The 243,760-nt window shown below is 40.6% G+C and overlaps 7 protein-coding genes across 13 annotated transcripts; 4 read left to right on the plus strand and 3 right to left on the minus strand.

Annotated features, from left to right (window-relative positions):
- Positions 1 to 63,112: 63,112 nt before the first annotated feature.
- On the minus strand, positions 63,113 to 64,843 carry LOC146383441 (general transcription factor II-I repeat domain-containing protein 2-like). The gene has a single exon (XM_084932451.1). The coding sequence runs from the start codon at positions 64,841 to 64,843 to the stop codon at positions 63,113 to 63,115; it is 1,731 nt and encodes a 576-aa protein (XP_084788577.1).
- Positions 64,844 to 68,235: 3,392 nt separating this feature from the next.
- LOC146383442 (uncharacterized) lies at positions 68,236 to 78,835 on the minus strand. Its single transcript, XM_084934686.1, has 5 exons — positions 78,179 to 78,835; positions 77,112 to 77,259; positions 76,934 to 77,014; positions 76,790 to 76,849; positions 68,236 to 75,888 (listed from the first exon to the last, which is right to left on the minus strand). Exons 1-5 carry the CDS (start codon positions 78,395 to 78,397, stop codon positions 74,612 to 74,614), a joined length of 1,785 nt encoding a protein of 594 aa, XP_084790812.1. The 5' UTR covers positions 78,398 to 78,835; the 3' UTR covers positions 68,236 to 74,611.
- Positions 78,836 to 95,257: 16,422 nt separating this feature from the next.
- LOC146383443 (uncharacterized) lies at positions 95,258 to 98,157 on the plus strand. Its single transcript, XM_084934687.1, has 4 exons — positions 95,258 to 95,732; positions 96,253 to 96,453; positions 96,932 to 97,052; positions 97,677 to 98,157. Exons 1-4 carry the CDS (start codon positions 95,454 to 95,456, stop codon positions 97,682 to 97,684), a joined length of 609 nt encoding a protein of 202 aa, XP_084790813.1. The 5' UTR covers positions 95,258 to 95,453; the 3' UTR covers positions 97,685 to 98,157.
- Positions 98,158 to 106,457: 8,300 nt separating this feature from the next.
- On the plus strand, positions 106,458 to 129,970 carry LOC146383444 (phosphatidylinositol 4-phosphate 5-kinase type-1 beta-like). 2 transcript variants are annotated; one of them, XM_084934688.1, is made up of 14 exons: positions 106,458 to 106,688; positions 110,263 to 110,479; positions 112,734 to 112,864; positions 113,596 to 113,713; positions 113,829 to 113,981; positions 116,585 to 116,881; positions 120,593 to 120,777; positions 121,097 to 121,177; positions 122,381 to 122,429; positions 122,521 to 122,605; positions 122,687 to 122,821; positions 122,904 to 122,994; positions 123,582 to 123,678; positions 127,482 to 129,970. In XM_084934688.1, exons 2-14 carry the CDS (start codon positions 110,408 to 110,410, stop codon positions 127,482 to 127,484), a joined length of 1,497 nt encoding a protein of 498 aa, XP_084790814.1. In that variant the 5' UTR covers positions 106,458 to 106,688; positions 110,263 to 110,407; the 3' UTR covers positions 127,485 to 129,970. The 2 variants fall into 2 exon arrangements, with proteins under 2 accessions (XP_084790814.1, XP_084790816.1); XM_084934690.1 differs by lacking the exon at positions 106,458 to 106,688 and adding an exon at positions 106,710 to 110,135.
- Positions 129,971 to 140,199: 10,229 nt separating this feature from the next.
- Positions 140,200 to 176,758, plus strand: tjp2a (tight junction protein 2a (zona occludens 2)). Of its 6 annotated transcripts, XM_084934691.1 has the most exons (26): positions 140,200 to 140,778; positions 144,366 to 144,495; positions 153,592 to 153,645; positions 158,133 to 158,257; positions 158,407 to 158,509; positions 158,615 to 159,377; positions 160,726 to 160,829; positions 162,914 to 163,067; positions 164,349 to 164,460; positions 166,119 to 166,249; positions 166,357 to 166,441; positions 166,596 to 166,746; positions 166,889 to 166,997; positions 167,277 to 167,496; positions 167,752 to 167,936; positions 168,038 to 168,133; positions 168,244 to 168,323; positions 169,146 to 169,356; positions 169,875 to 169,975; positions 170,070 to 170,291; positions 170,413 to 170,502; positions 171,146 to 171,367; positions 171,583 to 171,597; positions 171,853 to 171,930; positions 173,086 to 173,171; positions 173,268 to 176,758. In XM_084934691.1, the coding sequence occupies exons 1-26, from the start codon at positions 140,672 to 140,674 to the stop codon at positions 173,422 to 173,424; spliced, it is 3,891 nt and encodes a 1,296-aa protein (XP_084790817.1). In that variant the 5' UTR covers positions 140,200 to 140,671; the 3' UTR covers positions 173,425 to 176,758. The 6 variants fall into 6 exon arrangements, with proteins under 6 accessions (XP_084790817.1, XP_084790818.1, XP_084790821.1 ...); XM_084934692.1 differs by lacking the exon at positions 171,583 to 171,597 and having other exon boundaries at positions 140,201 to 140,778; XM_084934695.1 differs by lacking the exons at positions 140,200 to 140,778; positions 144,366 to 144,495 and adding an exon at positions 146,168 to 147,549.
- On the minus strand, positions 176,756 to 203,185 carry LOC146383446 (uncharacterized). Its single transcript, XM_084934697.1, has 13 exons — positions 202,903 to 203,185; positions 195,234 to 197,157; positions 192,761 to 193,126; positions 191,792 to 191,831; positions 191,504 to 191,649; positions 183,401 to 183,433; positions 183,030 to 183,116; positions 182,546 to 182,746; positions 181,195 to 181,374; positions 179,320 to 179,532; positions 179,084 to 179,203; positions 178,803 to 178,943; positions 176,756 to 177,240 (listed from the first exon to the last, which is right to left on the minus strand). Exons 2-13 carry the CDS (start codon positions 197,079 to 197,081, stop codon positions 177,169 to 177,171), a joined length of 3,447 nt encoding a protein of 1,148 aa, XP_084790823.1. The 5' UTR covers positions 197,082 to 197,157; positions 202,903 to 203,185; the 3' UTR covers positions 176,756 to 177,168.
- Positions 203,186 to 203,227: 42 nt separating this feature from the next.
- Positions 203,228 to 241,412, plus strand: LOC146383447 (MAM domain-containing protein 2-like). Its single transcript, XM_084934698.1, has 18 exons — positions 203,228 to 203,318; positions 209,095 to 209,292; positions 209,519 to 209,710; positions 218,903 to 219,115; positions 219,247 to 219,357; positions 226,012 to 226,301; positions 229,151 to 229,235; positions 229,429 to 229,566; positions 231,558 to 231,832; positions 233,452 to 233,545; positions 233,880 to 234,026; positions 235,980 to 236,099; positions 236,232 to 236,374; positions 237,197 to 237,293; positions 237,440 to 237,598; positions 237,676 to 237,929; positions 240,892 to 240,976; positions 241,073 to 241,412. Exons 4-18 carry the CDS (start codon positions 219,082 to 219,084, stop codon positions 241,117 to 241,119), a joined length of 2,079 nt encoding a protein of 692 aa, XP_084790824.1. The 5' UTR covers positions 203,228 to 203,318; positions 209,095 to 209,292; positions 209,519 to 209,710; positions 218,903 to 219,081; the 3' UTR covers positions 241,120 to 241,412.
- The last annotated feature ends 2,348 nt before the right edge of the window (positions 241,413 to 243,760 follow it).

Consider the following 243,760-nt stretch of genomic DNA (forward strand, 5'->3'; position numbering starts at 1 on the left):
GAGTGTTCCTCGCTAACACCAGCAGGGAGGCTAACAACAGTAGCTTTGCTTATCACTCCCAAACAGGTCCGCGGGTGGAGAACAGCTTCAGCTGTCCCCACATTGGTGACTGGGATGTAGGCAACGCCCTTATCCACCTGGACCAAACATGGAGAGGCCAGCAACCCAACTGGCAACCCGGACTCAGAAGGCTCAAAAAGCACAGCCTGACCTGACAACTGCTGAAAACAGGTGGTAGCCACCAGCTGCATGACGCCACCAGGTATCCGCACAGCCCGCGGGCCCTGTACCTTAACGGTACCGACCGGGTCCTCTGGGGCTTGGGCTGCAGACTGGTGACACTGATGTAAGGCCTCCAAAACTGGTCTCGGTGCCTGTGACACAGAAGGAGAATTAAACAAGGAGCCACCGAAAGCCCCAAACAATTCTTGATAACAGCGGCGGATTACATTCATTCCTAAGATGCCAGGGACAGAGGGCGTAGCCCCAGGAGGGTCCTTCACTATAAGGATCCCACAAGAGGGCATTTCCTTGCCACACAGGAGTACACTGAGCTCCAAATAGCCAATGTAAGGGATGGCAAGCCCATTGGCAGCCCGAAGCTGTAACCAATGGCATGACTGAAGGCGTTCTTGTCCCCAAGGGGCAAAATGTGCCAAAAAGAAACTTTCTGTGATGGTGGAAACCATGGACCCAGTATCCACCAAACAAGGGACAGTTACCCCACTAATCAGCACATCCATCTTTGGACACGATGAAATTAGCCTGCCAATCCTATCTTTCTGTGAGCCAGTGAACTCCCCACCTGAACTGTGACTCTGCAGCTCAGAGGGCTTTAGTTTTCCGACTGGGTAGCGGGAAGATGATTGCCAACTGCGGTATAGGGAGGGCCTGAATCAGAACCTGCTCTGGTGCGGCGTAAAGCCCGCTCCCCAGTGCACTCCCTAGCAAAGTGTCCTGGCTGCTGACACAAGTTGGGTATGAACCGTCCGTAGTAGTTCAACAGCCCTAAGAAAGACTTTAACTGACTGACATTTCGTGGTGGGGGTGCATCCACGATTGCTGTGATCTTCGAAGGTGCAGTGTGAAGTCCATTTGCATCAATCACGTGCCCTAGATATTCCACAGATGACTGGAAAAAGTCACATTTCTCCTTACGGACTCTCAATCCGTATTCCTTCAGCCTCTGAAGGGTCGCATCCAAGTTGCGCAGATGCTCTTCATCATCTGCTCCTGTACACAGGATATCATCCAGATAGCATTGCACACCAGGTAATCCGCTCAGGATTTGATCAATCGCTCGTTGAAACAATGCTGGAGCTGATGTGATGCCAAAAGGCAACCTGCAAAATCTGAAAAGTCCCTTATGTGTGTTAATAGTCAACATGTCACGTGACTGCTCTTCAACGTGCATTTGCAGGTAAGCTTGGTTGAGATCTATTTTGCTGAACTTTTGTCCTCCACTCAGACCAGCAAATAAGTCATCAATCAGCGGAAGGGGATACTGCTCTGCTGTTAATACAGGATTCACGGATACCTTGAAGTCTCCGCAGATCCGGATTCCGCCGTCCTTTTTAGGAACTGGAACGATGGGCGTGGCCCACTCGCTGGTCGTAACCGGCTCCAGAACACCATTCTTGACCAATGCGTCTAAATTAGACTCCACCTTGGGCCGAATGGCGTACGGCACAGGTCTAGCCTTCATAAAGACTGGCTTGGAGTCAGGCTTGAGATGCAGCTTCACTGTAATTTTTTTCATGCTACCCAGTTCCTCACGAAAAACCTCCTGGTGTTTTCCCAGTATGGCCTGTAGCTGAGAGGAACCATGCGACAGCTTTCTCACTCCTTGCCAGTTGAGTCTGATTGTTTTGAGCCACACACGTCCCATTATAGCAGGGCAGTTCTTCTGCGTAACATACACAGGCAGCTTAGCAGTTTGGCCATTGTATTGAACAGTCACCTCTGCCATTCCTTTCATAGGCACTCGATGTCCAGTATATCCTTTAAATACTGTGTCGGAGGGTTTGAGTGGAAGGTGCTTCAGACATGTCCTATAGACATGATATGACACTAGTGATGCTTTTGACCCAGTGTCAATCTGCATTTTTACAACATGTCCCTCCAGTTTGGGCTTGACCCAAAAGCCGTCTGAGGTTTCATCCACCTTCAGTATTCGCACAGTATTTATTGCAGACAACACTTCTTCATCTGAGGAGTCATTTGCTCTATCCTCATGAAGCTTAACTGTGTGAACATGTCTTTCTTTTTTGAATCTTGCAGTGCCTCTTTTATTTCCAGGCTTTGAGTCCTTATCCTTGCACCTTTTGTTCCTGCATGCCCGTGCTACATGACCTTTTTTTCCACAGTTGTTGCAATCCATTTCCTTGCACCAGCAATCACTAGCAAGGTGTCCTAACTTGCCACAGCGGAAGCATGGTCCCTGTGCATTTGCTTTACCATTGTCTAGGTTGTGTACTCTGTCTGTAGCATGTAGCGCATGGGCTTCTTTTGATGCCATTTCCATGGTCACACTGATAGTAATTGCCTTCTCAAGAGTCAAGTCACTTTCCGTGAGCAATTTCTTCTGTGCAGCTTCATTTCTCAAACCACACACGAGTCTGTCTCTTAATGTGTCATTTAAAACATCTTTAAACTCACAGTGTTCAGCTAATTTGCGTAACGATGCAACGAACATTGTGACAGACTCACCCTCTTCTTGGTTTTGCTTGTGAAACCTGAACCGTTCAGCGATCACGAGGGGCTTGGGCGAGAAGTGTTTGGTCAGTGTGTCCACGATCTCTGTGAAACTTTTATTGCCTGGCTTTGCTGGCTGTAGCAGGCTCCTTAGCAGGGTAAAAGTCTTTGGGCCTATCACACTCAAAAAAATGGGCACCAGTTTAGCATCCTGTATGTCGTTAGCCGCAACGAAATATCCAAAACGCTCCGTATATGAGCTCCATTGCTCCGTGCTTTCGTCGAAGGGACCGATAGGGCCAGTAACGCCAGCCATTACTCGGCTCCTGGTTGAATGGCACTCTTCCCCTCACAACTGTTCCTTTTCGTAACGTCTCTTTTACCCGTTTATGTTTTGGTTAACGTCACTTACGGAGTCTGCCTTCGTCGTCCTGTCCGCTGTACATTCCTCCCCGTTTCGCTGAGAAAAAAAAAACGGCATCCACCTTCGCACACCGGGTGTGTCGTCCTCCCTCCGGCGCCGTCTAACACCAAGTCAGCACGAGGCATCAGCAGGAAAAAAAAAGTGTAAAACTCCAAGCGGACTGCAGCGTCACCAGAGAACTTCAATCTATACACCTAAAAACCACAAACCAGGCGAGAAATTTGGGTGTAGTGATGGACACAGACCTAAACTTAGAAAAACACATTAAGACAATAACAAAGTCAGCTTACTATCACCTCAAGAATATATCAAGAATAAAAGATCTGATGTCTCAACAGGACCTGGAAAAACTTGTCCATGCATTCATCTTTAGTAGGCTTGATTACTGTAACAGCATCTTTACAGGTCTACCTAAAAAATCAGTCAGACAACTACAGCTCATTCAGAACTCTGCTGCTCGAGTCCTCACTAAGACCAAAAAAGTGGACCACATCAGTCCAGCTCTGAGGTCTTTACACTGGCTGCCTGTCCGTCAGAGGATAGATTTTAAAGTTCTGATGCTGGTCTATAAAGCTCTGAATGGTTTAGGACCAAAATACATCAGTGACCTCCTGACCCAGTATGAACCTTCCAGATCCCTCAGGTCATCTGGATCCGGTTTTTTATCAGTTCCCAGAGTCAGAACCAGACACGGAGAAGCTGCATTCAGCTTTTATGCTCCATATATCTGGAACAAACTCCCAGAAAGCCTCAGATCAGCTGAAACACTCAGTTTATTTAAATCCAGGTTGAAGACTCACCTCAGCTGCATTTGAATAAAACACCAAATCCACACTTTTAAGCTTAAATTTCAAAACTTGCATTTAACTACTGATTTTACCTACTGTTCTGATTTTATCTACTGTTTTTTTAATCAGTTTTAAATCATGCTTTTTATTTGTTTTTGTTTTTTAATGTCTCTGTAAAGCACTTTGAATCACCTTGTTGTTGAATTGTGCTATATTAATAAACTTGCCTTGCCTGTATTTAATTAAAGGAAAAAACTCAAAGATATATTAAATGGAAACCAGACACCACAACAACACCTGAACTTATTTATTTATTGACACATTAACAAAGTTTTCTTTTTAAAAAGTAAAAAGATCTATATTTTCATGTCAAGTGCAGTTGGAAACGAGCAAGTATAAAAGCTAAAAGTCAAGTATAAGCATCGTGAGACAGGCTGTGCACTTTAATGAGCCTTGAATATAATTAACATCAGTGTGCTGCAGGTGGTACATTCCTATCAGCAACGCTCACGGCTCATTGTTAGCGAGAACGTGTTAACAAAGATTTGCTGTGCACTAATGCCTGTAAACAGCCATGTCAGTTTCAGCAGATAAACCGTTTTAGGGAACAATAATAATAATAATAATAAATTTTATTTATAAAGCGCCTTTAAAGACACCCAAGGATGCTGTACAATAGATAAAACACATAATAGAACAATGACACAATGAAGAACAAGATAAAATGAACAAACAGTGGGTTCACAGTGAATATGCAGATTTGAACAGATGGGTTTTGAGTTGAGATTTAAACTGGGGGAGAGAACCAATGTTTCTTATATCTGGGGGTAGATTTCCACAGCCTGGGAGCAGAGCAGCTAAAAGCTCTGCTTCCCATGGTGCTAAGGCAGAAAGAAGGCACAGAAAGCTGGATAGAGGAAGAAGATCGAAGTTAGCAGGCAGAAAAGGTAGTGCTTAACAGGTCAGAAAGGTAAGGAGGTGCGGGTTCTGGGGTTCTGGTGATAATGTGAGCAGCAGAGTTCTGAACCAGAAGCTTATGGAGGGATTTTTGGGGGAGACCATGCAAAAAGAGAATTGCAGTAGTCAATATGGGAGGTAACAAGACTGTGTGGACAAGAATGGACGTAGACTTGGTAGAAAGAGAAGGACGTAATCTGTTAATGTTGCGTAGATGGAAATAGGCAGAACAGGTGAGATTATTGATGTGAGATTTACAGGAAAGTGAATTGTTTAGGATGACGCCAAGGCGCTTAACCTGAGGAGAAGGGAAAACTGTGGAGTTATCGATAGTGAGTGAGAAATGGTTCACCTTCAAAAGGTTGGATTTGGTGCCAATAAGGAGGATTTCAGTTTTATCCTCATTGAGCTTTAGAAAATTAGAGCTAAACCAGGATTTTAATTCGGATAGACATTCTGTAAGGGAAGAAGGTGGGAGGGAGGAATCAGATCTGCAGGAGAGCTATAACTGGGTGTCATCAGCAAAACAGTGAAAGTGAAGATCAAATTTGCGGAAAATGGTACCTAGAGGGAGGATGTATATTATGAAGAGAAGAGGGCCTAAGACTGAACCTTGGGGTACACCAGTAGTGACGGGGACTAGACGAGAGTGGAATGATTTCAGTTGAATAAACTGGGAGCGGTCAAGGAGATATGATTGAAACCAGGCTAGGGGTGTGTCAGAGATGCCGAGAGAGGAGAGTCTGCTTAGAAGGACAGAGTGAGAGATGGTGTCGAAGGCTGAGCTCAGGTCCAAAAGGACGAGAATGGTGAGAAGACCAGAGTCAGCTCCGATTAGAAGATCGTTAGTGACTTTAAGTAAAGCAGTTTTCTGTACTGTGACATGAACGAAAACCAGATTGAAATCTGTCTAATGATAGCTATCTCCTCACGCTATCATTAATTAATTCATTTGATTTTATTTTGTATCCCTGTGACAGACTGGCGATCTGTCCATGGTGTACCTCGCCTCCTCTTCCTTGCCTGTGGTTGCTGGGATAGGCTCCAGCCCCTCCTCCGCGACCCTGGCAAGGATAAGCGGGAGAAAATGGATGGATTTTATTGTGCGAATGTATCTAAATATGTAACTGTATCTTTCTAATATAAAAACAGACTAAAGGTCAGTGACAGATGGAAAAGGAGAGCATAAAGAAAGATGAAAGGAAGACTGGGAATGCTGGAATGGGAAGAGGGAAGCAGACAAGCCAACGTCTCTCTGGACCAATCAGTGCAATGATCACTCCACTAATTAATTTGGTTTACAGAAATGGGAACAATGGTTTTGGTCTCTACAGCCACTGATCACTTAATGGCCCATTGTTTGGACTGTGTGGACACAAATAGATCCTTTTTTCCCCTTTTGTTTTTACCAAGTTATGATAAAAATCTTGGCGTAATGACAGAAGTTATTTTTAACACTGACTGAATCTCATAATTAAGGAAGATTTTAAAATGCTTCAACAAAACCAACTCAATTGTATAAAACAACCTAAATGCCGTCGTCTTTGTGAATTTGACTTCTTTCTGGTGTATGCCTTTTAACATGGGCACATTTAATGGAGGTGGGGAGACTCCAGACTGTGATTGCACAGCGACGTGTTTCTCATTTCGCCATGAGTGATGCAACTTTTCTGAGACATAACTTTTATGAATAGGGCGAGACATTAAAGTGGCTTTGTCAGAAAGTACATAGGACTTTAAAAATTATGTCTGTTCTTTTTTGAATTATGGACTATTGTGTAATGGTCTCTTTACACCCCCCTGCTTAAATTATTTTCTTGTCTCTGGCTTTTTTTAGATGCTCTGCAGACAAATGACCCAGGCTGGCTGCAAAGTACCTTATATGCTACAGCACAATATTATGGCATAATGCATTTACAGGACTATGCAAAGGTTTTAAGAACAAGGAGGCTTTCAGCAGTAATTCCAGGAATAGGCTTTATTAATGAGTAAACTAAATAGAAAAGAACAGTAAAAGAACAGAACAGTAAGAACAGTCTGCATTTGGTATGAGAACACTTACCAAATGCCTTTAAGACGGCACCAAGCAACTTGTGGAACTGAAAAACTGAAGCCAACACAAAACTTCTGTCAATCCTCAAACTCCCAGATTAAAATGCCCAACTTTACAGCATGCTTTGGTGTATAGTTTCCACCTTTGTAACAACTGTTCATATTACCTTCAGTTCTGAAAACTCTAAATGCATTATACCATACACCTACGCTGTGGTGCAGAATATGATCAAAATCTATTTATATAACATATGTTAGTGTGTTCTACATCATTCTATATCATACCTTTTTAAAGACCTCACAGTATGTCATTATCCTAACACTGCACTTTCCTCACATGCTTACTTGTGGTTCCCAGAGTTTCTAAAAGCAGAGCCTTCAGCATTCAGGTCCGTCTTCTGTGGAACCAGCTCCCAGCGCAGATTCAGGAGGCAGACACTTTTTGGCAAAGCATACACTTCATGCTGGATCCGTTGATCATGAACCCCTCCCTTTACTATGCTACATGCTACATGCTGCTGGGGGTCTTCATGTGATGCACTGAGCAATTCTTCTCCACTGGCCCCTTTTTACTCCCCATGTCCTTACTGTATATTCCACTCCACTACTCTAGAATCCAGTGGCAACGGGCTTTACTCCACTGCATCTGATGTGTTGCATTGCGCTTGGTAATTTAAGGCTTGGATCCAGCTGCTCAGGTATGAAAACCCATTCTGTGAAGCGCTCTACACACTGTTCCTGAGCTAATTTGAAGGCCACATGAAGTTTGGAGGTCTGGAGTGACTGGCTCTGCAGAAAGATGAAGACCTCTGGGCAGGATCCACTTCGTGCCTGAGTTGCTGTCTTCCCAAATGCTTCCACTTTATTATAAAACCACTAACAGTTGACTGTGGACTATTTAGCATTAGGGACATTTCATGACTGGACTTGTTGCACAGGTAGCATTTTATCACATTACCACACTGGAATTCACCGAGCTCCTGCAACCAACCTATTCTTTCATAAATGTTTGTAGCAGCAGTCTGCATGCCTAGGTGCTTGATTTTATACACCCATGGAAGTGACTGGGACTCATGAAATTAAAGATTTGAATGGGTGACTGAATACTCTTGGTATTTTAGCATATAGCGATAGAAATTATCATATATAGATGTAAACGTATCCAATATGTGGTATATGTAGCTATGACAAACCCTATTTATGAATTTAACATTATGTCAGCAAACCTCCAGTGCCTTTAAACGTATGCATAGTACTGTGTATATGTGTCAATCCTGTTAGATTTTGACACCACTGTTCTGCTCTTCAGTGACATTTGAGCACAAAGAAGGATGTCACCTCACTCTAAGCGCTGAACACAAAAAAACGTCAGATTCCTGTCCTGATGTCACAATCCGAGCTTTGACATTTTCTAGCTGCACAAATACGACAGACAGACACGCCTTTGTCTTCGAAATGAAAACATACAGTAGCATAAAACAAAAAGGACAGTTCCAATTTGCTCCAAAGTCAATATGAGAGGGTCTCAGATGGTGAATAAAACATACAAGTGAGTGAGGCGGGAGGGGGGGGGCATGTCAGCATATGACAGTAGTCTCTAAAAAGTAAATCAAAGGAAATGCTATTTTGTTTTTGTTTTTTGTCAGATGACATTGTCACAAAACGTCAAAAGCAACTGCCATTCAGGCAACAATCAAATCCCTGCGCACGTGCCACAGAAACCCATTTTTCTAATTAGTTATCACCCAATAAAACAGTGGGGAGTTTGCAGAAAACATGAAGCGCTAGCGATGACGTTTGTTTTTTCTTCATAATGACTACTTTGAGAGACAATTATATGAGATGAAGAAGAACAGATCTGCAGTGTGTTCAAAGGTCCCCAGAAGTGTCCAATTAAAGAAATGAAGCTGAGCACGTTTAGAAGTAAGAGCCCGTGACACCCAGCACCTCCTGTCTTGTAAAAATGGGTGGAAAGGTGCGAAGCAAACAGCCAATTTATTTAATTGGTTCTTTTACACTTTCAGGTGCAAAGAGCCTAATTTATCACCAATGTTGTCCGAATTTACGACTGAAATGAGGAAAAATGCTAATTTGTTTCTTCTTACGTTAAACTGTAGTAGTTCGAGGCATTAAAGTCATTATCCTGAATTTTAACTGTGTTGCTGAACCGCTCAAAATGAAAGTCATTTACATGAGCCTTTGCAGTGCAAGACAGATTTGTTTGAATCCTTTCCTAAAATCAACACACTAAAACAGCAAAATGCCACTCCTGGTTTCAAGGGAAACTGTAAAGAAAGATCCAACGTGATAGTCATAACACGCAAACCTGAGAGTGACAGTAAATTTTAAATTTTAGCATGAATGTGTGTCTTTTTTAAACAACCTCCCCAGGAACAACATTAAATCTAACAAAGTTTTGTAATTTGTGCCATTTCAAAACCAAATTTTAAAAGGGTCACCAAGCCTTGTCAAATATTTTGTTTCAATTAGTTTTTTATTCCAAGTGAAAGGTTTGAAAGACTAAATGTTACATGTAAAATAATAGATTTTTTTAAACAAATTTTTAAAGCATTAATATTAGAATCTTTTTGATATTTAAAAATTCATATTTTTAATTAAGATCCTCTGAATAAAAAAACAAGGTTCAGGGAAGCAAAAAGTGAAACACTTTAACATTTCAAACTGATTAATTGTACAACGCAAAAAGGGAAACAACATCATCCAGTGCTGTCATTGTTTTTAATGGTTCAGAGTATATCAAGTGCTGCTTTTGCTTACAATTTTCAGCTGAAAAGAAAAAAGGGAAGTGACATTAGCTTTTGCTAATATGTGTTGAAAGCAACAGGAGAAAATATCTGTGGTTGAAGAACCACTGCTGTGCTCTTGGAACTTCTCTCCTGATGCATTTAGTATTTCAGTATTTATTTTAACAATGCTGCATTTAAACAAAATGCAACGACCACGATGTATGACTCCTGACTACTGTAGCTAGGCTTTTAAATCACAACATGTCAATATAAGTCTAACCTATACAGATATAAACTAAGAACGACAGTCATATAAGAGCTCAAAAGCAACAACTAAAGCAGAATGCTGTGCCTATAAGAAGACAACACTATGGACCATATGTGAACATCTATTTTTGAATTATATTTCCTCGTTGGTTACGTTATGATTGTGTTTATAAATGTAAACCGGCTGACTTAAGTTGCTCTTACCAGTTTCTTATTTGATATATTCTAAATATAGTTTAATTCCACTTTTTAGTTGACATGAACTTTTTTTTTATTTTGGTTTTTTTTCAATGAGAAACACCTTTCAGTTTCCAGTTTGAGGTCAGTGTATTGAAAAATAATAACCTCTTAAGGGTGTGAACACAATAATTCCCCCCCCAAAAGATCACTATCACATGTTTGGATCAGAGTTGTTTTATTAACCTCTATGGGTCAGCTACATGAATCAATATAAAACAGAGAAACACTGCGTTGATTAAATCAAACAGCGGGATGCAGCTGTCAAGTCCTATCATTTCCTGTGGGTCTCAAAGCTAAGGGGAAATTACTGCTGGTGAAACCGCAGGAGTGTCCAGTGTGTGTGGGTGGGTGTGTCAGTGTGTGTTGTGATGGGGGGAAATACAAAAAAAATACAGTCTGAAGGTTTTTGACCTTCACATGTCAAAATAACCTTTGACATGATAACAGCTTAAAACATCTTCTAGCATCCAATCACAGAAAATGTTTCTTTTTCTTATAACTTCTAAAATACAGTCGCTGATATGATTATTTTATGTCAGTGGAATGTAAAATATTTCTCCAGGCTTTCACTTTCAGTCCAGTCCATGTACCTGCCCATTTTCAAAGCAATGTATATTTGTTAGGGTACCTGATTACTTCTCCAAAAAAGTTATCCGGTGGAGGTTTGCCCAGTGCCGCAGCGGTCATGTCAGTGGAGGTCCGGGATCCGGGGGTTTCTCTGTGAATTTCACATTCCTGTGGTGGTGTGCTAGGTGCTTGCTCAGATTTGAAGTTTAATTTTTCGCTGTTGAAAGAACTTTTCTTCCCACGCAGCGTGTACAGTGGACGCTAATGCTTTTGTCACTTTTCACGGAATAAAACTCAAAGTAATGTCTGTACGTCCACGCTTTAAACGCTGCACGGTCGTACTCTCTCCCACAATCCAAATTATCCATTGTTGATCTACACACGTCTATTGCTGCCACGGATGTCACACATGCTTACGTCATTGTCATGAGACACTCTCACAAACAAAATCACGACGGTTTACTAATGCAGTGACGCAGCGTGCTTACGGGAAAGTAACAGAAATCTGATTACTTCTTTTGCACCAGTAATCCCTTACATTACTCGTTACTTGAAAAAAAATAATCAGATTACAGTACCGTGTTACAGCCCATCTCTGCTGACTAATGAATCATTCAAGCACAAAAAAGGCACTAAGCTCAATCGATGTATCAATGTTTTGTCTACAAACCTATGAATCGCAGGTTCTTCTTCTATTAAAGGACAAGAGCTCCTTACAAACCAGCTGTTATAATCTCTTCTTCGTGACCAGTTCCCCTTTTGGAGCCTCATCTGTCCTCTGCTCTCCACTCCTGTTCTGTCTTTTACTCACTGAAAATAGACAATCAGCATATACCACAAAACAATAACATCCAAAACTCACTGTTTAGAGCTGAAAAACAGTCCTCGTCCTCGTCTTTCTCTTTCAGTACATAAAATGTGCTCTGCTGAGTATGAAATACTTGAAACGATGAAGTAGATCTGGGCTTGAATGATGCAAGCAAGGACCAAAACAAGCCATTTTAAAACTGCACAATAGTAATTTTTGAGGCTTTAATATGTAATTAGAATGACAGATCAATAGACCCTGGACCCTTTTGTATTATATTTTAAGACCCAGGGTTATTAAAAAAAACAAAAAAAACCAGCCCTGAATGCACAAGGCTAATGAGGTCTCTTCTGTGAATCATAATTAGATTAGGAGTGCAAATAGGAAAAAGAAATTTCAGTGCCTTCCTAAAAACATGAAAGAGTAATGCAAGTTTGGCTGTTGATGGCAGAGAAGCAGGATTTTTATCTGCTGGGCTTTCAAGGGGATTAAACCAGGAGGTTTGTCAAGGGGGTAGTGTTTATTTTACGTGCAAAAGTTTCAGTTTTAGTCTTTTGACTGAAGTTTCATTTAGTTTTAGCCATAACGTTGACATCTACATTTTTTTAGATTTAGTCTAGTTTTATTTGACTAAGATTATACTAGGCTAAATCTCAAGTCGATTCAGTTGACTGAAATATAAAGTCTAAGTCTGTTGTTTTTACCAGTGACAGTTGCTCCAGACAGCTTACAAATCATCTTCTTTTTCTTGACGTCAATTCAAAATGGGTCCGTATTTCTACTGTTGTCTTCCTCCCAACCATTGACATTTTATCACATTTCATGAGGAAACAGGAAACAGGACAGCTAGTTGTACCATCGCTCCAAAAAAAAAAAGAAAAAAAGTGCAGTCTGTACAAGAAGAATACTTCTGATTGAATCACTGACCACTGTATTCAAGATGGCCGGGGAACAATGTGGCTTCCACAAACCGGTTTCTTTCCTAATTTATTTTTAAAGGATTATTTCTACATTTATGAGATGCATCTGTTTGTTAAAAGATTTAATTATACAATAATCATTGTATATTTGAGTGCAATATAATTTTATCCTATGAAATAACTTTAAAAAACAGCTGACTGTACCTTTAACACAAGCTCACATAATATGATTATGAGTAAAGAGTACACAGTAAAATTTGAGTTTGCCAACACGTGTTCAATTTCCTTTCCACCAGGAAATGCCGCCTCATTCACTAAACTATTGTGCTTTTGGTCGTGCAAATTCTTTCTGCAATCTTAAATCTTGTAAATTTCTTAAATCTCATGTGTTTGTTTTTCCCAGTCCAGAGATATGCAGGTCCAACATCTCTTACCTTGCTACAGTCCATTATAATTGTATTATTCAGCTGCAGGCCATTACAGACAAACTGTAAGAAAGAGAAGAACCAAAAGTGTCGTTGCACTCAAACTGGGAATCATAACTGTTGGGTTGGGAAAAAAGAAATCATTAAACTTTACACACTGTTTTCAGCAGATTTCATCTGTTCAACTGTTGATTCTCATCGTGCAGTTTTCAGGTGAACATTGAAGTTGAAATCATTTGAGGTAATGCTTCAAAATAATTGCACACACAAAAAAACAACTTCCATTTGGTATTTAGCTGCAAAGGGTGAACTTACTTCTAGCACTTTGGCTGTTAGTATCCTTCACTGACATCAAATATTTTGGTAGAAATTCCTGTTGTTGGCTTTGTACTCATGAGTATCTCTTGTAGAGAATCACAAAGTCTGATTATCCAGAAAAGAGGCCATACCTCCGTAATTTAAAACAAATCATAATCTATTTACTATTTAAATCCATCCATCCAAAAAAATCTTAATTTTAAAATCTAAAATTAATTTAAAAAATAACCAAAATACATTTAAAAGGGACAGAAGCCATTGTACTAATCAAAGTATTATATAGTTTCATCTTCTATGCACACCTACTGGTGGAAAATTCATCACCCTTCTATACCTGTCAGCAGAATTCATAGAGGAATCATCAAGCTAAAACACATGAAAATACAGCAGATGTTGGTTCACACATCAGGTTCACACACCTTGATGTAGCCCTGTGGCTTACTGGTTTGGATACCAATTAACACTGCAATCAAACCAGTTCTTTTCCAGTTAATTAGAAATTCACATCACCTCAGTTAAGGTGGTGCCTTTAAGGCTTTCTGACAGATTTTATTAAGGTAATAAACAGAAGCTGTATGACTTCAAATCTTGTATTTTTTTTTATTTCCATCTTCTTCCTCCAAAATTATGCAGCAGGTAGAGGCCTTCTTCCTTGCAAGTAGTAATTCTGCTGAGAGGATAAACAGATTCAAAAAGCTCAGTCTATTTCGGTCTCTCTGTTGTTTGTAACAGTGTTAAAATTCTGCCCCAATTGTAAATTTTAAAAATATCCCATGCTATCTTTGATTTTACGCAGTTTCTGGGGTCTTTTGCCAATATATTCACCACTTTCCTTTTTTTACAGACTTTAATGGTACCAACAGAATGAATAATACTGACTTTGGTCATCCACAGAAGTCCTTAAGTCCCACTAGCTCAAAAAAATAAAGTTGTTGCTGACATATTTTTTGAAAATCCAACCCTGCAGACTTAAGTGAAGTTCTAAATTTCTTTTAATACCAACAGCTAGGCATAAGTTTTGCCTATACTGTGTAATATCCCAACATCTGCTTAATGTAATGGCACAAAATTCAGCACAGACATGCTCACCAGGGAAAGCATCCTTGTGACTACAGTGACACTTGAGTTTTTCTCTACTCTCTGGATCTGTCCCACTGGCCTTTAAGCATGCTGTAGTCCAGCCTATTCTGAAAAAAAATAATCTTGATTGTTATGATCTTTTGAACTATAGACCAATCTCTAAGCTTCCGTTTCTGTCCAAGATCCTGGAGCGACTAGTTCTGTCTCAGCTTCAGGCGTATTTAGACGCGAACAACATTGCAGAGAAATCTCAGTCTGCCTTTAAGCCACGGCACAGCACTGAAACGGCCTTGCTTAGAGTTCTCAATGACCTTCTTGTAAGCACTGATTCTGGACGGTCTGTGGTCCTGGTTTTATTGGACCTTTCCTCTGCTTTTGATATGGTGGATCATAACATTCTTCTACTAAGACTTGAGCATACTGTGGGTATAAGAGGTACTGCCCTTAACTGGTTTAAATCTTATCTCGCTGACAGGTCATTCTCGGTTAATTTGGGAAACTTCTCATCTTCCTCAGTACCTGTAGCAGTGGTGTGCCTCAAGGATCTGTATTAGGCCCTATTCTCTTCTCACTATATCTGCTTGGAGCAATTTTTGAGAAGTATAATATTGCCTTTCATTGCTATGCTAATGATATACAGATTTATTTTGAGATTACTGACGATCTTGCTATGTCTTTTCACTATTTTCGTGAATGCATGCGTGAGGTTAAAGATTGGTTCAAGAGTAATTCTCTTGTCCTGAACAAAAAGAAAACGGAGATCGTGGTGTTCGATAGTAAAATCCCCCAAGACCAATTATGTGCTGCTCTGATGCCTTTTGCTAGCTCCCCTTCTGATTATGCCAGTAATTTGGGCATATTACTGGATAGCTCGTTTAAATTTGACAAGCAAGTGTCTGCCGTAGTGAGGTCTAGTTTTAATCAGCTGCGCCTCATTTCTAAGGCTAAGCGCTATATTCCCCATAATGACCTGGAAAAACTTATTCACGCATTCGTGACTTCCAGGTTGGACTACTGCAACTCTCTTTACATTGGCCTTTCCTCCTCCTTTCTCCTTAGATTGCAGACTATCCAGAATGCGGCGGCACGCCTTTTGACAGGTAGCAGGAAATTTTCTTCCATCACTCCTGTTCTTGCTGGCTTGCACTGGCTGCCAGTTAAATACCATATTCAATTTAAAATACTACTTTTCACATACAAAATTATCAATAATTTGGCGCCGAGCTACCTCAATGAGCTTCTTAGGTTACACACTCCTGTCAGAGCACTTAGATCTGCTACCCAACTTCTTCTGGAGCAACCTCGTTCTCGGCTGAAGTCTCGAGGCGACCGTGCGTTTGCTGTAGCTGCCCCAGTCTTATGGAACAATCTTCCTGTTGCTATCCGGGTGTCTGACTCTATGTCATTGTTTAAATCACGGCTGAAGACTTATTTATTTAATCTCGCTTTTCCACCTAGCTAATATTTGGTGTGCGTTGATACATTTTTATCCGTTATGTGTTCTTCCTCTTTATCCTCAGATATTGCACTTGAAAGCTGAAGCTCTCCAGAACTACTTAACTACTTTTATGTATTATGATTGTCAAGGTTTTATAATTGATACGTGCCAGGTCCTTTCTCTTTTCCCTCCCATCTTCTTTTTCCTATTTTATTTTTTTTTGTCAAACACTTTGGTATATCCTTGGTTTTTTAGTGTGCTTTATAAATAAAGTTTATTATTATTATTATTATTATTATTATTATTATTATTTTCCTCCAGCTCCACCATCAGGTGTAGATTTATAGTTTCAACATCCATTTGATTTAGGTAACATTTATATTTATGACATCAAGTACTTTGGCTTATGATAAAACAACTGCAGCAATATTAGCATTCGGGTCATCATCAGTTTGGTTTCAGTTTAAGCAATTTTTTTTCTTGCTACCTGATAATTTTAAGTTTAGCCAATCAAACACCCAGATCTCAACAACAATAGAACAACGCTTGGACACTGCTAGCACGGGGCGCCTACACAAACGCAAAGCAGGAGATGAAGCATAGTTGAATATGTTTCCAAACCAACTTCCTTTTGAGCCAAAGACTTCCCTTTGGTTTCACCTGCACAAGTGCCGAGGCAGGTCTCCCCTGCATAATTGGTTTTCCCTTCGTCGGGAGCAGCGCTGGGCTCTTCAAATCACGGACAAACAGTATCCTACATTCTTGATTTTTAGTTCACAAACACTTGTTGTAATGACTAACTACTCCTGACATTTTGGAGATGTTAGCTCTTTATACAGTAAAGTTACAGTGGAATACAAATAATATCAGGCTGATCCTGCCACGATTTGTTCCCCCTGTCTAAATCACAGACAAACAGGATCCCACAGCTGTTTATGTTTTTAAACCCATTTTGCACAGAGAGGCATTTTTTGAAAAATGTATTGATAGCAATGTTTTTTGGGGTTTTTTTTTTTTTTTTTTTTGTTGTCCCGTTTGGATCTTTAGCCATCAGAATTGTTGTCTTAAGGCCAAGAAAGATGCCAAGCGGATTTATTTTACCAAGTGGATCATCATGGCCTTGCCATATTGGTCCATTTGATTGACCTTTATTATAATTATGTATTTATTTTATTTTCCGTTGCTACAAACGGGAAAGACATGACTGGGGGATAGGACAGGGAGAAAGAATGAAAGAAAGAAAGGGAGAGAAAGAAAACCAGAGGGGAGAAGAGATGGTGAGAAAGGGGGGAAGAAAGAAAGAAAAACAAACAAAACACCTGGATCACCTGTATGGAGAAAAAAACAGAAGAGAAAGAAAACAAAAAAAAAAAGAGCAACATAATAAATACAGCACCATCACAATAAACTAGCTAGCAGTAGATAACAGTAGATAATAAATATTAAATGCTATTGTGCTTTGAGGCAGCAGCCAAGAAAGGTGTAGTCCGTGTCTGTGAACACCCGTGTGTACACCTGTGTGGATCAGCACGCTTGTATTCCAAAGGTTTCTCCATGTAACGATCTGCTAGGGAGTGTGGGGAGCCATAGCCCCGTCCCCCAGGGCATGAAGCAGGTATGGAGGAGATCCAGGCCCCAGACATCCACATTGATAGCAATGTTGAATATTATTACACAGGAAAAAAACAACTACATGTAAAACAATTACACCGTGATGCCTCTGCCTTTCTAAATGGAGGGACAGTAACTGCGTACTGTTAATCTGAATATCTGTCATTCTGCAGTTCATCTCATGTAAACAATAATGTGGCGCACAGCGTGACGTGATGTTGCATGACGAACTCTGTATTCCTCGTCCACACATAAACGCAAAAAAGGGGTTTTAAAAAATCTCCGTTTTCGGTGATTCCAAACGCCGTTTACGTGTGGACGAAACAGCTGCGTTTTCAAAAATACCCGTGTAGGTGTGGACGTAGTGTAAAAGAGTTAGTAGTAGTTATTTTATTACTACCTGTAATTTATTGCAGATTACTTATATTTGCTTAATTGTTTACTAAATGTTTGAGGTGTGAAATAAACTGCAATGGAGCAAAATATGGGTGTGTGTGGTTGGAGGATGTGTTTGTGCGTGCGTGTGCGTGCGTGTGCGCACGCGCGGGGGTGGGGGGGCACGAGCATTTTTCTTGTAAAACAAAGGGGGGCCTAGCAAAAAAAAGTTTGGGAACCACTGCCGTAATCCAAGACTGACTGCCAATACTATGTCTTAAATGATAGCTTGTGCATACATGACCCATGCCAGCAGTTTATACAAAAATGACCCTTTCTGACATGAGACTGGGCTTCTATATCGTTTTTATCAAAGGTGTTGGATAAGATCTGTTTTTGTTCTGCATTTTATAGCCCTAAATCTTCTTCCAAAGGCAAGAGGGGGATACAAGAGTGTCATGGGTGGGTTGGACCACTTACTTGACTTTCCTATGCACGTATCTAGTGTATATACCGGTCAGGGCTGGTAGTTTGGTTCTGATGACACAACTCCATTCATACACACCGTATGCAGGTCACTCAAGTCTTCTGCTCTACAACTGTTGTCCAGGCAGTGCAGCTGTAGATCAGGAGGATCTTAATGCTATCACAATAGTGTAATCAGCATCTGTTGTTATAAATGGGTTTGTTTGGGCTTTCTCTGCTTAGCTTTGTTCATCTGATATATGCATACCCCAAGGAGCTTCTAAAAGGTGAAGATAGCATAGCAATCATGATGGTACCCACTGGTTGTTTCATTTTTGCTAATGTCATCTTGATTTTATGGATGTCTGACAGATTTAAATATTTTTTTTAAAAAAGCATAAACAAAGTCCATGAATTCAAACAGAAGACTGATAAGGTAAAGCTCACAGACAGATGGCAAAAACAGTACAATGTGACAGTGAACAGAGCCAAACTGAGGCTTTACAGTTTTTCTCAGTCGCTTTGGTGCGTTCCTCAGAACACCATTAACATTTGCACAGCAGTTAGTGCATTTCCCAAAACAATTAGTGCAAACTGCAAAACCTAGTGGATAGCCTGCAAAAGCACGTCACATGCACAGAATTGATTATCCATACCTCAAAAGCAAGTATCCATGTCAATGAAACTGTCAGTGCCATCAAAATGAAAAGTCTTGACACCATCTTTATGAACAAGATAGTCAAATGGCATTGTCATGTTTCCACTATGACAGTTTATAATTTCAGTGTTTCCCATTGCAAAAACAATTGGTGACACCTGAAAATGCTGACGACAGCACGATGGCCTACCTGTACAGCCATCTGAAATGTGCAGTAAAGTCACTGTAGATGTTATGGGAGTCTTGGGAGTAACTGAGACACTGAATACGTACGTTTCACATTTCCATTGTGTAGAAGTGTTTGTAATCCTACAGAATTGTGCAAAAGAAAAATATGCTACAGTCACTTGTTCACTGTAGAATACATGTAAACATAAAATCACCCATTTGGTAGAGCTGTGCACTAATGTGAACAATAAACAGCACATGTAACAGTACAGTAAATCATTCTGGCACATCCAGACGTTCCTGTCTGTCTGGCCACATATTTTCATCTACATCACAACAGATGTTATCCCTCACAATGCAGCGAGGAAAGTATCTCCTGGAGTGGCGAATCCATCCTCTGCAGGACCCTGCTGTGATGTCGTCACATGCTGCATCCATGGCTGCTAGCAGGGCCATTTGCTCATGTGGATGCCGGTCATAAACTTTCCACCTCCAGGCAGAGAAAAACTCCTCTATTGGATTAAGGAATGGGGAATATGGAGGGAGATATTCAACCAGAAGTCTGTCATGTGCTGCAAACCACTCTCTGACCTGATGGGAGTGGTGAAAACGGACATTATCCCAGACAACAACATACTTGCTGAGTTGGCCTCCACCTCTCTCATTCTCAGGGACTAGGTCCCTGTAAAGAGTGTCTAAAAATGTTAGGAGATGTTGGGTATTGTATGGACCAAGAAGGGGGATATGGGTGAGGACGCCGTTGTCTGAGATGGCTGCACACATGGTAATATTCCCTCCGCGCTGACCAGGGACTTCAGTGGTTGCCCTCTGTCCAATGCGATTCCTTCCACGCCTTCTGCCTTTGGCCAGATTGAAACCTGCCTCATCAACATATATGAATGTGTGCAGTGTTTCCCTGGCTTCCAGCTCCAGTACACGCTTTAGAGAGAGACAGAAATGCAATGTCACAATATGCCTGTGTACAGTAACAAACAGTAATGCATGCATTTGGTAAAACACATTGTAGAGTATGTGCTGTGGAATTGCAAGTGTACTGCATGAAACTACGAAGTACTGTAAAACAGTTTGCAGTGCAGAACATAGAAGACCAGCTTTACCTGCACATACTGGTGACGGATCTCCTTCACCCTGTCACTGTTTCGTTCAAATGGCACCTCATACAATTGCTTCATGTGGATTTCATTTTTCTTGAGTACTCTGTCAATTGTTGAAATTGAAACAGATTCAATATTGCCAAATACCGTGTGATTCTCTATGACAGCGCTTTGTATTTCTCTCAGCTTTATTGCATTGTTTGCAATGACCATTGCACAAATGGCTTCTTCTTGCTGTGGGGTAAAAAGGGGCCCTCTTCCGCCTCCGCGAGGTTGTCTTACAATCCTATGTGGTGCAGAGTGAACTTTTTGTGAAATTGCAAATACAGTACAGTAACATGTGATGTGTCTGAGATGGCACAGTACAGTACAGTGTATTACTGTTTGCATACCTGTTTTCCCTACGGAATGTTTGGATGATTGAACTGACAGTAGTTCTTCCAATATTGGGTTGCACCCTTCGACCAGCCTCCTCCATGGTGAGGCCATGATTGACAACATGGTCCACAATTGTAGCCCTTATTTCATTAGGAATCCGCCTATATCTGCCTCTTCTCCCTCTTCCCCTTCCCCTTCCTCCCCGCATCCTCACCCCTCTTCCACGGTGCTGACCTTCCATTTTGTGTCACAGAAGTGTAGAAATGGTACACACTAGCTCCTGCGCAGTTTATATATGCTTGCCAATTGGGGATTCACAGGATTCATCCATAATTGACAGTGAACAAGTTGTTGGTAACAACTAAACTTTCACACGCCTCCTCATGAGTGACAGCTGTGATTCACCTGAGATCAATTGTTCAATTTCGGAGACATTTCCAGGAAAAATGATACAGAAAGGTATAGGATTTGCTTGACAGATGGCCAATATTTGGCATGTGATAACTAGTTCAACAATTTTGTGTGTGATGACTCAAGCAATGGATGTATGACTATTAGTTTTATTGGGAACGACTATTCAGCATCCATAGGTATGATTACTTTTGACTGACATGACATAAGCAAATGGAAATGTCAGAAAGCAGCAGGGAAATGTATGGAAGCAACTGATTCATGTCCAAAATCATTTGCAGTTTGTTCAGAGAGAGGAGAAATTGCTACTATGATGTGCACAAATGACTGAGTGTTGTGGAGGTTGAACTAATAGTTATGAGAATTTCAATTCTGATCTGAGAAACGCACCAAAGCGACTGAGAAAAACTGTAAATGTAGAAATAGACACAGCTGGGGAACTAAGCACACCTAAACTAAATCAAGGTAGGAAGGCAACAGAAGGACAGCTAAACACAATACACATGAGACAAAGAACTACCAAAATAAAACAAGGAATAACCAGACACCAAATACAGAGATGGAGACTTGTCAACAAGACCCAGGATAGGGAGGCTAACAGAAACAAGGAAGATAGATAGATAGATAGATAGATAGATAGATAGATAGATAGATAGATAGATAGATAGATAGATAGATAGATAGATAGATAGATAGATAGATAGATAGATAGATAGATAGATAGGTAGAATGTTAACAGAAACTAGACAGTGAAACTAGCTGAACAAATAACAAAAGTCAACCTACAAAAGTAGTAAAACAAAAGTTCAGGAATGACTCACGAAAGTCACACTTAGAATATACTAGAAAGTTGGCAACTCAGAGAAAAAAAACACTGGGTCAAAAGATCCAAGAGCATGGCCCTCATGCATTGTAGTTCAGGGTACTCGGTGTGACTCCTGCTCATATGCACAGAGAAAAAGAAAAAGTATAACTGACAACTGCAGCGTGATGCCTGCGCAGATCAATTTAATAGTCAACATGTGGTCCAGATACAGCTAGTGACAGACACACAAAGTTCAAGAAACTGCAAATGCAGCTATATGGTTTGCTGTAAGATAGATAATGTGCCAAAAGCGAGACTGAACCCCATCAATCAGAGCCTTTGCAGTAAAATTGCCTGCCATTGCTTGATCCAGTGAGTCCAGGTCGGATCTTGTGCAGATATACACTGCCCAGCATCACACATGAATGTATTTCACTTCTGACCCCTGATCGTTGATTTCTTTTCTTCTTCTCTATACTGCTGTTATTCCTGTTGTACCCTGGACAGAGTCAAATGAGATCAAGTGGGATCACTAAGAAACTGTAAAGTCCAGTGATCTAAGAGGCCAGCTGCTTCAGCACAAACCCGTCACCCTTTGCCCTGACATTATGCTTTGAAATCACTACTTATTACATGTGATGAAACTTTAATGTAGCTCAGGGGGAAACTGAGGGAGTAAGAAAGTGACATGTCATTTCCTGCCGCTGTGATCAGGAGAAAACTAAGGAGATGATCGCTTTTAAAGAAACATGAATTAATATGGAGTAATACGGATTTAATGAGAAATTTTAATAATATTTCTTTATACCTGCTATTGAACTAAGCTATTTGCACTCAGCTGACCAAATTCAAATTACTAAACTTGGGGAGAGGTCATATTGTTGCTGTACTGAGAGGATGTTGTTTTCAGAGTTTTGATGGCTTCATCAGTCCCATCAATAATTTTAAAAACAAGTTGACTGCTCTACACTTAATTTTATCAAAAGTACTAAAGTTTGAATTGCATGTTTGCAAAAGAAAATCAGTTGCCACTCATAACTGAGTGGCAAACTTTGGTATGTTTGATTTGTAATTTTATGGGTTTTTTTGCAAGTTTTGTGCAAGTGCTACCTCTTTTAACCTTCTGGTACTTTAATAACTTTCAATAATCTTTAATACCACTGATCAAACTGTGCAGAAACTTTTTGTTTGGTCTGTTTCTTTTGAGTTCTTCTCAAAAACATTTCCGCAGATGTATGTTTCCCTTAAATTAACCTGAATATATCACTTTTGTGAATGTGGTGCCTCCAGAGAGAGATTCACAGTCTTCCAAACAAAAACAGTTTGACAAGGTTGCCCTTTATAGCAAACAGGCCACTCCAAAAATGCTGCAGGATGTAGCAGGCATAACTCATCACCTGTGCAAATTGTGTTGCTGAGACTTCTGTAATATGAAGAATTCCCAGGCATCACGGCAAAGGCCAAGCCTCCCATGCAGAGAATGTCTCCCTTGCTGGGTAACATCAGCAATAGCAGACTTTAACCTTCCCGACTTCACTTTAGCTTGTTTATGGAAACTCAACCAAACAACGTGGCCGAAAGGCAAGTGGGACATATTAGAGGCATTGTTAGAGATGCAGCTGGCATCTGATGAGAAGTAACAACATTTAAACAACCCTTCACTTTGACCCATTAGATCCTACACAACTCTGCAAGCCTGGGCCATGAAATGAGAGCTCAAGACCTCACACCGCATTTATGGGCAGATCCGTCAAAGCAATGAGCAACAGTGCCATTAGCATTGATAGGGAGAGGCAGTGTTGCTTCACCGGCTTAATGGCAAAAGCCAATTTAGCGTTCGATTTAATAAAGAAGAGTTGTTGAAAGCATTGCCATGTGCCAATTACTTCAAGGCCTGCTGGTCAGCTCACTGTAATTGAAGGTAATTTTGCAGCCAGTAGGGACATCCAGGAAGTGAAAACTACCACTGCACCTCTCAAGATTACAGTCTACACAATTTCACAACAACGAATCATGACTTTTTCTTGTATTAACCAGCTCAATATGCCTTTTAAACCCTAAACTAATACAAAGTAGTGCACTAGCTGCACACGTGCGATCCCCATGAGAGCTCTCTGTGACGTAAAACCAGGGAATTAAGCGCCACAGTGGTCCGTGGTCCATTTCCGTCTGGCAAATTATGCTCTCTGCTTGACTCTTCCTGTTCTGGCCCCCATCCCTCCATCTCTGTAATTTCTGTCCTAATGTGTTTTCTTTGCCTCTTTTCTTTCCTTCTGCCCATTCCCCTTTCCATCCTGCCTCTTAGCGTTCCCTCCTACACAATTACAGCCTCTCATCAACACTCCGCATTGCTCTTTCAAACATTTAATATCTGTTTCTCCTCCTGTCTTTCTTGGTGCCTCTGATCACCTCATTTCTTGCTCCAACTAAGCTGCAGCTCATAAATGTGCCCATCTTTTTGTGTGTGATGCTTGATCTTGGGATGTGGTATGAGACAGTTAGAGCAGTCACACAATGAGGGCTACTGAAATAATAAATTGCCAGGGTAAGGATTGGGACGTCCACAGGTAGTTTGGTGCTAGGAATGATAGTGGCATTATCTGGTTTATTGCTGTTAAATGTGACAGAATTTAAAAAGGATCTGGTCTTAAGCTGCTGCTAGAGGAGAAAATCTGTTGATTGGATCTGATGGCTACAGGGGGAATGTGGACAAGATGAGTATTTTTTTATTTAGGTTAACGTAAAGCTAAGGAAATACGAGACAGGATTAACACAACTTCACAATTTTAGCTATCAATTAAAACCTTAGCTGTGTCATAGACTGGCAGTTACAGCCGTCTCTCTCGTGACTGTGGTAAAGTATTCCCTCTCCAGGAATCCCAGCCTGGAGGTGTGGCTGGGGTTCTTAGCATACCTGTTCTCCATTTCCTGATTAACTGCAGTTGAATCAAGAACAGGACCATTTCATCATTCTCAACCAGATCACCTTCCCTCCTGGTGAGCCCTGGTGAAAAGAACCTGTTGGAGTCTGGACTGAGAATTTCCCATGAAAGAAGTACTTACCTGTGAACGGCTTTCTGACTTTCTATGTCAAAAAGAATAGACCTGAAGGGCTTAAGTAGCTGCCTACTCTCCATAGCTCACACAGCATTCCTGTTCTGTGCGTTAGACTAATAAAACTTACTTTCATCCTCTAAGTTTACTTTACTTACATCCAGGTGGGTACTTCTAATCTTTTGAGCATTACAAACAGAGAATCTGAGATGATTTGTATTTTACTTGCAGTCTAAATTCTAATCTGTATGTTTTGTATGATAACTGGTGTTCCTGAACTTGTTTGAAAAGTGATCAACAATAAAGCTACCAAATTTGATATAACAAAAAGTGTTTGATGAATGTGCCGTACCTGTGCATAACCAGATAAATCCTGGTCCTCCTCCCTGGTCCTGAAAAATGAACCCACATAGCAACTTTACAATGTAAAGCAATGCAAAATGCTTTACACTGACAGAGGCGAGGCACTGACAAAGCCTCGCCTCTGTCAGTGCACCCCAGGGCAGCTGTGGCTACAATGTAGCTTGCCATCACCAGTGTGTGAATGTGTGTGTGAATGGGTGGATGACTGAATGTAGTGTAAAGCGCTTTGGGGCCTTAGGGACTAAGTAAAGCACTATACAAATACAGGCCATTTACCATGAGTGTTATTGTGGACTGACATATGAATAAAACTGAACTGCATCAGATAATGGCATGGCTGTTGCTCCATTTGGAGGAGTTAGGGTATCTCGGTAACCCCAAAATGTAAGCTCAGTCGTTATGGAGGGGCTCGGAGTAGAGCTGCTGCTTCTCTACAAACTAAATGGCGGAGTTCTTGCATCTGTCCAGGATACCTCCAAGGCCCCTGGTGAGCTGAAGTTTTATGTGCATGTCCATCCTGGAGAGATCAAGGGGCACACCTAGGACACACTGGAAAGAGTATGTCTCTGTGCCAGCTTAGGAATACCGCAGCATCCCTCACCAAGAGCTGGAGGTGGATGTATAAGAATATAGACAACTAAACTGATACAGAGAAAAGACTGGCTGTGTATATGGGCTGTTGAGACTTTTCATAAACATCTTGCATCCCTTTTTTCTGTACACCTATGTGTTTCAGATGGAAGACCCATATAAACTATCCGCTCTATCAATGTTATTGAAGAAATGATTTCATGATGTTATCGTCTAGCCCAATTCAAAACATAAACAAACACGAGGGATCTCGGGGTCATGCGGGGCTCAGTGCATAACCTCGTCACATCAGACGGAATCAAAGTGGAAAAACATCTTTCTGCATTGCTGTTTCGGGACAAGAGGATGAGTTGAGACAGCTAAAGGAGTTTGTAAAGGTCATGAGGACATGTTAATCAGATGTCTGCCTGCAATCATTCCAGGCTCATCCAGCTGGGAGGAGACCCCAGAGCAGATCCCAGAGCACACTGTTGGTATTATTCTTTAGATGACCCAGGAGGTGCAAAAGGCGAACTGGTCTACTTTTCTAAGTCTGCTACCACTGTGACCCAGACGTGAATAAGCAGTGGAAAAGAGATGGAAGACGAGATAAATTGATGTAACTGTGGAAACCACCACAGCTGAGAGTTAAAGCCTATTACACCTGTCAATCATGCAAAAAAAGCTCCAGAAAATACCATATTTTTTTCTGACATTTTTCACTTTCATTAAAGTGATGGGGACAAGAAAGAAAAAGCACTGTCAAAATCCTCAATCCAGAGCTGAACAACCACAAGAAACATATTTAAATGGTTTTTGACATTATTGCAGTCGTTCATCTATTCAAAGCAATATTACTTCATTTATCTACTCGCTCATCATGATCACCAAAGGATGGAAAGAGCCTTTAGGCTCTTAAAGCAGATGTTTTTGCTAATTTTTCTCGTATTTAAAGCTCTTTGCATGATTCACAGTTCAAAACAATCCTTGTTATCCTATACTTGTCACGGTTTGCCATGGCAGACCGTGGGGGGTGTAGGGAAGGAGGACCCAGGCGCGGTGCTCTGTGTGCGAACAGTGCGTTTATTTACAGCGTGGTACAAAACAACAATAAATCCCCGTGTTCTCCCCAGACTCCCGTGTCGTGTCGTGTCCTCCTGGTGCTCTCTGCTCTCGTGTCTGCACTCCCGGTGCTCGCTGCTCTTCAGGCCTTCCACGCTCCTCCTGCGGGAAACAATAGCGGCAGCTGTCAGGACACTAAACAATGGCAGGCATGCACTAACTCAGTTCAACTGGATGACTAACGTGGAGACTCATGCAATGATCCCGCGTCGGTGGGAGCTCCAAGACTCTCTTAAGTAGCTCCCCCGACGAGGCCTGATCAGCAGCAGGTGTGTGGCTCCGGGTGTGGCCAGTCCCCTAGCAGGGCCACACCCACCAGGCCTGACGGCGCCTACAAACCAGTGTTCATACACACACACACACACACACACAAGCACGGAGAAAGAGCAGCAGCAACACCAAAAATACATATAATGTCACCAGTCCATGACTGCCCAGGGATCCTGGGCCGCCCAGACCCAGGACCCTGACAATACTGGGTCTTAGTGCTGTTCATCCTGTCTCTAACGCAGGTTTAACCCCTCTCCTCTGAAGGCCAACTTCCCTTTAATCCACCTTTCTTGTGATTGGCTGCCTCTCGTAAACAAAAGATTTTAAATAGTTGCAATCAAACAATAACACCATCTACATAGCGCCTACTTTGTTGCATAGTGAACTTACGTGTTTGGACTCTTGATTGTTTTTGTTTGTTAAAAGAATACTTTGAAACTACTACTGGACAAACTTTAGCTTTCTAAAAAGTCCAACAAGGGTGAGGTTCAAGAAGGATGTCCAGCAGGCGCTGAACTTATGTCTTCGTCTTCAGCACAACTTTGAATTTAGAACTGTTTTTCAACCAAGACTAGACTTTGAGGAAAGGTGAGTCAACGGTTGACATCACAGCTGTGTTTTCTGGGGTCTCTATGGACAGGAATATCAAGCCAAACCAAATCTTGGACTGCGTGCAAGGCTCATCTGTCTCTGACCTTCTGCAGACGCAATACTTGACAGGGTTATTCCTGAAGCATTGTTCTATGTGTGTGTGTGTGTGTGTGTGTGTGTGTGTGTGTGTGTGTGTGTGTGTGTGTGTGTGTGTGAGAGAGAGAGAGAGAGAGAGAGAGAAAGAGATATTTCTGTGAAGCAATGGTTCCCCTGGTCAACCTGTTGTTGTTGTTTTTAATAATATTTTATGTCTCTTTTAAACCTCGGAGGACATGTCCTGCTAAGGTTGTGTTTTATGGTTTCTGCATGGGTTTATCACTCTGTAAATTACACTCTCTGTAATTTCACCACAAGTGTCCAAAGAAAATAAATGCTTCAGCACTTTTAATCTCTTACAGAGGGGAAAAGAGGAAGGATGCTGAGAAGTTAATGTTGCAAAAAGGAAGTTTTGATGTATACTATTACCTGTAACACAATAATAAAATCCTGAAGACATTTGGGACAAGGAAAAAAATCTATGACTCTGACCTGGTCTCTAAAGCGAAGCCAGACTACAGTGAACCACACTTCTTTTTTACTGCTCTTGTAATCCTGAAGGTTTTAGGAAATTTGGTGGGAAATGCCATTTTAAATGTCTTGTATCTGGGTAAATATAATATGTCTTCATATAGTTTAAAACGGAAAAGAAAGGATTTAAACCAGGGCAAGTAAAGACACACGAACAAGTGTGTTCATATGTCAGCACAGCAGGTAATGACCTACACAGGATATGAAGTCTGTAGCAGCTACCTCACTAAGCTCCCTGTGAAATCGCAGATCAGAAATATGAAGTAAAACAATATTATCCAGTGAGAAGTTGTAATGAGTTTCGCTAAAAACCCACAGTTATGCAGAAGGGCCTGGATCATGGAGGGTCTCTCTGCAAAACCTTTTGCTTCATTGCCTGTTCAGCTTGTGACAATTTTCTTTTGGCATGAGACGGGTTTTAATACATTTCAGGGGGGAGGAACATCCCATCGCCGTGACACATCAATCCCTCTGTGATCCAGACCCTTCTGCATGTTCAAATTGCAAAAGAAAAAGAAAATGACAGAGGTTTTGAAAATGAGTTTTTACCAACCATCACGTGTTAGTAATCATCCACTGTAACGGGTCCGTGCAGATTGCTGTGTTAAATCTCTTAAATCTGGCTCTTTTTAAATTTTAATCATCCTTACATGAAGATATAAAGTTGTCTGAGCAACGTGACGTGTCCAAAATATTATACAAAACATGTGAACACCAGCTACGTTTTGGAGGTGTTTAAAAACATTCTATAATCAACCGGTCATACCATCCAGAGTACTTTTCATTATGTTTGATGTTTATTTAATCAGTACATTGAGCAGTGTTTGTTCATTTAAAGTGTTTAAACCCCTAACTCTAGCTTTTATTTGAATTTCTAAACCTTTTTTGTCCACCTCCTAGCATTAGTTTTTACTTTAGGCTTAGTTAACTAAAATAACTATGGCAGCTTTAACTTTAACAGCTGATCAGTACAGGTTTCTGAGTTTGAAAAGATAAAGGTTGTATGTATTGTTGGACAGAAAAAGAGTACTGATTGTTTGTGAACACAAAAATAAAATAAAAATTCAAGTCTGAGTCAATTCTCTATAATCTGAGGCCTTACTGACAGCAGCGTTACGCACCTGTTGTCTGTTTTCACTCTTTATACTTAACGATGATAGGAGGGTTCAGGCTGGTTTTAGCCTTTATGTTACAGTGCAGTCCAACACACATTACTTCATCTCTTTATTGGACCTCAGGGTCAAACATATTTGCACTGCAAGGTCAACATGCATGTGTGCACGAAGCATTGTTAAATGGAAACTATAGATTGTGGCGAACACTACTGTTGTGTAGGCCCCAAGGACTGAATGATTTCTATTCCATATGAGTCCTTTTATGCATCAGGGAGGGTGGGTGGCATAATTTGTCTTTTATTCTTGTATTTGAATGGATTCACAGAGAGATTGCTAACCTTGAAAGAGGGATTCTCCCCCTCAGAAAAAACGCTTTCACCGCCTCGTAGGGTTTGGTGTTCTGAAGAAAATGGCTGCATCGATTTTAACCAGGCCCGACTGAATTCCAGGGACGGCCTCAGTGGCCCATCCTTTTCCTGCAGCTTTCATCTGCATTTTCCCTCTCCGGCTTTATCTGCATGCTTTCTGAGTGAAATTAGCCCAATGTGACGACTGATGTGCCACTGGAACCCTGCTGATAGCTGCCAACCACCTCACCTAGAAGCAAAGTGCCGAGACGGGAAGCAGCAGGCTTCCTTCCCAGCAGATAAAAACACAAACATGAATTGTTATTATTATTATTATCCTATCTCTCGTCTCTCAAGTGTGCGCCGAATATTCAGCCACCTTGCCCCCCATGGGTTGTCAATAGAGAAGCCAAGAGCCTGCAAATCTGTCTGTTTATATACATCACATCAAGAGCAAATATTAATGCTCAATTTCCTAGCAGTGGGCCATCCTATAATGCATTTATCCTCTGCAAATAGCAATGTCACGCTAACTCTGGGGAGAGGCGTCAGCTGAAACATTATGAATAACTTGATCAAATTACACAGTGAGAGCAAGAGGGGAATAATAAGGCTGGTGGTGTGGTGCTTGGCAGCCCGTAAGGGCCCAGCCAGGTTAAGGCACCCAGCCAGACACCATGCTTGGAACTAAATGAAGCTGTTAGGAAATGCTACAGGTCGTTCAGAGGCGCACGCTGCGCTCCCTCAGGACCCGCCATCTGCTGACACATAAAATGCCAAGACCAAAAAAGCACCAAATTACTTTAATACTCTTTAAGAGAAGCTGGACTCTTTGGTTCATTTCACTTTTTCATTGGGAATTAAAACTTTAAGAGGGTGAAAATAATTCCACTAAGTTCTTGCACTAGGCTCATTCAAACTGTGCTTTTCTTATAGATCTTTTACAGGAGTGATGGAGCTTCACTAGGAAGAGTGATTTATTGTGGGAGTTATTGGTGACACTGCAAAAGTTTTCAGTGATGTAAAGATGCCTTGAGTCCAGCTTTTCACAAGAATAACATTTGATTTTCCTACTAAAAGTCAGGAGTATGTATCAGACAAACCTTTATTCCAATGACCACATTTCTATATATCTTAAATTGTTTTTATATTAGCTTGTTTAGTTTGTTCTTGATACCTGAGTGAAAAATTTTACATCTCTAACAAATTAAAAGTTGGTGATAAAGTTATGAAGAATTGGTGGCATGGTCAGTTTAACAGCTAGGTGTCAACCATGACTGCTGCAGTTGCTAGCAGTGTGAGGTAGGCCTCACCTCTCCTAATTCAAATTACTGAACTAGATCATTATTAACACACATTTCTAGCAAATGATAGAGTGCAGTTAATTGTACTAACAGCACTTGAAAGTCTGCACCTGTAACCAGTATAGCCATAGAAATTACACCTCTGCATTCTGCAGATTGTATCAAGCATTAGCTGTTAACTTAGCACTTCAGCCTCTTGTCAACATATGGGCACTCCCAGCTCCAAAAAAAGAGATGGTGACCACATAGATGCCACATCCAGTTTTGAATATGGGATTCTGGCCTATTCCTACATAGAATACCAAATTGCAGGGCTGCTTTATAACGTTTTGATGCAATACCTATTAAAACTTAGCAACAGGGAAAAATGTTCCACATGTGCAAAGTAATTTTACAGTATTTTATTTTTATGAAAATGTTTTGGTTTTTTTAAATATAATTAGTAGTCCTTCTGATCTGACTTAAGTGACAAGTCTGAAACAAAATTAAGCTAGTTCAGGCTTATGTCACATAAACAAAAAAGTTTTTAATTAATATATAAAAAAGACATAAAAATTATGTTAAATGTGTTTCATGGTACTAATGTGCATATAGTTACAGTTAATGTACCTATAAAACATGCAGAACTTCATAGTGTTGTTCAGATGGCTTTGTTTTTTTTGCACACAGAAAAGTAAAAACTTTGAGCCAAATGACTCATCTGAAAAGACAAACATCTTTTCTACATGATGGAACAATTTTATCAGCTGAATATTTGTAAAACAAGTTTTATGATAATATTTTATGATATAAAAAATAATCTTTTGGTATGAAAACTCATATTTTAAGTATCATTAATAGCATAGCATTTATAACAAACTAAAAAACAAAAGAGAACTTTAACTGATTGTAGACTTCAGACTTCATAAGTTTTATTATTGTAATAACAGGCCCTGTTCCCTCTGTGAAATATGTGACCATGCTGATACATTGTTCCAAAAAACAGCAGCGAACAGTTATGCATGCTGTACACTGATGACGATGACCTGAATTCACAGTGGCTGTGCCCGTCTTTTATATTCAGTCTATGGGAGAAAACTCTTTTTGCTAGTTGTCAAGGTCCTTGTGAAAAAAGCCAAGTCCATAATTTCCACTTTGATATTAAAAACTTAGATAACTGGCAGAAACCTCTGATCACAACAGCAACCAGCTTTTAGATGAAGTGTTAGCAGTGTTAGCTGCGTGCTTTTGCAGATGCAGATGAACACCCGTGATTTCACAAAGATATGCAATAAATAAAAAAAAGGAGGACATGTACAAACGAGACTGGATAACGTGATGTTTTTTTAATCTAAAATGAAAAACGGCGTGGGAAGGGCCGCTGTGCACTAACTCATTATGTTTCGGCAAAATAGTTCCCTGAAACTTATTTTGTCCTCATACTAATTCAATTATAAATCCAATATCTTTTCTCCCTAAGCCAAATGTCAAGCTGTGCCTGAGTTATTCCTGACTACGTGCAGAATCAGTTGGTTTTGGCCAGCAAGATGTGAACTGAGGCATGCTGGGATACGACTGGCCCAGCTGTGTTTCTGCATGGAGATTGATAAAGAGATTAGCAACCCCCTAAGTCTGACCTAAAACAAGGTCATGCAGGGCAGAAACTGTACTTGAAGCCACTATCATTACGATCTGCACGTCTTCTCACAGAAGAGAAAACAGAAACCATCTCAGTAGCTAAGTGTGTGGAACGACTCCCCTGGAATGAGCGCTGACAAAAACAACATTTACAGTAGAAAAATCAAAAGGCGGCTTTTAAAATGAGTTTCCAAGCTCGCTGTCTTTGTGTGGAAGGAATGCTTTGTTTTGCAGCCGCTCCAAAAGCCTGTTAATAAAGCTTTACAGGAGGAGTGGTCAGTGAGCTCAGTTGTCAGAGACCACTTTAATTTCCCCTGAGTCATCACTAGACTATTGTGCTGTGCTGCCTATCACACCATCTCATTAATCATCACAGATATTTGCAGCACATCAGAGGCTTTCTGGTCATTGTCTGGATTATTTCTCACTAATCTCTGCCATATTTACAGGGAGTGCAGAATTATTAGGCAAGTTGTATTTTTGAGGAATAATTTTATTATTGAACAACAACCATGTTCTCAATGAACCCAAAAAACTCATTAATATCAAAGCTGAATGTTTGTGGAAGTAGTTTTTAGTTTGTTTTTAGTTTTAGCTATTTTAGGGGGATATCTGTGTGTGCAGGTGACTATTACTGTGCATAATTATTAGGCAACTTAACAAAAAACAAATATATACCCATTTCAATTATTTATTTTTACCAGTGAAACCAATATAACATCTCCACATTCACAAATATACATTTCTGACATTCAAAAACAAAACAAAAACAAATCAGCGACCAATATAGCCACCTTTCTTTGCAAGGACACTCAAAAGCCTGCCATCCATGGATTCTGTCAGTGTTTTGATCTGTTCACCATCAACATTGCGTGCAGCAGCAACCACAGCCTCCCAGACACTGTTCAGAGAGGTGTACTGTTTTCCCTCCTTGTAAATCTCACATTTGATGATGGACCACAGGTTCTCAATGGGGTTCAGATCAGGTGAACAAGGAGGCCATGTCATTAGTTTTTCTTCTTTTATACCCTTTCTTGCCAGCCACGCTGTGGAGTACTTGGACGCGTGTGATGGAGCATTGTCCTGCATGAAAATCATGTTTTTCTTGAAGGATGCAGACTTCTTCCTGTACCACTGCTTGAAGAAGGTGTCTTCCAGAAACTGGCGGTAGGACTGGGAGTTGAGCTTGACTCCATCCTCAACCCGAAAAGGCCCCACAAGCTCATCTTTGATGATACCAGCCCAAACCAGTACTCCACCTTGCTGGCGTCTGAGTCGGACTGGAGCTCTCTGCCCTTTACCAATCCAGCCACGGGCCCATCCATCTGGCCCATCAAGACTCACTCTCATTTCATCAGTCCATAAAACCTTAGAAAAACCAGTCTTGAGATATTTCTTGGCCCAGTCTTGACGTTTCAGCTTGTGTGTCTTGTTCAGTGGTGGTCGTCTTTCAGCCTTTCTTACCTTGGCCATGTCTCTGAGTATTGCACACCTTGTGCTTTTGGGCACTCCAGTGATGTTGCAGCTCTGAAATATGGCCAAACTGGTGACAAGTGGCATCTTGGCAGCTGCACGCTTGACTTTTCTCAGTTCATGGGCAGTTATTTTGCGCCTTGGTTTTTCCACACGCTTCTTGCGACCCTGTTGACTATTTTGAATGAAACGCTTGATTGTTCGATGATCACGCTTCAGAAGCTTTGCAATTTTGAGACTGCTGCATCCCTCTGCAAGATATCTCACTATTTTTGACTTTTCTGAGCCTGTCAAGTCCTTCTTTTGACCCATTTTGCCAAAGGAAAGGACGTTGCCTAATAATTATGCACACCTGATATAGGGTGTTGATGTCATTAGACCACACCCCTTCTCATTACAGAGATGCACATCACCTAATATGCTTAACTGGTAGTAGGCTTTCGAGCCTATACAGCTTGGAGTAAGACAACATGCATGAAGAGGATGATGTGGACAAAATACTCATTTGCCTAATAATTCTGCACTCCCTGTATGGCACAAATGGGTGACGGGAACCTGGACTGGCTTTAGACTTTTGCAACCAGTTTGTTTTTTGGCAACAGAAATAGAATAAGCAAATAAAGTGGAGTGTCCCTCCCAACTCTATGTCCTGATAGGCAGAGATTCATGTGTTCACCAGTGACGAATGTCGATGTCAAAGCCACACACAAAGTAAGAACTATACACTAACTAGGTCCTTTATTAGGTACTCATTGCTAGTACCTGATTGGACCAGTTTAGCCTCCAGAACTGCCTTAATTCTTCATGTCAACAAAGTGCTGGAAACATTACTCAGAGATTTGGGGCCATATTAATAAGATGATATCATAAAGTTGTGAATCTCCATCTCTTTTTTGGGTTGAGGTCTGGTGACTCTCATTGCCATGTTCAAGAAATTAGATGATCTGAACTTTGTGACATGGTACATTATCCTGCTTGAAGCAGCCATCAGAAGATGGGTACACTGTGGTCATAAAGGGACAGACATGGTCAGAAATGGTACTCAAACAGGCTGTGATCTTTAAATGATCCTCAGTTGGTAGTAAGGGGCCAGAGGTGTGGCAAGAATACAACACAGGGCAGGATGGATTCATGCCTTCATGTTATTTACATCAAATTCTGACCCTACGATGTGAATGTCACAGCAGAAATGGACTTGTCGGGCTGACATGATGAATAAAGAACCCAAGTTTTAACACTTAGCCTAAAAAACATAGTGCTTTACCTTATGAGAACATCATTATTGTCCCGGCACTGAGTTTGAACAATGAAAGGGGAACCACTTCAGATTGTAATGATGCTTCAGGTTTGAGATTTGAAGTATGGAGATAACCATGGAGCTGAATGTCAACACAAAGCCAAAGAAATATTAATGGAATAAGTTACCAGATTATATAAAAATACATAAAAACCCTAATAATATGTTGTTTATATCCCCCACTACTGTTTACCAGTGCCATATTTATCTAACCGGTTATGTTACCTTCGAAAGAGAGAGGATAAAAACAAACCCAGGTATTAGTCTGAGCTGCTTTATCCCAGAAGATCAAGTGCACCATTGGCTGTGATCTCTTGACCTTTACATTCAGCCAATAGTGTGATGACTCTCTTAATTATCTGTGTACACATGTGAGGAGCTGAGAAGACAAATGAAGAAGTCGCATAATGACCTTCCTTCCCTTCCCCCTTGTTTAAGACTGTGTCACAATGATTGTGTCCTGCTCCTCATTGTTATTCATGAGCTGTCTAGACGTGTGTGTGTGTGTGTGTGTGTGTGTGTGTGTGTGTGTGTGTGTGTGTGTGTGTGTGTGTGTGTGTGTGTGTGTGAGGATATTTTATTGCTACTCTGCCATTCTGGCTGCAATGACTCTGTGATGAGGCTGTGTAGCCTGTAGTCAAGTTCAAAGAGTAATTTGCCTGAGTGTTATTTCAATGGAGTGGAATGGCTTCTCATCACGCGCATTTTCCCTCCCAATAATGCCAGTGTGGTGAGCTGTGGTGCTGCTGGGCACGTGCGTATACCTCACTGAATCGTGATGAGATGCCTGTTTAACACACATGGTTATACACACACACACACATGCAGGGTGCAAATGGGCTGAAGCTAACACAGATGAGGCACGAGCGCCTTGTCAGCGTGTGGTATTGGCACTGGCAGCCTGCAGTCAGTGCACGGGGCAGTAACGCTGCTCATCCGAGTTCCACTCGAGCTAAGTTCACTGGTGACATTTATGAATCAGATGTGGTGTCAGACTGTCAGTGAGCAAGCTGCTAATAAGATGCAATACCTTAGTGTTGGGCCACCAGCATCTCTGTTCAATCAAAGGTCAACACTATAAACATGGCTTGCAGTCGGTCACAGGTTAAAGTTCAAAAAAGTTGAACTTTACAGGAATAAAATAAATAAATATTAGATACACATCACAAGCTAATCTTTTAAGCAAGTGGAGTCTTTTGTTTTGGAATCAGCTAATTTCACTGACTGATTTCAGCTGCGGGAGCCTGAATGCATCCTTTTCAGAGGAGCCAGTTAACATCAGTGCTTCTGTATCCTTGAAGAAACAAAAAGCAAACTTGTCTGAACTTCAGCATCCTTGATCTTGCCCCTGGAATTCACTGTGCGTCTTTGTAGTCTCACAGATTAATCACTTAAGGGCCTTGAAGCACTCCTAGTAGTGCATTTGGTTATATAATTCAACTTTATCACAGTCATAAAGACAAAATCAAACCAAAATATATTGCTTGACCATAGCAAGCAATATAGGAGTATTTTTTAGATTTTTCCTTTTAAGTCTCTAAACTGACTGCATCTCATACATCAGGGTTTTTTTTTTGTCAGGATGCAGAATACACACTTTCCACAACAACTGGGGTTCCCAGATGGCTGTCGTCTGGTCTTATAGGCATGTGTGTCTGGGGCTTTAGGCGACAAAATAACATGGTTAAGGTTAAAAAAGTTACTCACATTACTTGTAACATGAGCTGAAATTGTTATGCTACGTAATTATCAGTTATCAATATAAACCCTATGCTATAGTCCCATGTGCTAACACACATCCTTGTGCTAAAGAAGGCACGGATATAGCTTTCTTTTAGTGTTTAAGTAAGAACACAAAGAAAAATTGAAAAGCAGTTCAAAGAAACTTTAACGTGATTGTTACAACGCTGCAACGATCACTGCCTTTGTTTCCTGTTGAAGTTCAGGGTCTGGCTGCTGGGCTCGGTGTCGTCGTTCATGGTCTCGACAAGCTGTTCACACAGATGCTTCCAAAGGGTTCTTAACAGTGTAACACATTTGTTTCTGTTGCTGATGCAGTTTACCAGGTAAAGTGGTAAAGTTTCTCTTTACCATTGTCCACCCTTCAAAACTTGTAAACCCCTCCACCATTGTCTACAAACCAAAGTTAGCTTGTAGCACATGTGAGCATTAAAAAAGACATTTGTTTATTTCTATCTGCCTGGCATGCAGATAACTGAAGAACCTTTGTAACACAAGTAACCAAATACATTTAACTGTAATGTGATCACTGAATTTAGCACAGTAACCTGTTATATTACTGCTTACTGTGTGTCCCCTCTTAAAAGTCTGGATGACATGGATTCAGCAGCATACTTACTGATAGTGAAAAAAGTGACAATTCATGTCCATGAACAAAACTAAATGCATTTTTTATGACAATTTTTTTTGTAAATGTAAAAAATATTAGCAAAATAGTAAGTAGTAAATAAAGTCATCTCCACTCTCCTCAACTTTCTCAGTTATTCCTAGAAAGAAATTACCTTTAAAGCATTAAACCACAAATATTCACATGAAACTATCTGGACCATTTATTCCTTTAACGTCACTGGATGCATGTGTGAAAGTGCTGACAGAGAGCAGTGTGACTACCAGCTGCAGGTTAACACACACAAACTAAAGACCTGTCACTTTGGTTATGCTGCAGAAGCACCAGGACCATGACCAGGAGAGCAATAACGGCGCTTCATCCCCGACCATCCAGCCTGTCTGAGCATAAATAATGCTACAATCAGACAGAGAAACCGAGGAATAAAAGAAAATCCAGCGAGGCATTAAGTCAAAAGGAGGAGAGAAAGAAAAGGGAAAGCATGTCTATGAAATCGCATAATTGTGCCGCGGGGAATTTTAATCAATTAGGACCGCAGAGCTAATTAAAGGCGGCATTGTGTTTACTGACTCAGAGCGGCAAGCTCAGGGGGAACAAACACAGAAAACACAAACACACACATTTCCTTATGACTCAAACATCCTGGACGCTTGCAGCCGTATGTCATAGGTTTAGCTCTGACTCATCGGAGCATTTTGACGTTTCTGTTTTTCCTCTGAGAGATCCGAAATATGTTTGAAAAACACATGCACGTACACCCACACACACACGCACCTGCCACCGCCCATGGTCAGCTCCATTCATGAGCACAAAGCCCAGTCACGCTTTATCTGTCAGTGTCGAGCTAAGAGAGTTGACCCTCTCGAGCAGCCGGGCGCTGAATGTCTAATGATGTCTGACAGTGTCCAAATGGACTCCCATACAGTTCAGAGAAGGTCATTTACATCATTTAGTGCTACTGATGAGATGAATAATAAATGAATTACTGCCCTGATGGGAGCAGGGGGGGAGAAGAGAGTTGATTGAGACAGGAAGCTCTGCTGTTGGCCATGAATTAAGGCGATGCAAACAGGCGCTGTGTTTGCTGCACGCGCTCGCTGAGGTGCCGCTCTCCAGCTGTAACATTTTCCTGACATCCTCCAGAGTGAAGGTAATTTCATTACCCAGCATCCAAACTCTACATGCTTGACTAGTCGAGGGGAGAAAGGAAATCAATAGACACCATTACCATGGTTCTTATTTGAGGCGTAATGGATATGCGTGTGTTCAGTGTATGTGTGTGTGGCTGTTTGTCGGTGTGTGCATGCTGCAGTGTAAAACAAACCTCATTTACTGTTGACTAATGAAGATTTAAGAACCTACTGTTTGTCTTTTTCTGAGCAGCTGTCAGGGGTTGATTATATCTTCACATCATAGAGGAGTCCTCGCTGCAGTGTAATGGCGTCGTCTTATGTTTCACGCCTGCCCCCCCTCCCCAGCTGAGGGATGAGGGGTCCAGAGCACGACCCCGTGACCCCGCAAAATGACGGGCAGGGAGAAGGAGGAGGAGGTGTTGAGGGAGGAAGCGGAGGAGTTGAACGGGTCATTGGAGTGAATAACATCGCGTCAGGCCACCAGACTCCTCCATCTGCTATCAGAAGTGTCTGTCTGCTCAGTAATTAAAATTAATTACCAAAAATTAACAGCAGGCCAGTTTTAGCTCAGTTACAGGGCCTTTCACACACATCACACACTAAACATCCAGTAGTGTCCTTTCAGCAGAGCTCAGAAAGCTCTCCAGTTATGACACCATCCTTGATAGACATCTTGTCTTCTGCCTCAGTTGCTATCTGCAGGGCTCATCATCACGAGCGCACGTTGCCGCCGTTGTCTTGTTTAGCAGGCTTATCTTGCCCCTGCCACGGCGCCGACAATTTGTCTTTTAATTTTGAGACAACATCACTTTGCATGTGTCATTTCAGAGACAGTGGGAGATTGTCTTTGCCTCTCCTGATGCTAGCAGCCATCGTCGTGTCCCACTGTGATGTATGGATTAGCAAAAAACCATCTTGACAGTCAGCAGCACGGCTGAGAGAGAAAACATGCTCGTATATCTGCTCATCACATGCTGGGCTTTATGTAAAAATAAAAAAAGACAAACTATAAATAGGGATAGATAACTCACTTATCTTCCAGAAGGTTTCAAGGAAATTACTTCACCTCTGTAGCAACAAAATCCTCTTTATTCCAGCCCCGCTTTTCTTTCTTTTTAGGAGTTTATAATTAGTATTCTATTTCTAAGGATCTGAGGAGATACTGTAGTCTAAACAGCATGGGCACTCAGCAGTCCTCTCATTATTTCGATCCAATTATATGGAAAACAATGTGTTTTATTGTCTTCTGTATTATAGCGTACAGTTTAGAAGATATATTTTTATTTAAAACCCATAATGCCCCATTAAAACATCTCCCATAAAAAGTATTTAAAAAGCCTCAATAATTTCCTTAAACCACTTTTCAATGTCATTTTTAACAAGTTTTACTCATGCAGGACTAATTGGTACATTGTGAAGGGGAGGAGCTATTTTTAGATTCATCTGGAAATATCATAGCTTTTCCTCTTTCTTAGTATGCTTTGTCAAAACATCCGAGTCCTCCATTAAACATATCATGCAACATGTAGGAGTTTCCTGTTTACATGCACAAATACCCACAACAAAAAAACATTAGTGGTCTCCCCCAGGAAAAAAGAAATACTATCCCTACATCACTACATTATCAAAACACACACTGCTGCTTGTAGTCTTCACTCACAAGCTCAGTATCTATCAGTTGTCCCTCGTTCAAGACTGAAGACTAGGAGGGACAGAGCTTTTCAGACTTCGTCCACACTAGCCTGGATAGATTTGAAAACAGCGTTTTCGTCTGAAAACGCTCCGCGTCCACACTAGCGTTTTCAGTCGTTTTCACAGAGTTGTGCGTCCATGTTGAAACGGCCAAAACCACTTACGTTCCAGTCCTGCGAAAAAGTGAGTGAGAGTTAAAGAATTTGAAGAAAAGCTATCTGGAGCATGTACAAACTGATATTAATCTTTTTTTAGGGCTGTCAAAATTGAAAGCAATTAAAACAACTGCTGTATAATGCACTCCGCTATCTTTTTTTAATTGGTCACATGCCTGCATCACATGACTAAAATGCGCCATTTTTTAGAAAGTCTGCGTTTTCGAGTGTCCACACTGTGACGGTGTCACGATCTGAGGAGACAGACCGTTCGGTGGTGTGTGTGGTGGACCCAGGTGCGAACACAAGAGAGTAGACCGGAGTAAACTTAAACTGAAAGCGAGCCTTTATTATGTCTGATGACAGGTCTCACACAAAGCAGAAACACCGTGACTGAACTGAACTTAACTAAACTGGGAAACAGATACTGATAAACTAAGAAGACTCAGTGGACCATGATGATGACTGTAAAGACTGGCCGTGAGGACATGGAGGGTGGGAACACAGACGACACGACACAGACTGCATGAAACACAGAGACTAAATACACATGAGGGATGATCAGGGGAAGTGGCCACAACTGACACACATGAACCTAAAGACAGGACAGGAGAAGTGAAACTAAATACACTGACATTGAATACAGACTTTCAAAGTAAAACAGGAAACATGGAGATTAGGCATGACATGAACTAAACATAACCACGCAGACATGACGCATGACAGGTAGACGCACGAACCAGGGAGACTGAGTACAGGGAGATGACATAAACAACTAAGAAACAAAGGGCTAAACAGCACCCTAGAAATTAACTAGACGAACTAAGCTAAAGCATAAATGAATACAAAAGATACATAAAACTCCTCAACACTGGGTCACACGACCCAGGACCATGACAGACGGGACAGCTCTGTTTTGAAATGTGTGCGTTTTCGAGAGCGTTTTCAAAACGCTGTGTCTTTCCTTGGGGAAAACGCAGTCTCAGTGTGGACGGGAGGCCAAAACGGAGAGAAAACGATGTGTTTTCAAACGAAAACGCATTAGTGTGGACGTAGCCTCAGTCTGTGGCACTGAGGCTCTGAAACAGTTTAGTTGACTCTGTGGAGTCTTTAAAAAAAACTGCAAAAAAACGTTCTGTTTAATCAGGCCTTCTGCTGTTTTTAACACAGATCTTTGTTGATATTGTGTTGTAATTGTTGTTCAGTGCTTTGTGACTGTTATGCCTGTGAAAAGCGCTATATGAATAAACTTCATTTACTTACATTCGTTGTCAAGACCTTCGAGATGTTTAAAGTCAAGCTTTTGGGGGAGCTCAAGCTGGTAAGAAAAACTGAAGCTAAGTGTCACGGCACTAGGACTGATATCCAGTGTTTTGTGGTCGTGGATTAATTTATATTCCTTCATCATTGTTATTCATGGTTTTGATTCTCATTATTATGTTTATGTTATATTCTATTCTTTATTCTTAGGCTTTAGATTCCCGTTTCTTTACCCTCCCCGAGTTCCACATTTCTCCTCTTGTCTCCATGTTCCCTCCGTCTCCCCAGTCAGTCGCGTCTCTGTGTCAAGTCAGCGTCTTTGTGGATGTCTCTTGTTTCCTGTTTTATTTTGATATTCCTTGTCAAAATAAAACATCTACTTTTGCTTCCCCTTGTCTCATTATGTCTGATTAGGCCCAGCTGTGTTTCCTGCTGTTTCCCATTCCCTCGTTACTGCCTCGTGTATTTAAGCCCTGTGTTTTCCTTTGCCCCCTTGTTGTCTTGTATTTCTTCCCTCTGTGTTCCAAGTCAAATCCTAGTTTTCAGTTCCTGGTTTATTTTCTAGTGTTTTAGTTTGAGTTTCTTGTTTGTAGTTTTGGATATGAACTTTTCTGGCATTAAAGCTGCCGTTTTGAGCTTACTGCTCCGTTTATGAGTCCTGCCTTTGGGTCCAACATTATGCTTGCCACACACCACACCATGACACCATGACAGATGCTGTCTGCTATCATGTGATCCATAATTTCTGGGATCCTGTAGCTGTTAAATGAAAGCAGATTGTTATGCTAGCCTAGACTCTTTCTGAGGACCAATAAGTCCCCAGAAAACCACAATGTGTTGTTCAGAATAATAACGTGCCGATTGGGAGGATTAAAGTTTTCTCCTGAGCTGTTAGTCCAAGCCAAAGTAGCTTTTCTCTGCCTAGCCTTCTGTAAGATAGGCTTACCTGGCTCCAAGCCATAAAGCAAGTTTAAGTACTGATATATCAAACTCTTCTTGTACTGACACTGTATTTACAACACTTATCTTCCTTTTATCGAGCACTATGATTCAAGAGCCTACCTTCTCATGTACTGTTCACTGCTCAGCTTACAGTACTGTACCCAGTGCTAACATAGCTCATGTGAGGCGAAGCAGTAAATTAATTTAACAGCTAATTACTTCATTCTGCTAAACGGTGCTATTTACTCAGAGTTGTTATACACCAATTCAAGCAATAAAAATGTAGAACATTTAATAACCACCAGCATTTATTATTTCCTCATTTAGCGTGACACTCATCAATCACTCTGATGACTTGAAGTAATTATTACAGTTATTTACAGGATACATCATTAACAGTAGTTTACATAATGAAGTAGAAAGAAAAAAATATTTTTAAGAGACAAGGTATGTTACAGCAGATGAGTGAATAAAGGTTGAGGCATACATCTGAATCATTTTATAGACTGCTTGATGAAAAATTACTGGGAGAAATTTCAGGTTCAGCTCTTGATCGCTGCAAACTGTCCCCCACATCAAACAAATCCCTTTGGACTGCAGTCTGTTTGGTGTCCTGTGTCTGAGTGATTCAGATTTTGTCTCATTTGTCCAAAAAAAAGACAAAAAAGGTTTATTATACTTTGTGTGTACTATAATTTATTGAAATGTGCAAACATACAAAAAGCAGTTTTTTCCAATTCTAACCAGCTTGGAAGTTCATATTTGGCATGACCACTTTTGTTCTTTAACACAGACTCGTATGCAAGCTTTCCGATCATTTATTTAAGTACCCTTCATTCAGCTTCTTTGGTTGTTGAAAAACGCCAAACACTGCCATTGCAGTAAAAGCATACCCATGTAGAAAAATGCACAATGGAACACAATCAGTCATTGACTGGGCTCCACTGAGCTCAAACCCAAGCATCATTGAATCAGTGAGGGATCATCTTGACAGAGAACAGAAACCAACATTGTCATGCTGAAAAATGAAGCTGCTGCCAGTTCATTTGTATCTCTCGGGTCCTGTGTCAGGGCTTTACTTGATTTTTTTTTAAGGACATGGTTTTTCAGATACTTTTTATCTGCTGTAGATACTTTTTTTTTTTTTAAAGCTTGCCACTTTTTTTGTCCCATACTTCTCCAATTTCCTCATTTCTTTAAGGACATGCTGCACACCGTACTGAGATGTATCAGATTTCTCACTAATAGCGCTTTGAGGTATCACCTAATTGGTGGAGGAAAAATCCTCATCCTTAGCTTAATGTACACAGTAAAAGTTTACTTGACCTGAAACTTTCTTTTCTTAAGTGTTCAAATGTCGTCCTGGACACAGTTGACTGTAGTTTAGAAGCTCACTGTGACTAACAATGACAGCTGACATCTAGTAGAAACAATACTGTAGTCCAAGAATGCATACCTCTGCCACGGCTGAAACCTGCCTGAATTCCCACAGGACCATATATTAAATGAGTTCCTGGGTGATCAAATCAACCAAGACACAACATAAAATATCCAATTTTGCAATCAGAATCTTTCCAAAACAAAGTCCAAATCTGGATGTGGATCCAATCATTATAGCTGCTAAGATGATCCAAAACCTGTGTCTGTAGGATTATTACTTTTATGCAAATCCATCCTTCGTTTTAAAAATTTTAACAGACAAACCGAACCAATCATGGAAACTCCTTTGGGAAGGTAAAAGCAAAACAAAAACAACAACAACAAAAAACTTGTATGTAATGTAATTACACCTGAAATGTAATTCATGTGTTCTAATACTTCACTGACATGACTTCATGAGCTTGACATCAATGTTTTGCAGATTCTAGAAAAACATGCCAACACCAATGGGAGGAACTGATAAAACTGGAGAGATTGGATAAACCAGAAACTGGTTCTTGATTTCCATCCCAGCGTCATGGCCCTGGATTTTTAGTTCTTTTAATTCAGTTCTTTATATTAAGTTTTAGCTCTTCTTTTATTTTATTATTAGTGTTGTTAGTGTTTCGCGGTGTTTGCCTCTCTGTCTCATTCGTGTCTTCATCCCTTTGTCTTCTTGGTATGTTTTTAACTTTGTGTGTCCTACACTTCTACTTCCTATGTCATCTCCATAATTGCTGATTGTTTTCCCAGCTAGTCTGTTTTGAAAATCTCTTGTTTCCTATGTTTATGTTTTGGTTACCTACCTTGTGTGTTACTTTTGAAGCCTCAACTCTTGTTTGTTTCCAACCTCTCTCTGTATCCTGTCATTTCCATGTCACAGGTCTGATTAATCTTGAGTTCATTTGAATGATCTCAGCTGTGGTTGTACTTGGTGTTATTGTATTGTAGGCGGTCTTTCTAATGTGCCTGTAAGCAGCTACAGCAGAAGCTTGCATGGCTTCCAGTATTGAGTTGGAACAGGTGGCTGACATGAGTTAATTGGAATCAACCCTCCAGAGGTGGCTGAAGCCAATAGTTTTACTGCGTGACTGGTGACAAGTGTTGCTCGCACACTGAGCAGCCTTGAAGTAATTACTGCATGTGTGGCTAAATAATTGACTGCAAACAAGCCACACACACACATACCTGTAATATTTATAGCATGTGAATGTGAACGGATTTCTTGTAACACTATTTAAAGAAAAATAGCTTTGATTTAAGAAAAAAAAATAGAGGGGAAAAGGACAAATATATGAAGAGAAGAATAGTGTCTGTATTGGTGTGTAACTGCTGTTATTGTTATCCATGCCAGCTCCATCTCAACCACAAATGATGATAATGGATCAGTTTGTAGTTATTTCATATTAAAAATGTGCTTTTAAATTTGGTAAAACTTTCTTTTGTTTCTTTCTGATTTCCAAGTTGTGCTTATTGTTTTTATGAGGAAATGGATGTAAGTTATTACAAAAACACCCGATCTGCACACTTTTTTTAAACATTAGGGTGTAACTAAAATACCACACTGGCCTTTAAGAATTTGGACTCACACCTGCAAAAGAAACTGACTAAATACAGTGTAAACCAAGAAATCTATCCCCTTTTACTTACCTGTCCCTGTGCTGTTCTGCAGGACTCAAGGCTGCTGACAGCTTCGCCCTGCAGTTGAAATCAATACAACAACTTCTTTGAGCATTTCTCTCTCACAGACACACACACACACACACACACACACACACACACACACACACCTGCAGTTAAAGGATAACCTTGAGACAGATCCCACAATGGTGCAGAAGAATGAATGGATAGTGTGAGGAAAAGCAAGAAAGTGAAAGACACATGGGATGTAGAGAAAGAAATGGCTTTCACGTCTGCCCGACTGCTCTCCAGGCTACAGAGAGTTCTTTATAGCACAGCTGGTCGATCGCGACTGTGGAGAAGGCCGCAGATGCTAATGAAGCAGAGAAGGATCTGACTGCAGAAATAACATTTACAACCATGCTAACAGCTCTTTAAGGCTGCGATTAGACACAGTGGTGCTTTGAGCAAATGCTAACACCTTAATATGCTCACAAAGGAAAAATACTGCCAACATGCTGATGTTTAACAGATAAGATAAGGTTTAATAGAATCAACAAGTCATAAGCAGGAGGTTTCCAGAAAGCTTATTAAAATAATAATAATAATGAATACCTGGTTTACATTTGGCAGATCTCCCCTTCAGGGTACTCTTCCTGTGTGCCTCTGGACTGTTTACAGTTCTTGGAAATTCAATTCTGACCTCTGACATGTTCCCTCTGTGATTTTGTGTAAAACTGACTTGAGTTTTGTATGAAAGAGGCCACCTATGGGGTATCCTGTTATAGCCAAGGAGTTTATTCTGTGCACTGCTGAAACATTTTGTGACACAAACCTTTACTTTTGATGCTTAATGAACAACCTAAAGCTCCTATAGTAAAGTGTTTTAATGTGGTTCCTCAAATCAGGCTATGTGCAGTCATCAGGTGGGGTTAACGCATATATTACTGTAGAGAAGCTTTTTGCCTTTATACACCTTTTCCACATTTTATGATTGGTTAACAATCAGTTGTTTAGTCCCACTCACTGTGTATTCCTATGGGTCAAACTACCTGCCAGTCATCATTAATTGTAGCAGACATGAGTGGTTTTAATTTCAGTTCCTGCTAAGCGTGTCAAGGGAACAGTGGCTGCTGTTAGCCAGAACCGCTGCTTAGTGCAGAAAGAGAGAGCCTGTGTCCATGCTCTGAAAAGTACATTTCCTTTTTCTTTGAGGAAATAACTGCAAGTTTGTGTATGTCTATAAATGCTGTATTCAGTCTGAAGATAGCTAGATCGTATGAGTCATTAGAACTGCATGTGTAGCAGACTCAAGGTAGAGCTGCACAGTGTGACAGTGTGTTCACATAATAATTGAGATAGATTTATAATAATCTGCATTCTTTTACTCACCTGTCCAGTGATGTAGTATTACGGACTATAGTATATTACACTGGTAAAAGATACTACTGTATGATATTAAGTATGTATGGAGTGTGGTAGATAGTACTGCAAATGTAATTTATGCCCTTTATTTTAAAGTTGTAGAACCACATATCAAAGGAAAAAGTCACGACTGTCTGAAAGTATTATAAGTGCACAGTGAGTGTGACGTTTAAATTAAACCCCAGTGAAGATGATTCCACTCTCGAACATTTTTACTGATGCCCCACAGAGAAACTGTCTGACCAGCAATTTATTTAAGGGCTGAAGCGTCCACATTACTTTATCAGTGGTTTATTTTCATTACTTTACTTTATTTGTTACATTACTTTTGTTTTATTCTACATAAGTCCTTAAATGGAGGACAGTGTGGCCTCAGTATAGAAACAGACGTGTAGAAATGGAGGCTACAGTGCTGCAAACCTGACTGTGTTTCTCAGCTTTTCCTTACCTGTTGAAGATCAAGCTTGGCATGCATTACACTGAGCTTTAACACTATTCTGGTTTCATTGCTATTAGTTTTATGTTATGGTTTCTTTGCAGGGGGTTGGAAAAACGTGATGCTGTGATAGCAGACAGGATAGTTGCTTCTAGCCCGGGTGGAGTTTGCACTCTTCAGGTTGTTTCAATCAGTAAGAAACAGTCATATCTCTACTGCTCTTCTATTTCCCTCTTCTGTTCTCACTAACTGAACTCAGGTGATGTAAAACTAAAAAGGCACGTTTGATGTTTTTCTCTATCAAACCATCGTGCACATAATTTAACTTTTGCAGCACAGGCACTGACATATTTGTTTGATCAGTAATTGTAATGTGATAACTAAATGTAATACAATAATACCTTAGTTTACTGCATTAGAAAAGAGAACATGTGGACCACAAGATCAGCAATAATAAATCTCAAGCACATGACTGTTTGTCCACTCATTTACAAAAGCATACACCCTTAAATTAATCATGTCTAATAAACCAGTGCCCTTTAAATGGCTCTGATGGCTCACCTGTTGGTGTCAGCATGGCCCAAGGGCATAAAGTACTTGAATAACAGTGAGGAGGAGGTTAAGATTACATTAGAAGATAAGATAAGATAATCCAGCTCATCAAGATCTCCAGTGGATGGAGAAAAAAAAACTTCAATAACCGGTGAGAGGCATCCCTGACAGGAACCTTCCCTTAACGTGATACCTGCCATATTGAATCTCCACAAAACACAGGAAGCAGGGACATCAGGTGAGGTGATTTTTAGTTTTGTTTTTTAGGGGGGTTGCATTGCACCTTTCACCCTTTCATGTGGCAAACAGTCATCACTCAAAAAGGTTGCTGCTGTCCTGATAAATATACTCTCTGCATCCTCCAGTTTGATGAAACATCTACTGTACTTCCATTTTTCCTGAGGATCCACCCAACAATAAAAATCAGTTAAAGCTTAAAAAGGAGAACTAACTACTTACAGCTGCCCTTCAAATACAACACTAAACCTGTGCTGTGTGTGAACACTGGCCAAAGAGATACCAGTTACAACCACGCTGATATTGTGACTTGTTGGACTTGTTGTGACTTGTTGTAAAGGAAGGAACCTCATTAGCATTTGTACTGGCACTTTAGTTGTCAATGCAAAGGTTAGCCCATTGGCTTTGTGCACATTTTGCAAACATGAAAGGCTTGAAATGCAGAAAATTTCAGTTAATCAAGCTTATAGCAGCTGTGTCATCAAGAAAAACTTGAACCATAAATAAAATACATGCATTCCCACAACACTGGACACATGACTGTAAACGTGGCACAGAAAAAGTCAGACATAATATGGCATTGAGGACATTTTTAAATGGATAACAACACTTTACACTGACTGAATCGTTTACAATGCTACTGTTTTTCTCATGTACCAATGCTGCCATGTTTATTTTGGTCTTTTAAGTTTATAATAAAGATAAAGATCATTCATTCATGAAAGCATAATTTGTGTTGGTCACATAACCAGAAATCAGCCATGACTTGTTTAACCTTTTTCATTTTATGCCAATTAAATTAGCCTAAAATCCAACTTTAATTTGTGAATTTTACTTAAGAGCACTAGAGGTGGGCAGATCGATCCTACTATCGGTAGTATCAATACCAATGCTGGCATTGGTTTCATTCTATCCTCTAAGTTCAGTAACATAGCCCACTGATTTAATTATTTCTGGGGGATATTAAAACCTTTTTTTGTTGACTGTCACATATGTTTTGTTTACAGACTGTAGCACTTTGAAACAAGAGAAGGTGGCACAATGTCCTTTAGAGACATTTCTATTCGTGGTCTCCAAAATAAATATAGTTTCCAAATACATGGAAAGCTAAAAGGTGTGTTCTATTGTGTTAACTAGCTATTGTAGAAATTAAAAGTCACAGTGATTTAGTGGCGACTAAAATGTGTTCAGTAGAGGTGGGCGATTCGATCCAAATATCGATAGTATCATGTCAAAGCTGGTATTGGTATCAGCTTGATGCTAGTGCAATTCAGTTCAATTCAATTCAGTTCAATTCAATTTTATTTATACAATGCCAAATATCAAACAACAACAGTCACCTCAAGGCGCTTTATATTGTGAGGTAGACCCTACAATAATGCATACAGAGAAAAACCGAACAATCATATGGCCCCCTATGAGCAAGCACTTTGGCGACAGTGGGGGGCGGCCATCTGCTGTGACCGGTGAGAGAAGGAAGACAGGATAACAGACATGCTGTGGAAGAGAGACAGAGATTAATAACAAGTATGAATCAGTGCAGAGAGGTCTATTAACATATAGCGAGTGAGAAAGGTGACTGAAGAAGAAGAAGAAAGGTGACTCTGCAATAGGATCGATACTTCTATTTATCTACCAAGGTTAATATGTAGCCCAGTGAATTGTGACTGGAAACTGATGATGATGATTCATAACATAAAACATGACACACTGCTCTCCCGTACATAATTATGAGTTAAAAGTATTGGTATCAGTATTGGTATTGGCATTTCTTGCCCTGTATTTACTTGGTATCGGTCAGTATCACCATTTTCAGTATCACATTGTACCACAGAGCATCTAAGATTTCATCAGGGATTGCTATGCATACTCTCGCACACAAACTAACGTTGATTGTTAAAAACGATCATCTACCCTATTTGCTGCTCCACGTCATGGCCACATGGCATGTGCATATTCGAGTTTTTGTTCCTCTTATTTTATTGTGTTCTGTTAGACTCAACAAACAGCGTTACAGCTTTCATTATAAAGAATTCAGAATGAGTTTACTGGGGAAAGGTAAAGTGGGAGGTTTCTCAGCAGGAACAGCACTGAAGCTTCTGCCGGAGAGGAGAAGTTAGCAGCGGCCAAGTTGCCTATGATAAGATTTTGCAATAATTGTGATCCGACTTTGAGTGCCTACTTGTTTGAAACTTGAACATGTGATCCAGAGGAGCAACTGGCAGGCAGGTGGGATTCCAGAGAGTAACAGTAGAGGGTGAACAACCAGGTGAGTTACAGGCAAGTGCTTTTCTTTGCAGGAGCAGAGACCGGCCGGATAGCAGTGTTCGTAAAACTCCACAGGGTAACAATCTGAATCTGAGGCAACAGGTTTTGGCAACAGGTTTGGCATTCTGGCTTCAAGCAGGCAACTGAAAAACAGACAAAATGACTGCAAGAATTACTGAGCAAAAAAGCAAAACAAAAAAACCCCACACAGGAACTAGCTAAATACATGGATGGTCTAATTACAGCATAATGGCGAGAGTAGCACAGCAACGGCAAATCAGCCGTTAAATACTATGAGCTGATGGGTTTACTCAGAAACAGGTGCAGGGGAGGAAGCTGAGGAACGAGGACCATAGCACGCTTACCTACTCCCTCCCCTTTCTTAACGCTTTTTTAAAAAATCAGATTGCATGTCCTAATTCCTCTCCTGCATCTCAGTCCCTCCCAACAATGAGGCAAGTGGAGGAGGCAAGAAGAGAGAGGAGCTGAGGCATAAAACAAAATGAAGCCTCATTTTAAAGCGATGACGTCTGGCGCAGCTGCAGCCTAAATTGTTTCCTTATAGCATAATTGCAGTTGTGTTTTATGATCTCAGATGTAACAGCATCCGTAACATGTTTTACATTTAGGGCTACTTTAAATCTAATTTAAAAATCATTCTCTTGCCTGTTAGCCACATCCTGTTTTATTTATTTTTTTAGTTTCATTCCCTGTCTCTGTCTTCCCATCGCTGCAATTCCAGAATCATTTTCCCCGCTGTCTTAAAACCCAATCAGCCTTTTTGTCTTTTGTCCTCTCTCTTTTTCCAGAACGTCAGTTTGCCCACCTGTTCACCTGCCTGTTTTCTCCCCATGTCCTTGGGTTTTCTAAGTAGTTATCCCTGTTTGCCTTTTGTTTTTCACCCTGCCTGTCCATCACAGGGACTTAAAACACAACACCCAGCTTTAGGTGCTTCTTGTCCATACGCAAGCCAAGAATACCTTAAATTTGAGAGAAAATGAGAAAAAGAAAAAGAAGCGCAACAGGTTGTACTGATGTCAGACTCAATGAGAAGCATTCATTAACCTTCAAAATGCTTTAAAAAATAGGAATGGGTTCAGCATGAAGGTAAACTCCATGAGCAAGACACAAAAACACAAATACAATTCTCCGTTTCCTCATGTGGTGATTCTCAGAAACATCCCTAATAGATGGACATATACAGAGAGAAGGGCAAACTAGATTGAGGGAGGCGTCCTGCGTGCTGAGGGTGAGGGTTATGGTTGTCCATGAAAAGAGAGTCTTAATTGTTTCCTTGGAGACAGCCAGAAACAGCCCATGAGCTCAGCCTCTGACATCCACGCTTTTCTCATTAACTCAGCACCTGACATTCAGAGCCGGAGGAAAAGGAAAACAGCAGTCTTCAGCGACTCTTTCCCCCTCAAACTGGTCGGAGCACTGACCGTCAGGTCGAAACCACTTCTTCATTATCCTTTTTATTGTTCTGCGTTCGTTGACAGTGTCCGCGGTGTTAATAGCATGACACTGGTCTCGTTTGTGGCTGAGAGATGTGTAGTCACAGTCTGCGTGTGGACACCCACTGTTTGTGAGCCTTTTCAACATAACAATGCAATGAGTGTTACGCCAGTGGATTTCACACCTTATGTAAGACATACAGCAGAGCAATGCGCAGAAAGGCCAACATGGTTACTGCAATGAAGCATGCTTCCCATCATCCTCAGCTGCTGCTTGCAGAGAATTCTATGATTGTCAGGGATTCTCTCTCGGATACTGAAATGTTTATGTCTTACAATATAAAGTTGGCAACTTGTTCTGTGAATTGGTGTTCACAGTCAAAGGGTTACTAATTACATTTTTTAAACAACTCAAGACACTTTTGGTTTGAAGACTCTGGATGATAATGTTTGTAAAGGTGTATATACGTAAGAAGAGGCTGGCAGTGATGTGACTTCTATCTACTGTCAATAAAACCCAGCGATTTGAAGCGATGACAGATAAAACATCCATTAGTGATGCAAAGTGGCTGGGTACCTAGTTGCCCAGGAATGATGTGTGATGTGTCTCCAATGCAGTTTCCTTCTTTCCTTTGCACTGTCTAAAAACACACTGGGAGCTTTTCAGAAACCGAGTGCTTAGTCTGCACATCCCAGCAGCAGTGTTGGTCAAGTTACTTGAAAAAAGTAATCAGTAACTAATTACTGATTACTTCCCCAAAAAAGTAATCCCGTTACTTTACTGATTACTTATTTTCAAAAGTAATTAATTACTTAGTTACTTAGTTACTTTTTAAAAACACGATTTACAACCTGAATAGGTGATAAAGCGATAGATCTGTCAACCCAATTCTACTTTTTCTGCATAATCCATCATACAAAATGTAATCAAATGGAAAAGTCTCTTTTTTTAAACTTGTTTTATCAGTTTAATCTTTTAACTTTATGCATCAAGCAAAAATTTAATTATATGCACCATTCTCTGACTTGAAGAAATTTGTTTAACATTTAAACCTATTTTCAGCACATTCCAGCACATAAAATAAAATATTTTTTGTGTTTACACTCAGTCTTTCAAATAGATGCAAGTAAAACACAGCAGAAAGTAAATAAAATCAAAGACTAGCGGTCCTGTTGCTCTATTTTCACCTGTAAAGCAGGAGTTGGGTAGGCGGAGGTTTACCCTGGTGCAGGTGTGGTGCAGGGTCAGTGGAAGAATCCGCGAGTTTCTCTGTGAATTTCCCATTACGACGTTGCGCACTCGGAGCTTGTTTAGGGGTTTTTTATGGTGTAAAAAGAAGTTTTCTTCCCACGCACAACGGACACTAATGTTTTTGTCACTTTTTATGGAATCAAATTCAAAGTAAGGTCAGTACTTCCACGCTTTAAACGCTGCACGCTCATACTCTCTCCTGCACTCGATATATGATCCATTGTTGATCTGCACACAGCTGTTGTCATGAACGTCGCACTCGCTTACGTCATTGTCATGAGACATTCTCGCAAAAAAATCACGGTTTTAGTAACGCAGTAACGCAGCGTTCCTACGGGAAAGTAACGGTAATCTAATTACCGTTTTTGCAATAGTAATCCCTTACTTTACTCGTTACTTGAAAAAAGTAATCAGATTACATCTCTGCCCAGCAGACAGTACTGGGATACTTTGAATCGTAAGTATTGTCTTGGGTGGGTGCGATCCGCTCCAGTGACAGTGTTGCCACTAGATTCCTGTGGTTTGTTTTGTTTGTTTTTGCCTAAACTGCCTAAATCCAACCAAACTGCTTGTGAAAACCAGACACTGTATATAAAAGACTGTTTATAGACTTTATATACAGACACAGACTGTATATAAGTAATGCCACAGGCATCATTTTGGAAAGTATATTTTGAATCCTTTACATGTGTGTTTTAGTTCCTACCCCGTTAGTTTTTTGTAACCATAAGTTGCCACATTTGGATAAGAGGGCGGAAAATTATCAGCTAATATTTGCAAGCTGCAAAAAAATGTATTGTACTGGTGCGCCACACAGACTCATAGACACATTTTTGCTAATTATTGCTAAATAACAGAGGAACAAGAACCTGAACCACAGACTTTTTTGGCAGGTTTCTTCCACACAGCAAAGCAGATTATTGATTATTTGTCAGAAAATGTAGATAAAAATGCTCCAAGAGGCACCACAAACTCACATGGCATAGTTGGGACATCTGTCAATCAAAGCAGGGACACCATGGAAAACAGTATCCAGATGGAGGAGTTGTAAATCCAGAATTAAATTCAAAATCCTGCTCCTCACATACAAGATCTTAAATAATCAGGCCCCATCTTATCTTAATGACCTTGTAGTACCATATCACCCCATTAGAGCAGTTTGCTCTCACACTGCAGGCTTACTTGTTGTTCCTAGAGTATTTAAAAGTAGAATGGGAGGGAGAGCCTTCAGTTTTCAGGCCCCTCTTCTGTGGAACCAGCTTCCAGTTTGGATTCGGGAGACAGACACTATCTCTACTTTTAAGATTAGACTTAAAACTTTCCTTTTTGCTAAAGCATATAGTTAGGGCTGGACCAGGTGACCCTGAATCCTCCCTTAGTTATGCTGCAGTAGGTGTAGGCTGCTGGGGGACTCCCATGATGCACTGAATATTTCTTCCTCAGTCACCTTTCTCACTCACTGTGTGTTAATAGACCTCTCTGCACTGAATCATACTTGCTATTAATCTCTGTCTCTCTTCCACAGCATGTCTTCTATCCTGTCTTCCTTCTCTCTCCCCAACCAGTCGCAGCAAATGGCCGCCCTTCCCTGAGCCTGGTTCTGCCGGAGGTTTCTTCCTGTTAAAAGGCAGTTATTTCTTCCCACTGTCGCCAAAGTGCTTGCTCATAGGGGGTCATATGATTGTTGGGTTTTTCTCTGTATGTATTATTGTAGGGTCTATCTTACAATATAAAGCACCTTGAGGTGACTGTTGTTGTTTGATATTTGGCACTGTGTAAATAAAATTGAATTGAACTGAATTGAATTGAACTGAATTGCACTAGCATCAAGCTGATACCAATACCAGCTTTGACATGATACTATCGATATTTGGATCGAATCGCCCACCTCTACTGAACACATTTTAGTCGCCACTAAATCACTATGACTTTTAATTTCTACAATAGCTAGTTAACACAATAGAACACACCTTTTAGCTTTCCATGTATTTGGAAACTGGATTTATTTTGGAGACCACGAATAGAAATGTCTATTGCCTTGAGGCAACTGTTGTTGTGATTTGGCGCTGTATAAAACTGAATTGAACTCAATACCAAACCACCACCTAACCTAATTCTGCTAGGAAAAGGGAAACTATTCAGGGAGGCCAAAACTATATTTTGTACTTGGTCTAAACATACTTTTTAATTCTGTAATGTTGGATATTTTAATATGACACCATTAACATTTTAAGCCTCAAGTGGCCATTCTGTGAACTGCAGTTTTAGATGCCTACACTTTATTTTTCAACCCCAGAGGCAGGCCTTTGTTTCAGCACAATTGTACAGGGTGGGCCATTTATATGGATACACCGTAATAAAATGGGAATGGTTGGTGATATTAAAGTCCTGTTTGTGGCACATTAGTATATGTGAGGGGGCAAACTCCTCAAGATGGGTGGTGACGATGGTGGCCATTTAGAAGTCGGCCATCTTGGATACAACTTTTGTTTTTTCAATAGGAAGAGGGCCATGTGACACATCAAACTTATTGGTAATGTCACAAGAAAAACAATGATGTGCTTGGTTTCAATGTAACTTTATTCTTTCATGAGTTATTTACAAGTTTCTGACCACTTATAAAATGTGTTCAATGTGCTGCCCATTGTGTTGGGTTGTCAATGCAACCCTGTTCTCCCACTCTTCACACACTGATAGCAACACCGCAGGAGAAATGCCAGCACAGGCATCCAGTATCCGTAGTTTCAGGTGCTGCACATCTCGTATCTTCACACTATAGACAATTGCCTTCAGATGACCCCAAAGATAAAAGTCTAAGGGGGTCAGATCGGGAGACCTTGGGGGCCATTCAACTGGCCCACGACGGCCAATCCACTTTCCAGGAAACTGTTCATCTAGGAATGCTCGGACCTGGCACCCATAATGTGGTGGTGCACCATCTTGCTGGAAAAACTCAGGGAACGTGCCAGCTTCAGTGCATAAAGAGGGAAACACATCATCGTGTAGCAATTTCAAATATCCAGTGGCCTTGAGGTTTCCATTGATGAAGAATGGACCCACTATTGTTGTGCCCAATATACCACACCAAACCATCACTTTTGTTGTTCCAACAGTCTTGGGGGGATCCATCCAATGTGGGTTAGTGTCAGACCAATAGTGGTGGTTTTGTTTGTTAACTTCACCATTCACATAAAAGTTTGCCTCATCACTGAACAAAATCTTCTGCGTGAACTGAGGGTCCTGTTCCAATTTTTGTTTTGCCCATTCTGCAAATTCTGTGCGCCGATCTGGGTCATCCTCGTTGAGATGCTGCAGTAGCTGGAGTTTGTAAGGGTGCCATTTGTGAGTAGCTAATATCCGCCGAAGGGATGTTCGACTAATGCCACTCTCCAGTGACATGCTGCGAGTGCTACGCTGTGGGCTCTTGCTGAATGAAGCTAGGACAGCCACTGATGTTTCCTCATTAGTGACAGTTTTCTTGCGTCCACATTTTGGCAAATCCAACACTGAACCAGTTTCACGAAACTTAGCATGGGAGATGGGTGGTCTCGTAGGGTGTCTTGCATTGAAATCTGCTGCAATGACCCGGTTACTGCGTTCACCAGATATCAACACAATTTCGATTCGATCCGCTCCTCATGTGTCAACCTCTTCGACATGTCAATGGCTGTGAACAAAGAGAAACTTGTAAATAACTCATGAAAGAATAAAGTTACGTTGAAACCAAGCACACCATTGTTTTTCTTGTGACATTACCAATAAGTTTGATGTGTCACATGGCCCTCTTCCTATTGAAAAAACATAAGTTGTATCCAAGATGGCCGACTTCTAAATGGTCACCATGGTCACCACCCATCTTGAGGAGTTTGCCCCCTCACATATCAGAATCAGAATCAGAAAGGGTTTTATTGCCAAATGTTGAGCAGGTTTACAACATTAGGAAATTGCTGCGGTGCTTCAGTGCAAACATACTGTCATAAATTACGCTTAAATAGACATGAAAATAAAAATAAGAATAAGAATTAAAAGTGCTAAGTAGATAGATATATACATGATATATACATGAGTGCAGGTGGTGATCAGTGCCAAACATGGAATGATGCAGTGAACACAGCGTAGGGTCATGTGTTAGTGGTGGGAACAGTCATACGGTTATTGTTCATGTGTCCAACAGCAGAGGGGAAGAAACTGTTCTTATGGCGAGAGGTTCTGGTGCGAATGGACCGGAGCCTCCTGCCTGAGGGGAGCAGGTCAAACAGACTGTGTCCAGGGTGAGAAGGGTCAGCTGAGATCCGAGCTGCACGCCCCAGTGTCCTGGAGGTGTACAGGTCCTGCAGAGATGGGAGTCTGCAGCCAATCTACTATATACTATATATAATATGCTAATGTGCCACAAACAGGACTTTAATATCACCAACCATTCTCATTTTATTACAGTGTATCCATATAAATGGCCCACCCTGTACTTCATCATATCAAATGTGGGAACTTGTTCAGAAACATTTGAAATACCCATAAACAATACAAGCAGTGCAGTGGTAATATTGCTTAAGAGTATAACCCAGAAAGTGATGTTTTTTAAGCCTAAACAAGTAGTTTTAGTGCCAAAACATAAATATTCCAAAACATTTTGACAAGCTCTTGTCTTCTTTGAATGTTTGATTTACACTACTACCGCCACTTCTCCTTACTTTTTAAAAATGACCATTTTCTGTACAAGTCAATTGTTATTATAGAACATGTACAATTTTCTGAAACACCTTTTTTTTTTTTTTAACTAAAGTATCTGAAGCCACATCATTCATGCAGTTGACTGGTGCAGCATTTCTGCAATCCACACCTTAGGTTCAACCTCTGACTGGCACTTTAGACTGTGACTGAACTTCTGCTTGCCTTCCCTACAGTCTCTCCTTTTTATGTTCTCAAAAAACAAAACAAAAGCCTGAGACAGATTTATTTATTTTTTTGGTCTCAAATTGAAACAGTTTTAAACTGCATCAGTTTGCACTAAATTTAACCTGAGAGGTCATCAGGCACAATAGACACAAAGAGATGACCAGACCTGACTGATATGCTTTCAAGTAGCACTGATTTCCTCAGGATTTTCTAACACGGATAGAACACACACACAGTTCCACAGTGAAAAATTGGGTTCACGGTGACACAGAGGAGTCTAAGTCATCAATATGTGATAAGCTGGGACTGAAACTATAAGATTTTCTGCTTTCGAAGGAGTCCAAATATGAAGTGCTGAGTTTTTGTGATGTCTTGATACCAAAACCACTACGTATCTAGGCAGACAAATAAGTGAAGTCCAGGCAATTGAGTGTTTAAGAAAAAACGTAAGCAGAAATGTTGGAGGCTACAGTTTCACAAGGGAAACAGGATGATTCAATAGCATGTTTACAGTTTCATACAAGTGAAGTTCTTTGTTCTTTTTCTTTTGACAAGCCCAGATATTTATAAATTCTCTTTGCACTTTTGGGCCATTTTTCTTCTTCCATCACTGAAGATAAAACCATGCAACACTCAACCTTAATATTCCTGCTCAGGATCAGCGGCGCCTTGCCACTCTCCTCTGTGAGCTTCCTCGTGTCCATGGCAACACCTCAGTTTAATATTGATTTTACCATTTGAACACTTTGCAGATCTTGTTATGCCTTATTATCGCTGAAGCAGAATGTCTTTCTCCAGCCACTGGACTGCGATTTCGGTTTAGAGCCGCACAGGCTCCATTAAAAGCAGGCCTCAGCCTATTTGGGCCCCAATGAAACACTCTAATAGTACCATTAGAGCAGGTAGATTAGTCACACATGCAGGCACGCTACATGCGCTCACAGTGAGCTCCCAGCTCATGCTGTGAATGTAGTCAGAAAAAGCAAGAAAAGGAAAATGTAAAGTTGGATAAAGTTTGAAAGTGAGTCTTGATTCTGAGATTGTGGGACAAAAAAATTGATCTGTGTATGTTTTCATGTCCTAATATGGCACGTATATAGTAAAAAAAGTGAACCTGACAAAACCACATGATTAAGAAAAGGCTTTTCTATTAACTGAGCCTGAAGCGATCGAACAGTTGAAGTAGCGGAAACAAATAACAAGAAGAATCAAGAGGAAGAGAACACAGAGGAACTTTATTAACAACAGGGGAGATAGAAACATAATTAAATAAACGGAGACAGGTCTTACTAAGCAATTTGGAAGACGATAGTGATTCTGCAGGCCTCTGCTCCTGTGGGAACCCACTATGAGCATGCTCAGGAAGGGGCCAAAAGCCAAACGTGCTTTCATTTACTCTCTATTTTTAGAACTGATGAAATGTACAGACCTGTTTTTGTGTGAAACACCAATGAACATGAAAGGTATGATTGTAATGCTGTAACTGGAATACTTTTATGGGTCAAAGACTGGCTTCCCCTGGCCTCTGAAAACCATTTCAGGACATTATAAAGGATTATGAGAGCCATCAAATGTCTATCATGGTCAGTAAGCAGATGTAAGAAAAAGTGTTTGGACATTTCTGTGGATGCCTGAATGTGGCAGCCATGGTTCTTATTTTAGCTCATATTATGGATTAAAAAAAGATATCACAAAATGCTGCAATTTGTTGTATGTGCTGTAAGAATTCTTTTGACTAAACATTAAATTTGATGTTGTCAACAAGCATCACCGTTTAAGTATTTAAGAGCAAATATTTTATCATTCTGGATCTTGATCTGTTAAAGCAAATATGCTGTCAGTGCTCACTACATTAATTTTTATTTCTCATGGGTATTTCTTACAATTTACTCTTTACTTCACAATAAATCACTTAGTTTGTTTATTCAGACCAAAGAAACAGTGCAAACCATTTGAGAGAATGAATTCAGTTTGCTGGAATGTAAACATGGTGATAAAACGGCAATACGATGGAGACAGTCTGTTACCAGTTTGCAACTGAATGGAGCCACGTTGGGAATTGCATGCAGAATACAACCAATTGAACCAGCTGATTCAAGTCCTCTGTTGCAAAGAGGTGTGTCACAGACTGAGGAAGATTGATTGAATTAGAATAGAATAGAATTCAACTTTATTGTCATTGCACATGCACAGGTACAGGACAACGAAATGCAGTTTGCATCCATCCAGAAGTGCTTTAGCCGATTGCAACGTGTTGCCAGTCTCTGTGTTTATAAATTAGACGGCAGTTATTTGCAAACGTTCTGTCTGAAAGTGATTGTAGTGACTCTGAACTGGGATGCAACTGTTTGGAGACAGATTGCTTCCCACCAGGCAACCAGTGCAATCACTTTGTGATTGAAAAGTATCGCCTAGAGGTAGAACTTGCAACACCCTTAACCTCTGGGCAACCAGTTACCATAGTTCAGGGGTGCCCAATCCCAGTCCTCGAGAGCTACCGTCCTGCAGCTTTTAGATGCATCCCTACTCCAACACAGCTGGATCAAATAGTTTGATTACCTCTTCAGCATGCCATCAAGTTTGGCAAAGGCCTGATAACAAGCCATTCATTTGATTCAGGTTTGTTGGAACAAGGATGCATCTAAAAGCTGCAGGACGGTAGCTCTCGAGGACTGGGATTGGGCACCCCTGCCATAGTTATTTGTAATTGTGAATCTGAAAAAATGTATTCCAATGACTAGGAAACCACTGATTTTTACTAGTTCCAAGAAGTTGCAGTCCTATTTTTACTCTAGTGTGACTGAGCCTTAACTATTAAAATCAAAGATAAAATAATTTGTTTTAATTCTAGAATCTATTGTAAACTGCTTTGACACAGTCCTGTTTAAAGGTTTGCGTATAGCAGTCACACAGTGTATATGTGTAAGATTTTTTTTGTTAAAGTCATACATACACAAAGCAAATCAGGATTGGGCAGAGGGTAGTGTTTCTGCTTGAAATACAGATTCCTAGCACCTATGCAGCTTTGAAGAGCTTCTAGCGTGGTTGTAATCTTTTTATATTGTTGACTCTTCCATCTCCAAATTTCATGATATTTGATGTTATAAATGAAATATCTTGTTTTTTACTTAATTTTTTTTATAAGAGTTTGAATCAATCAGGTTTTTAATGCCATTTACTACAATTTGCATTGGCTATGTATCTGTCCATTATAAATATTTCATGAGCCAAGATTTAAAAATAACCCAGCATTATTTTTTCTGTAATGAGGCCTTTCTTCAATCATTAATAGTGTATTTGCGTGCATAGTAGATGAGATGTCTTCCACAGGTAGGAGGGAATATAAGCCAACTGGGAATTCAGCTAAATGACAGTGAGAATGTCAGATTTGATCCGGCTCTCGTTTCTAAGTGAACTCCTTCATTTTTTTTTTTCTCTTCTTCTCCTGTCAAATGTGCAGCTGGGTCTCCGTTCCCAATAGGTTCCAGTTAGAGGCATGTTTTGATTTCTTCACATGAAATATCACTCCATCTTTAAAAGCCCATAGGGCGGTGGTGTTCCCCCACTCTGACCTTTACCTGTCAATCAATAAAAGCAACCCTCCTTTCATCCGGAGACCCGACAGGAAAAATGAATACATCATTTGCTACTGCATATTTGCCATCAAGCCAATGATTGTGGGCCACTTAATTAAAGTTACTAAATAGTTATTGCTTATAAACTTTGCACTAAACTGCTGTTTGCTTTTTTCTTTGAAGTTTCACTTTAATGTCTCCAATGTTAGCTCTGCTCTGGATTTACAGATTTTACACTCTCAACTAAACTGCTCTCCATTTTGGCCTTTTTCAGTTGTTGATGTTTGAGTATTTGCTCCACCCACATCAGCACCACCAGGTGAGCATGTTCACAGTTTACACGTTTAATGTGGAATGCTAATTTTGAAACTGTGAACAAAGGCACCCATTTAAAATGTTGTCAGCCACTTGAAAAGTTGGTGTCACCACCAACATTACTGGCACTACATGACCTACTAAAGCAACTAGGGTTGGTCAATACACAGTTATTGCATCATGTAATGGTCAAGAAATCCTCTAAAAGAATCTCACTGCTCATTTGTTCCAGCTGTCCTAAACAATCCATGGATCACCATTTGATGTTTATGATAGGACAAAAGGTTCCACTACTTCCTAGGGGTAGGGAAGATTTGCCCACCACAAACCACTTTGAAGTTCACGTTATACAGCTTTCACATATAAGACTTGAAATTTGTTTTTACTGTTTTATAAATTTGTGCTTTTCCTTCCCTTGTCACATGTTGTTTGGGTAACTTTAGACCAGGGGTGCTCACACTTTTTCCGCATGTGAGCTACTTATAAAATGACCAAGTCAAAATGAGCTACCCACTACAAAAATCCAAAACATATACTTATTTATAAATATATTGAGGATTCTTTATATCTACAATGTATATACATGCATAACCGCAATATCCAATATTTCACAACACAATTAACAATGTAAATTTTTTGTCATTACCTGAGTTTACTCTGATGACTTGCACTGAATTGAATCAGCCAGGGATGCATAGTCCGGACAGTAGCTGCTGACGGCCAGCCTCAAACACACTTCCAAATGTTCATCAGTCATGGTGGAACGGTACTTGGACTTAATGATCTTCATGTGGGAAAATGATGACTCACATAAATAAGTGGAGCCGAATAATGCAGTCAAAGAGGCAGCACATTTCCTCATGTTGGGGTACTTTACTTCTGTGAGTAAGTTCCAGAACTGTCCATGATCTCTGGACTTCAGCTCAATGTCGGCTTGTAGTGTCAAAATCTCATCTTCCACTCCAGAAGAGTTCAGGTGAAATAGTTTTGCAATTTTTGATGCGAGTGAATCAACCTCAGCATCTTCCCGAAAAGGATAGCACATGAAGGTAGCGACTGGCTCGAGCAAAGAAAAGTCTTGAAAGCGTTTGTCAAACTCTGACAGACAATTGTCAATCTGCTCTGTGTAGCGTGCACTGTCAAGTTGCAAACAGGCCATCCCTTGCATCTCCAGCTCTGACGCCAGGTTTTGAAAGTTTATCAAATCATGGCGCTGCAGCTTTAAAGAGAGATGTTGCATCTTTCGTTTGAAAGCATTAACTGAGCTGATCATGTTGATCACTGTTTTGTCTTTTCCTTGCAGCTGTAGATTAAGGTCATTCAACATGTTTGTCAGATTGGTTAAAAATGCCAAGTCTAACAGCCACTGACCGTCATTAAGTTGCATGTATTCTGCTTGTCCAGCTACACGGAAAAACTCCTTAATCTCCGGACAGAGCTCTCGAAATCTTTGCAGGAATTTCCCTCGACTAAGCCACCTCACGTCAGTGTGTAGCAACAACTCAGAGTGGTCGCAGTCAGCCTTCTCCAGATGTGCACGAAATAACCGTCTTTGAAGAGATCTGGCGCGAATAGAACAGGCGATCTTCGTTGCAACATTCATGATCTCCTTCATGTTGAGCATTTTAGCGCATAACGCTTGTTGGTGGATTATGCAATGGTAATTTAGGAAGTCCGGGAAAGCATCGTCCTGCCTGCACTTGGCAATAAATCCATTCAAGCGGCCAACCATTGCGGGTGCTCCATCTGTGGTAATAGACACCAATTTGTACACTGGGAGCTGGGTTTTCTCGATAAAGTTTTTGAACGACTGAAATATGTCCTCTCCTCGCGTCTGTTCTTTCATGGGCAGGACTGTTAATAGCTCTTCTTTTGCAGTGATATCAGTAAACACCATACGAATGAAAATGCACACCTGGGCTGTGTCACTCACGTCCGTAGATTCGTCCAACTGCAGTGAGAAACACTGGCAATCTCCGATGTCCTTCCAAAGTTGCTGGGTTAAATCCTCCGCCATGGCTTCACAGCGCCGTGTAACTGTACTTCTTGACAGCTGGAGAGCTTTGATCGAAGATGTTATTTCTGCCTTATTTTTAAAGTCTCGGAACAATGAGTCAGCTGCTTCAACGAATGCCTCTTTTACCATCTCTCCATCTTGAAAAGACTTCTTGTTTTTAACGATGATGTGACTCACCCGGAACGATGCTTCGGTGGCGGCTTTCGCTTTTGAAGTTTGTTGTGTGAAAAATGACTGCTGTCCGGACAGCTGGGATTTTAGTTTATTCACCTTTTTCTTTCTTAGCTCGCTTTTCGGCGGGAATGTAGTGTCGTATTTTCCGTGAACAGTTCGAAAATGCCGCTCCACATTTCCCTTCTTTGGCATTGCGATGGTAGCCTGGCAGATGAGGCAAACGCACTTCGAAAATGACATCGTGAAAAAAAAGTCCTCCTCCCATTCCGTATGAAAGTGATACGTTTTTGTCTTCTTACTTGGTCCAGCTCCCTCACTCATTTTTAACCCTTTCTTAGGTTTAAGAGAAAAAACCGAGAGCTAAAAATTGGAGTTAACTCGCTGACTAGCTTGTCAGTTTTACTACACTTCGCGCCGCTGTTTGCGCATGCGCAGCGACCTAAGCGTCAGAAAAAATCTGATGTCATCTGACTGGCTTCCCTGTATCAATCAAGTGACGGGATGGATGATAGGCTGGCATCTATTTTTTTAATGCCATGCGATCTACCAATACTACCTTTGCGATCGACGTATTGAGCACCCCTGCTTTAGACACTAAAATTACTTGAACGACAGTTAGAAAAACCATCTTTTTACAACATGTACAAATTATAAAAGCTCGGGTTTCTAGGTTACCAGGGTGAAGACCCCTGAGAATTTTAAGGTATCCTACAAAATATAATTTGTTTTGGTTTGTCATTGATTAGAATGGATTTAGGAACAGGAGGGCACCTGCTGGCCTTATGGCAGTGATTACAACTGATAACATCCATTCAATGATGATTACAGTATTTGAAGCCGGTGAGAAACATTGCAGGAAAACCCTTTGTTGCAGCTAGAAGAGGTCTTTCCTTTGTTCAGCCTTATTTCCTTCTATTTTGATCTCTGATTTGTTTATTACTAGAATTAGAATATGTCTACTCTCTGGAAGACTGCTAGTCCAGTAGAGCTGTGTTTTCCCATATAATAGTGCCTAAAGAGAAGTACTGTGTGCATACCTTTTTTTTAGACTACATGCTTTATAGGTCCAACCTCCCATTTGATTGATTGTCTCACTTCCTGAAGGCTCAGCATTGATTTAAAGTGTGGGAGCAGGGAGTCCACATCATCATTGACAGCCCCGACCTCACTCTGATGTTTACAATTTAAGCCACATATGTTTGCTAATGCAGCATTACTCAGTGGTGTAAGCATGCTGAATGCTCACATTATCCTACTCACTACTGACAACCACCGGCTGCTTCTGACTGATGGGCCATCCACGTGAGGGGGAGCGGTGAGTGATAAAGAGCTCAACAGAGTTTTAATTAATGGTGTCTAGCCAAGGTCAGAGTCATCACGTCAGTGAGCTGTGGCCCCAGATTTGATTGATCACATTCTGCTCTAAAGCAGTCAGGTGACAAACATTGATCTGGCTCTGTGGTCTGTTCCAGTACTCCAAATACAACATCTACCCATAAATCCATCCTTTTACATATCCTTTATTCATCCATCCAATGCTTCCTCTGATCTTTTTACCTATCCTAGCATTTATCCAGCTACAAACCATCTACCGGCCCAATCTTACATGCATCTATAGACAAACGGTGAACCATCCACCCTTTACCCATCTGACCATATACTCATCCACGAACTATCTATCTATCTGGAATCATTCATCAACCACCTACCACTTTACCGTCCAACCATTTATAAATCTACGAACCTTTCATTCATTGAACTATCCACATTTCATCCATTCTTTATTGCTTTACTCATCCTACCATTTAGGTCTCAATGATCTGTGCATACTTCAAACCATCCTACATTCCTTTTTCCATCTAACTGTACATCCACCCTTCCATCCTTCTATGGATCCATTAAACCAGCGGTCCCCAACCCCTGGGCCATGGACCGGTACCGGGCCATGAGTCGTTTGGTACCAGGCTGTGAGAGTTGAGGCTCAGGTGTGAAATTTATGGTTTTCAGGGTTTTTACCATTATTTTTTTTAAATCATTTTTATAGTCAACTCGGTTTCCCTGGGTCTTTTCCCGTGTGTTATGAATAAATCTTCCTTTTTTGGTACCAGTACTGGTTTTATTTTGTTGTATTTATCTGCGACACCTTAAAGGCCGGCCTGTGAAAATATTGTCAGGCATAAACCTGTCTGTGGTGCAAAAAAGGTTGAGGACCGCTGCATTAAACTATTCAAAATGTGTCCAACCATCCATTGCATTACCCCATTGTTTCTTTTAACCGCCATCCTCCATTTACCCGTTTGACCTTAGCACAATTTTAAAATCTATGAACCTTCCATTCCTCCTTTAAATCCTTCTAAATTTTAATTGTTTTATCCAGCCTACCATTTATCTCTCAGTGACTCAGCCAAACTTTTACCCATTCTACCATATTTATATCTGTGAATCTTCATCTTTTTTAAAACCATCCAAAATTTATCAGCCTCTATTCTGTGCAGATCCTAAGACTTATCTCTCAATGACCCATCAGTCCCTTAAACTATCTTATCCTAAATTCATGCTCATCCTACTATTATCCATCCACCCTTATTAGCCATCCTACCATTTACAGATCTTAAAACCTTAAATCAGTCCTTTATAAATTTATTCAACCCTCAATAATTCTATAACAGAGCCTACAATTTATCTCTCAGAGATCCAGCCATCCTTTTGATACATCCTACATTATCCTACCTTTATCCATCTTTTCTTTTACCCATCATGCAGTGCATTTCTAAATGTGTAAATCCATCCATCTGTTAAACTCAAATGAATTCTTCCAACCATCTACTATTCTTTTGTCTACACTACTAAGTCTCTCAATTACCAGTTCAGTTTTTCCCCATCTTAAATTAATTTTCCATCCAACTGTCCATCTGTCACACACCCTTACATCCATCCACACACAGACTTTTTATTTTCCCAGTCATTTGTTTATGTATCCAGTCAATCACTTACTCAACCCTTCATCCATGACTGAGTTTTTAAATTAAGCTCAACCAAAGAAACCACCTTTTCTCTCTTCTTATCTGTAGATGGGTCCCTCCAAAATGCTGCTCTGATAGTGAAGGTATGATAACCTGCTACTAAATCTGGACCTTGGATCAAATGATCGGGAGGAAAGAACCTCTCCCTGCATGCTGATGGCCTGTTCTGTCCCAACAGTTCATCACTCTGAAGTCAGTGACACACCCACATGGCTTCAGCTAACTGTCAGGGTAGTGACCCCTGAAACCGCCTACCATTAATCACAGTTAGACAGCACATAGGGAGCCACAGTGGGCAAGAAATGAAGGTTGCTGGAGGTCAATCTAGCAGACAGCATCATTTCAAATTATCGGTTATTGCTGTATATTGGACTGTATATAAAAGATGAACATAGACCCTGAGTCTAAACCAAGATGACAGTCTAGAAGTGCCTGAAACCTGCATTATTTCTCCTGACCAGCTGGAGCAGAAAGAAACAAAAACAAAAGATAACAGTTATAGAAAGTTAGCCTACTTATTGTTTAATTTATCTCTTCAGTAAAAATTGTGCTAGTAAGTTTATGGTCTCTGTCACTAGTTTTAAATCACTTGCACATTGCTACTGACAAACCTTATCTTTTGGCTAAAAGATAAGGTTATTTACAGTGGTATTTACAAGTCTTACCAAATCAAATACACAGCTAGGCATGTAAGTAAACATTTTAAATTACTTTAATTAATGCAACCGCTTAGAAAACAGCAGTTCCCCAAATGGCCACTTGAGGCCGACTACAAAACTGAGTGAATTTCCACTGACTCCCATGTTAAAATGCACAACTTTACAGTATAAATAAACAATTAATTTTCTATTCATGACAACTGGGTATATTTTTACTATAACTTGTATGACTGTTCATGGCCCAAAAGGCCCAGAACCTGGTTACTGACTGAGTAGTCGGCATGGAAGATGCTGACTTCTCTCCAAACATTTGCCATTTACTTTCTGAGTTCCGGTGAAATCTGAAGCAGTCCGATGCAAACTGGAAATGGAGCATATTTTCCTTCAAGGTAAAAGCTTTGGGTTTTTTAAAGGTGTTGGTTTTGGTAGTAGCTAGGTGGTTAGTTGGCGAGTGTTCAGGGAGGAGTTGGCATCTCCATGCAAACTACAGGTGACCAGACAATCTGCTAGTGACTGAAGCAATCACACATTTGTAATGTCACTTTTGTTTCACCCACTAACAGCCAGAAACAACTCACCAACTGGCCACACAATACAGATTTTTCCCTAGTAACTTGGTAACCAAACTAGCTAGTCAGTGCTAGTCTTGACTAATAACTGACCAGGTCAACCACCTCATCTAAATTGTGTTTAATGGTGAATAAATCCAATCTTGCCACTTGTCACTGTAGGTGACGCTGTTTTTGCAGTATGCTTTGAAATGTCTTAGACACACTTACAGTTTTACATTAATACAATAAGAATAATGGCTTAATCATTTAATCCAGGGATTTCTAACTAATTTTACAGTTTAATTGCACATTTAATCCCTGATATATCTTAATACAAGAAAAAGAAGTTGAGCTTTAATAGTACAATCTCAGTTTTTCTACATAATAAAGAAATGTTGCTGTTGTCACAATCTGGGAGGCAGATCGTCTGGAGCAGGAGGATATGGACCCAAACGCAAGCACGGACAACAGCGTAGCTGTGAGAAAGTTTATTAACAATGAAAGGCAAAATATAAACCAAAGCAGAGCATTGCAGGGAACTACGCTAACAAAAACCTAAACTGGGAACAGCTACAAAATAATAATGAAAGGAACAAAAACCTGCAACGAGAAACCTGAAATATGAAAACCTGAGACGTGGAACATGGAGAAACACACAACAGAAATACAGGGGTAGACACGCAGACGAACCAGCCACTAACAGAGGGAAACGCAAGGCTTAAATACACGAGGGACGAGGGAATGAGACACAGAAGGGGAACACAGCTGGGAGAAGACCTAACGAGACAGGGGGAGCGAAGCTAGAAACACTGACATAACCCTTCAAGATAAAACAGGAAACAATTCACAACGACGCAGAATAAGAAACACGGACTTTACACAGAGGGAACACACGGGCAGAGAAGACTAAGCACAGAACTAAACCTAAACTAAACATGAGGGCATAAGAACAACACCTAAGAACTAAACCCTAAAACAGAATAAACTGAAACATAGAATTCTAATAATAATCAACAAGGCACAACAGTCAGAATATAATACAAAATACAAAATTAAACCAAAACACGAGAACTCAAAATACTGGGTCAAAATGACCCAGAACCGTGACAGCTGTAGTAAATAAAAGTGTAAAAGTACGAAAAAAGTTCTGGAAGCTTTTTTTTACCAAACTGTCGTATATTATAAAGCACAAAGTTCTTGTTATTCACATTGGGGTTTTTTTTTTCCTTTTTTAACTTTTTTTTTTTTAAACTGTGGACCTATTATGTGGAAAAAACCCCACAAAAAACTAAATTTATATAGTTATAGTGAAAAAACAGAACCTTTCAGTAGTATAAGTGATATATTTTTGGTAGTCAAAGAATTTGACACATTTATTTGAAGCAATGCCACTAACCCAAAAACAAATGTGTTCATACATTTTGTTGTCAGCATAAAAACACTGATTACAGCCACTGTTTAACATTAAATCCAGCACATGAAATTTATCCTAAAAGATTAAAATGTGCGGCAGAAACAGCAAAGTAATACTTTAAAATTAGTAACTATTGGATAGTTAGCTAGGCGTGTTTTAACTAAAACACTTTTTTGAGCATATGAATGAATTCCTTTACATTTAACTTTACTAAATGTGCTGAATCAAAAGTACTACTGCCATAGTCACCACTGTCCAGCAGCTGTCAGACAGTAGTTGGTCTTTAATATATATAATATCCATAACTTACATACGTATATATATATTTTTTTTTTGCATAATCAATATTCAGTTGTTCAGATAATAAACTAAATGAGGAACACTGTGTGTCTTACATTTCCTTTAAACACACGTCCTGCTAAGAGAACTTCACCTCTGAGCCAGTGGGAGTTTAATCTCTGTGAAAACACTGAATTCTTAGCCGCATTAAGCAGAGCTCTCAGAAAGGTTAGACTAAATGCAATAAACTGGTATTAGAAGCGTGTGACCCGCTTAGTGCAGGACTCACACAGGGAAATACTCAGCGCTGTTCCAGCCACGAGAAACCAGAATTCTGCACTGTTTTTCATGTTTTCAAGAAATCAAGTTTCTTCTGGCAGCAACCTTTCAGACTTTGTTTAATCTTCAATTGACCTAAAAAGAAAAAGTTTTGAATTTCTGTGTTTTTGCCTTTACCTTAAAATATTTGAAAGGAAAGACATAAACAAAAGTGATAAACGTTAAAATAGCTGCAAGAAGAAAACAAAGATAATAACCAACTAGAAAGTCCCAAGTTCTTTAACTCAAACACAGATTTTACAGCTGGACAGGTTTCATAGATTTCTAATAGATCCATTGCCAAGGTAAAGCTGCTAAAGGTCACTGTGTATGTTAGAGACTATCAACAGATAATCATACAGTCTCTGAAGGAGCATCATGTTGCACCTTAGTGGAGCTGAATGTTACTGCTGTAGCTTCTTGTGTTGAGCCTCTACCTCCATCTAGTGGATGACATAACAGAGCACAGTGACTCACTTTAATAGGTCTGGATTCAGTGACACTCATTGAAATATTTCTAAACAACATAATTACTTTTCTTAGCTCCGTGTAATCAGCAATGATCATAAAAATATTAAATATGAAGATGTAAATATTAGGGAAGGTCACACATTTACATTATTTTTCAATGTATTTCTTCAAAAATGCATCTATAAATACCCAAATATGTGGCTTGAGGAATTTTGTCACTGTTAGATTGTATTATATGATGATTTTTTTTTAGCCATTATAGAGATTCACACTTGAAGATTAAACAAAAAGGGGAATATTTAAATTGTTCGTAACCGAGCTAGCTATACTAGTAACCTAGTGAAGTGCAGTTGATTCTCTTTTCCTATATCTTCATTAATCCTCCTTCATGGCTTCCTTTGACCTTATGACATTTTCCATTCAGATGAAGGTAAAGAGTCCACATTATGTGGATTATCCAACAGCAGTCTGAGTCTGTGCATTATGAATCCAGGTTGCTGGAGTTAGCAAATAACTTCAGCACTTTGACCTCTTGTAGATAAGTATGCTCACTTCTTGCTCCAAAAACAAAAAAGTGGTTCCGATGTATCTTTTATACAGTCTATGGCTTAAGCATCATACGTATTTAACTTCATCTCCACCAGGAAGCCATCCTCTTCATCCAAAGCTATGCTGCTCTGGACCACCTGCAGTATGTTTGCCACCTTCACAAGACCTAAAGAAGCTTCAACTCTTCTTTGAAGCCTTTCCACATGGTTTAGGAGTGTTTATGGGAATTTCTGACTGTTCTTCTAGAAGTGCATTTATGAGGTCAGACATTGGTGCTGGACAGAAGACCTGGCTCGCAGTCTCCACTGTAACTCATCCCAAAGGTGTTCAAAGGTGTCAGCTTGTCAAGGCCAGTCAAGTTCTTCCCCACCAAACTCGCTCATCTATGTCTTTATGGACCTCGCTTTGTGCATCGATCTGTAGTCATGGTAGAGGAGGAAGGGGCCATCCCCAGACTGTTCCAGAAAGTTAGGAAAATTTAATTGTCTAAAATGAGTTGGAGGTAAGGGGCCGAGCCCAACTCCTGAAAAACAACCTCGCAACATAATCACCCCTCCACCAAACTTTACACTTGGCACAATGCAGTAAGACAAGTACGGTCTCCTGGCAACAACCGAACCCAGACTTGTCCATCAGATTGTCAGATGGAGAAGCGTGATTTGTTACTCCAAAGAACACATCTCCATTGCCCTACAGTCCAGTGGCAGCGTGGTTTACTCCACTGCAACCACTTTATCCAACGCTTTGCATTTGGTTTTCGTGATGTAACGCTTGGATCACTTCCACTTTGTTATAATACCACTAACAGTGGACTGTGAGGAAAATTTCACAACAGCACAAAAAACTGAAACTAAAAAACTGAAGTGTAACTATTATTGAGTTAAAAGCCACCAAATGTCAAGACTCCCCCCTCAGGCTTGTGTATCTTCCTGATAGTTTTTTTTATAAGGTTTCAGGCACAATGAAGAAGTGCTAATTAGCTTCAGTTATCTGCTTTCTTTATTTTCCCCATTTTCCCTATTTACTTCCTCCTTTGTTTAATGACAAAGGAAATTACCAACATGTAAGTAATTCGTGTAATTCCAGTAAAACCGATCGAGTGAAAAAAATATATTAAACTGAGAGCGAGCTCTGCTTTAAAAGGAAACTTAGAGTCAGCAGCTGCTAATGAAGACGTACCACTGGTTAAAAAATGTTTAACTTTGAAGAAGTTAATTTGAACAAAGTGGGTACTTTAATGATTCTCTGTAGGCAGACAGAATTCAAATTACTTCATTTGTGAATATAAGCTTTCATTTAATTATACAGTAAAAGTATTTTCACCAAAATCGTCATGCCCAAGTTTAAGAGTTAACTTTAACCCCACCAACCTTTGTTAGGTTCTCTAACACAGTCCTTCTGATGAAGCATCTGTGTCGGCAATCAGTGATGAAACTTGGACTTGATCTCACATTTACCTGCTCTCTTCTGTTTGGGTTGTTTGCCACTTCGATACCGTCAAACTCTCCTCATTCTCACTTTTATCGTTACTACTCTGATCAGGTGACCTTTGTGCCAACTGTCTCTGAGCTGCTCAGTCATTGCAATTCTTTCCTTCGTCCTTTTCTGAACATCATCTCAACTTTTTCGAAATGTTGGCCTTACTGAAATGCAACTGCAGCAACCAAAGACCTCAACCAAAGAAAGATTATGTGTATTAAATGACAGAGACCTCTGGACAACTGTAAAATCTCATTTGTCTCCATTTTTATTATTCAAGCTAGAAGTGTCAGATACTGAGATATTTAAAATCTGAAAACATTGAATAATTTAAACCTGAAAAATAATCATATTATCATATCTGAAACCATCTCTGAGCTGCTGCACTTACACAGCCCTTGCTAGTTGCTCTCATCAGCTCATCAACTCTCTCCTGGATATACCGAGGACGGAGCGGAGGCTCAGAGGGGGCAGGGTTCTGGCCGTAGTGGCACCTAAATTGTGTAATTCATTGCCGTTTCACATTAGACAGGCCTCAGTTGATATTGCTGATATCTCAAACAGCCCATAAGTTTCTGCATTACCTTTGCTCACACATGGAGATGGCCTCGCTGCCAACAAAACACCTCCTCCATCAGCCTTAGTCAATCAGACAGGTGCAGTTAGGGCTCACTCACCCAGTTTCTGTTACACCCCACCCCAAATCTCCACACTTGAAAACACTACAATATATAAAAATGAAGGAGAGCATTTTATTTTTCACATTTTCTATAAATATCTACAAATTATATTGATATTAAAGTCTTTGGTAAACATTTTTTAATACTCATTTAGAGTCTAAAAGATTAATACAGCTGCCATAACATCACCTGTTGGTTAGTGGAGTTGTGCTACGAAATCTGAATGTTTTCACATCAACGACTCAGTGCTTTAAAACTGGAAGTCAGGACTGAGGGGTGAATCTACCTGTGAAGCTTCACCTTAATTGGTTAATTACTTGGGACTGACAAAGAACATGTCCTAGATTATCATCCTTTCTGACTCTAATAATGACCTCAGTTAACAGAAGTAGGTTCATGCTTTATTCAGTATGACCTGAAACTATTAAACTCCTATTAAACTGGATGGCTTCCTACAACCAGAGGAGTCGCCCCCTGCTGGCCATTAGAAAGAGTTTAAACCAATAACGAGCACAAGAAGTGACCTCACAGAGTGTTTTAGATTTTCACTGCAGTTTTTCCAGTCTGCCCCTGTCCTGCCTCCTGCAGGTGAACCTTCTGATGGGTCCTGAACACGCTGTTGGTTATGAAAGTTTTCCCACAGACGACGCAGTGATATGGCCGTTCTCCCGCGTGCACCTGCCTGTGCAGCTTCAGGCTGTAGAGCTGCGTGAACTTCCTGCCACAGATGCTGCAGCTGTGCATCTTTTCCTCTGAGTGCGTCATCATGTGCATCTTCAGATTGCTTGGGTTGCTGAATCTCTTGTCGCACTGATCGCAGGCGTACGGCCTTTCCCCCGTATGCACGCTCGTGTGATACTTGAGATTGACCATGCAGCGGAATTTCTTGCCACACACGTTGCAGACGGGCTTCTCTCCTGGTTTCTTGCCCGTGTGGATCCTCATGTGGTTCTGAAGCGCACTGGCGTGTCCACAGCGTTTGCCACAGGTCTCGCAGACGTATGGCCTCTCGCCCGTGTGGGTCAGCATGTGATGCTTCAGGGCGCTCCTGTGACTGCATCCTTTGCCACAGACCTCGCAGGTGAAAAGCTTTTCTCCGGTGTTTTTGCTCGTGTCACTGAAACCGAGGCTGAGCACCTCGCAGTTTTCCTTTTGTGTGTGGGTAACTCGGTGAGCGCCCAAAGATGCGGACGAGAAGAAGGTCTTGCCGCACATTTCGCAGACGAAATCTCTGTTTCCTGAATGAAGATTCTCATGATCGTCCAAGCTCTGCCTGCACTCGAAGGTCTCTGGGCAAAGTGAGCAAACAAATGTCTTCTTCAACGCGCAACAAATGTGTCGCTGAAACGCCTGTTTCCCCGTGAACTGCTCCTCGCACAGCGAGCACGTGTGGGTGATCGGTTTGTTTAGCTTGTGCTGACGCAAGTGCCTGTGGAAGGTCGATTTGTACGCAAATTCCGTCCCGCACTTGGAGCATTTGTAAAGCTTCTCCCCGGTGTGTTTTCTCGAATGTGCAATGAGCCCGCAGAGTCCGGCAAAGCGTTTGCCGCACTCAGAGCAAAGGTGAGGCTTGGAGTGAGTCAGGCAGTGTCTGTTCATCAAGCACTTCAGAGCAAATGCTTTGCCACACGTAGGACATGTGAAGTCCTTGGTGGGCTGCTTCCTTCCGATTTTCACAGCAGTGCATTCATGTTCAGCGTCTTTTTGGACGCCATTTTCCTCAATGACACTGGAGGCTGGTTCAGGATCTGCTATTGTGACTTCAGGTTCAGAGAGGATTTCAGAGCTATTTTCCTCATGTGATGCTGGATCAGCTGAAACAAAAACAACACTAGAACTAACAGGAGAGTAACACCAACCTATCCATTTAATGCCACACTGCAAACATGCTACTTTAGTAATACTGCTGTTATAAAAAGTCAAACTCCTAAACAGAGGATCCCACTGTGTTTAAATGTATAACTTGATTCATTTATCTGGACACTGCAGCTAGTTTTGCTATTACAGTTGTGTGCTACACATATGTTAGATTGCAGTTACATCATGATTATGTGCTTAAAGTTCTGATAATGCTTGCATTTTTATAACGTAAATATTGGAAAAAATAAAGCCATAATTACTGCACAGTCCTGTTTTCAGGGACTCAAATACAAAGCCATAATTCAGTCAGTTGTTTTACAGTCAAGCATGAGCAGTTCTTCATTAAAGCTTCATAAATAAAGAAGGTAAAAGAAAGCATGAATATCAAAAATCATACGCCAGATTCAGCTGAGCACAGCAAAACTAACTGGATACTGCTTCACAAAGCAGATGGAAAATAGCCCAAAACATCGTGAGAACAAGACGGAACCTATTGAAATGTAAAGATGTGGAATATTTTGCAGTGGCTAAGTGGATCAACCTGCTCTGAGCCCAGTGGCTTTTTCCACTTGCTGAAAACTAAAGAGCAGAAAAAAACACCAACGACTGACACCTGAAGACTGCTCAAGTAGAGGCCTCACAAAGGAGGAAACTCATTATCTGATGATGTCCGAGGGCTCCAGATTTCAGGATTGTCCACAAAATATTAAAAATGTGCATTTTTAAAATTATTTTATATTTACAAAAAAAATAAAAAATAAAATTATTTTATATTCTTTTCATTTTATTTGAGCCCTAAAATAGTAAAGAGTGTATAAAAACAGCTGCAGTAACTTGTAAAGAAAACATAGTTACCAGGTTCTGGCACAGATTCTGGGTCAGCTTCTTCTGTTGACTGTTCGATCTGTTCCTCCTCTGAAAACACACAAAAAATTCCAAACTGTTTTCAAAATTTAATTTAAAAAAAAGTGTTTTTTTTATTGGTTACTGGCTGAATACCTCTACAGTATAAGTGATCACTCATCTGTCTTGTTGCTGGTTGCGATCCTTGCATGTTATTTCTCTTTCTGGACACAGATTCTGTTTTTACACAACAAAAGTTAAAAGCCTAGTTTAATATACAAAGAAATCCCAGAGTGAGAACATTGAAAGCCTCATAAACCATCAGCTTATTTACTTTTTCTGCCCCCAGTATCGATCTGCCATGCTCTGGGTTTCTCTGCAGCAGGTGCATCTCTGGCGTCACTCATGGACACACTGAAAATTAAGGAGATTTTCTCCACAGCAACTTCAGCCCACTTTTTCATCAGGGAAGCAAACTGGTTCTGTACAATCACAGGAAAGACAGAATGATATTGCAAATATATAGTCAGCCAATCACATAACAGTATTGCATTAAAGTTAGGAATTTAGATATGATGAATACGATCTGCTGAAGTTCAAACAGATCAGCAGAATTAGGAAGAAAGGTGATTTAAGCAAAGCTGCAAGGTTGTTGGTGCCACACAGGCTGGCCTGAGTACTTAAGAAAATGCTGATCTACTGGGGTTTTGCACATGATTATCTCTAGGAGGATGGGCAGGATAGGTAACCGTTGCTCAAATAACCACTTTTTACAACTAATGTGTGCAGAAGAGCATCTCTGAGCATGAGTTCACTGTACTCAAATGGCCTCAACAGTCACCACCTCTCAATCCAATCGAGAACCTTTGGAAGGTGGTGGAATGGGAGACATGCGAGTCTCCCATTCCACCACCTTCCAAAGGTTGTGCCATCATGATGTGCCATCATGTTACCACGGACCAAAAACTCTAAGGGATTTTTCCAGCAACTTCATGAAGCTATGAGATGAGGAATTAAGATATTTCTACAGGGAAAATGGGTTACAACCCACTATTAGTAAGCTGTAACTAATAAATTGTCCAGGGAGTGAACATGAGCTTGTAGTTCGTTGTAGTTTAACAAAATGTGCGGCAAAGTTTCATTCATTCATCTGCCCTGACAGGCTGAACGAGCTAACTTATGATTAGCTTCTAAGCTGGGATTTCTGTTGGAGTGGTCGCCATGGAAACAAACGATTGGACTTTTGGGTGACGTAGTGCTCATTTGTGCCACTTATACGGTGTACATTTTAGGACACCGTACACCTAAGCTAAGAAGGGTAAGTGGAACTAGTGGAAAGTAAATTTATTGTCATCAGTGAGACCGCACACATTTCCCGTGCGCGCGTGACCGCGGGGTTACCGTGACATCCTCGTGAATGAGTTGCCCGCGTAGCGTCACCTCCCTCTCCTCATCCTCGCGCTTCACGGCGACTACGGAAGCCGCATTTGAGCGCTGCTGAGCGGCCACAACCGGAGCCGAGCTCCTCTCCAGAAGTCTCCCGAGCTCTGTCACGGCCGCCTCCACTAGAGTCTCCATCACAGACGACAACTGACTCTCAAATGTTTCCAGCCTGAACATGACTGACTGTGATTTTGTTTGTAGTACTCATAAAACCAGACATCCTCTGCTGCTGAAGTTCAGCAGCTCATGTTTGTTTCCTCTCTTTACTTCTTCGACTGATTTCCCAGAGACAGTAAATGCATTTCGCTGCTGCCCTCTATTGGCCACAAAGCGGTACTACTTCTTTACAGACTAGATTTTTGTGTTAAATTGGTCGAGCCTCTAAATACTAAGAAAAGGTGTTTCATTACCTCGTTTTGCAGAGGATATACTGGCTCGTGCTTTATAAAACGAACAAAATAACATCATCCCAATCCAAACAGACAAACAGCAAAACTGACAAAACAAGTAGGTCATGTGTCTTTACATTTCCCAGATTAGACCAGAATCCATAAGTCTATAAACCTAACACTATGCAGTTGTACAAAATCTGTTTATAAAGTTATATACAAAAATGAAAAACAACCTTAATTTTAAATGTGCTTACACAAGTACAAAGTGAAATTTTACATTTAATAGAATCTGGTCATAAAGGGCATAAACCATAAATGACTTTGCACTGTTTAAGACACCTTCCCCTGACTTAGCTGGGGACTGTTTCCAGAAAAGCCATGAAAAGATACAAGGTGTTTGTTTTTTCACCATTTGACCAAACCTTCCCACCAGACTAAGTGTGGTACACATTACAAATGTACCTCTGATGGGGAAATATTTTTTTAAATGTCATTTTCCCCTCCAAATCCAGGAAGTATAGACAAGAAATCAGATCTTCAAAAATGAAAAAAAAAATAGCCTTAATACTTTAAAACATGCTGTTTTATGGATGTTCGTGGCTTCATTTGTTGAGGTACTTCACAGGTCTTCCAACTGCAATTTCCGCTGTCATGAAGCAATCGGCAGGTCCTCCATCGCTCCATCATGACCTTCCAGCAGTTTTTAAAATTGTCATTTTGTGACTTGCACAGGAAAAATGTCTTGTTTGTGACCCAAAATGCAGACAGAGGGCTGGCAGGTAGAAGAATAAAGATATTTATTGGCACTTACTGATGACCAAAAGTTGCTGCACTCACAGCCCCCCAGACTTCGGGTGGGAACAAGGCACAGGTAGAGAAAATCTGGCAAATTGCAGACATGGGAAAAGAAAAGTCGTTAAAAGGAAATTGACTCCTTTCAGGAAAAGGGTAAACACCAAGATGTCAAACAGAAGATTTGGAAAAACAAACACTTCCAATTCTTTGTGGACAAATTTGCTCATCTGGCATTAAGATGATGCCCGCTGACTAAACTCTCGTTCCTGCTGAACTGAGCCAGTGTGTTTGATCAAACTGCTGTCAGCTCAGAAAGCACGAGGGGGAGGCCAGATGTTTTCTCAGGGGATCGTGAAGATGGTAACGAGACTCCACATGTGACCCCTGATAGTCACAGGGTGAAATTCTGCATAATGAACAAAACATGGCAGGAGTGTAATGTCCTCATAAAACAGTCTTCAATAGAGCCAGTCGCTAAGTTAAAAAAAAAAATCCCGATCGTCTCTGTATGAGTGACGAACTTAGCCACTGTGAACAAATATTCAAGACTCCCTGTTCAGCAGTCAACTAAGCTCTGCACCCAATCAGACACTGTACACATGACACAGCTAGCACCAATCCACTGACCGTGCCTCGGATGAGCTCTTTCAGACTGGGTGCTTGAAGAACCTCCAGTACACAGGTATATGCATGCCCTCCAGGAACAGTCGGAGACTCCGTAGCAGTGCAGTAATCTCTGGCAATGTGATTTCAACTTTGTGGCCCAAATCATCTTGCCAGAGACACACACAGCCACAGAAAATCAGTCGTTTCTCCGGAGAAATCCCCCACTGCTCTGCCTCCCTGTGTGGTTAGCAGTCTTTCTCCTGATACTCCAGTCCACCTTCCCCTGACAGGCTTCCATGCTCTATTTAACTTGGGGCATTTCCCTGATTAACAGTGACTCCAGAGGCCTGAGGAATTCCTAACATGACAGTGTGTTCCTCTGACGGTAACCGATCGCCCCTTTGTGTCTTAAGGTGAGCAGGTGTGAGGGCTTGGGTGGCACATTAATCCGATGGTTTGGGTATCCTCCCCCAGGAAAAGACAAGTGTCAGCCTCAATTTTTCCTGGTGCATTTAGTGGGTTTTCTGCAACATTCATGATGGACATTCCTGCCTTCAAGTAAAGAAATCAGTCTCTAGTGACCGATTTGCTCCTTTCATATATTACTAGAGGGACAAAGGCACAGTCTAAATATTAGGGATAGCATGTCCCCTGCCTTCAACCTGAAGTCAGGAGGTGCAACTCTTTTGTTGATCATGTCTACACAGCAAGAATTTTTCTGTATTTTTCGGATCATAAGGCGCACCGTCAATGAATGGGTCTGTTTTCATACACAAGGTGTCACGGTTCTGGGTCATTTTGAACCAGCTTTTTCGGTTTCTTGTATTTTGGTGTTTTTCTAGATTATGTTCATTATATTTATGTTCTGATTCTTTAGCTATCCTGTGTTGATTATTATAATTATTCTGGTTTAGGTTTTGTTCTCTTGCCCTCATGTTTAGTATAGGTTTAGTTCTGTGCTTAGTCATCTCTGCTCGTGTGTCCCTCTGTGTAAAGTCCATGTTTCTCAGTCCGCATCTTTGTGAATTGTTTCTGGTTTCCTTTTTTACTTTGAAAGTTCATGTCTCATGTCAGTGTGTTTTACTTCTCCCTTGTCTCGTTAGCCTAATTGCTCCCAGCTGTGTCTCCCTGTTTCTCATTCCCTGATTACTTCCCTGTGTATATAAGCCCTGTGTTTTCCTGTGCGCGCTGTTGCGTCATACCCTCAACATGCTGTGTGTTTATGTCCAGTTTTCCGGCACCTCAGTTCTAAGTTTTGTTTTTGCTTTGCTTTTGTGAGTTTTATTTTATGAGAAAATTTTGCCAGCATTAAAGCTGCATTTTGAGTTTCAGTCCCGTTTTGAGAGTCCTTTTTTCTGCCTGCCTGCTCGCCACACTGCCAACCATGACACAAGGCACACTGGATTATAAGGTGCATTAAGCGAAACAAAACAGTCAGATAGGTCAAACTTTACTCAACTCATTCTTCTTGCTTCCTCCACTTCCGTACTATTGATTCATTAAGGCTGAATTCTCTCACAGCTGCTCTATTACTATGTTGTTGCAGTATATTAATGACTAACCTTGTATTGTAGATGAATTATCTCAGCTGTTCTCCTGACTGAAGTTTGGTCCATTTACAGCATCCTGCCATATGGGGCGCCGTTTGTAAAGTGAAACATGCTGAAATTAACGGCAACATTTTTCCACATTTAGCTCAAAACCTTACAAAAACATGTTTTTTCGAGTCATTTTTTTACAACATTTAGTAAAATATTTGTAACTTTTCATATTTAAAACACAGTTTTAAATGTTAAATCTAAATGTTAAATCTAAATATTATATTTAAATCTAAATGTTAAATCTAAATATTATATTTAAATCTAAATGTCCAGCTAAATCGCTGGACATGTGCTGCAGCGATTGTGAAGTGGAGACTGCAGCTGCTGAGAGTGCACTACTGCTGAACCTTTGGATGGCCGTCAAAACGGATCTTCCGATGTTTTCAGCTAAATTGCTGGACGTGCTGGTAGGCAAGAAGTGAAGCCGCTTATGGCGTTGAGAAGTGACCATCAGGGGAGAGCAGACACAATCTGACCACTACCGGCACACTTTTGCACCGGAGGTTTTCGTAAAGCTTTTATTTGGGTATTTCCGTTGAGCCATACAATTAATTTGCATGTTAGCTAAATATTTAGTTTCCTGTAACATTTAGATTTAACATTTAGATTTAAATATAATATTTAGATTTAAATATAATATTTAAATTTAAATATAATATTTAGATTTAACATTTAGATTTAATATAATAATTAGATTTAACATTTAGATTTAATATAATAATTAGATTTAACATTTAGATTTAATATTTAACATTTAGATTTAATATTTAACATTTAAAATTGTGTTTTAAATATGAAAAGTTACAAATATTTTACTAAATGTTGTAAAAAATGACTTGAAAAAACATGTTTTTGTAAGGTTTTGAGCTAAATGTGGAAAAATGTTATCGTTAATTTCAGCATGTTTCACTTTACAAATGGCGCCCCATACTGCCAAGCAATTGCGTTTGTCCCTAACCATCGGGAACCCTCACGTTAACTTGTATCGAGTGGAAAAAGTTAGCGTTCATCCTCTAGCTTCACTGTGTTTGTTATGCTAAAATAGCTGTGTCGCTAGCGATCACTTAGCACATCATTATATACCAGCTAGACCAACTTCAGTAACCCTACAAGCATCACTGCTGTTTAGTTCTGTCTTCATTTATGTTGGAAGTGATAGCAGAGCTGTACATTTTAATTTTTTCAGAAATCCCTCAGTCAGAACATGCTATATCATGTTTAGGTGGAAACTAGCGAGCTAACTTCCTGCTAACTTATAACTCCATTAAATTTAGTAGATTCTGTTATCATGGATGCCTGGATGTTAGACTTGTTACATCTGGTAAAGCAGCAATGCTGATCATTTTATTAAAGGTGAAAGAATTCAGACAGTGATGCTTCAGTGTTTGTTTGACTTTGGGACCTGAAGCGGACGGAGTTTTGGACACAGATTACTCCGCGAGGCTCCTGACTACGGTGGCCGTAATGCTCTAACAATCCATCAAGCAGTGCAGCTTTGTAGCTTACCAAAGTCGTACTACAACATTTTTTGACAGATAAAATCGGTTCGAGGTCAGTAAGCACAACTGGAATTCATACATAAGGCACACAGGATTATAAGATGCACTGTCGATGTTGAGAAAATTAAAAGGATTTATAGTGCGCCTTATAGCCCAAAAAATACGGTAGACCCAAAACAGTCTTAACTTTTTTCCTTTTTTCTTTAAAGTACTCATTTCTGTTAAATTCTGTACACATTAATCTGGTCACGATGAGATGTCTTGCAGAAAATGGGCTCTTGCAAATAAGCAAAAAAACTCCACATGGAGACAAATCCAGCAATGTGTCTTCCTGGAGATTGACCAGTTCACAAGGCCAAGTGAATGAGTTATAGCAGATCTTTAATATACACTTGAGTATTACAGGCTTTGATTTTATTGCAATTTTCCACTTACAAAAAAGTTGTACATTTAGTGCTTTGCACTGCACCAGACCAGCAGGATTTCTTCCTGCAGAAACCCCCTAGGCAAGGGTTCAGCAACCTTTAACACCGAAAGAGCCATTTGGACCCGGTTTCCACGCAAAAGAAAACACTGGGAGCCACAAATACTTTTTGACATCTAAAATAACACTGTATATATTGTTTTCTACCTTTATGCTTTGTGTGAACAACTAAGGTGTGTTGCTTAAATCCATGAAGTGCTACAGAGAAAAATACATTTTATTTATGTAATTAACACATTTTGAACTCTTAAAGAAATATAACAAAAGAAAAGACACCAACCTGAACTAAAATGATCCATGTAGCAAACAAAAACTGTTATATCTCCTTTGGGCTTTTGGAGCCTGACTTTTAAAAAAAAATAATTGGAAAAAAAAGCACTATGCTGCTAAAAAATGAAAAATAGATATTTGCAAAATTCTGCCTAAATATGTATTTTACCTGGTTAATGTGTGTGGCGGGGCGTGGTCTGCCTCCCCTGCCGCTGCAGGGGAGGCGGACGCACCAGAGCAGCACCCGAAATCACACCTCGCCGCCTTTACGTTTGTGCTACCTATGCTGTTGTGTTGGTGTGTGTCGGGCTGTGAGCTGCAAAGCTACAGCCGACTGTATGCGTACAGCAACCGTGTGTGAAAAGTGGTCAATAAAGAGATGCTGAAAAGCATGTTCATGCAAACATCGTCGGGCCTGCCTGATATGTTTACAATGGGACTTCTGGTCCCGAACCTCTGCGCACAGCGTCTGCAAATCGGGGCTTTCATCTTTATCCAGGATTGTAAGCGGTCATCTGTGAGGCGTGAGCGGTGTTTGTTTTTAACATAGTTCATGGTGGAGAATAACTGCTGACATAATGTGGATCCGAAGATCCATAATTGGCCTACCTGGGGTTGAAAGTCTCGATAAATGCACGGCGTTTCGGCGGGTATACTGGCTTATTTTGAGCGATGAAAAAATAATAGAATATAATTTTATTTTTATATTTCAATATAACAATAATCTTCCAATTTAGAACTACAAGTTAAAAAAGAACTAACATAAATAAAATACACTTCAGCTAAATACTTCTAATTTATTTTCAAAAACCAGGCGGAGCCGCACTATAAGGACTAAAGAGCCCCATGCAGACACTAAACACCTAACAGAAATAATTCAGATTAACTCTTTCTGGCATTAAAATGATTAGAAAACCACAATTATTATAGAGCAAGTCAAAAGAACAGACTCTTAATGTTTTAAAAAACAAAATAAAACACACTTGACAATAAAAATTGTAGATTTAAAATTAAAATAGACATTCTGTATTCAGAATTCATAAAACTAACAAGTTTACAAAAAAATTATTACAAGGAAACAAAAGCAAAAGAAAATTGTGCAAGCATAAATCTGCCCAGCATACCTGTTACACAATAAATGTGTCTTTTGCAGTTGAAAGACTGTAAAACTTTCTTTCAGTCCCGTGTGACTCCCTGACTCTTCCCACTTCCAAGAAAGGCCACTCGCACAGCACGAAAACTTGAAAAAAAGCCAACTAGTCAACCATCCACGTTCACAGCAATAAGGCAAAAATGTTCACTCACCAGTTAAAGTGTAATTTTCACTAAGGATAAACTAAACTGCAAACTGAGGTTTTGTCTACCTACAGACCAAGCAGCCTAATTGTTGAAGGAGGTGCAATTGTTGAAGGAAGGGGAAAGGAGAGGTTGGTGTTGAGTTTGAAGAAGTTGCTGTCATCTTTTTATCCAATAAAGAGGCAGCAATTCTTTGAATGGACCAATCACAGGGCCCCACCTGTTTCAGTATGACACCCACACCTGCAGGATTCAAGTAAGGTGTAGTGAAGAGGTTTAGTCGCCCAGTCCCCTCAGGGTGATTATTTTTTTCCAACTGTTTGGATTTTTAAGACTTAAATTTCGGGGTGTGGTCAGTTTGATAGACAGGTGTGTCTACACAGGCAGCTGCAGCTGATTGCTGTTTGAAAGGCAAGTCTCACCTCAGCCTCTTCAAAGTTGCTGCTTAGGAACTGCTTGAGGTCCCACATGAGTTCCAGGGCCCCTGAGGGGTACCCGGGAATACCCAGAAATGGGCACACCCAACAGTAGACCGAGAACCTGTTGGAGAGATTATACCCGTGGGAAGTGTGGCATCTAAAATATAGTGGTGGTGCTGCCATGACCCAGCTGATAATTTTTGTTCTCAAACTGTTCTCCCATTAGGAGCTCAGTCTGAGTGGAGGTTTTTTTTCTGCTCCTCTCACCTCATGTTATGTATTTTTGTTGTTCTTTTTTTCCTATCAGCCTACCTCTCTGACATGTCTCCCCAATGTAATGTTTGTGTAAAGACTGATAGTCTCCCAACTGGACCTCAGCTTGACTGCCTTACTGATGTCAAAGCATGGATGGCAAAAAACTTTTTAAATTTTAATGATCGGAAGACAGAAGCAATTTTATTTGGCCCAAATCGTTCTTCTTATACTCTGGATGTTGATCTTGCAGCTTTGACTTCCCAACTAAAGAGTTTGATCACAAATCTCGGAGTTAAAATTGATTCTGCACTTACCTTTGATGACCATGTAAACGGGGTGGTAAAATCAGCATTTTATCACCTCAGACGTTTATCAAAGGTTAAGCCCTTTCTTTCCAAGCGTGACTTGGAAAGTGTTATTCATGCCTTTATTACCTCACGTTTAGATTATTGTAATTCTCTTTTAATAGGGGTTGGGCAGGGCACTTTGTCACGCTTGCAATTAGTGCAAAATGCTGTGGCACGATTTTTAACTGGCAGAAGAAAATTTGATCACATCACTCCGATTTTGGCCTCTTTGCACTGGCTTCCAATTGAATTCAGGATCCGTTTTAAAGTCCTATTATTGGTTTTTAAATCTCTAAATGGTCTGGCACCTGTTTATTTGTCTGACTTGTTGAAGCCCCACGTCCCCACTCGTTCCCTTCGGTCAGCTGAGCAGTTGCTGCTTTCGGTCCCAAAGTCACGGCTGAAACTTAGAGGAGACCGAGCGTTCTCTGTTGCTGCGCCGATGCTTTGGAATAACCTTCCTCTCCATATTAGACAGGCTACATCAGTGCCAGTTTTTAAGTCTTTATTAAAAACCTATTTTTATTCTCTGGCTTTCAACTCTGTGGGTAACTGATATTTTTATTTTATTTTATTTTTTTTTAAATTTTATTGCTATGTCTGGTTTTATTACTATGTGCATATTAGTATTGTACAGCACTTTGGTCTACCAGGTGTGTTTTTAAAGTGCTATATAAATAAATAAATGATGATGATGATAAAGTATGTTTGGTCAGGGGGTTCCTTCGTAAGTGCGCATGGGCCATTTAGCGTGCTGCCTGCTGTAACCTATAATTTTCTTCGGGATTAATAAAGTATTCTGATTCTGATGATTCTGATAACAGATGAGCAAAGATGATGGGTGGACAGATCAATCGAAACTTTTTCTGTGCAGGAAAAATTCATACAAAGGTCTCCTATAGGGTAGAGTTATTTGATTTAACCAGCTGTAAAAGCTGAATATACAAAGGGCATTTCCTTTACACTGAAAATGTTTGAAACCAAAGAATATCTGAACAACTTAAACTTTTGTGAATGTTTGCTTTTTCAATTTAATGCTTGAATTGTAAGGAATTTAATTGCATTTAGTTTAATTACTACAAATAATACACTGGATTACAGCATTTCAAGCATTTTTATACATTTTGACATTTTAAAGTCATGCTAGCATTATGTTGCCTGTTTTTTTGTGTTTTGTTTGCTTTTTTTCTATTTTAATAATTAAATGACTCATACAGAGACCAATAAGTAGAAACATATGCATTGTGTTCACAGGTTACGTGAACACAACTTCCTGCAGGTAAGTTAATGAATTCATTGACTCTAATATTAGTCTGAGCCTCAAGGTAAACATCAAACACTACATGCATATCACATGAACAGGCTTGTGCTCAGAATCTTGTTAAGCCCTTCTCTTCTTTCTTTGAAGACAAAGTAAAACTGCGTATGTATGACTGTTAGGATGCTTGACACGCAGTGCCAACAGTGACTAAATGATCTCCTCAGCCATTTAGCAATGATTTACAACTTGTGGCCGCACTCCACAGCTGCCTCTTAAACCCGTCACTCATCCCACTTTCTCATGTCACGTAAACCATTTTTGCTATAAATTCTCCGCTCTTGCTCAATTGCACTCATTCACTTTCAAAAGTGAACACAATGTGCTCAGGTTCATGCCAAACTTTAACAGTATGCTGGAATAAGTTGAGCAGTGCGAATAACAATTTCAGTAACTACAATAAGTCGTTTGAGCCACCCTGCTGGATTTAGTTTTTTACATATTTGATGATCTTGGGATGTGGTCCTGCCAGTTGTTCAGGCACCCTTTCTTTGAAATCCAGTAACATTAAGAGCCACTTGGGGGTTGTTCTTAAGTTGAGGGGGGCGGGGATTATAAAGCTGCATCATAAAAATAATGCATTAAAAGTACTGTCCTGGAAATGTTTCAATATTTTGCACTGTAGCTTTTACATATGGCAACGTTTGAACAGCTACACTTCACAGGCATTTCGTACTGAACAACTGTTTTCCACAATAGAGGGAAAAATATTACATACCTACTTAAAGGTTATTGGCATAACAACAACAACACTTCAGTAGGTCACATGTAGCAGGGAAAGGTATCACAGTGGTTTCACCCAAAACTTGCAAAAGAAAGAAACCTTTGGGATAAGAGTTGAAATGTCTTTTAAAAGGTTAAAGGTGTTTGTAACACGCACGTTAGTCTACCATGTTGCACCTTCTTTTCAAGCTCTTAAGACCTACCAAAAACACAGATGCTATTCTGAGAACTGGGGTTGCACAAATAACCAAAAGTCACTGGCAGTTAACAAGTAGCCCCCTTATCCCAGTAAGGATCTAACTGTTCCTTTCTTAAACAGCAGGGATAGTCTCTTCTGCAGCAGATTACACTAGCAGCTTTGTGCTGTGAAATACCTTTGTGCACACACCCTGTTGTCACTCTGTCAGTCACCAGCGTCTTGTGTAATTTCACAACTTGCCAAAGGCTTTTTGTTTAACAAGAGGTAATTTGATGTGCCTCAGTGGGAAAAGTGCAGGTGTAATGACTTCATTATGCCTGAAATGTATTTTTCTGTTCTCTCTCTCTTTCTTTCTCACAAGTCTTGATACAACACAGTTATAAGTGGTGGCTGTGCTTGGACAAGTCAAAAGGGCTGTTCCTTTCTTGTACTGCAACAGTTCTTAATATTTACAGCTTCTTGCCTGCCTGTTTCTCCTTTCAGTTATGTTTGCCAAAGCCTGTTTGACAGGCTTATCTGAACAGTCTTCTCAGTCCCCCCATCGCACATAACATTCCTTTTTTTAGTGTGAAAGTCTCAGGGGAAACACAGTCTGCCATGCAGCCCAAAAAGTTGTGAAACTTGCGTTTGTAGATACTAAAATAGATGTGTTTTAGCTCTCATATGCACGGACCTATTTTGCAGACAGAGGTTAATTTAAGCATAGATTATTTTAGATTGTAGCTGAAGCACATGGAACAAGAACTGAAACCTATAACATGATCAAATATTGTATAGAGCTGCAGATTATATGATCATTTCACCATGTAAATCCAAAAATAAAACATGCAGAAACAAAGGGGGGAAAAAGAGAATCTATTTTTCTCAAAAAATCTTTTTCACTTACTGCAAAGTGTCAGTCACAGATGCTCCAGATGCACGTCTTCATACTCTTCATAGCTTCTTTCTTACAGACTCTCTGACAAGCTATGGCGTTATAGTCCAGCCTCCTCAGACAAACACAGACACACACACCCCAGACACATGCTCTTGGCTCCTCACCCTTACACTTCTAATGGTGTTTAAGTCAAAAGCCACTATAGAAGAGTTTATATCAGGAATGTCAAACTCATTTGACAGCTCACTTTGATCTTAAATGGACCAGTGAATGACATTTCCTAAACATTTAGCCCCTGAGATTTCTTAATATAAGAAAAAGAAGTGCTACATGATGAATATGTGAAATTACAGAGAATGTTCTGGTAGCTCATTGCTCGCACTGTCCTGTATTTATAAAACATAAAGTTTTTCTTAATTCACAGATTTTAAAAAAAACATAGCAATCCGGTTGTTAAGTCTGACGTCACTAGCCGTGTCTTGGCCTAAACTCCGCTGCAGGTACATATATCAAACGATCACTGTAGCATTACTGAGAGTTGAAAAACTGTATAAAGTCTTTCATCTTTAATAAAATGATCAGCGTTCTGCTCTACCAGGTGTAACAATTGAGTTTAACATCCAGGCATCCATGAAAACGGAATTTATGACATTTAACGGAGTTAGAAGTTAGCAGGAAGTTAGCTCGCTAGCTTCTATCTAAATACAATATAGCATGTCCTGACTGCGGGGTTTTGGAAACATTTCAAACGTACATCTCTGTTATCACTTCCAACATAAATGAAGACAGAAAACTAAACAGCAGTGACGTTTGTAGGGTTACTGAAGTTTGGCTAGCTGGTATATAATGATGTGCTACGTGACCGCTAGCGACACAGCTATGTTAGCATAATATAAACAAGCTAACTTTTTTTCCACTCGATAAAAGTTAACGTGAGTGTTCTCGGTGGTCAGGAACAAATGTAATCGCATGGCAGGATGCTGTAGAAGGACCAAACTTCAGCCAGGAGAACAACTGAGATAATCCATCCACAATATGAGGTTAGTCATTCATATACTGCTGCATGGGCTGGGCTGTAGTTACATCCTAAGGTTTTAAAAACTGAGCTTAAATAAATGATTAGCGGTAATAAAAGCCGAGGGAGGTCAACAGTGATCACTGACTGTTTTAGGAGCTTTTTGAGATTAAATAGAAGAAAATACAAAACATTAAACATGTTAACAACACAAAAGCCATATTAAACACAGACTACTTTAGGCCCGGAAGTAGGATTCGTCACGGCATCACTTAACGACCGGATAGTAGTAGTAGTGGTGACGGGGAGTGAAAAACTTTTCTGTCATTTAGTTGTTTACCTATTACTTAACTACTTTGTTGTAGTAGGATAGCATGAATGGGAATTGAGGGAGGGCTTTATCAGTAGGAAAACCTGTACACATTATAAAAACACAGTTTAAAGTTCAAAATCTGTGCATTTCTTGGCATTTCTTGGCTGATTCTGGCCCACAGGCTTTATGTTTGATCTGGTATTATATGATTAATAATTAATTCCATTTAAAAGTGCCAGTCCAACTGAACACAGGTGAACGCATCATACGTTTTGAATCAAGTAATTAACACTTAACAGTTAAATGCTGCTGACCCACCCAATACAAATGAGATAAACTAAATATTAATATTTTATTAATGCATTTATTTATCAATAAACACCAGTTAAATGTTGTTTCTGACTCTGTTTTCCACCAATCTCCCTATGAAGGAAGGATATGTAACCACACTCTGGACAGGAGGGCAGACTACAGTAGCTTCTGGGTCCGAGAAAAACAAGCTAATGAGGCTACAAAAAGCATTCTGAGAGCAACTTAAGATTTACAGCTTAAAAACACTTCTGATCTCCATGTTACTTTTCATAATTTTATTTTAAAGAGCCCTCAGTTAAGTCTTTCATTAGGTTGACAAGGCAATACAAGATATAATAATTTCCTATGAAGCTTTGGTTTACTAAAATCTCTCCTATAAGACAACCTCACCTTTTAAATATCGACATATAGAGCTTTATTATCATTAAGGATCAAAGCATTATTTATTGTATATTATTCACAGAAATCATTCATACATATTAATAACAAAGACACGCTGCCTTACTTTGTTGTCCTCTTGCTCATGTAGTGATCCGGTGACTCTGCTGCCCTGCAGCTTTTTTCTGCACAATGCCAGGAGGAAGCAGTGGGCTGAGGCTGACTCTTTTCTCTCCTTTTATAAATCGGGCTTTATGAGCTTACATAGTGCCATTTGTGCATGAGGCCTGTCCCTGGTCCAAAACAATTCAAAGAGTTTGTTGGTCTGCCTCTTTTTGACAAAGCCACTCTTTCAGCCTGCGTCTGAGTGCAGGAAGTCTTATTCTCTTAATTCAGTTCACTGCAGAAAACCTTAACTGGCACAAAGAGGCCAAACAAGAAGGTTTGAAAATGATATTTTCATCAGCTTTCTGGCATTAACAACCCACATCGGAGTAAATCAGTTTCATTCTTTTTCCTGTCTCTTTTTATCCAATAAAATAAAACATTTTAGTGCAGGTTTCATCTTTTGTGTTTTATAACATGAAATCAAAACAAGCCTGTCTGAGTGTACTTGATCACATCACTAGCACCCACGTCCAGCAGATACGAGGAAACATTATCATTCAGCTGTGTGTTATATTTCTGTCCAGCTGAACACTGTATCTCCAGTATTTGCTCTGTTTTCGGTCTTTACCCCCACGTGGAGGATATCTGGCTGTTTAGCAGGTAAATGCTCCAGTATGTTCTTTATGTCCATACTTGGTCTGTATGTAACCTAGGTAGGTAGTAAACGCTTTCTTTCTTTCTTTGTTTTTGTAGAAGGTCAATGTTTTAAAAGTGTCATGGTGTAAGTGTAAGTTGTTATTAAATGCGGATAAATCAAAAATCATGTTATTTTTTAGAATGGCAAACAGTTAATCTTCTAAGATCAAAACTGCTCAAAGGGGTTAATACTGAAATGATCACAACATATAAGTACTACGGCATTATTATTAGGGATGGGTATTGATAAGATTTTCACGATTCCGATTCCATTTTCGATTCTGTTTAACGATTCGATTCTTTATCGATTCTCTTATCGATTCTTTTTTAAAAAAAAGGAGAACACTAAGGTCGAACAGCTTAGAACTTTGTTTTATATCTTCTCTTCGAACAAGATAGAAATTTAGGAGTAACATGGCCTTACAAACCCGACAGTGAGATCTTAAGAGATCCACAGCCTACGGCTCTTCAATGGGGTGTCACAGGGTCCCCAGGAAAAAAAATTGTAAATGTAAAATAATAAAATAAATATTCTTCTGTAGCAATAACAAAGTATAACATAAATTATTCTGTAGCAATTACACAAGAATATCCAGTAATGTCCCTGCCTACAATTAAACACATTCACTTACCGAAAATCGGGGGCATCTGCTGTGGCAAATAGGTGCAAGCCTTTTACCACAAACTTAAGTCACTGCTCGGTGACATTCGTCTATCCTGGCCTGAAAGGAGACGCTACCTGTAGACTGCAGCGAGAACTGCCAGCATCTGAGCCAGCCAGACTCTGTCTGTCTCTCTCATCATGGTCACCTAAATGCACAGTAATGACAGGTTTTGTGATAAGGCAGATCGCGCTAACATAGTATGCACTGTTGTTGATTATTTACCTGCCGCATTAACGGGAGAGGACGTGCAAACGTTACCGCTGCTGCTGGGTTGAGATTCACGAGTCCGGAGCGGAATTAAAAACACGACATTCATTTAAGGTTATCGCGTGTCTTTTGCATATTCGTAGTGTTTCCTCCCTTAAATGAAATATCTACTTTGCAAGTAGCCCCGTTGTCATCCGTTCTCGTAAAGTATAACCAAACTTTTGAGTGTTTGAGCCGCTTAGGTACCATGTTTCCTGCCAGGTAAATGACACTCCGCGACGTGGTGACGTCATTCGGGACGACTGGAATCGATAAGGGAATCGTTTGCAAAAATGGCAAACAATTCCAAGGAATTGAAACAGTGGGAACCGGTTCTCAACAAGAACCGGGTTTCGATACCCATCCCTAATTATTATAGATGATAATTTTCCTTTAATACACACATTGAAAAGCTTACTTAAAGGTAACACTTTACATTACTCAAAACTAAAGGCTTAATTCCCCTGTAATTAAATGCAATTTTAATCTATTTTATTTGTAATTACAATGTTATTATATTTGCATGCAATACAGGTAGAATACACTAGAATAAGGGTAACAAGTCAGGTTTTTACAGGAAACAAAGAAATAATTATACTCTAAGTAAATTTATGTAATGCATAAGTAATTTTAGTAATTTTAAGAATCAGATAACTTCAGGTATTTTGCAGAAAAGGAGACACAAATTATTCTGTAAGTAATTTTAAGTACTGCATAATTTCTTGGTAATTTTACAGAAAAAACAAACAATATTTCTTCATCTCACACTGTAAGTACACTGTACTTTTCAGGGTGTGGGCCATATTACAGAGTAGTTTAACCTTACCTAACTTCCTGGTATTTTACAGGAAAGTGCTTTCTGTACACCCCTTTTTACAGTTACGTTTGAACAGTCATTGTGACAGAAAAAAAAAAGTTAGACATTAGACTTGGCTCCATTATTATAAGGACACAATGGCCTGCAAATTTTAATGGTATTTATCTTTTTCTTATAAGTTATTATAATTATCTTGATAAAATAAAAGGACAGTTGAATAAAAGAACATCCTTCATGTACATGAACATAGTGACTATTAAATAAAGATGTAAAAACATAAAGGTGTAAAGACAAAATATTAAAATATAAACCCTGAATCCTGAAAAGTACAGCATATTTACAATGTACGTTATTCTAGTGTGCCTTTAAGCATTTGCATGTAAAATATAATTACACTGTAATAAAATAAAATACCTTGAAAGTCCAATTAAATACAGGAGAATTACACCCTTATTTACATGCTGTATTATAAAGCATTACCCTGACCCGAACCCAAAAACGTTAGATAGTGCATGCAGTTGTGCTTTTTGTCTTATTACTGGCTGAGGGGATCATGAACACCTGTTAAGTAGATATCCCTGTACATCTGTAGAGTTTCCCATTAGATGTATTTTTTTGTTTTTAAATAAAAATCTCTCCTTAAGCTCATTCTGATCTCTGCACATACATATGCGAAAACCATCATCGCTATGGCCTTGGGTCAGTATTTTACCATCGTTTGTCCCCAGAGTCAGAAGAGAATATGGGCAACAATAAAATATGGTGCCTGTTTCCCCAACACGAGGATCTGAAACTGTTGCTGGTACTGTGTGAGAGTCAGAAAATATTACTCCTGATCAGTGTGGCTGCTCTTGGAGTTGCACTTTACTTCATTAGTAACAATATTGTTGTCGTTGATGTTATTTTTGCGTATGATTTAAACATAGTGCTCCCTCTAACCAACCACAGACTTGGCTTGGAGGAAGAAATAAATATCCTGTATATCCAGTTCACTTTGTAGAAGTACAGAGCTCATTGCAGCTCCTGAAACAACCAGCAGGCGTCTCTCTTTCTCTCTTTCTTTCATGTATAAATGCAACACTGGCTCTTTCACATAGGGAAAAATGTGTTCAAAGTTCAGCAAAGTGTTGTCTTTAGTTTAAACATTGCAAACGTTTGTTATTGTTCGTCTTTCTTTAAGGAGTTATTAAATAATTTTCCGTGTGCAAACAATGTGTGATGTGCACATGTGAAAGAAAGATATTAGTATATTGATCACTTAAAATTCATACAATGAATATATATTACAAGCCAGCCTGTGATGTTAAATATAATATTCAAACTTTTGGTTAAATTCTCCTATTTTATAATTCATACGTCAGACTGGGAACACCCCTTCTTGCCTCCATGTGGCTCTCCACCCTCTCCTCATCCCTCTATCCTTCACCATACAGAGCTCCAGACCTCCTCTGGGAACATCCGAGACATATCAGTACACTACAGACTCTGCAGACGTTTAGTCACCTCTCAACAGCTCAACAGCTGCTGGTACTCTGGTATTTAATCAGATGTGCTTCTGAGTTGTCAGTAGACTTGAATAGAGGGATTTAAAGCCGCTAACTGATGACGTTTTGGAGCATGAGGGTGAGCCAAGTGTTGCAGCTGTCCACTTTACTGGTAGGACTTCACCATGTCTGGTGTTCACCTGCACTAGGTCAGGTCCCTGTGTCTCAGGTGAAGATGCTCTCGCTGGGTCTGGCTCACCTGCTGGAAGAGGTGACTGAGAACGTGGAGCGACTGGAGCAGCACGGAGAAATGATGGGAAGAGAGATGGACGGGGCAACAAAGCGTTTGGAGAGCCTCCGTAAGAAAAATATACAAGTGGGACGGACTCACAAACAGGTGAGTGAGAGCTCTGTAAATTACTTTTCACAGCAAATCAGACAACCTAGTGTGCAATCTTTGCCCCAAAATCTCCAGCATATACTTCAGATTATATATTTTGGATGTTTTTTAAGGCTACAAATAACAACTTTGAAGAAAACAGTTCATTTTGGAGTCTAAAATTTTGGAGTCTACACTAGTGTGTTAGTGTAGTGTTATTTGATTAAAAATAACACTACTCTAACACACTAGCTACTAATTTATTGTCATTTAAATCCAGTAATTGATTAATTACCTAATAACTGATTGTTATATTATTATTATATTATATATTTGTGCTGTCCTTTGTAAGATGGGTAAAATATAACACTGAATATGGCAGCTTTGTTAAGCTGAAAGTATTGATAAAATTACAAGTAACCATCTTCTACTTTTTATTAATCAAAATCACCTAAAATGGCATAAAATATTAGATTTCAAGCCCATAGCTCTGCATCTTCCTTGGTGGTTTGGCTGATTTAAATGTGTTTCTCTCCAGGTGAGGAAGGTCCTGCAGACATCGTCTGCCAGGAGGGACAGACAGTGGAGGACAGTCAGAGACCTGCAGAAGGAGTCGGAGGATCTGGAGACTGAACAGGCAGCCATGCAACGCCGCATGAACCGGATCCTCCAGAGTATCAGGAGCCTGACTGAGGCAAGGTCAGGGGGTGGAGCTTGCACTGGTATCAGCTCCATGAAGGTGAGCAAAAACCAGGAAGTTAACCAATAAATTATCAGGAATCATGAAGAGACCAAGTCATCAGTCACACTCATGTTTGCTGCAAAAAAATGTTGTGCAAAGTATATTGATGACTCACATATGAGGGGGTGGTAAATAAATTAGCACATTACTTAAGCAACTGGAGCTGGAAATGGCCACTACCAAGCGATCTCTTTATATGTGGGCAGGTTTCAGCCAACATTACCTTACCAACATTAACAGAGCTACTGAGGCAAGGAAGTCAATTGTGAGGGTGTTAAAAACATGACAAACTTTCCAAATGCTGCATAAATATCAACAGCTGCTGTACCATTAACACTGGAGCTGTCCTGGATCAGGAGCTGTGCATGCTGATTGAACCTTACAAAGAAGAAAGCTTCAGCAGTTGCTTCGATGCATTTATCAGTGAAGTTCAGAGATCTTCTTCTTACACTTTAACATCGTTGCTGTGTTGCAGGTTCTCGTTGATAAACAGGCCCGACGACTTGCCAGCCTGACCTCCGAGGTCTCTGCGTGGGAGAGAATGATTGACAGACGCCAGCAGTACATCGAACATCTGGAAAAACAGCTGTCTTCAGGTTTAATGCTAACATTTTATACTTTTTTCATATCATGATTTTGATTCTGTCTTTTCTACCTTTATAACTAAATATTTTACCTGTCTTGTGTATGTCACAAGGGAGGGCAAAGTCAGGCCTGCTGGTTGACCCAGTATGAAACTTCTCATTAGTTTCTTTTTAAAAACACAGTTTTTACCCATTATCTAATTTGCCAAAAATTACATTAAATATCTCTAAATATACTTGATAAATAGCCTCAAAATTTTGTACAGACTTTTGATCACCAAACTACTGAATATTTCCACAACCACTGCATCGATTGCTGAATAATGTGACACAGATGATGTTTTTTTTTTTTACTTTTGGCTGCAGATGTACTTTATGATTGGTGCTTACTGGATAATTTGAGCTCAGCAGTGTAGCATGGCTGACTATCTTGTCTGTCACTCTAAATGTGTCTCTGTATTTTCTTTTCTCTGTTAATTACTTGGGTTTTGCTTGGGTTTGCTTTCTACCTGCGCTTGTCCTCTCTGTCTAGTGCAAATAACTGTGAAAGCCCTGCACTGGCTGTGCTGTGTTGTTCATTAAAAATGCTCAGGAGTTTGTCTTCATCTCTGGTGTGTCTTCGTGTGTTTGTTTTAGATGCCTAAAAGCCTCCCAGCAGCGCAGAGGGTAGAGGTTCACCCAGCCTGTGACCGATGAGCACAGCTGCATCAACACTGTGACTCTGACCAACTTACAGGCTGAGACTGATGCTGCAAAACTGACAAGGCAAACAGCTCTGACAGTCAGCCATGTGAGACGTCAGTGCCTCTTTAAACGTGTGTGCCATCTGCATCTTCCTTCAGATTACTCCTCACCCCCTACCCAACCCTGTGGCTTGTCACGTGTTCCATAATGTTGTACTGTGGACATTTATGTGCTCTCTGTGCAGAGGAGTTTTTTTTTTGTTTCCTGTTCTCATGCTGGGCTCCTATGGGAGGACAGCATGAGAAGAGGTCTCTTTTTCCTCTTCTACTTTCCCATTGTTGTGTACTTTTTCAGTGTTTTTCTGTAACGCTGCCGATCTCCGACCTGTATTCCCATGTGATGTCTATGTTGTGTGTGTAAGTCGGGGGGGGAGGGGGGGGTTCTATTCCACTGCGGGGCAACCTGCATGTGGCCAATAAAGCCTTGATTCATTCATCTCACAAGGACGTATTGTTTTTTTTTACAGCATAAAGCAAATATTTTTACCCAAAACATAATAAAACATCTCAATTTCAATAAAATTAACTATAAATATATATATTAAATATCAAACCTCTTTTTACCAATTTCTGAGCTTTGGAACCTAATGCAAAAAGCTGTTTGGATTCCTCATCTAGTATTTATAAAATCAAAATCATCTCACCACTCCTCAGATTTATATGGTGGCCTCTTAGATAGGCCGGACTCTCAAGCTGGGCACCAGTGATGAAACTAACTAACTATAGTTCAAGTAATTAAAACAATAACACCACGTCTGTTTTGTGAAACTTCTTTTACTTTACGGGAGTTTCTTGTGTTATTCAGAGTGCTTTAAGGCAGGGCTTTTACTTCTAATAGAGCATTTTTCTATGTTATTTAGAGTTCGTCTGTGTCAAATATGTTGTGGAAGTGTTCTGTCCTCAGTAAGAGCTGCCTGTTTCAAAAGGTTTGAAAACACTACTTGACTTGTTCCTGAGTCATCACGTTGTGGCTCTGGCTTTCACATAGTGGTGATGATGAAACGACTCACGAAGATAGTTTGTCACACTCACTGAAATAAACATGAGCGTAGTGAGACGGTTGTTCAGCACACCCACCGATAAAACAAATCATCCAGTTGAGTCACACTGAAATTTTTAAGAACTAAAAACTGAAAAGGCAAAGTTAGACTTGGTCATGCTTTTAGACATTATTTAACTAACAAGTTACACGAAAGAACACAGAAATTAAACGACTGTGCTAGAATATTGAGCTAAGACTATATTCTGAGATCCAGCAACTATCGCACAGCTCCTTTATGAGTAACAGAGAAAACAGTGTTTGTCATTTTGATGTCACTGGCCAGAAATTTGTTAGTAATTGTTCGTGTTTTGACCTTGATCCTACATTACAGATGATCTGGATGTTGGTTTTATGTGTTTGTGTTGTGGCTGGGTCATTCTTGAAAATGAGATTTTTGATCTCAGTTATACTCTTACCTGGATACGTAATGGACATATACTGCCTGGCTTAAAGAAGAAGAAGAAGCCTCCAGCTGGATTTAACTAAGCAAACAGGTAAACCAAGAAAACAGTTGAGATAACTGAAGCTGCTGAAACTAGGTTAAGAACCGTCCGATGCATTATTAAAACCTGTGATAGTGGTCAACCATCACACTGCAGTTATAAACTCAGAGTTTTGAATTTTGTGGGTTCATAATTTTTTGTTTTAGTTTCATATGGTTTACGGTCTTCAGTTATTTTGGTATTTTTGTGTCTTTTTGTCATTTGTGCCTTTAGTTTGTTGCTTAGGATGGCTATAGATGTGTGAGCTCCCTTTGATGATCCCATTCTGTTCCTTCAGTCCTGTCTCTATGGTTGTCTTGCTGCATCAAATTTGTATGTTTAAGTCTTTAGGGGTGTCCAAATTCATGGGCTGCATCCTCCTGAGGACCCGTCCTTCGCGGTCTACGTGGGCCGGGTCCTCAGAAGGTCAGGTAGGCCGGAAGTACACGGCTGTGAAACTGGACGGTCTAGCCTTCTGATTAGCGTCACCGCTGTCTCGGTGGAGTTTAATAAACTCGGCCGCCTGCTCCCTGCTATCTAAAATATAACAGGACACTGGCGTAAATTCTCGACCGTCTCACACTTCTGTTTAATCAGTTTTCTGTTTAACGTTTATTCAGCTGTGTGAAAACCAAGGAGGAACCAAGCAGATATTTGAAGTTTACACAGCTACATTCTCGCTGGAAAATATGTTAAAAGTTTATTTTGTGACCCAGAAAGAGTAATAAGAGTAATATTAAAACTTAGTAGCAGCCGCCATTGTTGGAAACTGGAATTGGCTGGGCTGTGCTATGAATTCTGGGATATGGTGGGCCACGAAGGACACACCCGACCCATCCTTCAAATTCGGGGAAAAGGACGACGCATTTGTTGGCTGCGTTTGGAGTCTACGAATTTGGACAGCCTTTGGTGTGTCGCTATGACGTAATCGGCCTACAAATGCTGCCTCCGGAGGATGCAGCCTGTCACTACCTGATCCGTAACGGAAACCCGATCGGTACCACGCATGCGCAAATCTTACGTCACTTCCTATATTTGCCAACATTGCGACAGTTAATGTATTTGAGTGACACGGTTAGCGCCTTACTTTCCCCCTAGCATATTTATATTGTTGTTTCTGAATACTGTTCTTGTATTTGTTTATCTATGCATACAATTCTTTTGTAAGTACAACACCATTATTGTAGTACTGTTTAATTCCATTTTGTATTGTACTTATGTTTAAATAAAGGTTTGAAAAAAAAAAGAAGACACGGTTAGCGCCCAGTTAGCTCATAGCATTTCTCAACAGCTCTGCTTTCTTTTCGACTGCCCGGGACATTTAAACAATGGATAATCCGTTTACAAGCAAATTCATGCTTTTTTCCTCAACAGAGAGCGTCCCCTGATCGAACAACAGCGCCGTAAAATAAGAAGAATGGCACCGAATTACAGACTTAATAATACTGACTTAGTAATATGTCATGTGAAGATTCATCAGCCAGATTAAGTGTTTACTGACAATTGACAGCCATAGCGGACATCATCATTACTATTCCAACACTCCTCTCCACACAGACAAGCATAAACACACTCGACTATCACTAAATCAAATTTAACACGCATTTGTAATGACGCTCGTTCATTTTACAATAGGGCTCATTCGCTCAGTCAGCAGGTGGCAGTATCCTCGTACACTGGGGAGTAAACTGCCATTAAACGAAACAGAAGAAGAAGAATACATCCGCACATGCACGGTACGGATCAGGTAGACCCGATTTGTACGGTCCGACTTTGCACATGCGCAGTAAGGATCGGGGAGTCTTGATCCGTAACTTTCGTTTTATTTTTCGTTTTTGTCTACATTATATTGAAATGTTTCATTACTCCAAACAATTTAAGCGATACTTATTATTCTTAACATCTTAACAGATATTCTGACCCGTAACTATCGTAAAATGCTTTGGCCGGAAGTAGACACCTTTCGCACATGCATGTGTAACCGGTTTCTGCGTCACCCCGCTGCAACAGTTCGGCCCAAACAGACTCCTCGACTCTGCGTTGTGTTGTGTTTTTAAGAAGACAAGGAGTCTCTGATCGACACTTTATTTGCTGAATGGAAACAACGGTGTTTTATCAGTGCAAAGGCTCGCCACACACCACTCCGCACAGCACGCTCTCGTATGGCTACGGCAGACTGGCAACGATTACTGCAGCAATATTACAATTTATAATGTACAATAAAATAACAGCAACAACAAATAATGTACGTGAATGGAAACAACGGTGTTTTATCAGTGCAAAGGCTCGCCATACACCACTCCATTAGCATTAGAACATCCCATTAGCATTCCGCTTTAGCATACAGTTTTACACAATGGACATGTGTCCACTACACCTTTATTACACTCGGTGCCCATCAGTTAATCAAACATCTTTTATGTGTCTGTACTACTTAGCTACATTGTGTGTGGAACAATACAACTCACCTCTCGTATGGCTACGGCAGACTGGCAGCGATTACTGCAGCCAGCCTCACCGAGAGGGGGGGCTGTTTCCCCATTACACTGACATTTGTGGCAAGTGGAATAATACCACATAAACACTGTTACACATGGTACCAATCGGGTTTCTGGTACGGATCGGGTAGTGACACAGCCCATGAATTTGGACACCCCCTTTGTCTCACCTTAATTTATTTCCTGTTTTATTTTGATAGTCTATCATCTCGTGTGCCTTGTGTTGAGTTTAACTTCCCTTGTCTTGTTATTCTTGATTTGTTCCTGCTGTGTTTCCCACCTTACCTTTTGTATGCATTGCGTCTCCTCTTGCCCTTTGTCGTGTCCTCCTCTCCTTTCCCTGTGTTTCATTTTTTTATATTTGGATGTTCTATATTCCTCTGAGTTATGGTGTTAAAAAACGCCACAGGGATAGCAGGCTGTAATCAAAGCTAAAGGTGGTCTAATGCGGTCTCCTTATTTGTTGTTGTTTTTTAAAGTGTATTGTGCATAGTATTACACAACACTGCATAACCATTACATAACTGTGGCATTTTCTGGACATGTTTGCTCAAACCCACGATGCAGACTTGGAATTGGGGTTTTTTGCCAACATGTTCTCAGAACTGACTTAAAATGCAATTTCAACTGCAAACAAAGGGCCTCAGCAGATTTCTGTGGTTATACTTACACCACATAAAAAACAGCAAGACTTCCTGTATTTTGTTTTATGTTTACTTGTTTTCACCTCAGGCTTAAGACTTCCTTTTTAGATAACACCAAATTTTTTTACATGAATATTTAAAACATTTTTCATAAAAGCATAAAAACAATGGTAATAGAGAGAGGACAAAACAGTTTCCTGTATTCAGCATTGAATGAATCTCTCTATTAAATGACCGACTGCTGGAGTCAAATCAAACTTAAAGCCAGCAGCAAACCAGCAGCTGTGAAGCCTCATGACTGACTAGCAGGCAAATGTGACAAAAGTTGTGTGTTCAATCTTGGTGGACTGAGCTGATATACGATCGCCTCTAGTCACCGTTTTGATGTTTAAGGAGTGGGCAATCTGTCCCCTATGGTGTTCCCAAACAAACTTCAGACAAGCAGACCTCTGGCCCACTTAGAGGACAAAGGGGAGACGGAGGAAGGGCTGGAGAGAGAAAAAAGAGGAAGACAAACAGAAAGGGAGAGTAAGCGATGGAGAACTGCTTTTAGGCGTAAACAATAACAATATAAAATCAGCATAAAAAAGAGGAAGGAGCAAGATTAAAGGAAACAAAAGAAAGGGAGGAGACAAGTATAAATATGACAAACAACAAGAAAAGCTTCGATAAATAACTATCATTACTGGCAATGGGAGGGTATGTGCCAGAGCTGCCACTACTCCCCCTAGAGGATACATAGAAGCTCCTAAAGAAAGAAACACTGACATCAGTGCCTTAAAGTGTATCTGAGAAGGCACTTTTATGTCAGGGTGTAGAAAACTTCCCCTTCCCTGTCTGTGCTCAGTTAGAGGAAATGCTTTGTGGTGGAAATTTACTCGTTTTTTTTTGGTACTATTCCACCAAAGACCTTTAATTAAAATGAATTTAAACTTTAACCCTCAGCCAATAAGGAGACTACTGACTCAGAGCCAAATTTTATTTTAGAAACATGAATTCATACATGATCTTTTCATGCATGAAAAAGCTTCAGTAATTTCATGTAGCAACTCATAAGCCATCTGGAACTTACCGGGACCATATGATATTGTGCAAACATGAGCAATGCATACATTTATGCAAAACTAAGGCTATTTAAACGTCATAGTCAGTTCTACGTTTATGGCAGGGGAAGGGCTAAAAAAACTGACAGGAAGTGAGTGTTTATTCTGCAGAATGATACTGATGCAATCACGATTAACCAAGAATAACATCTTCATGACTGCATCATGTTTGTGGCCTCTTAGATGCGGTGCCTCTTGAACACCAAAGATTAAATGATTAATGGTGGAAGGTTATTAAACATATACAGAAATAAAGAACTGTCAATAGACTTCAAACTGGTTGGTGAAAATGGACAAACAAACAGGCTAATAATGATAATAAACAAACTTTCTTCCAGTTTGTACATAATACAAAATGATGGAGTTTACGTCGTAGTACTGTATGAATGCTGCACTTTACAGGAAGTTAACGCACCTCATTTGGTTCATGCTGTGATCAGGTTAACTGTGTCTGCCCACCTGACAGTGTGTGATACGTTAAATTAGGAACCATGGCAAACAAAAAGCCAACAAATACTTCCATCAAATACAAAAGTCAATGTGGATGTAGGTGCCTTTCACTACATGTTCCATGAGGCCCGTCCACTGAATTAATGATAGACGTAGCATCCGTGAAGTCCATCTATTGGTTTTGGGCTCTGCATTTTGAAGTCTCAAAGTCTGGCTCTATAAAGCCTCTATCTTGGGTTTTCACAGCTCTAAGGCATAGTGTGAAATACTACACCCCATGATTCAGTAGCTTGCAGAGTCACTTAAAGCAGCACTTCAAATCATGATTTATCAGCTTTCTCAGTCTCTGATGTTGTTATAGGAGGATTTTAGCCCACTCTTCTTTACATTGCTTCAGTTTATTGCAGTTTGCAGACACACACACACACAGCTCTCTTTATGTCCCCCACACCATTTCACTCACGTTTAGGTCTGGATTCTGACCAGGCCATTGCAACACTAGGATTTTTCTATTTTTCAGTCATTCTGTTGTAGATTTGATAGTGTGCTTGAGATCATGGTCCTGTTCCCAGGCTTTACTCGTCGAGCAGCCGACCTTATGTTTGAGACAGGAATACATCAGTGTTCATGTGTTCAGTGTTACTCATGAGTAACTCATGAGTTCATGCTTAACTTAATGACCACAAGGTGCTCAGGTCCTGTGGCCGCAAAACAAGCCCAAGTTATAACCGCTCCACCACCGTGTTTGACACTTGGTATAAGGTGTTTTTATATGCTGTTTTTGGTTTTCACCAAGTGTATCACTGTGCATTATGACCACACATGTCCACTTTGGTCTTGTCTGGCTAAATGACATTATTCCAGAAGTCTTGCAATTTGTTTAGTCCTAAGATGTCCTGCCATGTGGTTTGTAAAGAGAAGAGGCTTTCTCCTGACAATCCTTCCAAACAGGCAATATTTGTGCAGATCAACAAACTGCCTAAATTTCTGTTGGTCACACTTCCTAATGATAATTTTGTTTGTTTTGTTTGTTTGTTTTGTTAATTTATTTCAAACATGTAAACAATATACAGGTACATTTAGTGAAAAATATTTAATCAAGTGCATTTGCTAAGTGGAACCGGGCTGCCACTTACCTTCTTCAATCCTGTTGAAGCTGTAAGGGTGCACTTAGTTTAGGGCTGCACAGAGTCCTGTGAACTTCATTTTCACATGAAAGCATGTGAAAATGAATGCTTACACTTTGACCTTTTAATACATTTATAATAATGTGTTGAATCTACCTCTAAGACATTCCAACTTCTATTTACTTTCGATCACAAGAGTATCAGAACACTAGGCTGTGTGTGGTGGTGTTGATCAAGTGGGACAAAGGTAAAGGTGCTGCTAAGACCGTCCATCCTGCTGTTTCTTTTTGCAAAGATAAAACCACTACCACATAACAACCCCTGACTTCATAAAAAAAAAAACAACTTGCATTTGCACTTTTGAATCAATGATTGGGTCGCTCAGTAGGTTATAATGAACTTGTGTTGAAATTAGATGGAATTCAAAATAGTATCAGTCTGAAAAGGCCACTTGATTTCATTAATTTTATCAATTTAATTTAGACATCAAGGGACACTTTTTAAAGGCCACTGGATGACCAGATTTAAACAAAAACAAAGTGCATTTATATGTGATGTCCGGTGCTGTGGTAACAGTTACTCTGTGACAAGTGACTTGGCTTCTTCTCAAAAGCCCAAAAGGTTTTTTAATGTGTTTGAAGTTATTGAGGAAGACGGGGGATGGCTTTACCGACAACAGGAAGGAAACAAAGGCAGAGAGACTGGGTCACCTAGATGGAAATGAGACCGTGGACACGGTTGTTTCAGATGCTGCAATAGCAGAACATACGCCGTCGCCTCACAGTAACAAGGTTTTGGGTTCAGATCTGCTGGTCGGTGTCTTTCTGTGTGAAGTTTATGTTCTTCTTGTTCCGGCTGAAGTCCAAAGACATCCCTGTTAGGTAGCCTGGGGATTCTAAACTGGCCGGGCAGGTGAGGTGAATAAGGTGCTGTATTGAATGTATAGGTTTTGAGTGGTCAAACCTATTTTTAATTTCAAATCAAGGTAGAGTATCTCAGATATGTGACTCTTAAGGAGTTCTTGATCCTTGCACCATGTCATTTCCTGTGTCTTTCCCCTCATTTCCTGTCAACCAACTTTTGTGCTTTTTCCAATTTCATATATTAATAAAAAATCTCCTTCTGAGCTCATATATTAATATTACAACATAACTCTATGAGCTAGCTTTATACCATTACTGTAAACAATATTTATGTGACCACATTTGTGGTAGAAAGCTTTTAAAAGCTGTCATGCATGATATTTATTTTCAAGACTTTTTCCTACATTGATACTTTAACACCTTGCACTTTTAAACCTTTCTACAACTCAGAGTGAGTCATGTATGTGCTGGGAAATAATACAATAGGTAGGCGGGGGGACAAACAGACAGAGCGAGAGAGAGAGAGAGAGGGAGAGGGAGAGAGGAAGTGGTGAGGATGCTCTACAGTCGCTGCAGCACTTGGCTCCTCATTTCACCACAGTCAGCCTAAGAGCTGATATCACACAGTATTTGTCTGTCACTGCCTTTTCCCAGACACGCATTGGCCAGTTTCTTCACAGCACCATGCCGATCAAGGTGAGTGAGAATCTCTTCTTTTTTCCGCCTCTCCACTTTGTGTTTAGGGGGGCAAGGGGTCAACTTTTCCATCTTAATCTGTGCCATCTTAGCTGTGAATGTGTCATTGTTTTAGCCTGTGTGGGCCATTCGTGTGCCTCTTTAGAGGGAAGACGTGCTGGCGGTGGTATCACAAGAGGAAATCAGCTCCACTTCCTTTTCGTCAGAGAAAAATAAAATAAAATGTGCCATAGCCAGCTGGCGAGGAGTTGCCATCATTTGCATGCATGCAAAACAGCTGCCGTGTGCGTGCTGTGTGAGGAGGGTGCAGGTTTAAACATTCACATGAACTGACTGAGTTAAATATAGGCCTTCAATGAAAGCACCCAGCTAAAAGTAGACATCAATTCAGAGGTCTTTTATAAAAAGCAGTGTAAAGGACCGGTGTTGAGTTCCTGTTCGAAATTACAGAGTTGTAAAGAAGTGATCACTCAGATGTGTGTGAGTTTGGAGGATGTTAGCAATACTGCTGACGTTTGTTGCATCATAATGAAATGTGTTTCTAGTCTAGACTATATTGAGATGAGGGCCTGTGGGCTCCACTCAGGGTTGAATGTTTAATATTTTCTCAACTTTTATGGACAATATATGACAATACCAAAAGATCCATCTGTGCATGTTCAAGCAAGAATGTCATACTTAGTTATACAGTATAGTGTCAGAAAGTGCTTTATAACCCAGTACATGGTATATAAATGAAGGACGTAACAGCAGCACAACGTTTCAAGAAAGGAAAGACACAACACTAAAATGCTATTTAGTAACAAATGCATCAACAGCATCAACAGTAGTAAGTTAGTACAAAGTAGCTTGACTTATGCTAAATAATATTGTAATTTACAAAATGAGCCTGAAATTCCATAAAAAAAGAGACTGGAAACATGCTTATATTAATGGATCTTCTTTATATAAGCAGAGAAGTCGCCACCTGTTGACTGTTAGAAAAAGAATCAGGTTTAAGACGTGATCACATTAGCTTTGCCTTTCAGCACTTTAAGGAACATCCAGCTTTTATATACAGTAAATGGGTCACTATTGGCCCCTTTTAAGCCATCCAGGCATGAATATAGAGATAACTCCTAAATGTAAATAAATGCTTTTTTTGATGGACTGAATTGTCTTAACAATCCTTCAATAGCTGTTTGGGTTGGCGATGACTTGCTGCACCAAAGCTGAGGAATTCAAATATCTTGGGCTCTCAATTGGCTCAATTTTGGCTCTCCCTTACATATAGAGTTAGTAGCTGGGTCATTTCTGACAAGCTAAGAGTGGAGCAACTAATCCTCCACATCGAAAAGAGCCAGCTCATTTGGTTCAGGTATCTGACTAGCATGACTCCTAGGTGAGGGGTTTTATGTCTTATCGGGAGCAAACCCAGTTGAGTTTGCATTGCATTACTAGCTTGGCAAAGCCTCAATGTCCCCTCTGAAGAGTTGGAGTAAAGTTGGAGTCAATATGTAAAGTGTTGCAAAGCCAAACCAAAAATAATCTACCAAAGAGTTTATGTCCATACAATTAACCTCATTCACTGATCTGATCCACTGATCCACTAGGCCAGTGTTTAATAATCTTTAGCAAGGTTTTTATATCTGTTCAGCTTCTAATTTAAACATGCAAAGGAGAGCTGCATGTGAGATCCTTGAAAAAACAAGTTTTGCCGTCACGACCCCCTGAAAAGACAGTTGCATTCTCTTAGAGACAGACCGCAAAACCACATCCTGAAACAGTGCTTAAATTAGACAGGGGCTTGTCTGCCAGGATAGAGTTTTCAAATTTGCTCATCATACAAGATGATGTTACTAGAAGAAAAGTAACTTGTGTTTCCTAATGTTGGTTAAAATGCTGGTGCAGTTGCAAACTGAATCACAGAATACCTCCAGCTGATGCCTTTATGTACACACGTAAGTCAACTGTGTTAGTGTTAGTGCATCTGCCCATTTTTTGGCACAAATATAAGGCAGCTATAACCTATATGGACTTGTTGCCAGGTTTCCAGATTATAGATTTTGCATAAATAATCATCTACGCATCCATTATTCTGATGAATCATGCTTCTCGTGTGTTTAGTTACTGATTAAAGGTGTATAATTTATTTGTTACACTTATGTAATGCTTGAATCTCCAATACTGCTTATGTGCAGATTAATTTTTTCAATTGTTTCCATATTTGTTTGTTTGAAGTTTAAGTGCTTGTGTATGTTGTGAATGCACATTTGCATGAAAATACGAGGTACTGAATATGTTGTCATTTAATTATAAACCTTCCTGGAGTTTCATCCATGATAAAGAATGATATAAAAATGTGGTTATGGGGAATTGCCGAAGTTAATTTTCACAGTTTTAAAACTGCATATATTTTCACGAGATTGAAAGTAACACCTCACAATACAGCCCTCAACTTTCCACATCATATCCCTACAGTTATTTTCAGCATCTAAAATTAGAACTTATGCACAGTACAAGAAGGGAGTTTTTTCAGGATATTTGAAAGAAAGGCAGGGTTCAATATATCCAGTGGCACAATGGCTCAGGGCCAGAAAAAAAGTATGCAGGCAAATTGGTTGGACTTCTGTTCAAGCCAAAGAAGGTCACCTGTGAATTGTTTCACATTAAAATACCAATACATGTCCTTTATCACGCCACCTGTTTGGATAGTTTGAAACAGTCTTTTTAGTTATTCAAATCCACCAGTGGTTTGTTGTACTCGGTTATAGCGCAACTAAATTAAACAGAAAGCAAAGTGAAATCTGTCTGTGTTAAAATAAGCTTTTAGATCTTTAGATTTTGCACAGATGTCTATGCTGCAAGCTGACAGCAACCACCCAGTCTCTTTTTAGCAGCAACACCACAGAAGGCAGTTCAGGTGAGTTTAAAGTGGGGTACATGATTTACTCTATTATATTTACTACAAAGCTTCAGATTTATGAAATTTAATTAGCAAATATATTTGGTGGTATATGAGGGGAAGGGAAAACTTAATTTTAAAGTTTCTTACACTGGCAATTACACATGGGTGCAGGCTGTATTATAGAGTATCCCCTCTTGCCTTTTCACATTAATCACCCTTAGCTGGGTGGTCTGTATTTTTTGTAATTTCAGGAGAATTACATTGGAAATAAACCATAATCTAAAGCCCATGCAATTGAAATGAACAGATCTTGGTATATGGCTTCATTTCGCTAATCACTGTGTCCTTTTTTGGAAGCTGATGATCACATAATCAAGAAAACACTGTGCACTGTTATAACACGGGGGGATTGAACATGTAATAGTTCCCAATCCTTCTTAATTGGGATCAAGGGTTGTTGTGAAGTATTCTGGAGTTAAAAGACTAACACATTCACCAAAAGGTCCTCAGAGTCCAGAAGTACCCCAGACAGAAAGATTATTGAAAGCCCAGGATATACTGTAAGTCACAGGAACAACTAGACAAGACTGATAGGGAAGCTTTTCACTAGCGTGTGTGCGCTTTGCATTGACATTCATGCAAATGCAACACATTGTGTAACTCCTTTTTTCTTTACCTCATCCACAGGAGCAGCCTACCTGGAAAATGCACTTTCTGTAAATTGTTGTGTTTGTGCATTTACCACTGAGGGGAAAAAAGGAACTCGGGCAGAATCACAGTTGGAGGAAGGACAGCCGAGCTTCCCTCTAGTCCAGTTCTCTCTGTCCAAAAGATGTCAGCATCCCCTGCCAGCACCCTAGGAAGGGGAACCAAAACTTCTAAAGCGTCAAAGGATCATAAAAAGGTGAGTGGATCATTTCAAGCAAGCAATGGAAAAATCTTCAGGTAGGAACAAAGTTACTCCCACCCCAAGTCATTGCTGATGTCAAAACAGAAAATATCTGCGGTCAAACAGAACACTGAAACTAAAGGTTGTTTTTTTATTTGGGAGTCTAAATGTGAAACTTACTATTTTCTTTCCTGAGCTGTTTATTTTAATTATTGACTACACCATGATCTTAGGAAAAATAATTAGTAGCTTAAAGGGGTCATAAAAATTCAAAAAGTCATACAGAAAGTCATGTGCAATATTACTCAAATGAAGTGCAATAACGTGACTGCAGCTACTCTTTCATCAGCTGTGTTATGTAACAGAGCTGCTCTGTGAGGTAGGGAACAAGTGGTGGGAAAATGGTGTGATTAGGCTGATCGGCTTCACACTCTGGCTCGCAGGAAAAAGCTCTAAATAAGTTCTAAAGTAAAATGTCTGTTTTTCTTTTAATTGGAAAAATTAATTTACAGGTATTAAGGCTTCGTTTAGTATTTGAGGCTGTCCTGAAGTGCCGGGAGCCTGTTCCAGACTTGCAATATAATCAAAGCAGTTTATTTTAAATGATTTGTTTATTTTAATTATTTTCTGATATAAATGAAGACAATTGTTTTAGTCACACTATATCGTTACATTTGGTCCACAATGAAATGCTGTGACTTACTGTAACACACTGTGGCGTTTAACTGTGCCCATAATACAGCCTCACAGAGCACCAGGTGTCACTTTGAAAAAAATCCAGAATGAGCCCCTGTTAAAAACAACAGACATATTTTGTATCTGTTTGGTATCTTTGTATCCATACACAGAATCTTACCAAAACAAAAACAAAAAGAAATGCTGACCATTAAAATCTGTAGGGATGATTATAATTTTGCATTTAGCACAATTTTATCATTGAAGACTGTACTTTATCACAGGCAGTATAAAACATGGCCATAACACCCATGGCATCACCCATTGTTTTAGGTTTCTGCAGTTTTGAAGCCCCAGTGTTAGAATTTTTGGCCATATGTTTTGTTTTTCAGCATTAAGTGACCATAAGTGACAATGGGAATGCTAACTTTTTGGCTAATGCTAGCAAGGTGCATTCATTAACTGCATGTTACAACCACAGGCAGTATAAAACATGGATACAGCTTCTATGTCTAAAAAATACAGTTGCTTAAACCCTTATTCTTTGGAGGTAACCACGCAGTTGCAAAAGACTTCTGGACATAGGACCAATGCACTTGTAAGCATGTTTCAGCGATACAGGATTAGTCCTCTGCCCTGACCTAAATATAAATTTTATCAGATTACTGTCTCATTTGGGTCATATTGAATAACTAATTAAATCTGTTTTGCTAATTTTGGGCATTTTAAATATCAGAAGGCTGGAGTACCAATTGTATTCTCATTGGCTAATCACTTGTTAGCTACATCCATGTTTTATGCTCTCTATGCATGCAACACACAGATACACATGCAGGCTAATAACAGGGATATGTAACTGAGTAATAAAATACTGGAATGTTTCTTATCAAAATTAAAGCAATAGATTCTTGGAAAGTTCAAAGAGGAGATAATAACAGTGAGCTCCATGTTAGCAGAGGAGAGGCCTAGCTACCTGAATCGGGAGATCTGTCAGGGAGATCAGAGAATAAAAATAACTCCCTCATAAAGGACAAAATATTTTTTGTGGTACCAGGTGATAAATCTGTCTTTTATTGCTGTAAACTTGTACATTTTGAGAAGAGAGCCAGCCTGAAGTGATCACTAGAGAAACTACAGTTTCTGGTTCTTCAGTGTTAGCTAAATTTTGTAGTTTGCTGTTTGTGTTTCACATGCTTCCTACATCAAAAAGCTTCAGCTTACTATCCTCTTTGTATATTAACACGATATCTAAAAATGATATAAATAAGACCATTAATCTAGCTAATGCTGTCACTCACTGTGAGGCAACTGTAAGCACAGTTTTACTTTGAATTAAATGCTAACATGCTCATAGTTACAAAACAAACTAAAGGAGCCATTATTGGTGATGTCAGCATGCTAACAAATACTGGAGATTAAAATTCCTTCTGAGAGAAGCTTGCCAATGCTATAGCTAATCCAGTGTTGAGGTATTTTTGCATCGGACCAAAGTGTTGAACAACGATAAACTATGTTACAAAGAAAGCAAGAAAATGTGCAACTAAGTGCCACAAAAAAAAATTCCTAATTCTAGGATGTCTAATTTGTTTGTTAGCCTACACCAGCTGCACTCAAAGGCGCCATCCAGCTGGGCATCGGTTATGCTGTGGGAAACCTCAGCTCGAAACCAGACAGAGATGTTCTCATGCAGGACTTTTCTGTGGTGGAGAGCGTCTTCCTGCCAAGGTACACTCACATTTGCACTGCAATCCTTTCAGAGAATGACCAATGCACATGCACATGCACAGGGATTTCCCCCCCATATATCTAGGATGTTTTCTATGCATGTTAGGTTTACTCTGAAATGTCAGGGAGTTTAATTTTATCACTACCTACCAAGGAACTGAATGCATTTTTGGGAGATTTGAGTAAGCTTTAAATCCCAGATTGGCCTCATTACATAGCACATCAAGTCACAATCCAAGTACTAAGCCTAAACCCCAAAATTAACCAAAACTATGTAAGTCAGCTAAGTGTGGACATCGTCACTCTCTCCCAGCCTACAAAAAAAATAAGTTGACTACATATTACCAACGAAAGAAAGAAATGCAAATTATTATTATGAGAAATCTTACTCTAAGTTATTTAAACAAACACAGTGGCAGCCAACCTGTATTGATGTTAAGAAAAGAGGGAAGTTACCTTTAGAAGTGTGCAAATAATCACTTGTGGGTTGACAGAAACCACATGTTTCAGCAACCACGTTATTTCTCAGTAGGCATTTGGCACTTGGTCACTAGAGGAAGATAATACTGCAGCTGTTTCTTTCCAGTAGTTCATTTCATGGATATCAGCTATCAATAATTTTCAATAGTTACACCTGTGCATTTCTAACCATGACCTGTTACATGCTCATGTCACAGTGCTCCTAAAAGTTGCAAATAGCTAGACTAATGAATATTTTGTATGTGTTCCAGTGAGGGTAGCAACCTGACCCCGGCACATCACTTCCCAGATTTCCGTCTGAAAACATACGCCCCACTGGCTTTTCGCTACTTCAGAGAGCTCTTTGGCATCAAACCGGACGACTATCTGGTGAGGGTGGAGACCCAAATTCACATTCTGGCTCACGACAATGTGGTGTAAATTTCCCCTGAGTTGATTGCAAAACATTGTTCGGCTTAAACTGTTGCCTCACTTTGAATTTCAGTACTCCATATGCAATGAGCCGCTGATAGAGCTGTCCAACCCCGGTGCTAGCAGTTCCTGGTTTTACCTCACCAGTGATGATGAGTTCATCATCAAGACAGTGCAGCCTAAAGAGGCAGAGTTCCTGCAGAAGCTGCTTCCTGGTTACTACATGGTGAGCTACTAAATAAACAAGTCTTAGCACATTTGCATTAAAGCCATACAGCAACATATGTTTGCATTACTCAAAGCAAGGTAAAGGGCGGGGGGGGGGTTATTCTGGCCACACATGAAGTATTGTGTAAGTGCAACATACAGTTCCATACGACTAGCAGTGTTGGGTAAGTTACTTTAAAGTAGTAACTTAGTTACATTACTAGTTACTTCTATCAAAAGTAACTCAGTTACTTCAAGTTACTCGTTACTTTCAGAGTAACTAATTACTAGGGAAAGTAACTTTGGTTTTACTCAGAATTCTCTTGTTAATGTGTTGCTTCCGTAACTGGATACCCAGCCAGACTGCCAGTCTTCTAGCTTGCCTACTTGCCACAAGTGCACTGTGCCACCTACCAATAGAAAGGAAAAAAATAATGTGCACACTTCCACGAGAGAAATCCCACACCTGGACCGTCGTTGACCGCCGCATGATTCTAGCCTGCTTTTTACATCCAACACAAAAACTGCAGTCGTGGTGCTTTCGATTGTACTCAGAACTCGGAAATTCTGCCTTCTGAATAGGAAGATGTAGGTAACACCAGACTGCAGATGAGCTGCTTACAGGGCTGGACTGGGACAAAAAAAAAATCGTCCCGGGGAATTTGACTAGAGACCAGCCCACCATTATAGGAAAAATCATAAAGCCTTTGAATGAAAACAAACGCTGTTGTGACAGTGATGTACACTGTTCTGATGGTATATATGCATTAATCTATCAATCGTTTGTTGTAAGACTCAGATAATTATTTTTTTAAAAGCGAGACATTTTAAATGAGAATAAGAAAGAAAAGTATTTCTTTGTGCCCCCCTCTCCTTGTTAATGCCCTACCTGCCCCCCTGGCAACACTTTGCTAGACCCGCCCCTGCACAGTTACCAGCTGTCAGCTAAGTAAAAAAAAAGGATCCTGGTGTTATTTGTCTCTCAGAAACAGTTCATAACTTCCCTTCAACTCATTCATGTCACCTAAAAGGTAAACCTGTTTCTCCATCACCTGTTCAGCTCTGATGATTCAGTAAGGACATCTCCTGGTTTCATCTTCATGTTTCCCTCTCACCACATATCCAAACCGACATCATGACCAGCAGTTTTACAGCTGTGGCTCCAGCAAACATCAGCTGATAGTAGAAAGTAATATTAAATAAATTCTAACAACAGCTGATCAAGCTTATACTGCTGCTGTTGTTTAGCGCGACACCCGCTGGTTTCCTCTTTCTGGCGCAAAGTGGGCGATAAATAAACAAGAGAGAAAAGCCGATCAGCTGATCATTGATCAGTTTCATGATTGAAGTAGAAACAGGAGAGGGGGGGGGGGGGGGGGGAGAGAGAGGATGAGAGAAAAAGAGGCAGCTGTGCAGCGTAAACACAGAATAAATCCAGCTTTGTGTCTTTTTCATTGTAGCTGAAGTCCGGGACAAAATGTTCCTTTTCACCTCAATACGAAACCCTTAATATTTTCTCTGAATACGAGACGATTCTGTTTTTTACGGGACAGTTGGCAACTCTAATAATTAAACTATGAACAAAATAAAGTTCAACATCAGTAACATAGCACCACCCAGCTGTATAGAAACTCCGTCACGCTAGCTAGTACGCAGTACGAAAAAGTCAGCACAACGAAAATGAACTCCACCTAAACTTGATTTATATGTGACTCAGATACACTGCAGGTCATAACTTCTTACCTGAAGTTCAGTTCACCTGATACTCGGACTGGCGGCTGCTTCGGGTCTCTCCTCTTGCCTCCCTTTTCCTTCATCCACCTGCTGGCTTCCACCACTTGCTAATGTTATTGAATCTGTGGAAGCTCCGCGATAGCCACCACACGAAGTAACGAATAACGAGCCTATTTAAATCCCAGTAACGAGTAACGCGTTCCTGGTTTTGGCATAATAACTAGTTACCGTGCTCGTTACCACAATAATAACGTAGTTACTGTAACGTGTTACGCGTTAGTCCCAGCACTGACGACTAGTAATTACTTAAGTTTTAACAGTTCGCTCAAGCTGCTTTATATGCTAATGAAAAACACTCAACATTATTAGCGAGAACCCCACCTATTAAAATTAATTGGTGAAAGTGGTGAGAAAGAACACCTATTTGACAGGAAGAAACACCCAGCAGAACCAAGTTCAGGGAGGTGCAGGAGTTAACAGATGGTCAGGATCACACAATCCATCCCTAATTATAATCTTTATTAGAAAAGAAGATTTCTGTCGGCTGAACCTAAAATGGAACTGCTGTGCACATGCATCAGCACATGGACATGACTAGCTAAAATGTTACTTTTGGGGAAAGGGAACTGATTACTATATCACCTTTTAATATGCCACTGATATAATCTACAGTTCCCAAAATGACCTGTTTACATGTGTATGTTCACATTTCTTCTCCGACCACTTATTTTGGACTAATTCCTATTTGAAAGTTGCAGTTTCAGTCTTTCTCTTCTTAAATGGACTTAAAATGGACAATAAAATTATTCATTTGGACCAATATTATCAGGGACATTTACTCCTTCTCTGTTTATCACTTAAAAAAACCCATCATCTTTGTTATTGTAGAATCTCAATCAGAACCCGAGGACGTTACTGCCCAAGTTCTACGGCCTCTACTGCATCCAGTGCGGAGGCATCACCGTTCGAGTGGTGGTCATGAACAATGTGCTGCCGCGAGCCATGAAGATGCACTACAAGTACGACCTGAAGGGATCCTCGTACAAACGCCGCGCCTCACGCAAAGAGCGTTCCAAGCCCTCACCCACATTCAAGGACCTGGACTTCCAGGACATGCACGAGGGCCTGGTCTTTGACCCGGACACATATAGTGCCTTGATGAAAACCTTGCAGAGGGACTGTCGGGTATGTTTACATAAGGATGTTACATCCATTAGCAACTATGTGTTAGATTCAATAGATAAATATTGAATGCAACACCTTTAAGATGTGCATTTTTACTTGTCGGATATATCAACCGCTAACATTTTTAAAGAACACAAGTCAAAAATGTACTTTTTTCATGATACTTGAAACAACATAGTCTAATAACTGCAATCTTAGATCCATTTATTTTAATTAAAAAAAAGATTGCCTTAAGAGGGTTGCTAGCTCATCATTTGGGGACCATTAAAACCGTAACCCTTGTGTTGTCCTCGGGCCAAAAATGGTCCCTAGGTGAATGGCAAACAAGTATATGGGAATCCCGAGGACACCAAATCCAGCCAAACTACCATTTTTATGTTGTAAGCCACATCCACTAAACTGCTGGCTAGTGAAGTAGATTAGTGTTCAGTGTAGCATGCCTTCAGCAATACATTCTCATCCTGAGGGCTCACATAATGCGGGGTTATCCGATGCTGCTTGCATCTCACTTTTATGAACATCGTGTGTGTCAGGATGGCAAAGTTGGGAGCTGAGTTGTAATGCTCCCGTTTTAGAGACACTGGAAGTTTTTTAGTCAGGAGGCTATGCTTAACAGTCCGTTTATACCTTTTTATTTTGCTTTTCTTTTTTTGCACACTCGCTAATTAATTTTCTTTTGACACGTTTTTTTTTCTTAATTGTAGGAGTGTCCTGCTGTTTAGGCATGGCAGCAGGTTGTTGTCTGTTGTAGGCGCTGCACTTTGCGGTTGTGCATTGTCGCAAGGGTATAACATCAAAGTTATGTGGGCTACAACTGCTGGTGTCTTTGCTCTTTTTAATCAAGTGAAACTGAGTCATTAAAAGCAGCCATTGTTTGTGTTTCTCGCGCCCTCTTTAATCTTTAATCTTTTTGTTTTTGCTTCTCACTCGTCCTCTCCTGTTGTTCACAATAACTTTTGAACTAATCATCATCCTACCTACATTTATCGCCCTTTTAACCTCACTGTTCACTGTCCAGTCAGACCTCTCATGTCATCAGTTGCAGATATTTTAACTGTTCCCAGAATTAGATCTAAGGGTGCCCAAGGTGCTTTCAGGTATTTGGAACAAGCTGCCTTCTGACCTGAGATCAATTACGTCTGTGCATAAATTTAAAAAACAGCCTAAAAACCTTTTTATGTACACAGGCCTGCATTCAGTATGTTTTTCTTATTGGTTTTTGTTCTAATTTGTCTTGCTTTATTATAGTTTGCTGTTTTCACTGAGTTTGGCATTGTAAACCTACACTGGTTTTCATGTTCTCCTGTGCTGAGCACATTGAGTTTGCTTGTAATGAAATGTGCCATATAAATGAAATTGCCATTGCCATCATCATAGGACGATGCACTGCTGGAGTTTCATGGGATTGCACAAACATGGGACCATAAATCCTACAATAGGCACTTAAAGGTGCTTGGTTGGGTTAATTCCAACTACTTGGTTTGAGTTAGGATGATATCAGTGTTTGATTTACATTGCATGTACCTTGCTTGCAGCTCAGACATGCTAATAACTTTGACACAGTAAAAACATCCTGTTTTCATACATGAGCTTTTGACAGTGTTCAGAGATTCTGGTCGGTTGACCTTTTCCACATGTCGTGCAACAATAAGAGATGGTTTGTCTGACGTGCTCAGAACTGATTTAGGCGATATGACACAAGACACCTGATGCTCACTAGCTGTGAATTATCTCGCGGGTTTAATAGGATCTTCCACAAAGCTTGTTCTTAAGAATTTGGAAGGTAAGTGTTGCCCAAATTTCGAATGCTTAGCTATACTCTCCAAAAGGAAAGGTCCCAGAAAATCCCAGTTATTCCAGAGCTCCAAACTAAATGGTCATGAGGATAAAACCTTTATCAGAAAAACATCACTCACTTGGTTTTTATGCCAAAATAAACCCAAAATCCAGAGTTTATATTCAGCCAATGATAACTGCGCAATTCCCCTACTTTGATAACATCACACAGGCCAGCACCTGGAACTGTGTCCCTGTTTGTTATTCCCTGAGCTGTTTTGATAACTGCATTAGTGCGTGCCTGTTGTTTCATTAGCGAGAAACAATAGTGGTCACTTGATGAAGGATTAGCGTGCAGCAGAGCGAAACACCTGACTAATGGTCAGGCGGAGCAGCTGGACGCTAAAGTGCAAACTGGATGTAATACGCTCATACTGGGCTGCTGTATATGACCTCAGTTAGTGCATTAGGTAACGCAGCACATTTTAAGGCCCTCTTTATTTACAAGAGGTACTTCGTGACATCAGTGCTTGGTCAGAGGGATTGAGGCTTATGCTTTACTGTATTTTTGCTTATAGATCCAGGGTTGATCTCTGGGAGTGGGACTTCCTTCAAAGTAAAACTTTTTATTCATTTATTTTTAATGAAAATTGAACTGTAGGTGATTTTTGTTTTATTTTATTACTCAAATTATTATATTGTTAAAACCACTGAGTAAAAAATGTGGACATATATCAAAAAGGTGATATAATAAACAAAATAATGACGGGAAATTCTCTATTGCCTTTGTTTGGTGATCTGAAACATTTAAGTGTGACAAACATATAGAAAAAATAGGAAATCAAGAATTGCTGATTGCTTGACAGATAAGCAAGCATTCATGCAGCTCTGTGGGGGTCCATGTCCATATCAAGTAGCTTTCTTTAGCAGGCATGTCATTTGTAACCTCCACGTGGCTAACCTGTTAGCTGATAAATGCCAATAATGGAAGGGTTTAGGTATGAGGTCTAAGTAGGGAACAAATTAAAGTATTGACCTCTTTCTTTTTGGTAGATTAAACGTCAGAGGATCACCAGATCATTCTGAGGGATAAATAAATGTTTATATGCTCAGACAAAATCTCATTAACAGTTGGCAAAATTTCCTGTTCAGCTCAGCTGTGGGATTCAAATGAAATATCTCTTTATTTGGGAATATAGAGAGATACTAGGCCTATGTAAGCAACTAGAAGCCTCGGACACACATAACCACAAAATGTCTAATACCGCAGGCTCTGCTCTGTAGGCTCGATTGACCCTTTTAGTGGTTCGTGTCTGTATTTCGTTACACGAGTTGCCTATACAATGCCTGATGTGAACTTTACCTCATTTTAATGTTTTGATGATTTGATTTCAGCATGCCATAGCCACCATTACTTCATTCATTTTCCTCTACTGAAAATACAACACTAATTCAGATTTATTTAAATGAAGGGTAATGGATTATTTTAATCCCACAGCTGTTCTGTTAGCTTTGTTTATTTTTATAATGTAAATCTTTAATGGCCTACCTGCAGTGCATTCAAGGTCCACCAGAAGGTCTGTAGTGTGCAGGTCACACTGAGACATGCTTTCTGATGCTCTAAAGGTGGGCATTTCAGAATGGGAGTTTCTTTTAAACAATGTCACTGAAGTAGTTGCAGGTTTTTTGTTTGGCCAGAACCTTATAGTGTCCCTGTAAATCAGTGGGCTCTGGGGAACTTAGTGTCATGGTTTCAGACCTGATAGCCACTAGCATGTGTAGTATTTAAACAGTTAAAAGAATGTAAGGTTAAAAAATTTTAGCGCTGACAAACTAATTAAAGAAACTGGAGTCTAACATTAAAGAAAATTTTTTAATTTTCAAAGGGGGTTCTTAAAATTTGATTCCCTGAGTTCAGTTTTGGTCTCTTATCAGGTCCTGGAAAGCTTTAAGATCATGGACTACAGTCTCCTGCTGGGGATTCACGTTCTGGATAGGAAGCCGCTGAGCAGAGGAAGCAGATGTGACAGCAGGAGAGGACAGAAAGTCCTCTACTCCACCGCCCTCGAATCCATCCAGGGAAATGTCAAGGACCCAGAACCAGTGGCAGATGATGACACGTAAGTGGACACTTTGGACTATGCAGCACATATGATAGAGGAAACCTTTTTTAACATCTCAGATCACAAGTTATTTTTATCTTAAAATAAGTATTACCATATACTTTATACATACTAGTTTGCACACAGTCAAATCTAATAAGAACGGTTTGCTTCATACTAAAACGCCTGTTTTTAGGTCTTGTTTCCCTTATTTTTCTAGTGGCTTCTTTTTTAAACCTCACTGCTCGCTGATCTGGTGAAAAATGTAGAAAAGCTGGACATTCAAAAGCATAATTTCATTTAAAAAAATTTAAAAATATCATAATTTTTTTTCCAGATTGGGTGGAATTCCTGCCAAACATAAAGACGAGAGTCTGCTCATCTTTTTAGGAATTATCGACATTCTTCAGTCTTACAGGTGAGCTCACAGCATTAACATGCACAAAAATAACATGCAGAAGACAAACTGTCTCATCATCCTTACTCAGCTGCACCTGGATCAACCATCCCCATGCAGCATTACAGAAACATTTGTAGACTTTTTTTTTTCAAATTCATTAAAATAGGCAAAGACATGCGACTCATTTTTGTTTGTGACTCTTGTTTCCTTGGCATTGTTATTAGTTTATATTTTATGATTCTCAGGTTTTCATCCTGTTTTCCTGCTTCAGAAACATTTAAATTAGTTTAAACACTCATTACTGGCTCAGTAAACACAGGCTATATTATTTGTTATTTATTATTTAAACCTGGAAAATCTACCAAAATGGGATCTGTCCCCATCTCTCATGGCAAGATTGACACAGTCATGGCTGTGAGGCACGACTGCAGCTCAGGCTCAACTTGGCTGAGGTGGCCTTCCAAGTCCAAAAACCCACAACTAAATTAAAGAGATGCATTGCAGCAAAGCCATCAGAAGCATAGAAGGCATGTAAAAGCTGGATTTGCAACAAAAATGGATGGACGAATACCAACAGCTGTGACAGTAAATTGTGTTGAAAAGATATCGGCCCCTATAAATTCAGGTAATACCACTTTGTACCACAAGATGGTGCAGTCAGGACAACCGTTATTCAACCAGGCAAGTCCTTAATAAGAGCACATTCTTATTTATAACTGCAGCCCCTAGAGCAGGGGTGTCGAACTCCAGGCCTTGAGGGCTGGTGTCCTGCAGGTTTTAGATATCACCCTGGGTCAACACACCTCAATCAAATGATTAGTTCATTGACAAGCCCCTGGAGAACTTCAAGCCATGTTGAGGAGGTAATTTAGCCATTTAAATCAGCTGTGTTGGATTAGGGACACGTCTAAAACCTGCAGGACACCGGCCCTCAAGGCCTGGAGTTCGACACCTGTCCCCTAGGGGAAATAGAGGTATCTAAAAAGCTAAACAGCTCACGTATATGTGAACATATACAGTTAACCACTGCCCCCTGGTGGTGAAAAGTAAGAACAAAAAAAAACAAAAACTTCAAGGCTGTGCAGCACAACCTTGCTAACCACAGTGGCTACCTCCATTTTATTATATACAGTCTATGGTTGAGAGCAAGCATAAATATTTACACAAGTAAAAATGTTACATAATGAACTCATTTGATTTTCAATTTTTAATCATTTTCAGGTTCGTTAAGAAGGTGGAACACTCCTGGAAGGCTCTTGTACATGACGGGGTCTGTAATACTTCTTACTTCTCCTTAACTCCAGGCTGTTTTATCCCTTATGTATGCAGCTGCTCACACGTGTGCCCTGTTTTCATTTCAGGACACAGTGTCAGTGCACAGGCCCAGTTTTTATGCAGACAGATTTCTGAAATTCATGGGCACGACTGTTTTCAAGAAGAGCCATCGTAAGTCATGCTAACCTGCCACCATTCTGTTTCCTGCATAAACGCAGCTTTTGTTTTAAATTCTTTCTCTGTGTGTTTAAGCTTTAAGAGGAGCATCTTCAAAGAGGAAGAAGAACTCTCTTTATGCAAAGTCAGTCTCCCAGGAGATTCTGTCCCCGCTGAAGGAGATGAAGGAGGAGAAGAAAGCCCAAAGCATGGACAACCTGGATGGAAACTGTAAGCTGTTTCTTTTGTTTATGTTTGTTTTATTAGAAGCTTTGCTTGACTTGTTCGCTGACGGTGTGTTTGTTTTTAACAGTTTACAGTTCCTCCAAACAGCCGGATCTTCTACCTGAGTCTGCCGTTTCTTTAAAATTGAGCGGAAAAGAGGAAGAAGACTATGAAAACAGGTACTTCACATGTACTGCTTTCAGATCAAAGCCCAGTTTTCAGAAGAGAAGTTGAAAAGTTGATATTTTGATCTGATTCACACTGACACAGACATGAAAGTGTTTAACCAAAATCCATCCATCAGTTCTTGAGATTATTTTTGTGGACATTGTTTAGCTTGCACATATTTGAAGCCTTGAAATTTGGCCGTTGCCATGTTGTTGGAGCCATAAAGGACCATATTTGGATGACAGGGTGGCGAACTATGTTATCAGGAAGCTGCTGAAAAAGGCTTTAGTGTATGGGGATCAACTTCCTTATGGAGCCAGCAATGAAGTGGCCATTTGAGGAATTGTGTGTTTTTAGGAGTTGCAGTTCATTTTCAGCTCTAAAGTTTGCTTCTTGTGGCTTGTGAGCTGCAGTTTTTTTTCCCTGCCACTGATGAAATGTTCCAAATAACTGTGTTTTTACTGTTTTCTAAAGAGCTAAAGCTACATCTTTCTTTTGATATTCAACAATATATTCTGAGAGGATGCTGAACGATGAATGATGATGTAGACATTAACTCGGCTCATACACAACAGTAAATTGTATTTCTATGTTGCAGTGAAGACCGACGAGCCTCCAGTTCAACCATTGCTCTGGACGATCCACTGCCGTCCCTCAGCAGAAGCCAATCTGACTCTGAACTGGATGTCTACTTGGTAAGCCATGTAATTTCAATTGCAGAGTGTTAATGGGTTCTGTAATGCTATATTTAGCTTATCGTTAGAATACAAGCAACCCAGGCCCAGCACCGAAGACCAGTAAGCATTTAACAAGTAATCCAGTCGGAGCCCTGCTGAATGAGGCTCAGACTGGCTCCTGAAAAGAAAGTGAACAAGATTATTTTTCAAGCTGAAGCTTTAACATCCATCTGTGGTTGTACACCCCTCACTCAGTACAGCATCAAACTGAATTATTTAGCTAGAGAACAGATCTCAGGCTACATTCACTTGTCACACAAGGGGGAGGAGGGGAAAAATATTCAGGGAGGTCAAGCTCAGATGTTTCTATGTCCAGAAACGACAGTTTAAATGTTATCAGCCCATTGAATTGCTTGAATAGTTCCATTCGTGTCACCTCATCTGTTTCATTCAGTCTTAGAAACAGAAAGTATACATCTGGTGGTCATGCCAAGAAGTGACTGTAAAATCTCCAATTGCAGATACCGTAGCAATTAATTTATGCTTTTGGTGCCTAAAATAAACTACCTGCTTAGGTTTATTTTATTTTGGGGTTTACATCCAACCAAACAGCTCATAAAAATCAGTTTGTTCATAAAAGCTCCAAACTTTTCGATATATTCTCACATCCATATGGGGTCACTTGCAACATTGTTTGTGTGGCACACGTCTTTCAAGACATTACTTTACCAAAGACCATGAAAGATAAAGCCACCAACACCCACAAACCCACCCATATTTTAACCATGCATTTTGAAGCTTTCATACTAGTGTTTTGGTTGCAACCATGTAGAGCCATTTTGGAGTCAGGTGGTTGGAGCGCTACATAATCAGGTGCCAAGTATGGCTGGCAAGCCGATAAACTGTATATTCAGTTCAGTGCAGTGCAATTGAGTTTTATTATATATATAAAGCAACAAATCGCACCAACAGTCACCTAAAGGCGCTTTATTAAACACCAACAATCAAACAACCCAATTTGATCCAGCACGTGGAGAAAGTGGGAAGCAAAAACCCCATCTGAACTACAAGAAATCTCCAACAGAACCAGGCTCAGGGAGGGGCGGTCACCTGCTGCAACCGGTTGGGGATGAGTGGAGGAAGAGAGGACAAAAGACACTGTGGATGTATAGTTCTAAAGCACAGTCTCATATCTCCTCCAAGAGACAGAATAATATAAAACTCATATAAAACCTTCTTGGATCACCCTTCCTTCACAGGAAGTTCCATTATTTGTCACATAATATCATTTTAAAAAGTATCCAAAAGTTCATATATGTTCTAGAGGTGTGTGCTTTAAACATGAAAGTCTTTGGGGACTTGCTCACTTTTAGAGCCAACCTCTACTGGCCATGTTTGTGAAAAATCCCAATTAAATGAGGTGATCTCTGAGTAGACTTTGTAGGATGCCACCTTTTGCCCGTTTAGTGGGCTCATAATGTTTGAATGGATGCCTGAAACTATAGGCTTCAACTAGGGCTCATTAAGGGGCTCATTAAGACCCATTAAGACTACCTTATAAGACAAATGTCATGACAACAAGATCAACTCTGTTGTTGAGATATTATATTTAGTCCTCATAAAATTACATAAAAGAAGCCATAGTTAGTTGTTCTGCTGTATTTAGGAACACTGTGCACAATGAACTCAGGGGTCACTGGGTATCTCTGCATTTTCAGCCTCACATAGTCTCACCCAGGCGACCCAGCTGGAGCTGATCAGTCGTCAATAAAGTGTAAGCAGCAAATTACTCCGATAATACTTTCTTTTAATTTGTACTGATCCTTTGATTGTGGTAAGAAGATGTGGAGGCTCTCATGATGTCGTATTTTAGCCCCAATAAAGGCGCTCCATGAACAGAATAGAATCACGTAGTGATTCATGACCATAACAAACTGACCTTTATTCATAAGATGTTACTCCCTAATACATACTAACATCTTCTTGCTCAACACTCACATGCAATTTATCTCATCTTCTTGGAACTCTCTTCTTTGATGGTGGTAGCCCTGGGGTCCTGAAGCCCCCTCTGACGTCCACTCTGCATGACTCAGCTGAGTCCAGTTCCCTCCTCCCTGCCCCTCGGTCCTTGTGTCAGCCTAAGAAACCTTCATGTATTCTTTTTTTTCTACAGCACTTCTCTTACATAACCACAAAATCCTCATTCAGGCTTATATGAAGCCGTTCTTCAGTCTACATTAAGCGGTCCCACTCAGGCTCTGCAGGAAGCCCGCAGACGTCCGAGTTAATCTGATCTCAAAGCCTCTGACATTAAGAGTGGGACTCAGAAACACTGAAAATACTGTAGGTTAAAAAAAAAAAAGGAAATCTGAGCTATGAACCTATCTGTCTCCTCAAGTGAAATTAAGTAAAATAAATGTTTTGGCTTGGGTGGATGAAAAGCATGCTCCCAGCTGTTACCCTTAACCTCCTAAAAAAAAAGAAAAAAGGCCTGACTTCAAAGACAATGGGTTTTTTACTGTGGGAATGCAGTAAAGAGTCTGCACTCAACACATCAGTTCAAGCATGACAGAAATAAATGCAGCCTGACAGCTTCACTTTGATGGACAACCTCATCCTCTGTGGCAAAAATCCTGCTCACTGGAGGGTTGAATAAAATATACTGTACAGCCAAAAGTATTCACTCATCCATCCAAATCATTGAATTCAGATGTTCCATTCACTTCCATAACCACATGGTGTAATAAAAGTAAGCACCTGACTTCAGACTGCTTCTACAAACACTTGTGAAAGAATGGGTCGCTCTCAGGAGCTCAGTGAATTCCAGCATAGTACTGTGATAGGATGCCACCTGTGCAACAAGTCCAGTCAGGAAATTTCCCTCGCTACTAAATACTCCACAATCAACTGTTAGCAAAAGCATTTGGGAATGACAGCAACTCAGCCACAAAGTGGTACGTCAGGTAGAATCACAGAGCGGGTCAGTGGACGCTAGTGCACAGGGGTCAACAGTTTTCTGCAGAGTTAATCACCACAGAACTCCAAACGTCATGTGGCCTTCAGATTAGCTTAGGAACACGCCACAGAGAGCTTCATGGAATGGGTGTCAGTGGCTGAGCAGCTGCATGCAAGCCTTACATGACCAAGTGTAATGCAAAACGTTGGTATAAAGCATGCCCCACTGGACACTAGAGCAGTGGAGACTTCTCTGGAGTGACAAACTACTTCTCCATCTGGCAATTCAATGGATAAGTCTGGGTTTGGTGGTTGGCAGGAGAACAGTACTTGTCTGACTGCACTGTGCCAAGTGTAAAGTTTGGTGGAGGGGGGATTATAATGTGGGGTTGTTTTCCAGAAGTTGGGTTTTACCCCTTTGCTCCAGTGTAAGGAACTTTTAATGCTTCGGCATACTGAGACACTTTGGAAAATTTCATCTCCCAACTTTGTGGGAGCAGTTTGGGGACGGCCCCTTCTTGTTCCAACATGACTGCACACCAGTGCAGGTCCATAAAGACATAGACGGGTGAGTCTGGTGTTGAAAAACTTGACTGGCCTGCACAGAGTCCTGACCTCAACCTGAAGCAAGGCCTTTGGGATGAATTAGTACAGAGACTGATTGGGATGTCACCCAAATTCATATCCGTGTGATGGCAGATGAGCAAATACTTTTGGCAATAGAGCATACATAAGAAAATATAAAAGATGCCAGGATGTTTTTGAAAACTGCTCTTTTTTTTTTTTTTACTTAACACACCCAAGACTGCACAGATGTGTCTGTTGTCACCTGAAGGCAATTAAAATCTTCTCTTCTTGATTTCTAGTGAGGAGAAACAGGGTTATTGCTCCTTTCCAACCACCTGCACTTGTGAACTTTGAAACACCAACTGCAGTCCAACAACATGAAGGCATCAGGACTTCAGCAAACATGGCACAAACTACAAGAAGTAGCCTGTTCTTCTCATTTTCTCCACTGTGAGCATCACTATGATCCTTGTAGAAGCGTAATGCAGTCACTCGAGAAAAAAAGTCCCATGTTTCAATCTCAGAAAAAATCTGCTCAGTTTTTCCAAAATAATGAGATGCCTCCTCCATGAATGCGGGAATGTTCTTCCTGCTTTCGCCGAGTAGGGCTTGTTACTTCTGCTGCCAGTTTTTAATCCATCTGTACTTCCATTGACTCCCAAATCTTCTAACAGCTTTTTACTTTTACTCTCTACACTTTAACCACTTTCTATACTTTACATTTAATAATCATACTTTAGTTTTAAAACATTTGAGGTGTGTTATTATTTAACTGTGCACCTTCCAGACATCATAGCAATATGAATGTATATGTAGGGAATGATAACACATAAAAGACAGTCCCACTGGTGTATCTGCCAACTGATATGCAAGGTGTAGAGTTGAAAGATGCAAAAACACACAAAAAAAACCCCACACATGCAGGGAAGATGAGTGTGAAGCAAAGACAGAGAAAAGTACAGCTCGTGATGTCATCACATGAAATCAAGACACTGCTCTGTTAGCGTTGCACAAAAATAGCTAGTGAAAAAAGAAATACTTTTTATTTTCGAGTACATGTCCAAACTTTTGACTGGTTCTATAAAAAATTAAACTGGACTAATCTAATTCAGGAAAACAGAGCAGTTTTTTTATTACATGTTTTTGGAATTTCTAAGATAAGTATCCAAATTAATAATTCAGAAAAATATTTTTAATTTCAAGAAAAGTTATGTAAGAATTATTGCATGTACATCTTGTTCATTTAAAAAAAAATGGCTGCATTTGTTCTTGAAAAAAAGTGCATTAGGCTCTGTTGTTCCTCTTTCTTTTAATGTTAAGTGAAACTCGACTTTCCAAATCAATGGAAACACCTCTACAACTAGCAGATATGTTAATGTGTTAATGTGTATTAGTAGCACTGAACTACTGTGCTGACGTGCAGTAAAACACTACAAAGCTGCTTCTTTGCCTGTTGTCGTTTACACTGCTGCTAGTAAATCCTTGTGTTTCTTTGCTAATATTTCTGATTTTCTGTAAATGTTTAAATTTCTCAGTGGCTGGTTCCATGAGGAAGTAAACATATCAGCTCATCAGCTTCAGAAATAGATCAGTGCTCGTTTGTATTGTATTTACGTAGAGCTATGTTCAAAGATCATTCAGGTTTTTCAGATGTATGTGTGAAAATCCACATTAGTTGTTCAGTTCAGTTCTGTTCATTTTTTATTTCAAACATATACATTCACCAACATATCACAACACCAGTGTACAACAACAACAGCTGTTGTACATTCACTCACATTTGCACGAGTAACGCCCTGTTTTAACCCCGAAGAACATTACAAAATGGCATGATTAAAAAATGAATAAAAAGACAAATTCATTAGATGAACTGAATTTTCAGACAAACTTCCCATTCATAATGACTACTTTGCAACGTACCACAATAGCTTACTAAAATTAGCACTCACGGAGCTGCTGGCATGGCTCTTACACCTGTTTAAACATGCAGAAGATTTTCTTCTACGTCATTTCACAAAGGTCAACTTTCATGCTATAATGATGTTTGAACACGTGACAATTTAAAGGAAAGAACTGGACCCTTGCCCTCTGCAGTAAAGCAACACGGTCGGTGTTGTGGTTTCACTCCATTTGTCACAATGCTGTGGCTCTGGGTTATCACCTCTGTCCTCTGATGAAATGTTTCTTTGCTAATAAGAGTTCAAAGAATGATAAAAAGAGTGAACATTTTGTGAAATGTATGACATTGCCTTTCAAACCCAACTGAACACCTACTGTAGAAGATTTTGTGTTTTAGTTTTATCCCCTGTTGATGGACTGGGGCTCTAACGCTTTGTGAACCTAAGTGCTTAAGAAGATAAATGGATGGTGGATCCCTTCCACCAAAGTTTCTGAGACTACCCACCTTTTCTTTTTCTTCTAACATTTCTTAAAATCTAAATCAATACAAGATGATATAATAATAATAATAATAATAATAATAATAATAATAATGTTGGTAAAACTAGACAAGGTGATATTCTGTTGTTTATAGTGTGTCATACCTCATTACACCCATTTTATCTGCACTGGCGTTTCATAAAACTATATCCTGTTACAAACTGTGTAGTACTCTGTAGTAAAAAGACACCATAGTGTGTACCATGTATATACTGTCTTCTTATCTTCCACATGCCTTAAAAACTTTAAAAATCAGTGCTTTAAGATGCTTTGTAGGCCTATAATTGTACTATAGCAATACTTTACACTTGTATCAGGGAAATAAATTATTTCAATATCTTTACTTTGATCTGTGTGTTCGTTTTTTGCTTCAAAATTATGTTGCTTTGATATAAAATAGAGGGCAGTATCCATGGCTTCTGTTGATTAACCCATATTTTTATGTGTTGTTTAGTGGTGAGGGTGTGGTGTTTATTTCCCCTTTTCACTGAGTCAAGTTTCAGTCTTCTGATGATGTCTAACTGCTGATTGTCAACAGCTTGTTCATTGTTTTTCTGTTTACATAGAGACTCTATTCAGGGCAGAGGGTCTGACCAGAGCAGGTTAAACCGGTCACACGAGTTTTATATCACCACACATTCACCGCACGGGTAGTAACAATAGGAGTGTGTACCGGTGGCAGCAACAGCCTGAATCACTAACAGATTTTACATCAGTGCTCACTGTGGCTCCATACTCGGAGGAAGACGGTGAAAGGTAAAGTGAAAAGTGATCCTTGGTAGTGGTAGTATCACGGTCAGGGCCTGTTTTGCTGCATCTGAAGCAGGGCAGTTACATTTCTTTAGTGTTTGATCACCAAAAATGAAACCTCATTTAAAATGTGACAAATGTAGACAGATGTATGTGTGTTTGGCTGCTGGCTAACACATGATTTTAGGCATGTAGACATGATCAAGACGACTTGCTAAAGTTCAATGTGAGCATCAGAATGGAGAAGAGATTCATGTTACTTTAAACATCACATGTTAGTTAATGCCAGGCAGGCTCGTCTGAGTATTTCATAAAATGCAGATCTAGTGGGATTTCCCACCACAACCATCTCTGGGGTTTATAGAGAGTTATCAGAAAAAGAGAAAATACCCAGTGAGCTGCAGTTGAATGCCAAATCCATCCCTTAGCTGGTTTCTTGGACATGACGAATCATGGTATCATGTCAATATGGACGAAACTCTCTGAGGAATGCTTCCAGCACCTTATTGTGTCATTGTGGTGTTTTAAAATGCTGTTTGAGCAGACTGGCTTCTGGGTCCAATAAAGCATAAACAAATTAAGGTATATGCATTTGAGTATGTTAAACTGTACTAGGGAAATGTGATAGATATAGTACCGTCTCACTGTCTTTAACAGCTGCTGACAGATAAACCATTCATAACCTCTTACTTCCTTCCTTCAGTTTTCTTTCACTCCTTCTCCTAACATTTCCCTCCCTATGGTAAATGGACTGGTTCATATATAGCACTTTGCGATTCTGAGTACCCATTTACACACATTCACACAAACACTTTTTTCTATGCTGTGCTTTCTATCTAACATTCACACGTATGCTAACGTGGGGTCAGTATCTTGCCTATAAGGTTATTTGGCATGCTGACTGGAGCAGACTGGGATCAAAACACCAACCTTCTGGTTAGTAGGTGACCTGCTTTACCACCTGAGCACCCCTGTGTAGGCCTGCACAGTATATTTATTTATTATCCACCCCTGTCCAGACAGTCCGAAACATGAGAAATTTTGACTGGCTCTACAAGACACTTTTCTAAAATCTGCCTTTTATTCAATGCATATGAAGGGAATGCGTTTTTATTATAGTCAGAAGGAGAAGGTTGATCATATTCACCAGGAGAAATTACCAAGAATTACAAGATTTGCAGATTTTGGTGCCTATGATAGAAACTACCACAAAGAAAGTGAAGCAACAGTGAATACATACTGTTTTTAATGTCAAAACCTGTTACCAGACATAACAGCAGCTGAAATAACAGTGAAATAAAAGAATATAGGAGTATAGAAAGACTTTCACATGTGGCCACAAGAACAAACTTATGCTTCCATTTATCCTTATTATATTTACTTAGCAAAAGAGCAGGAAATATGATATATTAGTCCTGCAACATGCTCAGTTTAATTTATTCTTAAATTCTAAAATGGATATGAAAATGTAAAACTACCACCTGGCATTGTCCCACACAGACACACTGATGCACTGCATATTAGCAGTCAACTAGATTAAACAAATTAGCTTGCTAAACCATTGTTTCATTTCAGTTACCCAACCGATTTATTCCAATTTCATTATAACAATCCAACTTGTTTGAAATTTTAAAAAAAAATGCAAACAAAAACAAACTTTTCATTCCAAGCTTGCAACCGCCCCCTCCCATCACTCCCTAGTCACTCCCGCTTTCCCTCGGTACAACACCCTTGCACGTACTCACCCTCATTCCATAACCAGACAATCAAACGGGGACTTTTTCTTTTTTTAAGTAGGGCAACACAGGATGGACCAAGAACAAAGCAATTATAGTATTTGACAAGACAAATATACTGGCATAGTAGGCACAATGTTCAGGCTCATTTGCAGCCCTGTACATTAACACAGATGTATAATACTCTGAGTTTAACATTTGTTTTTTATTGAATAACTGTTTTACAAAGTGGTGAAACCAGTATTCACACTTTACTTCAGTTACATTCATAATCCTAATTACAATAAGTAATAGTCCAAACATTTTAGCGTCACAGTACACCTGAACTGGCTAAAAGTGCTCATTACGCAGAATCATTTAAATGATGTCAGCCATTATGAGACCTAAAACTGCCACGTTTAAGGCCAAACCTCTCACCACAACACAGACTGTGCACAACTCTTAGATGAACAATATCGCCTTTGCATTCTTGTGTTTTCACTGATTTACTCTTTTATTACCATAACTAGCTTGTGCTATTTCTTTTAAAGTTCTTTTAAAGGTGAAAGAATGAAATTGTAGGTACAAGTGGCTTTCTCTGAAGGGTGGATGGGCTCTCCCTTGGAGATAGGGTGAGTAGTTCAGTCATTCAGGAGGAGCTCAGAGTAGAGCCGCCGCTCCTCCACATCACAAAGAGGCTAAGGCTGTCACTGACTGGGAAAGGTGTTCCGGGTGGGTATGTCTAACTGGGTGGAGGACCCAGGGTAAACCGTGGGTGTGCTGGAGAGATTACATCCATCAGATGGCCTGGGAATGGCATGATACTTCCCTGGATAAGCTGGAGGAGGTGGCAAGAGGGAGGTATGGGCTTCCCTGCTTCGGCTGCTGCCCCGTGACCTGATTTCAGATAAGCGGAAGAAAATGGCTCGTTTTCGTACTTTCCACCACCGGTCTTACACAGGCTCTCATGGTGTAATGCATGTAAAATGAGTGGCACTATTGTCCAATGGGACTGTTGGGTGGACACTGGGGAGGCCAATCATATTTCACAGGGAGGCAGTGCCACCCCATCCTCCCTATGTGGCAACACCCCTGCTGTCAATACATGAACTTAGGATGATCAGGATGATATGGGGTAAAAGTAAAAGAAGTCAAATTTGATTAATATTGACAAGCCTTATTTATTCGTATAATTAATTAATTAATTTATTGATTACATCAAAAGGTAAATTATGAAACTATGAAAATCCATACATGTTTTCAAGCTTTTAGGAAGCTTGTTCCAGGCCTTAATAGCCATAAATAAAAAAAAGGATTCACTCAAAAGAACTCTGAGCAGCTGCCCTTGAAGCTCTACTTATCAGCTCTGAGCAAAGTTGTCTTTTCTGCGGTGCAGATTTAGCACTGAGAATTAAAACGAGACAAACATCTGAGTGCAAGATTAGATTCAAATAACTGAATATTTTGTGTTTACTAAAGTTATCACTGAGGATCAGAATGAGGGAAAAACTACATTTGAAACGGCTTTGAACGTGGCATGGTTCTTGGTGCCAGATGGGCTGGTCTGAGTATTTTAGGAACTGCTGATCTGCTGGGATTTTCCCCACACAACCATCTCTAGGGCTTACTGAGAATGGTCCAAAAAAGAGACAATGAGCAGCAGCTCTCTGGACAAAACCCTCACTGTTGATGTCAGCTAAGAACAGGGAACTGAAGCTACTGTTTGCACAGGCTCACTGAAATTGTACAACAGAACACTGGAAATGTTTTTGGCTCGATTTCTGCTGCAACACTGAAAGGGGTAGGTTCAGAATTTGGTGTGAACAACATGAAAGCATGGATTCATCCCACCTTGTACCAGTGGTTCAGGATGCTGGCGGTGTAATGATGTGGGGATGTTTTCTTAACATACTTTGGACCCCTTAGTACCAGATGAACATCGTATAAACATCACATCACCTACACGATTATTTTTGCTGATCATATCTATCCCTTTATGATCACGTCCCCTGATGGCTAGCAGCAGGATAACACGTCATTTCACAAAGGTCAAATCATCTCAAACTGTTTTGTTGAACCGCTGGTGTCTGTGAGTTCCCTGTACTCAAATGGCTTCCACTGTCACCAGATCTCGATGTAATAGAGCACCTTTGGGATGTGGTGAAGGGGGAGATTTGCATCAACCAAATGTGCAGCAACTTTGTGATGTTATCATGTCAAAACAGACCAGAATCTCTTAGGACTGTTTCCTGCAACTTGTGGAATGCCATAAAGAATTAAAGCCACGCTGGACTCTTGCTATCACTGGGTATGCTATCGCAACCCAGTAGAAGCAATAAAGCGCCTGATAAAGTAGCTGGTGAGTGTAGTTTCGGTATAAAAGTCCCTTTTATAACACAGGAAGAGTGACTCAGAAGAATGGCACCGCCCAAAAAGGTCATGGGTGAAACTGCAGTGGAGCTGCACACAGCACACCTGCAGTTTCTAAGCTACGCCCACATACCTGAGAGAACCAGGAAGAAGGATTTTTCGAGGCTCGCCAAAACTTTGTTCCGTCAAAATCCTCTCCTTCCTCACCCTTCCTTTGTCCAGTTCAGCTTTTGGGATTACTCTGCTGCCTGCGGTCACATAAGGACAGGACACACGAAGTTTCACCTGGTAAGTAGGTCCGGCATTGTCCGCAGTGAGTATCGATTTGCTTTCACTGTGTTTGTGGCGCGCACTGCCATTTTACCCCATCTTTATCTGGTGCCTGTGTAAATTTAAGGTGGGGCTCCGACAGCTTAAGCAACAAATAACATTTTTTATCTTGGTTCTTGAAGGCAGCAGGGTGTCATATTTTAATTTATTTGATAGATTCTTCTTGTCAAAACGTCAGGTATGACCTACACTGTATTCGGGCCTGCGTGTAGCTGTCTCCTCTGCGTGTGTATTCATGCGCTTACTACTAGTTTCAGCGCACTAGAGGCACACCTCAGCCCCTTTAGGCAACTGTTGTTGTGATGTGGCGCAATATAAATAAAATTGTGAAATTGAACAGGGGCTCGCACTGTGAGTGTTTCCTCGTGTTTAATGATTCTTATTCTTATTATTAGTTTATATCTTAACAGTTTACAAACATTCAAAAGCATCATTTCATTGCATACATATAAAGCAGTATCATCTCAAACGATATACTTATAACAAAAAAGCAAGAGGAAAAAAACCTCTCGGATAAGTTTTTATTTACTGACATGTATTTCTGTTAACGGTTGAGGTTCAAAGAACGAAGCTATAAACCATTTTAAACATGGGGTTGAATCATAGACTGTCGATAAAATATTGATATACCTAGAGTCGCATCACCCAGTGCCATTAGACTAGGAATGTGAGGTTTCGGTGTTACTGTTTTTAGCCACTGCTATGTGGAGCCATGATCATATTTGGATGAGTTTGGAGTCCTAGCTTGGTTAACAGGCCGTCTCTATAAACTGTGCAAGTAAAACACGGAGATGTACACATGCTACTCCAAAGGACTTAATTTGTTAAAAGTTATAGTTAGCCGTGATTTTATTGTGGTAATTCCTTCAGAAATGTTCCAAAATGTACCACCAGCCTGAGGCTTATAATGCATCGCTTGCCTAAAACTGCCTGTTTGGGACACGTGCAAATAACAGGAGCCACACCATATACGTTAAAACTGAAATAATAATAATAATATTAATAATAATCACCACACAGCTGTTATGAAAGTGCTAACTATTCATAGAGGTTCAGGATGTAAACATGCCGTTTACCCTGTAAAACTGTTAAATTTTAACAAGTGGCCGCTAGAAAAACAGCTGTTTTTGGCACTTCCACATTGGTTTCATTTTGTAGTTCTGGAGGCTGCTTCTTACCTTAAACTAACAGTTTAAGCTCTATGGATAAATTATTTTAGAATAAAACATAAAGATAGGGAATAGTGAGAATTAAAAAAAACAAAAAAAAAAAAAACATTAAAACATTAAAAAAGTAAAAAACATTAAACACTGTGTGTAAATGGCGATACAGCATGTGCACCCATAAAACAAATGGCAGAGTTGCGCTTTTATCATCTAGAAATCTTTGCATTTACATGTTTGTGGCCCTTATGTTGCGTAATGTTTTCAGACATAGTTCTTTTATTTTGTTTACAATTCAGTATCTAAAAGGAAGTAGCCATTAAATGATAGTGAATACAAATTTTCCATGTGGTGGTGTTTACCTGGAATTGTACACATACTTCCTGATACGTGTGTTCAAGTATAACATTCAACCACTAAAATTACTTGTTCAGGATTGCAAGTAAATAACTGTAATTTGGCATCTTAATCAAAAAACGATCCTGTGTTTTATTATTATTTTTCAGTTTTTTTTGTAAAATGGTAAGTCTGAAAATTTGCAAATTACAATATTTGTATTTTGCTGTTAAAAATATCATTTCAGTTAGAGAGTGTGCGCTTATCGGTGGATTAACCATTACAGAAACATAAACAATATTTTTGGTAATTACCAATACTGTTAATTTAGGACAGCTGTGGCATAAGCCTTACTTTGGGTGGTGTTCTCTCTAATATCTGTAGATCTGTGGTTTACAGTACTGTGCTTACTCACATTTCAACCTGTCTGTTGTGTCACATTAATTTTGTTCAAGCTAAATGTCTGAAAACCTGAAAGACTTTGTAAAAATAAAAGACCTGGACCAGTGTAATTTCACAGCTGGTACATCCCCAAAAGAGTTGAAATAATCTACATGGGACGTCTACAGTGTCATTTAGTTTCTTGGATCACGGTGCTCATGTCTCACTGCTATTGAACGGAAACACATGGAACAGGGAGACCCAGCTTTTTATAGATAAACTGAAAAATGTTGTCTTTTTTCGCTCTCGTGTTGCTTTTTGACTCTTTAATTCATCTTCATGTCACTACATGCTTGCAGCTGATCCAGATTATACCTGTGGAGGGGATGTGCATACTGATTTTTTTTCCCCCTTTCCCTTTCTGTCTGCACACTCTCATCCCAGATTTGTGAGTGGCATGTGTCCCTCCATCTGGCACTCACATGCATTGCATACGGACATTGCATAATGGCCCGGGCCTTAGTAATGCAGCACCCCAGCACTACTCGAGCATGTGAGGAAGTGACAAGGGGCAGAGAAACAAACTGCTTATGTAAAAGCATTAAGAAGACCAAGCAGCTCCAGCCGCATTTGTTCACCCTGTGGGAAGATGAGGGGGAAAAAACAGAACTCATTCTCATTAAAAAGTAAAAAAAAACATGCAGTGACAAAGGAATTAGCTGGAACCATGACTTACTCTCCCACTTTTTAAAAACTAAAGGGCGTGAGCTGCGTGTGTGGTGCAGTGTGCATTCTCAGGTTAATTCAGATGCGTTATAGATTGATAATATTTGACAGATAAAGAACTTGGTTTGAATTTTACTGCTGAAAAAATACATTTTGAAATAAATTTCAGTATATATTTCCTTTGTGGATATGGATACAGTTCCAAGGGATTATTTTAACTTGAACAAGATGCCATCCATCCATGTTCTCATCCTGGTCTGAGTTGTGTGGTCATCAGTCTAAGCATGATCAGGCATTTCTTTCCCTAACACTACCCCCTTAGTCTTCCTTGAGGGTTACTGAGGAATTCCAAAGCCAGCTGAGAGATAATCTCTCCAGCCCGCCCTAGGTCTGCCTTCAGGGCTCCTCCAAATTAGACGTGCTTGAAATATCTTTCCCAGAATGCATTCAGAGGCATCCTGGTGAGATGTCTGAACCACCTCAGCTGGCTTCTTTCCATGTGGAGGAGGAACAGCACTCCTCTGAGCCCCTCCACCCTTGTGAGGAAAATACTTTGTCTTCTGGTTATTATCCCCTGCTCCAGGTCATAGCTGAGAACAGGAACGTATATGAACCAGGAAATAGACAGCTTCATCATGGTCACAATGAATACATCCGATTAGAGTTTTCCACGTTTTCTATACAAATGCCAAACCCTAACTGACCAAATTCCCATATGTTTCAATTCAAAGCTTACAGGCTGTATATAAATACTTAGTGGTTTCTGGACTTCATATTTTAAAGTGACAGTATTAGTGTTTTGGCTGCTGCCATTTTGTTTTGTTGGAGCCCGAAGGACCGAGAGTGTGTGGGTGTCACTTTAAGTGATCAACCAAAGGCTAGCAGGCTTGGTCATTAGCCATAAATTAAACGGTTGTCACTCACACAAAATTCATATCTGCTCATTTTTGCAACTTCATTATGCTCCAAAAGGCACCAACAGCGCAAACGCGGTGTAGACGCTCAATTTGGTGGAGGTGATGCTTGGCAGACAGCAGTTGGCTGTGTGTCTTTGCACATCTGCCAAAACATCCCAATAGCATCACTTTAAACATGATCCCTATCCAGGCAGGTGAGTTATTTAAAAAAAACAAAACAAAAAACAAACACACACACACACTTAAAAAACTGTCTTACCTGGCTGTAAAGTTGGACATTTTAACATGGGGGGTTGACTTGCTTTAAACAGCTGCTAGAGGAACTGGACTTTTTGGCACTTCCACCTTTTATTATCAGGTTACAGTTAGCACGGAGCTCCTCAAATCATCCATCATTTGTTTATTTAAACTGTTAAACTTTGATTTCACAGGCTTTATTTCACAAACTGTTACCTGCAGTATTTTCAGCACCATTATGCTGGTAGGTATCTGGCCAAAAAATAGTTTGCTACATAACTCGCTTTCTAGCCAGTCATCATTGTCCATGTGCCAGGTGTGCACAGGTGTGATTGCTTGTTTAGTTTTTTCACGTTTGCACATGTGTTAGTCATAAGTACGCACGCACATTCTTCAGTGTGGATTGGATCAGTATTCCCTGTGAGATTACTGTAAAGTGTTGGATTATGATAAAAACGACTGTCACTCTGCTCTGTAAATTTTGCCCTCGGTCCAGCCACTGCTCTTAATCTGTGGCTCATCAGACAAAAACAGACATACAGGGTGAACTCAAAAGAAACCCCTCTCCTCATTTTTTTCCCCTCCTCTCCCCGCATGTTGCCGTTATCCAGTGTTTTTAAAAATAGTCTTGCTATTTCTGTGTCTCCCCTGCTGCGCTCCTGGCATTTTTTGCTCCCCCCTCTTGGAGTGCTGAGGGATTTTTCCTGCTCAGTGAAATCTGCAGCAGCTCTCATGGCAGGACCATCCAGAGCCGTAATCCAGACATACAAGCAGCTTGAATATAAATTCTGTCCAGAGTTTGCATTGGCTGGCAGCTCATCAAGAGGCCACAAAGATTTATTTATTTATTTCAAACCTCTCAGGACATGGCAGCCTGCTGTCATCTGGTGACTCGGGGATGGCAAGATACATTTAATCTGCGTGCGTGCCGAGGGTTTATATCAAAGTGGGAGGGAGGAGAGGGATGCATGCAGGGAAGAGTTGGGGATGGATTATTGAAGTTTACTAATGGGACTGAATGGTTGCAAAACCATTGTTAAACAATTATTCATCCACAAATTCAGAATACTGAGGATGAAATCACATTTTTGAGAAGTGAGTTGCAGACTGCAAGTCGAGGCATTATCTGACTCTTGGGTCCTGTCTTGCACCTTTCGCCTTGTGAAAGTCTGTCACTTTGGTTTGTGGAAACTTGTTTTGCAGCCAGCCAATCACAAAAGAAAAATTCAACTGGGTCAGATGAAGGTGTGAATTTGGGCTTGAAAGACAGACACACACACACACACACACACACACACACACACACACACACACACACACACAGAAGCCAGATACATTTGGCTTCTCCAGTGAAACATGGGTGTGAAAACGTGCTGTGGCATCACATCTGTTCTTGTGCAAATCTTGAACTGCAGACTGACTGCAGCTTAAAGTTGTCTGGTCATTGCTTTGTCATTAATAATCTTCGTCCATTAGAGGTTAGCTCTGGTATTGAGGGGTGTGTCATCATGTGATTTTTTTTTTTTTTTCTTTTTTTTTTCTTTTTTTTGTCGAAGTAGATGGATCTGTCTGGGTGTAAATGGTGAGAAAACTAAGCCTGGATGGGGGGATTATAGAAGAAGGGGGCGGGGAGCATGAATGATCTGTCAAGGCTTAGTACCACAATTATCCCAGCGGCTGCAGCAGCAGTCATAGCAGCAGCGGTAGCGGCGGCGGCGGTGGTGGCAGAAGCTGCATTTTCATTAGTGTAATGTCCAGAGAAGCTCGAGAATTATGTAAGAGTGACGTGTTGTTATCCCCTCTCGGCCAGCCCACCTCCTGGCAGGAACGTGGCTGTTTGTTTTCCTTTCATCCTCGTTCGCTTGGAAAAGCCAAAAGGACATCTGTGGGAGTCAGTGGTTGAGGACAGGACCCTTAGTGGTCACGCCGCGGGAACCGCGCAGCACTGGACGCTCAATCTGTGGCTCAGTCTCCTGGAGAAAGTGATGCACTGAGGCGCAAGAACAGACAAGTTTGATGATGCCGAAGGAGATGAGTAGACACTCATCACTTCAGGTTGGGATCAGGGAGTGTAGCAGCAGTTAGTGATGAGGTCCATGGGATGTTCATAAAGGAGAGTTAGAAGATGAAGTTTAAGAAGTTCATCACGATCATGCAGGCAGCGATGGGGATTGTACCCTTAAACAAACGGGAGCTGCTGCCACCAGGCAGGAAACTGTGGAGACCCCCAGGGTGAGTTTGATTACTGTACCGTACCGGTACTTGTATTGGATGTTTCCTTCTAGAAGATGGATTTTTATATCCTGCTGTTGCAGTTCAGTGGGGGAATCAAAAGATTTCTGAAGAAAAAACAGTTTGGTGGTCATGCAGATAATTCTATTGTTAGTAGTTTCCCAAGCAAGAAGGAAGGCAAAGGTATTTTATTTCATTCACACAGCACATAAACTGTGTTTCAGTTACTCACCATAATCCTTAAAGGCAGAAATCTGTGAGGCAAATATATCAACATTGTGACCATCTGGGCCACTAGCTGCCACGAGGAAGGGGGAAGAATCGGACAGGTGGACTGTAAACACAATGCATGACACATTCTTCTCACTACAGAGAGACACAGTGATGTAATGTGGAAAGTAATTTTCTTTTAAAGAAAGACACGTGTTTGTGTTGTGTCCTGCATTTGGCAGGAAATGTTTTCTTTTTAAAACTTTGTTTAAAATCATTGTTATGTAGTCTTTTTTTCTTTTTTTTTAATTTTTGAATAATTACTTATGTACCAATCAACAAATTGCTTCAGTTTAGTATTTGCTTTATTTACCAGCCTCAGTAATTATTACAATACACTATTCTTCCAAGTTAAACTCATACACCTCGACTCGAGCAGCGACCCATAACAAAGGGGGTCAGGAGTAACAATTACACATTATTGCCCAACCCTAATGTGGAACCCCGCCCAGGCTACAACTATTGTAGCAGCATTTTCAGCCTCTTGCCTTTTATACTTCAAAGAATTTCTTATCGTTTGTATCATGACAGCCAAATCGTCACCACTGTCTCCAAACAGTTTAAAGTTGATTAAAGTTTCAAAGTAGAAACCTCCTCATCCTCTGTCTTTGTAGCTTTTTCTCCTGCATTTGTATTGATACATTTCAGTTTGTCATGCAGAGCGACTAACTTGCTTTATTACCTCATTAGTTTGTCATATATATATATATATATATATATATATATATATATATATATATATATATATATATATATATATATATATATATATATTTTTTTTTTTTTTTTTTTAATTATTCATAATTATGTAGTTCTTCTGTGCGCACAAACTTGTTCACTACTTACACTCGACACATCCAAGATAATCTAACTATAACAACAGGATTAAATAATCAAACTAATGCTTGTCACATTAATGACAAATCTGTGGAAAAGTAGAGTAATAAAAATACTTACAAGCTTTAATAAAAGCAGGCCCTAAACAATGTTACTTCTGTGAGCTACCTCACCCTCAAGTATCAGTTTTGTAGCTGCAACTGAGGGAGGTATACTTGAAATATTCTTGATCCCAAGGTTATTGAGCAATTTATGTTTCAGCCATAATTACCTCCACCCAGCAGATTATGTGATTGGTTCACTTTATCTCTCTGTTTGTCTGTCTGTTAGCAGGATTACTACAATATTATGGACAGATTTGCCATTTCAATATTTTTTTTCATAGGTGGGGCTTGGTCCAACTTAGATATAATGAACTTTTGGGAAGGATCCAGATCTGATTGAAATTTAAAAAAAAAAAAAAAAAAAAAAAAAAGGAGACACTGATGATTTCAGGAAGAGATCAAACCATCTCAAATGAATCCAGTTCTAGATATGCTTCTGGATCTAGCAAGTCAATTCAAGCATGGTGTAGGAAAAAATTAAGAACCTTGATATTGCTCTGTAAGTTCAGATGCACTGTCAAAAACATCATGACAATACTTTCAATTTGTTTGTCACAAGTGCTGCTGAAGTTTGCTTTGTTTCCTTTGTGTTTCCTTTGTGTGCTACGCAATAAAAGCCATGTTAGGTTTTAATGGTTGAAATCTTTAATATTAATATGCAGCAATTACTTGGAAGCAAGCCGGCAAGCAGTAATCATTTACAGGAATGAGTCACAAAGTCCCACACAGAAGACAAACCAAAAGGAAAACAAAAAACAGAAGAGGGCGGGCGATCAACAGAACAAATGCTTCCTTTTTTATCAGTTTTTGGAGCATGTGGAAGCAACATGAAAATGCATTATAAATTTGGATCATTACAGAATGCAAGTAAATGCACACTGTTGATTGAGCTGTAATTTGAAAAGAAAAAAACAAAACAAATTGAAGAGGTGACTTTGATTCTTTTCCCCAAATGAAATCATTTATGAAGAATGGAGGAGTTGTTTTGAATGGATATAGCAAATAGGATATGGTTTTGGAGCGTGGCTCATACTAGGGATTAAAATGGTTTGGCTTTCTGTTTTACATTACCCTCTGAGTATCCTGCTTTTAGTAGTAACATAATTATAAATGCCAGGATAAATATCCATGAGCTTGTAGGAAATGAGGTACTAAAATATCTAAATGCCCTTTTAATGTAGTCGCTCATAGAGTAATGAAGTCTGCGCAGAGTGGACTTCGGTAGGAAGTCAGTGGAGACACCACTAGTGTTTTTATCCCCAGGCACGCTTCAGGTCTTCCTGGAAATACTGAGCCCCTCCTTTTGCATTCACAGAGTGGCGTTTTTTTTTTTTGTTTTTTTTTGTTTGTTTGTTTGTTTGTTTGTTTGTTTGTTTTTTTGAAAGTGTAACACTTAAGGTTTGGTCACGCAGAGGAAATCTGGTTCTGGTTTCTTCCCTCTCTGTACAATGATGTGATATCTGACTTTATCCACTCAGATCATCTCAGTGTGTTTGACACAATGCCATGAAGCTGGGGATGGGTGTTGACCATATGTTTGGACATGCTGCTTGTGATCAATGGCAGAGACGCTTAAAATGAGATTTGAGATGAGTTTGATAATAGTCTGTTATCTGTGTCAGCCTGGTCTTCTGGTGAGTCTGGTTTAACTGTGTCATGCACCAATGAGAAACATGTGGCTAATTCTATTAAAGTATCCATCATACTATATACTCTATATCATTTTGATTTTCTTTTGATTGCCCTTAAACATTTTTTAAGATAATTTTTAATCTTGCCATATTAGGATCTGCATAAAGCCCCACCCACCTGCTCTTCAAACGAGGGGCAGCCAATCAAAAGAAGGATGGCTTAACAGGAGAAGGAGAATGACGGAGAAGGTGGATTACGTCCAAATGTCAGAAAAATATGGATTATTTTCAACTAAAGTCATGCAAAACTACGAGTCGAGCCCAAGAAGAGTTTTTCCTCCATAATTTGTTTTAAAGTCTCTTATTTAATGTTGCCTGCAAACTGTGTAAAAGACTATAAATGAACATGTCTAGGAAACGTGTAAAGCAATTACATAACTCGGGAATGTTTAGAGAGCCTTATTCTTTTTATGCTGTATAAAAATAGATCTCTCCGCCTGGTGCGAAGCATCTCTTGACACCTCACTTGGACAACATGATTTTCTGAGTCATGCCCATTTAAATATTTCAGACTATTCAACAAATCGCTATGTTTTAAGGTCAAAGCATCCTCTAAAGAAATAAATCTACTCCTCTTGCTGCCCTTTAGACAAAGTGCTATACAGTGAAAGTTTTAAATAATCCCTTTTCATTATGGTAACACTGCTGGTTATGATGTAATATTGTGTTTCTCTTATGTGCTCAGGGATCAGCCTGGCTCTGACCAGACCAGCACTGACCTCCTCAAGTGCAACAGAAAGTTCTGCTGGTCCAGAGAAGCCCAGTACTTGTATCTTCGCCGCCTGTCTTCACGCAGCTTCTCGGCTATTATGATGGTACGTCTTTTACATAAACGTCCACACTGTATCTGATTTGGCCTCGAGTTATGTGATATTTTTTTGTTTTCCTTTCTTCACTAACACTACCTTGTGGATTGTGCCTTGTACCTGGTACTTTTTTTGGTATCGAATGCAATAGATTGAGAGTCTTCAGTGAGCTAAGCCAAGAAAAAAAGGCGAGGACCGTCACTCGGCCATCGCGTGTGACAATCGTGGCGTACAACATTAAAACTAACATTTTTAAATGACTATGCTAGGACTGGTTCAGATACTCGACTGTTTGAGCCTAAACTCTACCCATTGTCCAGTCTCTTACTGAACTGAGTACACAGTTCTGAGCTTTATTTTGCTTTAGTTTCAGTTTGGTTTATTCACAAATCAATCAAAATATACATTCCAACATGATAGTCTATATGAGATGGTTATTTGTGAAATGGTGCTTCCTAAAAGCTAACCTCAACTTATAAATAGGGGCCAAAACATCAGATAATATACAGCAAATACGTATAGAATTACCAATGTACTGTAACTAACCTAGTCACTAAAGTATCCTAAGGTAACCTTAAAGATCCTAACATATAACTAACACTGTTACACTAACCATCCATTAATACACTAACACACCAATACCTCTAGCTAGTTTCACATAAAATAAGTGTAAATCTCAGGTAGAAAGCCAACCAGAGTTTAAAATCTTTCCCTTCAAATCTTGGTGTTTTTGTTTTCTCGTATTATATGTGTGAGAAGGATGAAATATTGGATAAGCTCACAAAGTCTTTTGTTAAATGTAAATACTACTCTATACATAGCACAGTCATTGTGAAAGATGTTATATTCTTTTAAATTTAGAGGTTTGTAACCAAGAAAAAGGGGATCAGAAGGAGCATCTAAATTGGACCATAATATTTGAAGTCTGTTATTTGAAGTGTGTGTGTGTTATTTGATATGGGAAGGATAAGTATTGCACCATGTAACAGTAACTTAAGTGAGGCTCTAATAGCGATCGGTGTAAGTAGTTCGCTAATACCAACATAGGTAATTTTTTCATTAACTCATCAATATGCCTCTTAAAATTTAGAAGTTCATCAACATGAACCCCCCAGAATTTAGTAAGTATAACCCTTTCGATCATTAACATTTTTCTGATTTTTGTTTGAGTGAAATAATTTAATATCAACCGCTGCAAGACAAACTTGTTGTTGAAGTTAAAATTTGATGTAGAGGTCCTCCCAGGCTTCAGACATCCCTCCCATTCACAACTGAAATCACCACACTGTAGTTTACTGTACTTTAAACATCTAGCAGTGAATCTAGTGGCTTTTCAATTAGCCGTTGTGCCGTCAGTGAGATCTCAGCCTCAGTTCTCTCTGCACCTACTCAATGTTAGTGACAGGAAAGAGCGAACAACAGCACTGATGACTAAGCCATTTGCATATGTGCGGTGTTGTTTGATGGTTTGTTTCCCAGGTGGAGTGTGTGTGTGTGTGTGTGTGTGTGTGTGGAAAAAGGAGCTTTCTCACTGAAAGCTCATTTTGCATGTTAGCATAAAAGAAATCACAGTACAATCATTGTCTTTAATTTTATGGAGATTTCAAAGATAATAAATCAGACGCTAGTTATTTTCCAACCATGTTAAATTCCCCACAAAAGCATCAAAGTAAAGCTGATACTGCTGTGTTCGTGTTCATTTTTGTGGTATTAAAAGCTTTGGGGAAAACAAAGATTCAGTCATTTGTTTGCAGAGCTTTCTACAATGAACACAGTCACCACCTCTTGTTTTCTTGTGAAGGCTGTGTGGTGCCCTGTGCGAGAAGGAGGCGAACACAAGAGGCGGAAACCGAGTGAGGAGTTTGTTTTGTAGGGAGGGGTTCAGATTGGAGCTGCTGCTGTTTCTCAGCTCTGAGAATAGCCAGCTGAGGTTTGAGTCTGCACTGATGCTTACTAACCTTGCTCTGTGAAGGTGCAGTGCTTGTGTTGGGCTGCACGCACTTGTGAATGGCTTTTGGTGGAAATCCACGTGTTTGTGTATGACTAGGAAAGATTTGACTGTAAATGTTATTGAAAAGCGCATTGTAATGCATTATTCTTAATCCCTTTTTTTTTGTATTGTCAGTCGGGCAACATGGACGCAAGTTTGTGACTGCAATAACTCGAGAAGAAAGTGATTTTCAAATTCATACCATAGTTGTATCTGCTTAAAAATCCCGAACATGTATGAATCTCAGTGACCTCAACCTTTAAGGTCAAGGTCAGAGGTCAAGTTTTCCAAGACTCTTTATCATTTCTGAAACATTTCTGAAATGTACAACAGCATTTTTCAATTAGCGGTGGACATGATCTTTTACTTGATAGTGACATAAAATGCATCAAGATGATGTTAGAGGTTGTTTTTTTCAGCATCAGAGGACCTCCCACAGCTTCCTGCTGTATTTCCCTCTAACAGTTTGTTAGGAGATCCCTGAAAACGATGTGTTTACCTGGTATGTTTGTCTATGGTGCTAGGCCAAAGTCATGTAGATCCAGTGCAGAGCAATGGAAGGCAATCAAGCAGCCCTCGTCCCGTAGCATACTATGAAGGCCACGTCTGTTGTGTAGATGCAGCCTGTTGCCTTTGGGTGTTCACCTCTGGACCTTAATTAAGAGACCCTCCAGGAGCCACAAGGGTGACTCATCACAGAGTGAGGAGGTATGAAATTGAGCCTGTGTCTCTCAGGTGCCTTGTTAACGCCTTGACAGATCGCTGGAAGAGCTAGAGGTGATGGCATGTCAGAGGGAGGTCTTTGCAGCTCTGCTCAGGCTGCTGCCTCTGTGATCACGACCTGGATAAGGAGCAGAAGTGAATTCGTGGATATCCTCTGTTGTTCCTGTGTTTGTAGTGTGATCACGTGGATGTTTCTTCAGTTCTGTGTGACATTGCTATCAGTGAGAGTCCAGCAAACTTTGAGGAGGTAGAGGGAAAACACCAGCTACCAAAAACAAGTCAAGCTGAGATGAGACGCATGAAAGTATGATTTTTACTTGAATTGGTTCCGTGGAAATGATGTAATTCAGGTAACTACAATTTTTTTTTCTTAGTAATGTTTTAATTAAATTCATGGCATTTGTAGAAGTGATTGTGCTTGTTAGTTGGAGCTCATCTAAGCTAAGAAAATGTGTCAAATCCTTGCATTTTAATGATTTCCTTGTGTTGAGTGTAATGCTTTCAGGGCTTGTCTGTGCGCACATGGAACGCACTGAGTGTCCTTTTTCTTGGCTGTTTGTTTTTGTCAAGCAAGGTTTGGTGGGTTTTGTGGTTAACGTCACTCGGGTGATTGTGTGAAACTCTGCTGTTGAAAATTTAATGATTTTTCAGTCTTACGAAACTCTTGCGTAATCCCATCAGTGATCTGAAAAATGCAGGCATGTCCTTTTTTTCCTCTATTTGTGCAAAAATGATTTGTAAGCTGTGACTGAGACTGCTTCTGCTCTGACACATTGACGACTTGAAGATAAAGTTCAGTGACTCAGTCTTTCCCAGGCTGCTTCCTCCCCGTTTCCTTATTTGAATATAACTACACTGTCGTGACCCCTCCTGAATCCAGAATGATGATTAACCAGGGAGACATGTCACGTCCCAGAAGCTTCATTGTTTTAATGACTTGCTCCCACAAATTATTCAGGGCAGTGAAGCTGTTTTGCATTTGGATGGCCTATTTTAAGATCAGTTTGGCATCTCTTAGTTGGAGTGGAATGTGTTGATTTATTTGGGTTGACCTTAATTTCTCTGAAATTGTATTGTCATTATTTAATTCACTGCCCTTAAAAAAAGTGTGGATAAAGTGCTGTGTTCTTCAGAAGCAGAAATTTGTAAAAATGGTGGATATTAAAGGGATGGATCATGTCGTATAAAGGATTTTGGACATTTTCAGAGTCAGCTGGTGTGTTCTTATCTGATTCTTCTGTGATAAAATACCAGATGAGGGCGGGTTCGTACACACAGTAAATTGTGCACACAGAGATGAAAGGGGGGAAAAAAACAAGGGGTCATTGTGGGACATCTGCATGTGGTCATCTTGACCTTTTGTATAAGCTTCTCATAATAGGAGCTTTGAGTTTTTCACATGGTATTATATGGGTGACAAATTAAAGGAAAACCAACATTAAGAGTCATTTTAAGGTGTTGAGCCATCCAAGTGCCACCAAAATGGCTTCAGTGCCCCTTGGATTTGATTCTCCTAGACTCTGTAACTTCACTGTTGAAGCAGAGCACCGTCATTTTGTGTTTTTGATCATGGCGATGTCTGTCATATTTATTTAAGAAAAGGTGGTTTGATTAGATTGAGATCTGGTGGGCGTGTAGGCCATTCCAAGATATGAGCCTCTTGATTGTCACCCAGGAAGATGCTGCTCTCATTGGTTAAAAATATATTTGCCTGTTAGTAGATGAGTGGAATCAAACAATGCCAATTTCCACCGGTGGAAGCGCATCCAAAGCCAACTATTTCTTGCTGCGTGCATCATTTGAGAGAGGAAAATAGTCTGATCTCTTTATTCCATGACCTAAAAAAAAAAGAAGAAGTTATATTTCAGATGCAAGGACAGATCACAACTGTAGTGGAAGATCCTTTCCTATTACAACAATAGAAGGAATCAGAAGACCACTAACAGGAAGGTCAGTAGTTCAGTCCTCAGGTCTTCCAGTCCACATATTGAAGGATCCTTGGGCAAGCTACTGAAACCCAAGTAACTCCCATTACATCCGTCTGTATATGAGTGAGTGTGCTCTAGAGTACTACTGTATGAATTTGGGCATGTCAGCTTGTATTAAAAAGCCCTTTAAGTGGTCCATTTGACTAGAAAACCTCAATATAAATGTTTGTTCAGTTGAACAGACTAGGCAAGACAAAATATGTCAAATGTCCCGTTAAAGAATAAAGTTTTTTTTGAAAGTTAAAAAAGATGTGTTTGAAAAGTTGTTGAAGTTGTAGAGGTTGAATGTAATGTAAAGTCAATCTGTAATGTCACAAATACACATTTAGATGTATAGATGTAGATATTAAGTTAGGGGAAATTTGATATTAACAGACAGCAAACACCAATGTAAGGTAATAATCAACAAATGGCTGCATTCTGCCTAAATGAACAAACTGTATACTTTTTCCTGTCAAACCTGTTAGTAGATATTTAGGAGCTTAAATATATGTGTCTTTTGGGGGAGGGGTGTTGGATTTACTCACAAGAGTTATTATTATTTACACACCCTGAATAAACGTTGTTGTTGTTGTTGTTTGTTTGTTTGTTTTTTTGCATTGAAAGCAGTTGGAATAAAATATTTCAGTTATCCTAAAATGGACGCGTCGACAGTTTGGTTTATGTCTGTAATATTCCTCACTTAGTTTAATTAAGGCTGTTGTTGTGCTGTCTGGCTGGAAGCCTCACAGCAGGCTGCCTAAAAATCAATGGGAATTTTGGACGCGTCCATCTCAACGATTTAAGGGTCATAAGCCACCTTTATTTCTCTATCTGCTGTGTTATCAGCGGTTTGTAATTACACATATTATTGGAATATCAGTATTAGTTTCAGTAAAGTTGAGTTTCTAAACTGTTGTTCGAGTTGGTCTTTATTTATCTAAATTAGTTTGGACCTAACCCCACCCCTCCCGGGGGGTCCTACTTGGTACAATCTGAACCAAGCTAGGAGCTGTCGGCGCTAATTTTTTACTCTGGATTCACGAAGTCTGTGTGTTTTGTGAGTGAAGTGGTTCACTTAAAGTGAAACATTCAGGACTTTTACTTTTTCAAGCTTCTAATTTTTTTTTAAATTCTTCACAACTTGTGGCAGATGTGCCACCGGAAACGCCTAACTAGTCGTAGTTTGGTTTGAATCCTCGGTACCACTCTCGGACAGTTCAAAGTGCGTGATGCCAGTAAACGGAGGGGGGCTGCTCTCTCTGAGCAGATACGCTACTCAGTATTTAACAGTAAGTCCTTTTGTACGCCTACAGTCAGTACTGACGAATACAAATGTAGTGTAATGTAGCATTATTAGATAACTTTAGCCCTGTGGATGTGCTGTGTGTGTTTGCGTGTGTGTCTCTCTATGTGTGTGAATATCCTTGAGGAAAAGTCGGGAGTTTCCATGAATCCCTGCTGAAGCCTGTTGCACCTGCTGTTACTGCTACTGCGACTGCTACCAGCTACACGAACGGTTTAGTTAGCTAACTTTTAACTTTAAACACATCTCTGTTGTCTTAAGATTAGTTTTGACTTCTGATCCAATCCGCAGTTTTTGTTTAGTCGACCGATTGGTACATTTTACAGCGGATTTAACGTTTTTGGTCTTATTTATCTTGTGGTTATTTGAAAATCCACTTTCTCGGGAAACGGCAGTGTTGTGGTCCCCCTGCATTACAAACTAAAGCCTTTAAACTCAATGTAGTTGTTGTTTTTCTACACTAAATTAAACATACTTATGCAGGAGTTGTTTTTCTGGCACACGAGGTAATGCAGGTATACGGCCAGGAGGGGGCAGACTTGCACTGCCTTTCTTATCAGCAGCACATAAACACAGGAAGTGGCTGGGTCATTTTGTCATTTCCTGATAATGTTCCTTTGATTTCAAGGAAAGATGGGAAGTAATTGGGACAAGAGAAGCATGTTGCTCAAATGATGTGATTATACTCTAAACAAAGCTGTAAAACCTAAATAAAACTTTGGTTGATAGGCAGAAAAGTCTTTAACTTAACTGAACATTTTCTTGTAGCATGTTTCATGTCATGTTCCTACTTTATATAATTGTATTTATTTAGTTAGTTAGTTTTGGCCTGTAGGGAAGGCAAAGCAATGTAATTCAATGTTATAATTAAAATGCATCACTTTGTGCCTTAATTTACATTTAACATTCAGATTAGTCCAAAAAAAACCCAAACAAATGAAGTTATAATGAAAATAATAATATAGGTCTACCATCTATTAAACATGTTCCAGGTTATTTTTCTTTGGACAAACGTGATTACTATAAGAATAGATGGGTACTTAAATAATTCTGCAAGAGACGTTACTGTCTTACGGTAACAGTAAAAATGGTATGTGTTTCAGCTACACATTTATTTTGTATTTTCTTTGTGATAAGTGATGAGCTGTATCTCTAAATAATTTGTTTTCCAAGTCACATCCTGTGTGTATAACCCAGTATTTCATTTCCCCTCCTCATTAGTGGAAATGTGTTTGTGTTTTGTTATGTAATCGCTTGCACTAGGGACTGTGACTTATCCAGCGGGCCTGCCTGCGAGGACCCATAACGTTCAAATCGCATAGTACAAAAAGACACTCTGACTTAAATTGGTTTGGCTTTGCCTGAAGCACGCTCATATTTCTAAGTCATTCATATGTCTCCCCTCTTCACACATGGCAGTCTGTTTGGCCCTTTGTGGTGCAAATGGATGTCAAGTGATATCCCCCCCCTCTCCAATATAAATGTTCCCCCTTTTTATTGAGGCTGGGCTCAGTATGTTTCCAATCCTTTGCTCTCTACACACACTACAAAACGGTTTAAGATAAAGTTCCAGATGGGCATTTCAAAGGTCATTTCCAGATCTAAAAAAAACAAAACAAAAACTCTCCCTCTCCAAGAGTTTGTCCCCCCCCCCCCCCCACTGTGCAGTCTCTCTGCTTCTGCCACTGGTCCTAAAGTATTCCTGTGCTGGCCAGAAGATCAAAAAAGTGGGTTATGATGGGTGTGCTGCCAGCTCGAGTCATGCCCCCATTTCGCTAAGCCTGAGCCTGAAATGGCAGCAGCACAGAGATTTTTCACTTTCCACGATGTAAAATCCTAACCATTGTACTAACTCAGATTTGAACTCCTCAAACGTTCACTGTGGGTTTGTCTCTGTGAAGTGAGAATCGGCTCTGAAACTTTGGGAAGTGCCCGATATATCTCGATGTGCGAGCGCGTGGCGAAGCCAGAATACGTCGAGTGATCTGCTGTCGCGTTTGTGGATGAACTCTCAGGTTGTTGGGATCGCCGCGCGCTTGCACAGGAGCTGGTGTGCCTGTGTGTTTACACTTTCTGCAGACGGTGGGATTTGTGCTGAATGTAGGCCAGCAGAATCCCTCTTACGTCAAAGGCAGGCGGGCGGGCGGGCAGATGCAGGGAGAGAGCTGCTGGTGGTTGTGCAGCTGTGGCCATGGAGGAGGCTGTGGCGCACATCAGTCTGCCAGAGCACCACTGGCGGTGAGCAGGGAGAGACACAGAGAGGAAAGAGACTGAGCACCAATGATGAAGACGGTCCTCAGCTTGCACAGGAAATGGGCCCACGCGGTGAAGACCATACGTATCCTGCAGGGGCTCGTGAGTGCTATTCTGATTGCAGCTTAAATTTGATCAGATGTCTGGCCAGCCAGCATGACCTGAGAGTTTCTTTAATGGTTTGGGTCGTGTTTTATTTTGAAATGAGGATGTCAGAAGTGCAGAAAAGTAGCACTAACGGGTGAAAAAATTCCGGGTAGTTTACGTGAACGGATATAAAGTAGTTTGCCTTTTCTCTCTCCATGTTTGTTGTGTAAAAAAATTGATGTGTCATTCGTGTTTTTATATTTTGAAACCGCCTTTGTCGTTGTTGAAAATAAGGGCATGTTTTTGACCAACTGTGCGATTTTCTTTGGACTGAATGAGTTTTTAAGTCTCCTAACAGATATAAATAAAGTGGCAGCATCTATTTAAAAAGGAAACATCTTTTAAACAATTTCACTTTATTTCAGTTTTTTCCTCACTCTGTCAGTTTGAGTCTGTCTTCTAATTAGTATTTCTTAGTGTAACCTGTTGGTGGCTTCCTCATACAGCCTGTTTCATACAGTTTTTTGTTTTGTTTCATTTCAAGAGTGCAAACTGATGTTCAAGTGTTCCAAATACATTTCTAATCAACAAAAGCCAGAAGTTACTTTTCACAGCTTGCACTAAACAGCCCAGTGGAGGGCTGTCATTGTTCTTGTGGTTGTGTAACAACAGGAAGCATGGGCTAATGAACTAGCTTTGTTGTTACATCACAAAATACATTATTAATCTGTCCGGTGAAATAAACCCATCCGTGGTAATCTTTTCTTCTCTCTCCTCAGAACCCGGTCATGGAGGAGACCGTGTGGGAGCAATACACCGTGACCCTGCATAGGGTGAGTCCATCTGCACCTAAAGACACTCCCAACCTCATCTCATTTACAGCGTGCACATGTTTTCCATAAGCCCGAGCTGTTGACCCTGGTGGATCACAGGAAATGCATTTAATTGATTGCTTTGATATTTTGCACTATCACCGATAGTGAAGGGAAAATGATGTCAGTGACATTCCCCTGAACTCCGAATGACCAAATTCAAGCAGAGCTGTTATGTTTTAAACCATCAAGAACAGTTATGGTTATGTTTCTGCTTATGATACTTGACTCAGGGTTAAGTAACGTTATAGAGTAATGGATCATGGAGCTTTTAGCAGCTAAGGGGGAGTATAATTCAAACCCACTTATTGTATAGAAGATGGATTTAGCTTTTACAACCAAGTCACAAGTGTATTTAATCTGCACTCTTTTTAATAGCCAGCAGATGGCGATCTGCTGGTGACCTGTGGTTGTAGAGAAGGCTACCTGGGAAAACACAGCTTGGCTGTTTTGCTCTGCGCCCTCAATAAACAGTTTCCTGATTAGTTTAGGGGCTCAGCTCTTAGTTTCCAGTCTTACTGAATACAACATGAAGTCCAGTCTGTAAGTTTTCATTCTAAGAATCACAAACAAGTATTATCACGTCAGACACCAAGATAGCGATGGCAATTGCAACTCAAGGCTTCTTAAAGACTGCTTTAACTGTCCTTGCCGATTTTGAAGATGACCATAATTTACAACTAAATATTTTATTCAGTGCTACTTGAGACTGATGACATCAAGAAATTGTTTAGAAAGGTAACAAAGTAAAGGAGCTGAGTTCTGGTTTTCCACAGACTTGCATATAACACAAAGTCTTACTTGAAACCAAAGTTGTTGGCTTTGTGTGGCCATTGAAAAGACTGCAGGTGTAAAGCACATCCAAGTTACTTATATCTGAAAAGTAAAACTAACGTTCATCTTTTATACTGTCTATAGTCTACCTTAAAGAGGTGGTCAAGACATGGGAATCTGTGTCCTGAGATGATTTTGTGACATGGGGTGTTATCCTGCTGAAAGTAACAACAGACGATGGGTACACTGGTTATAAAGAGATGGACAGGTTCAGCAATAATACTCAGGCTATGGTGTTTAAACAATGCTCAGCTGGTACCAAGTGGTGGACCATTCTCCTCTGGCATCAGTAAGGCATTTTTGCCCAGAGAATTGATGCTCACTGGATGTTTTCCCTTTTGTGGGCCCATTCTCTGTAAACTGTAGAGTTAACTGTGCAGGAAAATCCCAGTAAATAAGCAGTTTCTGAAATACTCAAACCAGACCATTTGGCACCAACAACCATGCCACGTTCAAAGTCACTTAAATCACCTATTATCCCCATTCTGATGATCGGTTTTAACTTTAGCAGGTTGTCTTGACCACATCTACATTACTCCAATGCAGCAATGTGGGATTTGCAAATTGGCGGTTGCCAATTTTTTTTTGGTCCCTTCCACTATTTAACTGAATTTTCTCCCTTTAAATATTCAGAGCATTTCTAACGTCATTTAAGGAGCACAGAGTCTAAATAAATGATATTTATTAGATTTTTGGTCCAAGGTGGAGCCCATACTTTGCTTGTAAGGGATTAAAACAGTATTTACTACAGTATGCAACATTCAGCCACATTTCCATTTTCAGGTAGGTTGCAGCTCGTAACTTAGTCGTCCACCCTTTTCTCCAAAAAGAAATGACTTCTGGAGTCTAGATCCACAGACATGTATATACAGCACAAAGTGCAAACTGAATTCACAGTGTAGTACAATATCTGCCCAGTAGTTTATATCATTTGTCAGATTATTGCATTTAAAAAGCTCCAAAAAGAACAAACACGATCCAGAGGTTCAGTTCAGCAGCTGGAATTGGTGGAGGTGATCCTGATCACGCAGTTAATCTTTAGTTGCTCGCGTTGTTTTCCATCTCTGTAGCATGCACTTAATAATGAAAAAGCAGGATTCGCATGTGTTTCATATGAATGTGATGTCGTCAAACATTCCCAAACTGAATTCTGGATTTATTGCTTTGTTTTTACTCATCTGCCAGCCAATCAATATGCATTTATCAAATCCAATTTAAATAAATATCTGTAAACGTCCTCAGACGGAGGCAAAATTTACAAGATGGCAAAGAGGAAAAAGGGGAAGACCTCAGAGGAGATTCATGGTTATAATGGAGGACGACATGCAGTGGGTTGGTGTGACAGGAGGATGTTAGAGTTGGAGATGGAGCTACACCTAGAGGGAGCAGCTGGAAGAAGAAGAAAAGGCAGAACAGGCCACACGCCGTTTATTAACTTGGTTTTGGGCAAAGATGGGTATAATATGGTTGATTTGATGCATCAGAAAATAAAGCATGTTCTGAGTATTTAAAGAGAGACAATTCACTTAAGAATACCCCCCCAAAAAGTTGTTACCTGCTCTACTTTCATCAACCTGATGGCGAAAAATAATCAGCCCATATCACATTGTAAATATTCCTTAATAATTATAAAATTGGTTTAAGATTTCTTATTTAGATTGGCATCTGCAGGAGCAGCTGGTGGCTTTTTTTTTTTTTTTTTTTTTTAATCAGGCTCCACAGATCTCCCCTCTTGCTTCAACCACTGGTGGAAACGATGCAAATCAGCAACAGGCTTTCTTCTTGTTTCAGTCAGGGGATTATTCCTGGTTTCATGTTACAAACTGCACGTGTTTTTGTTTTTTGAGTAGAAGAAATTCTGTGAGTTATGAAACCTGAGGAAAAATCAGACAATGTCGAGCGTTTTCATGTCAGGATGAAGGCAACGTCGAGAGAGTTGACATTTATGTGAGATCTGAAGGGTTGGGGTTAAAATTATTACATTATCATTTTTATATATGTAATAATTGTATTACACTTTATATTTTAACTTTTTCTTCTTCTTTTTTTAAGATAAATATATTTTAGCCATAGTTTGTTGATGCAGCCCTCTATTTTCCTTTTCCCCCCCCCCCTCACTGCTGCTCTTACTCTTACCCTTCCTCTATCTCGACAGCCATCTGCCAGAGAGTGTTTTTTTGTTTTTTTTGTTTGTTTGTTTGTTTTTTTGTTATTCATTTATTTATTTATTTCGTATTTTAAGTACAGATGGAAGGGAGGGGATAAAGAGAGACAGGGTCAGCAAATCTCTGACCTAATCTCGTCAGGGCAAGCTGGAACAGTGGCAGGTAGAATCTGAGAAACCCAGAAACATGAAGAATTAAGCAGCCTTTTAAAAACAGAGTATTTAAATTAAACTTTCTGTTAGTGCTCACATGTTAGATTGGCTTAAAATCGGACACTTGTTACTTATGAAACATCAATGTAGTATTTCAGAAAGCTACATAGTATTGAAGTACAGGTGCTCAGCCGCTGGATAGTCCTACATGCTCTCAGCAGGCAGAGCTGTAATCGCAGTCAGTCAAAATCCCTTTAATCACCATGTACAATACACATACAGCCATGATAATGCAGTGTGAGCTGAAACACACCGTTGGGATTATTGGACCTCACGCACGCACGCAAAAGCTTAAAAACACAAGGGGACAATGAAGCGAGCCCTCATGATGTACCGTTGGAGGAAAAAAGTTTATGAATTCATTACCTGGATTTTTTCTTTTTTTATTCTTAAACTAAATTGCGAATAATGCCACATAAAATCCAACTAAACTAATAATGTACAAATAGATACTTTTGATGTATTTATTGAGCATGCTGTCACACAGAGCAGGGGTTTAGGAATTCATAGAACCTCCTTTAGCAGAAACAAACTCCATCAGACATTTCCCTCAGCTGCTTATGAGATATAAACAACATCCAGGAAAAATTGTTGACCCTGCATCCAATAGAACATTTTCATTTCATCATACCACAGCATCTCAATTGGATTAAATTGGGTCTTTCCTGGTTTAAAACAGGCCTGTGGGGGTTGACTTTGGTCTTCATTTTATTAAGGCAGTAAGTCAGCGTTGCCTAATCTGTTTTTTAAATGGTATTTTCCTGTTATTTCTGGCCATTGGATAAACAAGTATATTTTGTGCTTCAGTAAACTGATGCATGACAGTAAAGGTCCTGCCCTTCTGTAATGTTAGTGCAGTATAAACTGTGTTTTCATGTTAAATTATCTGTGTTTAAAAAGTAATATGTTCGAAAATGAGAACATATTAACCTCTTAAGGTTAATTGTGGCGCAAAGGCATCATAAGCAGAGCACTACCAAACCTACTTCAGCGCTACCCCTCTCAATGTAATGAAAATAAATGGTATTAAGTATTCAGTATGTCTGTGCTGAGTTTGAAATTCTAGTGTCATGACAACTTTACACAAACACAGTTTATGGTCACGTGTAGATATTTCTGCAGGCGTTTTACTGTTAGCCTTGCTTAGGATTGCACGCTGTGATTTTTGCACAATGTCCAGTTGTATAGAGAGTAGCTGGAGCGTTTTTGAGTTCACTAATTTTTCCTCTCTTTTCAGGATTCGAAGATGGGCTTTGGCATTGCTGTATCAGGAGGGCGGGATAACCCAAACGAGGACACTGGCGAGACGTCCATCGTGGTATCTGATGTCCTGCAGGGAGGGCCGGCTGATGGATTGTTGTTGTATGTACCATTTGTTATTTTATGGTTTTACTCCAAAGAAACAAACTCCAAAATAAATCTACTCACAAAAAACATGTAACAGCTTGATAAAATAAATAAAAATGTAATTGACTTCAGTTGGATTAACTTGTGTGTTTACTTTTGTTTAGTGAAAATGACAGAGTAGTGCAGGTGAACGCCATCCCCATGGATGGAGCCATCCACTCGTTCGCTGTCCAGACCCTCAGGAAGTGTGGCAAAGTAGCAAAAATTGTAAGTAAAGCATCAATCTCTTTTTTAAAAAAGAATCTACTCTTCACATTAGGAATTAGGAGTTTTCTTAAATGGATCTGTTTGTGCTTTTATGGAAAAATTCAGACAGTCAAGAGGCCCAGAAAGGTTCCAGTCAATGTGCTCAATCGTCAGCCATCACCTGATGACAGAGTCTTCAACAATGACTACAATGATGACTACAACTATGATCAGGACCGACGTAGCGTGTACAGCGCTAGGAGTGGCGGAGGCCGGGACCAAAGCCTGGAGAGGGAGCGAGGCGGCTACATGGACTCCGGCTACCACACACGTGATCGTGACTATGACCGGCGGGAACGTGGCAGGAGCACAGAGAGAGACCTCAGCCCAGACCGCCAGTACCGGCGAGATGGCAGCAGAGGGCGCACTTTGGATAGAGAGTACAGCCCAGATCGCCGCTATAAGAGCGAGCATGCGCTTGACCGTGACTACAGCCCAGACAGAAGGTACCGCAGCGACCGCACATTAGACCGAGATTACAGTCCTGATCGGCGTTTCCGCAGCGATCGAGCCCTCGACCACAGCCCCGACCGACGCTACCGAAGCGACCGAGCCCTGGACCGCAACGAGAGCCCCGATCTGCGCTACAGGCGTGACAGTCCAGGAAGAGGCCGCGGCCGTGATCAAAGCTACGATCGAGGACTTGACCGCATCGCAAATGAGCCGCGGAAATATGACGAGCCAATAAAGCGAAGTGCAAGCAGGGACCGCCTTGAACGCACACCGTCACCTGCTGCCGTGCCCCTCCCTCTGCCACGCCCTGCCCGGGACCTGGAGCCGCTGGAGAAACCTGTGAATGTGCTACTGCTGAAAAACCATCCCAACGAAGGTGAGATGCTAAAAGGCTGTCAGATAAACAAAACATGTGAATGGTTCTCTTCACCTTAAATGAAAAGGGTTACAGTCTCTGTGGGTGGCACGGAAAGCTAACCTTTACTAAAATTCAGGTTAAATCCTATTTTTATGTTAATGAATGAATAACAAAACAATCTATGTTGGAGGGTTGTGAACTTTTTCCCGATTCTGAACTAAGACGTAAGAAGAAGTTTGAGAATCACTCAGTTAGGTTCTTATCTGACATATAGAATGGTTTATTATTCAGCATAGAAAGGTTAACCGCTTTCCTACCAGGTTATCTGGTCTCTTCCTCAGCTGATACCCTTCTACACAACCATTTGGCAAATCTCACAAAGGTTGCTGCCAATAGCACTTGTGCATCTGCAAGCCTGTTGGAAACCTGACTCCTGCCCCAGCTCTTCCTTTTTCTGTTTCTATTTTAATTTCATATCTGTTGCCATTTATATCTGCTCTGTTCTGTAGTGGGGGCTTCCTTCATATGCACAGGGAAGGGCATGGTGATCCCAAAACAAGGGTTTAAGTGGTCCTGACTAGAGTTTTGTTACCCATTTCTAAGTATCTTTGATTGATATCATAAAGAAGTAAATAAAACATGGACAGCTATTTGGGAAAGAAACCCCCTCCTGCATTTAGCACAAAAACAAGTGGTGTCTGCCACAAGAAAAACAATTGGCAACAAATTTGATAAATGGTAAGCAGAGGAAAGGATGATCTTTATTTGAAGGTTTTATTAAATGGATGCAAAATGGAAATGTCCTAATTGTACGTTTAATTGTACATTTAATTGTACATTTAATTGTTTACTCAAGCAATTCTAGCTCTCTCTCTCTATATATATATATAGAGAGAGAGAGAGTTAATGGAGGCACGGCCATGTCAGCATACATCACCACCAGCTGATTTCAGCATATCAGCAGATAAAATGGCTTGTACCATTCATCAGTTTGGAGCTCGCAGTTTACTGGCTTTATTTTTAAATTGAGGTGAATTTCTTCACTTGGCACAGAAATGCATAAAACAAAATGAACAGTTGGAAAAGTGATCACAGTGCTTAGAGGTAAATTCTTATTTTAAACATCAGCCTAGTATTTCAGTGCATCATTTATACAGATGTGTCCAGAGGCATTTTGGTCAGTGACCGTTAATAAACCCTTCAGAGGTCGAAAAGTGACCTGATTAATTTTTCCATTTGTTCGGTCATGCCAGGTTGTCTAGACTGTGAATGTCAGATATAATTAAAGTGGAGTTGGGTAAAATAAGGTAAAATATTTGTTTGATTATTTATACATAAAATATGTGTGTGATTTGTGTTTTTGCAGAATATGGCCTTCGTCTGGGCAGCCAGCTCTTCATCAAAGAGATGACCAGCACAGGACTTGCCAGCAAGGATGGAAACCTGCAGGAAGGGGACATTATTCTGAAGGTAGGGTGGTGTATATTTTTTGCTCATTAACCGTCCATCTCTGACAGTTCAAATGAATCCTTATTTATATTTTACTGGGCTTTCGCTCAGCATCTTGGTTCACGCTTTGGATGAAACGATCCGGTCACACAGGGTTAAAGACACTGCGTAGCAACTACAGATCACTAGGGAAAATGAGTATTTCCTGACCAGTTGTTGGCAGTCGATGTGAAATCAATGGCTACATCGCAGTCACGCAAGACTAATGACTAGTTTGTGACCCCATGGCCCAGCTGTCGCTATGGAAAAATGAGTATTCCTCAGCTGGTTGCTAAAGCTTGCTGGTATTTGCTCAGTAAGATTGCAAAGAGCTGTATATACCTCTGCACTGAAACTTTCCAGTTGCCTTGTTCACTCGTAGGTTGCTGACAACACAGACACTCCATAAAAGTTGTTGGTTTCAGTGATATGGTGCGAAATTTAGTTTGAAGGTGAGTGTTCTCCATTTCTGGTTTGCATTACACTTTCTTAAGTTACAGCTCGGCAAGCAATCAAGAGCAGGCTGAGAAATAAATTATTTCCCTAGTGACCAGTGGTTGCCAGCGGTAGATGGGTCTCTGACCAAAGTCAGTGCTAGTATATTGTAACCTTGGTTTCTGCCGCTTCAGTTGCTTGGTTGTATTCCGCATCCAGGCACAGCTGACAAACAGCCTCTAATTTCTTTCTTTTATGTTAAAGTGCTGCAAAACCGTGCTGTAACACAGCTGTCATCTGTTTTCTTTCAGTCTCTTTTGTTTATGTCTTCCACTGAGAGAGAGTCAGAGCTGCAACATTGGGTAGCGGAAGTGTAACATCTTTTAGCAGAAAACTACCGTTGTGTAAAATAAGAAACATGCGTTTAACAGAATAGTATTTCGTACTAGAAAGGGCAGCAGCGATTAAACATTTAGTCAACAAGTCGCCCACATTCCTATCAGTACCTGGGAGAAGCAGCTGCCACACAGAGGCAGGGCGGAGTGGTCACTTTTACATTTGTCTCATATTAAACAAGATGAACAAGATTTCTGAAAGTTTCAAATAACGAAGGCAGCGTGTGTAAAGGTAATCTCAGTGAACCAACGCTCAGGATTCACACTGCTTTAAAAGCTCAGTTTTACACTTTTTTTTTTCCCCCTACTGTTTGCTCTGTATGATATCAGTGAGAGGGGGGTGTCCCAAGTGTGGTCATGTTGGGCACAGAAGCACCAACAACCTGCTGTTTTTAAATGGTATTTGTGTGAATGGCAGTCGTCTTAAAATGAGGGTGGAAGAAGCTAAAAGGATGAACTTAGGGAATGCATTTCTATTTAACTTTAGCATTTAGTAAGCCATCATTGAATTTGAGCTATTTTATTCCATGGAGTATTTCTGAATAGTGTTTTAATGTTTTCAAAAAAATGTGTTTTGTTTTTGCTCTTTGTTTTATTTATGTTTTTTATTTTAGCTTCTTACTGTCATATTTTTTTATCTTTTATGTGGACTGTTGTAAATCAGTTTTATTTCTTTACCCTATTTAATTGAGCTCATTTCATTTTTTTTTATTTTTTTTTTAAACTTATTGCTTTGTTCTACTTTAGCTAGCCATTTTTGTTGTTGTGTTTTTGTTACTTTCTGGCTGCTTTTGTCTCCTCTGTCTCTGCCTCTTTTGACTTGTCGTATCTTTACAGTGTAAGATAAATAAGGATTATTTTAAGCTTTAACAAAAATCTGGAGCTGGACATATGCCGAATAGGTTCAGTTTAAAGATCACCCATCTCAATGACATCATACAGAGTCAAGAACAGAAAAAAAGTATCTGAAACTGACTGTTTAAAGCAACCTGAAGCATGAGTGAGCTTTTGGCTCACGGAGATTAGTTATGTGCTTACCTGATTAAACCTTTGACCATGTGTAATATCAACATTTGTAGTTGTGATAGTAGATGTTTGTATATAACAGTAGGAAAAGCATAATTCCTTTTTAAGTGTACCAAATATTTAAAAACTGTAAAACATTGCATGCTTTGTTTGTGTGATTCGTGAGTGAGAAGCGTCTGCACATCTCCTAATCCCCTCTGTCTCTGTCAGATTAATGGGACTGTGACAGAAAACCTGTCTCTCAGCGATGCCGGGAAGCTGATTGAGAAGTCCCGCGGGAAGCTACAGCTGGTGGTGCAGCGAGACAGGAAGAAGATCCTGGTCCGAATCCCGCCAATGGTCGACAGCGACTCGGAGCTCGACGGTGAGAGAAACTCGAAACTGAAAAGCAGCAGATCCTATGCCGTGTAAAGGCACACCTGGCGAGTGGCCATCATCATCTCCATGATCATCATCATCTTCATCATTTTATATATATATCTAGAAATATAAACCTCATTGCATTATGAACTTCTAATGAATCAATTGTGGAACCCTTAATGCCATTAATGTTTCTGTACCTGTCAATCAAATTTGTTCTTAATTCTTAAAATAAAGGCTTTACTTACATCAACTTTTAGTTTTATTTAAATATTATTTCACATACACATATTCCACAAAGCACTGCGAGCTAACCATATTCAGCACATCATCACCATCCCTCCACCCTCTTATTGCTCACCCCTTTATACCTGTTTTTATTGTCACATGACCAGATGGCATGCTGTTATTGGTCGGGAAGGATAGAGATAAGTGGTGTGAGTGGATTGTTCACTGACCAAATGTTTGCCGGGAGGAGGAGGAGGGGGGGGGGATAGCACAAAGACTTGTGACCCAGTTTGACTGGTTTGGGTGGTGTGTGTGTGTGTGTGTGTGTGTGTGTGTGTGTGCGCGCGCATGTGCATGTGTGAAAGTGCTCATTCGCCTCTAGCAGCGTGATCTAATCCCCTATCATAATCCTGCTACTGGATATGACAGAATTTCATTATGTTAAGGTTCGCACCGTTGCAGCCTTCTGGGTTCTACCATCTAGCACCCTTCTTTGTAATTCTGTTTGAGGACAATAGGGACCGACTGACTGAAAAAAATTAGGATTTTGAAGTCTGACAGGTACAAATCACCTTAAGTGCACATGTGTAATTTTACCTTGTAATGGTATTACTGTGCTTATTCCTCCCTGCCCTGCAGTATAACATAGAAGTGCAGTCTAGCTTCCACACCCTGAATGCTAACATTGAAACATCCTGTTGAGTTTTAGTGCTCCTCGTCATCATTGTAACCCCAGAAACTGGTATTTGCATATCTAATTGGTGTGGCTACTCATCTGGGAACAGTGCTCTGACCTTCATTTGTCTGAGAGCTGTGTTGCCCCCCCGCCCCCTGCTTTCATGACCCAGGGGCCATTTGAGCCGAGCAAAGGCCATGTTATGTAATTTACAAAACAAAGAAGCACCAAGGAGAGATGCAGCATTTTACTCTTTCTGATAAAGTTTATAGGCTTTACTACCTGAACACAGAGGACCCCACCCCCCACCCCCATAGCTGCTTGACTCTTGTGTGGTTTCACAGGAGTTGTGATATTTTTCATCATCCTTGTGTGTTTCAGATATCTCTGAGATCGAGTCGTACCGCTCCTATTCTCCACAGGATGACAGACGGGCCCACCACTCTGACCTCTCCTCCCATTCCTCCAATGAGAGACTTCGAGACAAGCCCAGGTACACTATCATTAAAGGCCAATTCTGGTATATTTCAAGCTGTAAAAGCTTTTAATGAGCTTTTCCCCTCAGCCTCAGGGCTCAGAGACTACATCTGTACGATGCTCTGACCCAGATGGCATGTAGCTGAGGTGTTTTGGGCATGTCTTATCAGGAGGGAGGAGACCCCAGAGCAGACCCGGGACATGCTGAGACTGTCTCTTTGCTTGCTTGGGAACTCCTTTGCGTCATCCAGTCAGTGCTGGAGGAGGTGGCTTGGGAGAGGGAGGTCTGGGAATCTGCTTTCCTGTGAAATCAGAAAATGCAATTTCAGTTTTATTTTTATAGGGGGAAAAATAGAAAAAGAATACAACAATCAGATAATACTCTATGAACAAGCACTGGGTGATCACGGGAAGGAAATTTAACAGGAAAAGATTTCCGGCAGAATCAGCTCAGGGAGGGGCAGCCATCACCAGGAATGCGTAATTAGGAACATAACACAAACTGTACCTATTTATTTGGCCGTTTGACCTTTTCAAGGATATTGGTGTCTACGACACCAATCCTAGTATGAATCCTAGCCCCTCCTTTATTGTTTGACCCTTTTTATTTTTCATGAAGTCGAGCACAGTGTTCATTCGGTTCACCAAGTTGAACTCAGTCACATTCCTATGATATCAGCTGATCTCAGTGCTAGCCCACATAAACTAATGGTTCAACCGATATCTTCCTGAACATCCTGTTTTTCAGTCTTGTAGAGAATCCTGTTTAACTTGCTTTAGCCTGCTACCGTTGCTGCATCTAAAAGCTGCAACCCCCATCCACCCGTGCTCCTCTTCATGCTTATTCATGTCATATCTGCCATCCATGCCTGCTCTGTTTTGGACTGGTTGGTCTTGCAACTGCTGCTTTCCCCATCTCAGGATTTCCACTACACATGTGCATATGGAAGGACAGGAAAGTCTAAGAACAGAGCTGTACTCCCAAATCTTACTGCAGAAATAAAGTTCTTCTTTTACTTTCATGGTCCTGACTGAGTTAGAAGATTTTGTGGCTCCACAGGTTATGCCAATTTGCACTACACACCTCTGCTCCAAAGATTTGTGGAAGATAAACTGAACTGGGTTGGGCAACGATTCCAAATCAACTGGAATTTTATACAGGTCATTTCAAATGTTTCTGAGTCTGACAAAAAGCAAACACACAAAGTTTAATCCTTGAAGAGCTGGGTCTGTATTGTTTTGGCAACTGCTTGTGACCTTATGTCTCATTTTCATTCATAGGAAAGAATTATAATTAACATTTCCTCACAACAAAATATTTGTCTGCCTGCTCTACAAACAAACAAACAAACAAACAAAAACCACAATCATCTAAAAATGATTTTAAGTGTTGCTTTGTTTTGTGCTTTTCTTAATTCTAGATAACACAAAAGCATTGAGCTCTGCTTTGGTCAGTCATTTATTACAAATGAATTAAATACACCAGAAACAAATCAGGATAATAGGATTATGCTGATTTTATGCTTCATGAAGCTCAGGCAGTCCGTCACATCAAATATCGGAAAAACCACCATGTTATTAAACCAAACCGGAAAAGGAGTCATAATTATATCAACCGAATTAAATGTGTAAAATGCTTCTTTTAAACTTTCCAAAAATTTGGGATATTACTAGAGAGGAACCGCCTAGCAGGCTGGCAAAAATGGGTGCCATGCCAACCCCATTCAGAGGTGCCGACAGAGACGTTGAAGATAAGACTGCTTTGCACGCAGAGAGGGAGGAGCCACGCTCCGAGACACCACCAGGTAAACATGATTCCGCCCAGAATATACAAGACTGTAAAAAAATAAAAATAAAAGTCAAATCAGACAGTTGAATTGAATACTGACTGTAAATGATTTTGTTTCTGCAGTATCAGCTGCCAGTGTTGCCCCAAAGGTTCATGCTCCCCCTAAAGTGCCACTAAAGCCAAGTGCAGAAGACCTGGAAATATACGGGTCAGTATTAGTTAGTTGTTTTTTTGTTTGTGTTTGTTTTTGTTTTTTTAATTGAGTTGCTCAAACTCAAATTTACTCAAAAACAAGAAGCCAGCTTGGTTGTCTCCGTCATAAATAGACTCTTCCTTTGTCAACTATTGTTTCCATAATGCAGGCCGAACACGGTGATGGTGCGTTTCCAGAAAGGTGACAGTGTGGGTCTGCGGCTGGCGGGAGGAAATGATGTCGGCATCTTTATCGCCGGTGTTCAGGAGGACAGTGCAGCAGAGCAGGAGGGTCTCCGGACAGGAGATCAGATCATGAGGGTACAGCACGTTTTAGTTCCACATTTAAACCCTGCACACACAAGAGTGCTGTGTCTGAAGTTGGAGAAAAAAGACAGAAGCTTCGTCTTTGAGACATATATCAGGCCAGATTTCTCATTTTATTTCCTATTGTGTGCTTCAGGTGAACAACAGAGACTTCAGAGGCATGGTGCGTGAAGATGCTGTTCTCTACCTCCTGGAGATTCCTAAAGGAGAGGAAGTTACCATTCTTGCACAGAGCAAGCCTGAAGGTACTGGACTGGATAAAGAACAGCTGCACAAACAGTACTAATGCCAAAACCTTCCTGTGTTAAAGTATATCACATAGACACACACAGAATATGATAAAAAGTCTTAGTAGTCTTGTATGAAGAGCCAGTGGCTTGCTTGCTTTTCTATTTCCTGTAATTTATTTATTTTTATGATAATAGATGAATGAGGAAAAACAAGAGGCCCAAATTTGGGATGTGGGATGCCAAATAATGGTGGGGGGGGTATTTTTAGCTTCTGTTTTCTTCTATTTTTGCCAGTGTATAAAGATGTCTTAGCATCTGGCAGAGGCGACTCCTTCTTCATTAGAACCCACTTTGAATATGAGAAGGAGGCCCCGCAGAGCCTTCCTTTCTCCAGGGGGGAGATCTTCAAAGTGACGGACACACTCTATGATGGCAAACTCGGCAACTGGCTGGCAATCCGTAGTGACAAAAACAACCAGCTGTTAGAAAAGGGAATCATCCCCAACAAGAGCAGGTATGCAATGATGATCATCTTTGTGCAGACAGCCTTTCTGCCCCCTGCTGGCTATCAGAACGTGATGGCTATGTTTTTTGTTGTTGTTTTTTTATTTTAAATATATATTTCAAGTTTTACATTTTTTTTTGTATTAAGGATTTGGCTGGATATTTTATCATTTTACATGTTCTTTCGCTGGTAAGAAATATGCATATCATCGTGTGAGCAGTCTTAACTAGACAAAGTCATATATTTTCTTGTTTTCGATATCAGAGCAGAGCAAATGGCTAACGTCCAGAATGCTGCACGGGCTGCATCGGGCAATGACAGAGGAGACTTCTGGAGGATGAGGGGCCAAAGAGCTGCAAAGAAGAAAGATTTGCGCAAGAGTCGAGACGACCAGGGCAACGTTCCGGTTACACGCTTCCCCGCCTACGAGAGAGTGGTATTACGTGAAGGTATCCAGGAAACACTTTCACCCTGCAATTTCACCTGAGGCATTTTGCAGAGGTCCTCGCTGTGCCAGGACTTCTGAATTTATTCTTTTTGTTTCATTTAGCTGGTTTCAGGAGACCGGTGGTGATATTTGGGCCCATTTCTGACGTAGTTAACGAAAAACTGGCTACTGAACTTCCTGATCAGTTTGTCATTGCTAGTAAGTATCACGACCGCCTGTAAATAAACATTAGCACTAACAGAAAAAGATTTCTGTAGGCTTTCTTTACTCTGTTCTTGTTTGTGAGTGGTTTTTATCTCCTCTTTCAGAAACTGAGCCCAAGGATGCAGGAAGTGAGAAGTCCTCGGGGGTGGTGAGATTGAACTCTATCCGGCAAATCATTGAACAGGTATGGTATAATCATTAGAAGATAATGATGCTGTATGAACACTAGTGCAGTGCCTGTTATGGCAGTGCGCAACACCCATTTTATATTGTTACAATTTATTATTTCCCCTATTTTTAATTTTTATGTCCCCTAAACACCATTAAACCAGAGTTGAATAATAGTGGCTCCATAATTGTAGCGATATAAAGCTTCAGATAACAAGCCAAAGATCCCCAGCGTAATTTTGGGTGGATACACAGATCCTTTTGGAGTTGCATCAAAACTCCAAAGGGATTTGTTGCATCAGAAGCATAAAAATCTGCCAATAGAGGAGCATCTAACAAGAAAGAGTTAAAGAATAACTTGTGCAGCCATGTTTGTTGGAACCCATTTGAATTTTAGACTAAGTGATCTTTTTTATAAAAGATTTGACCTCATAGTTTCATCCACCTGTTTGAGGGCTAAGAATTAAAATAGGGTAGGGTTGTTAGTCTGTTCTGGTCAGCTAATCAAAATTTAATTTTAATTGAGATTTTGCTTTCCAACTATTACCCTTTATTACCTACCATAAAACAAGTCATCATAAAGCGCTTCTTTACATGCTTTAGTGCCGTTTTGTGCAGAATTTCAACTTCCTATACATCAATACAACCTTTATATCCCAAAGTCCATAGTAACCAAATAAACTGCTAAAAGAGACAATGTCATAGTTGAAATTCACCTGCAGAGTTTGAAGTGGCTCAGATGAACAGCTGTCGAGAGTGACTAACAGAGATTTCTGTGCAATTATTACTCATCATCCAACATATAACCATGTTTTTCTTTTTTATTATTCTCCTGCAGGACCGTCACGCTCTGCTGGATGTGACTCCCAAAGCTGTGGACACCCTGAATTACACTCAGTGGTACCCCATCGTCCTTTTCCTGAACCCTGACAGCAAACAAGGTCTGAAGACCATGAGAAACCGCCTCATACCCGGATCCAACCGCAGCGCACGCAAACTGTATGAGCAGGCCCTTAGGCTGAAAAAGAGCTGTTCACACCTTTTCACGGGTGAGTTTTATGTGATTTATGACATGGTTGTCCGTAGTTAACTTGTGATTAATCAGATTTTTTTTTTTAATCAACTGTAACTGTACCCTTAACAGGATAGTTTTCATGTTTCTAATATTCTTACCAGCATGGGGGTGGAAAATATACATACTTTATTCACATTTATGCTTATAATTATTGCAACAATCCAAATAATGACAACTACTACTGAGAAAACCCCCGGAGGTACTGCATGCTCATAAAATACACTGAATGTACGCAACAATTCGCTTCTTTCTCCATTTCTGCTCACCATCCACAATGTAACTGATGAAACCACTTCCAGACAACCTGATCTACAGGTCACAGAGCCCACATGCGTTAATCGCGTGTCAAAAAGCCAATAGAGGCGTTAAAAGGAATTTGCGTTGACGTGGTATTGTCATGTTAACTTTGACAGTACTAAGTATTATGAAATCTTTTTCTTCATATATTTTTTTCTTTTAAGAAATTTTTTTTTTTTTTTTTTGGTCTGTTAGACACCATCGACTTGAACTCGGCCAATGACGCATGGTATGGCAGTGTGAAAGATTTAATTCGGGAGCAGCAAGACAAAGCTGTGTGGGTGTGCGAGGGCAAGGTGAGTGTCAGTGAACTTCTGCAGACCACTTGTTTTTGTGTGAATTTGACTGTTTCTTACACCCCTTCGCTTTGCTGTTACTTTCTCTCCTCAGGTGGATGGTTCAGAGGAGGACCTAGATCTCCAAGACGACCGCATGTCCTACCTGTCGGCAATGAGTGACTACCTCAGCATGGACAGCCGGATGACCAGCGACTACGATGACACAGCGGACGAGGGCGGGGCGTACACTGACAATGAGCTGGACGAGACACTGGATGAACCCCAGCCCGTGTCGGCCATCAGTCGATCATCAGAACCTGTACTGCCCGACGAGGTGGGCGTGTCTGCCGATAGACACTCTTCTTTTCCCCAACGTTGTTAATCCGTCATCATCACTGTTAAAATATCTACTCCAACCCCTGTGACCCTTCTCTGTGTGCCGTGTGTTTGTGTAGAGGCCTCACCCTGAACCCCGTGTACGTATGAGAAGAGAGGTGAGCAGAGAGCCAAGCCCTCCCCCTTCTTTCGTCCCTGAACCCCCAAAGGTGAGAACCTCTCCCTGTTTTTCTCCCGTCAGACATCACTGTCGCTACATTTCTTGTGGTCTCTCAAGCTGCATCTCAATTTAAAGTCTTTAGACCTTTCAGTTCTTGGCAAGACTCGAAGTACCATCAGATCTGATTCAAACCAAGCTGGAAATGTCTGAGGGTAGAGCTGTCTTCTTTGGACTTCATTTAGTGCCTGTGTCCATTTTCAGAACTTTTTCTTGATAAATAACAAAAACTCTAATCTAGATGAATAAAGTTGCCCTTCTATACATCAGTTAAGAGTGCATCCAATAAAGGAGGATCTATTTAAATTGCTTCATTTGGTACTTCCTCTGCAAGCCGCTTTGGAACCCACCTGCACCTTGTACTCCTCCTCTAATTGATGTTTCTTTCCACATATGCACATATGTACCTGCAAATATAAGGGACTGAAGATGAGGGGGAAAAACACCTTTTGTTGCCTAAACCAGCTGTGACTGAAATAAACTTTCTCACACTAAGCTGATAAAAATGTTCAAAACTCCTGCCTGCTTTATATTTGGAAGTGGCTCTTCCTTAAAAAACAACAAACCACATCCTGTAGTTGAGCAAATGATCACAAATGGTTCTTTTTTTGTTTTTTGTTTTTTGTTTGTTTCAGGTTCGTGCTCAGACTCGAACTGACTCCACACGGAGCTACGAGTCACACTCCAGCAGCACCATCAGCAGCGACGCAGTGGGCGGAAACAAGCCGCCTCCCCCTCCCGTGAAGCCCGTGAAGCCCACTATCGCCCGCCAACCAGTGAACCAGTCGTCAGAAGATCAGAGTCCGGGGAAAGACGAGGAAGCGGAGGACCCCGCCAACAAATCCTTCCTGGGCAAGGTTGGACTCATTTCTTGATTTAAATGAATTAATTATTTTTTATTTTATTCTTATACCAACAAGGCAGCTATCTGGGGCAAAAAGTCAGACTTTTTTATGTTTCTTTCTTCCCTTGTTTTAGAAGATTTCACTCTGTTATTATATCAAACTTATTCCCTTCTCCTCCTTTTGTTTTTTTTTGTTTTTTTACTTTCTCTGCATCTAATGTGAAATAGAAAATGGGTGACCAGGTAACTACAAATTTACCAACACGTGTTTCCAACCCTCCCTTCAAATCCACAACAGCTCGTCATGCATCACAAATGTTCCCATTAATAAATCTCATTATGTATTTGCATATTTACAGACACTCTTGTCTGTAAATGTTTCATCTGACAATCACTTCCTTGTGAGTTGCACCATGTGAGTGGACGTGTGGCATCTATGCTGTTTTGTTTTTGTTTTTTTAAATCAAAAATTGAAGTTTCACTTTTATTTTCTTCCAGATTAAAGCGTTTGAGAAGATGGACCATCTGGCAAGAGCTCAGAGGATCCTGGAGCTACAGGAGGCAGAAAACGCTCGAGTCAGTAGTGCTGTCTTTCTTCATGGTACAGCTGTAAACTTCAGAGCAGGAACAGACACAGCAGGGAGCTTTCAGTTGACTTTTGGCAGTTGAATCCTGTCAGATTTATAGAAAGCTGCATTTAAAGTTCCTCTTACTTCCGCGTCTGTCCTAAAACAATCCTGACATTCCCATATCCAAGTCCAGTGTCTAAAAGCATTTTCTGATGTTCAGTCAGATCCATGAAATGTACATAAAGATGGCTGTGTCCAACATAAATTGGTTTGTGGACTGATTTTGAAGCCTTGAGCATTTTGTCTGTCACCATCTTGCTGTTTTGAAACTTTTTTCTTTCTTTTTTTAATCCACTTAAGTCTTACCTGTGAATCATCACGTGTCTACACTTGGCAATCTTTGCAAAGAACAAGTTTTTAATTGTACCAATAGGCACTTTGTTCCTGTTTCTTGGGCTGAATTTACAAAAAATCCCAAAGATAAGAGTTTGACAGGAATCAAATATTTTTGCACCAACAAGATGATTCCTAAAAACCTGCCATTGGTCAGGATGAACCAAAAAATAAATGAGAAAACAGCATCTGTCATGTAAAGACATTTTGTTAAGAAATAGGAAAAAAATCCAGCAAAGACCTGAAACAGGACCTGAGAGATGCATCTGATCTTTCAGTTGATCAGCCTACTGTTCACTGAAGTTTCATCAATAATATTCTCAGTGAAAACAGTCACTTCCAAGCTCATCAGTATTGTACAAGCTCTGTATTTCCTTTGATGTTTGCATGTTTCAACATCATTTTTTTGTAAATTGTAATAGTCAGAATCTACCTTGCCTTGATTTACAAGGCAAGGTAGATTCTATGTATTAATGTATAGATGTATTAATATTATTGCAGTACCCCTCACAGTAGTTGAACTTTGGACTGCAGCGTCTGTCCTCCTACTATTTACTCTAAAAAAGCAGCACTCCAGATGGGAGGAAGAGACACCTGGTTTAATGTTCACCGGGGTTTAAGAGTGTTGTTTTAAGGTAGAACTAAAAATCCTTCAACTAAAGAAAGATACACTTGCAGCCTGTCTGGGTATAGTAGGATATTTTATTTCTGTTCTTTACTTTTTTGTATTAGATCTGACATATCTGGGTCTGTCCCTCTCTTTATGTAGTTGGAAATCGCCCAGAAGCATCCAGATCTCTACGCTGTCCCAGTAAAGCTGCCAAAACCCAACCTCAGCCGTCCTCAACCAATAGGGTGAGAGCAGAGCCTCATCTCTGACATCATAAAAAATGTTCTATTTTTATAAAGATGCAAGTTTATGACCCGTGGTGTGTGTTTGTGTGTGTCCAGTTCAAGCTCCATCCCCGAGCCACAGACTCCCTCCAGGCCGCCGTACTCTGAGTCGAGAGGACACGAGGACGACGAGGACGACTACCGCCGCCAGCTGGCCGACCAGACCAAGAGAGGATATTACAACCCCCAGAAATACAAAGACACTGAGCTGTAAGGCTGGGAAAGCAGGAAGTGACATCATCACCGATCAAAACTCTTCGAACTTCTTGTCGTGTCGTCAGTTTCAGACACTTTTCGCGTCCCTTGTTGTGCAGAAAGCGTGGTGCCCCACGCACACAAACACACACAGATATCTCTGCTCTACCTTTGCCACTCGCCGTTACAGAAACTGTGCACAGCTGATGTTTCAATGTAAATATTCTGTTGGTGTCTGTGATCTATATTTTATTTTCCCGCCTTTATTCCGGGACTCAGTTTGTGCCTACCGTGTGTCACCATCACACAGTAAAACGCCCAATGTTTGGAAGGATAAGAAGCATAAAAGAAATGTAAACACGTCACTTGAAGCCATTAAAACAGCTGGAGACGTCACATTTTTATACTCCCTTTTTGGACAGAAGAAAAAGAACCTAAAACACAGCAATGCAAATTAACTATAATGGCACAATTGTGTCCTAAATTTAAGGTTCATGCTCTGCTGCTTAGGTCCTCTGCAGGTGGGACACAAAAGTATGAATACATGAAGTGAAACTTGATGAAGAACAGTCGAGGCCAAAAGTTTGGCAGTGGCACAAATTTTTTTTCATTTAGATTATATATGTGATGCGCTTTGAATACTTTTACTGGTAAATTTATGCAAAGAGTGAGTATTTGCAGATCTGCCCATTCTTCATAACATCTGCTGTTTTCTGTGGTTTGCTGGGTATCAGCTTCTGGGCCAAATCCTGATGGATGGTGATCCGTGTCTGTTGACCTTTGAGTCTTGATGGGTTGACATCACTTTTGCCTTGTGACATGGTGACAATGCACCATGTTATTTTCACCATGACATGGTACATACAGCAGCAATCGTCACCAAATTGCTGCTGTATGAGCTGTTTGTTGTTTGTTTGTTTTTTTTGTTTTTTTTAGTATGGTCGATCCTTAAAAAGTGAGTGGACAAACAGGCAGAAGTCAGGATTTGGACCAGGAGTCAATGCCCAGCAACTTCAAACTTCAATAAATTCTGGAGCGGCAAAGTGTGACAAGCACAAAATTTCTGCTACTACCTAAACGTTTGACCATGACTGTAGAAAGATTGTTGTATCACAATATGAAAGTCCCCGGTTTGAACTTCCTGGCTGGGACCTTCAGGTGGGTGTAGACTCTCTTGGAAAGCTCCGGTTCCATGGGTTGACTGTGTTGTCTGGCGCCACCAGTCCAGGGTATACCTGCCTGTCCTCGAGTGATGGATGGAATAGTCTCAAGAAATCATAATAAAAAAGTTTTTCAGGTTTTCATAATTAAACAAAATTAATGTGAAACAACAGAAATAGCTGTTGATCCCACTGAGTTGCCGAATACCATCAGTGCTGCGCGTGGAGCAGGTGCAAACCTTTTGGACACAATAAAAATGTAACAAATGTAAAATTAAAACCAGCTAAAAATACAACTGATGCCTGTTATTAATACACCGTGCAGTTTTTTTACATTGTGATGGTGAATACACGAGAGGCTGAAACTGAAGCGAGCACACGCCCAAATCACTGTTACAGTTCTGTGGACTGCACCTCAGCTTTTTCACCAATTTTGTGCGTTTTTGTGAGGCGCCACATGCTTCGCTCCTCTGGTGTTAATTGTCTTCTAATCGCACCTCCCCTGCTGAACTACACATTCCAAAGTGGACGCCTGCGTCTGCAGCACGCCGCTGTGCAGTCTGGGAAGCAGCTTATTCTCAAGTGCCTTGCAGCTCTGATTTCAGCTCGGGAGATAGACTTCTACCTAAAAAGCACTTGTTTGGTTTTAACTGCTGTTGTAAACTGAACCAAGCAGAGGTTGAAAAGTATTTTCAGTACAGTTACTGCACACTGTCGAAATACACGAGTGGATTTAAACTGGAAACATCTTTCCTTTGTTCTTTGCTTTTGCTTTAGAAGAGCATTGCAGTCACTGAAGAGATGCGAAGTCAGAAATAGGAGATTCAGATGGATTGCATGAATGCAGCATCTGTATCTCATCATTGCATGACATGGAAGTAATAATTACCAAAAGATTGCCCCCCCCCCCCCCCCTCTTTGTTTTGTCTTTTTTTCTTTTTTTAATTTAGGACTTTGGCGAATGCAGGGCTCTTGGATAAGATGGGGAAGCTGTGCAGCTGCCTGTTTAGCATTTCTGTGTTAGACCAGCATGTAAATGATGTCACAGATTTCATTAAAAAGTGTATCACGAGCGAGGCGTTCAGACAACTTGTGATTGAGCTATGTTTCTTTATTAGCTGCTGGCAACCCGAGACAATCACATTTTTATTTTATTTTTTTTTATTGCTGATGGGTTTTTTTGTTGAAAATTTTGAATATATATTCATACACTTGATTCAGTTCAGCGTTTGTGCACTACTGTTTGGGGAATGTGGTGACAATCATGTTGGTTTATCGCTCTCTCTTAAATGTTATTTTATTTTTTTATTTTTTTTTTTGCTTGTTTTGTTTTGTCTCCTGAGTGTTACACAACAGTCTCTTGGGAAAATCTAATAAATAAATGTTTTTTTGTTTTGTTTTTTTACACAAAGTCATATTCAGAGTGTCATGTTCCACCTTTGCTTTTGGGTTGCTTTTGTTTTAGAAATGCTGCTGTGTTGGGCTCATTGTCTTCAGATGTCAGATGGCCTCACATTTGACTCTGATACTTTAGTACAGAGAGGACTTCAAGGTCAGCTCGGGGACTGCAAGATGCCCAGGCCTGTGGCTGAAAAACGAGCCAAAATCATCCCCCCTCCACCACCATGCTTGACAGTTTGTATGAGGCTATGTTTGGCTTTCGTAATCTGGCTGTGTGCATTATGGATCACTTTGCAAGCCTTCTGGACCAATGATAAGATCCGTTTGTTCAGATGAAGCTTTGCAAACCTGAGTTGTGCTGTCATGTTCTTTTAGAGAGAAGACTACTCTTCCTACTGGCAACCCTTCTAAACAAGCCATACTTGTTCAGCCTTTTTCTAACTGAACTGTCATGAACACTAAAATTGAATGTGTTAAACGAGGCCCATGGAGTCTCAGAGGAAGCTCTTGGCAGTGCAGTGAGCGCTGCACTCGCTGACCTTGGGGTGAATCCACTGGCAAGATTGTGACATTGTGTTAAAACACAGCTAATATAGAGGTGGTCACACTTGCTTTTTGTCAGCAGCACGTGACTACTACCTGCCCTCTTTATTCCTACGGAAGCAAGTAAGTGTGTACTTCAATCAGTCAAGTGAAAAAAATGTTCTAAATTTATACTTGAGTAAAGGTCGACTCCACCACTGGTCCAGTTTTAACTACTTTTCAAACAAAAATAAACCAAACATCACAGACTGCTGCCTTTAGTTTATTCTGCAGAATTATACATGCAACCTTTACAACTTCAGCTTTAAACTCTTTATCACTTGTGTCACCCTGACATTTTATAGGTCCAACATGATTAGAGTACATTCAGAGATTATACAGCTATTTAAACCAAAGCTAATATTGGCTCTGTTCTCCACCTAAATATACACAAGAAAATCCCAAATTTCTCTTTGGTCAAACAAAACGTCACATTAACACTCGGCCTAGTGAGATAATCTGCCTTCTGCTGTCACACTGGAGATGTACATGTTTACATGACAGTCAACTGTACAGATTAAGGCAAGTCAAGTGATATCAAACAGGGAAGGGAGAGGAGGGATAAAAGGGATTTAAAACGGAGACAGGCGGGAGTGATGTGTCGAGCGAGACGTGTGTGTTCAGATGTAGACAGGTTGTTCCTGTGCTGTCAGCAGACGGTACATGGCTGCAGGCATCGTCTTCATGTGGATCTGGAGCAGAAAGGAAAAAGTACAATGAGCAAACTAAACTCTCCTTAAATGAACCTTTTCCATGCAAGAATAACTTTTTGTAGAAAATTACAATAGTTTCTTTTTTAAAGATGTTGTCACATCATTTGTTTGTGTTAAACTGTGACACAGTTTAGGCCAGTATCAACCAGGGATGTACTTTGTTTCAGTGAATGCAAACATTTACCTTCTTCAGGGCCCAGAGTTGATTAATCTGTGAATTTTCTCCACTGGAAGGCAATAAATGGTAAATGGCCTGTATTTGTATAGCGCTTTTACTTGGTCCCTATGGACCCCAAAGCGCTTTACACTACACTCAGTCATCCACACATTAGTAATGGCAAGCTACATTGTAGCTACAGCTGCCCTGGGGCGCACTGACAGAGGCGAGAGTGCCGGACACTGGCGCCACCAGGCCCTCTGACCACCACCAGGAGGTAACAGGTGAAGTGTCTTACCCAAGGACACAACGACCGAGACTGTCGGAGCCGGGGCTCGAACCGGCAACCTTCTGATTACAAGATGAACTGCCAACTCTTGAGCCACGATCGCTCATTTGAAAAATATTTTATTACAGAAGGCTACCCTGTTGAATAACTACCCAATTGTGGTGTAGGGGTTTAAGTGTACTTCTGGTCTTGGCGTCTGATAGGGTCTCCTACAGTAAACTGGTCCCTGGGGAGGGGCTAGACTAAGGAAGTCCTAATGAAACTTAAGTCTTGGCACAGCACAACCACTCGTGGAAGTGGGCTCTGGGACCACCTCCTCCAGGCCTGGCCACCAAACACTTAAAGCTCATGAATACACCACTCATGTCTTATACTTGGTTGTGCACCTACTGTACTGGACTGTTGTGCTGAACAGAGAGCTGAGCTGTCCATCCAAGTTTTGACCCCCAGTTATAGCCACCTGTGAAGATCTGGGTAATGACTGAAAGAGTAAGGTTGAGAATTCATGGGGCTGAAATAAGTCTCACCCGTAGGATGGGCTCAGTGTTAGGGACAGGGTGAGGAAATCTGGAATGATCTCATATTCAGTGAGGAGGCAAAACTTTAAAGTTATTGTGCTAGATAAATCGGTTTATGCCGATAGGACCAGGTGGAATTTACTGATTGGTTTTTCATGGCGTGACCCACCCATATCATATAACGGAAGGATTATTTTCAACTGTAAGTCATGCAAAGCTGCCCTAGTAAAGTCCAAGACTTTAAATATGGAGCTGAAAATGACAATAAAGCGTCTCCTTTAAAGTGAAATGGTGCTGTGCTGCACAAAGAACCCTGGGATTACAGCTTTAAAGCCATAAAAAGGCTTTTAATGTGAAATATTGATGCAGGAGGGAAGGCATTCACTGAAGCAAGTCTTTCAGCTGCAGCTGTTTTCCTGATGGAACTGAGGCTGATTTTGAGACAGTTTCAATAATAAATCGAGAAGGCCTATAAAACGGGAATTTACATGTTAAAGATATTTTAGGATACGTCTCAAACATGTTTTTTGCTGCTGAGGTAAATAAAAGAACATATGTGGCCATTTTGAGTATTTACCTCTCCCATGGCATTGGACAGGATCTGAACAATCTTCTCGTGAGGAGTCGCCACGACGCTCTGGCTGTTGATCTCGATGATGCGGTGACCGACGCGGACGCCACCTCTCTCAGCGATACCGCCTCTCATCAGACTGCAGATCTACACAGGAAGGAAGCACAGAGGGATTTGGCTTAGTGGGGACACAGCCGATACCAAATCAAAGAATTTGACAAGAAGGACAATTCATTTAATTTGTTCCCTGCAGCTGCGAGTGAGTTTCAGTAGCTTCAGATACTCACTATGCCATTCTGGACGCTGAAGCCCAGCTGGTATCGGAGATCCGGCCTGCGAATGAGCACCATGGTGACAGGAGGGCACCTGACAATGTTCATCTTGATCCTGGACTGAGACTTGAGACCCTGGGGAAACAGCAAGCAGACATATGAGACAGATCCAGCAAACATTTAAGAACCCCTTCTGCTTGTAAGGGGTTTAAAAAAAGATGAAAGGTGGAAAAGAGAGAGCAGCAGCGTACCTTGATGATGCTCTGGCAGGTGCTGAGAGGTAAACCCACCAAGCTTGTACCATTTATGGTCATGATCTGATCTCCGATGTTGAGTCGGCCAGACTTCTCCGCTGGGCCGGCGTGCATCATGCTAGCGATGATCACTGTGGGGAGGATTGACCCCCAGCCAGACTCCACAATCACCACGCCGAGGATCTCGCCTTTTTGCTTCTCGATGTAAACCTGAACGTGAATATGACCTTAGTTTCTTTAAAGATACCAAATAATGCTCATTTACAGCTTCAAAGTTGCATTTCAGGGATTCTAGTAGAACAAATCTTGTCACTCGCTCTGTGAAACGCTCTTTTAGATTCTGTTGGCCCCTAAAAATTCTTTAAAAAAACTGAAACTCCCAATTTGCTCTCAGTGGAGTCGGATATCTGCTATAACTCTGTGAGGAGGGGCTCAGGCTTCCGAGAGCTCTCAGCCACATAAGGGAGCGGATCTTTGTTAGTCTGAGATTGTTCCAAACAAACAGCCAGATGACTTGGATAATGAAGCCTGGACTACAGTGTTTTAGGCAATTTAGCAGCAAATAGCTGTGGAATCAAACTCAGATATAGAACGTATATATGCATAGCTGTATGTGTTAATGAAGCCTCAAGATGGACGTCTTAGTGCTTTAAATCCAAATGTGAGGTGTGTCTGAAAAGTGAAGGAGCACACCAATTTCTCAATCACACAGTAAAACATACCTTTATCCTAATTTTTACCCTAGTGTGTGCCATAAATTACAAAATTAACATCCCGTTGTGTTCAGTAAGACCTGAATGTGCAACTGAGACCACAAAATTCTCAAGAAAGTGCTTAAAGAAAGACTTAAGGGAGCCAAAAGGCCATTATCCCATAGACCTCCCTATAACCGGACGCCCCCTGCTGGCCACTAGATACGAATGCAGGTTTATGGCACTTCAGCACTGGCTTCAGTCTGTGAGCTAAACTGACATCCACCTGAACACTGGATTGGATAATCTCAAACAGGATGTAACATTTAATCTGCTGCTTCTGCAAGCCACTTTGCAGCCCACCTTCAATTCATGTCCTCCATTTCGTACTCCTCATGCTGTTTCTGACTTAACTAATGATGCAATACAATACAATACAAGTTTATTTGTATAGCACATTTAAAACCAAGGGTATACCAAAGTGCTTCACAACAACACCATAAACAGATACGTCTGTTTTCACTAATGCTGGGAAATTTGCAGTTGCTCTCAACCGTTATCCTTTCCACATATGTGCATGGAGGGGCAGATACAGTCAAATAAAACTTCCTGCAGGTTTTGATTAAAAGCGTCCCCTCTGTCTTTTTTGTGGACTTTATATCAAACTAAGATGTGAATCACACCAAAGAAAAAGAACTTTACAGAGACACTTTGGACACATATCAACAGTCACCTTCACCAATCCAAATCTACCACAGTCCTCCCAGTTCGGGCTTCTCGCCGCCAACCACACAACTCTGAAAAATGTGAGATGACAGCAGGCAGCGAAAGCAGGGAGGAGGCTCTGAGGTCAGAACAGGTCGAGCATCACAAATTCACCTTTATACTCAGGTTAGGAGTTTGCTCTTTTTAATAAAATGTCATCTCTCAGTACAACTGTCATGCAGCTGTGACTCCTAAACCAGATGCTCATGTAACAGCACTGCGAGGCAAACTAACAACACAATGAGCAGGAAAAACATTAATAGCCTGACCTGAATTAAAGAGATGTGTTGCTATTTTTATCTGAAAGATTCATCCATATGCAGAGTGGAATATTTTTATCTTGCGAATGCAGACGTGTCCCTGTCGATGATGATTAAAACCTCCCGACTGTGCCGCCACCTGCTGGCTGACTTACGTCTCTGCAGTTCTCCGACTTGGAGAAGTGGATGAGGTCGTCGTTGTACATGTCCTGAGTGTTGAGCAGGTCACTGTACTCCCTCTGGCTCAGGTCCTCGGGGTCGATGCCGTTGGCCCTGAGGAACTCCTGGTAGGCGACGCTGAAGGACTGACCGATGGACTGAGCGATGAGCTGAGCCTGAGAGAAAGAGATCAATCACGGATAATAAGGAACAAGAACATTTCACTACAGCTGTACCTTTAAAGACATTCCCCACCCTAAAAATAACATTTTATTCTAAAACCAAATCCCAAAAGAACATATAGAATTTTTAAGCTCTCCCACTTTTTAGTTTTTAATTTTGTCCATAATTAATATTGGATCGGTCCTTTATGAAATACAAATATTTTCTTTCTTCTCAGGTTAAGGCTGACATCAGTTGTGCTTTTAGAAACAATGGAAGCAGATTTAAACTGCAAACTATAAATAACTCTCCCCTTTAGAGCTATTTTAGTGTTATTTATCCAATCAGATTTCTGTTTCTGTTTCTTTCTATTTCTGAGTATAGCTGTGGCTCAGGAGGTAAAGTGGGCTTTCTACCAATCGGAAGATCAGTGGTTTGGTGTTGAACCCTGGGTTTCCCTTAAATGCTCCTTCAGCTCATAAAGGCAAGCCAGATTTGACCTGCCACTGAGAGTTTATGAAATTCTGATGAAATAATCAGCATGGAAGTTCTTCAAGGTGTCCAAGCCTGAAGGATTTATGAGTTAGCAGTAGGTTACCTAGCTAGTAGATGTCTAAGGGTTATAATACCATATTTTGGCTAAAGTTGATTTCTTAAAAAAGAAAGAGAAAAACTCTGAAGGTAAACTGAACAGCAACACTTGGAGGGTTAGTTGACATATAGTGATCTGCTACATGATGGTTAGCTGCAGAGCTATGGTTAGGCTAACTTAACACAAAAGCACCAGAAACACATAAGATGAGAATTAAATTGTTCTCAATAAAAGTTCATATTGGAGCTCCTAATGGAGAGACAAATACCATTGTACAGCAAGAAGACAATGCAGAAACAGACCAAATTTAAGGCAAAATGCGATGACCCATTGATATACTAAATTACAATTACATTTCAAAGACTTTTACAGCTGTTTTAGGGGAAATTTAATCTAACATGTTTTCAGACTTAAGAGGCAGATATCCTGCAGTAGATTACTTAGATAACTTTTATGGCCTGCCCTACATCAAAAGCGAAAAAGACCCTACACCCTAAAAATAAAAAGGTGATCCAAGTTGAATTTGGAGTTAAATAAAATCAGATTTTGAGGACCACTGTTTTAATCATTGACAAAAACCACTAGTAACTCACATCCTCAGACTCAAAGACGTGGCAGATCATTCTGTACAGTCTTCTGTCATCTTGGGTTATGGTGGTTTGCTCTGCTGTGCTGTCCAGGTTTTCCTGTGCGCTGCGGGACCGGACCATCTTCCCTCGGGCCATCAGGACCACCATGTTACCAATGTCAGCTATGTAGGAGATTGTCCTCAGGGGCAGGTCCATTAAACACTCCTGGTAACGACAAATACACGAGTCACTTGTAAATACAGGCCCTGCATAATAAAAATAAAATGAATAATAAATCAAATCTAGTTTAAGAAAATAAATAAAAAACAAAGGACCTAAAATTGAACCTTGCGGTACACCACAGATAACGTGAGCTTTAAATGATGAATATGATGTGGTAGCTGCTAATATACTAAAGGTTTTAATAGAAGTATGGAAAGTGTTGCAAGGGAAATTTGTAATTTTGTGGTGTTGATATAAAACAAAATAATAAATGTTATGTTTATACCTGAGTGTCAGCATTGAGGACCTTGATCCTTTGTGTGGACATGAATAGATCAACCTCAGCAGTGGATGGAGCCTCGTCGTCGGGGCTCTGCATAGCCGAGGAAAGAAGTGAACAGAGGAGGCAACAGGTTGATAGAGAGCAGCAAAGAGAGTAGAGCGGGCGCCACGATTGTCCAGAACCTCCAAATCTAACAGCTGCTCATGAGATTGACAAAAGCAAACAGTCACGTCTGGTCTAATCTGCACTCAACAAACGAATAAGACAGAGACAATTGAAGCGTGCATGGCCATTCTCCTCTGTCGTCATCCCTGGCCACAAATTTTGCATAATGCATTGCAATCACAGATAAGCAGAATGAAAAACAAACTCACCTTCTTCCTGTTCTTCGCCTGTTTCTGAGCTGCCTGCAGTGATCAGAAAGAACAGCAATTCAGAAATACAAATCAAGGCAGCAGTGATTTGAGGAAAAAGTGGACAAACACAAAAACTAACCGGATCATGCACTGTAGACTGCCTCTATTCCAAATGCCAAATCAAGGGACACAAGAACCTTAAAGGGGTATGTTGCGTGTGCTTGTGTGTGTGAGAGAGAGGACAGTGATGTTACTGTCTATCACATTTGACAACAGTGGGATGCCAGAGGCGTTTGCAGCAAACATTATCAAAAGTGTTCTCTGCATCAGTGTGACACAAACGACCCTGAAGAAAGACGAGCGACCTCATGTGTTTGCAGCAGATGCCTCATCACAACTCGAGGTTTCCAAATGCTGCTGTGTCCACCATTTGCTCTTTAAAAAAAAAAAAAAAAACTAAAAAATCCAAACCTGTCTGATCCCCTTTAGAGATCAAGGATTTAGTCTGTGAAATCAGAAGGCTCATTGTGTTTATGTGGACTCAGACTACAGTTGATTTAGCTTAAACAAAAATAAAGGTGGCTCTAATATGTTATCCAGTTTGTGTAACCTTTATTTTCGTCCAATTCAATTATATAGCATCAATTTACACCAACAGTTGCCTCAGTGGGAAGGAAAAACTGTTTTAACAGGAAGAAACCTCCAGCAGAACCAGACTCAGGGAGGGGTGCCCTGCTGCCGTGAGCAGCTGGGGGTGAGTTCAGGACAAAAGGAGACAGGACAAAAGACACACTGTGGGAGAGAGAGTCAGAGTTCATTGATTGCTAATGATTAAATACAATATAGAAGAAGGCTATAGGCCACTGAAAAAGTGGCCTATAGCAGCATAACTAAAGGAAGGTTCAGGGTCACCTGATCCAGCCCTAACAATATCCTTTATCAAAAAGGAATGTTTTTTAGGGCCAAGTACAATAACCTCAGCTTTGTCTGAATTTAGAAGCGGGAAGTTAGAGGTCATCCAGGTGTTTATGTTTTTAAGAGATGGTTATAGTTTAACTAACTGAATTGTGTCATTTGGTTTCATGATTAATAATGCTGGGTGCAGTGAAAATGTATGCATGTTTTTCTCTTAATATTACCAAAGGGACGCATGTATAATGTAAAAAAGTACTGGTCCCAGCACATAACCCTGTGGAACTCCATTATTAACTGTTGTATATGAAGAAGACTTCCCACTTACCTAAACAAATTGAAACCAATCAGACAGATATGAGTCAAACAATTGCAGTGCACTTCCTTTAATACCAATGTGTGTTCTACTCTCTGTAGTAAAATATTGTCATTAACAATGTTAAATGCTGCACTGAGTTCTAACAGGACGAGCATAGAGATGACTCCACAGTGAGAAATCATAAAATCATTTACAACCTCCAGTTGCTGCTGTTGCAGTGCTATGGTGAACTCAAACAGACCATTCATCTATTTAACTCTGAAAAAGATGTGAAAGTAAACATAGCCACCCTGACATCAGCCATTACTTTGTGGACTCCACATTTTGCCACTGTGTTGATTATTTGTAGCCATAGGAAACCATATTTGTACAGGAGAGTTCCATGAAAAGCTTTGTTAGCAAAGCTGCATCTATAAACTAATTTCACAGTAGAAAAATGTTTGTGAATCTGAAAACTGCAGCTCATGTGTCGATTCTTGTGCCATTCCTGATCATTTTTAATGGAATATCATGACTGATATCATGGCTTGTTTGTGCTCCAGAATTGGTGCACGAGCCACCGTGCTGCCAAATCACAGTTACAGTCACAACAGTTGGTATGGGATATTTTCCACAAATCCCTCTGCCCACATTAAATTAGGAGACACTAAGCATGCATGTGGACGACAGCCTCACACAGAAACAACAGCGGTTTATTTCTAGAGATTACAAGTGATTGCACTGTTCAAATGTTAGACACAAATGGATGAGAGGTTAGGTAACTGGCACTAGCCAAAATTGATGACTGAAAATAAAATCTAGAGTCTTATGTTTCATGTGAAATAACTACATTTTAAAAAGTGTTTTTACCATTCACCACATAAAGCATCCTTGTTCAGCTTTGGCCACTAGAAGCAGAGTAGAGCTTTCTGGCTTAACTTTACCTTCAAGGAGTATAGACAAGAACATAAAGTCTGAAGATGTTACAGCTCCAGCAACACATGCAGCATGAAGAAGAGCTTCATTACAAAACCAGGAGTCATCCTCACCCTGATGAAATGCTGATTAAGTAATAAAGTTAAACTTCACACTACAAGCGCTGCTGCAGCTTTAACCTCTTTTTGTCTGCTGCAAACCAGCCCTCCATTAAATACGACACACACCAATATACCAACATTTCTGAATTAAAAACTATTTACTGATAACTCTATTATTCTACTATAACACACACACAATCTCGGTCTGTTTGTCTACCAGCACCTTGTACAAAACCTAACTCTGCAAATGGGTACTTCTTAGGCTTCTTGAAGGTTCCTATCAATATCAGATATTATGACACCATTGTGTTGCCTAGTAACCACCTACCAACAGGCTATAATTGTAATGTTTGATATCATAACAAGAGGCTCTAATTTTGATCCACAAATGTTTAATGATGCACGGTACATGATGGCGCCATCACGCTGCCTGGCAACTACCAAGCAACAGGCTGAATCTACTCATTTTTAGCATTTATGCAGCCATAACAACATATGAAAGCATATGAAAGCATTTTCATGATCATTTTCATTTCATCATGAACAGCAACAGCAGCACAAAGATGCTAAACTGCTGTGGTGTGGGCATGTACTAGTAAAGTTATCCTTCAGCTATTTAATTTTTGGTAAACAGTCCCCATGTGGATTCTATGCTTAACTTTTACTATAATTAAAATAAATAAATAAATAAATAAAATTAATAACAACAACAACAACAACAACAGGAACATACAATTTGAAAGGCTCCCTTTGAAAGAAGGTGTTTTTAAAAAAATGAAAAAATGTTCTTGTTTTTGATAACTAATAAATATAACAATACCTAATTAATAGACTCCTTTTTGCATAGTTAAAAACTTCAACCATATAGTTGACAAGATATTTAGTTTCTACGCCACATGGGTGATGTCAGTGAGGTTATTTCCATTTTTTAGTACACACTCTATGGACTTGATATTTAATTTTTCAAGCCTTCTTTAATCAGACATTATATTATAGATTATTATGTACAGCACAAAAAAAACTGTTATCAGCTACAGACACTGAACCTATTAAGTTGATCTAGTATCAGTTTTCATATCTGATCTTTTCATTTTCTTCAGTAACTGGAGCAGCTTAAATGCATAAAGCCACCGTAGAATCAACGCTTACTGTACTCACTTTGCATGAAATGCAATTTTATAGAAAATGTGTGTGGAAGAGCTGCACGCACACACACACACACACACACACACACACACACACGACTGAAAACAAAGTCAGTTTTACAGAGAGCTGTACAGGTTTTAAAAAAGCCACAGCATCAGATTTAGCATCCTTACAGTCAGCTCATCCAGCTTACTAGACAGAAGCCTGTCTCTCTTTTTCTTTCCCATTCTAACAAATAAAATGACTCATACATCCCCATCATCAGCTCACAGTCTCTGACCTTCTCCCTCTCTGTAGGTTTCTCAGACATTAACAGAGGCGACGTCCCCAAACTATCAGTCAACCATCCAGAGAGGAGCGCAGAGCCGGGCTCAGCTCCTGTCTTCCTCCTCCTGCCTCCAACTTACTTCTTCACAAAGCTCACGTCTCACTACTCATCTCTCACACTCAGATGGCTCTACGTTTGAATGCCACGCTGTCACTGGGAGCCATCTCACTCCCTCCCTCCCCGACACCACCTCCATTTAACTGACTGCATTAGAAAGAAAGGGCTAATCTGTTTTTTTTCTCATGTTTACAGTAACACCAAAAAGTCACATTTAAATTAACATCCTCTTATTCCTTATCCTTTTATTACGTCCCCATTTGCGTGATCCCTATTTGACATCATATACTGTGACTGAAGAATAAAGTGAGGTCTCCTAGCCTCATAGCACAGTTTATATAACATCCAGTACTGCTGAGGGGGGAAGCCTGTACGGCTCTGGATCAGAAGCAGTGATCTGTGGTTGATTCACTGCACACGCACGCACACACACACACACACACACACACACACACACACACACACACACACACACACACACACACACACACACACACGGGGACTTTTTGCTGTGTTGCCCACTGAGGACTTCTGACTTTAAAGACCCAAATACACAGCAAAGCTCAGTTCCATCTCCAATGATGCGTCAAGGCGCATTAGAAAATGCAGCTCTGAATCAGGGCACTGTGGCTTTAATATCTGAAATCCTTGATGTCTATTTTTCCAGCATGTAAAACATTTTGGTGCCCAAAGACATGTTGACCTTACCTCAAAGGAAATATCACCCAGAATGTGATAAGTGGGGATTAATTTACTCAAGACACATTTTTGTTCATCAGTCACCGGATAAACACAGGAGAATGCACAGATGTCTGTTAAGTAAGATAACACACACTCCATAACTTAAAAACACTCAGTGGCCACTTTATTAGATACACTGGCCATTAACACAAATGTCTAAGTAGCTAATCACATGGCAGCAACAAGACGGACCGCTAAAGGTCAAACTGAGCATCAGAATGGGGAGGAAAGGTCGATTAAGTGACTTTGAACGTGGCGTGGATCATTTTTCCACACGACCATCTCCAGGGTTTACAGAGAATGGTCCACAAAAGAGAAAATATCCAGTGAGTGGCAGTTCTCTGGCTGGAAATCCCTTGTTGACGTCAGAGATCAGAGGAGAATCGGTGAAGTGCTTCAAGCCAATATGAAGGCAAATGCTTAACTCAAATAGACACTGGTCACAACCAAGCAGAATAACCTTTATGAAAGCGCAACGCATCAAACCTTGAAGTAGATGAGCTACAGCAGCAGAAGACCACACCGAGTGACTCTCCTGTCAGATAAGAACAGAAAACTCAGGCAACAGTTTCTAAAACCGGATGACAGAAGATTAGAAAAACATCTCCTGGTTTGACGAGTTCCAATTCTGCAGTAATATTTGAATGTTCAGATTAAAATTTGATGTGAACAACATGAAAACATGGGTCTGTCCTGCCTTGTATCAGTGCTCCAGGCCTGCAACGGTGGTATAAAACTGTGGAGGATACCGGAGGATAAGTTTAAAGCCACAGGCTACCTAACCATGTCAGTACCTTCATCATCACAGGGTACCCGTCTGATGGATGCTTCCAGCAGGCTAAAGCACCATGTTACAAAGCTCTGCTCATCTCATAGAGGCTGGAGCCTATCCCAGCTGTCTTAGGGCGAGAGGCAGGGCACACACTGGACAGGTTGCCAACCTGTTACAGGGCTAAAATACAGAGACATACAAACATTCCGATGGGCAATTTGGAGTTGCTAGTTAACCTAACCCCACGTCTTTGGAATGTGGGAGGAAGTTGGAGAGAGAACCCATACAAACACAGGGAGAACATGTAAACGCCACACTGATGGTGGAAATGAACTCAGGACCTTGTTGCTGTGAGGCCCTGTATTCATGGTAAAACAAGAAATAATTATGACCTCTAGGGAACATTTAGTTCCTTTGAAGTCTTAAATTTACTCACAGTCAGTCACAAATTTTTTTTTTTTTTGGTCTCCTCACTCTCTAAAACTGGCAAAATCAACCTCATCAATCCGCAAATGCCATGAACGTGTCACATGCGCACGTTAGCTCAGCAGTTACAGATACACAAAAATTCTTGACTCATCCAAGTTATCAAATGTGAAACAAAACATTTTTGAAATGGCAGTCAGTGCAACGTCGTGAGTAATATACTGCAATAACAGGCTCTTTTGTGTCTGCGGTACACGCACTCTGAAGTCCAGGCGAAGCTGGGATGTGTCACCATGTCAACCAAGAAAACATGACTTTAAAGGAAAAGGTAAACCATGATCCTTCTCTAAATCTAACTAAGCTGTTTTTAGTCATAATTAACCCATTTTAATTAATAACATATTCAAAATAAACCAGCTGATGTTTAGGACTCGAACTGGTCTCTCATCACTCTACCAACCCTCTTGTTTCACCCCAGCACCCTTTAAAATTGAGCTTTTTTAATTTTGCATACATGAGACCGAACACACGTTGTGTTCAGGGCCACGAATCAACAGATTCCACCAACAGATTAGAGGTTGGGAGTGTTTTACTGTAAGGTTCCCACATAGCAAGCAGGTCTGGCCCGGATCTGGTATCAAGCCGGCACTGCTGGCTGACTTCTGGCATGTAAAGACATATGTCATCCAGATATGGGCCAGGCCTGGCATAGATGGCACTGTCTATGTGATGGCATGCCATATCTGGCTCGATTGTGGTTTGGTTTATTCTGGCCCAGGCCCATAGAAAACAGGTCTGGCCCGGATCTGGCATCAAGCTGGCACTTCTGACTGACCGGTGTCATGGCAGAGTGTATGTCACCCAGATGTGGGCTAGGTCTGGCAATGATGGCACTATTTATGTTCCTATTTTCCTATTTTAGTTAGAAGACCCAAATGCCATGTTGCAATACTATACTGCTATGGTAGCCAACATTTCAAATGCAGGTTTGTGAGTGTACATTTTATCCAAAACCTAGTGAGGGTTTACTCATCTTTGCCAGTGAGTGGCTGTAGCTCAGCAGGTAGAGCAGGTCACCTACTGATCAGAAGGTTAGTGGTTTGATCCCTGGCTCCTCCAGTCTGCATCTCAAGAATGTGAATTTGTATGAATGTAGTTAGGAAGCACTCAGTGTAGAGGAAGTGTGTGATTGGGTGAATGTGGCATGTTGTATAGAGCACTTTGAGTAATCAAGGAGAGTAGAAAAGCATTATATAAGAATCAGTCCATTCACTGTCTGAGTCTTGCCATGTTACTTTTGCATGTTCTGGCACATGTTGTTATTACATGGCTTGATTAAGGTATCATTACATTACATTACATTAGGCTGAATGGCAGAATGACAGATAGTCAGATTAACAGTATTTTGTCTCTATCTTCAGGTCTTACACGCTTACATATACACACACAGTTGCTGTCCCTCCATTTAGAAAGGCAGAGGCGTCACGGTGTGATTATTTTACGTGTAGTTGTTTTTTTTCCTGTGTAATAATATTCAACATTGCTATCAATACATTTTTCAAAAAATGCCTCTCTGTACAAAATGGGTTTAAAAACATAAACAGCTGTAGGATCCTGTTTGTCTGTGATTTAGACAGGGGGAACAAATCATGGCAGGATCAGCCTGATATTATTTGTATCCCACTGTAACTTTACTGTATAAAGAGCTAACATCTCCAATATGTCAGGAGTAGTTAGTCATTACAACAAGTGTTTGTGAACTAAAAATCAAGAATGTGGGATACTGTTTGTCCGTGATTTAAACAGCCCAGCGCTGCTCCAGACGAAGGGAAAACCAATTCTGCAGGGGAGACCTACCTCGGCACTTGTGCAGGTGAAGCCAAAGGGAAGATTTGCTTCACCATATTTTCTAGTCTTTGGCTTAGAATGAAGTTGGTTTGGAAACATATTCAGTCATGCTTCATCTCCTGCTTTGCGTTTGTGGAGGCGCCCCGTGCTAGCAGTGTCCAAGTGTTGTTGGGTTTTTTTTTTTTCCCCTTTTCATACCACGCCCACCCTGCAATGGCTCTGCACCCCCCTAGGGGACGGACCCCACACTTTGGGAAAGTCTGCCTTAGGGTCATGTCCAATTTCTATGAAGCTGGAAAAGATCTCCGTGATTGTTAGTCCAATACCAAATAAATATGTGGTTACCCACTGCAGCATCTGTGAGTTTTTCACTCACATCTTGACATTTCTGGTTTTATTTTAAATATAAACCCCTCTATAAGTCTTATTTTACCCTAGATAGGCCTTAATAACAGGTATCTGTTACATAAAGAATAGTTACAAAGGGAAAGCCACATTTTTTTCCTGTTCATATCCTTTCACTGTGATGTGAACACAGAATGAAACGTGCTCTTACTCGGACTCTGCTCATGGCCTCTTGGGCCTGCTGCATGCGGGCGCTCTTTGTGGGCGTCCTCTCTGACAGCAGGTGGGTGCAGCCCATGTAGGTCGCTGCAAAGATGATGCCATCAATAAGGTCTTCAGGGTCACACGGTCCCGGGACTGCATTTAACAAGATGCACTTGTTAGAAAAACACACATAAACGCTGCATATGTACATTAACATGTTTTCAAATAAATATCTGATATATGAGAAATACTAAACAGAGGTTCAGCTGAGAATAAAAATATGATTATCACTCACCGTCTACAAACGTGGGAAACTGTGGAAGAGATCTGCGAATCTGAGAAGGCGCAGGAAATTTAAAAAAAAACATTTATTATTTCTCCTCACACGCTGCAGGTCTCCACTGACTCATTCACATTCAGATGAACACCTTATAAGAGATGCAGGCCTTTGCAAGATTTATCATCACCCTAGAGTCTTACTGTGTTTCTACGATGGCATTTTAGATTCATTTAAGGGGTCGCAGGAATGTTACTGGAAAGAACTAGAGATAAGAGCAATATGCTATAAATATGGTGGAAGTTTTTTTTAACCTTTTTTTCCTTATTGGTAAATTTTTATTCGTAAATTTGCAAACTTTCTTATAGTAAATTTGTGTGTTTATGTCTTAAATATGTGACTTTTTAATCTATTTGATTTGTGAGGGGTTTTTTTTTAATATTTTTTCTCTCTCTCTCAAATGTTCTCAAAAGTTTTTTTAGTTAATTACTTTATTTCTTATAAATTTGTGACTTTTTAAATCTCTTAGATGTTGGAGTTTCTTTCAAGTAAATTTGTGGGATGTTTTTTTCTCCTACATTTGTAAATTATTCTCATAAATTTGCAACATTTTTCTAGTAGATCTGTAAGTTTACTTTATGTCAGTTTTATACATTTAGTTTTATACCTCATACATTGGCAAGTTTTCCCCCATAAATCTGAGATTATTTCTTGTAAATCTGCATTTTATCTGCATTACTGAGTTTCCTTTCTCATAACTTCTATGACTTTAATATGACCTTTTCTCAGAATATTATCCCTCCTTTTCCACAAACCTGCACAGGCTGTAACACTTTTTCAAACACCCAAAGATCTTTCTTAGCCTTATTATGACCCACATTTATAAAACTCATGTGACATTTATTCCAAATATCAGTCGGTTGTTATCTACAGAAACTTAATACTGGGTAAAACAAAAAGCTGCGTTTTGGTAAGTTAAACTCTCACCTCCTGCACAGATGGCTTCTGAGGAGGTGACTGTTGCTGAGCTTGAGTCTGTGGCTGTTGAGAGGGGAGCTGCTGCTGCTGCTGATGTTGACACTGTTGATGCTGATTAGGCGGCATGTGTGGGTACGGCTGTGGCTGGGTGTATGTCTGCGGTGACCTAGCGGCATCCCTCTGCTGTGACTGGTGGCCTTGTTGGTGCAGGTGGTGGTGATGGTTGTGCTGGGACTGTCCAGTGTGATAACTTTGGGGATTGGGTGCTCTAGAAGAGTGATCAACCCTCAGGGGACTGACCGGATCCCGAACTGGAGCTGAGGTGTAGCAGCTCGGAGACTCAGAAGCTGACTCAGAGGGTGAGTGAGGAGAAGACTGTGGGAGGGGAAAAAGAGAAACAGGAAAAACCCCTGTGAAACTGCAACTCGATACAAGGGTCAGGATGAAGCATTAATACGTGTACCATAAAATCAAATGAGAGCTAGCAATGTAAGCTAACTGGAAAGGATAAAAAAAACTTTATCAGTGCAGCGCTCCACAGAAAAATCACTTGATGACATCAGTCAAGCCCTAAAGACAGTCTACTATGTTTTTTCTTATTTATGGAATTTGTTGTTAAAATGAGTGCAGTGTGATTGTGGCTCAGCAGATAAGAGTTTAAAAGTCCTATATACTGTAAGTACCAAATGTTCTATTTAGTGGGAGTAGATATCCCTTATATCAGGGGTGTCAAAAGTAAGGCCCAGGGGCCAAAATTGGCCTGGCAAAATTTTAAACTTTTAAACTGTAACATTTTCTAAGAATTAACAAAAACTCACAGGACAGTCTGGGCAACAAACTACCAGAACTACTACTATAATTTTACACATTAATCATGTAGTTTCACTGGTCCAGCCCACTTAACATCAAAGTGTTGCTGTATGTAGCATGAATTATGTAATTTAAAAGGAGTCTGAAATCCCTGCTTTATATAGTGATCTCAGGCACAAAGCCCCACCCACGCACTATTCAAACTTTCTGTTTATCAGGGGCAGCCAATCAGAAGAAAGATGTCTATAATGACTGGACAGACAGCAGATGAACTGAGGGGCTGGACCATGAATATGGATTATTTTGCACTGTGAATCATGCAAAGCTGCTCTAGCAGAGTCCAAAAATACAGAGGTGGAACTGAGCCCAACAGATCCCCTTTAACACTGTGGAAAATAAACAGCAGTAATACATAATAATATTTTAAAATATATTTTTCAAATACCTATCACTGCTTTAAAATGATCTTTATATGTTTCTCCATCTTTGTTCAGCACCAGCCTAATTCTGCTCTGCCCCCTGCCTCCTGTTGACATGCTAGGCTAGACAAAACTCCTATCTCAGCTAAGTCGCGCCAATATCATGAATTAATACTTTACTCTGTGCCATACCACCTTACCACCAGGTGCGATAATTAACACTTTGAGGCACACTCAAAAAGACGATTCTTTGCTAACGTGAACATGAAGGATTAATTTTTTTTTTAGTAAAATGCAACTGAAATACACAAAATTAAAAGTTTATTTATTCAAATAATTAATCATTGAGGGAAAAATGCTTGGAATAACTGAATGAATACCAACCAATCGTATTTCATTTGACCAGATTCTATTAAATAACATTTTTACAATTTATTTATGTAACAAAATTACATGTAATCACATTACTTAAATTCAGAATTTTGGCATAAATAATTTGAGGGCACATGAGTAGTAGTGCATCATGGATTTGATGTGCTTTCTGGTAGGGGTATATATAAGATTAATAGTAAAGAACTCAAACAGACTTGGACAAAATATTTCATGATTTCAACTCTGGTGACTATGATAGATACCAGTGGCTCTATAGCAGTGTGAGATAATATTTACTGATGCTCAAGTTTCTCAAATATTTGAATAGTAATCAAATTAATAAGAAAATAAAATTGTTTCTACAAGTATTGCTTTTTTTATGTGCACCTGGTAGTATGTAGCTCACAATCTATTTGAAGACTACCATATAACGACAAGAAAATGCATCAAATGTGTATAGAGCTGATAAAATATGTGTGAAACATGAAATTAGATGCTACTGATGAAACAGAAGAAGCATGAAAATAAATAAAAAAAATCGGTAGAGATGTTAAAAAGTCCTGAAAAATCAAAGAAAATGAGGCAAAAACCAAGAAGCTGCAGGTCTTCTATATCTCTGCACTGTCATGTGATAGTGCGGTTGGATGGCTTCCTGTACTTAAAATGCTGATCCCTAAAAAGATTCAGCTTTCTGTTCTGTTTCTGTTTAATGACTTCTATATTTATCTGCTGCCATCACGAGAGAAACCTGCTCACTGTGGAAAAACAAAACAGCAGGAACATGAAAATAAAAAGGCTAAACTGATCTACTCCCCTGAGTCGATCAAACTGCATCTTTCAGTCTGTTGTGAAATTAATAAAGTAACTGAAGGGATACTAACATGGCCACCTGTAGTCTGCAGGGGGTACATATCCTCTGTGGGGCTGACCTCCTGTCTCATCACCCAGATCGGCTCCACAGGTTGGTCAGGTGTGTACGGGGAGCGCATCGTCTTCGTCTTCACCCCCTCAATCGCCTCTTTGATGTCTTTAATCGCTAGGCTAATGGCGTCACCTGAGCCCTTTGCACCTTCTGTATTCTGCTCATCCTGGGCCTCGCCTGAACTGCTCAGCCCAGATGGAGGGGTCTTGGCTTGGGTTTCTGGCTGTCTGGGTGGCTGCCTGCGGTTTTTAGTGACAGGGCTTTGATCGGCACTGCCTCCCTCGCCATCAGACTGACCGTCATAGTGGTGCAGCCGGCAGCCAACAGAGCGATCCAGAGGGGAGCGCTGTGAGCGCCGGTCTCTGGCCTGCCTCGGGACATGATGGGAGCCCTCGATGGGGGAGGGCAGAGCTCCTTTTTGTACATTCTCCTGTCTGTGGGGGGTAAAGGGCTCTTGGCGAGACTCTTGGTGGCCCCTGTTAGCCTTGGTCCTCTGACTGGCCTGCCTGCGAGGTTCCCTGTTTGGCTCAGGGTAGGAGGTCTTAAGCGGCTCGGGAAAAGAGTTGGGATGGGGTTTTGACTCTGAGTATGACTCATAGACCGGCTCTGAGTAAGACTTTTGGTGGGACTCTGTATAAAAGTCTGCATAGGTTTTTGGATAAGATTCAGAGCAAGAAGTGGAGTGGGACAACGAGCATGACTCAGAGCAATCCTCATCCTCCTCTTCTTCTGGTGGCAGGTCATTATCGGGTAGAGGGCTCATACTGGCATCCTCACCGAAGTGGTCCAGCTGGGGGAAAGCTGGAACATCAGGGGAGGAAGGAGGAGTTGGTGAGTGAAGTGGAGGCGGGCTGTGGAGAGGTCCATCCATACTGAGTGAGGCGGCACTCTCCGTGTCAGAGCAGAGATCTGTGATTTCACTTCCCTGAGCTGAAGGATCCTCCTCCACATTGTCCATCACTCTCTCTTCATCCTCCTCCACCCTCTCAGCATACTCCTCAGCTTTCTCATCATGCCCGCAGCCAGAGTGACCTTCTCCTGGGCGGTGGTCTCCATCTTCATCCCCTACCTTCTCCTGCTTTTGATGATCCTCTTTAAGATCTGATTCCTGCTCACACTCCATTTTACTCTCCTGGAGATCTTCTTCAGGATCATCAGGAGGAGCATTGTGAGTGTCAAGCTGTACTTCACGGGGTGCAGCACCAGATGCAAGGTGGGTGGGTGTAACAACAGCAATGGGAGTCTGGTGAGAAGATTCCCTGTCCTGTGATTGGTCCATTACAGGATCAGCTGTGGATGATTCCTGCACCTGTACCTGTCGTGGACCTTCTCTCTCTTCCACACCTGGTGAGGAGTCCTGAACCTCTCTGAATGGCTGCCGCTGTCTGTGACTTCTCAGTCTGGGGTTAGGGTCACCGTGACGGCGGTAGCGAGTGACGGCAGCGCGGGGTTGCTGGACAGGACGTGGGTCAGCATCCTGACTAACCGCAGCTGGGGCAGAGACCGGACTCAGAGGCTGACTTTGCCCTTGCCCTGATGGAGGCCGGCGGCGGTGCCGAGGCGGTCCACGACCTCCAGGTGGGTGGTGGTGGTGGTGATGGTGGTGGTGATGGTGAGGAGGAGGGTGATGGTGATGATGGGGATTCAGTTCCCCATCCTGGTTGAGCATCTGACATGGTCTCCAGGACCGGCGTACAGGAGGGTCTCCAGTGGTCCCATTGGGCTGCCTGCTCCTCAGAGGCCCTGAGACCTCCTTGTGTTCCTCGCTGCCTTCCCCCGTTGCCTCTCCCTGATACTTGTGGCTCATGGCTGGGGTATGATTCGAGCCCAATTTTCAGAACATGCTCCTCTTACTGCCAAGAAAAGCCAGCTCAGGGCACAACCTGGGAGAGATGGAGACACGACATAAGCAGGAAAATTATTAAAGGGTAAGGATAAAACATGAAGGCTTTGAAGCCTGAGACAAACGGGGTAAAAACTATATTAAAATAAATTTTTTTAACTACTTTTGCTAATGGATAAGTGAGAGAATAATAATCATTGTGTTGATATAAGGACTCACAGATGCCATTAACATGTTTGCCTAACATCTAAAATAAAATAATGGTGGCTTTGGTGATCACCCCTAGTTTGCACTGCGGGTCTCTGCTGCCTGGGGCTCATTCTCAGTGTCAGATGAACCCGTGTCCTCAGTCATGTCCACCTCTTTTTGAAAGCTATACTTTGTCTTATCCAATGGTGCAGTAGCAGAGGTGTGAAAATAAGTCTGCAGTTCTGTTTATTTATTACTTACACACCTACGTCCCACTCACCCCATTTGTCTGATTGTTTAAACCGGAATAAGAGCTACAGAAGGATTTATGAGCTTGAGATGAAAGCTATGACGTCTCCCGAGATCGCCAAGCACGGATAACAATCACCTCTTTTTCAGACACGGGTACACCTTGTCTGTACCAAAATACATAAGGCTGCTAGTAACTGGAGGCCAGTCACCGTGAATCTAGATTGATTTCCCACTGTGATCTGTGCCAGCTGCCGACGCGCTTCATCACAAATCAATATCTTAATTACCGGTCTTTATTTACTACAAAAGCATTAAGTTAAAATTATTGTAGACTGCTACTTTACATTTTCCAGGTCTTTTGTTTTGAAGGTTTATATGCCATTGACTAACGAACATCTCTTTAAAAAACAGCAATATTGCATATCACACTAAGCAGGGACTATACTGCTAATAGCAAAAAACCAAAACAAAATCCAAATCCTCTGGGATGCAGAGCAATTTAATCTGCACCCTGTTCATCCGTCCGTCAGTCCGCCAGCAGCTGGCAGATGGCACAGGGTGGAAAACACGAGAAGGAAGAGGGAGAGGAGGAGGCAGGGCAGGGCAGGAGGACAAGGAGGGGCTTCTATCTTGCTACGTGATAAGATCTGACAGAGAAGAATGGAAAAGGGAGTGATCTAAATAATAAATGCCCTCTGTGAAGGAGAAGCCCCTTTTTGATGTGTATTTAATGTGACGAGGCAACCGGGGAATCACTCATTTATCTTGTATCGCAGGCTTCTGAGGTCAATAAGCTGAGAGAGGACACCCGAACGTCACCTCGCAGCATGTTTCAGAATATTAAACTGGTTCTGGACAGTCTTTATAAACTACACTGCAGTGTAGTTTATAAAGACCAGCGCAGATGCATCTTAAAAGGTTCGTATCTGATCTGCCCTCACTTATTACAAGAATCTATAAATACATTAGAGTTACATTACAACTTTTTTAGCTTCTTCTTACAGCTCTGCAGCTAATGGTCAATCAGAGAGTCCATCGGCGCGCTTGTTTGCTGACTTGGCCCCCGGGGGTTATGGACTTTTTCAGGGCTTCCAATGCTGGCCGTGCATATGTGAACCAAGACTTCCATTTTTTGCATTCATTGCTAAAGAACGCAGATAAACACCTCAAAACCTTTTTCTTATTTATTCTGAACGTAAGCACAAAAACCTCAGGATAAAGGCTTGTGGCTTTAGCAATGCAAGGAAGAACTTAAAATAGGAGAATACGACAGTAATCTGAACCAAATGACTATTTTTTTTTACTATATTTACTCAAAAATGTCAGGAAAAAACATCTGAGAAAAAGGAGACAGGCTGTACTGAGGAGCCAAGCAGGAGGGGCTATTGCAGTACTAGAGATGATCTGCAGATACACATCATGTCCTCGATGGTTTTCATATTGTGGAAATTAGTCTCGCTTCTGCAGAACTGGCTATGTATGTGTGTGTATCTTCTCCACCTTGGACACCTACTAGATGTAATCCTTGTTTCTCTTTTTCTGAACTGAGTGGTTTCTGTGATATTTTGGGCCTGCTTCTAGAACAAAATAACTGGGTGTATATAAGAAGTTAGTGAGGGTGATCTCTTCCTGTACAGCTTACTACGGCTATGCTCGGAAAAACCCAGAAATTCTAACGGCTGTCAAATTGTGCTTTGACTGATAAACTGGGGTGCCAAAACACGTCATTAAGGCTACAGGGGCAGTTGCCTTTATGGAGGAAATAGTTAATGTGGGGTTGCAAACCTAAATGCAGACACGACTGCTTTCTCTGTTCACTTGTAAGCATGATGCCTCAAAAAGTTTTGGACGCATTTGCAGAGCTAATTAAGGACGTTAAATTGAGGAGTCTTTCCGGATCTAGATCTCGATCCAGAACTTTTTGGTTGGATTCTTTATGAATGTAACATTTAGAAAAATGGGATGTTTTGCAATGCATCTTCACAGAAAAACTGGGAGACATCATCTTGATGTCAAAGAAAGAATCGCAACTTCATCTGGATCCAGGAAGTCTATTTATGCATGGTGTTTCTGGAAGCTTTCCCACAGCTCGCTAGTTAAGTGTCCCACAAACATCTTTGACTTAATTTTTTCGTTTATTCCTAACAAACAGACACAGGAAGCTCTTGATCCCATTTCAGTTATCCAGTCTAACCTAACACGTCACTGCTAATAAATCTGCTGACGACGCTACAGTCAGAAAACTGTTTTGCTTCCCTTATGAATGGATGAACCTTCCTGTGTGAAAGCAAAACCTCAGTAAACGTCTTAATGTGTATTACAACAAACCAAGGCAGAAACAAAAAAGTATAAATGAATTTTGCAGTGTCGAGAATGCTTACTGCTATTTTTTTTTTGTTAAGGCAATTTCAAAAGACCCTACTGAGGGAAAAACTGATTTGTATACAGCTTTAGAAAACCAGGAATCTGGAGCATTCAGCTACTTATTTAACAAAGATTGGTCTGCATATGCTTAAAGCAAAGAGTACGTGACCAAACTTAATGAAAGTCTGTGGATATTATTTTTTATCTATTTAATAAACAAAAAAATGTATATTTATATTTTTTAATCATATTCCTGGTGATTTTTCTTTGGTGAAAGGCCAAGGTCTTTGGTGGGTGCCAACATTTTTCACATGCAGGAAAACCTCTGAAGCATCCTTATTTTTTTTCCCTCTCAACTTCATGTCATTTGATCTCTTTTGATGAATGTCAGTGGCTTTGCAGCAGTCATAATAAACTGTGAAAAGGTGGTACAAGGATTACAGCTGTCTCATAACACCACCACCTCTGTAAAGGTGTTAAGTAAATTAAAGGCACAAAAGCGAATATGTGAATATGCTGGATGGTGAGGGCAAAGGTTAATGGTGATGATGAAACATGAGGACAGAACACAACTGTCAGGAGGGGAAGCAGGAAGATCGAGGATGGACCTCCAGCATGGCTAATGTCCCACTCTGACTGGAGTTTACAACTGGATAGCAGCGGCTGGGTGAGTCCAGGGAGAAAGGGGTGACTTGGGTCACAGATGGCCCTGGCAGCACTGCTGTTAGTCAGGCCGGGCATGCAAAGCTGAGAGGCGAGCGCCACGCCTCCATCTGTCAGGCTGAAGTGAAAGCTGCCAGGTGGGGGATTTACTAACCCATTAACTCGCTGACCTTTCACTGACAATCATCCACATACACTATACATACCAGCAAAGCCCTGAATGATTAAATCTATTTAACACTCTATGCATGCATCAGGGCTAAAAGGCAGAATTAAACCAACAAATAATTGATTTCAGTATCAATGCTGCTGTCATTATGTAACATGATTAAACATTTAGTCTATGAACTATCAGGAAACTGTGACAAACACTAGCATCACATTTCACACATCCAACTATTGGCACAAACTTGGACAATCCTGGCCACGTTTACAAACTTGAGGTGGACCGTCAACACCTGCTTAACGCCATCAGGGAGAACGTCACATAAAAGAAATATCTGTGTGTTGTTCTACTATACTCACATTTCAATGTAGATCTTATGTCTGATCATGGATTTTTAGTCCTTTAACAGCTAAGCTAAGCAAAGCTAACCTCAGCTAATTAGTCCCACAGTGAAAATAAATTCACTCAAAATGGAAAAGATAAGTAATAAAAAACTAAAAAGAAAGCAAAAATCAATTTATATTATATTATATTATATTATATTATATTATATTAGCAGGCATTTGGGAAGGTACGAACCCCGCAAGGGACATTGGAGGAAAAAAAAATGAAGATGATCTTTTGAGATCTCAAGTTTGCGAGATCTCGCAAAAGTTTTGTAGGATCTCGTAAAAGTTCATCTTCATTTTTTGTTTCTCCAGTGTCCCTTGTGGGGCTCTGTAGGAAAGTGACATTGGGAGGGAAAAACTCCCTTTTAACAGGAAGAAACCTCTGGCAAAAGCAGGGTCAGGGAGGTGGCATCTGCCATTTTTTTGGGAGCGAGGGAAGGAAGACAAGACAAAGACACGAAAGTGTTTTGTTGGTTATCAGCTAGCTAGGTGGTTAGGTTATCAGGCCAAGCTAGTATTCATAAACTGTAAGGGTGCAATGCACAGATACATATCTACTAATTAGTACAAGGTTAACAAACAATGTCATTAATCAAAACTGAAGCTTTCAAACAAACTGGCCACCCCCCTAACTGCAGAATACACCTGGAAGAGTCGTCATTTATAGAAGCTAAAACTGTTTTCGTACCAGGCTTTAAAAAATGCTTTTAATGGTGTAAAGTTGAGCATTTTAACATCGGAGTCGATGGGGATGACTCACTCGGCCTCAAGTGGCCACTACAGGAATTACAGGCTTTCTTGTATTGGTTTTTAAGCCTGCACACTCAATACTGCAGTAACACTTAAAGCAACTTTAGTTATTTTTGTTCAGCTATGATTAGTTCATTGGCAGCTAACCAAAAACAAATTTGATTTGCATATTTCAAAGAAAAAATGCCCAACATAGCCCAGTTCCATCTTCTCCTCATGATTAGCTGCCTTACATAACAGTAAACTGAAGTAACCTAAGCTAGTTTAGGGTTTTAATACATAATTTTAATATTTTCTCACATTATGCTTTAAGTAAATTAAAAAAAGAAAGCAATGGGCAGATGAAAACGTATGTACACCTATCCTCATCTTTTTCTATCCAAGTATGATTCATCCTCTCCCACACACACACACACACACACCACAGAAACAGACACCCACTCAGCAAGCATATGGCCCATGCAGGGATGCATCAATCGTGACATTACGTGCACTGTATTACATGTAGCCTCTGGGAGACGATTAACCCATAAAGCTGCCATGAGCTTTTATTTTGAAGGCGCACTCGGTTTCTTAAATACCCTCCCATGGCCTTGATGTTAAAATACCAAAAGCCGTCCTTGCTTTTGTGATTGCTACTATCATTATAAATGATCAGCCAGTCTTACAGCCCGCTTCTTCGAATCGTTGAAATGTTATAGTTCCCGTTTCCTAAACGGTCATTGGTGGGGTTTTGTTTTTCTTTTTTTTTGGATATTTTATAGTCGTTCACTGCATCACGATCTCTAAAACATTCCTGACGTGCTCGTGGAAAGGAGATAAAACCGTTTAGCGAACTGTCACCTGTCTAAAAGCCTCCCTCTCTGCCCTCTCGCGCTCCACATTCATCCTCCGCAGGTGTCAGATCCGCCATCAGTGGAAACGACCCGTTCACATTCCCACTAAAACCACCAGAAATCCACGATTCCTCGTCTATCACACCAGCTCCGAGAGGTGACATTTACTCATTTACCTGCATGTCAGTGGAGGAGAGGCCCGGCTTCGGCTGCCGTAGTGTACATCGCCCCTGTGTCTGCGCGTTCTCGCCCGGATCGGCTCGGTTTGTCCCTTCAGACACAACTTGCTCGGATTACAGAGAGAGCTCAGCCCCTCCTTCTGCACCGTGACATCAGAGCGGATTAGCGATGCACAAAGCGCCTTTATGAACACTGCTGATGTCGGTGGTGCAGACACAAGCAGCTCTTTACGGCCGTGAGCTCAGTCAGCCTCATCCCACCTCCTCCATCAGCAGACAGCAGCCTGCAGCTCTGCAGCACCGTCACACTCTCACGGGCTGTCGGAGGGGTCGCTGTTATCCTTCTGTTGATCTCTCCGGTGTCATCCGTTAGAAAGAAAACACCTGTGAAACCTGCGCAGGTACACAAAGAGGTAACATATATATATTTGAAGGCCAACTTCTTTTTAATAGAGCGTTTTCAGATTTTCCACGGTGCATAAACCAAAATAAAGTAAAATAATAACAAAAAAGAAATAGAAAAACATCTGAATTTTGAAGACTAAAATACGAAATAAAATAAAATACTGTGGCGGACCACCAGGTGGCTCCACTCACACCCAAGTGGAAGGGAAGTGCTGGGGTGGAGATTTTGGCGCTTATGTGAGGTTCTGAGAGTCAGTTAATAAAGTTGGAGTGAGACACTGAGACCTCTCCTGTCGTTATTACATACCTCCACATTGGTGACCCCGAAAGCGAACATGCTAAGGCTCGACGATGAAGCCAGCTCCGGCCTGGAAGCATCGGCTGCCGCCGGACTTTCACCTCCGCCGATGGCTGCGTTTGCTGTGGCACTTAAATTGCCGGATTTTTGGCTTCACGATCCTCCTTCATGGTTCGTGCACGTAGAAGCTCAGTTTGCTCTTCGTGGAGTTTCAGCCGACGATACTAAATACCACCATGTGGTAGCCTCACTTGACCCGCTGTCAACCTGCCGCGTGATGACTCTCCTCCGGGACCCCCCAGCCCAAGGCAAGTACGCCGCCCTCAAGGCGCTGCTGCTGCGGCGTTACTCTCTCTCTGATGCTGAGCAGGCCGAGAAACTCCTTTCCCTCGCAGGCCTGGGCGACGGCACCGCTCTCGAGCTCATGGAGAGCATGCTGTCCTTGCTGGGCGCGGATGACGGAGGATTTCTATTCACCCACCTCTTTCTCCGACAGCTGCCGGCTCCAGTGCGCGCTGGCCTTGCCAACTCCCCGCTATTGGCCACGAAGGATTACCGCTCCCTTGCGGAAGAGGCGGATTGCATCCTCCTGGCTACCAGGAGTTTCGGCGTCCAGGCGATTGTTCAGGACTCACCAGCGTTTTCCCCCTCCCCCTCACCGATGCTCCAGGGGCCCTCCGACTCGTCCACAGTGGCCGGAATCGCTGCACGGCGGCACCGCGGAAAAGGGCTTTGCTTTTATCACCAGCGTTTTGGAGCGAAGGCACGGCGCTGTCTCCCGCCTTGCAGTTTCCAGACCCAGGGAAACAGGCATGTCAGCGCTCTGTAGCAGCCGCGACCGCTGGCAACAAGGAAAGGCTGCTTTTCTTAGAGGACTCACGCTCGGGGAGGCGTTTCCTGGTGGACTCCGGCTCACAGAAGAGCCTTCTTCCCCCGGCTGGCTCGGACATGCTAGCTGAGGGCTGCGGGCCATTGCTAACAGCGGCTAATGGCTCTCCCATCAAAACCTTCGGTGAAAGGTTGGTGACTGTTTGCTTTCATGACCGTGACTTTCAGTGGAACTTTGTTGTTGCTGCTAGCTCTGTGCCTATAATAGGCGCTGATTTTCTTTGTGCTCACGGACTGCTGGTTGATGTTGCTAACAGACGTTTAATTGATGCTGTGTCATTTTCCTCATTACCCTGTTTGACTCGGGGTGCTCAGCCCGTGGTGCATGCTAACTCAGTAGATTCGGGTGACGTTTTTCAGTGTTTGCGTTCTGAGTTTCCCTCACTCACTGTCCCCACTTTCTCGAGCACGGTGACGAAGCATGGGGTGGAGCATTACATAACTACAGTAGGGCCCCCGGTGTTCGCGCGCGCGCGCCGCCTCGACCCTGCCAAACTGGCTGTCGCTCGGGAAGAATTTGCCACCATGGAGCGTCTGGGCATCGTGCAGCGTTCGAATAGTGCCTGGGCTTCCCCGTTACACATGGTGCCTAAATCTGATGGTCGGTGGCGACCTTGTGGGGATTTCCGCCGTCTTAATAATGTCACGGAGAACGATCGTTATCCCATTCCCCACATCCAAGATTTTTCCGCTCATCTTGCGGGGACCTCGGTTTTTTCGAAGATCGATTTGGTACGGGGATATCACCAGGTTCCCGTGCGCGCGGAGGATGTCCCCAAAACCGCCGTAATTACACCTTTCGGCCTTTTCGAGTTTCTGCGCATGCCGTTTGGCCTGAAAGGTGCCGCCCAAACCTTCCAGCGGTTGATGGACTTGGTCTTGCGCGGGCTGCCCTTTGTTTTTGTATATCTTGATGATATACTGGTGGCCAGCAGCTCGAAGGAGCAGCACATGTTCCATCTGCGTCAGGTTTTTCAGGGTTTGGCGGAGCATGGACTGATTATTAATCCGTCTAAATGCCAGTTTGGGTTGCCGGTTCTCGATTTCCTTGGGCACCATATTTCCGCCGAGGGCGCGGTTCCGTTGCCTGACAAAGTCCGAGCTGTTTCGGAATTTCCGCGTCCCACGAATGTTAAGGCACTGCAGGAATTTTTGGGGATGGTGAATTTTTACAACTGTTTTCTCCCCAGAGCGGCACATCTGCTGAAGCCCCTTTATGGGGCGTTAAAAGGTAAGAAAGCTAATGACTCCGTTGACTGGTTTCCGGAAAGCATCCAAGCGTTTTCTGATGCTAAGTCAGCATTAGCTAATGCTGCCCTTCTGGCCCACCCATCCCCCTCAGCGCCGATTGCGTTGACCACTGATGCGTCAGACATAGCGGTGGGTGCGGTGCTGGAACAGCGAATCTCGGGTGTCTGGCAACCGCTCGCCTTTTTCAGCCGTACGCTGCGTGACAGCGAACGCAATTACAGCGTTTTTGACAGGGAGCTACTGGCGCTCCACCTGGTGACTCGTCATTTCCGTTTTTTTCTCGAGGGTCGTCACTTTACCACATACGTGGACCACAAACCCTTGACGTTTGCCATGTCCAAGGTTTCTGATCCATGGAGTGCACACCAGCAGCGCCAGTTGGCAGCCATTTCTGAGTTTACCACGGACATTCGGCACGTGGCTGGTAAATCCAATCATGTGGCTGACTGTTTGTCCCGTGCGCTGGTTTCTCCCGTCTTTCTCGGCATAGACTACTCCGCCATGGCTGCCGATCAGAGCGGTGACCTGGACATCCTCGCGCTTAAATCCACCCAGGCGGGCCTCATATTGGAGGACAGACCCGTGCAGGACGGTGGTCCCCTCCTCGTCTGTGACGTTTCCACCGGCCGCCCTCGCCCAGTGGTTCCCGTTTCCTGGCGACGTCAAGTTTTTGACTCGGTACATGCTCTCTCATCCGGGGGTCCGGGCCTCTGTTAAACTGGTCAGCTCTAAATTTGTTTGGCCAGGCCTTCGCAAATCTGTTAAGGAATGGGCGTCGGTGTGCATTCCCTGCCAGCGTGCGAAGGTTCATAAACACACCAAAGCGCCCCTGGAGCCGTTCTTCATACCCGGCAAACGTTTCGATCATGTGCATGTCGATCTGGTGGGTCCTCTGCCGCAGTCACAAGGTTTTACGCACCTTTTGACTGTTGTTGACCGGACCACCAGGTGGCCGGAGGCGGTCCCCCTGGCATCCACTACCGCAGCAGTGGTGGCCAAGGTGTTTTTGTCAACCTGGGTCTCGCGTTTCGGCCCACCCGCGGACATTACGTCAGACAGAGGCCCCCAGTTCATTTCCGAGCTTTGGTCGGCCATGGCTGATGGACTGGGGGCTAAAGTCCACCGCACAACCGCATACAACCCGCAAGCTAATGGGATGTGTGAACGGTTCCACCGGTCGCTTAAGGCTGCTTTTCGCGCCTCCTTAAAGGATGGCAATTGGGTTGACCGCCTCCCGTGGGTTTTGCTTGGGCTGCACTCTGCAGTTAAGGAGGATCTCGGCGCTTCCCCAGCTGAGCTAGTGTTTGGTCAGCCCCTCCGCGTGCCTGGAGAATTCTTGCCCGAAAATCCTCCTCCCTGCTTCGATCCATCGGTGCTATCTCTCAACCCGCTTTTGCACTTGCTTCGGGTTCCTTGTCCGGTGCACCATTGCGTGCCTGACACTTTTGTTCCAAAGACTTTAGAGACTGCTAAGTTTGTTTTTGTCAGGCACGATGCCCACAGGACACCGCTGCGGCCGCTGTATGACGGCCCATTCAGGGTTATCGAACCGGGCCAGAAACATTTTGTTTTGGATTTTGGGGGTCGAAGGGAGACTGTGTGTGTTGACAGACTTAAACCTGCACATGTTCTTCCGGACAGTAATGTAGTGCCGGCCCAGACCCCTCGCCGTGGCCGCCCTCCTTCGATGGGGTTGACAGACTCTGGTTTTCCCCCCAGGACTACCCCCGGACCACCGGCGTTTGAGCCTCCTCCTGCCTTTCCTGCTCGCCTTCACCAGCCTCGTTCACAGGATGGACCTTCCTCTGCCTGTTCTCTCCCTCCCAGGTTCAGTCGTTCGGGTCGTTTGCTTAGGCCCAGGGTCCTGGACTGAATAGAGACCTAACTCTGTGTTGGGGGGGGGGGGGGGGGGGGGGGTACGTGTGGCGGACCACCAGGTGGCTCCACTCACACCCAAGTTGAAGGGAAGTGCTGGGGTGGAGATTTTGGCGCTTACTATATGTGAGGTTCTGAGAGTCAGTTAATAAAGTTGGAGTGAGACACTGAGACCTCTCCTGTCATTATTACATACCTCCACAATACAATAAAATACTTACACATTTAGCGCAACAATATGGACATTTTTTGAGACATAAATTGGCAAATTTGCCTAAAAGAACAGCAAATTTTCTAGAAAGAAATTGCAAATTAATAAGAAAAAATGGGGAAAAAAATTAGCAAATTTAAGGAAAAAATCTTGGCAAATTCACATGTTAAATAAAGGAAATTTTATTTAAAAAATAATAAACTGGCAAATTTACCAGCAAGAAAACAGCATATTTTTTTAGAAAGAAATGGGAGGTCGAGAAGGAAAAGAAAGAAAGAAAAGTATTCACAAAGCTTTAGGAAAAGAATAAAATAAAATAAAATACTGGCAAATCTAGGGCAACAATTTAAAAAAAATTATTAAATACAAATCGGCAAATTCACACAAAAAACACAAATTTATGTGTTGAAAAACAAAACCTCACAGATTTTAAAGAAATACATTTGAAATCAATAAGAAAAAGAGAGAAAATACTTTGAGAAAAATATCTGCAGCCTTTAAAAAAGTGAAAATATTAAGAAAAATAAACTAGCAAATGTACTAGGAAGAAATGATAAAACAATAAAAGAGAGGGAAAACAAAGGAAATTTATGAATTTATGAGCCACTGTGCATGTAACTAGTACATGTACTCATCAGTACTGATAGATAGGCCCATAGATTTACTGTCCTTTATTTAAGCATTTCTAAGTTATGCTGCTTTGTACTTTGGTGGCCCCTAGAGAAAAAGCACGTACAAACTCCGAAGCATGTACAAACGTGTTTTTGAATTTGCATGTGTTTCGGAGTTTGTACGTGCTTTGTCTCTAGTGGCCACCATAAATATACTTTTATTTATTTACTCCACATAAAATGTAATAAACAAATTATAAAATACAAAAACCAACTATTTACATTTCAACTTTTAACTATTTACATTTTCAGCTTTTTCCTTTGAAACAAATTTAAAGTGAAACTACACAAAACACTGCAAACCACAACACAATAAAATAGAAATTAAAATATGAAAACTAAAAGAAGATACACATTCTCTTTCATATAGGCCTGGGATGATTTTTTGGGAGAGTGTTTTCCTGCTTGGAATTGCATACATAGGATTCACTGCATGAATAAACGTTCTGAATCCTTTATCATCCGCAACTGAAAATAGTTGTGGATGATTACTGTACCTTTCTAATGTGATGTTGTCTCTTGTTGTCTCTGGCTCTTTTTCTCTCCCTCTCCCTCCCGCTCTGTTCCTGTGCTACTGTGAATGTAACTAGCGCCCCTCCCCTCTCTGCTCAGCACAAGCACAAGGTTCACGTGCTGAGCGAAGCAGAAAAAAGTGCGAGAGAGAGGGCGAGAGAAAGAAGAAAAAAACCCCACGGCTCCCAATAAGGAGCCGGCTCGCGTCGTTCACTTCAAAGAGTCGGGTCTAAGAGCCGTTTCGTTCACGACGACACATCACTACCCAGCAGTATGTAAGTAACCGATGCAGCATTAAACTGCAGCATTAAAAGTAAATACACATTAACCAATCAATAGTTATGATTCAGTCGCGTAATACATACAGGCTTCTTCACGCTGAGTGCTTTCACTTCAGCTACTTTATTTTAACGCTAAAACATTTGTGCTATTACTTACAGAGATTTATGATTTTTTTAATGCAAACAGTCTGAATAAATGTTTCACCGCTTTGACAAACAGATATTCAACAGCAGCAGCGAGGAGAGCTTTCAGTGCTGCTAAAGCAGCTGAGGTAGTTTGTAATAAATTACAGGATGACCCCACCTGAAATAACAGGACCATCCTCAACACCGACCAAGTGTGTCTACTCTTGCAACTGCTTCAATCCATGCAGGCCAGCTGTGGCTGAGCAGGTCACGTGCCAGTCGAAAGGTCAGTGGATCGACCCCTGGCTTTTCCATCTTGGGCAAGATGCTGAACTCTGAGTTGCCTGTGATGCATCTATGTGAGTGTGACTGTTAGATAAAAAGCTTAGGCACTGATAAAAGCACTGTACGAATGTGTATGTGTGGGTGAGTAATGCTACGATTGAGTAGAAAACAAAGAATCAAAGCCAGCTTTCATCTGTGTCACAGTACAGGGCTCTATTAGCCTGTAAATAGTGCACAATGTTTTCTATGCTACATTTATTCCTGATTAAATATTCAAATTTGCTGTATTCTTGCCCCCTGAAATGCTCTGATTGGGTATTCTAGTACAAGTGATATATATATATATATATAAATATATATATATATATATATATATATATATATATATATATATATATATTATATTATATTTTTCACAAGATACCCTGACACACCTCCATGTACTTGATAATCTTTATGAATTATTTAAAAGGGGTTTGTGAAAGGTTTTCTTCATATGCGTATTAATATTATATACTAATAGTCCTTAGTTGCAGTTGCATATTTTCTGAACACCTTAGCTTGAGAATGATTTACTTCCTTGCTTTTTTTGCAATACATGTGTCTGAAGTAAAATTAATTATTGATATTTATAAACGCTGACAAAGTGTAACCCTAACCTTTAAACACTGACATTTTTCCTCACTTTTATAGACAAAGTGCAGATTTTACATCCTTAGTTTTCTTGCTGGTTTAATGTATTGCTGACTGCTACAGCATAAAATGGAATAAGCGAGAATAATTTTCAAACTTTGTCAGTTGCATGTTTTTGTAAACAGTCACAGAAGCATATTTTCCAAGCTCTTATCATTGCTGCCACGTAGATAGGTCCAGCTTATGTCATTCAGTCACAAAAGAGATGATTCAACCACGACCCAGGTGTTACGAATGCCAAATCCCTGTCACACAATCAGGGCTACTTAAACAGAAAAAAGCCATTGTTATATTTATTTGTAAAACCTGTGCTTTTACTACCATAACATGTGAAAATGATAAAGAAGGATCACCCAGTTGCTCTCACTAAGCTTTGGGGCAGATTCCCCCTTCAATTAAGATTAAATTGACTTTGACCTAGCATATAATCCAAACTGAGACTTATCATTGTGTTCACAAAGTTTTGCACAGCGCTTTGGTCAGTTTCTGCTGTTTGGATTGTGATGCATAAACAAACTAGACTTGAAAACGTCAGCTTAAAAAGAAAACTAAAAACCCCATCCTTGTCAAAGGCATAAACTCTGCCAACAAATTTTGTTTGTTCAACTGAAAAAGGCTCAATCATTGAGCAGTAGGTGGACCACTATTTGTTTTAGGTGTACAGAAAGTCTTATAGACTTACAGGCTCTGTTTACACAGTTCTTAGCCTAAAAAAGTGAAGTGAGCATAGAGCCTCCATTCTTTTTAATGGCCAGCAGGGGGCGACGCCTCTGGTTGTAAAAAGGAAATCCGGTTGTACAGAAGTTTGGGAGCAAACGGCCCTTGGCTCCTTCACTCTGTGACCTCGGTAAACACTTATGGGCTCAGTGACTGTCTTCAGGCCATACTGAAAAAACCCCATGATGTTAATCTTGTAAATGATTGTCTTTCTAAGCGTCAGAAAGGGGGAACATTCAGATTTTGGTTATTAGCTAACATCTTGCCAAACACAAATTTATCAGCCAATGATCATGTACTTTCCCAGTTACATCCACACTTTGCTAAAAAACATCAAGATGGAAAAAAAAAAACACTCAGCTCGAGGCCAGTGGGTGGTGTCACAGTAGATACGCGGATCCTTTATGCTGTCTGTGATCTTAGGCGATCAGATCAAGTCAACTACTCTAAGTACAAATAAATCTCCACCAGTATCCTGTGCTACGACACAGAAGTTCACCTCAACCAGGTAACTTCAGCCCTAACTCTGGATTTTCTGTATACAAAGGTGGCTAACTATTTACTGACATAAATTATCATGATAACTAATGCTGCAAACTTAGCCTGCTCTTGAGTAGGTTATGATCCAAATCTGAGATCAACAGATATGACATAAACTGACCAATCAGTTCTCCAGGAAATAGTGCCATCATTGCTGGAGGATGACTTCAAAAGGGCTTAACCTAATTAACTTTGGTGCTCTTTTCTAGACTTACTGACTAAAGCACTTAAAGCGCACACTTGTAATACTACATCACTCTACAGTGCTTTACCTCTCACACACAGTGGTGTGTTGCTTCAGTCACAGTTGCTGGTAGTATTATTTTATCTTCCTGTGTAAAGTCTGCTGACATACACTTATAAATCATTGTGATTGGTTAGAAACAGCCAGTGCCACCCCTTTCATGTGAACTTTGAACTGTGAACTCTGTTTCACTGACTCCTGATTATCATTGTAGGGGCAAGTAAATCTAGATATTTGAAATATACCCTGAGTATGTTGAACACGTGTCCAGGAAAATGTGTAATCGCTGCAGGAACCAGTGTTCTTTCCTCTCTTACTGCATCCCTTTAAGTGGTTAATGGCTTCCAGTCTCAACAGCTGTAATCATTTTTGTCTCTGACACTTAAGATTAATATATGAGCATGTCTGTCTTTGTCTAATACATGTGTGGTTTTCCCAGATTGTGTAAAACATGACTCTAGCTTTAGGATGTGCCAGTGCAGAAGTGCTTCAAACCTGCATTTTCTTTAATGGCCAGGAGGGGGCGACTCTTCTGGTTGCAAATGACATCCAGTTGTATACAAGTGTATAAGAAAATCATCCTTCAGCTCCCCTGATACACAACCTCAATAAACTCTTTCAACATATGTTCACAGTTTACACTGCTAGTGTCAAGTCTTGGACCACAACCCATCATCAGTTTAGGAAGTAATAGCGCCCATTAGAGTTAAATAGGAGAAGAAAGCCAGGTATGTTTCACCATGATGCTCTCGCTAGCACCAGCCGTGGCGAACGGCATAATTAGGGACAGCAGTACCAAAAACAGAGTGAAGAAGAGACGGAAGAAGATGTAATTGATGTGGTAAGAAAATAGATGGAGGGACGGAATTAGCAAAAGAAAGATCCAGTGATTGAAGTACAATGATTGGCTACTTTGACCTGTTTATCCTTTCCCCCTTTTTGTTGTATCATTACCATTACTCTGAGGAACTGCACAAATATGTGCATGTATTTAACTGGACCATCTGCACTGTTCTCACAGAACATGGCGGGCAAAAAAATCCCTGGGCTGATTTTTGTGTATTGATCCAGTTACATCCATCTTTTATATCCAGTCAAAGGCAGTTATTTAATAGGTAGGAGCTGCTTTAACAGAATCAGTTATTGCAATCAAAATTGATTCCTTATTCTTATTCTTTTTTTCAGCTACCCCGTTTAGGGGTCCAGCTTCCTCAATCCGTGGAATTATTCTGATTTGATTTGGCAAAGACTTTATGTCAGATGTTCCTCCTCCTTCCCCGGGGCCTTCTAACTTGCTATCTTTTTTCAGCTTTTTGTGGAAAATTCACATGATGTTAACTGCAGACCTTTCGTGTTGTAGGCTGACATGTATGATATAAAATCTAGTAACTTTTAAGAGGTGATGGAATAAGCTATCTTAAGCTCCTGTTTCCAATGATCCAAGATAATAAAGAGGCTGTGTCTTCATTACTGATTGAGCATTGTTACTTAAAAGTCACATGCACCTTTCTGCAACTGCACGTGTTACCTTGACAACAATACTTGATGAAGGATGGCGATGGAGTGGAGTATAGTAACCATGGCATCAAATCTGTTATTAGCATCTCAGCAGGCACACGTCTTTGATCCCACACAAACAACCGGCACACTTTTTATGAAATACCGGCTAGGAACTGAAAAGCTCCATAATAGGGCCAACATGGAGAATCAGGTCAGTGGAGTGGGTCTGGGGTAATGTCACGTAGCCTATAGTTCATGTTCTGTGTTCAGCTTGCTGCTGTTCTATTTACAGAGAAAACATTAATAATTTCTGCATCTCTCTCTGCATACATCAATGCAGCTGTACTGTACATGTTCCTTCTGTAGTTAGATGGCATGCAGTCGGCACAGGCTGAACCCATTAGTGGAATTAACTCACATCAATGTTTCATTAGGGAGTCATCTCTTATCACGCAGAAAACCAGTGGCCTCACTTTACACGCTCCGGTTTCCATTATGTTCAGGAGATGATCCATGTTTAAACTACAAGCCACAGGGCCCGTGCTTGTTTGAGCCCGGCTGCAGGTGGAGCCCTTCAGGAGGATGGAAGTGGTAATATAACAATAAAAATCTAATTATGTAGCGCTTTTCAAGAAGGAGTCACAAAATAAAGCAAACGCTGAATGGGGAAAGCACATAAAGGCCAATACTCTAGAAAGTGTTTTGGAAAGAAAAAACAGTTTAAAGGAAATTAAGACTCAAGAAACCTTGGGAAAGGATTTCCCATTAAAGCACATTTCAAGTCACTGACTCAGCTGACCTGATTTACTCAGACAGCTCATTCCTGAGCCTCCAGGCCCCTTTAGAGTTCGCAGCAAGACACAAAAGACCTCTGCCCTTAAGGTACACACTGCTGCATGTGATACTAAAAGGTTAGGTAAGGCCATGAAGGGCGTAATCCTTAAGAGTAATCCATAAAATCAGCTGTTATCTCAGTTGTGTATGAAATATAGCAGGGTCATGCCTCAGGTTTTCATACTGTTCATCTGATGGAGGTTTCAATTCTCAATATGCACATAAATTGTTCAACTTTGCAATTAAATATTACATTAACCTCAGTGATATAAAGAAATTTTCCTATTATTAAATAATTTTGCTGTTTAAATAAAACACATATAAAATTATAATACTGTGTCTAAGTCTTGAGCAGATATAAAATCATGAGTCCATTCCAAGTGTTGAGCTTATATTTGGTAACCCTTTCACTGGATGCTGGAACTCTCAATATAAGATTCAAAAACACTGAGGATGCAAGCAGACCATCATTAGGCTGAAAACCCAAAATAACTATCCAGCTCAGCAACATCAAAAGGCCTGAGGGACCGCAGAAGACAACTAAAGTGCACAATGACCGAATTATTTCCAGAGTTAAGAAAAACAGCTTCATGACATTTAGCTGTGAAGACTCTCGAGGAGGCAGGCGCATCACTGTCAAAGTCTACAACTAGGAGACATCTACATGAATGTAGATACAGAGAAAAGAGGGCAGATTAGAATTAGCCAGAAAACATTTAAAAAATGTTATGGCACCGCATGCATGCTGTCAGTGGAACTGGGTCATCAATGCTTATTGATGATGTGACTGGTGATAGAAGCACATGGATGGACTGTGGAGCACACAGGGCTATACTCTCTGCTCAGACTCACCCAAATGCTGCTAAACTGATAGATGGTGCCTCACCGTGCAGATGGATAACGGATAATGACCCAAAACATACTTCCTTAAGAGCTTCTTACAGTAAAAAGATGGGATAATCCTCAATGGCCAATTCAGTTACATGAGCAGCAACCCAACAGAGCAGCTTTTCAGTTATTACACACACAGCCGCATGCAAAAAGATCCAAAGGCACAAAGATAAGTAGCAACTGAAGCCGTCTGTTGTAAAGGGAGGAAAAACAGCATTTGGTGATGTTCATGGTTTTATCCAAGTGCTAAAAACAATCCTTATTTTTACGTCACTTTTTCCAGTTAATTTTGAGCTTCTGGGGGACATTTCTAAAAATTGATCCTTGGATTAAAAAAGAAAGCCTGTCCTTCAGTCACATCTTGCTTTAAAATCCACTGCGGCGGTGTATTGTCTGAAAACGTCTGGGCCTAACTGTATAAACTGTTGTTAAAAAATCCCAACAGACTAACTAAAAGTGGAGTTTTCTGTTTTTGCACAAAACAGATTTGTGACCAAGTTTCCCCTCGCAGACACATCACTTTGTACGCAGCAAAGATCAAACCTTTTCATTTAAACAAATGTTATAACAGCTGTTGTAGGGTCAACCACCGCGAGCAGAAGTGGTGGGCTGGGGTGTTCCCAGAAGAAGGGTGGGGGTCCAGCGACTACATTGTTTGGTGTTCTTTTTGGCAGTAAATCACACACTGAGGAGAACGTTTCATAACTGAAACATCGAGCAAACAATGACGTTTGCATGCACCGCACATGACAGAACCCTGACAGCACCCCTCAGTTCTTTATTGAAGCTTCACTTTGTTGTTTACAGAGACAGACCAGACCAGAAAATACACAGAAAAAATGAACTTTTAATTATAATCTGTGAAGCCGAGGGAAAGCAGAAATCTCTGGATGCTGTTTTCAATCTTCCCTCTGTGTTCTCAAACACAGAATCAGTATTTGTATTCCCCCCTTTTTTTTAGCTCTGCATTTTCTAGCAAGATAATATTGATGGCTTCAGTCAGGTCTTCTTGCCACGCAATTAACAGGTTTCACAAATATCCACCTCCCCATGTGCTCTATAATTGTTTCAGATTTCTTGTTAAAATTCTGGTGAACACAAGAGATAAGAGTGCAGAACTGCAGAAAATGAGGAGGGGAAAAAACAGAGGCAGAGAAAGCAAGGCTGACAGATGGAACACAAATGTGGAGGAGAGCTCTCCCTCTGAAAAGTACAGCAAAGTCTGGTCTTCCATACCCAGCATGCTCCATTTTTTTTCCACCATTCAAATTCATTTTCCTTCTGCAGTTGGACTCGGAGTATCTGTGCTGACATTCAGTGCTCCAACAATTAAATTTTTTTACCCATTTTTCCTGAATTTAGGTTGGTTTTTTCACATTTCCACGTGGCTGCTTTGTATTTAGATGAACTAGTGTGAACTGCAGGATTAGTTCAGGATTTCCTAATACAAGCTGTTCACATATTTTAGATCACTGAAAAATGTTTTGACGCTCCACAAGTCTGTAAAACACAGTTCAGATCATTTGTAGACCCCAGGAAACATCATCATACCGCTTCCAGACAGGCTCTCAAATATGTCTTCTCATTAAATTCTAGCTGTTATGCTATGAATACGAACTCTATACAAAAGTATTTGACTACCTAACATGCTTGTGTTATAGCTGAAGGTGTCATTATATAGCAGTGTCTTTTAACGTGCACTATTTTAGAGCTCTGCTGCAGAGATTTACTCCAGAGGGTGTAGAGGAAAACTCCTACGGGTCCTGGCTTTGTGCATGTGGGAAATGCTGTAATATTGAAAAGGGAAGGGAAGTATATTTTCTAAATTAAAGGAGTCATTGTGTGAAAAAAATCTCTTCTCTTGATCAGAAAAAGTTGCTCAAATGAAAAAAGAAGTATTGTCCATATATTTTTGACTACCTTATGCACTTTATTACAAAAGGAAATCTGCACTGGAGTTAAATTGGAGCATCTGGAAAAGATTTTCAGCAACACAATAAAGTCTGTGTCTCAAAAAGACCCACATGATTATTAAAAAATGATAAAAGTGTCACCACACAAACAGGTTCAGCAAGAGCAGGAGTACTCTTGGCTGGGTTTAGATGTTTTGCATCCCCATCAGGTTAGAGGTGCCCAATTGCTTTAGTTAATAAGCAAGAAATCAAAGATATATGATACACTGAGTGAACAGTAAATGTCCCCCAAATCTTCTTTTTTTATGTTTTTTTTTCACTGCCAAGATGTTTTTGTAGTGTTTATATGTGTGTGTGTCATTCTGTCTGTAAACACGACAGCTTGAAAAGTTTTGAATGAACTATGTGGGGGTGTAGAGTGGGGTCATGTTAACAGCCCATTAAAATTTGTCATCTTAACGATTTATTGGTCAAAAATGAACAAAAACTCTTATAACCTATAAAACTTCTATAATTCTTACAAGGTCGAACCTTCATCAAATGTCTTTTATCTTTAAAACTATTGGCAACATTTAGGCAATTATACCAATATATGAAGATTCTGACTCTACAGAAAGAGAATGTCTAGTTAGTCAGAAATAAACTGTAAACTCAAGCTATTCATGTGCAGTTACTCACATTATCCATTACCTACTCCTACATTATGTTTGCGTAGTCAAAGTAATAATCTGCACTGCAAACTTCTTAAAGTTTGCTCAAAAAGAACACAGAAAACAAAATGAATAAATACGAAACACATTACTGTTCCCTTAAATGTAAATACAGCCCAGAGAGAGAGAGCTGGCTTGACGGAGGAGTGCTTCTTGTTTTCCATAAGTTCATCATTTAGCTGACAAAAGCCTCTCACTTCTCTCCTTCCAGCCTGATTCATGTAGCTGTAACGTTTTCATAGCAGCCTGTGCACTCCAGAATTTTCATGTCATGATAAAATTAGCTCTATTATTTCCTTTTGGGGGTCCATTTACCATCTTCTACCTCCATCTGAACCTACTGATCAATGATGCCGCTTCTCGTGAGAGTCCGATGGCCAAAAATATTCAATTGCGCACATTTTTTGAATAAACGTTGCCCTTCTGTCTCAAAGGATTTCTCTATATGAAGCTGGTAAAAGCACATGTGACATAATATAATTTAATGCATTCAAAGGTTGTAACAACAGGCCCTCCTCAAAAATGTGTAGTTTTTCTACACCGCTGCAAGTTACTGCTGATCACTCAACACTAAAACACCTCCAGAGAGGAGACAACCCTTTACAAATTCATCTGAAGTTCATATCAGGACAATCTTTCATAGCGCAGTATTGTTTGACAGTTTATCACAGCACACTGATAGGGGAGGTTAGTGTACACCAAGTATACATAGGTTTACTGCACAGTCACGTTGTTCACACCATAATTAGGTTGTTTGCAAGGAAACTGCAAACTCTGGAGATTTTAAGCATTTTAAAAATGTACCGACTCTGTCGTTTTTCTCTGATAAGGACAGTTTCGCTCATTAGGCTCATGTCTTAAGTGGAAGACGCGGGCCTAATGCTCAGGGTGGGGGGTGAACTGAGTAACTGAGCTGCACAGGACATTTAACCCCTAACTCTGCGTTTACTCTGAGGCCAACAGATCAGAAGAGGAGAGCTGCACAGTCGTTGCTGTTTTAAGTCAGTTTCTGATAGTGTGTGAGGTGCCCCCCCTTCCAGCCTCTTCATTTTCTCCTTCCCCCAGCTCCCTCTCTCGCCTAACATCAGCCCATCAGTCACCTTCTTTCTCCTCCTCCTCCTCTCTGTTTTTCCTCCCCACTCTCCCCACAGACAGTGTGCTGCCGGTCTGTGAGCTGGAGAGACACTCAGACGACACACAAGAGAGAAGTCTTCAAAAACAAACTTTGCAGAGCCATCTTGCCTTTTCCCCCGACCGTGGATGAAAGAGGACTGCTCCTTGTTCTTTTCCTACATCCTCCTTCTTTGTATATTTTCCACAGAAAGCAGCAATGCTTAGATTCTACATTCTCCTAACTTTTGCTGGTGAGTACATCTTAACGGTTTTGGCCAGCGCTGGTGGATGAGGGCATGCTTCTATTAATGCCAGTTGCAATGATTCATACTTACCATTCCCTCTCTCTCTAACGTCTTCCTCCTCTTCGTTTCTCTCTCAGTCAACATCCAAGCCAACAGCCAGCTGTTGCCAGGCTCTTGCAACTTTGAGTCCAACACCTGCGGATACACGTCAGATGCAGACTTTATGAGCTGGACCCTGCAAAAAGATGGTACTTAAAACGACGGCACCCTGCACTTTCAGGGTTTAAAACTAATTTAACGTAGGAGCTTATAATGAGTGTAGAGTTAAAGATGTTTTAATGACAGTTTTGGTGCTGGTTTTGGCTGTGCCACTAAAGCAGTACGGTGAAAAGAAACCCATCTGGTCTGCATTGATTGCAGCATCTCTGAACATCTGGAGTCAGTGAAAAAACACATTTAGTTATTCTTGTCTGGTTGGTACCGCTGCAGCTGATATGAATGAATGCTGCACATGCCCTTACCTTAGTATCTGTGTGATATCACCGTCAGTTCATGCAAAATGATCAAAGCCAACTGATGGATGAATGAAGGTTAACGTTTGTGCACGCTTTGGTCGCCGTGGCAGAAACTACACAACTTCTTAACCATTGCTAAACAAGCATGTGTAAAATTGTACACTCTTGTGTGGTCCATGAACAAAATACTGAGAAGTCTTGAGCTTATCCTGGTGAACCAGTGACAAGGTTTCGTCACGTAAATAGTGACATGAGGTGGAGCCCGCTTTAAGCCTTTGAGGTCTAAGTGATCACCGGTAATCACATTAACCCAAATATGATCAGAAATTACTCGTTCTGATAGATTAAATCCTGTTCACATTTTTCCAGAAAAGCCAATTTTGCTTTTCTCTAAAAAAAAGGATTGGGGGCAGAATTATCATCAGTAGTTTCTATGAAACTGATCCAGTCCAATAATCTTTTATTTAGTATATATAAATGTGGATCACTGGTGATAACCTTAACCTTGTATTTTGGAGAAAGGAAACAAATTTGGGAGCGTAATTTAAAAAATACTCCAATAATAATATTTTAAAAAATCCTCCAAACTCAATATTTTGATTGCCTTGACTTACGGTTAGGGGGCGCCACTGATCATGACTGAAGTGGGATGTATGCTTGTAACTGGAGAATGAAAGTACATGTCACATGATTGTGACTGGCCTGTTCATACCATCGTTTCCACTTATGTATTTTTGGCTACATCTTCTGCTGCCATTTTTCAAATTGACTGGAAGAAAACACCCGCCGCCAGCACAAGTATAAATGCTGGCAATGGTATCGACCACTTGCATAGGCTCTACTTAGAGTCGACGCAGAAGCATAAATTATGCAGAATTCATGGTAATGTTTTTGTGTCAGAGGGTTAAGAGGATACGCCAGTAGTTTGCCTAAGTGTTTGGCTTTGCAGAGTGAAGGATTATGGGTATACAGCCTATGCAGAGGTGTTTGTGTGCAGTCCTCCAAAACCACCAGTGCATAGCTGAATAGGGAACTGTGTGGTGGCAAAATGCTGATTGGTTGAAAAGTTGGCCTGAACAGGAAAGGAAAGGACCGCAGAGAAGCACAGACAGTGGACACCTTTCATTGTTTTCAAACACTCAGTGTCATTTCAGCTCTTTGCATCCTGTAATTGTGACAATTTTCTTCACGGCCAGCTGAAGGAACGGCAACAGCCAAAGCGAGACTAGCCAAAAAAATCCACATATTTTTCACACTGCTCCTGATGACAGTAAACACCAGGAGCAGTAATCCAAAGAACAGAGAAGGTGAGGGGAAAAACTGGACAGATCTATATAGACAGAAACAAGAATGCCACATACACTTAACCACACAATACACTGTGACAAAGGTTACAGGACTATACACTCAGGGCTAATTTGGGGATAAGACACAGCTGCATGTGATGAAGACAATCAGAGAGGAAGCAAAACTCAAACAGCCATAGAAAAATAGAAAAACAATCATACTACAACAGGAAATGAACAAAAGCTGTTTAGTCTGTCATTCTTGTTTCACTAATTCAGGGGGGAACACCAGAAAACCTAACACAACACACAAATAACAAACTCAAATTAGGAACTGAAGGTAAATACAAATCAAGAATGTAGAACTAATACTGGAACAGTAAACCATCTAGAAAGGCATTGAAAAGTCCAAGAAAACTTATCTAGAGCCATAAATACAATCAACAAACTACATTATGAATATATTACTGTACTGAAAGGACATGACAACAGAGATCAAAAACTCAACCTACAAACAGTAAGAATCAAAACTTCAAACAGAAGAACCTGAACAGAAACCCAAACCCAAATATATTGACTGAGGATTCCCAATCCAAAAACAACCTCAAACCCAAGGACCGTGGCATTAACTCCGATTCAAGCATTTACTAACAAGCTGAGTTCACTGATATTGGGTTTTCTTGAGCCTGTGCCGTGACTTACACTGTATAACACCTGTTTTTAATTCAGAATGGAGGGCCTGACAATCAAAACCACTATTTGGTCCTATGTGTAGATGGTAAGAGGTTAATAAATTAAGTGTTTGAGTTGAAGGCAACTAGACTTCTTATTTAAGTTCTTTAAGATGTTTAACTTGTCATTCAGAAGGTTTCTTCAGTTCTAACAGCTGATGTGGAGTCCCAGATATTTAACTGCTAGTGCGGCTTTCACCTTGGAGGTGGTCCTGAAAGTCCTTGATACCGACCTGTCAAATGAGCGGTTAGACTCACATGAGCTAAAATATGAATACCTGGGACTCCTCATCAGTTTTTAGAACTGAAGAAGCCTTTTGAATGAGAAGGCAACCATGACCTGGATGAACCCACTCACACGACTTCTTGCCATCTATTCAAGGATATGGTTAAGGTTAGAGGTAGGTTAACATCCTGCAAAAAAATAAAAGAAGCTTCATTTTAGAGGCAAAATTTTCTAGTTTCTGAAAATGAGTCTATTTAGCTCGTGGTTAAATCAGTCCCTAACACTAGCCCTTACTCACCTATGATCTGGTGGGTGATGAGAGGTTAGATGATATCGGTCATAAAAACAAACAAACAAAAAAACTCTTTATCTCTAATCTTGAGCCATGTAACTGGTGAGGCAGAATTTCTATCACGGCTCTATCCTGCTGCTCCAAACCCTGCTGACGAAAACCTCTAATTACCACTTTTTCCCCACAATGATGTTTGCTCACAGCCCACTTTGTCCAAAAATTGCTCTGCTTCTGTCTGGGATACTCTGTGTTTTCCTGTTTCCATCTTTGTTGCTAATGCCGCTGGCGTGCCAGAGAAGTCGGTGTATTTGGTGCATTAATAGTGTGCTTAGTTCCTGCTCATTTCTTTTCCTTTCCTCCACTGCTCTTTATCCCTTTCATTGCTCTGCACAGCCAGAACAGGAGCAGCGAAGTCATGTCAAATGTATGTATAAAGCAGTTTTTATGTACCCTTTTTACTCTGCTTGAAACCAAATCAGACATTGGGATGATCTAATCAAGACATTGCATCAGTTTGAGGTTTTAACATCTGTTGATTCAGTTTTTAAATATAAACAATTGCAGTTTACTGGGAGAAGAAAAGAAACATTGAATTTTCCAAACTGAAATCATCTCAGTCCTCTGTGTGTGAGTGTGTTCAGGAGCCCTGGGGCAGCAGGGCATTCCACAGGGACAAATAATAAATGACAGACCACTAAGAAGAGCTCGGAGGACCCTGGAGCAGAAAAGAGTTGCTGAGGTGGATTTTATGATGCTCTGACTCAAAGTGTCTTGACTTTGGCCATGAATCCTGATGCAAAATGTCACATCCCGTAAATCTGGGCTTTCTATAACTTTTTTCAGATAGAAATGTCCAGTAACACTACATCTGATTTTTAACAGGTTCTAGTCCTTAAACAGAAAGTGTAAAGAAAATGATTGATTTTTGCATATTATCTGGAGCTGGCTCAGACACATTTTATAATTCCAAGCATTTAAACACAAACTGATGCTGGGATTTAGAGCTTATTTCTCCTCTCCTTGTGCCTAAATAAAGAAAAATATATTTGACAGATCAAGTTCAGTCATCAAGTCTGCTTTTAGTACAGCCAAGCTCATGTTGGTTTGCTAGGCATCAATCTAAAATGAAATCCCAGATAGATCAGTGGATTCCGGCCTTCATTTTAGTCCCATTATCAAACAGAGATGTCAGAACGTCCAAACCTGCACATAGATCAGTGAGCCTGTTAGCTGCCTCTGTGTTCATATTTAACTCAGTTAATTAGTGTGGCTGCACTGTGTGGATCAGCTAATATGATTTCAGGTCCGGCAACAATAACACCCAACTCTGTTAATTTGCTAGTGCCTTTCAGTTTGTACTCTCACAAGCTAGCAAATAGCTTGCTTGTTAGTAAGCCACAAACGGTATAAAAGTTACAGTATGTACCTTGATTTCTACCAGAAACTAAAATGTGTGACCTTGGGCCAAATTTACTAATGCATGTGCAGTCCTGTGAAAACACTAAGTGCACCCCATGATTTATCTGGCTATAAAACCACCTTTTATTAGAAATAACCTAAAGTAATTGTTTTCTGTATGAATTCATCAGTTTCTCACTTTGCAGAGGAATTTCGACCCATCTTTCTGTACAATGTTGTATCAGTTCATTGAGGTTTCGAAGAATTAGATTTTGCACACAGACTTTCACTGGGATACTGAAACACCTTGACCTTCAGCCTTTCTGTTGTAGATTTGTTTGATCAGATGTTTTTTCTCATTGTACTGTCAACATTTAGCATGCTAAATGAGGTTTGTAGAATCTGAAATATAGCTCTTGGGTTTTCTCTGAGCCTTGCACAGTTTGACCTTAGTGAATTTGCTGAGATCTACTGATGATCGCTTAATTAAGTGCATTTGATTAGCAGCACCTGCCTGCTGTGTGCCCCCTTAATTCCTATGGAAGCAGGAAGGACTGCATAGAGTCCTGTGAAAACCGAAAACTGGACTGTAAGGGTCTCTCTTGTATTACAGTGAAACATGGGTTTGCAGTACTTTAAGTTTTTAGTCACATTTCTGTACAGACTTAGGTCCACAGTGCAACCTTTTCTACATGTGTTTTCTTAACAGTGCACACCCCTTTAGTAACTTTTCTCTAGTAAGTATTGAACTGAAATTACTGCCAAAACGCAGAAATTAATTGTTGGGTCTGTGTTTCCACAAGCCCCGCTGGTTTAGAGACTTATTCATCATGAAGAAAACAAGACAGTCAGCGATTGATTGATTTACTTGCAAGGGAGGCCTCGTTGGTGTCTACCACGAAATGACCCCAAATCCGGCCTCCTCTGGCTTTTATTGAGAACGTTCACACAATAGTTTACAAACACCTCCCCTCGTAACCCCCCTTGGTTACAAAGACAAGGCACTGTATGCATATGTGTGTGTGTGTGTGTGTGCGTGTATTATGCGAGAATGTGTGTGTGCGTGTGTGTGTGTGTGTGAGACCTCCTGCTGACCAAAGGGTCGTAAATGCAGGAAGCAACATCACAAGAAACAGATCTTCCAGATAGGATGTATCTGCAATAAAAGACTACAGCCCCCCCCCAGAACCTCGAGAGGCTGGGGAGGGGGACAAAAGGAAATTCCTTTCATCACAGTGTTAAAACAATGTAGAGATGGTAAGCATAAAAATGACAACATTTAACAATTCACTCTAACATTAATGGGAGACAGATCTAAAATGTGTTAGATGTCTGAATACTGACTACACGTATAATAACAGTCTGCAGAAGTGCAGCATCCTGCTTATTTGGCCAGCTTTTTAAATTGCTGGCTTTTTGTGTCATGCAGTTGTGTTGTTGATTGTTTGTGCAATCATGTAGAGACACATGAAAGGAAGAAGTGGTAATAATTTTCCACATTTCTTGTTCCTTTTTGATCCAAGACCTTTTCTTTGTCAGATCCTTGGAAAATCCAGGAAAAGAGATGTTCATTCACCATGAGAGTGGCTATTTGGGTTAAATTCCCATTATGAGCTATCATAATGTTTTAACCTTGAAGCTGCTTTTCTGATGATCCATCTGCATTTTATTATCTATTATCATGTTGTCGTGCATCTTTTTATGCCTGGCCCTTCTCATGAAGGGTCTATATTTCCAATTAGTTTTACAGCTGACAGATACTTATAGCTGGTACTGAGTGTGCTGTTAAAAATCTACCTCCAGAGCATTTTTATGGAGAAATGAACAATAAGAAATGTACCTCCAAAGGGCTGAAAGTTTTTAAAGTCTTATTCCAAACATTAAAACGTTTGCTTTAAAGCAAGACGTCACCAAGCTTTTCCTTACTGACATATGTGATATTAGAGTGGTGGCTGCTGATATCAAAGGCAGCCAAAGTTTCCAATAACAAGGTTAGCTTATGTAATATTAGCCACTCTGGGCCAAAAGATCAGCTTCTGACTGCCCTAAACACCCAGTTTCAGACATTTTTTCTTATGGTTTTTCTTATGCAAGTTTTCAAAAGTTGCTTTTGTCAGGGAACCAATCAGAAAGAAGCTAGCTTAAAGCAGCAGGAGCTAAAACAGTCTGTTTCAGACAGGATAAACTGAAGGCCCAATAACAGTCAAACAGTGATAATTTACACTGTGAACCATGCAAAATTTACTCTGGCAGAGTCCAAAAATAAAAAAAAATATGGAGCTGGAAATGAGGAGACTACATTACTTAACTTAAGAACCTTATTTGTGGCACAAATATTAAAGGTTTGTACAGCAGCAGGGGGGGAAAGATCAGGCAGCAGCTGCCATAAAAATGCTCTTGATCATGCTTTGTTTATAATGAATGAAATACTGTATTTGTAATCCATTTGTTCAGGCCGTTTTGTCACAGTGGAAGCAGCCGTGAATGAGGATCAGGAGGACTACATAGGCAGTGGTGCCGACCCACAGCGAGAGATCATAGGGGTGCTGCTGAGTCCCCGTTTGGAGCATGGTGAGTGGAGCTGCCTGAGGCTTGTCTATCAGATCACAGAGTCAGGAAGCCTGGAGGTCCTGCAGCGCACCGAGGGGAACAGCTTTGACAGGCCGCTGTGGAGCAGCCGGTTGCCCTCCGACAGCTGGGTGGTCTCAAGCATCGACCTGCAGAACAATACAGAGCCTTACAGGGTAAAACACTTTTCAAATAGTATCTAATCTTTGTTTAAGAAAGAGATCAGATTAAAATGTACCAAAACATGGCTGAAGTTCCACCAGAAGCTCAGGGCTGTTTATATCTCTTTTCAAAATATAAAAGGTACAACAGCTAAGCTATTCTTAGGTAGTAAAAGGGGAATGGTTGGGTAGATTACAGCCGGAAGAAAAGGTATAAAATGGAAAATGTTCATCCTGGGACTCCGCTGATAAACACCCAGCTGTCTAGTTGTGCAAGAAAAAAAAACTTGCAATAATATAAGAATAAAGGTGTGATCTTACAAGAAATCCCACTGCACTTCAGTTCAACTTTCTCACAGATTACCAACTAATGAGAGAAAATGAGTGCAAAGAAAAGTAAAACTAAAAAATACTAAATATTTACTCACAATTTCCTGTTTTTATTTTTTAAAGACTGAAGATGCAGTCGGACAGCCGATTTTCTAACCTACTGCACGTGTGCAGAAAACCTCTCAATCTCTCATTGAAACGACACATGCAGGTTAAAATGACACATGCAGACCTAAAATGAAGCGCGTATGAAACATGCTTGTAATTATCCAAACACTCTGGGAATAGTACAGCACATGTTTACACTATATGCAGAGGCAGAGCTGAGTCTGACAGGGTCTGTGACCTACATCAGGCTATTCCAGACCTGTGCTATGTGCAGGCCCCTCAGTGCATAAACACATTTCAGTCCAGACCTGGGTGAAGAAAATTCATGTGCCAGAGGTTTAGATTTCACACCAACTGCTGAAGCATTGTGCTATTTACTCCCACTCAATGAAATAAATCCACCCAGCATTAACTTTTGTTATTGGAAACAAAAGCTAGCTTGACTTAGGGATGGAGGTAGTGTTAGTTTGCTAAAGATGGGACATACTTGGCTAAGTTTAAGTGCTTTGGCGCCTGTTGTATTGTTTTTAGAGGCACTGGATGAGAGAGTGAAGGGTTATTAGTTAATGATGGCAAGCTGCATTTGTGGACAGTACGGGGGTTGTGCAGGGAAACAGATACCTGCGAATAACCGAATAACAAAAGCAAACCTGCTTGTTGTAAGAGATAAACTGGCTATTGAAATAAAAGCATATCATTGTACCCGTCTACATCTAAAATATGCTTATTTTTTCTGTAAAGTTGGGCATTTTAACATGGGAATCTGTGGAGGCTGCCTCACTTTTAGATCAGACTCAAGTGGCCGCTCAAGGAACTGCAGTTTTTGATGCTTCACCTTAAATTTAAAATGTTCAACTTCAAAGCTGCAGCCAAAAATATTCCAATTATTTTTTAGATTGAGATGCACTGGTAGGACTGTACTTCCCACCTTTAAATATGAAGACTTGTTTCTGCCAGTGACTTCTAATATCTAATTTTGAAGGAGTAACCCTATTTCTGGCATTTCTTGCCACCTTGCGGTGCCAGAAATATTCATGCTTCCATAAATTAAAGCAAAAAATAAATAAGACAAAAAAACAAAACTTCTAGTATAAATAGACACCATCCAGCTGAGGCACTCTTCATCGTAATAGGCTACACTAATTTGAATACACATTGTGTCAAGAACAGAAACCTGGACAAAGCCAAGCTAAATTTCTTTTTTAAATGTTGTTTTTTGATATCTCTTTTTATCACTTCACAAGTCAGAAAAACGTCATCATAGTAATAAAATAGCAGACAGATCAATCCATGAATGATATAAACAAACTCCTTTATAACCTCTTTAAGATTATAGGCAGGAATAAAACAGATTTTTCATGTAAACTGTAATAGAGTGTATATTTCTTTCTCAGAGGTTGAGAAAATAACCAGTAAAAATTAAAATACGTTTTAATTGAAAAGGTGAAAGATACATTGTTTTACTAATCTATATTGCCACGGCAGTTCACTAGATGAGTACGTTTTTGTATTTCTGATTATTGCTGTCTTCCTCCCTTCACCCCCAACCAGTCATGGAAGATGGCCGGCCCTTCCTGAGCCTGGGTCTGGTCTCGTTCTTCCTGTAAAATTGAGTTTTTTCCTTCCCACTGTTGCCAAAGTGCTTGCTCATAGGGGTCATACTATACTGATCTGCTTGTCAAATGGACATATTCCATTTATGTCAGGATATGATGAGAGGACCCAAGTGTAGGTTACAGAGGGAAAGACAAAAGATTTCAGGAAACAAAGAATGTACTAGACAGAAAAATGAATGAATATCAGGGAACAAGTGGAAACTATCAAAAGCAGGTTCAAATAATGAGGGCAGGGCAGACGATCTCAAACGGGAGAAGACAAAGAGAGGACGTAGACACAAAAACAAGATACGCGAGAAAAGAAAATCTCAGAGTAAAACAGGAAATAACTAAGATTAAGTGATGAAGGCCAGCAGTAAAGGTGATGACAGAGACAGGGCAACACAGCAGGCAGGAGAAGAAAATAGTAGTTCACCACAGGAACATGATGATTTACTTAAAGAGGATGCTTGACATTAACGCTTTTTGAGCATGCTCCAATAAACCCACAAAGTATTATCAAGCTGTTTTTACTTTGGAGGTTTTTAGCCACTTTTAGCTTGTAGTTTTGGCTTTATTGCACACTTGCTGCAAAACAGTCTCAGCATTTTCCCCCAAAACCACCTTAACACCTTAAAAGGCATGGCATATCTTATCCATCGTCCTGTGTGTCATTCCCTCTTCTGCACGCCACTTTAAAGCAAATCAGAGTTAGGAAAACTAGACTAGCTATCAGCATAGTTCATGAATGAACTGTTTTTAACCTCATGTGATGCCTTTGTGATGTCAGACCTCACTTCGGGGGATTACTGACCATGTGTCGTTGATTAGGTCGTCATCGAAGGTAAACCTGGGTCGAGCAAAGGGAGCAGCGTGGCCATCTTTGAGATCCACATCAGCCCCGGATACTGCCTGGGTCGGTGACTTCACACTTATGTCACTCACACATCTTACTTTAAACTGAAAGAAAAACATGACCCACATATGTACGCCTTGATGAAGACCATCTGCATCCTGATCCTCACACCTTACAAAGCTCTGACAGCATGAAAACACTTTCACGTGCGCACCCATAACAGCGGGTCTGTTGTTCATTTGTCTGCCTCTAGAATGTGATTTTGAGGAGTCTCACCTGTGTGGATACAATAACCAGTGGAATGCCAATGTAAACTGGTATGTGGGAGGAGGCGGGGTCCAGGTTCTCCACAATGATATGCCAAATGATCACACATACAACAACGGGTCAGGTGAGCAAGAGTGATTTGTACATATAATTACTGGGTGTACTATTAATGACTCGTGAAGGGTCAAACTGGTTTTAGTTCATAAGCTAACTACCACAAAGTTAACGAGGGCTACAATGGGTCAAAGTACAGGTACACTCATACAAATACAAATAATGAACTGCCTGGGATACTTTAAAAAGTGAAACTTCATCATTATATGTCAGACAGTTTAAAATATGGGATGTAGTTTCTAGGTTTTTAGGTAGTGCTTCAAATCTACATTCTTTATAATGACCTCTAGGGATGGGATGTACTAATTATTTAACGATTCTGATTCCATTATCGATATCACTTATGATTCGATTTCTCACTGGCTCTGCTTTGGGACTAACCACCATCACTAAGCAGGATATGAAAGACATTACATTCATGCAAATGTCGTAAGTATTTCCCTTCTTTATTGTGATATATGTTGGGTAGTAATTATTACACATATTACACAGAACACTGTTCTTAATAATAATGTAGTACGTTGCTTAATCACTAATCGCTACAGCCCCATACACCAACACCTATCCCTGGGCTAATGAGAATACACATATGATCTTTCCCTTAGTATTTAGGAATGAACACAAAACTGACAACACGAAGCAAGGATCAAAACCAGCACAAAGAGAGTTTAAAGCGATCGCCACAGTGATTCTACTTTAGAAACATGAACAGGTAGAAACGGAGGCTGCAGCCTGACTGCTCATCAGTTTGTTATCCATTGAGGTTCAGGGTCTGGCTGCAGGGCTGGGGTCAGCTTTAACGTCACTCAGGGTTCTTGGCTTAGCTTGTCTGTGCAGATGCTTGCAAAGAGTCAAACTTGTGTTAGCAGTAGAGTAGACAATTACACTCTTGTCTTCTTGTGCAATTAAAATAAAAGTAATGTTCATATGCACTCTAAAGACCGCGCCACTATTTTCCTCCGAACTGAAGTCAGTGGAGTGCAAGTTCAAGTGGAACCCACAAGTGGGATCAATAAGCAAGGAAACTAACAACTCCAAGGAATTTAACTACTGGGAACCGGTTCTCTACAAGAACTCTGTCTATCCTTCCAGTCTGTTTCCACTTTGTTCATCCAATAAAAGGGACAAACAAGAAAAGCCCCAAAATGTATTCATCCATCTTCTTAACTGCTTACCAAGTTCAGTGTCATGGTGGGTCTGGAGCCTATCCTAACAGATGGACCGACCCATAGTCCATTGCAGAGCGCCGAACTATGCCTTCAATTGCAAAACAATTCAGTCAATCCAGACTGGATCCTTAGGAGGGTTAATTCTGGGCCCCAGGCTTTGCATTTGATACCCCTGATCCTGGTATAGACCAGCGGTCCCCAACCCCCGGGCCTCGGACCGGTACCGGTCCGTGAGTCGTTTGGTACCGGGCTGCGAGAGTTGAGGCTCAGGTGTGAAATGTATGGTTTTCAGGGTTTTTATCGGTTTTCAGCGTTATTTTGTTATCGTTTTTATCGTTAACTCGGTTTTCCTGGGTCTTTTCACGTGTGTTATGAATAAATCTTCTTTTTTTCGGTACCGGTACTAGTTTTATTTTGTTGCATTTATCCGCGACACCTTAAAGGCCGGTCCGTGAAAATAATGTCAGGCATAAACCGGTCCGTTGCGCAAAAAAGGTTGGGGACCGCTGGTGTAGACCATTTCGTTTTTCCTCAATGGTCTGTAGAACGGTCACCAGTTGGACTCAGCTCACCTTTTACAAACATTACAAAGGTCTGTAATGACTTGTCCTATGGCTCTAACTTGACAAGAGTGGTAAACATAATTCAAAATGTACCCAGAATGGTCCTATCTTTCAGACTGACAGCGTCAAAGCAACACATTATTGTAAGTTTTAAAGTTGTTAAAGCTTTAAAGACTTTGACGTAGGTGTTTAGACATCTAGAAATCACCAAATCAGTGGTTACGTGGTCTAAATAAACCCAGAGAACTCTCCCACTGAATTCCTTTCAGGTCACTTCATGTATGTCGACTCCATCTACGGCAAGACCTTTAAAGAAGTGGCCAAACTGGTGTCTCCAATGACGCAGGTGCCGATGTCCGGCTGTCTGAGTTTTCAGTACCAGCGCAGTGAGATAGGAAACCTCTTCTCTGTTTTCACCCGGGACCAGCTGGGTCAGTACCAGGAGTTGTGGAGGGCAGGGTTGGAGAATCAAAACGACTGGACAGAAATTCCTGGAGAGTGGATACCTGTGCAGGTGGACCTGAAGGCACCCTACTCGGTACAGGTCAGTTCAAGACCTCTTATGAAGTCTTATGTGATGACTTAATGAACAAAGCAAGACCGCTACTTTTAAAGGAGGCAGCTTTTTTCTTATAAAAGCAAAAATAAATTAAGTGGTAGTTAAAGATATACTTTTGCTGCTGTGAACCTAATTTTAAAGCTGGATTCTTTTAGATAAATTCCAATGATGTATTTCTTGAGCTCAAAATTATCTTATCTTATGTGCTGTGCTCCTATTTCTGTCTTGTCTTTTCCCTAACCCCAAAACAAAAGTCTCTTCCTGTTAAAAGAGACCCCACAATCACCAGATGCTCTCTCTAACAATATACGTAATATATGTGACTTACAGTATAAAGTGCCTGGAGACAACTGTTGTTGTGGGTTTTTTACAAGATAAATAAAACTGATTGAATTTTTTTTTTTTTTTAAGTTTGCTATTGAGGTATACAACAAAAACCTCTTTGAACCTTAGCAGATTGCCACGGTCACCCATACTTTGCATGGAAGAAAACAACTTGCCTGTAAACACTGAGCAGAAGAGAAATTGTGAACTTGCAAACCAAAAAACAGAACCTTTGCCTTCAAAGGGAAAGTTGCACATTTTAAAACGTGTTGGTTGCAGTGGTGAGGCCCAACTTTTATGCCTTGATATGGTCCATTGCAAATGCAGACAGCTGGAGACCTGGTTGAGCAGTCATTGCTCTTATACTTATTTGAAGACCCGCTGCCGGGAGCACATGTGTAGCTGGCGCATTGAAATGTTAATTCTTAGCAGACAAGTATATGCAGTCACAAAAAAGGCAGGCACGTGGACATTCACAAAGCAAACCCTAGTACTTTACTGACTTTACTTTGAAGGTGAAAGTCCTCCATTTCTGGTTTGGATTGCACTTTTTCTATCCATCCATCCATCCATCCATCCATCCAAACAAAAATACATTGGAGAGCACATCTCTAGTGTCATTGGGGAAATATAAAAACATTAATTGTGCTATCAATTGTGTTATTGTTTGACAAATGTTACATTTTTTTATGTATATTTCTCTGTCTCTATGGCCACATGCAAGAGATGATTGAGTTGGATTTCACTGAACGTCTCCGTTATTCACATAATAGTCAGGATTTTAACTTTTAAAATCTTTAATTGTTCCGTAGCTTTAGTCGTGTAGTATTAATTGAAAGTGCAAGTTTCTGACAATGTAAAAAAAACCCAAAAAAAAACAATCAATGAGTGACTGTTTTAAACTGTGACTTAAATTTCTTTCAATGTGTACGTAATATAGTCGCCAGTGTATCTACAAAGGGAATAATACGAGTAATCTATGTTAAGGTAGTCTTAATTGATAGATTAGGTATACATGATGACCTATAACACAGATGTTCTGGTAGGTAGTAAACTGGGCAGGGTTAAATGCAGTGACTCTATGTTAGGTTATCTTTAACTTCTTGTGCTTCCATCATTCGTCTGACAAATGTTTTTGTTCCTTATTTGGTTTTAAAAAGTTTTTGGGGTTTGACTTAAAACTGCTACTAAACTACTACGACTACTGTGCATTAACAGGTAAATATGAACACATCTGTGTGAACACATAATGACCTACAACTTTGTTTATGTCCCTTTAGGTGGTCTTTGAAGTGGCGTTTAACAGTCCACGTGGCGGACGTGTTGCACTTGATGATATTTCCTTTTCTTCGCAGTTCTGCACCACAGACACTGGTGAGCTGCAAATAAAGCCCCTTATTCTTTCACCGCTAATGTCACCAGTAAAATAGTCAAACTTGGTCAATCTTAAGCCTCCAAATTTTACGAATTTTAATTAATTAATATCTTAAAGCACCAAATCCAAGTAGCAGTAAAGTCATAAAGTCTTTCATATATCAAAATTTGGGAGTTTGCATGTAGATTGAGAAGATGAAAATAACCATGATTAATCCTACAGGGTCTACAGATGTTAACATGAAATCGAATACAAATGTTTAAAAGACCGAACAGGAGCCACAAAAGTGTTTATCCTACATTAACCTGCGGTTTCTGTGCATTTATTCTACAGAGCCAACTTTTGACCCCTCTATCGCCAACTGTGATTTTGAGTCTGGTTTCTGCCTCTACACCCAGGAGCAGGCGAAGGAGTCACCGTGGAGAAGAGTCTCCGTGAAGCCCAACATATTCAGGAATGGAGACCACACCACAGGAGCAGGTGGAAAAACAACATCTGACCGTGGACTTTGTAAAACTTCCACTGTTTAAAGGGGACTTATTACACTTTTCTGTATTTCCTATCATATATAAAATGTGACAATACTGTTAAAAATGGTCCAAGTTTCAAATAATAGGGTAAGCTGATGTGCACGTAATTATTCATGAATCATGCAACACTTTTAGAGTCCGAGAATAACAATACAAGCAGAATAGGTCAACTGTGAGGCTGCCTCAGAGGGAAACTCCTGATTTTTTCCACCACCAAAGAATCCTTTTTGTTAGAAAAAACATCTAGCAGACCAGCACTCGTAAAACATATTTTATTCTACCTTATCACTCAGGTTTCCTATGGGCAACACATAATTGGCTTGACCATAGAAAACTCACATAAGCCCACATAATAAAACTCACATAAGAGCAAAACTGGTATGTGCCCTGGATGGGTACACACATGTGGAAAAATGTGGGTTTGCCTTGCCTAGTTCCACGGTTTATCCACACCTACTCGCAGTGGGCCCAGATGTGCTCTACATTTCATGCCAGTACTGTGGGTTTGCCCACAGCGGCCTCATACAGGCCCCAAGAGGGCACGTTTGCTGGGTAGTTGAGTTTTCTTGAAATTTCTTTAAGTAGTCTTTGATAATAGTTCTCCAAGCTTTGTGACATCGAGGGCATTGAGAGTTTTCCTTTGGATGTTGGCTTTTGTTTCATTATCTGCAAAGATGGTGGCTGTAGCTCAGGTGGCAGAGCAGGTCAGCCACTAATCAGAAGGTCGGTGGTTCGATCCCAGGCTGTCTCCTGGCTGCATGCCAAATATCTTTGGGCAAGATAATAACCCCATGTTTGCCTGCTGGTGGTGGTCAGAGGGCCCGGTGGCGCCAGTGTCCGGCAGCCTCGCCTCTGTCAGTGCGCCCCAGGGCAGCTGTGGCTACAATGTAGCTTGCCATTACCTGTGTGTGAATGGGTGAATGACTGAATGTAGTGTAAAGCGCTTTGAGGTCCTTAGGGACTGAGTAAAGCGCTATACAAATGCAGGCCATTTACCATGATCCCCCATTGCTACAATAATGCTGAGGTCCTGGGAAGGCCAATCCATGGTCTATAGTGCTCTGCTCCATTGTGTGTTTTTCATTTCCCTTTCTTAAGACTGGCACTTCCACTGAAACCACTACTCATAAGTCTTAACAGAACAGTGTAGATCAAGTGAAAGGCCAGATGAATTTCTTAGGTGCCGTGTTTGGTGGATTTTTTTTTTTGTATTTCCTAGGACATGACTTTTAGCTGTTTATCACCTGTAGATAGTTTCCTCCACTTTTCTCCACTTTTGGTCTGAAAAATATTATTGTATGCCTGTCGAGTAACAAAGTGCCAGAAGATTAAAGAGTTTAAAACTGGCAAAGTTGTTCGTTATGTTTAGACACAGCACTGGTTCATCTCAGTGTTAAGTGGCTTAAACAAAAAAAACCCCAAAATATTCCTTTTGTCAGGTACAAAGATTGGACTAAAAAATGCGTGAAAAAGCAGCCAATGGTCAAAGAAAAACTTTGAAATACCCCCAGAAAGCTGTTCAAGAGCACTTTTAAAAATACAAAAAAGTCTGGCTCCTTCATAAAGAAATGAAGGCTTTTACACAGAACTGTAGCTGGTAAACCAAGTGAACCACAGAGCATTAACAGCCTGGTATTGTTCTCATTAGATGGTGGATGTGAACAAACATCAAAGCTGTGAAATTTAGGCCAGCGTTTTGGTGGCTGCGTGTCTGTCGGCTTTTTAGACATTTCTTTGCCTTCACGTGGTGACAGCATCCATGCATGCAAACAAAGCACAGTTTGCCACTGAAAAATAGTCGAGCAGCAGATCATTACCAGGTGTGAGCGGTGATGGGAACGCAAGCAAGATTCCGAGGAAGAGAGAGTTAGCAAGAAAATAAAATGCTGTCTTCTCCCTCCAGGATCTTTCCTGTTGGCTCACTCCCGACTGGGCCCACGCTCCGGCTACGTTAGCCGCCTCATCGGTCCAACTCTAGCCAGGAACATGAAGTACTGTCTGACATTTTACTTCTCTTTGAGGGGTGAGCTGCACCCTGAAACTCGACAGATTCATATATTTTCCCTGCATGTTGGCATTTATTTGAAATGTGTGAATCTTCTGCTGGAGCTGATCTGAATGATTCACCAACCAGAAATAACTCTGGCAAATGCAGGTTTCAATCAGACGGACCAGGCTCTGGCTGTTTATCTGCTGCATGCGAACGGCAGCCAGGAGAAGATCTGGACTCAGGCAGAGAGGTCGAGGGGAATCTGGATCGCAGCGGATGTCACCTTCCAGACGTCACAGTCTGCCAAGGTCAGCTATGAGGAAGTGGGGGGGAAAGCACACATGTGTGAAAGAATAAACAAGGAGTTGGATAAATATATATCCACCTCCTTGTTTATTCTTTTATATATGTGTGTGTGTGTGTGTGTGTGTGTGTGTGTGTGTGTGTGTGTATCCCGGTTGACCGTTTTCCTGGAGGAAGAGAAAAAAATGGAGGGCTGAAGATTAGAAAAAAGTGAACAAGACAGGAAGGAGAGAAGAAGGAAAGAACCAATAGAAAAATGGAGAAAAGGAAAAGAAAGAAATGAAAGGAAGTGAGAATTGTAATGCACAAGCATCAGTACAAGAGGGAGAAAGAGGGAAAATGTGCAACTGACAGAACTGAAAAGAAAAAGTGGGAACAAGAAACAAGGAATTGATCCATTAATTATGATGGAAAAATATACAAATAATGGGAGTAAATACGGGGGAAGAAAGAAAAATGAACGACAGAGTAAAGAATGTGAGAAATAGATAAGAAATACACTGAGAAATGAAAAGAATGCTTCAGAAAGGGAAAGATAAAAAGGAGAAATTGTTTTTTTTAAATTTACTGCTGCTGTAGGACATCATCATTACATGTGCTGCGTGATGAAAATAAAGTCATTCAGATGGCAAAGTGCTCAAAGGATTTCTCCACACTGGCTCAGTATTTCACTCATGATTCATTCCTATCCTCACAGACTAACTGAGGCTCGCGCACACACCAGCACCAACCCAAACAAAGGGTTTTGGTTAAAGTGTCTTTGGTTGGGATCGATCTTTAAATCTGTAAACACCTCGTGACTCACCGGTTTGTCCTGTGTTGTTCAGGTGGTCTTCGTGAGCACCTGCAGGAGTTTCTGGGACTGTGGCTCTGTGGCTTTGGATGACATCAGCATGAGCCTTGGAGACTGCGAGCTGGTGGCAGGTAACAGCTACAAAAAAGCACAGAGAGAGAAAGAGATGTTTTTATTTTATAACCCTGCTTTCAAAGAAAAAACCCTACTAGCCTAAAAACAAGAAGCTGGAACCCTGCTTCTTCTCTTATTCTGCATATTGATTTTCCTCTTGTAGGCCTGCTGTCGTCTCTTCTCCCTGGACGCTGTGATTTTGAAGCAGGGTTGTGTGGTTACACTCAGGACAAGAAGAGCGACGCTGCTGACTGGGAGAGGAGGCGGGGGCCCACACCGACCTCATACACCGGACCCAGAGGGGACCACACGGCGGGACTTGGTGAGTCACCTCTCCTTTTGTATAAATTGATCCTTTCAGTCATTATAAGCCCCTGACCTACACTGTGTGCTCCGCAGGATACTACCTCCACCTGGAGGCGTCGCCGATGCTGCCCGGCCAGAACGCCCGGCTGATGTCCCGCCCTGTGAGAGGAACCAGGGGACGGCACTGTATTAGCTTTTTCTACCACATGTATGGGTCGGGCACAGGCCAGCTTAACGTTCGCATCAACAAATATGGAAAGGAAGAGCTGCTGTGGCAGAGGAGCGGCGAGCAGAGCATCGCGTGGCTGAAGGCCCAAATCGAGTACCAGTGTCACAGCCAGCATCAGGCAAGAGTGGAAATAACTTTCTCCTTAATGCAGAAAAAACAGTTAAACAGTTTAGATGAAGATGATGGTGGATGTTGACTGGCAAACAACTCACTTGTGGAACACGTGAGGACAGAACTGTAGAGGAGGGGCGATGATCTCAGTTTCTCTAAGAAGCCATGCTGAGAAATGAGGATCACTTTAATGTCACTGAGATGCTTTAGTGCACAGGTGTCGAACTCCAGGCCTCGAGGGCCGGTGTCCTGCAGGTCTTAGATGTGTCCTTGATCCAACACAGCTGATTTAAAGGCTAAATGACCTCCTCAACATGTCTTGAAGTTCTCCAGAGGCCTGGTAATGAACTAATTATTTGATTCAGGTGTGTTGACCCAGGGTGAGACCTAAAACCTGCAGGACACCGGCCCTCGAGGCCTGGAGTTCGACACCCCTGCTTTAGTGCTTTCATTTAACCCTCAAAAATACAAGGCCAGAATTGGCCCTGCAAAGACTCCAGTGTGGCCCACTAGACTGCTTCAGAAAAAATGAAGGAGGCTATGCATTTCTAGAATTTTAACTAAAGTAGTTAAGTAATAGATAAACAATTACACGACAGAAAAGTAACCGCTTAATAAATCCAGGACAGTCTGGGCAATGAGCTACAAGAACGTTTTCTGTAATTTTACATATTTACCATGTAGAAAAACTGAAGAACCGATGCTGTTGAAACTGCTCTTCTTTCTCTTATATTGAGATATCTCAGGGATTAAATGTGTAGTTAAACATATTTACACTGATAGAAAGATCAAAGTGGGCTCAACGTGCTAACAAAACAACTTTAAGTTACCTCTTCATTATACCATTATACCACTTAAATCAATAACATGTTTCATAAGCTGTTAAGCAGCATAACAAACTAATTCCTGATGTAAAAGTGAAATGATGCGTCTTTAATTTTATTCTTTAACATTATTTTCAGTATCTGACAGGCATGAAAATAACAGCTCAGTGGTTCTGCGAGAAATTTAAAAAGGCAAAAGCAGAACATATATTTTCCTTTTGATAACAAAAGGGATTTTCTTTTGGAAAGAAAATCACCCCAGTGTGGTCTTTCTGACTCCACTGTGATGAAACTCTTTGAGATTTGGCACAGATGAAGATGGTTTTTTTTTTTACATAGCTTCAGGCTTCTTTTCAGTTCGACGGCTTTCTGAAGACTGTCATTTTTAAACCACACACAACCAGTGGTATAGAGTCATTGCCCAGGAAACAAAGTAGCCTATAGGAGACTGTGTCATGGAAACATGGGCCTCGGAGTCTCGGTAAGATGAACTCAGTTCGACATCCTCTCTTGAACTATTCTGCCTTCAGCATCAGCTTTGCCCCTGTCAGCCTGCAGGTTCAGTATAATTGGTCCCGTCTGGACTCATCACTGTGCAGACTGCATGCACATGTGGGTGTGCCAGAATATACTGAGTACCTAAAATCAAGAAATTACAACGTTGAGTGAATGACTCTCGAGGTGAATGGATCTTATCTGCAAACAAACTTTAGCACATTTGATCTCATTTATCCTCTGTGCTGGGTATTTCAACATCTCGGCTGTTTTTATTTGGCTAAATGAAAGTTTCAATAATTAAAGGATCATTTTTAAATTTCGCTCGCTCCCCTTTGCTCTCTCTTCTTTCTCCCCACCACTCCCCCACCCAGTCGGGGCAGATGACTGCTCCTTCATGAGCCAGCCTCTGTTGGACTTCCCTTCATCTTAAAAGGGATTTCTTCCTCCCCACTTTCACCAAGCGCTTACTCGGTGTTGCAGGTCTCACTCTAATATTGTAAGGTCTTTATTTTACAATATAAACACATTGAGATGAGGAGCTAAAAATAAAAAAAACCCCTTCATTCTCATAGGTTAGATATGAAAATATTCAGTGGAGTAGGAATTGTGATTAAAAATCTATAAAGAACATTAAAAATAGTAACAGTAAAATTCAATACTGCTGTTAATAAGACAAGAGATTAGTGCTGCAGAAAATTGTTAACCTGGTGATTTAGCTACTAAAGTAGTACTGAAGCTTTAAACCGCCTGAGTCTATTTGTTTTATTAGCTGCAGTTCCAGGAGTGTAAAAGAGACTCAACAGCAGATCAGTATAAGTCTAATACATTCATGTGTCACCAAATTAATAGATGCACATTCCCACAGTTTGGGCTTTATTCAGTGGTTTTAGTAACGTACGGCTTAACCTAGCACATATAAAATGTATTCCCTCTGCAGATAATCTAAACTTGCATAAACATGCTGTAAATAAAAGAATCGGTGAAAACGTGGTACTCCCAACCTGGTCATTTGTTCAACATAGGTTACCATGGTGATTTAGCCAAGTTAAAAAAAGGGCCACTATCATGATTCAGAAAACTCTGACTTTAAGCTCAGCCTAGCTCGCTGAGCTGTTAATGTAGCACAGACCTGCATGATCATCATCCGTGCAGGTCTGTACTGCAGTGGTATTAGAGCTTATTTATAGGATAATTCAGTCTAACTTGGAGGTAAAAACAGAGCCGGTCACTTTAGTTAATTTGCAATTATTTATTATAACGACTCACTTGTTCATGATTTGAATCAGATTCAGAGTGCCTGTTATTGTCAGTGCATTGTAAAATACAGTGAAACTGAAGAGCTACTTCTGCAGGTGTTTCAAAAATAAATAACACACAGCATAAAAAAACAAACAAAAAAAACATTAATAAATTATTAATAACACTAATGACACAAAAAGTCTTTTTTCTTACAGAAGGTTTCTTGAATTTTGAAACATGGATGCATAGCTCTCTGTATTATTATTCTTGGGTCTTTACTTTACAATATGAAGCACCTTGAGGCAGCTGTTGTTGTCATTTAGCACGGCATAAATAAAACTGAAGGGGGGGTTCACTGCTGACCTGAACTTTCTTAATCTAAACACTTTATTTGTCCTTTTGTCCCAGATTGTGTTTGAAGCGATCAGGGGTTCTTCAGTAAGGAGTGACATTGCCATTGATGATGTTATTTTGGAAGGTGGACCATGCCCAGGTAAACAAACTGAAACATCCTACAAAAAAAGAAAACATGCAAGAAAGGATTTCAGATTTGTCACAACTTCCTGCTTACTTAATTTTTTTCCTGCAGAAATGGGGATCAGCACCACTGTGGGAACCTCCAACGAGATCGAGTAAAGGGTGCAAGGAGTGAAAACGGCGTATAATGCTTACCCCCCCTCCCCTTCCTGTTTTTTGCACATTACAGACAACTCAAAATGTTGCTGAGTCCTGACTCCTGCATGTCAGTCTAAACATGTGGACAAAGGAAACTTCTCATGTAGTTTCTCTCTTCTTGGAGCGACACATATCAGTCATGTCACAGTCAGCGTTTCTCTGCACTGTAGCAGCAGTGAGCATGTGTTTTTCTTCACATTTGTATTGCATTAGATTAATGCTCATTGCTCAAATAAAGCGAGGACGTTCTTTAACATGAGTTGCTTTTGGTTCTCTCTGTTGATGCCTGGAGTTGGATACAAGAAATACTGTATTTTACTGTCACCTAGTGGGAATACAGCATAGCATACTGGGTCATTTATAAAGGAACAGTGTGAGGGAATTGAGATTCCTTCTCAGGTGATTCAACCTCCAGTCACACCTTGAACCATGTTGCCTGAATAATTCTTGTGGTGGGTAAATGACTCTACGTACCTCTTCCAAGGTGACAACCACACTACGGGTTAAATACCTGAGACTCCTCATTAGCTCTAAACTGAAGAAGCCTCTTTTCAACAAGCTAAATAAAAGTTTAGCTGCCTTCAACTTAAACCCTTAAGTCTGCAGTAAGAACCAACCAAAAAAAAAAAAAAAGAAGTTACATCAGAGGCTCCACACTTCTGTTTTTCCTACACAACCTGTTCATTAATCACCTTAACTGACAGAGGAACAGATGAATGGTTACCACAGATATTCTTATGAAGGGTCTGAAAGCAAATCAGCTAAAATCCTGTGGTCCAAACAGTGGACTTCATAGAAATGTTTTTTGGATTTAAGTGTGGCTGTTCTCATGACCATTTCCCCCAGTTTTAACCAGATTGACTGGTGATTCTACAGTGGAATATGGACATTATATTAGCACTGCCAGAATATTCCTGACTCCAGATATGCTGATGTATTCTCATACACACACCGGTCACATGCATGCGTAGGTAAGCGCCCTAACATGGATCCTGTACTTGTATGAAGTCGCCCACCTGATGTCATGGTAACAGAGGTCTGGTTCTTCGCTAATCTTGGATCACTCCAGCTTTAAGCCTGGAAATGTCAGAGTAACCTGCGAGTAAATTAAAAATAACAGAAGATGTCATGTTTACGCATCAGTAACTGTAACAAAAAAATGGAAACAAAGGGAAGATTTATCTTGTTCATATACCTCTCCAGAGCAATGTTCCCTCTAATTTTTCATGTGTCTGAGCGAACACACAAACTCCCTGAGCGGTCCCTTGGACCACTGTGAGCAACAGCAGACGTGTGCACTGTGGTCACGCCAGCATCGAATCCATCCAAGTTACATGGTTTATTAAAATAATCAAATTACAGCATTTATGTTTGACTACTTTTAATCAACTGCTTTAGCCCACTTACAATGAAAATTTTAAACAAAAATTCTTGTTCATGACCTTTGTAGTATGTTAACACAGGAAGTAATAATAATACAGTCTGCAAAATACAGTATATAATGACCAATGTTGGGCAATTAATTATATAGTTACTTCTTCAAAAAAGTTACTGAGTTTTGCAAACAACAAAGGTTTTTGCTGCTATTTACCTAAAAATGCAGCCAAGACGTTTTTTAAATAAACATTTCAAACTATTTACAGAACAATCAGCTGTTCTGCATCAAATTTGATGCCACACAAATTATTTGTGCCACTCCAAAAATAATTTCTGTCCACTATGAGATAAAGGAGAACAACAGCCTGATACCTGCAGGCCTGACAACAGGAGATGTATCACTCCTGTAACACCTGTAACATTCAGCAGTCGCCTCATTGTTCTGACACACACAACAAAACTACTGACTACACAAGATTTCCCATAAACGTCGCAAATCTCTCACATCTCAAAACACTCCTAAAACTTCCTCCTTCCTAAACAACTGTTGCCATATCATTTTTTGATTGGTTGACATGGTACATTTTTCGACCAATAGGAAAGGGTGGGGTGTTTTGGTTTTGTTTTTGCTCACAGGCGGAGAGTGCTTTCGAGCGTTTTCCTTATAAAACGCTGTTTTTACCGTTTTTGCCCGCAGTAAATATAATCAACGATAGTATTCAGAAAGAAAACCAAACATTGCAGATATTTTTATCATAACTCTGGTTTTACGTGGCCTATCAACACAATTTAAAAACTGATATAAAGTCCACACTTTTTCCGTCAATTGTTCCGTCTGTCCTGCTCACATCTCCAATGGTTGTACACGTTGTTATTAACGTGGCTTCACTCCACATCAGCCACGCCGCTTTGCTCTCTAAAACACCGGTATCGGCACATAAGGACGCTGTCAATCGCATTATTGGCTGGACTATGGGATAAGGTGGCATCGTTCTAATCCCATACAGGAGCAGCCAGTCACTCACTAACACTGCAAAACAGAATTGTTAAAGTTTTAATTTTAATTTCAATTCAGGTTTTTTTTTTTTTTGTGCGCAACGCAGATTTTCTGTGCGCAGAGACCGTGCCAGCAGTGCGCAATTGCGCACGCGCGCAGCTTAGAGGGAACATTGCTCCAGAGTAGTTTGTTATTGTTTTTGATAAGATCGAGACAATGTTGCCCAGT

This window comes from Perissodus microlepis, chromosome 7 (genome assembly GCF_051167445.1).
Source record: "Perissodus microlepis isolate ML-2025 ecotype Zambia chromosome 7, ASM5116744v1, whole genome shotgun sequence".
NCBI lineage: Eukaryota > Metazoa > Chordata > Actinopteri > Cichliformes > Cichlidae > Perissodus > Perissodus microlepis.

Excerpts from the sequence above, each read along its gene's own strand:
- LOC146383444 (XM_084934688.1), top strand. The coding sequence starts at position 110,408 with ATGTCAGCATCCCCTGCCAGCACCCTAGGAAGGGGAACCAAAACTTCT. Across the intron at positions 116,882-120,592 it reads CCTTGCAGAGGGACTGTCGG|GTCCTGGAAAGCTTTAAGAT; the intron begins GTATGTTTACAT and ends GTCTCTTATCAG. Across the intron at positions 122,606-122,686 it reads TGTTTTCAAGAAGAGCCATC|CTTTAAGAGGAGCATCTTCA; the intron begins GTAAGTCATGCT and ends TGTGTGTTTAAG.
- LOC146383442 (XM_084934686.1), bottom strand. The coding sequence starts at position 78,397 with ATGTTCAGGCTGGAAACATTTGAGAGTCAGTTGTCGTCTGTGATGGAG. Across the intron at positions 77,015-77,111 it reads CGATACTGGGGGCAGAAAAA|AATCTGTGTCCAGAAAGAGA; the intron begins GTAAATAAGCTG and ends GTGTAAAAACAG. Across the intron at positions 76,850-76,933 it reads TGATCACTTATACTGTAGAG|AGGAGGAACAGATCGAACAG; the intron begins GTATTCAGCCAG and ends GTGTGTTTTCAG.
- LOC146383443 (XM_084934687.1), top strand. The coding sequence starts at position 95,454 with ATGACGTTTTGGAGCATGAGGGTGAGCCAAGTGTTGCAGCTGTCCACT. Across the intron at positions 95,733-96,252 it reads TGGGACGGACTCACAAACAG|GTGAGGAAGGTCCTGCAGAC; the intron begins GTGAGTGAGAGC and ends GTTTCTCTCCAG. Across the intron at positions 96,454-96,931 it reads CTGGTATCAGCTCCATGAAG|GTTCTCGTTGATAAACAGGC; the intron begins GTGAGCAAAAAC and ends GCTGTGTTGCAG.
- LOC146383446 (XM_084934697.1), bottom strand. The coding sequence starts at position 197,081 with ATGAGCCACAAGTATCAGGGAGAGGCAACGGGGGAAGGCAGCGAGGAA. Across the intron at positions 193,127-195,233 it reads TGCAGACTACAGGTGGCCAT|TCTTCTCCTCACTCACCCTC; the intron begins GTTAGTATCCCT and ends CCCCTCCCACAG. Across the intron at positions 178,944-179,083 it reads TCAGCGTCCAGAATGGCATA|ATCTGCAGTCTGATGAGAGG; the intron begins GTGAGTATCTGA and ends CTTCCTGTGTAG.
- tjp2a (XM_084934691.1), top strand. The coding sequence starts at position 140,672 with ATGAAGTTTAAGAAGTTCATCACGATCATGCAGGCAGCGATGGGGATT. Across the intron at positions 140,779-144,365 it reads AAACTGTGGAGACCCCCAGG|GGATCAGCCTGGCTCTGACC; the intron begins GTGAGTTTGATT and ends TTATGTGCTCAG. Across the intron at positions 158,510-158,614 it reads GTGGCAAAGTAGCAAAAATT|ACAGTCAAGAGGCCCAGAAA; the intron begins GTAAGTAAAGCA and ends GGAAAAATTCAG.
- LOC146383441 (XM_084932451.1), bottom strand. The coding sequence starts at position 64,843 with ATGCCAAAGAAGGGAAATGTGGAGCGGCATTTTCGAACTGTTCACGGA.
- LOC146383447 (XM_084934698.1), top strand. The coding sequence starts at position 219,082 with ATGCTTAGATTCTACATTCTCCTAACTTTTGCTG. Across the intron at positions 219,116-219,246 it reads CATTCTCCTAACTTTTGCTG|TCAACATCCAAGCCAACAGC; the intron begins GTGAGTACATCT and ends TTTCTCTCTCAG. Across the intron at positions 219,358-226,011 it reads CTGGACCCTGCAAAAAGATG|GCCGTTTTGTCACAGTGGAA; the intron begins GTACTTAAAACG and ends CCATTTGTTCAG.